This window comes from Orcinus orca, chromosome 8 (genome assembly GCF_937001465.1).
Source record: "Orcinus orca chromosome 8, mOrcOrc1.1, whole genome shotgun sequence".
NCBI classification, from domain to species: Eukaryota; Metazoa; Chordata; class Mammalia; order Artiodactyla; family Delphinidae; genus Orcinus; species Orcinus orca.
In genome coordinates, this window is record NC_064566.1 from 2,295,802 (window position 1) to 2,576,618 (window position 280,817).

Here is a 280,817-nt window from a genome sequence, read left to right on the forward strand (position 1 = left end):
TGTCGTCTCCCAGCCCCGAGGGCTCCATCGCCGGTTCTCGCGGATCTGACCTGGCCCCGCGCTTCTGCAGGTGGAGCCGGTCCCGGCTCGCTGCCACCCTGCTCCATCCAGGCCTGGAGCTCAGGTGGGGATTCTCAGCCCCGGGAGCAAGAATGCGAGAGCAGGCTGGTGAGGACACGCTCGCCTGGCTGGGACCTGGGGACATCGCTGCCCTGTGCTGCTGAGATCCCCCCTCCTCCCATCTCATCGCCAGCCGTGCTGAGCCGGCCCGCCCGCCCGCGGAATCGCTGCGGAGACAGGGCGCCGAGCTGACCCAGCAGGACCCGGGCACCCGGCCGAGCAGCCTTTGTGCGAGGCGCCAGCGGGCTCTGCCAGCTTGAGCCTGTCTTTTTCCTACTCAAATGCCTCCTAATGCGCCTACACACCAGAGATTAGCCGATAGCCATCTGCACGGGGCAGGGGCGGGGGGGGACAGTCCTCAGCTGCAGCCGCTCAGTGGCCTGAGCTCCCGTGTCGTGACCTGCTGACCACGCAGCCCGGCCGGGCCCCCTCGTGCGCTGACCATGCAGGGTGACGGCAGACAGAGCCCGGCCTCGCGTTGGGAAGACTTTATTGCTGACGTTTCAGAGCCGGAGGTGGCCCAGCCCTCTCCGGACAGAACCCTTAACTTAGGCCCCGAGGGCGGGCGGCAGAGTCCCCGGGGCGGGGAGCTGGTGCCCCCGGGGCGGTGTGGAGCCTCGGCCCCGCCTTCACGGGACGCTTCCATTCTGAACCAGCTGCAGGTATTCCTGGTGCAGCTTTTCCTGGGCCTCGAAGAGCTTCTTCAGCTTCTTGGCCTGCCCTTTGCTCAGCTCTTTGCCTTCCGTGTCGTGTGTGGGCAGACCCTGAAAGGCGAGAGCACGGGCGGTCACCGCCCACCGACCAGGCCAGTCCGCCTGCCTGGCATCCACTCCCCGCCACGCTCTGGACCCAGCGCACTGCTCCGAGGTGCCCGTGCTAGCCTCTGGGAAGCGACCATCCTGGGGTGCCCCCCTGCCTGAGGGGTGAGGGGCACCGTTCCCCACCAGGTCGACATGGTTCTGATACGAGCAAATACGTACAAGACCAGTGAGGGAGGCCTGAGGGTCTCGAGGCCAAGCAGCCATGAGTAGCCACGCTGAAGAGCCCCTGGAGCAATGGGCACATCTGTGCCATGGCCCTTCTGGATTGTCTGTGGGGTGAGTCCCTGCAAATCCATCAACCGGCCCAGGCCACAACACCCGGCACCAGAGCCGCTGGGCCGCGGTGAGGGAGGGGCGGCCCTGGGTACTGGGCTGCACGTGCTGGACCTGAAACAGCCCCACATAAGCCCGCCTTCCTGCAAACAGCACCCTGGACAGAGAATCTTCTCAGCCCAAGTTTGAAAACCCCTGTCATCCCAATTTAATGGTCTAACAACGTTCTGAAAAGAAAGAAAGGATTTCTTACGTTTTCATCGAACTTGGAATACTTGTCGCTTTCTGACAAGAACATCTCGCTGGGCGGAACCTTCATCTTGGCCAGCCTTGCCTCCTGGAACACAGACATGGGGTCGCTGCTCCGAGCCCGCGTGGGGACCCATGCCCATGACCCATGCCCGTGACCCCGTGTCGGCTCCCACCCCAGCCCCCAGGTTCAGGGAGCGACGGCTGGGCAGAGGGAAGTGAAAGGAGGGAGCCAGGTGTTTTCTGCAGGAACAGGGGTACGGCCGTGCACGCAGCACAGCAGGATCAAGGCCACAGAAGCCGTCCTGGAGCTCGCGGCCACGTCTGTCCCTGCCCAGGGCTCCCGGCCTCCCTGGGGCACTGTATGAGGGGCCACCGCTGGGGATGGAGGCAGAGGGGGCGCCCGGCTGGGCCCCAAGGAGGCACAGGGGGTAGGGCATGGGGTCAAAGTGCGTTTCCGCCAGCAGCCCGCCCCTGAGCAGACGTTACTTCCTGCTCTTGTCTCTTCCTGGCGGCCTCCTCTTTCTTCCTTCTCTTTTCTTCTTCAGCCTGGGGGACAGCAAACGCCCCGTGAGCTGGAGCTGCCCAGGCCCCTCTTGGGTGGGAGAGGGACAGGACAAGCTCCCTGCCGTCCCCCCGCCCATCCCTGTGAGCTGGGCTCTGACCCAGCCCTGCTCTCGACACGGGGCGGTGACTGGACACCATGCGTGAGGTCACCTGCAGCACAACCAACATGAAGAAAGGACCAGACCTGCCCGGCAGCAGGGGGGCTGCGGTCGGGTGCGGGACCAGGGACAGCACGGCGAGGGCCAACCCTGAGGGGCCCAGGCACCTGGGGAGGGCGGGAGGGGGGCTGGCTGGAGGAGACGGGTGGGAGCCAGAGCCCACTTCCCACCAGGCAGGCAGCGTCCCGGCAGGAGGCAGGGAGGGAGGGCCTGGGGGCTGGGCTGGGCGCCCGTGAGGAGGGGCCCGAGGCTGCCTCGGGAGGTTTGGGCTCGGGCCACCATGTGGACGGCGTGTGCCCCGGACAGGAAGGAGGAACGGGTTTGGGGAACGAAGGTCACGCGTTCCCTCTTGGATGTCTTGGGTTTCGGGTGCTTCCTGGCCAAGCGGAGCCCTCAGGTAGGCGGCTGGACACAGGAGTCTGGGCCAGAGAGGACTCGGCGGTCACAGGCACACAGGTGGCAGAGGGGCCCTGGGACGGGGTGAGGTCACCTGGGTGGGGGGACGCCAGAGAGGCGGGAAATGCAGGCAGTGCAGTGGGGGAAGCAAAGGGAGGGTCCCAGAGAGCAGGGGTCAAGGGCGGGGCCACCCCAGGATGCGCCTTGTCACCGGAGAACCTGAGCAGAGCAGAAGGGGCTGAGGGTGGACGGAGGAAGAGGGACCCGGCACGGAGCTTGGGAGGTGGGAAGATGGGTGCCGAGGGCTTTTGCTTTTCCACTTAGAGACCAGAGGTGCTTATCCCGCTGGGGGAGCAGAAGACAGCCTACGAGGCCGTGGTCCCAGGCGCCTCCACACACGGGGGTTGGGGTGGGATTCCCTCGACTGGAAACTCGAGCTACCAGGGGGAAGGTGTATGGCAAATCCCTCCCGCGAAGGCCTTACGGCCAGTGAAGACATGGGCAGGGGTGACCGATCCAAGTTCACTGCCCCGTCTTTACGCCCCGGGCCGCCTGGGGGGAGAGCGGGAGTGAGCCCCACGTCACCTCCGGGGAAGGGCCGGGGCGGCCCACACGCTGCGGTGTCCAAGGATGGGGAGAACCCGACCCAGGGGACGTGACGCCAGCGGGGGTGACCGAACGGGATGGAAGGGGGGGGAGGGGCCAAGAAGGGCCTGGACTGGGGTCAAAGCCCAGCTCCCGGAACCTCACACCAGCCTGACTCCAGCCAGACCTTCCCCGGCACCCGGGCTCCTTAATTCTCAAGCTCGGCCCCTCCTGGCGTCCACACCAGCGTCCCCGGCGCCCAGCGAAGCCCCGGGCCAGCCTCGCCGCTCTTCTCCCTGACCACCCACCCACCCGTCAGTTCTCCTTGTGGACACCTGTCGAGGCCCCTTCCCAGCCTCCCAAACTCCTCTCCCTGGGGTTTCTTCTTAAGGCCTCTCGGGCCCCGCACCCAGCGAGCTGTGCCCAGCAGATCTGACAGGCACTGCGTCTGTTCCTGCCTCTCTCTTTCTATGGGACGTTGAGGTCCCCGAGAGCAGGGACTGTCCCACTTCACGGAGTCCCTGGCTCAGCCCTGCTCACGGAGGTGTAGTAACATCTGAGGCGTGAGAAGGACGGTGCTGGGGGCGGGAGTGGGTGGAGGTGTGACTGTGACACATTCAACCCCAGGGACAGGGAGACACCACTTCAGGTGAGGGCGAGGTATGACCACACCTGTCAGCTTCGCAGTTTCCTAGAGGTGACAAGTCTTCCCTTGTACCCCGGGTCCTTCATCAGAAGCTGGATCTTGTTGTTGTTGTTGTTAGAAAATTGCCAAGTAGTTACCTATCTAGTCTTTTTACTAAGAGTATAAATGCCAACTCCTAAAGATGAAGTATAAAAACTCCAGTGATATTTACTTTTTCAATAAACACCCAGCTCAGGGAGTTCCCTGGTGGCGCAGTGGTTGAGAATCCGCCTGCCAGTGCAGGGGACACGGGTTCGAGCCCTGATCCGGGAAGATCCCACATGCCACGGAGCAACTAAGCCCGTGGGCCACAACTACTGAGCCTGCGCTCTAGAGCCCACGAGCCACAACTACTGAACCCCGCGCGCCTAGAGCCCGTGCTCCGCAACAAGAGAAGCCACTGCAATGAGAAGCCCACGCACCACAACGAAGAGCAGCCCCCGCTTGCTGCAACTAGAGAAAAGCCAGCGTGCAGCAATGAAGACCAAACGCAGACAATAAAAAAAAAAATAAGAAGAAGAACAACTTAAAACAAAAACCAAAACACCCAGCTCAGGTCACTGCGGTTTTACTCACCCTTTTCTTCTCTTCTCTCTCTCTCAGTAAGGTATCTCTGTCCACCAACTTGACCACAGTGGGCAGTCCTGAAAGGCCAACAGCCGTGAGACGAGGCCGAGCCCAGCGCTGCCCACACCACTCCCGCCCACGGGGCCCCCGAGAGAAGCCGGGGCCTCCTTCCTGCTCGCATAGGTCAAATGTTAATTGTGCTGTGGGGAGGCCTTGCTGCTCAAGACCGAGCACCCAGGAGTCATAAAATAAGACATTCATCTGAGTGTTTAAAATCCAATAATTTTTCATGCAGCCCAAACTCCCACCAAGTCGAAACACAAGCTGTGAAACTTGCTGACGATCCACATGACACAGGCTGCCTCCCACGTGACAGGCCATGAGAAAAGGCGGCCAGTGGCCCCGCAAAAACAGGGCCGCCGGGCAGTCAGGCCGCAGGAGAGGAGGTGCTGGCAGTGATACCCACGAAGGTACAACTACAGGTCCCCCAGGACCACACATCACGGGGGGTTCACCACGTAAAAGGCGGAGCGTCCTCGGACCCGTCCCGGAGTTCTTCCTCTCAAAAGCAATCTCCACCCTGTGTCCCTCCCCTGACCCCGTGTCACGCCCAGAGGACCCACCTTCATGGTCTTCAAACCGCACCCCCAGCTCAGGCAGGATGTCGTCCCGCAAGGCATCGCTGAGCTGCAGGACCTCGGGGACTGTGGACAGAGGAAGCGGTTCGGTCCACTGGGCCCGGAAACGCCCGGGCCCCACGGAAGAGCGCCCCCCTGTGCCTCTGGAGGGGCCGGGCTATTCCACTGGCCACAGATGCAGGAGAAGCCGAGACACAGAGGTCGCGGCCACTGGTGAGCCCAGAGCAGCCCCTGGACCCGTGGCCTGTGCACTGGCTCAGGGCCCTGCTCAGAGGCGGGCACTGACCGCAGAGGTGCACGGACTGGGGAGAGCCCTGCGGGCGGCAGGCCCAGGGGCACTAGGATTCTGCTGCACAGGAATGAGCTCCCCGGTCACTCGGGAAGGCGCCTGGGAGCGCCGAGCCCCCGCGGCCCTGGCAAGGCGATCCTGAGAGAGGCGGCCGCGTCCCACCGTCCAGGGCCCCGGCCCAGCAAGGGATCAGAAGGGGCCAAAGGCCTGGGGGTGGGACCCACGCCCCACCTCGGTGACACTCTGCCTTGGGCACTGGCGCTCCTGGCCAGCCTCGCCCCAGCCGAGGGAAGTGGTCGCCCAGAGCAGGGCTTGAACGGGCAGCGGCCCGGGGAGCCTGGCCGGCCCACTGGCTTTGAAGTGCCTCTTCCAGGAGAGATGGCACACACGCAGCAGCCAGAGTGGGCAGAGCTGAGCAGACGGCTGGCGTGGCCTCTGGGCCTGACGGGACGGGCCCTTCAAGTCTGGACAGTGTTAACCTCTGCACCACCTGGTTAGGGCCGGTGAAGGCCCACGAGCTCGGGGGAGCCTGGGAGAGTCCTGTAACGGCCATCACGGACGGCGCCCAGGGTGTCTGATGCCCAGCCAGACCAGGGAGAGGCCAGCCCGTTTGTACTTGGGCTTGAAGAGTCCATATGGGCTCAAGCCCAACTAAACATGTTCATGCAGACGTCAGGAGAGGCTCACCCGGACATTCCAGCTCTGAGACCCTGACCTCAGGGTGAAGCAGATTCAGCTCTGGGCTAAGAACTGGGCCAGTGGGAACTCCGGCTGGCGCCAGCAAAGCAGACCCCTCCCGCCCTGCGCTGTCCCTCCCCGCAGCACTGACCACGGCCCACGTGGTCACTCACTCACCTGTCCTGTCTCCACTGTGTCCCCAGAACCCGGGGTGCTCCCGCAGCACTGTGCAGGTGCCCCGCAAGTCCACTCACGGGTGAATGAATGAATGGACGATGCCCCACACATCTCAGGGGATGCCCGAGCCCCGGCCACACGTGCAGCGAGACGCACAGTCTCCCGCTTCCCAGCGCCAGTCAAGCAAAAGCCCCGTTCCAGCCCCGCAGCAGGGCTGGTGGGACGAGCCCTTGGTATCTGGTCCCTCCCCTCATTCTGCCCCTCGGGGCCCCTTGCTCAGACGGGTCCCCCCAGAGCCCTGAGGAGACCCCAGGGCACCGGCCCAGGCAAGGGCCCAACGGATGCTTGCTCACCGTAACGGGAAGGGAAGCAGGCTGGCCCTGCCATCATTGCCACCGACTCCCCTCCACACCCTCAGGCCCAACCCCGCCTCCCCGCCATACCCCCAGGGGAGGGACACCCCTCCCTGGGGCCCCTCAGGCGCCATCCTCTAGGTGGCCTCCACAAGGCTGAGAGGGCGACCCTCACCTCCATCTGAGACCTGCTCTGGTCCACGGAGCTCAAACTTGCCCCGGGATTTCCTTCCAAACCTTCTTCTCACTTTAGGAGCTGGCTTTCTCTTCCACCCTCTCCCGACTTACATTTCTGAAGAGGGTCTAGTGCCCACCATAAAGAAAGAGCTCCTACAGCTCAATAAGACGAATGACCCAAGTAAACATGAGCAAAGGGGGACTTCCCTGATGGTGCAGTGGTTAGGAATCCGCCTGCCAGTGCAGGTGACACGGGTTCGAGCCCTGGTCCGGGAAGATCCCACATGACGCAGAGCAACTAAGTCCGCGTGCCACAGCTACTGAAGCCCACACACCTAGAGCCCGTGCTCCGCAGCAAGAGAAGCCACTGCAATGAGAAGCCCACGCACCACAACGAAGAGCAGCCCCCGCTCACCGCAACTAGAGAAAGCCTGTGCGCAGCAACAAATACCCAAAAACGCAGCCAAAAATAAATAAATAAAAATAGATTTTTAAAAATTATTTAAAAAAAAAAAAAAAAAAAACGAGCAAAGAGCCTGAATAGACAACTCTCCAAAGGAGAGGTTCAGACGGCCAAGCAGCTCGTTGTCACTACTCGTCAGGGAAAATGCAAATCAAAGCCGCAATGAGATTCCCCTTCACACCCACCAGGACGGCTATTAACAGAAAATAAAAGGGGCTGACAAGGATGTGGAGAAATCGGAACCCTCGCGCGCACCGCTGGTGGGAACACATAATGGTTCAGCCACCATGCAAAACACTTTGGTGGGTCTTGAAAAAGTTAAACACAGAATTACCGTATGATCCCACAATTCCTCTCCTAAGTGTGTACCCAAAACAACTAAAACAGGGACCCAATCTGATGCTTACACACGCATGTTCACAGCAGCCCTGTTCACCAAAGGTGCAAACACCCATCGACGGCTGAACGGATACATGGAAGTGGTACACGTATCTGGTGACCACTCTGCCCTAAAAGAAATGAAGCACCGCCACGTGCTACAGTGTGGACAGCCCCGAAAACATTCCGCCGAGAAGCCAGAGAAAAGAGGTCGCACAGTGTGCGACTCCATTTATGTGAAATGCCCAGAACAGGTCAATCCAGAGACAGAACACAGGGTGGTGGCTGCCAGGGGCTGGGGCAGGGGGCGTGACCCTGGAGGGTGGAAACATGCTGGGACCAGGAGACGGTGGCTGCACAACACTGGGAAGGCACTCAGCGCCACTGAAGGGTTCACTTTAAAACGGGCAGGCTTACGTTACGCGAGTTCACTTCAATAAGTTATTTCTGTTTAAAGGAAAACCCCAGTTGGATATTTTCCAGGAATTCAATAAACCAACTCTTAAACATATGGAACAAAGGTCTCAGAACAGCTAATGCAACCTTAAAAGAGCACAGACGGGGAGCTTGCCTCCAGGGTGCGGTGGGGGGAGAAGCCCGTACATGGAGACAGAAGATGCTGTCCCCCGCCCCGCCCACCTGCCATGCCAGCAGGAGTGAAGCAAGGCTTTTGGGGTCTTCCCAATGCTGTGCAAATCCGGGTCTGAAGTTGCGGCTCCTGAATCTGGGGCTGGGATGGAGCCTCATGCAAGGCCCAGACAGGAGCGGAGGCTGCCCCGTGGAGAAGAGGCACTGGGACAGCAGTGGGGATGGGCGGATCTGTGTGGACTGGCTCCCAGTGGTGGGTGCACAGAGACGGGGCGCCGGTGGCTGGCAGGGCCCCTTCTGGAAGGAAGCAGCTGCACCACCACGACGGAGCCCAGCAAAGGAAAACAGGTTTCCCTGGACGTGGGCCAAGGCGGCGACCTTCCCAGGGCTCCTGGCAAAGCGTGCTAGCCCCGGGAACCTCACAGCCCTGCAGACGCCAAGGGGCTCTGACTCCAGGCTCTAGAAGGGAAGGAGCGTGTCTCTGTGTGGCCATCTGCTGGACGCCCCTGCCAGCACCTCCCCGTACCCTGCAACTGCGGTCCGCACCCTTCCCCGTGTGTACTGTCCACAGAGCCACAAGGCTCAGGGCGGGGCAGCCTGCATCCATCAGGGCTGGTTACTGTGGGGCGGGGCTGTGACACGGGAGTGGAAAACAGATGGGCAGTGAGCAGGGAGACCTTGTCAGGCGCAGGCTTGGAGATGCTACAAAAGGAGACGGGCTCCACCCACAGATGAACGGATGAGCAAAATATGGTCCATCCACACAATGGAATGTTACTCAGCCTTAAAAAGCAAGGGAGAGGCTTCCCTGGAAGAGCACAGTGGTTAAGAATCCGCCTGCCATTGCAGGGGACACAGGTTCAAGCCCTGGTCCGGGAAGATCCCACATGCCGCAGAGCAACTAAGCCCGCGTGCCACAACTACTGAGCCTGCACTCTAGAGCCCGTGAGCCACAACTACCGAGCCCGCGTGCGACAACTACCGAAGCCCGCATGCCTAGAGCCCGCGCTCCGCAGCAAGAGAAGCCACCGCAATGAGAAGCCCGCGCACCGCAACGAAGAGTAGCCCCCGCTCGCCTCAACTAGAGAAAGCCCGCGTGCAGCACCAAGACCCAGTGCAGCCAAAAATTAATAAATAATTTGTTTTTAAAAAAGGAAGGGAATCCTGATCCAAGCTACAACGTGGATGAGCCTCGAGGACATCACGCCCAGCGAAATAAGCCAGTCACAGAAGGACGAATCCCGTCTGATTCCACTCACGTGGGGTCCCTGCAGGAGTCCCATCCACAGAGACGGGAAGCGACGGTGGGGCCCGGGGCTGGGGGAGGGGAGGGGAGTGAGTGTTCATGGGGACAGAGCGTCCATTTGGGAGGATGGAGAAGTTCTGGAGGCGGATGGGGGTGATGGTGCAAAACAATGTGAATTACTTAAGGCCACTGAACTTTACACTTAGAAATGGTTGAGGTGGAAACTCCTACATTGTGTACAGTTAACCCCAGTAAAAGAACGACGACAGCTAATGGCTACCATCTCTCCAGCGGCAGAGAGGCTCCCGACGCCCTGCCGGCCTCCCACTCTGACCGTGTGCCCGTCCCGGCCCTTCTAACTTCTTCCCAACTTCCCAAGCCTCTCCTGGTCACACACCCACACTCCACATCCCTGCTGGCCAGGCCTGAGCTCTCTGGCCAAACGGACTGTGGGCACTAAAGGAGAAACTGCTGCTTTCTTCTCTGTCGGTAGAGTCCCCCTGCTCTGCTGGCCCTGGGACAGGCCCCGGCCAGCTCCCGCCCCACCCCGGGGCCTGCCCACTCCCCACTGAGGCATAGCTCCCCTGGAGGCTCCCTGACCGCCTATCTGGCCTCTGCCGGCTCCACCCTTGGGAGGCCCCACCCGGATGAGCTCCAGGTGTGACTTCTCATTACACAGGGGACTGGGGGGGGGGTGCACAGCACACCAGGCGACGACAGTGGGGGTCTGCCCCGACCCCCATGTGACCCCAGGCAAGGCCTCTACCCTCCAGGGGCTTCGCTGCCCACCTCTGTCGAATCACGAACATTAAAGAAGCAACGTGAGGACAGCAGCTGGACCAGGCCCGGAACCTCGCAAGGTCAGTTTCAGCCGTGGTGGTCATTTGTGAGTCCAGACCACCACAGTAAGAAGCAGACTGCCTGACTGAGGCCACTCACCGCCCGCTTAACAACTGCTCAAAACTGGCCCCAAAGACAACACGTCTGATCCCAGCTCATCCCAAGTCCCCAGGGCCGCTGGCGAGGCCCCGAGCAGAACCTAGAACTGTCCCCAGCAGAGGCTGTGCAGTCACCACGGAGCCTCTGCAGGGCAGGGACAAGGACACCTCCAGTCCTCACCCTGCGGACGCCCCAGAGAGCAGAACCCAGTCACCACAAACAAAAGAGGTGAGGAAGCGCTGGCCCCTCAGTGTCCCCAGGCTCTGCTCGGCTGCTCTGACCGTAGGGGCACTTGGTCTAGACGTCTGTGTGGCTACCAGACTTGACTGGGGCGGGGGGGGGGGTCCCTGGATCTAGCGATCAGAGGCCAGGGACGCTGCTCATCGCCTACAGCACCCAGGACAACGTGCAGCAGAGGACCGGCCAGGCGTGCCCAGGCCACGGAGCGCGTGACGGCCTCACCTCTGTGCTCACGGGCGACCCTTCGCACTCCTTCCCGGAACTCCGACAACACCTGCAGGTACGGCATGACTGTGGGCTCGAGCTGCGGAGAGAACATTTTGGGTCACCGAGAGACCAGCCACCCTCGTGTTTATGAAGGACAGAGCCCAGTACACGCGCCTCAGGGCAGGGCTGCCAAGGGACGTGTGGCTGGCAGACGCCCCGTTGTGACCTGCGTCCAGGGTGCGCGTGCCCATCCCCGACGGTCGGCTCATGGACACGGGGGCGTCCCGCGTGGCGGCGCGGACAGCACAGTAAGAGGGTCCCCTTCCCCCCAGCGAACTGAGTCCTGTGGGCGGCCCCGCCCAGTGGCTCACAGGAGCCCCTTTGTCTCAGGCAGACACACGGCTATTAAAAGCCTGTCCGTAAGGTGACACTGGGCGTTCCCAGGAGGGATGGTTTTCCGAGGCTGAGGCCGTTCCTCCTGGGCTGGGGCCTCCCTTCCACTGGGGCCGGCACCACGGAGCCCGGCCGTGCTTGGGTCCGACCTGAGGCCACACACACGCCTGTGTACCATCAACTGTCTGCTGTCCACACGCACCCTCACATCTGCGCAACACTGAACCACCCGCGGTGACTCAGGGGTGGCCATGGGACGCAAAGCCCACTGGAAAAGGAAAACCCAAGAGGGCGAATCCAAACCAGAGAAATAACAATTTTATGGAAAACCTTTTTTGTTACATCTACCATATTTTTCCACTAGACTTTTGAGCAAGGTCTCCGTGCCTCCGTGCAGCTCAGTGACCAAAATCCCAACGATTAAATGCAAAGGCTGGTGAGGCTGCCAAGCCCTCAGCACGGCCTAAGCGACTTCAGGCCCAATCTTGCGCGTGGGCTGAGGACACGCCTACCCGCCCGCACACGCACACGGCCGCGGGGGAGCCTCGCTGCGGGGAGCTGGCCAGCGTGCCTGAGGTCGGCCTGGAGGAGGGTCTCAGGCCGGCACCCCCAGCGGCCCAGCTGACTACACTACCCGAGCACACGCTGTAGACCGCTCAGTATTAGGTGGTTCAAGACCTGCTCCTAAAACCATGCAGGTCTGGAAGTAAAGCCGTGAACTCTGAAAGGCATGACTTCGGGCCTGTCCTTCGGCCCAGCCGGCACCCACCACGCTTCTCGGGGCCGCTTATTCCAGGCAGCTCTCTTCAAAGGGCGGGTGGAGGAGGCTTGGGGGCCAGAAACACCAGGCATCCGATGCTGGACGCATTTTTTTATTTTTTATTTTTGTGGTACGTGGGCCTCTCACCGCCGCGGAGGCTCAGCGGCCATGGCTCACGGGCCCAGCTGCTCCACGGCACGTGGGATCCTCCCGGACCGGGGCACGAACTCACGACCCCTGCATCGGCGGGCGGACCCTCAACCACTGCGCCACCAGGGAAGCCCTGGACACATTTTTTTAAAGCTCAAAGGCAGACTTCCTTCCAAGGTGTTTCTAGTGTGTGTTTCTCCTTAAAGAAAATACACGTCTAGTATTGCTTACACGAGAAAACAAAGCAACCGCGTGGGTTTCCTTCCTAAAAAGCACCAAGTACCACAGCAACAGCCACTTCCAAGGCTGACAAGGGGCCCGGGGACAGGGCCTGGCATTCTGTTTCCTGGGGTGCAAGTCAGCTCCTGGGGAAACACCCCTAAACTCCGTCCGCAGGAGAGAGTGCCTCACGCCGTCCCTCACTGGGTAACAGGACTTTTAAAAGGTTTTGCCTTTTTACTTTGGACTTGACCCGTTACGTGTACGCATTTATATGTGCCTTCTAACCAAATACTTGAAGAGCGTTCCCGACCACGGGAGGAGGGCGAGCGCGTCTCAGATGAACCTGAGTGTGTGCCTGTCCTACGTGATGTTCCTCCCGCAGCAGAAACCGTGTGTCTGCCCGGATGCCAAGTTCGAAGGAGACACCAACAACCACTGGCGAGTTTTCTCACTTGCACGGACCCACTGGACAGACGGTTCCACATGTTGTCTGCCTACAGGTGCACGCATGCCGGGAAACGCGGGTGCGGGACTCCTGACGCCCTATGGCCGTAGTGACGCCCATGGCCGTGGTGATGCCCCGCGGCCATGGCTCAGATGCTTGGGGGCTGAGGACCGTCCCGTGCAGCCTGGTCTCCTGGGACCGAGCTCACAAAGACAACACAGCTGGTGGTGAGGACGGGGGCGGACTGTGCCCAACTCCCCAGCCAGGCCGAGACTCGGCCACGTGGGGCTCAGGCTGGAGGGCCCAGGGCAGGCTGGGACCTACTGCTGGTCTCAGACGCCCCAGGAGGGAACACCAAATTGGCGGGGCGGCCAGCAGGGAGCTTCTCTGGGCCCAGGTGTGCTTTACTCACATTGAGGCTGGTTCCAGGTCCTCCAACGGGGAAACCCAGGGAGCTTTCCTCTTCTATGGCCCCGAAGATCTAGGGAAGAAAGAGGCATGCAGGACAGGAGGTCCTGAGAGGTGGCAGGCGGGGACCGGTCCTCGAAACACGCTGCTGCGCCCGGGAGGGGCGGGCCGAAGTGCCGACGGCCTTGCCGGGTGGGGAGAGACGGAAACCTAGGCCTAGGTGCCCCCGCACCTGACCCAGGACGAGGTCTGGCTCCTGCTGCCCTTCCGGCCCCTTCCCAGCCTGAGCCGCTGGACCACGGAGCCCCCTGCAGAGGACCCGGGACTTATCAGCACGAGGTGGGCGTGGTGAACAACATGTTAGGGCCACTTGTGGGAGAAAGCCCTGGTGCTTTTCAAACCTCCAGACAGGAGGGGAAAAGCAGAGGCAAAGAGGCGAAATTGCTCGGAGCGAGGGCAGGGGCGGGGGGCTTGCTGTCTCGGGCACAGGCGTGGCAGGACCTGAGAACAGAGCAGCGCAGCTCCCGTGACCCACGGGCCCGCACGGGCACCGTCGCAGGGGGCTCACCTTCAGCATGTGCGTGAGGTACCGGGCGATGCTCTCCAGCAGGGCGCGGTTGGGCCTCCTCCTCGCGGCCTTCCGCGCTGCCATGTAGTGGTTGCACTGGCCAACCAGAGCCCGCATCTCCTCCAGGACGGTGCGCGTGTCGACATTATCACAGAGCGCCTCGTGGACCGCCGCCTTCTTGTCGTAAAAGCTGAACGGGAAGCGGAAGAGGAAGGCGGGGGGCATCAGACAGACGACCTTTCCGGGGCGGCCCGTTCTGAGCGTGGCTCTGCACGAGTGGGAGGGATGGCGCCACCGGCCTCCCCACTGGCGGGCGTGCTGCGGGGACCGCCCGTGGGCCCCAGAGAGAAGGCGCCGCCTCACCTCTTGTTCAGCTCTGTTTCCTTGTCTTCCCACTTCTCAAACTGACCGGCTACCTCAATGGGGGCTCGGAGGAGGTCTTTCACGTTTAAGAAAAACTCCTAAAATATGAAAATTCCTTTTAAGAGCATTCAGACCTTTCCATCCCAGAGAAACCTGGGAAAGAGCCGTTCTACTGACGTGCCTCCACTGCAGGTGCGATCTGAACGTCACACAGGTGTAGGAAGGGAAGGGAAAGGTTTTCCTTTGAGACAAGTGGGTCCGGTTTCAGCCTTGGGGGCCCCTGAGGTGCAGCCAGCAGGTGGGGCTGAATGAAAGGCGCCACACGTGACATGAGGTGTCTTGGGAAGGTGGCGCGGAGCTGGCCTCCCCCCAGAGCTTAGTGGCCTTGGCCGCGTCCCGTTCCCTCTGGGGGACATGGGGAGCAGGCACCACCTCCCCCTGTGCTGGCCCAGAGCTGCCTCGGGGAGGCGGGACCCACGTTCAGGAGCTTCTCGTACTGCAGCGCCGACTCCATGGTGTTGGCCGAGTAGTCCAGCGCGTCCTTCCACGAGTGCATGAGGAAGGCCAGGCGCAGCTGCCGGGCTGGGGAGAGAGGCGCGGGGCTCCTTACCTCCCGAGCAGCTCCAACCCCGTGCCTCCGACAACAGAAGCGTCCAGGCCTCTTTACCTGAGTGCTTCTTCAGCGCGTCTTTAATGGTGATGAAGTTCTTGAGCGACTTGGACATCTTGCAGCCGGCGATGGTCAGGTGGCCCGTGTGCAGGAAGTACCTGACCCAGCAGTCGTTTTCAAAGTAGGCCTGAGTGGACAGGGTGGGCGCGGGGGTCAGGGGCGCCGCTGCAGGCCGGACAGAGGGTGCCGGCCGCTTTCTGGGCGCCTGACGTGCAGAAGGAGCGCCGCCCGGCGTGAATCCGGGCCTGCGCTGCCAAGGGCCAGGCTGCTCACACGCGAGCCGGACTAAGTAATGCGGTTCAGAGCCCCTGACGTGGAGGCCAGGCTCTGCTGGGGAGCACCTCGCCGCCCCCCGTGTGTGCCCAGGACGGCGACCTCGGCCCCTACCTCCGACTGCGCCAGCTCGTTGTCATGGTGGGGGAAGCGGAGGTCGAAGCCCCCTCCGTGAAGGTCCATTGAGGCTCCGAGGAGGGTGCCTGCCATGGCCGAGCACTCGATGTGCCACCCTGGACGCCCCTAGGGACCCAAACGTGGTGAGCGCCCTGACCGCCCCCTGTGACGGGCCGGGACTCGCTCCCCTGTCCACGACCCTCAGAACCCCTGAGCTCTATGGGAACGAGGGTCAAGTCCCGCACACGAAAAGACGCATAGGGCCCCAGGCTATAAAGGTCACAACAAGCTTCGCGAAGGCCAAGGAATCCCCCGCTCCCGACACCTCTTCCCACAGCTCTGGGCCACCAGGACTGTTGTCACAGGGGATGTCGGAGGGCGGATCCGTCCCCCAGTACCCCGGGTCAGAGACTGTTGGGACAGAGGGGCCTCTGAGGTGGTCCAATGCCACCACCCCAGCCATGCAGCGGAAGACACAAGTCCCAGGAAGGCAGTGAGATGACAGCCCCAGGCCCAGGCGCCCCATCCCGGGTGCTCACCTTTCCCCAGGGGCATGGCCAGGATGGCTCCCCGGGCTTGGAGGCCTTCCAGAGGGCGAAGTCGCTGGGGGACCGCTTCTCACTCAGGCGCTCGGCCGAGACACTCAGGTCGCCTGCGGACACAGGGGAGGCGGGTACTCGGTGGATGGAACTGTCTCGGTCCAGGGACGATTCAGGTACTTGTTTGTTAACTTGGTCAAGCACTCCTTCAAGTTGACTGTGACCAGATTTTGGAGTTGCCCAGGGTCTAGATACGAAGCCCTAACCGCAAGCTCAGAAGCCACGGCCTCACAAGCCGGCGTCCAAGGGCAACGACCCCTGGACCTGGACCCGCACCCCCGCCTCCACTGCCGCCCCACCTCGGCCCCTCGTCTAGGACAACGACAGCGCCTGGCCCAGAGTGTGAGGCGCTGTTCTCATGGGCTGCCTCGGGGACCCGGGCTCGTGTAGGCGGGATCTTGTACTAACACCCGGCGGGCCTCTTGGCTGTGGTTCTGGGGGGCGTAAGGGCGACCAGGCTGCTGTGTGTGGCGCCCCCAGCCTGAAGGTGGCAAATCAGGACACTCACTGGGCCTCCCGTGTCCACACAGGGCAGCTGCGGGAAGGAGGCTATGGACCAGTCTAACCCCAAGAGCGAACGGGGAGCACTGCTCCCTGGGCCAAGTTCCATTTCCTTGGAAGACCCTCCCCCTCTCCCTCCCCCTCCCCACACCCGCTGAACGCAGATGAAGCCAGCCAGAACGGGAATCCACGGCCCCACGGGAGACGTCCCCAGACCACGTGCTGGGGCCACGGACACATCGGCCTCCTGAAAATGAACACCCACCGGTCAGCCCAGCCTGCAGGCGGAGCATCCCCGAGTGGGGAGGCAGTGGGGGCTGCCTGCTGGGTGATGGGGCCTGCCCGGCACTCAGGTCCTAGAGGGCCTCACCAGGGCGCCTGCTGGAAAACTCCAGAACAGGAATGACTCTCATTCTCCTGTCCAGGCTGCAAACGCAGGATGACTGGAAAAAGGCCACTTTGGGAGGGACACAGTGCAGACGGAGGCACCGCTGAACACAAAGACTGTGACGGTGAAACAGGCACTAAACGCAGAATACTTGGAAAACACGACCAAGAACCAGGAAAAGGTGCCACAGTTGGAAACGCAGGGATAACTGCTATTAACATGTTGTTGGAAACGTAGGGGTAACTGCTATTAACATGCTGTTGGAAACGCAGGGATAACTGCTATTAACATGCTGTTGGAAACGCAGGGGTAACTGCTATTAACGTGTTGTTGGAAACGCAGGGGTAACTGCTATTAACGTGTTGTTGGAAACGCAGGGGTAACTGCTATTGTGTTGTTGGAAACGCAGGGGTAACTGCTATTAACGTGTTGTTGGAAACGCAGGGGTAACTGCTATTAACGTGTTGTTGGAAACGCAGGGGTAACTGCTATTAACGTGTTGTTGGAAACGCAGGGGTAACTGCTATTAACGTGTTGTTGGAAACGTAGGGGTAACTGCTATTAACGTGTTGTTGGAAACGTAGGGGTAACTGCTATTAACGTGTTGTTGGAAACGTAGGGGTAACTGCTATTAACATGTTGTTGGAAACGCAGGGGTAATTGCTATTAACATGATGTTGGAAACGTAGGGGTAACTACTATTAACATGTTGGTGTCTTGACTTGTGGGTATGTGGGTTTTTTAACCCATGTAAGAAGAACATAGACACATCCAACAAACAGGACAAGCGCTTCTCACCGTGCGCATTTTAACCATGGCGTCGGCGACGGCGACGGCAGTTACTCAAAAACGTAATCTGACCTGGCGCCGGGACCTTCTCTTTTACCCACCCTTTACCGGACAGATAACATACCTTGAGGTTTTAAACTTTTCTTTATAATGAACATGGTTACTCATGAATGTATCTAACTTTAAAAATTAACTTTGAAAAATTCTGTGACAGAGGACCTCCTGTCTCCCACGCCCTTCCCCCACTCTGCATTTGACACAAATGTCACTACCTGGTAACGCCTGCTATTCGCTCCTGATTCTGTACGGAAGAGAGCTAAACCACACGATCCCTCGGCTTCCCCCTCCTGGTGTCACTCCTGGTCCCCTGACACGGCTCTCCCACCGTGAGCCCCACAATCTGAGTGGCCTGCCTCCGATGCCTGGCCCTGCTCAGCGGCCGTGAGTCTGAAACGCCGTTGGGTCGGATGGTCACGCTGTTAAACTAACTCGGTCTTTCCTCCATGTTTCTGTGTCGTCCTGTTTTAAGTTCTGATACCTCTTTAGAACAGAGCCCTTGAGGTAAAGATACTTGATCAAAACGTATGAACATCGTACAGTCGTACATTGACGGCACTGTAACCTGTACAGTAAAGCTGCCTTTGTGTCCTGACAAAGACTCCTGAGTCTGTCTAAGGCCTGAAGTCTGGGGAGACTCTGTCAGCAACCCAGGACTTCAGTTCAGTCCTGGACAGTGTCTCCTCCAACCGCAGCCCGGAAATTCACAAGTCTGCCTGGCCGCTGACCATGCAACGGCATACAGACAGAAGTTTACCACCCACTAGACCCTCTAATTGTTTAATATCTTCTACAACGTCTAATACATCACATCTTTACAGCTACCTGTCCATTTATCGTCACATTTGAAAATCTGGACATAAGCCTGGTATATACTTATGCTCTAAAGTATACCTAATGGTGAAATTTAAATAAGGACAGGGACTTTGCCAGTGGTGCAGTGGTTAAGAATCCGCCTGCCAATGCAGGGGACACGGGTTCAAGCCCTGGTCCAGGAAGATCCCACATGCCACAGAGCAACTAAGCCCATGCGCCACAACCACTAAAGCGCACGTGCCTAGAGCCCGTGCTCCGCAACAAGAGAGGCTACCACACCGCAACAAAAAATAGTCCCCGCTCACTGCAACTAGAGAAAGCCCACGCACAGCAACAAAGACCCAACACAGTCAAAGGATAAAAAAAAAAAAAAAAAAAAAAGAACATCCTTTATCTTAAAAAATAAATAAATAAATAGATGTAAGGACGATAAAAGCGAAAACTGTACCCGTGGTTAAAAAAAGATGAACGTATTTATGGCCAAAGTGCCTCCCAGAAACGCTGGTGGATAAATAGCGTGTGTCCGGCAGTGTGAGAGCAGCCCCTGCACTGCTCCCCCCGATACACTGAGGGGGTGAAAGTAAACACTTATGAAAGACAAGTAGAATCCCGCCTGGTCCAGAAAAGGCACTGTGTCTCTGTTTAAAATGTTTGGATCAAGATGGGCCCGGGGCTGTCGTTATACATGGTCACACTCTCTGCGCTGAGAACACAGCCGCTCTGAGCTGCTGCCCGAGCTTCTCACGGCAGGACAGCTCTGCCCACAGCCACAGTCTGGACTTCCAGATAAGGACCGGGCTTCAGTTCCCACCTTCCTTTTCCCACAGCCGCCTTACAAGTAACAGCTGCTCGCTCCTGCCCTGGGATGGGGGACTGCCCTTCCCCGCCCAGTGCCCACCTCCGGCCCTACTCATGGGGTCGGTAAGTAAACAACCTGTGTCTACTCCCTCACTGGGGGTACTGCACGCCTTCGACCACAGCACCCTGGGGCTTTCCCTCCGCAGGCTCCCCGCTGCCCCGCGTGGGTCAGCACCACCTGATTCCTCTCCACACACCCGCCTGGGTGCCCAGCACAGCCCACCCGACCCTTGGGTGCTCTGGGTGCCGAGAGACCAGCAAAGTCCAACCCCATGGCCGAGGCCCCGAGGTCTGTACGCTTCTCAGGATGGCGCTGCAGCCACTCACTCTTCTGTTTCTTAAGTAATAATACATTTCAGGGGCTTAGTGTACAGAGCTCCTAAAATCCCTTTAGGTGAAAAACCACGGTCCCCGTGAACCTAGGTGACCCCGATCGTGTGCGGTGAGGCCGCGGCTCCACTTGGCTCTGACTTCGAGCCGGTCCGTTTACCTTCCCCCTCCTGCAGGGCTTTCTGATCCCCGACGGCCTCGGGCACCAGCTTCCCGTAGCAGTGTCCCTCACTGTTGGCAAACTTCACCGTGTCGAAGTAGACGGACCCGTTTGAAACGTAGCTGGAAAACAAAGCCATTGGGGGAGGTGTGATGAGGTGCTCGCGGGCCGGCCTGGACACCCGCAGGCCGTTGGGGCATCTGCTCCAGCTGCGAGCCTCCCCTGGTTCAGCCACGCTGCGGGGAGGCCAGGAGGCTGTTCAAACAGAGCTGCTGTGTGGGCTGAGAGGGGCCGGGACAGGGACTCCACACTCCCTGACAGCCTGTCCCTCCGCCCTGCCACCCTTGCCTCTGTCTACACGCCACCACCTGCCCGGTCCGCCAGGCTCTGCCTCCTGGGAGCGTGGGGGTTACTCCAGGCCGGGGTGCCCTGTCTCCTCTCGCCGTGGCCCTGCCCATGTCACTCAGCTTGGCAGTCTGGAGTTGCCCCACGGTGACCGTGTGACGGGTGGGGGTGGCGGTGGGGGGCGGTGGTGGTGGTGCAAGGAGCTATTGTCCTTTCGCGAGAACCCACGGCCTGGTCCCTGTGCCAGGCACTTCCTGCTGCTCCAAGGCCCCCGCCCGCCTCACCTCGCGCGAGGGGGATGGCAGCTCTCCTGGGCGGGGGCCTGGCATCAGCACGCAGACGCCTGGCCCCCGTCCACAGGTCCACTTGCTGCCTGTTTCTGAAAACGCTGACTCAGAGACGTGAAAAGCGTTCCACGCAGGCAGACGGTGAGGACGGTAACCTGGGGCCAAATCCCGGCCCGGCAAGGATAAAGCCCACCCGCCTTGGGACCCGACACGAGGAAGACTCTGAGTGCCCACACCATGTGGCCTGCATCTCCAAAGACCTGGAGGTGCCCAAGGGCAACAGCGTGCTGCTTTGGGGACCTGGTGATGCGTGGCCTTAACTGGGAGCTTCCCAGTGGACCAGGGGCCAGGTGGTACCTACAGCACCTCTCACTGTGGTCCCCAGGGCAGGCCACGGGCCTGGGCAGAGGTGCTGGCCAGCCCCTTGGGTGGGGGTGGCCCCAGGTCCTGGACTAGGCCCCAAGCTGTATGACCAAATCTGCCGGGGGCTTCGGGGACAGGCTGGGTGTAGCCAGCACCACCCTCCTGCTTCCCCTTCCTGCCTGGAACGAAGACATGGCCTCCGTACAGCTAAATAGTTGTTTGAACAGCCGCCACTACCAAGGAAAACCCAGAGGGTTCTCTTACAAAGCAACTGGGAAGCTGAGAACCAAGTGGCACAGAGGAAAGCGGCTGCCGATAAGGCGAAGTTATGGCTCAACTGTGTCCTCCAGATCCACACGCTGGAGTCCCGACCCCTAGCACCTCGGAGTCTGACCGTATTTGGAAAGAGCGTCTTTACAGAGGGAATCAAGTTAAAATGAGGCCATTAGGGTGGGGTCCTAATCCAGTACGACCAGTGTCCTTATAAGAAGAGATCGGGACACAAAGGGAGGGACGAGCGGCACGTGTGCACGCACACAGGGACCCCTGGAGCTGTGCACTGACTCTTCTGTGGTTTGAGCTGCCTGCCGTGTGGTGCTTTGTAACGGGAGCCCCAGGGCACCACCACCCTGAGCAGCAAAACCGTGCACTTCCCTGCTCCTGGTCTGGAGCCAGAGGAGAGCCGCTCTCCCTGGAAAACCTGCCTGGAATGCTGCGAAGCCTCGAGCAGGGCCTCAAGCTCACCCATAACCGTTGTCCACAATCTTCCGGACGAAGTCCACAATCTCCGGCACGTACTCACTAACGCGGGTTAGGACATCTGGAGGGAGGACCTGGGGACGATGACAAAGTCCTGGTTCAAGGGCAGCTGCAGCACTGCTGGCGCCCAGAAGCCCCCCCTCCCCCACCCCACGCTCATCTTTAACTGAATTTACTTGCAAGGCGAAATGGTCTGGATCCCACAAGGCCTTCTGGTCATGGGGGATCCTCAGCCCAAGACAGCAAGGTCAAGACAGTCGGCGACACTTACGTTCAGGGCTTCCATGTCTTTGTGGAACTCCGCTTCCCAGAACTTGGGCAGTTTGGAGAAAATAGAATTGTCGCTCACTTCACTGCCATGCATGGAATCCAGCCAGTCGGAAAGCAGATCCTTTGCTTCTTCCAACAGCACCTGAAGAAACAGAAACAACATCCGCACACACGTGCAAGTTTCACGGGCTCACAGCTGGCGCGGTCAATCCGTGTCGCTCAAGGCCTCGGATGCACAGACGCGGCCCCAACCCAGGAGACCACGGCGCTCCCACGGATGGCCTGGCGGTTAAGAGGCCGGAGTGTTCAGAGCGCTGACCATGTCGCCGGAGGGTCAGGGTGGGCTTGGGGAGGCCCAGCGGTGCAGTGGGGCTGCCTGGGGCAGGGTGGGAGAGCACGTGGTGTGGTCACCCACAGCCTGGACACCTGAGTGCTCGAGGGGAGGGTCACAACGGGAGGTGGAGCCACGTCCCGGTGGGAAGTCTCCAAGGCCACGCCACCCTGCCGGCCACATGCCATTGACCAAAGGCCCCGTGTTACGACCACAATGGTGCAGCATGGGTACGAGTCGTGTCCTGTCGCCGCAGCACTCACGCCACACACAGGAACGTCCATCTGAGACATGATGTGACAGCATCAGGGCTGCAGCCGGAGTCCCGAAGGCCAGGGGGACCTGGAGCTCTGCCCTGGAGGAATCTAGTGTTTTTGCTCATTAACCGGAGCCGACAGACGTGGGGACAGGCAAGCGGTCTGCGGTCCACTGGCAGGGGCGGAGGCAAAGACTAAAGGGTAGAGGGAGAGGGCGCAGGGAACCTGGGCGTGGAAGCGGTGGCAAGGGCACCCCCTGTGGCAGCTCCCAGACAGAACAGAGCCGCTCATGTGCTGCTGCGCTGGGGGGCAGCAGGGGAAACCTCCCAGGACCAGGCTGGTGCCCAGGGGCAGGGCCTGCCCCATGCGGAGGGGCAGAAAGCCCACCCCCGCCCTCGGGATCGACACAGATCATGACCAAGCAGAAGAATGAGATTCCAATCAAACAAACTTCTAGATAATTCTTGGGTTTCCAAACAAGAAATCAAAATGGAAATAAAAAACCGTTCAGAAGCAAATAATGTCAAAATACGTGGAAGTAGCAAAAATGATACTTAGAGGAAAATTTATGGCCTCAAATGCTTAAACCAGAAAATGAGCTGAAGTCCTGAGCTGCCACTCTGTCCCGACAATGAGCGAAAGGCTGCGCAACTACTCCTCTTAGATCCGTAAGGGAAAGAGGCCCAGGGCAAACTGCCGCCCCTTGAACTGCAGAGAGACGGGCAGGTACAGAGAACCGCCATTTACCGGGGCAGAAAGCGCCTGGGACCCAGTGACGGGCAGGGAGGCCGGAACTGAAACTGACCACCCGCTGGAGGCTCGGTGTGGACGAGTCTGAGATCAAAACTCCAGGGCGACCCAGCCTTTGGGGCCCCACAAATTTGTGAGATTTACCTCTAGGAGCCCTGACGGTTACTCACCGTAAATATTGGAGGAAAATGCCCTCATGCTTCCAGCAGGGGGAGAGGAAAAGGAACTGCTCTGAAATATGACAAAGCCTTCTGTTCTTAACAGGCTGCCCTCAGGAGGAACCAGCTAACCAGAACCTAAGCTGCTGGGGTTCCAGCAGAGCCTAACTGACCTGGGGGAGGAAAACGTCCACCTCCAGGCCCCTCCACACATCCTGCCCCATCTAAGGGGGAGGGGAGGAGAAACCCAGAAACACCTGTGATGTTCACAGGCCACGGGCATAGGCCACTGAAGGACTGAGACCCATCACAGGACCACAGAGGGCGTCCTCCCCACACCTCGCCACACGACTACTGACAGCAGCTCCTTCTACCCAGTACATCATGTACTAACTATCATGGAAACAAATCACAAGGCGAACCGAAAGCCGAAAGGCCACTTTTCTGAAAAGACAGAGAGAGCAACAGGACCAGACGTGGCAGGGATCCTGGGATTATCAGACCAGGGATTTAAAACAACCGTGACCGATATGCTAAGGGCCCTAGTGGACAAAGCAGGCAGCGCGAAGCCAGGTGGGGAATGTAAGCAGAGAGACGGAAATCCCAAGACAGGACCAAACAGAGATGCTAGAGGGGAAAGCGCCTAAATGGAAATGAGGAACGTCTCTGATGGGCCTGACTGGACGTGACTGAGGAAGGAGTCTCAGCCTGAGGAGATCTCAGTAGCAGCCTCCAAAACTGAAAACCAAAAAGCCTTTGTTCTCAGAGGCTGACAAAAAATAACAGAACAGAGATCTCACTTGTCGCGACTAAGACTCGGCGCAGCCAAAATAAATACATAAATAAATAAGTAAATAAATATTAAGGGTTTCCCTGGTGGCGCAGTGGTTGAGAGTCCGCCTGCCGATGCAGGGGACACGGGTTCGTGCCCCGGTCCGGGAAGATCCCACATGCCACGGAGCAACTAAGCCCATGTGCCACAACTACTGAGCCTGCGCTCTAGAGCCTGCGAGCCACAACTACTGAGCCCGCGCGCCACAACTACTGAAGCCCTCGCGCCTAGAGCCCACGCACTGCAATGAAGAGTAGCCCCCACTCGCTGCAACTAGAGAAAGCCTGTGCGCAGCAACAAAGATCCAATGCAGCCAATAAACTTATTTTAATAAAGTCACAACCACAATACCCATTTAAAAAAAATATACAGAAACAGATATATACTGAACCATAAAATCTGAAAAAAAGATATATAACTAAATCACTTTGCTGTACACCTGAAGCTAACACAATACTGTAAATTAACTTTACATTAATTGAAAAAAAAAATGGTTAGGGACTTCCCTGGTAGTGCAGTGGTTAAGAATCCGCCTGACAATACAGGGGATGTGGGTTCGATCCCTGGTCTGAGATCCCACATGCCGCAGAGCAACTAAGCCCGTGAGCCACAACTACTGAGTCTGCACTCTAGAGCCTGCGAGCCACAACTACTGAGCCCACGCGCCACAAATACTGAAGCCCGCACACTCTAGGGCCCACGTGCCACAACTACTGAGCCTGCACACCTAGAGCCCGTGCTCCGCAACAAGAGAAGCCACCGCAGTGACAAGCCCATGCACCAGAGCCAAGAGTAGCCCCTACTAGCCGCAACTAGAGAAAGCCTGCGTGCAGCAACGAAGACCCAACACAGCCGAAAAAATAGTGATAATAAAAATAAAGATAAATAAAGTTAGCTTGTTGCCAATTAAAAAAAAATTCAAAGTAAGCAGAAGAAAGGATATAATAAAAAATTAAAGCAGAGGGACTTCCCTGGTGGTCCAGTGGTTAAGACTCCACGCTCCCAATGCAGGGCGCCCGTGCTCGATCCCTGGTCAGGGAACTAGATCTCACGTGCATGTAGCAACCAAGAGTTCGCATGCACAACTAAGGAGCTCACGTGCTGCAACTAAGGAGCCAGCGAGCTGCAACCAAGGAGCCTTCGAACTGTAACTAAGGAGACTGCCTGCTGCAACTAAGACCCAGCGCAACCACACAAATAAATAAATAATTTTTTTAAATTAAAGCAGAAACCAGGAAATTAATAGAGAAAATCAACAAAACCAAATGCTGGTTCTTTGAAAAGATCAATAAAATTGATGAGCCAAGTTAACCAAGAAAAAAAGAGGACACAAATACTAATATCAGAAATGAAAGAGGGGACATCACTACAGATCCCATGGAAGTTAAAAGAAGAATAAAGGAATATTATAAACAACTCTGTGCCCCTAAATTTGATAACCTGAAGTGACCAATTCTTTGAAAGACATAATCTGCCAAAACTCACACGACATGATACAGAGAATCTGAATAAGCCTGTATCTATTAAAGAGATTAAATCAATAACTAATAACTTTCCGAAATAGAAAGCATCAGGCCCAGATGGATTCACTGCTGAATTCTGCCAACACTTAAGGAAAAAATTATACTACTTTTCTACAGTTTCTTTCAGAGGACAGAAGCAAAGAGAATACTTCCCAGTTCCTTCTAGGAGGACAGCATTACCCTAATACCTAAACCAGACAAAGACATTCCAAGAAAACCACAGATCAATATCTCTCGTGGGGGCTTCCCTGGTGGCGCAGTGGTTGAGAGTCTGCCTGCCGACGCAGGGGACACGGGTTCATACCCTGGTCCGGGAAGACCCCACATGCCGCGGAGCGGCTGGGCCCGTGAGCCATGGCCGCTGAGCCTGCGCGGCTCCGCAACGGGAGAGGCCACAACAGTGAGAGGCCCGCGTGCCGCCAAAAAAAAAAAAAAAAAAAACTCTTACGAATACAGATGCAAAATCCTTAACAAAATATTACCACATTGAATCCACAAAAGTATAAAAAGAATTATATACCACAACCAAGTGAAATTTATCACAAGTATGTAAGGCTGGTTCTACTTTATAAAATCAATTAATGTAAATCATCACATCAACAGACTAAAAAAGAAAAACCACAAGGTCATACCAATAGATGCAGAAAAAGCATCTGACAAAATGCAACACCCATTCATGATAAAAACTCTCAGTAAATGAATAGAGGGGAACTTCCCCAACTTAATAAACAAACAAACAAAAAACAGCTACAAAAAGCCTACAGCTAACATCAGACTTAGTGGTGAGAAATCGGAAGCTTTTCCACTAAGATGAGGTATAATGCGAGAATGTCCCCTCTCTCCAGTCCTTTCCAACATCATACTGGAAGTCCTTGCTAATGCAATAAGGCAAGAAAAGGGCAAAAAAAGAGGATTATACAGGATTATAAGCCCATCATAAGTTGCAAATATCATTAAGCTGAAAGTGCATTTAATACACCTAATCTACCCAACATCATAGCTCAGCCTAGCCTGCCTTAAATGTGCTCAGAATACATTAGCCTACAGTTGGGAAAAACCATCTAACACCAATTCTATTTTATAATTAAGTGTTGAAATATCTCACGTATTGTATTGAATACTGTTCTGAAAGTGCAAAACAAAATGGTTGTCTGGGCACAGTGTAATTGTAACTGTGTCAGTTGTTCACGCTGGCGATCTGAGGCTCACTGATGGTGCCCCGCATCCTGAGAGAGTACTGGACTGCATATCGCTAGCCCAGGAGAAGATCAAAATTCAAAGTATGGTTTATACTGACTGTTTATTGCTTTTGCACCATCGTAAAGCCAAAAAATCCTAAGTCAAATTGTCAGAGGTCGGGGACCGTCTGTATATTGACTGGGAAAGAAGACAAAACTACAGGCCAGGAAATAAGGAGTGGAATTTGAAATTAAAAACACAATACCATTTACATCAGCATCCGCAATGAAATACTCACATATATGTCTTACAAAATACGTACACGATCTACATGAGGAAAACTACAAAACTCTGATGAAAGAAATGGAGAGACATTTCATGTTTGGGGATAGGAAGGTTTAATACTTTCGAGGTGTCAGTTCCTCCCAACTTGATTTGTAGATTCGATTCAATCCTAATCAAAATCCTATCGAGTTATTTTATGGATATTGACAAACTGATTCTAAAGTGTACATGGAGGGACTTCCCTGGTGGTCCAGTGGCTAAGACTCCACGCTCCCAACGCAGGGGGCCCGGGTTTGATTCCTGGCCGGGGAACTAGATCCCACATGCATGCCGCAACTAAAAGATCATACATGCCGCGTCCAAGACCCGGTGCAGCCAAATAAATAAATAGATAAATATTAAAAAGAAAAAAAAGTGTATATGGAGAGGAGGCAAAAGACCCAGAATCGCCAACACAATATTGAAGGAGAACAAAGGTGGAGGACTGACACTCCCCGACTTCAAGACTTACTGTAAAGCTACCATAATCAAGACAGTGTGGCGTTGGTGAAAGAACAGACAAACAGAGCAATGGAAGAGAACAGAGTCCAGAAACAGACTCATATAAATATAGCCAACTGTTCTTTGACAAAGGAGGAAAGGAGCAAAAACAGTTTCCAACAAACTGTGCTTAACAACTGGGCATCACATGCAAAAACCATGAATCTAGACCAAGACCTTACGCACTTCAAACATGACCTTGGCTTTGACAATGACTTCTTCCACACAATACCAAATGCATGATCCATGAAAGAAAAGAATTGATAAGCTGGACTTTATCACCATTAAAAACTTCTGCTCTGGGAAAGACACTGTCAAGAGAATGAAAAGACAAGCCACATACCGGAAGAAAATATTTGCAAAAGACACATCTGATAAAGGACTGTTATCCAAAATATACAAAGAACTCTCAAAACTCAATAAGAAAACAACCTGATTAAAAAAAGGTCCAAAGACATTAACAGACACCTCACCAAAGAAGACATAAAGATGGCAAATAAATATCAAGAGATGCTCCCCATCGTGTGGCATCAGGGAAATGCAAATTAAAACGAGATACTCCGTACATTATTTCAATGGCCAAAATCTGCAACACTGACAACACCAAAGGCTAGTGAGGATCTGGAGCAACGGGAACTCTCATCCGCCACTGGTGGGAGTGGAAAATGGTGCAGCCACTTTGGGGGACAGTTTGGCGGTTTCTTCAACAATTAGGGGCTTCCCTGGTGGCGCAGTGGTTGAGGGTCCGCCTGCTGATGCAGGGGACACGGGTTCGTGCCCTGGTACGGCAGGATCCCACGTGCCGCGGAGCGGCTGGGCCCGGGAGCCATGGCCGCTGAGCCTGCGCGTCCGGAGCCTGTGCTCCGCAGCGGGAGAGGCCACAGCAGTGAGAGGCCTGCGTACCGCAAAAAAAAAAAATTAAACCTACTCTCACCGCATGATCCAGCAGTTACGCTCCTTGGTATTTACCCAAAAGAGGTGAAAACTTGTGTCCACACAAAAACATGCACATGGATGTTTACAGAAGCTTTATGCCTAATTGCTAAAACTTGGAAGCAGCCAAGATGCCCTTCAGTGGGTGAGTGCGTAAATACACTGTGGTCCGTCCAGACAATGAACTGACCTTCAGTGCTACAGAGAAGTGAGCTATCAGGCCATGAAAGGACACGGAGGAACCTTAAATTCACATTACTTAGTGAAAGAAGCCAATCTGAGCAGGGCACGTACTGCATGACTCCAACTCTGTGATATTCAGAAAAGGCAAACCTATGAAGACAGTGAAAGGATCAGTGGTTACCAGGTGTTGCGGTGAAGGAGGGATGAACAGGCGAAGCACAGAGGATTTTTAGGGCAGCGAAACTACTGTGTGGAAGACTCTAAGGGCAGATACGTATCACTATACATTTGTCCAAACCCACAGAATGTACAACACCAAGACAGAACCCTAATGTAAACTATTGTGTGGGTGATGACAACGTGTCAGTGTAGTTTCCCCAGTTGTAACAAACATACGGCTCTGGGGGGGGATGATGACAGTGGGTGTGGTTCTGTGTGTATGGGGGTGGGGTGGGGGGTACACAGGAAACCTTTATTTATCAAAACACGAAACCTGTTTTGCTGTGAACCTGAAACTGCTCTAAAATAATAAACTCTTCAAAAAAATTTTTTTTGAAATAGAATAGAGAGGATCAACACATTCAAAGGTGGAGCTCTGAAATGATCCTTCAATATATAATATTGAAGGGCTTCCCTGGTGGCACAGCAGTTGAGAATTTGCCTGGCAATGCAGGTGACATGGGTTCGAGCCCCGGTCCGGGAAGATCCCACATGCCACGAAGCAACTAAGCCCGTGCGCCACAACTACTGAGCCTGCGCTCTAGAGCCCACGAGCCACAACTACTTTGCCCATGTGCCACAACTACGAAGCCCACGTGCCTAGAGCCCATGCTCCGCAACAAGACAAGCCACCGCAATGAGAAGCCTGCGCACTGCGATGAAGAGCAGCCCCCTCTCACCGCAACTAGAGAAAGCCCACGCACAGCAACGAAGACCCAACGCAGCCATAAATAAATAAATAAATAAATAAATAAATAAAGCCCCAGCAGTATCTTGTATGGGACTCGACAAGCAAGGAGCATTCAAAACATACCTGGAGGGACTTCCCTGACGGTCCAGCGGTAAAGAATCCGCCTTACAATGTAGGGGATGTGGGTTCAATCCCTGGTCAGGGAAGTAAGATCCCACATGCCACAGGGCAACTAAGCCCGCGAGCCACAACTACTGAGCCCACACACCCGGGAGCCAGCGTGCCACAACTAGAGAGAGAAAACCAGCATGCCACAGCTAGAGAAGCCCACGTGCGGCAACGAAAGATCCCGCGTGCTGCAACTAAGACCCGACGCAGCCAAAAATAAATTAAATAAATAAATAAATCTTTAAAAAAGAAAACCATACCTGGAGAACAAAAACAAGGTGAGGCTTCCTACCTCTCCAGGCATTGGTGACAGACGCAGTGAGACTCACACAGAGTGGGTAACCTGACCTATGGAACAGAACTGAGACACGACACACGACAGAAAGGGGCTGAGGAAAGGGGGGCCTCCCGTATCTGTGCGGGGGAGAGGGGATTGGATCTCTACTCACATGACTTACAAAAACTAATTCTGGGGGATCAAAGACTTAAATGTGAACTGTACAACTTTAAAATCCTCAGAAGAAAATACTGAGGAATATATTCACGTTTCAGGGCAAGAAAGATTTCTTAAGACACAAAACTGCCAAGTATAAAAGGGAAAACAGATAAAGTTGAATACATTAAAACTAAGACCCTCTGTTCTTAGAAGGAATTGAAAAGAAGAGCCACAAATTAGGAGAAGGTGCTTGCAACACATTTAAATGAGAAAGGATTAGTGTCTGGGTAAAACCTAAGCATGCTTACAAACCAGTAAGAAGACAAACAGCCCAGTGGAAAACGGGGCAGAAGATGCATGTGGAGAATTACAGCCAGCAAGCGAACATGTGAAAAGATACTCAGTCTCAGGAGAGGCTGGTGAAATGCAAATTCAAACCACAGTAATTACTTTACAGTATACGTTCCATTGATAAAAAGGAATGAATCCAGCAACACAAAGTGCTGGTGTATAGGCAAATTAACAGGACACTGGAAGCATGTTAGTAGGAGGATACATTTACATGTAAGACATCTGGTCCATAAGACGTTTGGTCCACACCAAAAAGCCTTTGAAGTGTGGTCCTATCTAAAACCATTTGGCATGGACCAGATATAACCATGGACGTTTTGGATGGGACCAAATTTCAAGGACCTCTTGGCATGGACCAAATGTCCTGCAAAGTCAGGACAACAGAAAAGCACAGGGGTTGACAAGGATGTGAAGACACTGGAACCCCTGTGCTCTATGGAAAACAGCACGGCAGTGCCTCAGAATATTAGAAGTTGAGCTGGCGTACAACCTGCTTTTGGGGGTATACCCACAGAAGAATTAAAAGCAGGGACTCGAACAGATACTTGCACACCCATGTTTATAGCAGCATGATTCACAAGAGACAACGCAAACGTTCATCAAAGGATGACAGGACACACAAAACGTGGTCCACCCACACCACGGAACAGTACTCAGGCTTAAGAAGAGGACATTCTGACACCGGCTGCAGCGTGGCTGAACCTCGAGGACAGTTTGCCGAGTGAAATAACCCAGCCACAAAAGGACAAACACGGTGTGACCCCATTGTGTGAGGTCCCTGGAGGAGCCAGATTCATGGCGGCAGGAAGCAGACGTGGGGCCCAGGCTGGGGGAGGGGAGGGGAGTGAGCGCTCCATGGGGACAGAGCATCCGTTTCGGAAGACGAAAGAACTTCTGGAGATGGACGGTGGTGACGTTTACGCAACCATGTGAACACATGTACTTGAAAATGGTTCAAGTGGTGAACTGTACGTTATGCATACTTTACCACAATTTTAACAAAAAGGACCTCACTGGAATCGTTGGGAAGAGAATTCCCAGCATCAGTGCTGGTAACACGGAAACGTAACCAGCTTCTCAGGAGAAGAAATAAACGGCTGGGCCCGAAGCGTCCACTGCAGGGAGGGCGGGACCTCGTGTGGCCCGTCTCAGAAGCACGCCTGCGGGATAGCCCTCGTCCCCAAGACCCCGTGCGCCTGACTCCTCACGAAGCTCAGGACAAGCACACCAAGCATCCTGCCCCGCGAGGCCCCAGAAGAGGGGGGCCCTGCAGGCGGCCACCCCCTTACATGTCCGCGCCCTCGGCCGCAGCCTCCCTGGCTGCGTCCTTCCCGCGGTTCTGCAAGCGGCCAGCAGGGGGCGCCGGCGCAGAGGAGAAGGGCCGTCGGGACCGGAGGAAGGCCCGGCACCCGGAGCCCGCCCTCAGGGGCAGAAGGCCGCCGTGGGGAAGGCTCAAGCCCAGCGGGTCCCCGCGGCCCCGGAGCTCAGGCCCACCGGCATCTGTCGCTCCGCCTGTCCCAGGTGCTGCCAGTGCCAACGCTGGACAGAGTCCCCGGAGTGTGGGAAACACCTTGAGGAGCCCGCTCCGCCCCGAGAGCGCCTGCTGTTTCCCTGAAGGCAGTGGGGCAAAGGCGAGGGGCCGGCGGGACCCACCTCAGCCTCACCTGCACGCGGCCGTCCAGCTCCTCCCCCGCCAGGCCGCGCCGTGCCGGCTCCTCCAGCGGCTCCGCCGCCAGCCTCACCGCGCGCTCCAGGCACTCCAGCATCTGCCTCTTGTCGGGATCCGAGGTCTCGCGTAACTTTGCTGAAAACGGCTGCGAGCGTGAGGAGAGGCCACAGCTGTTATGCCCGCTCAGCAGAACCCCGTGTGCAGAGGTGACTCCACGCACGAGGCCAGTTCTGCCCACTGCCCGTGGAGACCCAGAGGTCTGTGTCTGTGGAGTGTCACCCCAGAGGGACCCTGGCCTGCGGCCCAGGCTGTCCTGCGCTGCCTCGTCTGAGTGAGCCGGGCGTGGCAGCGTCCTAAGGCTGTGCCCGGGGCCACGCGGGTGTCACCTGCCACCACGAAGGCAACACCGCCCAGTGGGGCCCCCTCGTCCACCTAGAGGATTGCTAAGCCCTTATTTTATTCCTACATTTTTCTTCCAGAGATAAAACATGAAAAGCACAACAACAATCGTTACTGCAATTACTAAAGATAACAATTATGGAAAAGAAGAAAATGCCTTTTCCTGACCTCACTGTCTGACACCATCAGTTGTAATACTGTTTATTCAAAACAAAAATATTAAATTGGAAAGAACTAATTTCTTCAAATAATTCCAGAAATTTCCAGCACCACCCATTTGAGAATCTTAGCACAGCTTCTGCGTCTTGGTCACACGCGTGTCATCTGCTCGTGAGCTCCACGTGGAAGATTCGCAAGTCGGTGCAGATCGCCGCGACCGGTTCTGAGGTTCTCCCGTAAGCGGCAGCAACGGTCACCCACCCCCACCCCCCACCCCACCCATGTGCGTCCGTCCTGGCGGCTTTCCCCGTGGGCCAGGGGAGCACTGCGACCGAGACATCATGACCCTACACGTTATGAAGCGCGCCGAGGACAGCCCCTGCGCTTGGGACAGGGACGTGGGGACGTAGGGACCCAGGGACCCAGGAGCGGCCGGGGGCCCACCTGCAGGGCAGCGTGCACATCCTCCAGGAGCTGCACTGCCTGGGGCTGCTTCTCCCGGTACTGCTCAAACAAGTAGTTCTGCCGGGCCCTCTTGATGATCTGGGAGCAGAGGAGGGAAATGGGGTCAGTTCGGCACCTGCCGGGTCCCTGTGCAGAGTGCCGGGCGGTGCCTGAGCTCACACCCACACACACCGCCCCACCACCGATGCTGGAACTGTCCGAACATGTTGAGCCAGGCCCGGCCTCCCCGCAGCGCCAGACACTATAGCACGCGCCTTCCCTGGAGCACCGGGTGTTATTACATTTCCCCAGGTTTCCCAACAGCATCCAAACAGCTGAATACAGGACATCATCATCTGCATAAAGCGTGATACAAGTCCCAGAGCGGATTCAAACAGCATGTGTTGGGCTGAGGGCACTCAAGCCCACGTTACTTTATTAACTTACCCAAAGTCATTTCTTCCCTCGTACCGTCCACTGTATTTAAAATTTAACCTTGAAAACTCCCTTTACCTTATCATCAATGTCTGTGATGTTCATGCAATAAAAGACGTCAAATTTGAAGTAATCTCTCAGCACTCTTCTCAAGATATCGAAGGAGATGTAGGACCTAGGACAATAAAAAGACAAACCTTTCCACACAGCACATCACGCACATCACCTTGGCTCTGCAGTTAAAACACGTACAAGGAAAAAGATCCCCCGCATTTCCCCCCAAAGCCGCTACTCTCATGCCCACCCCACTCGTGACTGCGGGGCGGGGGGCACTGCACACTGGCCACGGGTCTGGGTGTCAGGGATCCCAGCACCCGGCACCCCCCACCCCCACCTCCAGAGCCTCGGATGAGGAGGAACTGCCAGGCACACGGAGGAAAGTATCTGGTCAGAGTCCAGGAGAGTGATAACATCGGGGCTGTGGGCTTTTTCTTTCTGGTTATCTGGTCTCTCTAGTTTTTCTACAGTGAATATGTAGTACTGACGGAATGAAAATTTTTCTTCTTAAAAATAAGAGGAAAGGCTGGGCGTTGAGCTTCCTCTCAGAGCTTGGGTCCCTGTAGCGGCGCCCAGGTGCAGCCCTACCTGGCGTGCCCCATGTGGGAGGCGTCGTAGACGGTGGGCCCGCAGCAGTACCACGTCACCCTCCGCCCGTCTTGAGGTACAAACACGTCCTTGGTTGGAAATGAAGAAATGACCGTCACAAAGGATGCAGGAGGCACCGTGCAGGACCACAGCCGCCAGACAAATGGTTCATACGCATTCCACGAGGACGGCTTAGTTTTACGGGAAAGTCACAGTCATCTGGGATGGGGGCAGGCCCCTTCCTCCCTGGGATCCCACTCGGGGACGCAAGCTGGGGGTCAAGGAGACGGACGCTCCTGCTTTTGCTGCTCTTCCGTTCATCAAGCACTGCTGCGAGCCAGGCCCCGTGCTGAGCGCAGGGACTGCCCTGCCTTTGCCCCCAGGAACGACGTGAGCGGGGATGCTTCCTTTCAGATGCCTGGGGGTCCGCAATCCCAGAGGAGCCGGCCTAGAGAGCAAGGCCTCCCGCCGACGGCCCGATGGTCTCAGACCAGTTCAGGGGCCGCTGTCACCAATTAAGTCCATGAGGGGGACCCCGTCTCCCATCTGCTCAGGGTGCTTGCTGATGGCCATCCAATGAGCCCTCGGCCGGAGTCCTTTTCAAAATCTCTGGAGCCACTGGCCCTGCTGAGCGGCCCCGGCCGATACTGCCCTCGTCCCCACACCTGCTGGGCCCCCGACAGCAACAGGCCCTGCTTGGCTGGCACTGGGACACCAGCTGCCACCACAGGTCCCCTGCAAGAGCACGCTGGCTCCTGGCCTGGCTCAGAGCAAACACGAGCATCTACACTCGGGCCTGGCCCCGAGCGCAGCCAGAGCCAGAGCGCCGACGGGCAGGCCCCTTGAGGCGTGCCAGGTGTGCTTCCGAGGACAGTCCTGCCCCGGCCACACAGAGGACGCTCGCTAGCTAAGAGCTGCCGCCCCTGCCCCCAGGGCCCCCCTACCTTCCTCCGGGTCAGGCTGTTGTACAGGCGGAGCTGGCACGGCTCGGACCCGGCTGGAGGAGACCACGGGGGCTGCGTGCGCCGGCCTCTGCCTGCCAGGGAGAGAGCACAGCTGGGTCACCCGCGGGACAAGGGGAAAGTGGACCCTGAGAGCGTCACCCGCGCCCAGCGCTCGTGCCCCCTCTCTGCCTGCTCACGTCTGAGTGGCGGCGCATCCCACAGTCCCAACCCCACGGGGCGGGAGAAGGCCCATTACACCCAGCCTCCCCTCCGCCGGCTCCAAGCATGAGGCGCCCGACCCAGCCTGAGGGCGCACGGGAGGCGCGGGCCCTGCACACGGGCCGGCCGCATGCCTGGACCGCAACGCAGCTGGCCACCCCCTCGGGAGGACGGGCTCCGTGGAGGCTTCACAGGACGTGGGCCACCTCCGGGCGCAGAAGCCAGGTCAGGACGGAAACAGCTGCGGGCCAGTGGCCGGCTCCCCGCGCAGTTCCTGTCCCCGACCCGGGCGACATGTAGGCTCCCGGACACGGTGCTGATGCCGGCACTCATGGCTCCACATGGGCCCCGGAGGCCTTTGGGAGCAGCTCCGGGTCCTCCCCACGCTGAGGGCAGGGGCTCGGAGCTGAGCCTCTCCGATCACATTCCCCCGGCAGCCCCACCTCCTCCTCCTCCAGCCCCGCCCCCTGCCCCTGCTGCTCATGCGCACACGCCTCCCGCTGGGCGAAGGGCAGGCCTTACACAGCCTGCGCCCCAAGAGCCTGGCGGGGTGCAGCTCCGTCCCTGGGCCGGAAAGAGCCACCAAGCTGAGTCTTCACAGGCCCTGGGCATCTGGTGACCTTCCAGCTACCCCCAAGGCACTGCTCCTGCACCCAGAACCCAGCTGTGCTCTGCAGCCCTCTCCCGGCGCCAGCGCGGGCTGCACACCGCCTGCACACCTGAGGGCACAGGTGCCCACTCTCGGCACCACCCCCAACCCCGACCCCTGCCTCTGTGTCTGCAAAGCGATTCTCCCTCCTCCCGGCACAGAGTCCACGTCCAGTGTGGCCACCAGGCAACCACCCGCTGCTCCCTACTGCGGGTCACGGAGCACTCAGCCCTGGGCCTGGCCACGTGCCACCCAGAGGATGCACGTAACTGACCGGTGAAGGGGGTGGGAGGTGGCTGTGTGTGTGTGTGTACATGTGTACAGGCGGGCGGAGAGCGGCAGACGGGGAGGGGGACAGACAGCGCTATCCAGCAGCTCCTGACCCCAGGGAGCGCCAGCAAACTCTCAGGTGGCCAAGCCCAAGTCCCCCTGACACTTCGAATGCCTCCTGAGGTCAGGCGTGGTCTAAGGGTTCACTGTAAACGCAGCAAACGATTCGATGATGCTCCACCTGCCCCTTTATGACTCCATCAACCCCTCCCCTTGCTTAGGTGCTGCGGCTCCCGACACAAAGACAGAGCTGCCACCTGGGACAACAGGGGACGCCGGCGAGAGCTGCCCACACACTGATGTGAGCCTGACGACCACCGTGCTTGCCCTGAGCCAGGGGCCGGGGTGGGGGGCTCGGGGTCCGTGGGACCAAAGGCTCATCCGAAAAGACGGCAGTGACAGGACACAGCTGAGGGTGCAGCCAGGGAGCCCGGCCAGCGGGACACTGTCCAGGACACCGGGTCACACCTGGGTTTTCTTGCTCCCCAAAGCGTGGCTACAGCCACACAGCCGGTGACAGTTCAAGGCAACCAGCACACACAACCCCCATCTGCCAAAGGGGAAAATCGGGAGGTGCTACCTCGGTTTAACAGGAAGGAAGCTTCACCAGAGTCCCTCCTCGAGTCCCTGCCCGACGACCAGCACTGACAGCACCCTCCCCCGCCCCGACACAGACCTCCTGAGGCGGCTGCCCTTCCTCTGGTTTGTCTGAAACACTGTGCATGCCTTTGCTCGCTAGCACCCCCAGTCCTGCCCTGGCTCTGCCCCAGGCACATGGCTGCTGTGGGGAAATAAACCCCTGACCTTTGACAACATAACCTGCATGTGCCGCTCAGGGACGCCCTGAGAACGAGGCTCTAGGCAGGGAGGGTGCCGAGGGGAGATGGAGGGAGATGCACCAGCCAGGTCCCCGGTCCCCTGGGCACAGCGCGCACCTCAGCCTCGGAGGAGGGGCAGCAGAGAGGTTCACATCCCTGAAGACCCCACCCAGCCGCAGACAGACCCACGCTCCGGGGGACTTAACACGCCTTCTTCAGTGAAGGGCAGGCCCTGAAGATCCTTCCCAGGAGGTCGGGTAGGGGGGTGAGGGGGGCCCAGTGGCAGAGGGCGCCCCGGGAGGAGGAGCCATCTGGACTGAGCCCCGCTCTGGGCGAGGGGCGCTCCAGACACAGAGCACAGCAGGGCTGAAACCCTGAGCACAGTGGACCCTCCCTGCTGGGGCCGCAGAGAGGAGGCGACAAGATGGGGAGGGGGTGAGAGAAGGAACAGAGAGGTGGGGAACGGGCTTAGGCAGAGCCCTGGTCCACCTCCTGTGTCTGAGTGGCTCCCCGGGGCTGCTGAGGCCCGTGGCCACGGCAAGAGGCACAGGGACCTAGGCTGGGCCAGCGCAGAGGACGGTGACAAGCCAGTTTTGGGCATGTCGGTGCTGAGATGTCCAGCTGGGGGTCTCGAGCAGGAGTGGGACATGGAGGGAAGGCCGGCGGGGCACTGTGGATCGAGAGGCTGGGAGGGGGGCACTCCCGCCCAGGACAGGCTGGAGAGATGTCTGAGATGGGCCAGCAATGCGGGGAGGCGGACACTCGGCCACTGGCATCCAGGACGCGGCCTAGGACACCGGCTCTGGGGGTTCTGGGCACCAGCCCACCCGCCGTCCCCGGCCACTCAGGGTCCCTGCCGGCCCCCGGGAGGCATTGGTGACGGGGGACTTGGAAATGGAAGGAGGTGAATAGTCCTGTTGGTGCTGTCCAGGTGCCTCCCTCACCGCCCTGGTGAACCTGCAGGCCCCCCGACTGGCAGGGCAGAGACCCGCCTTTCCCTCACGTGTGTCTGCATCACTCTCCCCACAAGTTCCCCGGGCGGAACTCCAGACAGGCCGTGCCGAGGCCGTGCCCCCAACCCACCCTGACTTCCACTCCCGGAGGCCGTGCCTTGGGAGGGGGGACCTGGGGGACAAGCTGACAACTGAGCCCTGGGAGAGAAGCACCTGCCACCGCAGACAGCCCTGGGACACTTCCAGACACCGCCTGGAAGCACGGGGAGGAGACGGTCTACACAGCAAGGCTCCCACCTATGCCGGGGAAGGGGTGTCTGCTGCAGGATCACCGAGAAAACCAAAACACACCCCACGCTTGGAGAAACGACATCCCACCTCTGCCCCGTTACAGAGGGGGACCCAGCAGAGACCAGGCAGAGGTGCAGGAGCTGGGAAACGGTCCAAATGTCCCAGCTGAAGGGATCTGGAAAAGGCCCCCGCGGGCTGCCCAGCCCAGCAGGGACGACTCAGATGGCACTGGACCCCTCTCGCTGCTCGGGTGCGTGCTCGAAGCCCCCCTGGGGAGGCCGAGCCGCTTGAGGGCACTGGCGATTATGGGAGAAGCACCTCAATTCACCGAAGGAGAGAGACCACCCAGGAACCATGCGCCCCAGAGACTTTCCAGAATCGCCCCCGAAATGACGGGGTCCAGACACATCACACCGACAGGTGGGGGCCAGAGCTGCAAGACTGGTCTTATCTCAAAGCCCAGAAACGCCTTCTCTCTGGTCTCCAGAGTTCATGTCCATGAATACTTCCTTAAGATCCAATAATTCTAAATCTGGTGGACACACACCCTGCAATCTTAGGGAAAGAATAAAGGAAAAGAAGCCAATCAAATCCGAGCCAGGTCGGGAGTGAGCTGACGGCCAAGGCGGCCCTGAGAGGGGCACAGGCCTTCCCCCCTCCCAGAGGCTCTGCTACAGCAGCCGCCGGGGTCGTGATCCTTGGGGGCTGACCTCCCGGCGTTTTGTCCTCATCTCCCCTTGGGGGGCGCCGGCAGGCCCCCCAGTCTGCTTGCTTGAGTGCGGGGACAAGTGCCAGCCCCACGGGCTCCCCCGTGGGCGCCTCGCACCCTCAGGGCCCTGACCTCAGAGGGAGGTCACACTCGTGGGCTCCCCTAGCCCACGAGTGTGAATAGAACTTCGAGGGGAGGTTTTCACGGCCGGGGAGTCGCTCTGCTACTCACTTGCTTGGAGCCCACAGGGCGGGGCTGGGGCGCGGGGGCTGCCCAGGATCGCGGCCACGTGCCTGAACCACCGAGCCACGTGGAAGAGCTGCGCGTCGGCAGGAGGGCCTGAGAGCTGCCTGAACGCGTCCACGTCCGCCTGGGACAGGGAGAAGCCCTGGACATAGCTACGCGTGCTCAGGTGCTCGTTCAGGGCCCGCACCCTGGCTGCCTCGTCACTAATGCTCAGGACGGACCTGTAGTCGGGAGCTGCAAAGACAGAGGCACACGCGTCAGTGGGGCTGGAGGCCTGGGTGAGTCCAGAGAATGGGGTCCCAGGGTCACCCTTCTGGCTGGGAAATGTCCAGAATGGGCGGGTGCCCAGGGCTGGGGGATGGAGTGGGGAGTGACTGCCAGCGGGTTCCCATCTGGGGACGAAAATGTTTTAGAACTAGAAAGAGGGGGTGGTCGCACAACATTGTGAATGTTCTAAACGCACTGAACTGTGCACTTTAAAATGGTTAGTTTCATCCTCGGTGATTTTCACCTCAATTAAAGAGAAACGCACACGCACACACCCTTTTGTGCACTGGGTGCTGGGAGGGCTGGTGCTGACCCGTCCCTGGGTGGGCGATGGGTGGCGCCTAAGAACTGCAGAGCTCTCCAAACCCGGCACCGGTGAGGCTTCTAGCAGCCAAGGCCCAGCTCCTGGCAGGACCACGGCCCCGCCCCCGGAAATGCCTGCCAGAGGGGGCCAACCGTCCAGCCAGCACCTGGCACAAGCCTGCCCCCCTTCAGGGACCTGAGGCCACTCCTCTGCCTTGGAATCCTCAGGAAGGACGTGGGAGGACAGAAGTCTAGCCTGAGCGAGGACCAGGCAGCAGGCACAGCCGGCAGACGGCACTGACTCCACTGAGCCCCTCCTCCCCCCCTGCTGCCCCTGAGACCCTCACCTCCTCCCTACGTCCCCGATCACTGCTCCAACTACCCTGCTGATGCGTTCATCACCTGCTGGCTGGGGGGGCGCAGTAGGAGATCGGGGGGAGGGGCGCAGACCAGTCCCTGAAGCTGCAGGAGGGAGCCTGGTCCCCTAGTCCACGAGTGTGAACAGGGCCCAGCGCCTGTTCCCTTCCACACAGACACACCCTGAGCCCCGGAGTCGGCTCCGAGTGGGAGAGCACAAGCCCGGTTTCTCACTCCCCCTGGGAACGGGGCAGACACCCTGACACCACAGCCCTTCGCAGCCAGCTGCCTGATACCACGAGATCCCTGGATCACCGTGCTGGACCCAGAGCGGGACGGCTCCGAGCGGGGAGGAGATATGGGCCGACACCGGCCAGGTCTGGCACAGAAACAGGAACTTCGCCCTGACCATGCCCACAGGACGCCTGCAAACAGACAGCAGAGCACACGTGTGGAGAAGCAGCTGTGCACACGAGACCCTCCTGCACCGTCTCCACCGCGGGAAACCCTTCCGTCAGGGCCTACCCGGAGCTGCCTTCCTGGGCACGGGGGTGAGACGGAAGGAGCCAACAGGAGGACCAAAGCCGGCAGCATCTCCGGACGTCCTCAGGTGCCCCAGGGAGGGGCTGCGACCATCCAGGGCCCAGCCTCCCGGAGGCTGGCTTCTCGGGGACCTCCTGAACCCCGACCTCTTCATCCCCAGGACAGGCATGGGCACCAGGGAAACGTCTTCCCTGGGCTCTCAAGCCCAGGCTTTCCAGGAAGACCGGCATGCTTGCCTGCCCACCGCACCGCGGGGGCGCCAGCCCAGGGTGGCCCTGAGGCGCACGGCTAGGAATACCCTTCTGCCCGTTACAGAATACCCTCAGAGCACCCAGCGCCATGCCCTTGGATACTGCAGGCCTCCACCTTTAAACGTACCTGGAAGCCAGCCCTCTCACCCCAACTGCCACGGCAGGTCCAGCCCTTCTCTCGCCTGGCCCCCGGGATGCAGGCGCCCCTGCTGGTATCCGGGCTTCACAGGGCACCGTGGCCAGAGTGGCCCATGCTCCTTCTCTAGACCCCCCATCCCACCAAGAGTGGTCCTCGCGCCGGCCAGGAGGGCCACCACACCCTTCTGACCTCAGCTCCCGCCCCCGCCCCTCATGCCCCCTGCCCTGCCTGCCTGGAAGCCTCCCCCAGACACAGCCAGCCTCCCTCCCTTCCTCGGGGCTCCATGGGTGTCCCCTTTTCCGTTGGGTCCTCCCGGGCACTGTTCCAAGTGAGCCCCCCGCCCCCCGGGGCCCCGACCCCTTCCTGCTTTATTTCTCCATAGCGCTTATTTCTAACACACACACTTCCCTGCTTTCTTTCCTTTGCTGTCTGCCCCACCCCCCGGGATTTTATCCGATTCATTCACTCAGCATATGCTCAGCCTCTAGAACCAAGCCTGGAACGTTCTGAAGACACTCAGTGAATTTGCTGAACGAGTGGATGGGCGGCAGATGTACCTCGAAGTGCAGGCCTGCCCGCGGGAGGCCGGCATCACCTGTCACTCCAGGGCCTCGTAAGCCCTCTCCCGGGAAGCACCCGGTACCCAGACACCAGGGTGGGGACCCGGCTGAGTGTAAGAAGGCTTCTGACCCGTGGCGGGCTGCGCTGGGGCCCTGCTGCCCGAGGGCGCACACCTACAGGGGGCGCTGCTTTTGTTCCACACCTGACCTAGCAGGAGAAGCAGCTACTTTCCACTCCAGTTCCTGGAAGTGTCGGAGGAAGCAAAGAGAGACACAGAGCGGCCCCTCCCGCCCAAGGTGCCAGCGGGAAGCCTGGGGAACCCACGAGGGCCCTGGAGCAGCGCCAGCCAGCTCGCCTTCCTTCCCGGGAGCAGGTGGCTGGCTCTAGGGACGCAGCGTGAGGGCTCAGATCCCCTCTGAGACAGTGAAGGAAGGCCAGGCGGGCCTGTGCCCCCCACCCCTCTCTGACAGGACCGCTCTCTCCCACCCAGGGAGAAGGAAGCAGCACCTGCCAGGGCGGCCCTGGGCACCGGGAAACCTAACGCTACAGAAATTCCTTGGCACGGAGTCTTCCTTCCAGGGAACTTTACTGCACCTGGCACGGTTCCCCGGCAGCCCTGCCAGCCTGTCAGGAGTCGGGAAGCGTGCTCCTTTCTCGTGATGGAGAAAGTTCAGTTCACGAAAGCTAAGTCAGAGGACCTGCCAGAGGGTGGACAGAGCCGGGGCGGTGCGGGGGGGGACGCATCCCGGAGTGGGCCAGGCCATCCTTCGGCAGCTGGTCACCCGACACCGACCCTCCAAGCTCCCTCTCCCCCGTCTCTGAGCATCCCTCTGGTGCAGCCATCTATGCCAGGACACAGGAGGGAGGGGAAGGAAGCAGAGGTGACAGCCCCTCTCTGAGAAGCTGTGTGGTCTCCCAGCTCCCCCTGCCCCTTTACCCCCAGGACAGCACTGGACAGACAGACTTCCCTCACTCCGGAACTACTCCAGGGAACAGAGACCCCCGGGAACTTGCCTGACCTTGACGCTGGCTACCCTGGAGGAGTACGCTCACAGGGCATTTTATTTCCCTCTTTTTTCTTCACTGCGCACATTTTCTACAATAAGCATATGTTATTTTTACAATGAGAAAAACATGTCAAACATTCTACCAACACGATGGCTTTAAAGCACTAATGAAGCAGTTCAGGGGACAAGGGCTCAGCGGGGTCTGCACCCCTCCCTCACCCGGCAGGCTCCTCTCAAGGGTAAATCAGGCTCACACAACACACGCCTGGTAAAGCTGGTGAGCATTAGTGAAATTACACTTGTAAACTGTTTGAAATACTGCCGGGCACACAGCCGGCGCCCGGCAGTTGCCATTACTACTATTTTAATCGCTCCTGTGTTACTACTATTGAAACTGCCCTGGAGGAGTTTACCCAGGGATCACACACGCATTTAAAAAGCCCCGTCTGGAGCAGGGAGCCCGCAGGGCAGAGGGGGACAGTCATGGGGTCACCGTGGCAGCTGTGGCTAAGCGTAACTTGAGGAAACAAATTTAAAAATTGGTCAGCTTTCAAGTGGCCCTGGGTTTGGGCCAGACTGCGGTCTGGCTATCAGCCCGTGATGCCAAGATGAGAGGAGATGGTTCCCGAGCAGGGCGCCCACTGGCCACGCTGGCCCTCCCCAGGAAGCCCCACGCACGCGCCACACCCACCGCCAGGTCCACCGCAGGTCCATCCAGAAATGCATCGCAGGACACACACCTTCTGACTGTGGGAAGGTCCTAAACGTGGACCGTGGTCTTCACAGTTTAGAAAACGCTTACTGAACTCGCACAAACACAAGAACCAGCTAAGGAACCGAATTCACACCAAGCGTCACCTCCCGTGGCCCCTTCCCATCAGCATTCACACCTGCTGGACAACAGTCCCCTCCTCCGCTCCAGCCAGGCTCCCGCTCAGTGAGGCTCCAGCACAGTGGCAGCAGGGCCAGCTCCTGGAAGCACCCGTTCCAGGCCCACCTGAGACCTTTGGAATCAGAACCTGGGTGGGGCGGGTGCAGAGCTCAGCTGCCAGGAGCCCCCAGGCGGCTTGCTGACGCGCAGGGCCCTTCACCGCAGGTCTGCCTTCCTCCTAAGCTCCCAGGCCCAGCGCAGCGGGGGTCTGCACCCCTCCCTCACTTGCTGAAGGCCTCTCGGGTCCACACCTTGCGAGGCCCCGGCGGCACCCGGCCCTGTGGATCAGATCCTTTCTGCAAAGGCTCCTCCAGCTTCCCTGGCCCGCCTCTGCAGCTGCCCCTCCCCCTGGGTCCCTCTTCAGGCCCACTTTTCTTTCCTGTGGGGCTTCCCAGCCTGCCCAGGTGGCTCTCGGAACGGGGACTGGAAAAGCCTTCTCAAACGAATGCATCCCCTCCTCACACGAATCTCATAAAGGAGAGAGGTGCATGCACCTGGCGGCAATGCCACCCACTCCCGGCACCCAGGACCTCCTCCCACAGGCCCTCTCTAGCGCCCCCTTCCGTCCTGAGGGCCAGCCCTGGAGGCCCAGCGGTCACGTGTCCACAGGGTGCTCCCAAGCATCATGTCTCGCCCTCCAACTGGGGACAAGTCCGGGAATGGTACAGCCACCTTCCCCACTGGGTCTGAAGCTGGTGGCTGTTTCTTTCATCCCACAGCAAACCCAGCATCTGCCCCGGTCCTCCCCAGACTGTCCACTTCTCACACCCACCACCGCCACGGACCCAGGCCACCGGTTACCACCGTCTTGGGTTCTTCCTGCTCTCCCTGCCTTGGTACACGCGGGGGAGGGGGCACATATCTTGCCAGAACGCAAAGACAAGACCCAAATTCCGCAAATGTGCGCAAGGCCCTTGCAGACCTGGTCCTGTGGCCCATCTCCAGCCCCCCCTCCCCCCTCTGGTCTCAGGAACTTGCCGGAAAGCAGTCCTGCTGGCCCTCAGGTCTTAGTGCACGAGGTGCTCTCTGCCAGGACTCCCGCTCCCCTTTTTTCTCTAGGATCAGCTTCCAGCCTCTCTCGGGAGGCTCCCTACCTGCCCTGCAGCCAGGCCCTCCCTCAGGAGCAGAGCACAGGGGGCTCCCCAGACCCAGGCTCTCTGTCTTGGGGCTCCGGGGCTGGGCTTGGCCAGTAGGCTAATGCCCACAGCAGCGTCCGGACCTGGCCCAGCAGGGCCTCCGGCGTGATTCCCTGCACTCCGCCCTGCCCATGGGGCAGCTGGCAGAGGAGGACCCGGCCAAGTTTCTGGCGGATTGTGGGCCCTGAACCACCTCCGTAGACTCAGGCCACCTGGCAGCACACGCGCTGGGGAGTGACCAAGAGAGGAATGGCCCATGCAACCTGGGGAGGCGCTGGGCTTCTGGGCTCCGGCCACCCTGCCCCGCTGGACGGAAGGCCCAGGAAGGCCGAGCCGCTCCTCCAGGCATGCTGCATCTCCACGCCCAGCAGCGTCCGGCAGAGCCGGTGCCTGAAGCAGATCTACTGAATAAATAAAGTGACAGATCTATTTAAGGAAATTATTTTGAACCACTCAGGGGCAACTTCCCACAGAAACAGCAGATGTGAATCTTTCACATGGGATTTTTAGGTCACGAGGAGCATCATGACCTGATGCCCTGAGGACACACAGGTGATCAGACGGCACCACTGCCCGGGGACAGCAGTGTGGACACTGGGAACGGTTTAATCTCCCCCCGAGGACACTATCTCTCACAACTCTTAAGGTGTAAGTACCAGGAGACTGTGGGTTCAGGGATGAGCAAATGTCTGTAGTCTACAAATATGTACGTTTCATTTCTTCTCTGGGAAACACAGGAAAGTGTATCAGCTCCCTCCTCTTGTCTGCCTTGACGCCCTCTGGAATTGGGGTGCTTGCTGTTCATCTGAATAGAGTCATCAAAGGCAGCAAGGCAGCGTAGTCAACATCCCTGCTGCAGTCACACAGGCCCTGGCTAGCTGTGTGACCTTGGACAAATCACTTAGCTTCTCTGAACCTCAGGATTCTCGCCTGCACAGGAAGATAAGGGCAGTATCGACCACAAAGGTTGCTCTGAGGATTACAGGCCCCCCGCAGATGCATTTAGCACAGACTCATGCTAAGAAAAAAAGCTAGCTGCATTGTTATTACGAAGAACCTTTGAATTAAACTGCATAAAAAATTAAACTGCAAATCTGACCTAACACACAGCCACCAAAGTGGCCCGATCTGCAGGGCAAAGCCTCTGACACGCGCTCCATCCACCCCGGGGTCCTCAGGGATGAGACTCGTCTTTCTAAAAACACTGGGCCCTGGAACAGGCTGCGCGTTCAAGCTACAAAGGAAAAGCTTTAACCCCAGTGGCAGGGAACCAAATGGACATTCTGAGCCAACTTAAGGAAGATGACCAGAAATGGGAAGAATATTCTAGACGAGGGTCTCCTTAAAAAGTCCAGAAAGATGGTCACTTTCGATAAATCCAACCTTGAGAATGAAAAGCATTCAGAACCCGGAAACCAAGAATGTCTAGAACTCTGGTATCAATCTCCAGAAACAGGCCAGTTCTTACCAAGGCTCTGGAAACCTCAAGTTCCGAAGCGATTAAAAAACCAAAACCCCAAAATCAAATACGTCAGTTGTGTTCACAAATGAAGAAGGAAGGAAAGAAGGAAGGAAGACAGAAAAGAAACAAGCTCGGGCTCTCAACCCGGACACAGCCCCCATTTCATGCCAAGTGTTCTTCTCAACCCTTAACCTCTACCAGCCCCTTTAATGCCCACTACATCCTCCGAGCGGGGACGTGTTACCCTGCTGCACGTGAGGAAGGGGCAGAGGTGGGCCCCCAGCCCGGCTCGCTCAGAAGACTGGGGTGTCAACCACGCTGCTATGTTACAGGAGTCCGGGTGCACTTCTGAGGGCCGAGGGCCAAGGCTCCAGGTGGGTAGGGATGGTGCTGGAATCCAGGCGCACCTGTCGGGTGGAATGCGGGGCGCCCGGAAGGTGGGTACCACAGCAGCCCTGTCATCAGGGGCCGCCCACGTCACTGGGTTACCCAGGTGGTCAGAGCTCCGCGCCTGGAACCCCAGGAGCAAGAGGGATCACAGGGCTCCAGGAAGCCTGCACAGCCTAAACCCGGCAGCCCGGGGAATAAATACTACACACTGAGAGTTCTTCCTGAAGAAAGTCTGCTCCAGACGTGGGAATCCAGGGACAACCTCCGGTCTGTCCGGCACCTACAATCTTGCCTGAGGGAGGGGAGCAAGGGCCCAGCGCTCCCTCGAGTCTGCCTGTGGGCGGCGTGTCTACCGGCTGGCGACACGAGTGACTCTGGTGGGCAGAGCCAGAGCTGCTCACGGAACCTCGGAGGCGGCAATAACGCTGCGACCACGCAGGTCCCAATGGCCACTGTCTGCAGCCGCAGATGAAAGCCTTCGTAAAACCCCAAGCCCTTTCCTGTATGTCCGCGTACCCTGTTTCCTCGGCCTCATTTTCCTAAGTGCCAACCCGGGTGCTGCCCGGGCTGGGCGGAAACGAAAACAACCCTAGGGCTGTGCCTGTCCCCCAAAGTCCAGGGGACAGGAGGGGCGAGGTCCGGCCCAGGGACCGGCGGGGGAAACGCAGGGCCACGTCCTGGGGTCCTTGGAGGACCCAAGGAGGGGACCGAGTCTGGGGACGGGGTGGCCTCGGCAGTTCCGGGTCCGGAGTCGGGTCCCCGCGAGGTTGGAGGAGCGGGGCCTGCCGGGGGCGCCCGGGGGTCGCGCCCCGCCCTCTGCGCGCCCTCAGACCCGCCCCTCAGGGACCTGGCGCCCCCTCAGATCCCCGGTGGCCCCTCCGCCCCTCGGCCCGGGGTCGCCCCCGCTGGCCCGCCCGCCGCGCGCACTCACCGTGCTCCGCGGAGGAACCTGCCATCGTTGGAATGCCGCACTCGCGGCCGCGCCGACAGCTTCCCAGAATCTGACGCAACCACCGCCCCGGAAGTCCCGCCGGAGGCGGTGCGCCTTCCGGGACACGCCCAGTCGCTAGGCAACCGCCGCGGGCTCGAGACGCCGCAGGCCGGGGCATGCTGGGAGTTGTAGTTCCTACTGCGCTGCGGCCAGTGCCCTTGAGCAGGAGTTCCCAGCTCCCGGGTTGCGGACCGGTAGCGGTCCGCGGCCTGTTAGGAACCGGGCCGCACAGCAGGAAGTGAGAGGCGGGAGGGCGAAGCTTCATCTGCCGCTCCCCATCTCTCGCATTACCGCCTGAACCATCCGCCCACCCACCCACTTCCGTGGAAAAATTGTCTCCCAGGGTCCGGGGAGGGAGGACCAGTTGGAAGGAGGCTTAGAGGAGGGGATTGGGAATGGGTGGGAAGTGCATTCCATGCAGAGGGTACTGTCCTGCAAGTGATACCAACAGAGAGCATGCCACTGAGAAATTCAACCTGACCGCAGGGCAGGCTGGAGCAGCCCTGGCGAGAGTTGGGGCCTGGGGCAAAGGCTAGGGCTGGCGCTTCTTGAAGCATCTTGTAAGCAAAGTCAGGAATGGCAGAGACCCAGCAGGTTTGACTGGATTTGTGCTGTAGACCTCTCACTCCAGCTGCTGTGTGGCGGTGGAGTGGATTAGGGAAAGCCAGGAGGAAAGCAAGACTTGGCAGGAAGCCTTTTCGATAGTCTGTAGGAGAGGAAACGGTGCCCTGGACCAGCAGGGTGAGCAGGCAGATCTGGGAGAGCCATGAGGGGCAGCAGATGCTGGGATGGGGTGGGGCGGGTGAGCGAGGTGAGGGCCGGGGATGACACCCACGTTTCAGTCCTGAGAGAGACTGGTGGTTATGGCATTTCCTTTAATAATGAACTTGAAGACACTTGGTGCTGGGTGGAAGAAAGCAGCTGGTTTGTCAGCATTTCCAAGGACTGATGATGTTTGGGGTGAGTGAGAAAGGGGGGCAGGGTGGAGCACACACTCTGTATGGACAGGGTTGTCATTCCCAGAGACAGAGGCCCCGGGGGGAATAACACAAACGAGGAGAAGAGGCTTCTCTGGCGTTTAATCCCCATTCTAGAGTCCCTCAGCCCACAGATCACATCCTCAGGGCCTGTGCCTTCCTCTGTGTAAGATACCATCTGCCAAGGACATCACACTCAAGCTTCTGCACACACAGGGAATGAAAAGAAACACTTCGGATGGAAATTTTATTAGGTAAAGAAAAAGTATAAAAGCAAGTATTGCTAAATTGTACAACTTTTTGGCAAAAGCGTATCTTTGGCATTAAAACTTTAACAGTTTAAGCTACTTTTCTAAAGAATTATGCTAAATGCAAAGAAAAAAATCTCATAACATTACATACTGTGTGATTCTAGTTATTTAACATTTTGAAATGGCAAAAATCATAGAAATAAAGACAAGTGAATACAGAAGTTAATGCGGGAAGAAGGTGAATGTGGCTACACCTGAAACAAACACAACATTGTCAATCAACTGTACTCCAATATAAAACAAAGGTAAAAAAAAAAAGATGCAACATTAAAAAAAAAGGGCAACATGAGTGGTCCTTGTGATGATGGAAGTGTTGGGTATATTCACTGTGTCAGTGTCATTATCCCGGCTTTAATATTGTGCCATAATTGTGCAAAATGTTAGCATTTTAGGAAACTGGGTGAAGGGTGAGGAGATCTCTCCGTATTATTTCTTACAGCTGCATGTAAATCTATGATTATCTCAAAAAGTTTATAATGATATCCATTCCTTAAAAAAATAGTTTCAGGTACTTCAAAAAGGTCTCTGTGACTGTCACCATGCCCCACCCTGGCCAGTTCTGGTTTAGGAAGCTGGGGCCTAAAGCTGGTCACATTCCAATCTGATCCTCAGATACAAGGGCAGAGGGATAGTCTTCGTTTTTTGTTTCTTTTTTCTTTTAATTGAAGTATAGTCGATTTACAACTTTGTGTTAGTTTCAGGTGTACAGAAAAGTGATTCAATTATACATACATATATATATTCTTTTTCAGATTCTTTTCCATTGTAGGTTATTACAGGATACTGAATATAGCTCCCTGTGCTATAGAGTAGGCCCTTGTTTACCTGTTTTATATATAGTGGTGTGTATCTGTTAATCCCATACTTCTAATTGATCCCTCCCCTCTTTCCCCTTTGCCAGCCACAAGTTTGTTCTCTGTGTCTGTGGGTCTGTTTCCGTCTTGTAAATAAGTTCATTTCTATTATATTTTAGATAGCACGTATAAGCGATATCATATGATATTTCTCTTTCTCTGTCTTACTTCACTCAGTATGACAATCTCTAGGTCCATCCACGTAGCTGCAAATGGCATTATTTCATTCTTTTTTATGGCTGAGTTAATATTCCATTGTATGTATACCACATCTTCTTTGTTCGCTCCTCTGTCGATGGACACTTAGGTTGCTTCCATGTCTTGGCTATTGTGAATAGTGCTGCTGTGAACATTGGGGTGCATGTATCTTTTGGAATTAGAGTTTTCTCCAGATGTATGCCCAGGAGTGGGATTGCTGGATCATATGGTAACTCTATTTTTAGTTTCTTAAGGAACCTCCATACTATTCTCCATAGTGGCTGCATCAATTTACATTCTCACCAACAGTGTAAGAGGATTCCCTTTTATCTACACCCTCTCCAGCATTTGTTATTTGTAGACTTCTTGATGGCCATTCTGACCGGTGGGAGGTGATACGTCGTCGTAGTTCTGATTTGCATTTCTCTGATAATTAGTGACGTTGAGCATCTTTCCCTGTGCCTATTGGCCATCTGTTTGTATTCTTTGGAGAAATGTCTGTTTAGGTCTTCTGCCCATTTTTTGCTTTGTTTTGTTGTTTCTTCTGCCCAGTTTTAAAAATTTAATTTATTTTTTATATTGGAGTATAGTTGATATACAACGCTGTGTTCGTTTCAGGTATACAGCTAAGTGATGCAGTTATACATATACATATAAGCATTCCTTTTCAGATTCTTTTCCCATAGAGGTTGTCACAGAATACTGAGCAGAGCCTTCTGCCCATTTTTGATAGGGACAGTCTGGTCCCAGGGCCAGGTATGGACCAGCGTCTCTGACTACTCAGAGCGGCCTGTGGGTTGCCTGTCACCAACTTCCTTGTGCCTATTCATGGAGCACCTGCTCAATGCCACGCCCTGTCCCAGGTCATGCAGACATCATGGTGACTCTGAGATCAAGGAGTTGGTGGGGGCAGAAAGACAACCACCAAACTCTCCTGGCCGCAGAGCCTAGGGAAATGCTCCGAGGAACGTGAGCCCATCCAGTGCAATCAGCAGTTCCCTGGGATCCCATCTCTGCCACACTGGCCACAGGCAGGGCCCCTGACAGAGAAGCACCCTTGCTTGTGGGCAGAGCTGATGTCCCCATTGGAAGTTTATACAGAATCCATTTGGATAAGGACCGCAGTTCCATCTGGGATTCATGAAGTTTCTGGTGGGATCAGAACTGGAAAAGAAGTTCAGATCCGGGCTTCCCTGGTGGCGCAGTGGTTGAGAGTCCGCCTGCCGATGCAGGGGACACGGGTTTGTGCCCCGGTCCGGGAAGATCCCACATGCCGTGGAGCGGCTGGGCCCGTGAGCCATGGCCGCTGGGCCTGCACGTCCGGAGCCTGTACTCCACAACGGGAGAGACCCACGTACCGCAAAGAAAAAAAAAGAAGCTCAGACCCTACCCATCCAGGACACTGCGTAAAGTAACAGCCTGTGTCAGAAAAGAGTTTATTGGGAGCGCTCTGCATGCCTACCTAAGATACCTTCTGCAACCAATTTGTTTATAATTTGCGAACATATGTGTAGGTCCATGTTATGGAGGGCAGCCGTGAGTTTAAATACAGGAATGTCCCTCCCTAGCCCATTCCTCCGCCTGAGGAGCTCTTCCAAATTTCCTGGATGTTGGGGTTCCCATATCTCATCATTTTCTTCAAGTCCAGTAAACCCCATAACATCTTCCAGTTACTTTCTGGAACCTCATGTCTGAATTCACAATAGATCTTATTGATGGATGAAAAATATAAAAGCAAAAAGGGAGAGTTTGTTTATATTCCTGGGAGGCCCGTGGAGCATCCTCTGTAACTCGGCTCCCAGGAGTGTGGCCCTAGAGGTGCTTCCACCTGCCCTGAGCCCATGACCTGGGAAGCCCTGCGCCAGCCCAGATGATCCCACAGAAGGGATCAGGCCCAGGGGCCAGGAGGCCAAGGTCTGGCCATGACCTGCTGTGTCTCTTGACACGTCTGTTGCTCATTCATTACTGGTGCCAGTGAACCTGGGAGAAGGAACCCCAGGCAAGTCAGAAGCCCTGTGGATAAAGCATCTGCTTACGTCCGCCCTGCCCTGCCCCTCTCACATGCCACGCAGCCATGGGCTGTGAGGTGCTCCGGACGGGTAGGCCTCCTGGCGTCAGCGGGGGGACCAGGTTAGGCCTTGAGACCTGGGGCAAGTTTTGTAGCCTCTCTGAGCTTCGGATTGTCGTGTTTTAAATCTGTAAAATGGGGCAGTCTCCCAGAGCTGTTAGAATAAGATTATAAAAAGCACCTGGCACGCAGCATGTGCTCGATAAATCTTGCCTTTTTTGCCCCTAAGCCCGTAGCATCCCAGCCATGGGGACCCACTGATCTAGGGTTAGATAAGTATTCCCATCACCCACTCATACTTTCTCTTAAAAACAAGAATGTATAATAAAATAAAAACAACATCCAATCCTTCTTTATGAACCCCACAAAACTTATATCTGGCAAATATCTGTTTCTCTACTGTCATTGGTGAATGTGAAAAAGTGGATCTCAAGTCCACAGGAAAGTTCCCTAAGCTTCGGGTAGGCAGGTGGTCCCCCGTCTCAAAAATAAAGACATTAGGCCTTAGCATTCATGTCAAAGAAGGAAGACTTTTAAAAAATATATATTTATTTATTTGGCCGCACCAGGTCTTAGTTGCGGCACACGGGATCTTTGTTGCAGCATGCGAGATCTTTAGTTGTGGCATGTGGGATCTATTTCCCCAGTAAGGGATCGAACCCAGGCCCCCTGCATTGGGAGCATGGAGTCTTAGCCACTGGACTATCAGGGAAGTCCCAACAAGGAAGATTTAGCCTAAACAAATAAACGAGAAAAATTTGTTAACAAAAATTTGTTAACAAAAAAAATGTTAACAAATAAAAAAAGAAAATGAAGAATTTAGACTACTTACCAACACAGGAAACGTCCTTCAAAAACTACTTTTGTTCATATTCCTGCAGAGAGAAGAGAATAAAATGGTTCCAGGAGCAGAAACCTGTGCGGCCTCTTAGAGGAATTCTACTGAAATAGAACCAGAACCTGGTTTCTTGTGGGAGCTGTGGGTGGGGCCGGTGGGCCTCTATCAACATGATAAGACCCCTGAGTCAGCCCGTGGGGAGTCACCCCCACTCCATCCCCCCACGGGTAGCAGAGAGCTCACAGCCCAGCATGTCCTCTGGGTCACGCTCCCCCAGGACACGGCCTGGGCGTGCGGGTGACACCGTGCCGTCACGGCTGCCCCTGCTTGGGCGGGCGGGGGCCCCTGCTGCTCTGCATGTGCTCCTGACTCTTCCCAGACCCAGGCCCTGCTCCTTCCCCCCTGGGGGGTGCGGGTAACAGCTGAACGATGTCACCTGTCGGTGACCTGCTCTCTGGATAAGACAATGGAGAGGACACAGGTCTACAGACATGCACTGTGGACAAATATTAGGGACTTATCCACACAGCCTCCTAGTTCAGGGAAATCCGAGCGTGGACGGGACACCAGACAGATGAAAGCTGACCACCCGTCTGAAGGAGCTGCCACAAGCACGGGGTTCTCCCTGGGTGAGGCCAGGCGTTCCTTGAGATGCCCGGGCCTGAGGCCAGGAGCCTGACCACGTGGTTCAAATCTCAGCTCTGCCTCTGCCCACGGCCGGCAAGGACTCACCGCTCTGTCCCATGGCTGGTAAAAAGGGTAAGAACAGCTGCCCTGTTACAGCACAGCCCCAGAGGGACACCCAGGGACCGGCACGTCACCCTGACCTGACCCTCGGCAGGGGCCCCAACTTCTGCATTTTATTCGTCTCAGGAGCCCTGGAGAATCCGACAAAAGTCACAGGCCGGCTCCCTGAAATGATGCATGAGGGCGCACGACCCATGGAACCTACAGTCTCCGGACTTCTCAAGCCCCGTGGCTGTGCAAGGGTGGCCCAGGGGTCCATGATCTCCTCCCAGTCTCCCCTTTCTTCAACCCCTGACCTTGCCCTGCCTTAGGGTTGCTCGTCACTCAGCAACCCTGGCCCTCCCCCGCAGGGCCACTTAGTGGGTGTCTGATCATTTGTCAAACCCCATTCAGGTGTCACCCACTCGGGAAAGCCCCCAGCAGCCCCACAGCGGAGGATAGGAACCGTCGCTTCCTGCTGTGCACGGCTGGACACGGCCCACCGGGGACAATCCCACCCATCTCGGGATCCATCCCACACCCTGCCCCTGCAGCCCCGTGTTCTCCAGATGCCAAGCCCGGCACCCAGGGGGTGCTTGGCCCAGCTCTGCTGACAGCGCAGGAGGCTTCAGGTCCAGCACCAGCGGGCTGTGCCTCGTCCGTCCTGCTGTTTCCCAGCCCTGGGGCCCAGCGAGGACACACGCTGAGCCTCTGCCCCCCCGGGTGCCATGGTCCCCGGGTTACCGAGTCCAAGCTCGCGCTGCTCACCGCACACAGGCCAATAAGTCAGACATGAGGTGTTGAGACAAGGAATACTTTATTCGGAAAGCCGGCGGACCGAGAAGATGGCAGACTTATGTCTCAAAATAACCACCTTATCGGAGTCTGGGTGCCATTTTCTTCTATAGAATCAGACAGGGAAGTAAAGTAAAAAGGCAGAATAGAGAGGGAGAGGCGGTGGGGAAGTAAAGTAAAGAGGGCCGTCGGTCTTGCAAATCATCTCCTGGAATTGAGGAGGGGATGCATTAATTTCTTCTTTCTTGCAGCCATTCACAGGTGGGCGGGGTCAGATTGTCTCCCTGTGAGCTGAACAGAGGCACTTTAGTTTAATATTCAGGCAGAGGGGCAGGGTTCCCCGAGGCAGGCCGTTATCGATGATTATAGTAACAAAAGCAATGAAAAGCGAAGGCTAAAGTCAAAGAAGCAGATCCAACGTGGAGCCAGAATTGGCTCTTCCCTGCTACACCCTCAGACAGCAGGTAGGGTTGGGGAAGGTTATGGGTTGAACTGTGTCCCCGCAAAGGTTCTGAAGTCCTCCCAGTACCTGTGACTGTGACCGTATTTGGAAACAGCATTGTTGCTCACGATCAAGTTAAGATGAGGTCACTAGGGTAGCCTCTAATCCAGTATGACTGGGGTCCTTATAAAAAGCGGATATTTGGAGAGGGACTCACACACAGGGAGAAGGCCACGTGAAGATGAAGGCAGAGATGGGGGGATGCTCCTTCAAGCCAAGGAACCTCAGATTGCCGGAAACCACCAGAAGCTGGGAGAGGCCTGGACCAGATTCTCCCTCACAGCCCTCGGCGGGAAGTGACCCTGCCGACACATTGATCTCCGACTTCCAGCCTCCAGAACCATGAGACAATAAAAGTCTGATGTTTAAACACCCTCCTCCCTGCCCCTGGGCTGTGACTTTGTTATATCAGCCTCAGGAAACTCAGACAAGAACTCTGCAAGAGCGCCACACACAGCCCTGCACTCAGCACTCAGCGAGCAGGGGCTTGGTCATCAGACCCTCCCAACGGTCCACTTACCTGCTCCAGGCTGTGGAGGGGAGGGGACACCTCTGCTTGGCCTGGGGGCCTGGGGGCCTCGGGAGCTTGAGTCTGTTGTAGTGTCTGCTCTGGGGCTGCTGGACTTCCTTTGGCCCCCAGCTCCTGTAGCCCAAGGATTTCCCCAGCGTCCTTGGAGGGTCCCGGGTGAGTCCTGGCCTCGGGCTCCAGGGCTGAGTCCTCTACCTCCAACATCGGCCTGGTCTCCACACCAGGGGCTGGTTGGCCCCTCTCAAGGTCCATGGGCATCTGCATCTCCTTGGGCTGGCTGCTTCTAGGCGACTAAAGAACAAAGTCATTTCTTCTGCTGACAGGAGCCTGCAGGACAGGCCCTTCCCAAGCCACTTTCAGGGAAAGAAATGCCAACTGTCTGACAGGTAAGCAAGGCCTGTGCAATTTTCGAGAGGAACACTGCACGGGGTCAGGTCCCTGCTCTGCCACCGACTCCTCGGGGGATCCCAAGAGAAGCCTGTGGTGGGTTGAATGGTGGGCACCCAAGGAGAGACCCACATCCTAATCCACAGTACTTGTGGATGGGACCTATTTAGAAATAGGGTCTCTTCAGCCGAGGTCATACTGGGTAAGGGTGGGACCGGTATCCTATGACTAGTGCCCTTAAAAGGAGAGAGATTCAGAGACACACGGGGAGAGGTTGTGTGAAGACAGCAGAAATCGGAGTGACGCGCCCAAAAGCCAAGGAGCGCCAAGCACGTCCAGCCCCAACCAGGGGAAGCGAGGAAGGACCTGCCCCTAGAGCCCCAAGGGGACCAAACCCGCCAACCCCTTGATTTCGGACCTCTGGCCTCCAGAACTGTGGGACAGTAAGCTCGTAATGTTTGAAGCCCCCCGTCTATGGGGATCTGTCTCAGCAGCCCTGGGACACCAAAGAAAGCCTTTTGTCCCCTGTGCCTCAGCAGAATTTAAATCTTCCAGCACAGATGTCCCAGGGCTCTGCTAAGGTGGGCGCAGACACCACTGCACAGGCTAAATGTGGACGCAGCGGGGAAGGCCTGGGGCTGTTCCCCACCCCTCCACCTCCTGGGGCTTCACTGGACAAATCCCAGGGTGATACTTACAGGGCTGCCTGGATTTTCTGCAAATCAAAAAGAAGAGAGAGAACAGAAAACAATTGATATGAACTATTACAGCGACTTCTGTGAGGAGAGGAAATGCCTCGAATTCACAGTCAAGAAAGTGGACTTACGTTTCCCAAAACCGACAACCGACTGGAAAAACCACGCAGCTGGGAAAACACAGGAGGGGCACTTACTTGGTAAGCTTCCCCAGCACCCAGGGACCGCCTCCTCCAAGACCCCCTGGCTGGAGCTGCACCCGTCTCTCCTGGCTTCCCGGCCCCCGGTGCCCTGGACGCCTGTCCCCAGCAGCTGCCCCACGATTTTGGTCTCAAGCCCTGCACGTCGGGGAGCACGCCGCGGGCGGCTCCGAGCCCAGACACATGCAGGGTCCCCGAGATGGAAAGTGAGCAGAGCTGTGTTCAAACGAGAGGCTCCCGTCAGGAACCACTGACCCCAGGCCCCCACTTCTGAGCTCCTGGTGCCCTTGCTGACCTGGTTTCCTCAAGGATCAGCGTGACTCTGCTTTACCTCTTCTTCTATAGTGGCGAGTGATGGCGGTGATGATGGCCGTGGCGATGGAAAGGACCACAATCGCAGCAAGGAGGATCCACACCCACGTTAGGTTTCCTGCAAGGAGGCGAAACAGAGAATGCTGTCGCAGTGTCAGGCACGCTTACCCCATCCAAGTGACGTGCAGCTCTTGGGCGTGGTGGCAGCACCGCCATTCTCCAGGCCCCGAAGTGCTCTCTTGACGACTGTCGCCACGAACCTCCCCGGCAGGAGGCACGACAGGCTCCTCCTTCCTGCTCAGACAGGACCTGGGCTCAGAGGCCCTGGGCTGTTGCTCACATACTTGGAAGCAGCAGGAGGTCTGACCGGCCAGCAGAGCAGCAAGAGGCCCTGGCATCCCGGGATGGGGCTCAGGTGTGAGTGGTCGCAGCTGCAGGATCTACTACCGGGTCAGCAGCAGGCAGAGCCTGGAGGAGGCTGGGAGGACGGAGGGGATGGCCAGTCCTCATGGCAGTAGGGCCGGGCCACGCTGGCCCAAGGGACAGGGCAGGGTCCACCCTGGGGAGACCTCTGGCGTGACCACTGGGGTGTCTCCGTCTCACCCTGCTGAGCTCCCAGCGCCGACAGGAGCCGTGGACACACAGACACGGGGGGCGGGGCGGGCCATCAGAGCCGTGGACGCTCAGCCACCCTGATGCCATCTGTCACCAAGGACAGAGGAGGAAGGAGCGAGTCTTTCCCGTGGTGCCACTGTTCTGCTTAAAGGCTCTTCTTTACTCTCTGATCAGGCCCTTCCTCATTCTGCCTTCTGTTTTGGTGTTATAATAGCCTTTAAAAGTGTTTGCGGGTTATAGAGGGAACCTACCTCAACATAATAAAGGCCATATATGAGAAACCCACAGCAAACATCATACTCAACGCTGAAAAGCTGAAAGCACTTCCTCTAAGATCAGGAAGGCGACAAGGATGCCCACTCTCGCCACTATTATTCAACAGAGTCTTGGAAGTCCTCACCACGGCAATCAGAGAAGAAAAGGAAATAAAAATTGGAAAAGAAGAAATAAAACTGTCACTGTTTGCAGGTGACATGATACTATACATAGAAAACCTTAAAGATGCCACCAGAAAACTACTAGAGCTCATCAATGAATTTGGTAAAGTTGCAGGATACAAAATAAATATACCGAAATCTCTTGCATTCCTATACACCAACAATGAAAGATCAGAAAGAGAAATCAAGGAAACAATCCCATTTACCATCACATCTAAAAGAATAAAGTACCTAGGGATAAGGAGGCAAAAGACCTGTATTCAGAAAACTATAAGATGCTGATGAAAGAAATCAAAGACGACACAAACAGATGGACAGATACAACATGTTCTTGGATTGGAAGAATCAATATTGTGAAAATGATTATACTACCCAAAGCAATCTACAGATTCAATGCAATCCCTATCAAATTACCAATGGCATTTTTCACAGAACTAGAACAAAAAATTTCACAATTTGTATGGAAACACAAAAGACCCCAAAGAGCCAAAGCAACCTTGAGAAAGAAAAACGGAGGTGGAGGAATCAGGCTCCCTGACTTCAGACTATACCACAAAGCTACAGTAATCAAGACAGTATGGTACTGGCACAAAAACAGAATTATAGATCAATGGAACAGGATTGAAAGTGCAGAGAAAAACCCACGCACCCATGGTCACCTAATCTATGGCAGAGGAGTCAAGAATATGCAATGGAGAAAAGACAGCCTCTTCAATAAGGGGTGCTGGGAAAACTGGACAGCTACACGTAAAAGAATGAAAGTAGAAAACTCTCTAACACCATACACAAAAATAAACTCAAAATGGATTAAAGACCTAAATGTAATGCCAGATACTATAAAACCCTTAGAGGAAAACACAGGCAGAACACTCCTTGACGTACATCACAGTAAGATCTTTTTTGAGCCACCTCCTACAGTAATGAAAATAAAAACAAAAATAAACAAATGGGACCTACTTAAACTGAAAAGCTTTTGCCCAGCAAAGGAAACCATAAACATAACAAGAAGACAACCCTCAGAATGGGAGAAAATATTTGTAAATGAATCATCGGACAAAGGATTAATCTCCAAAATATATAAACAGCTCATGCAGCTCAATATTAAAAAAACAAACAGCCCAGTCGAAAAATGGGTGGAAGATCTAAACAGACATTTCTCCAAAGAAGACATACAGATGGCTAAAAAGCATATGAAAAGATGCTCAACATCACTAATTATTAGAGTAATGCAAATCAGAACTACAGTGGGGTATCACCTCACACCAGTCAGAATGGGCATCATCAGAAAATCTACAAACAACAAGTGCTGGAGAGGGTGTGGAGAAGAGGGAACCCTCCTACACTGTTGGTGGGAACGTAAACTGGTACAGCCATATTGGAGAACAGTATGGAGGTTCCTTAAAAAACTAAAAATAGAACTACCATACGATCCAGCAAACTCATTCCTGGGCATATATCTGAAGAAAACCATAATTCAAAAAGATACATGCACCCCAGTGTTCGCTGCAGCACTATTTACAATAGCCAGGGCATGGAAGCAACCTAAATGTCCATCAGCAGATGAATGGATAAAGAAGATGTGGTATATATACAATGGAACATTACTCAGCCATAAAAGAGAACGAAATAATGCCACTTGCAGCAACATGGATGGATTTAGAGATTGTCATACTGAGTGAAGTAAGTCAGACAGAGAAAGACAAATATCATATGATATCACTCATATGTGGAATCTAAAAAAAGGGTACAAATGAACTTATGTACAAAACAGAAACAGAGTTACAGATGCAGAAATCAAACTTACGGTTACCAGGGGTAAGCGGGGGAGGGATAAACTGGAAGATTGGGATTGACACATACACACTACTATACATAAAACAGATAACTAATAAGGACCTACTGTATAGCACAGGGAACTCTACTCAATACTCTGTAATGCCCTATATGGGAAAAGAATCTAAAAAAGCGTGGATATATGTGTACGTATAACTGATTCACTCTGCTGTACACCTGAAACTAACACATTGTAAACCAACTGTACTCCAGTAAAAATTTAAAGAAAAAAGGTCCTTGCATGTTATTTAAAACAGAAGGAAACTGACAAGCTGATTTTTAAGTCTCAGTGGATGTGCTGAGTCCAAGGGTGGCCTGACGACCCTGTGGAAGGAGGCAAGGGGGACTTCAGCTCCAATGTCAAGGCTGGCAGGAAAGTGGCACTGGCCCCAGAACAGACAGACAGGAAGCCCAGATGGACACGGCACTCAGTTATGACCAAGTAACACTGAGGGTGGGGAAGGGATCGTCTTCAAAACACAAAACGTGGTAGTCGATATGTGCAGTGGGAAAACATACACTGAACCTAGACCCCTACCTCACACCTCGCAAAACACCAATTCCAGGTTCGTGTAGAGTGAAGAAGAGAAAGGTAAGACCACGAAGCTGCTGGCAGGTCACAGAGCAGAATACTTTCTCCGGGTGAGCAAAGATTTCTCACCCGGGAGAGGAAGAGTACCAAACATAGTGGAAAACAGCCACAAACTTGACCTCATTAAAATGAAGGACCTCTATCCACAAGAGACCCCATAAAGTGAGTAAAAAGGCACCCTCGGGGGCAGAGGTGGGTGCAGATATCCGATACAAAGGGCTTGTATCCCAAGCTTATAAATAATTACCAATGTTTATAAATAATCATCAAAAATAAGAAAATGAAAACCCCAGACAACCGAATATAAAAATGGGCAAGACATCTTCAGGGACCTGGATGGACCTAGAGATGATCACGTGAAGTGAAGTAAGTCAGGCAGAGAATGACAAATACCGCATGAAATCACTTATGTGTGGAATCTAAAAATATGACCCAAAGAACATGTTTAGTAAACAGAGGCAGACTCACAGACGTAGAAAACAAACTTATGATTACCAAAGGGTAAGAGGGGATGAGGGGGGGATAAAGTAGGAGTTTGGGATTAACAGATACACACTACTATATATAAAACAGACCAACAACAAGGTCCTACCGTATAGCACAGGGAACTATATTCAGTATCCTGGGATAAACCATAATGGAAAAGAATGTGAAAAGGAATATGTGTATGTATATATATATGTAAAACTGAATCACTGCTGTACACCAGAAACTAACACAATATTCTAAATCAACTATACTTCAATAATAAAAAAAAGAATGGGGCTTCCCTGGTGGTGCAGTGGTTGAGAGTCTGCCTGCCGATGCAGGGGACGCGGGTTCGTGCCCCAGTCCGGGAGGATCCCACGTGCTGCGGAGCGGCTGGGCCTGTGAGCCGTGGCCGCTGAGCCTGCACGTCCGGAGCCTGTGCTCCGCAACGGGAGAGGCCGCGACAGTGAGAGGCCCGCGTACCGCAAAAAAAAAAAAAAAAAAAAATAGTGCCTGAGCCGACACGGCCCCAACATGGGGACAAGGATGGCAGAGCCACCGCTTGTCCCCAAGGATTCTATTTGCTTACTCAAGACAGGAGTGTATGAACGGTGACCCATGGGCCAAGTCCTGCCCACTGCTATAAATAAAGTTTTATTCACACACAGCCAAGCAACAGCAGCAGAGTTAAATTGTGACAACAGGGACCTTAGGGCCCACAGAGCCTCAACTTTTTACTTTTATGGATTTAAGAGACAGAATCAGACCTTACCAGCCTCTGGATGAATTTTTACGGCACAAACTGTATCCCTTGTGGCGTTGCAGGGGTGAAGGATGGTGCTGTCTTCACACCTGAGAGGAAGAATAAAGAAACCCTGAGCATTACTTCTCCCCGCCCAGGCCCAGTACAAAGCATCCTTCTTAAAACCCACCCGTCAGGGGTTCGAGGGACCAGCCCTGGGTCCTGTGCTGCCCCACCAGGCTTCAGGCCATCAGTGTCTGGCATTTCCTGGGCTACCTGGCCCAAATTGGCTCAATGAGAATAAAGCTTGGGGATTCTCTGATATATAGGGGAGGGGCCTCCCTCTGCCTCTGTTCCCGGATAGAGATGTGCGTGGCTATGAGGACTGGACCTGCTGTAGCCATATCTCTACCAAGAGGGAACTCAGCCTAAAGATGAAGCTCATGGAGAAGGGGACAGGCAAGCAAGTCCAGAGAAGCCAGAGCCCTGATCAGACCAGACCTGAGGGCAGTCCTTACTCTGGACTTGTCCGGTTCCCAAGCCAACAGTTCAACATGGTCTGAGTTGTATTTAAGAGTCTACAAACGTGAACGATTTTACAAGTGGCTTTACCGCTGTAAGTGTCTTCCCCAAAGTCCCCCCAAAATCTGTGCCCACTCGAAACCACAGAATGGGACCTTATCTGGAAATGCGGTCTCTGCAGATATAATCGTGTTAAGATGAGGTCATACCGGATCAGGGTGGACCTGAATCAATGACCAGCGTCCTTACAAGAAGGAAATTGTATGCAGGCAGAGAGAAGGCCACGTGAAGATGCAGATACACAAAAGCACACAGGGAGAAGACCACCTGGAGGTGGAAGCAGAGATTGAAGTGATGTGTCTACAAGCCAAGGAGCGCCAAGGACTGCCGGCAACGTGGAAAGCTGAGGGAGCGAGGGAAATTCCTCCCTGGGAGTCTTCGGAGGGAGCACGGCTGCTGACACCTTGATTTCGGACTTCTGGTCTCCAGAACCGTGAAAGAATACATTTCTGCTGTTGATTAAAAGCCACCCACTTGTGCTTTGTTACAGCAGCCCCAGGAGACTCTTACCGTGACAGTGGGCATCCCACCCTGCCTCAGGGCGTGGTACTGCCGTCCTCTCTGCCTGTGGTTTCCTTTGCCTGGAGCTTCCTCCCTCCCTCCCTCACGGGGCATCTGCTCTAGAGAGCTGTCTCTAGCATCCCCTCTGTCCCTCATGGGCTTGTCACTGTATAGGTGTTGGGATGGTCTCCACCATGGCTGGGGGCGCCAGGCCTGCCATAAGACCTGCAGGCCACAGCGGGGCTCATGATCACACCTGAAGGAAGGAAGGAAGGAAGGAGGATTGACTCCAGTCCGTCACCAGGTGGAAACATCCAGGTGACTTGTCTGACTTAATTTCAGGACACCTCTGTGGGGCAGGTGCTACCATTAGCCCCATTTTACACATGGGAAAACGGAGGCTCCGGGACGGGGGCGGAAGAATAAGTGACCCAAAGCCAAACAGGCAGTGAATGGAGGAAGGGAACCCACGCCCAGGGCTGTTTGATCAGCTCACACACCCCAGGCCAGCACCTTTTGCACCGGAAGCAGCTCTCTGTGCAGTCCACAGAGTCGCAGTAGAAGTTGCCCTGCTTGCACTGGCATAGCCGGTCGCTAGTTGGGAAGCATTCAGTCACCACCTCCTGATCTGCTGGAGGGAAGGCCGAGGGTCAGTCACAGGGGCCTGGACTCTGTCCTGCCCACGCCGGCCACGTCCAGGTTCGTAGTCAAAGCCTCAGAATCGTCACCCCCCTCCTTCCCCAGCAGGGATGGAGACAGGGACCAGCCAGACCTCATCCCCTGCATCCGGAGTGTCTGTGGAGGGGCCCGTGGGTGCCCCTGCAATCTGGGCTGGGGCACAGGGCCAACTGCTCAGAAACACCCCCAAATCATTCTGTCCATCTCGTTTGCCCCACAAAGATCAGAAGAGCACTACTCAGGGCGGACGCTGAACGGTCTCTCCCAGCATCACTGGGGGATTCCGCCGTTCGCCTGTGGCGGGCTCGCTCATGCGGCCACACCCCACATTTCACATCTACGGGGCTATTTCCACGGGGCCCACTGTCCACCCCCACGTGAATATCACACTGCTGAACTGTCTCTCTGTACAGAGTCCTAGTACTTGGGGGAGCCAGTGTGCTATCTTGTCTTCCTCCTTTAGGAACGAAGGAAGTTGTTTTGGCAACTGTCAGCATAGCCAGTTTTATGAAATCTCCTATTGGGATCGTTTACTTTTTAAAAATAAAAATGGTATCTACGTAAGGTGTATGGCATGATAAGTTGATACATTCTGTTGGGATTTTCATTGGGAATGCACTAAACCTAAGAACCATTCCTGGGAAAACTGATACTTTTAAAACACTGAGGGAGCTCCCTATCTGTCCAGTGGTTAGGACGCAGCGCTGTCACTGCTGTGGCCCAGGTTCAGTTCCTGGTCAGGAACTAAGATGCTGCAAATTACACCGTGCGGCCCAAAAAACCCCCCAACAAAACGTTGAGCCTCCCTGCTTACTACCTTGTGGTATTCCTCTCCGTATTTAGATGTCCTTAAATGTTGTTTGTTCACTTACACATTTATACATGCTTTGCTAGATTTATTCCAAAGAATCTTGTTTGTTTGGGGGTTTTTTTGCTAATGGAAGTGGCATTTTTCAATTACATTTTAAAAAACAATGTCACCGATATACAGAGATTTGGAAGAACTTCTGTATATCATCCTTATACACAGCAACTCTGAAATCCTAATGACCTGTAGCTTGATTCTTTAGCCAATACACACAGCATCATGATAAAAACAAGCACTTTGGGGCCTCCCTGGTGGCGCAGTGGTTGGGAGTCCGCCTGCCGACGCAGGGGACACGGGTTCGTGCCCCGGTCCGGGAAGATCCCACGTGCCGCAGAGCGGCTGGGCCCATGAGCCATGGCCACTGAGCCTGCGCGTCCGGAGCCTGTGCTCCGTGACGGGAGAGGCCACAACAGTGAGAGGCCCGCGTATCACAAAAAACAAAACCAAAAAAAAAAACAAGCACTTTGTGATGTCTGCTCTAGCAGCCCCATCCCCGTGTTCCTCTGTGATAATTTCCTTTGGGGAGGTTCCCACAGGGCCAGTCGACAGGGGCACGTTGCCTGGACGGCAGCCCACTCACCCTCCCGGCACTGGGAACACGGCACACAGCTGCTCTCCTCACTGGGGTGGGCCCGGAAGGTTCCAGACTCGCACTCCCTGCATTCTCCAACGCTGTGGTCCTGGTCTATGTATTTGCTGACGTAGTAGCCTGTGGCAGGTGGTACACGGAGGGGAGGTGGGTGTCCAGGGCTGTCCTGCTCTGCCGCAGACCCCGCCTGGTCTCTGAGGCCTCTGCATGAGGAGGTCCCAAGGCACCTGGAGGCCAGACGCCCTGCACAGTACCCACCCCTCTCCTCCCGTCTCCTTGGAACATTCTGGACTGATCCGAGGCCACAGGTGTCCCAGAAACCGGGGACCTGAATTGCCCCTTGGCTTTTACTGATGACATGCAGTATGTGGGTGCTGGGCAGAGGTCACAAGATTTCATGTTGGACCAACTGTGTCCCTTTCTTTCCTACATGTGGTTCATGTAGGTGTGCGTGTGAATGCATGGATGTGTGTGTATAGATGTATGTAGTGTGTGTACTGGTGGGTGTGCACGGGTATGTGCGGGGAGGATACGGGGCTGAGTGTCCAGGTTTTGGGTGTTTGGTCTCTGAACCAGGAGCCCCGGAAGGCACACTTTCCCGGATAAAATGAGGCACGTGTGCAGGTGTGTGTGAGTAGACGATGCCCATGGTGATGGTACAGGTGTGTGGCTGGACCCTTACAAGAGGAGGCCATGAAGCGACTTTCATTGATCACATGGGCGCACCTGTCTGAGTGTGGATGGGGTGCGGGTGGGAAGGTGGGCGTGTCCAGCCTGGGCATGGGTCCCCACTTCTGTCCTCCAAGCCCTGCTGAACTCACCTCACCCATCTCAAAACAAGCACACACCACTCTGTTCACACGAGAGCCCTCAAGGTGGGTGCAGAGGTGGGGCACTGGGCAGCTGCCCAGGAGAGGCCCTCCCACCCACAGACAGCCAGGTACTCCCCACAGGCAGCCCCCAGCTCTGCTCAAAGGGACTGCGGCCTCCCTCCTCCCAGGCAGGGTCTGCCCCGTAAGGCTCTGGAAGTGGTCCCAGACTCACCAGCCGGGCAGAGTTTGCTGCAGCGGCAAAGGCTGGTAACCTCATACTCGCCCGGGTTACACCGGGTCTCCCCGGTTGCCATGGTCACCTTCAATCAGAGAGAGGATATTGACATTATCAAAAGATGCCTCTGCTCCTGATGGAAGCAGACACCGAAACCCCTGAGCAAGGAGTGGCAGTCACCCCCCAACCTGGAGCACTGCTTCCCTCGTGGAAGTGGGCTTCCTCGGGGGAGCTTCTCCGTGCTGTTCCACTCGCGATACAGAGCAGTATTATTTGGGGGGAATATGTTCTTTAGTTCCCAAATGCATGTGGATTTGTTGACTACTTAGATGGTAGGAGCCTATTTTATTTGCATGGCCAGAACTAGACCTTTTGTGGTAGTAAACCTTTGGAATTTAGTATTTGATTTTTTTCTAGTCTATAGTTAATTGCTTCACCTGTTGCATATAGACTGTGTTAAGAAAGGATATTGTCTATGGGTTGGGAACGGGGATCTGAGTGTGTATGTGTATCTGAATGTGTACATCTTTGTATTATATATTTGAATGTACACACACACACACACACACACACACACACACTCAGCCCTCCGCAGCCCCGGCCCTCCGCAGTCCCGTCCCTCGCATGCCCCCCCCTTCCACTGGGGCTCCCCGCGCTCAGTCACCAAGGATGTGCAGCGGGCTCGGCCCGCCTGGGCCTTTGGGTGCAGGAAACTTCCCGTTGAGACCTGCTCCGGATGGGAACCCGGGTGCGGGATGTCCCGCCGCCCGCGTCATCCTCGCTCCGGACGCGCGCCCAGGCCACAGCCCCCTTCCCGTTCTCAGAGTCCTCCCTCCCCCGAGCCCCTCCGCCGCCGTCCCACCTGCGCCGCGAGCAGCAGCAGCACCGCCAGGACAGCGCGCGCCCGGGGCTCCATCGCGACGCCTCTCCGGACGAGCTGACAACTGCGGTCACACTTTCAAGCCTGGCTACCCGTCGACCCCCCGGGCCCCATTCACTGAGGAGTTTCTGACTTCACAGCCAATCGGAGGGGATCTTCTGACCAAAGTACCCAATCGGAGCGGACGGCCTTCCCCTCGCCCCACCCACGGGCTCCGCCTCCCAGTTGCCGCGCCTCCCAGCTGGAAGCGGTACTTTCCGCTTCTCCGAATTCTCGTAGGTCGGCCACGCGGAGGAGACGCCTAGGACCGGTGGTCCTAGACTCGCGTTTCGGCCCTGCCCGTCCCTGGACCCCGCGCCTCCCGCCTCAGATGCCGAGGTCTTCAGCCCAGGCCGTCGCCGCGCCGGGGCCACCGATGGGCTTCGGGCTTCGGTGCCCCCGGGACGGCCATTCCCGGCCCTCCCCCCAAGTTTAACTTGTCGCCCAGTCGCTTCCGAGGGGGCGGGGGAGGGCAGGGTGTATGCACAGCCCCCGCTGCAAAGGAAAGGACGGAGCGCCTCGCTTGCCGCGCCCCCCTCCCCAGCCCCTCCTGGGCGAGCACGCTGCCGACCGCCGGCCCCCCCTCACCCGCCCCTCCTGCGCCCTCGGCCCCAGATGCCCCAGGGGCTCCGACCTGGGCTCAGGTGGACGCCGCACACCGAGCGTCTGTCTCTCCCTCCCCGCCTCAGCCCACAGCATCTTTTGAGCTGCCCGCGGGAGCGACGTTGATGAGGGAGGCGGGTGAGGTGGATGAGAGGGATTCAAGGGGAGGAGACCCTTCCTTCGTGGGGAGAGCAGGATGCAGCCCAGGCACATCCACAGGGAGCTCCGCGCCCCTTCATCTCCTCAACCTCCTCCAACGTCCCCCGCCCCCCCCGGAATCCCGTACTCCAGGGGACCCGCTCAGCTGCTTGAGTCTCTCTGCCCTGTCTGGGACCCAGGTCGCTTCTGCTAGAAGTTCTTCCTACTAGAGGTTGCTGGCTGTTCACCCAAGGAGGTGACAAGGTGAGGTGACTGTCACTGTGTCCCCAGGAAGTGCATCTCCTCAGCCTCTCTCTTTGCGGCTCTGAGTCTCCTAGAGGGTGAGGTGGGCCCCCCGCACAGGCCCTCCTGAGCTTCCACTCTCCTAGTCCAGCTGCAACATCCTCTTCCCGCCCAGATGCCCTGGGAGCCAAGCCAGGCACACTGTCAGTGGGGCGGGGAAATGGGTACTGAGTGGACGTGAGGGTGGGAGGCCCAGCTCTGGACCCTACATCATTCTAGATTTAACCACCAGCATCTGGACACCCAAGAGTTGGCTGATGGACCCTGAAACCACATCCAGGTTTTTACTGCACGGAGGGGCTGCGTGATGCCCTTGCAGCCACCCCTCTGGGCATTGGCCACCTGTTCCCCTGGGACGATGCCCACCCAGCTTTCTTTTCCTCGTTATTTAGAGTAGTTCTTGGCCTACCAAGGACATAAAGAGAATTCTGGAGGAGATTCCGAGGCTGCAGGGGTCAGGGGTTGGAGGGGCTGGTGGATCAGGCTGCAGCAGGGTGGCCCCGTCTGGCTCTGAAGCGGTCAGGGTGCAAGATAGGTGGCCCAGGGCTTTGGGTCCAGAGCAGCCTGCCTCAGTAACAAGGTGCAGAATACTTCCACCTGGAAAGCACCCACCCTCAGCAGGGAGGGACAACCACGTGGGATCCAGAGCCAGTCTAGGGGGACTGCCCTCGATGCGGGATCCTGGGAGTCCCGTCTGCTTGGTGCAGGCGTGAGGGCTGGGATGGCAGTGCCCACCTGCCCCTTCCTCGGCTCCAGTCCAAGTCCATCCTGTCCTGTGGCCTCTCCCTCTGTGTCTTTCCTCCTTCATGTACTGTCAGGGCTGGGCTGCAGTCTCCCTGTACTGTGGTGCATGGGGTCTGCGGTCAGCTGTCCCCACCCTCCCCTTCAGGGGTATCCTGGGCTGTCCCAGAAAAGGGAGGCCCACTCACCTGGCCCTGGTGTTTGTGAGTACTGGCAATGGTGGCCACAGTGGAACTGAAGGGCTGGGCTGGGGGCAGCAGGGCAGGGAGGGGGCTGTTACTGTGGAGAAGGGACCAGGCCAAATGGGCTTGAGGGCCACCCTGGAGGCCCCGGTGGGCAGCGCCCCTCCCATGTCCTCAGCTGGCTCAGCGGCTGTTTGACAGGACCCCAGCTTCCTGGCGCTGGCTCAGCAGGGTGGGCAGCTTCTAACTGCTCCCTGCAAACTGCACCCCCATCCTTCACGGACCTCCTCCCTCCATCCTCAGGGCCTCGGACCCTTCCCTGGGCCCCTCCAGCCCCAGACAGCTTCTGCTGGCATTGAGCTTCTCCCCTGAAAGACATCCCACCCCCGCCAGTTTCCAGAAGTTCCCCAAGAAGACAACACACACAATATGTGTGTCTTGTTTATTTCAAGGGATGGAGCAAAGACATGTCCCCAAACTGGGGGAGGGTAAGAACATGGGTACATAAACTGGACAATCAGCTCAGATGACACCGTCACAACATAGTTTAAGGCTCCGTGTGTATCTATATGTGCAGATGCTCACACACACACACACACACACACACACACACACACCCTGGCATTTGACACAGGAATGGAGGCCAGACGCCAGGCGCTGTTTGCAGCCTGCCTAAAATATTGCGATTGCGTTTATTAAAAACGTGTGGGAGGAGAAGACCGTGCATCAGTCTGAGCAAAGTGTCCAACTCAGGCTCCGGGCCGGGGACGCTGTCCCCAGGCACGCCGTGCTCACGTGTGCCCGCCCCAGCTTGGCACGTCCTGGCTGAGGGAGGTGGGGCGGGTCCTGTAGGTATAGGAACTGGGCTCTGTCCAGACAGCACAAAGGCAGAATAAAGCCCCAAGCGCCCTCTCCGAAGCAGCCCACCCGTGGCCCCTCCAGGGCAATGTGGGCAGGGTCTCAGGAAGGGCTGGCCTGTGTGTTAGGCCCAAGGAGGGCCTGGGGTCCCGGCTTGCTCCTCAACGCCCCCACTCACCCCTGCTGGGGAACGACATCCAGAGACCTGCAGGCTCTCCTGCCCCTCCGCCATCAATCCCCTGAGGCTGACCAGGGAGGATGGGACGAGGTCACCAGGGGGTGCAGTGCACGACGAATGTGGCATTTGGCTTCAGCATTAAGGCCAGCGCCTCCCCGGGAGGACCCCATGTGGCCCCCCAGGTCCCTCCTGCTGTTGTGCCGCCGTGGGCCCCTCTGTCCACAGAGGCCGTGCTCGCTGGGTCTCTGCCTCCACGGGGCTGGCTTAAAGTGCTAGGTGCCTGGGAGGGAGGCTGGGGCTGCCCGAGTTCTGCAGGCGATGCCCACGCCGTCCCCGAAGGGCTCTTATTTGAGGATGTAGTTAATGAGCAGCTGACACGCCAGGAACATGCAGAGCAGGAACCACGAGCGGGGACTGTGCAAGAGGCCTGGGGCTGGTGCCTGCCTGGCCTGTGCCGTGGAGCTCAGCACGGCCGAGAGATGCCTGGAATGATAGGGCACCGCAGTTCAGCTGGGGCCAGCCCAGGCAGGGTGGCACGTCCCTGCCCCGGGGTGCAAGGGGGGGGAGGGACCCAGGGCCCAGTGGCTGCACTGCGCTTCCTGGGCACACATTCCGGGGGGGGGGTCAAGGCTGGGGGAGCTGGGCCTCTTACATCCTCCCTCCCACCTCCATTGTTATGGGCTGAACTGTGTCCCCCAAAATCCTCTGTTGGAATCCTGACCCCCAGCGCCCCAGAATGCAACTGTATTTGGAGATGTGACCTTTAAAGAGGTGAATAAAGTAAAATGCGGCCACTAGGATGGGCCCTAATCCCGTAGGACTGCTGTCCTTATAAGAAGAGGAGGTCAGGACACAGACACACACAGAGGGACGACCCCGTGAGGACCAGGGAGAAGACGGCCGTCTACACGCCGAGGAGAGGCCTCAGGAGGAACCAGCCCTGCACTGATCTTGGACTGCCAGCCTCCAGGATTGGGAGAGGTAAATGTCTGTGGTTGAAGCTGCTTCCCTGTGGTACTCTGTATGGCAGCCCAGGAAACCCATAGCCCCGCCCTGGACTCTGACGTCAGTGTGTGTCTGGACCTCAGCAGAAGCTTCCGGCGGTTCTCCCAGCCACCTGCCTCGCAGCTAGTCTCCTCCTGTGGTGCTAGATGGCCACCCCGACCCCCGCACCCCCCGGGCTCCCACGGCCTCTGGGCTCAGCTCCACCATCTCCGCCCCCTCACCTGACTCGCCCTTCTCCCGACAGCGGCCCACCTGTGGTGCCCTCTGCTCTCAGTGCTGGCCTCTGCTCTCCCCCTTTGCAGCTCCTCCCTGCCCACCTGCATCCTCCTCCAGGAAGCCCTCCCTGACCATGGAGACAGCATTCCTCTCCCTCTCTCAGCCCCACACAGCCTGCAGTGGAGTGGGGTGCTAAAACGGTGTGAAACGCCTCTATGCCGCATATGGGTGGGTCACAGGCATGAAATTCTAGGCTTCCGAGGGCGGCTCCGATGCTAACAGCTGGTTAAGTGCTCGCTGGGTGCCAGGCACAGAGCTCATCCCTCTGCTCCATCCTCTTCCCGCCCCAGGGCCACTGCTGTCACCCCAGTTGACAGATGGGGAGACTGAGGCAGGGACAGCCCGAGGTCCCACAGGCCGGGAGTCCTGCAGCCCTGCTGGAGCCGGGAGCCTGGCTCTGGGGCAGAGCTGGCAAGCAGGGCTCTGCCTCCTGGTGCCGGCAAATAGAGTGTGTTCCCAGTCTTCCCCGCGATGACTCACCCAGCTGTTCCCGAGGACCCACTATTCTTGGAGCTGGGGCCACCGCGGGGCGGTAGGAGGCATCCTCGGGGGAGCCGGTGCTGGCAGCACCTCCTTCCAGCTTCTGTCTGCTCCACCCGCCACAAGCACGGGCAGCCCTGCCCTGGTTCACCTGGACTCCATCAAGCCCCCGCCAGACCCAGCATCCTCCTTGCCAGCTCAGCCTGTTCACACGCCGCGTTCTGCCCTGCCCGCCCCTCGCAGAGGGCAGAACCCAGGAGCTCCCCTGTCCTCGCCCAGTAGCCAGACCGGCTGAAGTCCTGAGGGTTCTAACCCAAGTGACAGTGCAGGTGAACGCCTGCCCTCACCCCCCGCCGGCTCTGGCTCTCCTGCTCTCTGACCCGGAGCCCCGGCTGGACCCCCGAGCATGGCCCACCTATGTAGCTCCTGCTGGGCCTCCCGGATGGACAGGATCCCCTCGTGCAGCAACTGCAGCCGCCACGCTTCCTTCCCACACCGAGGGCACGGGCTCTCGCAGCCTGGGACGCAGGACCCGGGGGACAAGGGAACACGGGGTGGGGGGGAGAAGTGAGGATGAGCGGGGATGTCTGGGGAGCCGGCAGGTGGGGTCGTGGGGCCGTGTCCCACCTCACAGGAGCCTTCAGGTGAAGCTAATAACACAGGGAGGTGGTGCCGAGGGATGTTTCCAGAGGGAACCCCGGGCTCCGCTGGCCTCTGATTCGCCCAGAGGCGGGGACCAAGCTGGGGAGACAGGCACGCCCTTGAGGGCAGGGGGCAGAGAGGCAGGAGCCAATCCGGAGAGTCACAGACAGATGGACAGGTCACAGCCCCGCCCCTCGCTCTGGCCCCGCCCCCTGAGTGCAGACTCGGGAGCCCTGCCCCCTCCCACACCCCCCTCTGCCCTTCGGCTTCTCTGTCCTCCCGCCCTGAAGAGGGCCTGGCCCAGGAGGGCTCACCGGGAGCGAAGTCACGGTCCTCCTCCTCGTCAGAGAGCTCTGGGCAGGACTCGGGCGTGGAGCCGCTGCTCTCGGTGGCCTGGCTGTGGCCAGACGGCTGGTCGCTGGCCTTGCGGAGCCGCCGGTCGGGGCCAGACCCCTGGAGGGAGATGGAGCGGCTATGGCCGGGAGCTCACCCACACCCACCGCACCCTCGTGCGCCCGCCGTGCCCTCGGGGACCTGCTGGGGTGTCGCTGGCCTTGGGGACGTGGTGGTGGGCTTATGCCAGGGCAGCTCCGGAGGAGGTGGCCGGCGGAGGAGGGAACTGCTGGCTCTGGGTGCACAGAGGAGGTCTGGCCCTGCCTGGACTGGAGCCTCACTCCCCCCGGGCCTCAGGGTCCTCAGGGGTAATGCAGACTGCTGGCCCCTCTGCGGCGGCCTGGGGACCGTCACGAGGTCCTGCCCAGTACATGCGGAGATGATGGGGGTGGGGCCAGGGACCAGCTCAGTGTGTGAGCTGAGGGCTCCCCCATCATGGAGGGACCCCCAGGCTGGCCGGCCTCAAACAAGCCCACTGAGTACAGGAGTGGCCAGGTGACAGCAGGCCTGTGTCCAACAGACGGGCCCAGGATGGTGCCTGGACGCTCTGCATCAGGGCCCTGTGGCTCTGATGTGTATCAGCGATGGGGGTGGGGTCAGTGCTGGGGGGTGGGGTCAGCGATGGGAGGTGCAGACAGAGATGGAGGGTGGGGCAGTCCACCCAGGTGGACTTTGCTGCAGGGACAGGTTTTGGGGTTTGGTGGGGCCTGAGCCGACTGGAAAGGCTTAAGTGAAGGAGGAGGATACAGAGGGGCATCAGGTGGACACGTGTGCGAGGGGCCGGGGCCATCTGGTTGAGGTCGAGGGGCCGCGGAATGTGGCGGAAGGGTGGGTGGGACACACGTGGCTAGTGAGATATTGTGGCCCCTGTTTGCTGGGAAAATTGGGGCCCCTGGGCAAGATGGGGAGTCCTCCCCTCCCTGCCCCGGGTGGGCCGTGCCCCCCGGCCGTGTGCACAGTGGGTGCCTGGCTGGTGTAGCGTGTGCTGTTCCACACGTGGAACCTGCCCACGTGGTGGGGGCCACTCCAGGCTTCCCTCAAAAGGCATCTCTGTCTGGAGCTCTCCTTCCTCGTGTCTCCTGGAACCTCCCACCTGCCCTCGCCCGCGCCTCCCACCCTCTCTCCCACACTTTTGAGGCCCAGGCATCTGGGTAAATGTGCCGTCTCCTGCTCCTACTTGGGCGAGTCCCTGGACTGCCCAGAGCCTCCGTTTTTTCATCTGTGGAATGGGATAGCATGCTGCCCGCACCGCAGAGGGCGGCTCTGGGGGTTGATGGGCCAGGACCATACACCCTGGCACAGTGCCCTGAACACCAGGGTGCCCTGGGAACTGAGCGTCCTGCAAATCCAGGCGTCCAGGCCCCATGCTGGGCAGGGAAGGGCAGGACAGGGAGGCAGGGGGATGCCAGAGGAGACCCTGCTAGGACGTGGGTCAGAGTGTGCCAGGGTGGGGGACCCAGAGGAGGGGGGCCAGGCAGGTGGGTGTGAGGGTGGGCATGGGGCCACACCTGGAGGGACCCAGCAGGGGCCCTGGGGGTGGTGCTGACCTGGTGCCTGGGCCCCGGGCTGCCCAGGAAGGTGGTCTGGCGGGCCATGGTCTCCCGCTGCAGGGTGTGCAGGACCCCGTCTTGCTCAAACTGGGCAATGTCCTTCAGGGGGTCCCAGGGGCTGTGGCTGGAGGGTCCAGAGAGTGTCTGTTGGCAGGGGCGGTGGCCCTCGGAGTGAGGGGGCCCCAGCCCGGCCCAGCCCTCAGCCTCCCAGCAGGACCGGAGACCCCCAGGGGAGTGACCGTTGCCTGCACCTGTGTGCAGCCCCTGTGTGACCCTCCCTCCCCATCACCCAGGGCCAGGATGGTGGGGGTCTGCTACCCAGCCCACCGCGGTGCCCAGGCCGCTGTCTGCCAGCGCTCACTCCTCGTATCGGTAGCGCCACTCCTGGGTGGTGGGGTCCAGGTGGAACAGCTGCGGCGTCCAGGGCACCAGGTTCTGCTGGCGCTCTCGGGCCTGATGCCGCTGTGCCTCCTCCAGGGCAAACTTCTCCTGTGTGGCTTTGTGCTGGTCACCCTCGCTGATGGCCCTGGTGACGTGCTGCCAGAGCCTGCGAGCGGAGCACACGTTCTGAGCTGGGGGACCTGAGCAGTCCCGTCCCCTCACACTAGAGGGGAGCCTCAGAGCAACCTCCGCTTGATTGCCTCCAGTGACAGGGAGCTCACTGCCTCTCAGGGTGCCCGGGTCTCCTGGGCACTGTTGATTTACCCTGAGATGGTTCTTTCTTATGCTGGACGCACACCTGCCACCAGCAGGGCCCTCCCTGTGGACTGCAGGTCATCTGCCCCGGAGCCTGCTCTTCCCCAGGCCTCCCCTGCTCTCTCTCCAGATGCCCACAGCTGGATGTGTCCTCTGCCCAGAAAGGTCCACTCAGGTCCATCCTCCCTGCCACAGACATCCAGGGGGCGTGCACCCAGGAGACAGCAGCTGCCGGCCCGGCCACCCCAGCCGTGGTCAGGGGTCCTGCGGCGCCCGGGCCTTACCGCTCCGACTCCAGCTCTGTCTGCTCCTCCAAAGGCACTGTGTGCCGCTTCAGCCGCTGCCCGCGGACCTCCTCGCTCGGGTTCCAGAAGAGCTCGGCGCCTCCTCTGCCCTCCTCCTTGATGAACACTTCCCTGTCCTGCCCCAGACAGCCGGGCAGGTCAGAGGTACCGGCCGTGGCCTCTGCTGCCCCCGGGCCCACCCGCGCCTGCCCGGAGGCGGCCTCTCACCCAGTGTCCCGTGAGCCGCGCCAGGACCTCCTCGCCTGATGTGATCTTCCCGGAGATCTGGTTGATGCTCGTGCTGCCCCCGAAGAAGGGCTGTGGGGACACACCCGAGACGATGCCCTTACGACGCTGGTGAGGGCGGCAGCCACGGCCCCCTCGTGGAGCTGGGGAGGAGGGGCCCCTTCCTCATGGGTGGGCGGGAGGTGAGCTCCCAGCCCCAGTGCATGGGGGGCTGGCTGGGACGGGACTGAAGCTGGAGGTGGCCATGCTCGCCCACGGTCCAGCCTGAGCTCAAGGGTGCTGGGTCCCTGCCAGGGCTTTGTGCCCCGTGGTGGGGAAGGGGCCTGGGCCTGTCCTAGCTCTGCTGTGTGGCCTGTGGGCAGCCCCTTCCCCTCTCCGAGCCCCGCTGTGCTACAGGGAAGCCAGGAGCTGCTCGTTCATGTGCACCTGCTCAGGAAACCATCCCTGGGGCACTGAGAGGGCAAGAGGGGGCCACCCAAGGCCTCGCCTCTCCCCGGCCCAAGCCCCACGCCCCCCAAGGCCCCTGGGTGGCCGAGGTGCTGCGGCCAGCGCTACCTTGAGCTTGAATTCCAGCTCAGCCTGGAAGTTGTTCTTCTCACACTCGACGGTCACTCTGCCACCCAGCTCCATGGTCATGGTGCCGTAGAGAATGCCTGGAACACAGCCGCATTGAGGGGTCAGGGCCACCCCCTGGCCAGCCGAGTCCCCAGACCTCTGCTGAGTCCTGACCCAGCAACACTGAGCCGGGGAGGCCCCTGTCAGGGCCCGGAGGGCGAGACGGGAGCAGGGAGGGGGCAGGCGCTCTGGGGGCAGTGCTGCCAGGAGGGGGAGAATCTCGTTAGGTGAGCAGAGCCCGAGACCGGGCCTGATTCCGCAGTGACCAGCTCCCCGCAGCGAACGGGGTCTCTGGCCCCAGGGCCTTTGCTCATGCGAGTTGCTAAGTCTGGGAGACATCCCCAACCTTTACTAGGTCACCTCCTCCAGCAGCCCCTGTTCCAGGCTCCCAGGAGCCCCACTGCCCCCGGGAGACCCTCGTCAAGGCCTGTCACTCCGTTCCGCAGATCCTGCCCCGATGTAGGTGGCTGCATCTTCCCTGCTCACTGCTGCGCCCAGGACGGGCCCACGTGGTTTTCTTTTTTTTTTAACTTAATACATATATTTTTTAATTACTGAAGGAAAGCATGAGTCTTCTATTTCTGTCTTACGGAGGGCTTACTCTAAAAGAAAAAAAGAAATGAGGGAAGGAAGGAAGGAAGGAGAAGGAAGAAAGAAAGGATCATTCTCACTTGAAAACAGTTAGAGATGTGGGATAAAATAAGTCTTCCAAAAATTAAAAAAACAGACTTCCCTGGTGGCTCAGTGGTTAAGAATCCGCCTGCCAATGCAGGGGACATGGGTTCGAGCCCTGGTCCGGGAAGATCCCAGATGCTGCGGAGCAACGAAGCCCATGTGCCACAACTACTGAGCCTGCGCTCTAGAGCCCACGAGCCACAACTACCGAAGCCCGCGTGCCTAGAGGTCGTGCTCCACAACAAGAGAAGCCACCGCAGTGAGAAGCCCATGCACCGCAACCAAGAGTAGCCCCCGCTCGCCGCAACTAGAGAAAGCCCGCGTGCCGCAACTAAAGAAAGCCAGCACGCAGCAACGAAGACCCAACGCAGCCAAAAATAAATAAATAAATAACTTTATTTAAAAAAAAAAAAGATTTAGCACTAATTAAAAAAAAAATTTAAAAAGACAAGCTAATTGAAATCGCAAAAAGGCTGGAATCACCCCCAAATTCCCCTGTGCACAGGGTGGAAAAGCTACATGGAAGGGAGTCGGGCCTCTGAGCTGCTCTGGTGTCTCTCCAGGACACACCAACGCAGAGTCAGAGAAGCAGCTGCAGGGCCGCGTGTGCAGGGCCCGATTCTCTACTGCGGGGGGTGGGGGAGGAGGTCCGAGAGACCCTAGAACTGTCTATACCTTGTTATGTAGTTTTGACTTTGGAACGGGGTACATATTTCATTTACAAAATTATTTAAAAAACGAAGTTAAAAGAGCAATTCCTAAAAATCCAAAGTGAAATGAAAGAAAAGACCAGAGTGGGCGTGATCCCAGAGGGGTATATCTGATGACCTTACAGATCCCAGAGGGATCCACTCAGGACAAGAAGCACAGACACCACAGCCCACGCTGCCTTCAGCCATCGGCCCGTTGGTGGTGGGGCTGAGTGTCACTCTGAGTGCTGTGTGTGGTGCTAGGACAAAAAGCGAGCGTGGCGAGGTCACGGAAAGTGGCTTTCCAGCGTGGGGGGAGACACTTCACATGGGAGGTGAATGGGGCGTAAAAAGACCCGCCGTCTTGAATCTGGATTGGAAATGTCAGTGTGAACTCACCTGTTTTAATCTTAAAAAAAAAAAAGATTCTATCTTCAGCTCACTGGACGAAAGCCCTAGAAACGATGAGCAAACCACTCATAGGGAGCAGACCTCGCCTCCAGACAACGATGTCTAAGTACCGTTTCCTACGGGCAGGAACCTGGGTCTCCCAGGAGCAATGCCCGATTCAAGGTGTAGAGCAGGAGACGTCAGGGTCTCCCGGGGTCACAGCAAAAGGAGGCAGGCCACTTGGGCTGGGTACAGAGGACACAGGGGCCAATCTGAGGGCTCCCGCTGGCCAGCATGGCACAAGGAGCATGGAATGTTCTAGCTGCAATGTTCTGTATCGATCATGCATGTTCTGATCAAATAATACTCAAAGCAACAACGACCTCACCAAGGATCCCCTTTGGAGGAGCCAGGGGCAACGGAAGGAAAACTCATGACTATTTTGAAGAACTCTGGCATTTATCCTACAGGTACTGGCCTAGCGGGTAAGCACGTGGTAGGCGAGGGCGACTTTCTCTTTGCAGGAGGCTGCCTGCTGGCTGGATGAAGGAGCGATGGACCGTCACCAGGTTAGAGGGACCAGGAGCTGAGAATCCACCTCACTTAAGATCACAGACGTGGAGCCAACCTGACGTCACGAGCCCCACGGCAGGAGGACGGGAAGCCACCTACTGTTGTCTTGTTGGAAAAACTGTGCCTGAAAAGCGATCAGACCTCCAGGGATGAGGTCAACTTCCAGTTTACAGAGAATACGTTCAACTACACCACAGACACAGCCAGTAAGTCCAGACTAGAGGAAACCCCACAAGAAAATGACCTTATTCCTTCCACAAATACAGTGCAAGGGAAAGAAAGGTCAAGGTTCACACCAAGCACAAAGTGTGACCCTTATCTGGAATCCTGTTCAAACAAGTGAATCGTAACATACGTGTGTATGTACGTATGTAAACATACATTTATTTATGACAATCAGAGCACTTTGAACACTGACTGTATACCTGATGGTATTAGGGAAAGAGCCTTGAGTTTTGTTTTGTTTGTTTTTTAAAAAAAATTTTTGGTGTAATGATAGTCCCGTGGTTGTGGTTAAGAAGGGGATTCCTTATCTTTTAGCGACACTCTATGAAACGCAGAGAAGACGTGATATCTGCGAGCTACTTCAAATGAATGAGGTGGGAGGCGTGTGGGGATAAAGGAAACGATTGGTACTTGCTGCGTTCTGGGTACGTTGTGTGTGTCTGGGTCACTGTCCTTTCACATGTGTTTGTTTGAAGTTTTCAATAATGAAAAGTTGAAGAAAAAGTAATGCTCTTTTAAATGCACTAATGAACAGACAGGCATGCCAGAAAATAAGGGCAATCTTCTGGGAGAAAAAACAAACAAGAAGGAGAGGGGGAGAAAGAGGAAGAAGTGCATCTGTCCTCTGAGCAGAGAGGACTTTGCTGACCTGAGCCCTTGGTGTCCAGTGGGGTGCAGGACAGAGGGGCTTGGGCCAGAGCAACAAGGAAAGTGTGTTCCGAGACATTTCCATAAAACCGGGACTCTCACGTCGCTATGCTCTCAGCAAAAGGAGAACCAAGGAAACAGTTGCATTGGGCAGGGTTCTAGGGTTTAAAAATATCCCCACCCCCTACATCCCTGGCCTTCAATTTGTAAGGTGAGTTTGGGACTCAAATGGAAACTTCCTGTGTGGCCCAGAAACAGCCTACTATACATGACAGCCTAGTATAGGGGAAAACCCCCAGCAGAATTAGAATCTCAAGGTCTTAATATATACACTCATCCACTCAACAAATGTTTATCCAGAATCTCACTGCTGTGGGCAGTGGGGACACAGCTGCAAACTGGCTAGAATATTAGGATTGCTAGATAGAGAATAGAAAAGAATTGCGTTTACCATGTTTACAGATCTATGAGAAGAAACTGTGAACTTGATCAAGGAACAAGATACAAGTATAAAAGAACAGGCAGGTTTGAAGTGGACTCAAGTAGAGCTTCTGGGGGAAAAAAATCCAAAACTTCAAAATTGAACTCAGTGGACGAGTTAAATATTAGGTTAATCATAGTTAAAGGTAGATCTAAAGAACTTATCTAGAACGCAAAGACGTAAAAGATGTCAGATGCAGGGCACAGAGTGTCTGAAGTTCTAGAAAAAAAATTGAGAAATTGGAGTGAGGCAGTATTAAATAATAAGGGCTTAAAAACTCCCACACTTGATCAAAACCATGAAATCGCTGCTTAAAAAGTTCAAACAGGGCTTCCCTGGTGGCGCAGTGGTTGAGAGTCCGCCTGCCGATGCAGGGGACGCGGGTTCGTGCCCCGGTCCGGGAGGATCCCACGTGCCGCGGAGCGGCCCGCGTACCGCAAAAAAAAAAAAAGATCAGCGTTTACCAGGGGTTGAGGGGAGGGGGGAGGGATGAACAGGTGAATTCATCTATTCAGATTTTTTAGGGTGGTGAAACTATTGTGATACTGTAAAGGTAGAAACATGCATTTGTCCAAATCCACATAATTATACAACACAAAGTGTGAACCGTAAGGTAAACTATAGACTTAAGTTAATAATAATGTGTTAATATCAGCTAACCAATTGTAGCAAATGTAGCATACCAATGCAAGATGTTAACACTAGGGGATCCGAGTGTGTGTGTGTGTGTGTGTGTGTGTGTGTGTGTGCCTGTCTGTGTGCATGTTGGGATGGGGGGGTATATGGAACTCTCTGCACTTTCTGCTAAAGTTTTTGTAAACCTAAAAGCACTGTAAAAAAGAAAGTCTGTTAATTAAAAAATAAAAAATAAATCCTATAACTGAATCACTTTGCTGTATACCAGAAATTAACACAACACTGTAGAGGAAAAAAAAAAAGAAATCCAAACCTTGAACTACTACAGTGAAATTGCAGAAAACCACAGACAAGAGACGATCTTAAAAGCAGCTACAGAGAAAAGCAGAACATGTAACAAACAGGCCAACAGATGATTGATCACCAACCACAATGGAAATTAGAAGGTGGTAACAAGCTTCCAAAGAGGACAGAAGGACAATCTGCCTGGAATTCCATACCCAGCTAAAAAGTCATGGAAGAGTGAGGGTCAAATAAGATACCTTCAAATAGACAAGAACCAGGGTGCTCTCCCTGAGGGAGCCGGCCTGGGCTCTGCCCTCCAGGGTGGGAGTACCATGGCCTCTCACCTTTGCAGTGGGCGTAGGGCATGGTAAGGGTGTAATCCTCCACCCGGTTCAGGAAGGTGAGGGTGGCCTTGCCGTCCAGCAGAGCTGACAGTGAGTTCCCTGCAGAGACGGGGCAGTGGGACCAGTGAGATGAGACCGATCCTCGGGACCTGGGCCCCCACCTCCACCCCAAGTCACAGGACCTGAGCTCCCTTCCAACAGGTGGAAAGAGTCCCAGGCACCTCCAGCTGTGTGACTGTGGGCGGGTTGCTTAACCTCTCTGAGCCTCAGATTCTGTAAAGGCCCCGTCCAGGTCGTACAAGTCATTCATCCTGAGGAGTTACCTAAGTCGCCATGTGTTCATGTTTATTTCACTTACTAAAGCAGGGATTCTTAGGGTGGAGGCTTCAAACCTTTTCAAACTAGGGCCTCTGCTCTGATTTTAAACACCAGCGGAGAGGGGGTACGGCCCGCTCGGGGCTGAGAGTCACAGCCACAGTCAGTGACGGGAGCACAGGGGTGGAAAAGGTGGGCTGAGCCTGTACGCCCTCTGCAGTCTGCTGGGCACACAGAGGCACTCAGAGCACCTGCCCACCCGTGAGAACAATAGGAAGGTCGACAGGACGGAAAAATGCAGACAGACCCACGGTGCCAGGCTCTCGAGGGGTGCTGCCCGATAGACTGTCCTGTGATGATGAAACTGTTCTATCCCACGCAGCACGCGGGTACTTGCACTGCGGCCAGAGCAACCGCGGAGCTGCCTTTTAGGTTGTATTTCGTTTGAATCAATTCAAACAGCCACGTGTGGCCAGTGGTGCTGAATTGGACAGCCAGCTCGAGAGGGTACCTTCACATGGCTCTTCCCGTAATCCTCCCAGCATCAGTGCAGCTCTACGGCTGAGGGATGAGAGGCCGGGGGGAGGGGGCTCTGCCTGACCCCAGGCTCTGAGCACTTTACCCCTCGTGGTCCCTGGCTAGGAGAGGCGGAGAGGGACACGAACATGGCCACCGGGGGAGGTCTCGGTGACCACCGAGTGCGGCAGGTCAGTCCTCCCCCCATTTCCTCGAGGCCCAGGGGACCCCCCCTCACCGTAGAACCGGGACTTGGCTGTGATACTGCCGCTGATGCAGAAGCCGTCCTTTCGGTTGCTGACGTGGAAGGCGGACACGGGGGGGTGGTGGGACACCTGTGGGTGGAGAGGTGGCTCCTGCGGCAGCCCCAAGAGCAGGCAGGCCCGGTCCCCCACCACATCCCTCCCAGTGCCAGGTGCAGGCGCGAGGGCAGTCCCCATCTCTCAGCCCCAACGTCCAGCGAAGCCGGGCCTGAGTCCTGGGGCCCGGGGGGGAGCTGAATGCCATCCCCGCATCCCCCCAGGAAAACGGGATGCGCTGTCCCCCTCCCTAAGGAAACACTGTCTGCTGTCACAGCCGAGATGGTGCCTGTGCCTCCTGGGAGAATCCCCGCTGGCCGCAGTGAGGCCAGAGCTCTTCCAGTGGTCGCAGGTGGAGCCACCCAGAAACGTGCCTGGGGGTGAGACGCCCCCCGCCCCCTGCCAGGGCCCCGTCCGCTGCAGAACCCAGCAGCCAGCCCAGGGTGGCCGGGCCCTTGCCTGCTCAGCTATGTAGAAGGTGTGGCTGTGGTTCTGGGGGTGGAACCAGCAGCAGCGGAAGGTCTCCCCCAGAATGGGGTTGTAGGGCTTCTTGATCCCCTGCAGGCAGTGAACAAAGAGGCTTGTGTGAGAAGCTGTGGGTGGGGCACAGATGCCAGTTGGGACGGGGTGTGGACCGAGGGACAACAAGAGGGGCTGCCTGCTGCCCACGGCCCCGGGCACCTGCAGGGAGGAGGTCTCTAGAAGGGATGTCTAGTTTCCCACCAGCATCTGGGAACAGCGCCCCACTCCCAGTCTGGGGAGACTATGCTTTACCCTTGGTTTACACTCTGGGCGGACGGCCTACGAGGTGCCCTGTCCACTTCTTGGCTCTGAGGGGCACGTGAGACCCTAACCACATCAAGCCCTCCCCGGACCTCAGGGGAAGCCAGTGCACAGCCCACTCAAAGCCCCCTGTGGCTTCTAATGACCTTTCAAGTTAAAGCCCCAATTCTCCAGCCCTGCTATTTCCGTCGCTCCCCTGGGTGGGAAGTCAGGGCTTGGTCCCCCATCTCGGAGGACCCGGGACCACTGTGGGGACGACCAGGATCCTTCAGGGTCACGCGGGGTAGGGGATGGCCTTGGACTCTGGGTGGGGTTGGGTGCCAGGGCGCAGGGCTGGGCTGTAGTTGCGCCCTCCCCGGACGGTGCTTCTCACCTTGGGCTTCTTGTAGAAGCCGGACAGGTACCACTGCAGCACAAGCTTGATCCGGCTGTAGGCGTCCTCCTCCAGTGCGGCCCTGCCATGGGGTGGGGGAATGCCCTCACTCCAGATCAGGGGACCTGGGCCGCCCTCTGCCCTTTCCCGGCGCCCTCTCTCCTTCCGTTTCAACCTCCATCCACTTGCTGAAAACCCAGGCCCCTCCCCGGCTGCCCAGCCCCCAAAAAGGAGTTTCCCACCCTCCCCCGACACTCCAGGGAATCGGGTTTTCCACGGAACTGGAAAATGTCAGGGTGGCTCCAGTGCTGGGGCAGAGAGGGTGCTGCTGGCTCGAGGCCGGCAGGGGGCCGCCTCCAGGAAGCCCCCGGGATGCTCTTGCCTTCACCCAGCTCCCTCTGCGTGGGCTGCTGAGCCTGCAGCCCCCCTTCCAACCTCCGCCTTCTTCAGCTTGAGGGAGCCAATGCCAGGGCTCAGGTGCACAGAAGGTGCTGGGCTCACCTGTGATGGTGGCCCTGACCGGACGTGGGGCTGCCCCGTCCTCCCTGTCCACCAGCTCCTCCCATGGAGGCCGGGCCCCTTGGAGGCAGAGGCTTCAGGGACAGTTTCCTGGGGACCCTTAGGACTCTCTGTGGGGCAGGCAGGGGCTGAGGGAGCCTGGGGTGGGGGGTGTCTCTGGGCACCTCCCCGTCGCTCACCTGGAGAGCAGGTCGGCGTGGTAGTAGTAGTCGGAGAGCTTGTTGAGGAAGGAGCGGGGCTCCAGGACGAAGGTGGGCAGCACCACGCGGGACAGGTCCATGCCCGGCCGCAGCTGCTTCAGCAGGACCCACATCAGACTCTTGTTCTCGTCAGACACCGTCTCTACCTGCGATGCCTCGCCCAGCTGCCGGCAGAGGGACCGCGGTCAGGCTGCAGCCAGAGCTGGCGGGGAGCCTGGAGGGGGCGGGATGGGGGGTAGGGCGGCCACGCGTACCCCTTGGCCGGGCCGCCACACCCAGAGGGCCTGTCCCAGCCCCAGCTGAGCCCTGCGTTTTCCAGCAGGCCCGAGGGGCAGCTGCTGGCCCAGGCCGGCTCCCGTCTGCTTCTGCTCCTGGCCAGCCTGGGCCCTCCCCGCGGTTGGTGCACGTCCACCATGGCTGCTGACACCTGTCTGTGGACTTTGCATGACCGGTGCCGCGGCAGCAGGTGCTACGTGCTCGAAGAGACCTCCTTCCACCCCCAGCCCATCTTGTCTTCATGGGGTGACACAGGTGCTTCAGGCCTGCACCCCCTTCAGAAGGGGGTCTTCACCTGTCCAGGATCGCACGGCTAGAGGGGGCCGCCCTGGGCCCCTCCTCTCTTCCCTGAGACTGTGCCACAGAGAGACTGAGCCCCGGAGCTTTGGGCTTTGTCTGGGCAGGGGGCGAGGGGGCAGGGGGCTCCATCTCCCAGGCCGCACCAACCAGCAAACCCTCAGGTGCGCAGAGTGATCTCAGAAAGGGTCGTGCAGCTGTCTACAGACAGCTGGCTGGGGGGGCAGGTGCTCCCAGGCAGGGTTGTGCATCGGGGACCCTCCCGTCTCGGGAATTGCCATCGAGCCGCAGTTCCCGGGCCAACGCCAAGCCCCCCTCCCCTCCCCATGGACCCCCATCCCCACCCCCCAGGGAGGCAGCAAAATGGTGTGACAGCAGCCAGCCCTGCGTCAGGGCCCATCACCACCCTGCTGGGCCACCTCAGGCAGCCACTCTGCCTCTCTGTGTCTGCACAGCTGTGGCGGAGGCCTAGTGGCACTCGCTTGGACAGCTCGCCTGGGCACCGAGGGGAGGGGAAGCCCCCAGAGGCAGCGGTCATGTCTGACCCCCATGAGGCTGTGGCTCCCTGGCTTTGATGTCCAGGTCAGCTTCAGGGCGCGCGTGGCAGCTGCCGCAGGTGGGGATCCCCTGCACCCCCCATCCCACCCACACTCCCTCTAACCCTCTCCCTCTGGCTTCTGCCCCTCCTCTCCACCAAAAGTGCCCTGGTGAAGGTCACCACCACCCCCGTGTCACCCTGTCTCTCCTCCAGCTCCCAGCCCCTGAGGCCACCCCTCCCCTCCCTGCCACGCCTCCCAGGGTTCCTCTGCAGAGCCCCGTCTGTGCTCAGCCTCTGAAGGCTGGGGTGCCTGGGCCCCTGGGCCCCTTGGGCTGCCCACCCAAGCCCTATGTCCAGACGGCCCCCTGAGCCCCAGACCCTCCCGTGCAGCAGCGTCTCCCTTGCACGTCCAAGCCTGGGACACAGTTGGGTCCCACCCCCAGCCGCCAGCTCTTTCTTCCAGAGCGCCCGTCTCACAGGTGGCATCGCCGTCAGGCTGGGTCCTGCCCGTCTGCCTCTGGACGCGCTCTGAACCCCTTCTCCTTTCCCCACCCCGACCCGGGTCCAGGGCACCGTCAGCTTTGTCCAGACAACAGCTCCTCCTTAGCGGGTCCCAGGCTCCACCTCTGCCCCTTGACCTTCTGAAGGTCTCACCTGGACCCTGGCAGGCCGCCACCTGAACCTGCCCTGTGGCCCCCCCCAACACCCTCACCAGAGCCCCGCGGCCCTCCCGGCTCTCCCTGAGTCCCGCCATCCTGGCCTTCCCGTGCCCCTGGCCCTCTGGGTGTAGCAGACCCTGCGGGCTCTCCCCGAGGGGACGGCCAGGCGTCGCCTCCATGGCTTCAGGGATGCGGGGTGGGTGCTGGGCGGCGCCCGAGCTCCAGGCAGGGCGGGCTCTCACCTCCCCCAGGTCCTCGTGTTCCTGTACCACGTACGTGGTCCCTCTGCGCGCGGGGCGCCCCGGGGCCTCCGACGGCTCGCCCCCGCTCTCGGCCTTCCGCCTGCGGTCCTGGGTCTCCTTATCTGAGTCCTCAGCGTTCTCTCTCTCTGACTTGTCTGAGAAAGCGTCGTTCTCCAGGGAGGACCCGTTCAGTCTGGAAGGTGGACGGCGCCCGTGGGTTGCTGCACGCCCACCTCTGGGCACACCCCCCGGTACCCTCACCCGGGCACCCTTCGCTGCCGGGCGCCTCAGCCCCATCCCTGTGCTGAAAAGCCTCAGCGACGGGCATTTGACACTATAAGCCCCAGTTCACAGGCAAACACCCTGAGGCTCCCCGGTCCACCTCGAGTGGAGGAGGCCTGCCTCCTGGCCTGGGGTTTGGGCAGCCAGACCTCGGTGGCGTTTGCCCCCCATCTTCTCCCCACGTACAAGGAGACCCCGTGAGGTGGTGCCAGGGAGGGCCCAGGCCCAGGAGTCCCCAGCAGGCTCCCGGGAGAGGCTGGTCCCTGCCCGCCACGCCCCTGCTCACGGGAACAGGTCCTGGTCGTGGACGGCGGCCGAGGCGGGCAGCCCACAGAGTGAGGAGGGTGATGCGTCTGGAGAGGACCCGGGCTCCCCGTCGCGGCCCTGCCTGCATGTGCTGAGTCGCAGGAGGCTGGAGCAGCGCAGTGCCAGCTCCAGGGCATCCAGCCAGCAGCGGCCTGTAGTGGGGGGGGGGCGGGTCAGGGGCGATGAGCAGCCCCCAGCTGGGGAGGCACCCACTGCACACTGGGGAGCTTCCTGCCTCTCTGTCAGGGAGCCTGCCCGTCCCCATCCCTCCGTTCCTCAACAAGGAGCCCCCCACTGGACCCCCCACTCCCAGCACACTGTCAGTCACCCACGTCACAGACAAGGGCTAAGGCCAGGATGGGTAAGTGACCCCCCCAAGGTCATACGCGTAGCAAGCTCAGGCCACTCTGCACCCAGAGGCCCTGCGAGCTCCCACCTGTGGCGTCAGGGTGAGGCCCCCCCCTGATGGAGACTGGCCCTGCGAGCTCCCACCTGTGGCGTCAGGGTGAGGGCCCTTCCTGATGGAAACTGGCCCCCACGGGTCGGGGCAGGAGGGCGTCTCTGCGCTGAGGGCTTTCCTGGCCTGGAGCACAGGGTGGGAGGGGGGCTGGCAGGCTGGGGAGGGGCTGCGGAGCCAAGGCCGCAGACAGGCAGCCCCTGGTGTTGGAACAGCTCCGGGGGGAGGGGAGGGCCAGGTGGGCGGGGAGGCGGGGTGGGGTGGCCAGAGCCAGCCGCCTCCAGCCCCCAGCCCTTATCCTCAGCCCCCTGCAGCCCTGCTGGTAGAGGCCGCCCGCGGGCTGGACCTGGGATTGAAGGACCTTGAACTCGGTTCTTTCCTTCTCCAAAGCCTCAGTGTCTCCCTCCTGGAGACAGTGAATTTCCTTCCCTAACTGTCTGTGGTGCATCCTGGGGCCTGGCGTTGGGAGGGGCGCGCTGGGGATGGTGGGGGAGGGGCCTGCAGGGAGGGTGGCTCCTGGTCATCAGGAGGACACCCGGCACCCTGTGGGGGGCTTCACTGCAGGCTTGGCTGGATACCAACCTTCCAACTTTCAGCCAGGGCTGAAAGGTCATTGTGGTGGAAGGTGGGGCGCTCATGGGAGCAGAACCCACAGGAGAGAGCTGGGAAACCCACACCTGCTGAGTGGGGCCTGGGGCCCTGACATGCGTTTTTTGTGGTTGCCCCAAGGGACTAGACATCCCGAATAGCACGCATCCTTCGAGCCCATTCCTCCTCCTCCTCCAGGAAGCCCACCCTGATACCCACAGGGGCTGTGGATGCCCTTCCTCCCTGACCACGGCCCCCGACCCCATCAGGGACTCAGCTCATGCTTCAGCCCAGTTGGCCTCGTCTGCTGGTTTGCTGGTGTTCTCTCGCACTAGATTGCAGGCTCCATGGGAGCACTAGCTGCCCATCCCATCCCAGGGCCCACGAGGGGCCTGGCACCGAGTGGGGGGCTGGGGAAATGAGGGTGGCATTCAAGGGACTCAGGATGGCCCCCTGGAGCGTGGATGCAGCGTCTGGCCACCAGGGGGTGGCATGGCACCTTAGGGACGGCCGCCTGCCCCAGACTCCCAGCCGGGAGGGCCGGAGCCCAGTGGTCAGGCCAGGCTGCCTCGGGCAGGACCTTGCCTGTCCTGAACTGCTGGTGGGGTGGGAGTCTTACACCAGATCCCTGGGAGGCGCCGGCCCTCAGGGCTCGGGGATGGGTCGGTGTGTGTGTGTGTGTGTGTGTTGGTGTGGGGGGGGGGCGGGGGCGGGGCAGCCGCGTTTACTCGGGGCAGCCACTAGAGGGCGCTCCAAACACGTGCGCTGATTTGGGAACCTGGCTTCGTCCCGGCTCCAGCACTTTCTCACCTGCAGTTCACCCAACCTGTCTCCGCATGTGTCAAACGTGGATGGTAACAGTAGCATCTGCTGATTCAGTGGTGCCTGGCACGTGGTTGGCACCCAGTAACTGTTATCTGGTTGCTTTTAAATAAGGTCATCAGATTCGCATAGCAACTGGGGAGACAGTGCTACTGTTCATCTTTTGCCCACGGGGAAGACTGAGGCTCCAGAGAGGGGGCTGGTGAATGGCGGGCTCGTTCCCTGACACCAGGCTGCCTCCTTGGATGGCGGTGAAGGGGTCCGAACCGGGGTCCCACACACCCGGCCTAAATCCCACCAAGGGGAGGGGTGCTTCAGGTGGGGTCACCATGGAGACCAGCAGGGCAGGAAGGTACTCACCGTCCGACTCGGAGGCGGCCCTGAAGATCAGGTAGCTGCTGGGGAGGGGCTGTGTGATGGAGCCCACGCTCTCACCTTTGGGGCCCTGGAGAGGCAGAGACCCGGCGTCACCCAAGGGATGGGCCGGGGATGGGTGGAAACACAGGTTGTGCGGTCATGTGGACCCACACTCAGACACGCGTGGACGCTTCCGGGGCCTCAGGACCCCTAGGCAGGGTCAGGGACCTGACCACGCAGACGTGGCAGGCGGCAAGAGAGGTGAACGGGCGGGGTGCTCGGTCCCCCTTCTTAGCTGGTGGGAGCCCCCCACTTTAGGGTGGCCAGAATCAGCATGGGCAGATCCAGGACACCCAGTTAAATTTGAATTTCAGAAAAATTACATACATAGTATAAGTATACCCCATGAAATATCTGGGACATAGTGGTTTTTTTTTTTTAGATTCCATATATACGTGTTAGCATACAGTACTTGTTTTTCTCTTTCTGACTTACTTCACTCTGTACGACAGTCTCTAGGTCCACCCACCTCACTACAAATAACTCAATTTCATTTCTTTTTGGGACATACTTATCCTAAAAAAACTTTTTTTAAAAAAGATTTATTTATTTTAATTTATTTTTGGTTGCGTCGGGTCTTAGTGGTGGCACGCACGGTCTTCGTTGAGGCACGCGGGGTCTTTCATTGCAGCGCGCGGGCTTCTCTCTAGTTGTGGCATGCGGGTTTTCTCTTCTCTAGTTGTGGCGCGCAGGCTCCAGGGCGCGTGGGCTCTGTAGTTTGCGGCATGGGGGCTCTCTAGTTGAGGCACGTGAGCTCAGTAGTTGTGGCGCGCGGGCTCGGTTGCCCTGCGGCATGGGGGATCTTAGTTCCCTGACCAGGGATTGGACCCGCGTCCCCTGCATTGGAAGGCGGATTCTTTACCACTGGACCACCAGGAAAGTCCCTAAAAAAACTTTCTGATCTTCCTCTGAAATCCAAATTTAACTGGGCATTCAGGATTTCACTTGGCAACCTGACCCCCTTTGGTCCTGGGCTGGGCAGCCCCCAGGTTATGAGGGTGAGGTCTGGGTTCAGAGAAGCTGCCCTCACATGGCCGCGTTCCTCAGCCTCTGGACACGGCTCGAGGTGTGATCTCATCCCATGGGGCCCCCAGGCCCTGAGCGCCCCCAACCTCCAGTGACCACATCTGATCCCCTGGCCACTGAGTGACTTAACCCTTGGAACTGTCAGCCCATTTCTGGACTCCGTGCCGCTGGGGCCCCAGGGTGAGCCTCCTGACTGCCCGTCTGTGCTCTCCTCCCACACAGCCACCTGCCCCCGGGGGCTCTCTCCTCGCCTGGCCCTCCCGAGCCCCAGGGCTCGCACTGCGGTACCTTCACGGCCCAGACGGACTGGTCCAGTGGGTGGAAGAGCTTGAAGCAGAAGCCGTCCTTCTTAGAGGGCCTCTCAATGAGTTCGCAGCAGTGCAGCAGGACGGTGCCCACCCACTGGCCCACCTTGGGCGTCTTGTAGATGAGCAGCACCCCTGGCTTCAGCACACACCACAGTTTGGTCCAACTCTTCAGGGTCCCGCGGATCTGGGGGGAGGGGCGCTGCCGTCCATGCCTGCCTGGGACCCAGGGGCATCTGGACGGCTGGGGGAGGGGCAGATACACAGGGCTTTGCGCTCCGGGCAGAGTTCTCTTTTAGGATTTAACAGGAACTCTGAATGATGGTGAATCCAAAGGAGGATGCTGTAGCCAGATTTACTGGTGAAGTCCATGGAGCTCAAGTTCAAGGCCCTGCCAGGGCCCTGGGGGGACTGGGAATCGGATGTGACTGTTGCAATTGTCCGCTTTGTGATTTTGAAACCTGTGATCATTTCTTTTCTCATCCTAAATATCACTTTTGTACTTAATTTTTTATTCGTGGAGCAGAGAAAAAGAGCCCCGCGGGCCCAGGGCTCTGTAGAAGCCCAGGCTCCCTGGTCCCCTTGTCTCTTCTGCCCCTCGTGGCAGCCCCAGGATACGGCAGCTGTACCCCCTCTGTACGGAGGGGGAAACCGAAGCTTGGGAGCTGAGGGACTCTCTCGCTGCCTCAGTGAGGTCTGAACACAGCCCCGGTCCTTTCTCCCAAAGTCCGAGTTTCACCTCCCTCCTGTATCCCAGCAGGGGGCTCTATGGGCACTCTGGGACCCCCGCCAGCAGGTCAGGGCCCCCCACCTTAATTAGAAATAGGGTTTCTGCAGATGTGACCAAGTGAAGATGAGGCTGCACTGGAGCAGGGTGGGCCCTGGACCAATGACCGTGTCCTTATAAGAGGAGAAGAGGACACAGACACAGGAGGAGGCCAGGTAACCACAGAGGCAGAGGCTGGAGGGACGCGGCCACAAGTCCAGGGATGCCTGGGGCCCTCAGAAGCTGGGAGAGGCAGGAAGAACCCTCCTTTAGAGCCTCGGAAAGGAGCCTGGCCCTGCCAGGACCTTGAGTTTGGACTTTGGCCTCTGGACCTGGGAATCATCTTTGGTTGTCATAAGCCACCAGCTTGAGGTCATTTGTCAGGGCAGCCCCAGGACACATACAGTTTGCAGCAGCCAGCATGCCTCACCGTCTCCCGAGTGGCTGGTGACCCTGCACTGTCCCTGGGGGAGGCCTCCCGAGGGAGCCTGGCCAGAGCTGGAACACACACGCGCTCACCTTCAGGCTGTCGGCCATGATGACTACGCTGGGGTCTGTCAAGGCGCTGAGCAGCTGCTTGGTGGCGCGCTTCTTCTCCTGGCGGTAGCTCTCCTTCTGTGCCTGGGCCCAGGGCACCCGCAGGTGGGTCAGGGGAGAAGGCCCTGGGCTGGCCCTCCCGGGGGGCCTTCTACTCGTCCACCGTCTAGCCAGGGGACGAAGAGGGGGGCAGGGAGAGGACAGGAAGAGGGGGTGTGGAGGTGGCCAGGGTGCACTCTGTCCCCCTCCCTTTGGCAGGCTGGGGTGGAGGTGTGGCCTCACTGGCTGGGGTGCCCATTCATCCAACAAACGACACACCACACCGTGCCCCTTCCCCAGGCCTGGGCCCACCTTGAGAGCTTCCTTCTTGGTGACCTTGGCTGTCGGGGATACACATTCCCTGTCGGACCCATTGCACAGCCTGTATTCCGCCTGCAAGAGAGACTCAGGTTGCTGGAGGGAGGGGAGAAGAGGACAGGTGTGCGGCGGTGAGGGGTGGTGCCGGGGCGCAGGAAGCAGGAGGTGGGAGAAAGGCGTCCCTCCCCCTCCCTGCCCCGGGGGTGGGGGGTGAACAGGCCTCAGGAGGTGGGCACGTGAACATGAGCTGGGGTGGGTCACCGGGGGCGTGTCTGCGGTGGAACCCCTCCCTGGGGGCCCGCATTGGGCACATAGCAATGACCCTCCCCGTGGTGCCCAGGAGGCGTCCATCTTAGCCATCACCTGGCGCCCAGCCTCTGGTCAGGGAGGGCGCACGTATGCAGTGGGGACCCCCATCCCCAGTGCCCTGACAGCAGCTGCTGGGTGGGGCAACGCCCAGGCCCTCTCCCGAGGCTTGCAGGGAGGAGGTGCAGCTGGCCACGCCCACCAGGCAGCTGCATCCAGGGATCTGGGAGCGGGTGGGGCCTCGGTCCTTTAACAGACAGGGAAATGGCAGCCGGGATGGGGGAGTGGGGAGAAGAAGCCAGGACTAAAGACTATGGGCCTGCCTCTGTGGTGCCTGCCAGCCCAGATGGGGTTTACAGTTTGTTTGGGTTTTTTTGGCCATGCTGCGCGGCTTGCGGGATCTTAGTTCCCGGACCGGGAATTGAACCCACGTCCCCTGCAGTGGAAGCCCACAGTCCTAACCACTGGACCGCCAGAGAAGTCCCGGGTTTTACATTTTTAAGGGGATGGGGGGAAAAAAATCAACGTGAGATGTGAAAATGATGAAATTCAGATTTCCGCATCCACCAATCAGGTGATCGTGGCCACCGGACGCGCCCATTGTTGGCCTGCTGTCGTGGCTGCATTGGCTCTAACGGCCACGGCAAGTTCTTGCGATGGAGCTCGTGTGGCTGCCGAGCTTAAAACGTTCCCTTTCTGGTCCTTTGCAGAAATTTGCCTGCCCTGCTCGTCCTCCGGGCTGAGTGCCTCCACCCCGAGCCTCCAGGCAAGGGAGGGAGGCCCGGAGGACCAGAGGCCGACGGCCCTCAGCTCCCTCCCTGCGCGAGGTGAGCAGCCTTGGCAACGCCCTTGACCGCTCCGCCGTTGCCAGGTCCTCTCAGGTCTTTACTGCCTTTGCTCACCTACTTCTCACGACCACCCAGGAGGCGGGCCCAGTTACTACCCCCATCCGATGGATGAGGAAACTGAGGCACAGAGAGGTGCAGTGACCCCTGAGGCTGCAGAGCCAGGGGCAGGGCTGCGGCCGGAACTGTCCCGGGGACCGGCTGTCCCCACGGCACTACGTGCCAGGCATGGCCTCGGGTGCTGGGGTGCTGGGGTTAGAACAGAGGGACAGGCCGCCCCCAGGGAGCAGGGGCTGAGAGAGGGGGTTGGAGAGCATGTGTGTGCACGGGAACCAGCGCAGCTCCAGGCATTCTTACTACCCACGCCCTGCAGGTGAGGAGGCTGTGGCACAGAGAGGCTCAGAACCTGCCAGACGTCACACAGCTTGCGAGGGGCCGAGCTGGGGCTGAACTCAGGCAGGGATCCCAGGAAGACAGGGACATGGGACGAGGCGCCTGGGGAACTCTGCTCTAGAAGCACCCTCTGTGTTGAAGCAGGAGTGGTGAGAAGGAGCTGAGCGACAGGCCTCTGGGGGCCGGGCTGACCCTCCAGCTCCCGGGGAGCTGGGATTCTTATGCCTGGTGCCCCCAGCTTCCTTAGCACATGCTGTTCCCCCAGCCTGAATGCTCTTCCCTGTTGCTGAGCAACCCCTGCTCCTTCCTCAGGCCCCGCTGAGCTGCTTCCCCGGGAGGAAGACGGCTCTGCCCACCCTGCTGGCATCAGACGCTGATGACACCAGCCACCCCTGGCCGGCTGGGCATCTCCTGCAGTGACAGCCACACCAACGTTTCTGCTTACTGTCGAGAGCTCCACTGGGCTCGGCTTCATCCCAGCATCCCCTTGGCACCAGCGGCTGGGAGCTCGGTGAGCATCTTGGATGAATGGATGAATGAATGAATGAGTGAATGAACCCTCTGCCGATCCCCTGCCGCCCAGCTTTCCACCAGATGCGGCTGAAAGGAGCTTGTTGGGGGCAACAGAGGAAGAGAGAGGTGCGACTGGGGACAGTGGGGCTGGGGGGTGGACGGGATGGGGCGTCTGTGCCCTGCAACCCTCTGCTCCTGGGCCCCCCAAGCCCCACCGGGCCGGGTCCCTGCAGACAGTGCCCCTACTCCTCCATCCTAGAGCCATGCTGGGGATCCCGCCAAGGCCCACCAGACCCCTCTGCTCGTTCCCGAGGGCCACTGAACCTCAAGGCACAGTGGGGCGATAACGCAGCACCCCCAGGAGTGAGACTGAGAGAGGGGGTGCTGCTCAGAACCATGAACGCGGGGGTCTGACCAAAAACCTAAAAATTCCTTTAAAAGAGTGATTTAGGGAGTTTCCCTGGTGGCACAGTGGTTAAGAGTCCGCCTGCCAATGCAGGGGACGCGGGTTTGTGCCCCGGTCCGGGAAGATCCCACATGCCGCGGAGCGGCTGGGCCCGTGAGCCATGGCCACTGAGCCTGCGTGTCCGGAGCCTGTGCTGCGCAGGGGGAGAGGCCACAGCAGTGAGAGGCCCACGTACCGCAAAACAAACAAACAAACAAACACAGTGAGACATCACTTCACACCTACTGGGTTTAAAAAAGAACAGAAACAAGTGTTGTTGAGGAGGTGAGAAACGGGAACCCTTACTCTCCCCCAGTGGGGCTGTAAAGTAAAACGGCAGCCACTGTGGAAAACGTTTCGGCACTTCCCCCGAAAGTCAACTATAGAACTTTCTAGAATTCCATCTTGCCACAGAGTTACCATGATGGCCCAGCAATTCCGCTCTGAGATATAAACCCAAAGAATGGAAAACAGGGACTCAGATACTTGTACACGCGTGTTCGTAGCAGCTCTGTTCCCAACAGCCGAAAAGTGGAAACGGTCCAAATGTCCTGCCACTGACGAGTGGACGAGCCGCCTGTGGTCCATCCCTCCAGGGGCACGGACACCTGCCACAGCCTGGATGAGGCTCAGGGAGAGAAGCCCGGCACAAAACCCCACACATCGCATGGCTCCGTTTATATGAAATGTCCGGAAGAGGCAAATCCGTAGAGAGGGAAAGCACAGGGCTGGCTGCAGGGATGACTGCCGAGTGGGTGTCTGTTTGGGGTCATGGAAACTAGACAGAGGTGACGGTTGCACAATACTGTGAATGCACTAAGTGTCACTGAATTGTTCATCAAAAATGGCTAATTTTGTGTTATTTGAATTTTATCTCATGAAAAAACTATATAATATATATACACATGTGTGTGTATACATAAAGAACTGCTGGTATATTACATATCTGATATGTTACTATATGTGATATTATACTACATTATATTGTATATGATATCTAATATTAATATATTAAATACTTTATATTTATCATATATATATTAGAGTTTGTATCTTTCCCCAAGCTGTGCCTTTTAGAACAGTCTCAAGTCGCTCTTAAGAGTCGGGGGTGGGGGGGTGGGCTTCCCTGGTGGCACAGCGGTTAAGAATCCGCCTGCCAGTGCAGGGGACACAGGTTCGAGCCCTGGTCTGGGAAGATCCCACATGCCGCGGAGCAACGAAGCCCGTGGGCCACAACTACTGAGCCTGCACTCTAGAGCCCACGAGCCACAACTACTGAAGCCCGCGCACCTAGAGCCCGTGCTCCACGACAAGAGAAGCCACCGCAGTGAGAAGCCCGCACACCGCAGCGAAGAGGAGCCGCCGCTCGCCACAACTAGAGAAAGCCCGCGCGCAGCAACGAAGACCCAACGCAGCCAAAAATAAATAAATAAATACATTTAAAAAAATTGTTAAGAAAGAAAAGAACCTGGGGGTGTCCAGAGCTGTCCTTTCTTTCCTCCCTCAGCCTCTGACACGTTCTAGACCTTACTTGTTTTGTCTGGTGCCTGTCTTCCCTCTAGAACATAAGCTCCAGGAGAGAGGGACTTTGTTTTACCAACGATTCCATCCCCAGCACCTACAGCGGTGTGGGCCTTGCCCAGAGAGGATGCCCAGACATCATTTCTGGATGGGTGAAATCTGAAATTTGAACCGAGTGTTCCTGATAGCATTTGATGTGGTTTTATTGGGTTTAATGTTTTATTGGGTTGTAGAAGGAAGAGCCATGTTTTCATGAAATAAATCTGTGTCTTAAAAAAATATATGTGTCCGTACACAGATGACTGAATAAACAAAGTATGGTCCAGCCACACAGTGGAATATTACTCAGCCTTAAAAAGGAAGAATCCTGACCCAGCTACAACCTGGATGAACATGAGGACATTATAGTAAGTGAGATAAGCCAGACACAAAAGGACACGCACTGTGCGATCCACTCACGGGAGGCCCCTAGAGGAGTCACACTGATAGAGACAGAAAGTAGGCCGGCGGGGCCCAGAGCTGGGGAAGGGCTGGGACGTGAGTGTTTAATGGGGACAGACTGTCAGTTTTATAAGATGAAAAGGTGCTCGGGGTGGGTGGTGGTGATGGTGACATAATAATGTGAATGTACTTAAACCATAGACTTAAAAATGGTTAGGATGGTACATTTTGTTATGTGTATTTTACTGTAATCTAAAACAAATTTTTAATTAAAAAAATTCCACACACACAAATGCAGGCGCTCCAACTGCACTCCCAGCAGCCGGCAGCCCTGGGGACCGAGGCGGGGAAACGCTGGCTGAGGGGGGACCCACGAAAGGTCCGGTTTCTTCCCTGCCGGAAGTGGACACAGGGAGGACCGCCACACACTCCTTGTTGGACAGAGGAGGGCGTGGGGTCCCAGAGGAGCAGGCAGTTGTCACTCTGGGTCTCACGGGGCAGCCAGGGTGGGGAGAACTGGCCTCTATGTGCCCCCAGCCCCTCAGCTGCACCACCAGAACTGGGGCCTCCAATCCGGGGGCCGTGGCTCCCCTGGCCTGAGGCCCTTGGGGGAAGGAAGGGCGTGTCTACAACCTGGCACCTGTACCTGGGGCCCCACACCCTCCCTGGACCAGAGCTTCTGCCTGGAGGTGCACGGCTGGGCCCCAGCCGAGAGGCGCTGGGCTGGGGAGCACGCGGTGTGTGTGTGTGTGTGTGTGTATGTGTATCTGTGTGTGCATCTGTGTGTATGTTTGTGTATCTGTGTGTGTACAGCTGTGTGCATCTGTGTGTGTGTATCTGTATGTGCATTTGTGTGTGTACAGCTGTGTGCATCTGTGTAACTGTGTGTGTATGTGCCTCTGTGTGTATCTGTGTGTGTATCTGTATGTGCATTTGTGTGTGTATCTATGTGTGTATGTGTATCTGTGTGTGTATCTGTGCCTGTATGTGCATTTGTGTGTGTGTGTACATCTGTGTGTGTGTCTATACGTGCATTTGTGTATCTGTGTGTATCTGTTGTATCTGTGTGTGTACGTGCATTTGTGTGTGTGTATATCTGTGTGTATGTATATCTGTGTGTGTATCTGTATGTGCATTTGTGTGTATATCTGTGTGTGTACAGCTGTGTGCATCTCTGTGTGTGTATCTGTGTATCTGTATGTGCATTTGTGCGTGTGTACAGCTGTGTGCATCTGTGTGTGTGTAATTGTGTGTGTATGTGTATGTGCATTTATGTGTGTGTGTATCTGTATCTCGGTGTGTCTGTATGTGCATTTGTGTGTATCTGTGTGTATGTATATCTGTGTATCTGTATGTGCATTTGTGTGTGTATCTGTGTGTGTATGTATATCTGTGTATTTGTGTGTGTATCTATGTGTGTATGTGTATCTGTGTCTGTACATGCATGTGTGTGTATGTATATCTGTGGGTGTGTCTGTATGTGCATTTGTGTGTATCTGTGTGTATATGTGTATCTGTGTGTGTATGTATATCTGTGTATCTGTATGTGCATTTGTGTGTGTATCTGTGTGTGCGCGTGCCCTTTCCCCGAACTCGGCGTTGCCCTGAAGAGGGTGCACGGGTGGAGGGCGCAGCACAGACACAGGCAGAGGGAGGATGCGCTCACACCTGGGTGGGTTCCCTATGACAGAAGAGCCCGGGGCCTCCTTTTACCATGATTTTCTGTCCCTGAGGCCCCCTGGCAGCCCCAGCCTCCTCCGGGCCCTGCATCCCCGACCTGTGTTACTCAAGAAGATGGCTTTGATAAACAACTCACAAGCTCTGTGACTCCGTCCCCGGCTCCAGCAGCCTCCCTGATTCAGAGCCAAGGGCTGGCAACGGTGGGTTCGGCCGGCAGCCCTGCTGTCCCCTCCCTCCAGCCACTTCCCATCGTCCCCAGGGCAGGCTCCCTGCCTTGGGTCCTCCCACAGCCGGGCTCCTACCGGTGGCACCTTCGTGGCAGAGCCTGGGGTCGGGGGCCCTTCATCTCTGGGCGGCGATGGGCTGTTGGGCTCCATGTCCTTCCCTGCAAGAGAGTGGCCGGCATGAGGACCGGGGCATGGCTGCCGGGCAGCCCCTCCGCCGCTGCCCAGTGTGTGGCAGGCGAGGCACGGGCGCCGGCACGGGTGGCCTGGGCGGGGCAGGAAGCCAGCCCAGGCGGTGGCTGCGGGACCAGAGAGCTAATGAGCACCAGTCAGCGTCATGAGGGGGTGTCACCGCTGGGAGAAGCCCGGGTGCCCTGGGTGCTGGTGTGGCACACCCTCTGGGGTCTGTAAGACAGGCCCCCTGTTTTCAGTTCAGGGTACCCAGACCTCGCCTGGCTTCCCCCCACGCCCCAAATCCGCTGGCTGGAATTCCACTGCTCCCCAGTGCTGGGCTCTCGGAGGGAGGTGGCCGGACACTGTCCCCGCGCCCCTCCCAGCAGGCTTCCTCTCCAGCTCCCTTGAGGGGAGGGACGGGGGCGTGAGGTGTCTGGATTCGACCCTGGGGGGAGCGGCTGCCCGTGCCCGGCTCCGTTTTTTTTTTTTTTAAACATCGTTATTGGAGTATAATTGCTTTACAATGGTGTATTAATTTCTGCTGTATGACAAAGTGAATCAGCTATACGTATACATACATCCCCATATCTCCTCCCTCTTTGCGTCTCCCTCCCACCCTCCCTATCCCACCCCTCTAGGTGGTCACAAAGCACCGAGCTGCTCTCCCTGTGCCATGAGGCTGCTTCCCACTAGCTATCTATTTTACATTTGGTAGTGTATATATGTAAATGTTACTCTCTCACTTTGTCCCAGCTTACCCTTCCCCCTCCCCGTGTCCTCAAGTCCATTCTTTACATCTGCATCTTTATTCCTGTCCTGCCCCTAGGTTCTTCAGAACCATTTTTTTTTTTTTAGATTCCATATAGCTCCGTTTGTTTTGAAGCGGGTTTCTAAAGCTCAGGTTCACGGGCAGGAAGAAGAGGCCATGGTCTCAGAGGAGGCCTGAGGCCGCCTGACGGGCCACTCCCGCCCGCTCCCTGTGGCTGGTGGTTTATTGCCAGGTCCTTGCAGGAAGTGGAGAAGCAATGACTAGGGGAGAGCCATCCTGACCGGGAGGCACCAGGGGCTGGGGTGTGAGCACAGCAAAGCCGACGCCCTACCTCCCCAACCCGGACAGCACAGAGAGGGAAAGGGACCTGCCTGAGGCCACACAGCTGGGCTTCGAAGCTGAGGAGGGCCCAGGCTTGGCAGCTGTCCCCACCCGTGGCCCACGTGCCAGGTGACCGGGTTCCCATGTGGACGCTGACCTGGACCCAGAGAGTCGAGCTCATTCTCTCCACCCAAGAGCAGGTTGCGGCTGAGTTTCCGGGGGTCGACTTTCTGAGGGGTGGAGGAGGGCGGACACAGTGAGAAGCGTCGTCGCAGAAAGGCCTCCTCCTTCATGGCGTGGGCACTGGGGGGCTTCTGGAAGGAAGGAGGGGAGAGTACTGGTCACGCCTCACGCCGAGGCTGGGGCAGCCTGGGGCCTGGAGGGGGCATCCTCCACCCGCCCTGGCAAGGGGACCAGAGACCCGCCAGAGAGCCAGGGCCGAGTGGCCAGGGCCACCGTGTCTTACAGTCAGGTCCCCACTCAGGGGACGTCTCAGAAATGGGACGAGGGCCCTAGGGGCCTGCGGGTCACCCAGGGAAGGCTTCACGGCCAAGCTCAGGCTTTCCAGGGCCCATGGCAGAAGCCAGGCCCGGACCGGCCCCGCTGGAAGTTTGGCTGTCACAGCTGTGGCAGGACCCCCTGCCCCCCAGGCCCGGCACTAAGTCGGCTCTGTAGGACCTTGGACACGGTGAAGTGGAGCCGAGGTGGGCCCCTGACCCATGCCGGGCCACCAGACTTCCCCTGCTAGGGGATGGAGCTCTGTGGTGGGAAGACAGCGACCGGTGCACCCAGGGGAGGGGGCCAAGGGCTGCCCAGAGAGGGGGACGCAGGCGGGCCAGACAGGCAGCCACAGAGCCCCCGGGGGAGCTGGCATGGGGCTGGGGCCGTCCCTGAACCTGGCCTGCCCATCCCACCTAAGGGCGCCTCGAGACCCCGCCTCCTGCCCTCCCCGGCTTCAGCTCCCGGCTGGGTTTCTGATACCTGCACCCAAAGCGCCTTAACTCGGAGAGGAAGTGCAGGTGTGCTTACGGTGAGGTGCACCCGAACCCACGCTCCGCCCAAGACATCACTTCCTGCCCCACAGCACTGCCCAAACCAGCGTCCGGTCCCAAAGGAAGCAGCGGCCCCGGGGGAGCCCGACGGCCAGTCCTTCAGGTGCCTGCCGTGCCCTCCCAAGCCCTGCCACTGCCCCGGTCTGCCCAGATCAGGAAAGAGGCAGCTCCCTCTGTCTCCTGCCCCCTTGCAACCCCGCCCTGCGTGGGGCTGGGGCAAGCAGTTCCCAGTGGACGGCACCCCGCCACCGACGTCGGCCCATTTTATGGATGAGAAAATCATGGCTCCAAGAGCTGATGACCTAGCCTTGTGGTCACGGCCTGGCCGATGTTGGCAGAGCAGGAACTCCGGCTCGGAATCCTGGGTTCTTTCCACTCCCTGAGGACGTGCTGCGTAAAGGCCCAGTGACCGATTTCTAAAGGCCCAGGGGTGCCTCCTGCCGCCTCCCGGGTGGGCCGGTGGCCTCCTGCCAAGCCCAGGACAAAGTTCCCGCTTTCTCCCCTGGCCCTGGGCCTTCCTGGGTGGGACAGCAGAAACACAGAGCCTTTCCTGCTGTGACAGGTGGGCGAGTGGACCCGGGCAGGGCTTCAGGAGTGGGTAGGGTGGCCCAGGGTTCCGTCGGCAGCCCCGGAAACTCCTCTGTGTTCCCTGCCCAGGGGTCAGAGTGGGGGGGCTCCAAGGCTGCAGTGGGCCCAGGGGCCCCACCCTTCCTAATCACTACCGTGTCACCCGGCTAAGCTTGTCACCTCTGCCATTTCACAGAGGGGGAAACTGGTTTCAGAGAGGTTGGGATGTGGGGCCCCAGGTCGCACAGTTGTTAATTGGCAACGGCTGTGCTTGAGTCAGGTAGGCTGACTCTCAATCCTGGCCCGAGTCCCCCCGCTCTCACCAGTTCAGCTTAGCTTCTAGCAAACCCACTGTGGGGAGGAGCGGGCGGGAGTCTGGAAGCCCAGCCCCTGCTTGCAGAGTCTCAGTGCTCGCTCACTGACTCCCCAGGCGTGTCTCAGGCCAGGGAGCCAGCACCTGAGAGGAGGTCCGCCGCCGTCTTCCTCATGTAGCTGAGATCTTCCAAGCACCTGGCGGGCAGCCACGGTGAGTCAGACCCGCTCCTGCCCCGGAGGCCCCAGGACGCGTGACGAGGGATGACACAGGTAGGCCTTCCTCACCTGGAGCTGCATGTCTCTTAGGGGTTGAGTCTTGCAAACTTGGGGCAGGGAGAGGGGCTCCTGCCCACACATCTCAGCTCCCCCATCTGGCCATGCACCCCGGCTCTACCAGGGTAGGGTGGGGAGGGCACAGAGGTCACTGGCTGCCTTTCTCCTCCCCCAGCACAGCTAACCACCAGCGGCCAGTGGGACTCATTAGTCTGTGAGCCCCACCGTCTGCTCATATATACCATCCTCCCTTCCACCTTCCCTCCCTCCTTTCCATCCATCCATCCATCCAGCTAGCCAGCCACCCATCTTCCCACCTGCCTATCTGTCCATCCATCTAACCTCCTAGCCACCCATCCATCCATCCAAACATCCAATCATTTAACCATCCATCGATCCATCCGTCCAAACTCCCTCCCCTCCCTCCTCCGTGAATCTCTCTTGTCAGAAGAGCAGCCTGATTTCCCTTCCCCCCTTCCTTCCTATTTGCCCAGTAATCAGATACATCAGAGGTGACATCCAAATGGCTGAACAGCTGGTCCAGAACAGACCCCCACAGATCCGAGTGCAGTGCCGGCGTGCACCCGTGGATACCCCCTCTGTGTCCTGACACCCCAGAGCAGGCGCGGGCCCCCAAAGGCCCCCCTCTGACCCACTCGGACAGCGAGGTGGCCCCTCTCCTTCGGCAAGGCCTCAGGGTGTACACGCAGCCCCTCGGCCTTCCCAATGCCCACCCCTGGCTGCTGTCTATGATCTCGTTTGGGGTCAAGGAGGGAGAGAAGCTGCTTCGTTCATTTCAGAGCTAAATCCAGGGCCCCTCTCGCCAGAGGCTCCACACTGTGTTTAGAACACAGTCCAGCCTCTGTCTCCTTGTCCCTGTTTTCCAGGCCGTCAGGACCCCTGCCCGCTCCTCCCACCTCATTCCCTGCCTGGCTCTGTCACCCACTTGCCCCAGACACACTGGCCCCCGTTATGTTCCTTGAACATGCTAAGCCCGTGCCCACTGGGGCCTCTGCTCTGACGTCCCCTGCCACCGAACGCCCTCGCCCACATGTCCGTCCGTCCGTGTGGCTGGGTCCTTCTCAAATTCCACTCTCCGCTCAAATGTCCCTTCCCAGAAGGTTGCCACCCCTCTGTCTCGCACAGTGCCACATCCCCGTGGAACAGTCCAAGTTGCTGGACCGTTGCTCCTACATTCCTTCTTCTGTGTCAACTTTCTTCCACCCCAGGATGCAAGTTCCAGGAAAGGGGACAGCACTGTCCCTCCCGTTTGCTGAGTCTCCCCAGGGCCGGGAGCCGGGACTTGCAGCGGGCGTGGGCGCCACTCCGCTCCAGGGCTTGGGGACCCCAGAGCCTGGGGTGAATGAAGGCAGCAGAGCAAACGCCCCTGGGCTTCGTCCCTCCTCTGCGGGCTAGGGGAGGAACCTCTGGCCAGCGTCAGCTTGGGGGCCGATTTTCACGGTAGCCCTGGTGAGGTTCCTGTCCCAGGCCTCCTGCCGTGCCTGGTGCGGCCGAGGACTGAGGCCCTGCCCTCCAGGCACTGGCAGGAGGCAGGAGGAATCCGGCACCCAGTGGGTCTGCGGACCCTTGGAGGCTCCAAGCTGGGAGGACCGTCAACCCATGCTGGGCTGACCATGACCTTGTCTGCTGCTCTGCACCTCACAGGGAAAGCTGAAGGCTCATAGGGAGCACAGACCCGTGAGGATGGGAGCCAGTCCATGAGGATGGCGGGAGGAGGGAGGGAGGCGGATGAGGAAGGAGACTCCCAGGCTGAGCCAGCAACCAGGGACCACACCCGCGGCGGGCAGCTATCTCCCTCTGTCCCGGCCTGGGCTCCAGCTGCCCAAGGGCTCAGGGCACGCTCTCTCTGGGCCCAGCCCTGGGCCCTTGGAGCCTGGATTCTGCCCGCCTGAGACATCTCGGGCCACCATGTGCCTTGCCTTCACTGGCCTCCCCAACCTCTGACGGCTGGCCTGTGCCCCGACCACGGTAACACCCCTCTGTTACCCTTGGTTACTGGGGCTCCGTTACCCTTGGTTACTGGGGTGATGCTTGCCCGTACACAGCTCGCCCTCGGCCTACAGTTGCCTAAATTCTTCCCCCGCTGCCATAAATGAGGCTGCCGTGGCTTCACCTGGCCCTTATTATTATGCAGTCCAGGTGTCTGAGGGGACACCGTAGGGTCTGGAGGAAGGAGCCCAAGGGCACCCTGACACGGTGAGACGGCCCCCGACACAGCACGTGAGGGCGCCTGAGCGTGAGGGGCCCCGACATCCCTGTGCGGGAGCCTCGGGTGTTTCAGCAAGAGAGCGCCCCCAGCCCAGAGGCCCCCGGGCCCCCTAAGGGGGAGCTCAGGAATCAGGAGGAGGGGCGGCGGCTGGGGAGAAGGTCTGTGGCCTGGGACTGCCCAGCCCTGGCCAAGCCTCGGGGGAGGGCTTTGCAGGCCTGAGCTCAGCAGGGAAGCCGCTGCAGCCCCTGCTCAGACCCAAGACCAAGCCAGCCTCGGGGCTTGGGAAGGCGTGGCAGCGTTTCCCACGCTGACCTGCAGGGTTGAGGGCGCAGGTGTGGTCAGCTTCCTGCAGGCCCTGGCAGTGGTGGCACCTCTGGGGGACGGTGGGCTGTGGTTTGCTGCCGGAGCCCTCGCGGCCCACCCAGCAAGCAGGAATCCCAGCCCTGGAGGCACACGTGCCTCTGGGGACAAGCCCCCCCGCCCCTGGGACCGCCAGGTTTGTCCGTCTGAGCAAGCTCCTTCCCATGGAGGCAGGCGTCTAGGCGGTCCCACCCCTTGGCCCGAGAAGCTCCAGGACAGGCAGGGCTGGCCTCCCACCACTCCTCCTCCCGGCTGGTCCCCGCAGATGGAAGGAACCCTGACCCTAGCCCTCTCGGGGGCAGCACGTCTGCCCGTCTTGGGGCCCGAGGCACACACCCCTCGTGTCTTAGTTCGGTCCATGCGTTAACTCCCCGCCAGGCTGGGCTTCCGCTGTGGGGCACATCCCAGCTGATTCCTCGACTGCCTGAACCCCTGGGTACCCACTCAGGCCGGGCACCCGTAGGGCCAATGCAGCATTTCCAGAATGAATCAGCTCACGTTAGCAAGGGGGCTTGAGAGGGGTCAGGGCTGTCGCGGGTCAGGGAGTAGCCCTGGGGGCCCAGAGCAAGGAGGGCAGGGGCCCCTCCTGCAGCCCTGCTCTGGGCAAGGTAGTGGCTGTCCAGGCATCCAGGGATGGACCCGCCTCCCGGCGTCCTCTGAATCCCAGCAGCCTCCTTGCAGCCTGCCCCAGACTCCTGTGCCCCGCCTGCGCCCCGAGGATGCAGAAGGCCCGGGCTGATGGGCACCATGGGGGCCTCGAGTGAAACATCACTGCCAGGAGCCGTCAGGGTCCTGCAGCCGCAGGCGGGACGTATCCACGGGTGGTGTCTGGGTGCAGCCCTGCCCGGCAGCAGGGGGCCGGACAAGCTGACCTTCAAGCTCTACCCCGGCTCAGGAGTCTTCCTGTCAACCGCAGGAGCCTCCTGGTCTGCTTCCTTAGGGCTCCCCACTTCCTCCTGCCCCACTGCCACGCCCGGGCCACCTGGGAGATGAGGGGGACAGATAGGGGAGCCCAGGACGGGAGGCAGCTCCGACTTCCGGCTTGGCCGCCCTCACCCTGCACGGCCTGAGCTGGCTCCTCGGCTTCCGCTTCCCTTCTGGGGCACGAAGGCCCCCCAGCGTCGGGGGCAGACGGGTCCCATGTGGTGCTGGCCCAGAGTAGACGGGGTATAGGTCAGGCTCGGCCCCACCCGGGCCAGCCCCATGTCCCTGAGCTCCAGCACTTGCTCGGGCACCTGGTAGGTGACAAGCTCTCTGTCCCTAAACAAGGCCGCCTGGCCAACATCACGGCCTGGAGAGCTGCACAGAGCCCACCCTGCCCCACCTGGGTGCCTGCACCCTGCCCCGCCCCTCCCCCACTGGAAGCTGCCTTCCGAGCAGCTATTTGCCTCTAAACACTGTCCCCTCCCTCCACCACCAGAGGCCCACCTTCGGGCCAGAACAATGTGATCTTTGTAAAGAAAGGTCTTCTGTGCCTTATCGGCCAGCACAGACAGGATGCCCAGCCCGCTTATCTGGGGCCAGAATCCGCAGAGCCGCCTGCAGCTCTCGGTGGGAAGGGCTGAGGCTCTGAGAAGGAATCCAACAGAATCCTGGACTCACTTCGCATCCCACCTGCAGGCGCGGAGGTGGGCGGGACAATTCTGAGCCTGGGAAAAGGTCCAGTCCTGCCTGTGGGACTGGCTGTGTGGCCTCAGCTGGCCATGCTCGTCTCTGAGCCCCTATTTGTAAAGGGGGGGTTCCTCTGAGTGGGGGTGGCAAAGTCCCCTGCAGAAGCCGAGACGGTGAACCCAGTGTGAGTTCCTGGCTGCCTGGTTAGCTTTCTCACCAGTGGCTGAGTGTCACAACTGGCCTAACTGTGCTAGAGGGCAGGAGGGCAAGAGTCCCTGGGCAGGGGAGGTGCGGCTCGGGCCACGGGGGGCTCTCTGTTAATTGGTGGGTGCAGGAGAAGCAGGCACTGGCAGCCCGGCCACCGCCAACGTGCCTGCACTCACAGCGCACTCACTTCTGCTTGAACAAAACGGATTGTAAAAGGCGAGGGGAGAAATGCTCTGAAATCACAGATAAGCTCAGGGATGAAGCCACGTGAACCCACCCGCTTGGCTCTCTGTCTGCACACCCAATGGACAGGTCAGCAGATCCCAGGGAAGGACAGCAGCCATCAGTTAAAGTACAGCAACCATCATGTCAACACCACACATTTGCCTTCCAGAAACTCGCTAAGGTCCCAAGGCTAGTAACCATGAAGTCCCTGCCAGGAGGCCCCTCATGAGGGTCCAGAAACATGTCCTGGCTACTGTCCCCCAGCTGGACCTGGCATCTGGGGCTCAAACTGGGCAGCCTGAGCAGCCCCCATGGGAGCAGCAGCCCCTTCAGCGCACCGTGGCCTGTGGGCGCATCCCTGACGGGTCCAGACCGGTGTTCAGAACTTCGGACCTGTGCTGATGGACCCCTGACGCGTGCCAGGCCCTTTCACAGGTATTATTCCACCTGATGTGATTCTTATGATATCGGAGAGCTGAGGGTAGCAGATCTCATTTTAAAGAGGCCCCGAGAGCAAAAAGACCAGCCTGAGGTCCAGTGGCTTGAACCGTGCCCGGGTCCCCGCGAGGTGGCAGAGCTTTAAGCCCCCAGTCCCCGTGCACCTTGAAGATGGCTGAGGGCAGGGGCAGAAAGGAAGCGGGGTACAGGATCCTGGGGGAGGTGGTGGGAGCCGGGTCTCCCCCAGAGAGACAGCTCCCAGACAGGACACCTCGGAGTGCCTGAGCCCTGCGGAGAGGGGCGGGAAGCGGCCTGCCCTGCTCGAGGCCTTGCCTGGTGTTCTCGGCTGACTCAGCCAGATCACATGGCCGCGGGTAGGGCCGGGCCCTGGCGCCCGCCCACCTGGCTTCCTGACCGACACGGGGCCAACTGGCACACTCAGTACCACGATCGGCTGGCCTGGGCACCGCCCACTCGCCACTTCCTCTGCATCAGGCTACTCCCGCCCAGTTCTGGGAAGCCCGGGCCACTGTGGCCTGATCGGATGTGGTCCCCGCTGCAGGCCTGACCCCACCCTGTCCTACCCAGACCCTGCCCGCCCACCTGTCCCAAATGAGAGTTTGAGTTTCTGATGCAAACTGCATCCTGGTCGCAGTGCTCTGGGACGGGGAGGGGGCGGTGAGAGGACGGGTGCTGTGCAACCAGGCGGGAGTGCAGGGCAGTGGGGAGGACGACGGGGAGGGGAGGCAGGAGCCCCCCAGGAGATGGGCTTGCCGAGGGTCAAGGGTCGGGGCTGCCCACCCTCAGGTCCAGCATCTGAACCAGGCAGCTGGATCTGGGCCCCCGGGGTGACCTCACGCCCGAGGCACTGCCTGTGCCGCGGGGCTGGCTGCTGACATGAAGTCCTCCGCACACTGCGGGGCTCTCCCAGGGGTGCTGATGTCTCCAGGACATCCCCTGTGGCCTGGCTCTCCCAGCGGGGCTTCTGCTCTGCGTGCCCCCTCCCCCGGGAGACACCCCACAGGCCGCTGCCTGCCTGGGTGGTGGTGGCTGACGGACAGCAGTTAGGCGGCTGCCCTGGGGGTCACTCGGCCACAGATGGCCACCCGCCCATCTTCCCTCATTGCAGGGCCAAGCCTGGGAGGGAAATTCCAATAAGAAATTCCAATAAGAAAAGGAGAACAAAGTGGGCCAGGGGCTGCTGTGGCCCAGCCTCCCTCCCAGCAGGCAGGGAGGGGCATGGAGGGGGTTGGGAGAAGAGGGGAAGTGGTGGGTCATCGCCGACCCTGAGGGATTCTGGGGGCTCAAGTGAGCCTGCACTCTCCTCCAGACCCCTCCAGCCTCAGCCTCTCCCCTTGCCCACCCCCTGCTCCCCCCATGGGACCTTCCTCAGCTGCTCCTGTCCTGGTGGCCCTGGGGCGGGCGCTGAGCGGGCCTGAAAACTAGGTAGGTAAGAGCGGCGGCCCCTGGGGGCGCAGTCGTCCAGTAAACAGAAGGAGACGAGGCCAGGAGGGCTGCCAGCGGATGGGTGGGGCCGAAGCCTGCTGGGGGTCCCCGGAGGGGGGCACTGGCCCTCGGCGGTGCAGGGCGGGAATGGGCACAGCCAGGGCTCTACCTCAGGGCATCTCTGTCAAGGATCTCCCTCCGCAGGGGAGAATCTGGCCCAGGTTCCCTAAGCAACGCCCACCATCTTGGACTGTGTTAACCCAGAGTGAGGCCCCCAGAAAAAGGGAGGGGATGATTCCAGCGGGCCCTCCTTGGTCAGACTGCTGGGCTCTGCCCTGCGCGTCTCAGCAAGGGGTGGCCCAAAGGAATGCTCTGTGAAGGGCCAGGGCCGTGCCGCCGGGGAGCGGTGCCACCTGGGAAGGGCACACACAGCCCAGCTCTCCTCTGTGTCCCTCGGGTGATCGATGGGGTGAGCTCCAGGCAGGGCCGGGCTCATGCGGGGCTCAGACAACCGCCCTCTGGGGAAGGGGAGGTGCGGCGCCCACAGCCCAGGAAAAGGCAGAGTGTGTGCGGAGGCGGGTGGGCTCCTGAAAGCACCTAGAAGCTCCCTAAGAGACTCAGCAATGTGGCCCCCCAACTTGGGTGGGGGCCCCCCCCGAAAAGGCTCAGGTCTCCCACAGAGGTCATGGTGGTGGGATCCAGAGGTGTGGGTGCAGCAAAGTCTTTCTCTCCCCCAGCCCCTGCCCGTGCCCCAGCCCTGCAGCGTCCCTGGAATTGGGTCGGGCGCCCCTCATCCAGCACCTTGGCCACACCTGAGCAGGCATCACTGTAGCTCCTGCAGGGAGGGGGCTGCCCCGCCTGCTGGCTGAGAACGCTGAAGCACGGCACGGCAGGGTGCCCCCAAACCTGATCAGGACCCCACACGAACACCAGGAACTCAGGGTGCCCCCAAACCTGCTCAGGGCCCCACACGAACACCAGGAACTCAGGGTGCCCCCAAACCTGCTCAGGACCCCACACGAACACCAGGAACTCAGCCTCATGGGGGGGGGGTGCAGCCTCCGTCTCCTCCTTCCTACCCCAGCCTGGCTGACCCGGGCCGGTTCTGAGTGCGGAGAAACCCTGCCTCTTGCCAAGAAGAGGCGGCCTCACTCACGTGCCATCTTCACAGGCTCGCTGGTGGGTCACCTTAAATGCCAGCCAGCCTGGCCCCCGGCTGCTCGGTGCTTGGTCGGGGGCGCACGCTGGCTCGCTCAGGGGAGATGAGGGCCTGATCTCGCAGGATGCACTCTCAACAGCCCCTGGTCCTGTGCTCTTGGGTGCGTGAGGTCCACGGAAATCCAATGTCCGGTTTTCCCACAAGTTGTGCAAAGCACACCCCAGCCGGACTGTGCCCAAGGCTGGTTCTGGGACATCGACAGAGCGTAATCCCCGCACGGTGTCCACCAGCTCGGCCTGGCCTCGGGGCCCTCCCCCACCAGAGAGAGGGGCACCGAGGACCCAGAAAGCCTGGACCCCCGGGGACGGGCAACGTCTCCCCACCCACCATGCTGTACAGCATCGAGCCGGAGACTGGGGGCCTGGCTGGGGCGTCCAGGCTCCCTGATGCCCAGGCTCGCGGCAGCCCAGGGCTGGCTGTGGGCACCTCGTTTCTGAGACCAAGGAGGTCACAAGGAGGGCACCTGGTTAATTTTATGCATCCACTTGACTGGGCCACGTGGGGGCTCAGACATTTGGTCAAACACGATACTGGGTGTGTCTGGGAAGGTGTTTCTGGATGAGGCTGAACATCCGAATCGGTGGACTCGGTAAAGCACGTGGTTCTCCGCGGTGTGGGCGGGCCTTGTCCGATCACTTGAAGGCTTAAATAGCACAGAAGGCTGAGCCTCCCCGCCCTGCCTGATGCCTTCGGACCGGGGTGTTGGATATTTTCTGCCTTCAGACCTGAACTGAAGCATCCGCTCGTTTCCTCGGTCTCGAGCCCGCTGGCATTTGGAGCGGAACTAAACCACCAGCGCCCCCAGGTCTCCAGCTTGCGACCACCCGCAGATCTTCAGGCTGCGCAGCCTGCGTGACGATACGAACCGATTCCTTTTTTTTTTTTTTTTTTGCGGTACGCGGGCCTCTCACTGCTGTGGCCTCTCCCGCTGCGGAGCACAGGCTCCGGACGCGCAGGTTCAGCGGCCATGGCTCACGGGCCCAGCCGCTCCGCGGCACGTGGGATCTTCCCAGACCGGGGCACGAACCTGCGTCCCCTGCATCGGCAGGCGGACTCTCAACCACTGCGCACCGGGGAAGCCCCGAACCAATTCCTTATCATAAGTCTCTCCCTCTCTCTCTCTCTATATATATATGTGTTTATTACGTATAGATTATACGTCTACAGATACACACACCAGAGAACCCTGACCGACACACCCGGACGTCAGGCTGCCCTCTCCTCCTGCTATGATCACTGACAACACGGCACAGGGGCCCGTGATAAGAGCACAGGTGTAGCCGGCGGGGAGGCAGCACCATGGGGTGGGGAGACCAGCCACGCACCTACTCAGTGCCTCGGTTTCCTCGTCTGTAACAGGCTGATGGCAGCACCCGTCGTAGGGTTACTGTGGAGTCGAGGCTTGCAGAGGGTTTAGAACAGCAGCACCAACAAACGTGAAGTACTACCGTTTGCAGCACCGAGCCCTGAAGAGACAAGCCTGGCGTCAGGAGTGCAGCGATGGCCGGGGCCGGGGAAGGCTTGGCGTGCGGCCGGACGGAGACAGCACGGGCCCCTTTCCGGGGAGCCGTCCATGGGGAAACCAAAGCCCTCTGGGGCACTGAGGCTGAGAGGTGGGCTCCCGACAGAGCTGGGAAGACCAGCGTGACTGCGAACACCGCCACGGGGCCACGGAACACAAATGTGAGGGTCAGGTGTGCACGCGTGGGCCCGTGGCCGGCTCCCCAGCCGGTTTGCTTGCTGGCCCCGGGGATCCGGGCGGGCAGACGCCGTGCAGTAATTATACTCCAGTCTTGTCCCAAACCAGCCTCGGCCACACTGCAGGTGGAAAACACTTTGCACAACGTGTGGGAAAACCGAGCACGTGATCTCAGGGAAGCGGACCCACCTCCCTGCTCCCCACACCCCATAGGACATGCAGCCCGGCACGCAGCTGCCAGCCCTTTATTTGGTGTCGACGTTGTAGCCCCCGGAGGGCTGAGACAGAGAAGCGGGATCACGGTCTGGGTTAAAACAACTGAACTTATGCCAAGAACCAACTATTTACAACACACACTATAACTCACAGAGAGAAAACAAACTTATGGTCACCAAAGGGGAAAGGGGCGGGGAGGGATAAATTAGGAATTTGGGATTAACAGATACACACCACTCTGTATAAAACAGATAACCAACAAGGTCCTACTGCACAGCACAGGGAACCCCACTCAATATCTTGCAACAACCTATAGCACAAAAGAGTCTGAAAAAGAGTATATATGTGTATAACTGAATCACTTTGCTGTACACCTGAAACTAACACAACATTGTAAATCAACTATACTTCAACTTAAAAAGACGGTCTGAAATTTAAAAAAAAACAAACAACACTTACTATAGAAGCCAGGCCACCTGGCTTAACGTACAATTCTATTGCTTCCTCCTTAATGCCCAGCTGGCTTCGGACTCCACAAAACCCCTCCCTGGCCTCGTCTGGGTGGAGGGTGAAACCTCCTTTCCTAACTGTTCCCCCCGAATCTCTCCTCTGAAGGAAACGAGCTCCAGATCCAGGGCCGGGGCCCCCTCTCTGCCCCAGATGCAGCCCAGCATCCTTGGGCCGCCCCCTCCGCTCCTCGAGGCTGGAGGGGGAAGCAGAGCCTCATTGGGAATGACCTGTCTCTCGGGACCCTTAAGAGCCTTGGTCCCATTCCTGTGCACCCAACCTGCTCGCTTAGGGGAAACTGCTTCCCCTTGAGCCTTCAGACGAGCAGGTTCCCCGCCCACGGGGAGCCCCGGGGGACTCACTGAGTGGGACTCACCGCCCCTGTCATGACTGCTCCTGGCGAGGACGGGACGTGGCTCTCAGGACCCAAGTACCAGAAGGCGAAGACCCCGGGCTCCCTGCTCACCTGGGAATGGCCGGCACCCAGCTTCCTCCAGGAGCATCTGCACTGGGGGAGGACATGGACCCCCGACACCCTCCCACCCAGCACTGGGCCAGTGGGGTTTCCAGTAGGGCTGGAGCTCATTCTTACATAGCCCTGGGGTGCAGGGCTCACCGAGGTTTCCAGGAGTTGGGTTCTGGGGGGTTTCGTCATAACTTGAGTGTGTGGAGAGGGTAGGAGGGGGCCCAGCTTCTCTGACGTCCAGGGCGAATCCTTGCATAAACTGAAAACTCCCTCTTGCTGGACGGTCCCAGTCCTCACACAGCGGCAGCTCCCCCCGGGGCGCACGCCCCGCTGCATCGCATCCTGCAAGCACCATGCCCCTCCTCCCCTCCTGCCGGCCTCCCACCCTGTCCAGGGGCTGGGAGGATCCTAGGTCTTGGAAGCAAAAATGACCGCAAGCGTTGCAGTGCTCTGTTTTCCCGCCTTTTCTGCATTTTACAGATGCAGTAACTGAGGCCCCAAGGGTAAGCTGACTCACCCGGGGACACGTGGCCAGGTGGCACCGCCCCCTCGACTCCCAGCTCACCCGGGGCAGGCGTGCTTGCCCCCGACCCCCCGCTCGGCGTCAACCCCAGGGGAAGGGCTGCCCACATCTGCCGGGACTGTCCCGAGAGCCAGAACAGGAACTCCAGAGAGAGAACGTTTATTGGGCTGCAGGTCCGTACGGCAGGGAAGCCCACTGCCTCCTTGCCATGTCCCCAGCTTTCCCGGCCCCGCCGCCTGCAAGAGCCCAGGACCCCTCTGGGTGGATGGGCCGCCCTTCTCTCCCCCACGTCCCGTGCTCCTCCAGCCACTTCCCCTGCAGCCCGATCCGTGAGCACCTACTGTGCGCTGTTCCGCCGCCCTGGCCCTCCTGCAGCCCAGCTCGCAGGTTTTAACTCGGGGAGGGGCTGTCTGCACTTCCGGCTGGAGCTCACGGGGTCTTCCTGCATGGCTCCTGGCGCCCCTTCAGCGTCCAGCTCAAGGCCTTGTTCAGCACTGACCCACTGGGCGGGCAGCTGCTGGGGCGGGAATGGAAGCCCTGCCTTCCAGGCCCTTCTGGGATAACCAGTAGAGGCAGCCCCCCCACCCAGTGACCCCCCCCAAGTCAGGCTGTGGGCGCCCGGTCACAGCCTCCACCTGCCACTCCCTGGTGGTTTCTGGGGAAACCCGTTCTGTCAGCTGTCATGCGCCTGGCGGAGAAAGTGGCCTTGCCGGTCAGGTAGGACCAAACTGGCACCGGGCCGAGGGCCCCTCCTTGTCCTGCCACGGTAGGAACAGTCCAGGAAGGTGACCTGACATCTCAGGGATGTGGTCACCAAGCTTGCGGACCCCCGGCCCTGCCTCCAGACCCTTTTGGTCACTGGACCCTCCAGCCCACCGTCAGGGCCCAAGCAAACCCCACTTGAGGGCGTCCGGCTTCCTGGTGCCAAAGTGTCAGTGTGACATCGGCCTGAACCACGAGACATTGTGGGGGGGCATGCCAAGGGCTCACAAAGAGACCAAAAGAGAAACAAGGAAGAAATGAAAACCTCTATCCACAAGCAGCGTGCACACACGTGTCCAAAAAGCAGAAGCAGCCCAGACTTCCATCAGCTGATCGACGGCTAAGCAAACTGTGGTCCATCCATGCCACGGAATATTATTCAACATGGAAAGGAATTCACGCTGAATTCATTAAGAGGAGCCGTCTAGAAGGCACTATGCAGAAGTGATGATGGACGCTGTTTCTTTAAAAAAAAGTCAAAATTGCAGGACCTATCACACTTCCATTGATCATAATCACAGTGGCCAGTGGCCCTGCCAGCCTCTGGCCAATCCTGAGCTCCGTGGAGTGGACCCATGGCCCTCTCACCAGGTGTGCAGTCAGCACGCCTGACCCGTTCTCCAGACACTGAAGCGGCGGCCACCCAGCCCAAGTCCCGCCACCGTGCCTTGTCCAGTGGAGATACTGAGGTTTGGAGAAGGGTCCAGAGACCCCCGACGACCCCCGAGGTCAGGGCTCCCTGAGGCCCCTGGGGCTGAGAAATGGCCCTGTGGGAGAGGTGAGAAGGCAGGGCTTGTCCTCCAAGCTCGGAGACCTAAATCTGGGTCTGTCCCCTGACACGTTGGTCACGCCATGAAATGACAAGTTCTAAAGCGTGACTGCATCGGCGCCTCATGAGCAGAAAGTGACAGCTATAAATGAGCCCGAGAGTGACGGGGACACAGCGACCGCTCGGAGGCCGGCTCGGGGTCAGCCGTGTCCCTCTGGCTCAAGATGAGCTTTACAGATACCTGCCCAGACAGCCTGCTGCCCCTTCGTCTATGCCTGCCTTTGGGGATGCCCCAGGGAACCCAGCCTGCCAGTCGGCGCTCCCTCCGGGCCCCATCATTCGCCCTAAAACACCTTCCCTTGGTTTCGAGAGACAGCCCCATCCCAGCGCCCGGGGCGGCGCCCTCTCTGGCCCCATGAGAGGTCAGGCTCCTGGATCATCTGATGTGTGGGAGGCGCCCACATGCTGAGACCACAGGGCCACCCCCTCCAGGCTGTCCTTTCTGACTGGGGAGGAGGTTTGACATCTCCCCTCTGCCCCCCAGCCAGTGAAGGCCAGTCCAAGGAGACAGAGGGACTGGTGGCTTCACCCATCAGGGCCTGACCCAGAAGGGCTTTCTCCTTCTGGTTAGAGGTTAGAGGTCACAGCAGCCAGTGTCCCCTGTCACCTGCTGACTGTAGAGGTGGCCGGTGACAGCGGCAGCTTCACTGCGTCCTGAGGCTTTTTGGAGAGAATTAACAGGTTTCCACAGAGAGGGGCTGTATCAGTGTCCTGGGGCGGCCGGAACAGAGGACCACACGCTGGGCAGTTTATAAACAACAGAAATGGATTCTCTCCCAGTTCTGGAGGTCAGAGTCTGGAATCAAGGTGTCGGCAGGGCCACACCCTCAGAGGCTCCCTCCTGCCTCTTCCAGCTTCTGGGGGCCCCAAGAACTCTGTGACTTACAGAAACATCCCTCAGTCTCTGCCTCTGTCTTCCCGTGGCCTCCCCTGCATGTCCATGTCTCAAACCTCCCTCTCCTTCCCTTTCTCCTAAATTCCGGGATTTAAGGCCCACGAGATAATCCAGGATGACCTCGGTCAAGACCTTTCCCTTAACTCCCCCTGCAAATTCCTAAATCCAAGTAAGGATGCATTCACGGCTTTTGGGGTTAGGACTTCGACATATCTTTTGGGGGTCACCATTCAACTCACTGCAGGGAGTTTCAGGGGCACCCAGCCCAGCAGAGACCTGGGGTGGGGATGAGGCGTAACAGCACCTTGCCACCCACGGGAAGGTACGCAGTGCCCCCCTTGGCCTGCTGGAGTCCCAGCGGCTCTCGTCCCCTTGTCCCCTCCGCTTGCACCTGCCCCTCCCGCTCACCCCGGTCAGGCCGACACCCATCAGCTCCTCCCACTGTCCCATCACCCTCAGCAGAGCCACCTTTTACCCTGTCACCCCCTTGACTAACCTCCTAGGGCTCCATTCCCGGATGAAGCCTCAGACCCTCCCGCCCCCGCCCCTCCACATGGAGCCCCCGGGGAGCTCCTGGGAGGTGGCAGCTCTCCTGCCGTGCAGGTGGCCCCGGTACCAGGTCCCAAATGCCAGGCAGCTTCACGCATCCCTGCCTTTGGTCTCCTGGGTCCCTGGGCCAGCGGTGCCTCCCCGCTGCCCAACACCCCGCTCCAGAGCTGGGACCGGCCCCAGCACTCAGCTTAGTGTCACCCCCGACCCTGAGCCTTCCAACAAGCTGGTCCCGCCCCCCAGCTGCTGCTTCCTTTTTTTTTTTTTTTTTTTTTTAAGTATTTATTTATTTGGCTGCGCCGGGTCTTAGTTGCGGCATGTGGGATCTAGTTCCCTGACCAGGGATCGAACCCGGGCCCCCTGCACTGGGAGCGCGGAATCCCAACCACTGGACCACCAGGGTTCTCGAGGGTTGCGAAGATCTGTTCTGGCTCCGGCCCAGCACTGGCTGGGGACCCTGAGGCTGGGAAGGGCTGTGTCCCCTGGGGCCCGAGCATCCCAGGGGTGTGTTCTCGGGGGCCGACTTCTCAAGGTGCTATCACAGACTCGAGCCCCCCACTCCGACCCAGCAAGAATCGAGTATCATTTTACAGGCGAGGCCTGGGCAGGGAGGGGGCCCGAGGCTGACGGGGTCTGAATGGAACCCAGGCCTGAGGCCCTTCTGGGACGAGCGGTGGTCCATCACATGCTTTCTTTGTGTCATCACTGGAGGAAAGCCACACTGCCCAGCGGTGCTCCCCGATGATTCGGGTGGGCTGAGGGGGCTGTCTGGGGAGTCCCCGTTAGAGAGCAGTGGAGGGGGCTGCCCGCTGCCCCCCCGGGTCACGCCAGCCCCAGCAGCGTCGGCCCCAGAGCCCAGAGCAACCGATGATCATTTCTAACTGACGCTTACATCGGGGAAACCCGGACGGACATCTGGAGCTGGTGGAGGCCCGGGAGGTGAGCAGTGTGCTCTGTGGGAGGGTGGAAAGGGGTCCCTAAAGAGCTGAGGGCCCTCACAAGGGAGGGGGAGAGAAGATATACGTGGAGACCCCAGCCTGAGAGGGGGCTGGGCTGCAGCAACGTGGTGGCCGGGGCCCCCAATGGGCATGGCTGCTGGACCCGGGGACAGGGCGTCTGGCTGGTTCCCACCGTCCAGCTGGTTTGGGCCCTGGGTTTCCGCTGCACTTTGGGTTACGGGTCTTCGGCAGAACCGCTGAGCCGCCAGCACGTGGTGCTGGGGAGCAGGTAGGTTTCTCCTCGGGAAGGGGGCTGATCTTGGGGTCCCTCCACAGCCCGGGAGAGGATGGCGTTGGCCTTTGCGGGGCCTGGCACAGAGAAGCACAGACTGCGAGAGTATCGGGGGCGTGGAGCCCATAAACCGAGGGGGCCTGGCGCCTCTACTGCTCACGCGTCCCCCGCGCCCCTGGTCTGCAGGGGGAGCTGAGAGTTTAGACGTGGCTCGGCTGAGGACAGAGGGGTCCTGTTGCCCCAGTGCCCCCCAAAGCCCGGTGATGAGTAAGGCCCACGCTCCTCAGAGAGGGGACGGGCACGCACGGCGGGCCGGGGCTGGGGGAGGCCAGGGGCTGGGGCGGGTCCAGGCCGCAGCTCTGCCCCCGGGGATCCTGCCCAGGCTTCAGTTTTCAGGGAGAAGGACTCCACGGGCTCAGCCCTCCCCCCAGCTCCAAAGTGAGAATGATGAGTCGTGGTCACAGGAAAGGTGGCTTCTGCGCAGACCGGGCGTGTATGACCAGGTGTACGACTCGCTGAGTCCCCAGGGCGTGGGGGCGGGTGTCGTCCTGCAGCCGAGCCTCAGGCAGCCTGCCCTCGTGTAGCTTCAGCGAGCCCCTCCTTCTCCAGTGGCAGAGGTCTGGCCAGCCTGGTCAGGCCCGCTCCAGGGGCTGGGCTGGACAGCGGTCTGGAGGGGTCCAGGTGATCCTGGCAGAGGTCCCAGGAGGAGGGGGCGCTCGGCTGCAGCCCTCGGGGTCGGATGTGTTTTACACTCTGTGTCCCCAAGGGCTGAGCACAGCACCTGCCTCTGCTGGTCAACCTGACCTGACCTTGAGCGCTCAGGCAGGGCCAGTCACAGACCGAGGCCGGCCCAGGGCGACAGACTATGGCCTGCTGCTGGGCGGGAAGCCCCCTGCTTTCAGGCTGCTCCTTTGTGCCCTATGGGTCAGCCCAGCGGACACCCCATGAGCACACAGCCCTGAGGAGGGACGGAGGGAGGGGAAGGCGCACAGCCTCTTTGGAGGGTCGTTTGTGAGCGTGAATCAGAGTGTCAAGCACGAGCGTCCCTTGAGCCAGTGATCCGACTTCCAGAAATTTACTATGGGGCGTGAAATCCAAATAATCAATATCTGTGCCAAGAGACACGTGTGGGAGGATTCGCTCTGCAGGGCTATTTTTGGGAGTGAAAATACCCATCGACAGGTAGGTGGTGAGTAAACGAAGGGATGTGGGAGCAGCGGATGCTAAACGTGGCCACGGAGACCACGCTGCGGACTCGGAAGGGATGTGCCAAGGAGTGGGCTGTGCCTCGGCGACTCCAGGGCGCAGTGACGGAAGCCATCAGCCCGTGAGTGTGTACATCGGTCCATACGACTTTCTCTGCCTCGTCTGCTCTCCACGAAGAGCGCGCGCCCGTTTTACTGCGGAGCACGCCCCCAGCAGAGCTGTCAGCAGCCCGAAAGCAAACAAGAAGCAGCAAGAGATGCCGGGCCTCCAGGGGGACGGGAGGAGCTCTTGCCCCAGACTCAGGGAACGTGGTCTTGCAAAGGCAGGTGGCCCGAGGGCCTTGGAGGAGCGTGGGGAAGCCTGGGGTCCCTCTCGCCCAGCTGGACCCCCTCTCTGGGAGCCAACAACCCCATACTCCCCCCACTTGCACGGCCCCTCCACCTCCAGGCCGGAGTGGACCGGAGCCTGCTCTCCAGATGCCCACGGCCGCCCCAGCCGCACCGAGAGGCCCTCAGCTCCTAGCACCTGGCAGGGCCAGTGTCTGGCCCAGGGCCACTCCCCTGGGCTGTTCCCCCGATCCTAGCTCTTCGTCTCCTGTTCTTCACACGACCCCCCCACCCCCACCCCGCACCAGGTCTCAGAACCTCTGCTGCGGCATCTCCTCCATTCCTGGGAGCAGTACCCCAGGTGGGGCACCCGGCTTGTCCCTGCAGCCCCAGTGCCCAGGGAGCATTCAGCAAGTAGCAGGTACTAACGGTGATGCTCCTGGTGGGGGGGATGGAGGTGGGGGTGATCTGACCGAGTGGGATGCGTATCCATTAGGCGCTCAGGAACCAGACTCGGCTGACTAAGGAAGTAACCTCTCCACCTTCAGAGCTGCTCCAAGGGGCCATGAACAGACAGGAGGCAGGGGGGACGTGGGGGAGCACAGCAGAGACAGAGGCTGGGGACGCACGGCCCAGAGGCTCATCCCGGGACTCCGCCAGGCAGGGAGGAAACAGCACCTGGAGTCTCTCCTGAGGGTCTTTGGGGAGGGTGGGCTTGACCTCTCCAGGAGCTCCTCGAGGTCACGGGGGCTGTCCGGGGTGTGACCTTCCAGAACCTTCCCCACTGCCTTCTGCTCCCCAGCACTGTGTGTGGATGGCCACGGGGCCCTGCCCTGGAAACCCCGCACAGACAGACCTGGAGGGGAAACTGGGGACACCTCCACCCTGAACACGCGCTCTGACGGCAGTTATGAAGGCCGGCGACAAAAGAAGGAGGAAGCGGGGGCTAGAGGTCAGGAGGTGAGAATGAAGCTCTATTTTAAACCCGAGATCAGGGAGATGAGGTGCAGCTGCGTCCGTCGGGGGTCGGCTCTGGGGACCGCGGGGCGTCGAGGGAGCCTCTGTTACACCGTCCTCTCCGCCTTCGTATTTCACATTTTCCGTGATACAGAGTCAAAAAGGAGAGGCTCAAAAGCTCTCTCTTGAAAGCTTAAAGGGAGAATTTAATAAAAGCCTTGAAACAGAGAAGAAATTCACATAACATTAGAGTCCTGTCCTCACCCCACCCCCCAAACAAGGCTCAGAGTTTAAAAGACTAAAAACAAGCCAGGTGCCTCTGAGGACACTGGAAAGGTGACAGCCAGGCGATCAGAGGCTGCACCCCGGGGAAACGCCAGTGCTCCCTCCCCGAAACGGGGGAGGTTAGAGCCACGAGGTGATCCAGATTCGGAGTCAGCCAGGTAACGAGTGGGAAGAAGAGCCGCTCGGTGGGCTGCAGCGTCCCGAGAGCGTGGACCCCAGCGGCTGGGCCCCCACCTCGCCCACTGCAGAGCGGCCTGGGGCCCTCCGGCCCTGCCCTAGGCCTTTCACAGGCTCCGGCCTGATTGTGTGGGTCTCCCGGCTGTCCAGGACGTATCCCCTGATTCACAACAGCCCCCCAAGATCAGCAACACCCACCAGAGGCCCCGAGCCGGGAACCTGGCAGAGGCTGGGAGCGGGGGCCCGGGTGCTGCCCTCAGCGCCCACCGGCCTGGGCTGGGGGCGGTCACCCCTCGGAGGCCACCTCTCCAGCAGGCTGCCCTGCCGGGCGGCCCAGACAGCGCTGCGACACGTGCCGGGGCAGGGGACTCTGGCAGCAAGCCCCTCGTCCCTTCCCTCCCCACCACCACCGCCGCCGGGACCCCGCTCCTCGGCCCCGCCCGCGGGGCTGCCGTGCGGCCGGTCAGCGGGCCCGGGGCCCGCGCAGCCTGTACGGATGGTTCACGGCCAACAGCACACTTGTGCCCACTGCGGTCGGGCGCCCACCGCAGCCTCTCCCAGGCTCCTGGGTTTACGTCCTCTGGGACCTCCTAGGAGGCAACCCCACCACCAAGAGGTGAGGCCAGGCGCTGACCAGAGCCGACGGCCAGCGGGTCGGGTGGCTCGAGCCCTCGGCCCCCGCGCTGGCGCACGCCCGTGTGCCCCAAGGTGAGGGCAGCCCCCAACCCTGCTCCCTTTCTTCCTCTTTGATCATCAAAACGACCCGGCCCTCGCCGACGTGTCAGCGGGCAATCGCTGCCCTGGCCAGGCTCCAGGCAGCTTGGGGCACCGCCAGCCTGGCCACTGGGCCCTGCCGAGGGTGCCCCAAGTGCCGGGTGCTGGTACACAGCTGTGCGAGGTCCTCGTCTCCCTTTTCCACCCTGAGCGCTCACCCCCGCGCCCCTACATGATGACGCAGGCCTCTGGACCCGATCAGCTGCCGTTGCCCCCGCTTGTGTCACTGCAGCCTCCCGAGTGGTCCCTGCGGCCCGGGGAGCCAGCGCCCCAGGTCTGGGCAGAAAGGGCTGCAGGACCAGGGAGAGGCGTGCCCAGGGCAGCTCCTACCGCAACCAGGCAGCCAGGAGTTGCCCTCAGGAACCAGAGTCCCGGGGCCCCAGGGAAGGAGCTGGCACGTTTCTTACCTTCTAAGAGGCTCTTTTGAAAGAGTGTTTTTCGGTTCCCAGGTAAACACAGGTGACACAAGCACAGCTACTCTCCCCCAGTTCACTCCCCAGGGCCTGGGACCCGCTGAGAGTCTCGCAGGAGGGGAGGAACCAGGGTCCCTTGCGTGCGAAGCGAGGACCTGGCCCGGGGGTGAGCAGGCCTGGTGCCCCAGGCCTGGCCGATCGCTTTAGCAGGACACAGGGAATTGTGGACCTGGAGGGGTTCACATCTCAGGCGCAGGTCAGCAGCCAGGAGGCCAAGGACCACGATGTCCCACCTCCAGATGCCGGGGCCAGCGACCTGTGCCCCGTGGGTGTGGGTGCTGTGAGAGCTCACTGGACGAACGCTGGTCCAGGGGAAGCAGGACACATGCCATCCCTTGGCGGGGAGGTCACCCCAGCAGTCACACCCAGCTCAGCCAGGCGCCCGAGCGGTCCTTGCCTCTCCGGAGGCCCAAACGATCTCATCTGTATAATGAGGCAGCCCCCTGACCCCGCATCCAGGGTCGCTTGGAGAACAATGTGGCCACATCCGTGATGTCACCCCTGTCTCCAGAGTGCCATCCCCTCTCCTTTCCACCATGCGGTCAGTCAGAGCCCAGCTCTTAACCACCATGTCTCCAGGAGTCCCAGCAAGCTCCTGGCCACTGCCCACTGTGGCCACCCACTCCTGGGTGCGGCGGGTGGGATGAGGCCCCCCCAAAAGGTATGTCGACATCCCAACCCCTGGGACCTGTGAAGGTGACCTTCTTTGGAAATAGGGTCTCTGCAGATGTGACCGAGTGAAGATGAGGCTGCATTGGAGCAGAGTGGGTCCTGGTCCAATGACTGTGTCCTTATAAGAGGAGAACAGGACACAGAGACACAGGAGGAGGCCAGGTGACCACAGAGGCAGAGGCTGGAGGGACGTGGCCACAAGTCCAGGGATGCCCGGGTTCCCCAGAAGCTGGGAGAGGCAGGAAGCTTCCTCCCCCAGAGTCTTCAGAAGGAGCGGCACACCTGCCCACACCTTGATTTCAGAATCTGGCTTCCAGAACCGGGAGAGAACAAGTTTCTGTGGTTTTAAAGCCGCGCCGCGTGCGCGACCTTCACACGGCAATGAAGATCCCGCGTGCCGCGACTAGAGACCCGACGCAGCCAAATAAATAAATAAATATTTTTTGGAAAAAGCTGCCCCACGAGTGGTCCTTTGTTACAGCCGCCCCGGACACTCACACTAGGGGTTCAAAACTGGCCTGAACCAAAGGTGAGTGTGTGGACACTGAAAGGACGCCGCCGAGGGACCCTGTGCCCCTGGGCACTGCTGAGACTGCAGGAGAGTCACTGCTCCATGCAGCAGATGTGCAGACCTCGAGTGAAGCTGACCTGGGCGCCTCTTCCCTGTTCCCCATCTGGGGCACGTCCACGCCAGCCCCTGCCTTGTCCGTCCCCCACGAGAAGCGAGGCTGAGGGGGAGCACACCATCCCGGCACAAACCCAACAGAGGAAGCCGGTGTTCCCTGGAGAAGGGCCCACGACTCAGCAGATGCCAGCCCATCCCTGGGGAGGGGTCTCCAGGCGACGCGGCGACACTGCGCTGGGCATCCTGGTGGCCCCGTCGCTGAGGTCACCTCCCAGTCTCCGAGCAGCAGGGTCTCCGTCCCACCCTGTCCACCCCTAGGAAAAAGCCAGCTCTCAAAGCCCCTCGAATCGGCCACGGAAGCCCCCTCTGCGTCCTGAGCCAGACCGAAATAAGCACGTCACGCGTTTCTAAAACGTGGGCAGACACCGGATGCAGCCAGGTGACGCAGGGGCGCATTAGTCATCACGGGTCTCAGTGGGAAAGCGTCTCTTTTTTCATTTCTCTTTCCAGCCTCCTGAGGGTGTCAAGGGAGAGAAGTCTGGGTCTTTACTGCAGCTCCATCATCGCGAATCTCTCTACTTAACAGAAGCAGGGCAGCCTCGGGCACAAAGCTACTGCAGACAAAACGAGGAGAGCGACCGCCGGTACAGTCTGGTGTTTCACGCTCGCTTGTGCATTTTTATATTACCTGCTGTTTATTACGTGGGAGGAAGACTTTCTAACTGCAGCAACGGTTTAAAGTTTCTCTTAGATACACATTTATTTAAGTAAAAATAAGTGGGTGGACTTAACCATGTTCTAAAATACCAGCATAGGTGGTTTTGGACCACAGAGGTGGAACTCGGGAAGCTGTTCCGAAAATGCTGGGAGCTGCTCCGAGTGGCCCCTCCTGGTCAGGAGGCCCCCGTGGTCCCTCCACCCAGAGCAGGGACCCGGCCTGGGTTGTCACGGGTCCCGTTCCCAGGGCTCCACCCAGAGCAGCTTCTTTTCTAAATTCCATTTATTATAAAATAAAATGTAAATACAGAAAACCACACAGACGTTCGGCCTCATGAGCTCCTCTAGACAAACACTCTGCAACCACCACCCAGGTCAGAAGTCAGCACTGCCCAGTCACCCCAGGAGCCCATCCGGCACGAGTCCCGGCCACGGCCCCGCCGCCGGTCCTCCCAGACCGTCACCTTCACCTTTACGATTTCATCATCCAACTGTGAGGCCCCCTTCTAAGTCTCTTAATCTGCGGTCCCCCTCATTCCCTTCCTTTGCCTTTCAATTGATCTGGGGCACCCGGTGTCCGACCTGCGAGGGGCTCCTGGACTCACCGGCTGGCGGCGCGGGCAAGGCATGGACCGTCTCTGAGCCCTGGTTTCACACCCGAAGCTGGCGCTGCCAGGCACCTCACAGCTGGTCCTGAGTTTGAACAGAGGGGGTGCCTGTACTGTACCCCGAAATTCTGGGTTCCAGCGGGCACTGGATACCCATCGGTTATTGCGAACAACCCGGAAGAGCCCTACTGGGTTTTGAACGAGATGCAGAACACGGACAGAAGCAAGTCTCTCAGCAGCGGTGAAGGGAGGCATCACAGCACAGAACATCTCGGCTGCGGTTCTGCTCACGACTCCCCGGCACATCTCGGCCCTCCTTCAGCTCCTGCTCGCTCTCGGCTTGCACACATTTCTACCAACCTTCTTCATCAAGTCCATCCCAGACACGGGTGGACCAGAAGCCGAAACAAGTTGTGTTTTAAGGAAAGAAATAACTGACAACCCCTCCGACAAGAAGTTTAAGAAAAGGTGTCTGGGGCCTTTTAGCCCAGGGACAAACAGCCCCGCACGAGGCGGCATCCCTCCAGGGCTTCGGTGTCACGGCAGCGTCATCAGGTGAGCTGGCCTAATCCCGGCCTGTCATGTACCACGGTGAGGGCGGGGGGTGACCCTGGCAGGCTTCCTCACCTCTCTGAGCCTCAGCGTTCCCACCTGTGAACTGGGGGTGGTAACACAACTCACCACATACGGTGGTTTTAAAGATTAAAGGAGCTAGACCATGTCGAGAGCCCTCAGCAAAATGTCAAGCATTAGAAAAAATTAATCGTTGTAATGACCCAAGTCACCAGGAAAAGGGTTAAATTATTTCTCGTTTATACCTTAAGCCTGCAAGGCATCACGTGGGTAAAGCAGTATAGAAAGATTTCCCCTGAACACGATAAGGTTTTTTTTTTTTTTTTTTTTTGCGGTACGCGGGCCTCTCACTGTTGTGGCCTCTCCCGTTGCGGAGCACAGGCTCCGGACGCGCAGGCTCAGTGGCCACGGCTCACGGGTCCAGCCGCTCCGCGGCATGTGGGATCTTCCCGGACCGGGGCACGAACCCGTGTCCCCTGCATCGGCAGGCGGACTCTCAACCACTGCGCACCGGGGAAGCCCACGATACCCGGCAGCTGAGCCGGGTAAGCGGCCCTGGTCGGGGAGAGGCCCCCATGGCCTGAAGGAGCGGGTGTCCGGGATCCATGGGTTCTGCGGGGTTATTCCTGCCCATCAGGCCAACTGGGGCCCGGCCAGAGGCGGGATGCTCCAGGCTTGGCCGGGAAGTGGTGAACGGTCACGTCGGAGAGAGCAGGCTTGCCGGAGATAAACAGCATGTTCCTTGTGCCTTTGAGATTTAAAAATAAACTGAAAAGCAGACACAGTTTAAAAATAATGAACAGGCAGGAGGGCAGTCATTTGCCTGTGTGTCTTCCTCCCATTATTTGTTAAACCGCAGTTGAAAAACTGACCGCCAGCCCAGCCTGCAGCTCCGGTGGCCGGGGCCGGGGTGGGGGGAAGAACGAGCTGGCGGGCACTCAGCGGGGCTGGTGGTGGCCGCACGTGGGGGAAGCCCCTCGGGGACCCACCTGGCGTGGAAGAAGCCATTCTTCCCTTTTCTGCTGCATCTGGAGCTTCAGTAGGAAGCCCATAAGGTCAGGCCTAGTGGGCACCCCCGGGACCACCTCCTGAAACAGCATCTGCTACCAACAGCTGAGCACCTGCTCCCCCTCCTGAGTTCTGGGTGGAGGTCTCCACAGGCCCTACGCGGCGCCCAGAGGGCACCCATCAGGTCTGGTAACAGGGAGGGGCAGGGGACCCCTGGGGACCCCCGCCAGCACTGCAGAGAACAGGGCAGGAGAGCACACTCGGCCAGCTCTCAGGACTCTGCACACAGCTGCTGGCACAGGAAGGTCTGTGAGCGTCAGAACGGATGGCCCACTGCTGCAGCGTCCCCTTGTCCACCTAGCCTGAAGGAAAGGCCACATTTGGTTTCCCAAGGGCCACTGCAGAAGGTGTCTGCTGAACTGGACAGCGGGCAGTGGTGATGGGGAAGCTGACCCGGGCCTGGGATGCTGTGGCCGGGAGAGGATGGCCTGGCAGGTGGGAAGGCCAGAGGGCAGCAGGACCTGACGGCCACAGGCGTGCCGACCCTACGAACGCCCACAGGTGGAGCTCAGACCCAGGGAAGCGCAACCGGGTCCATGTGTGTGTGAACCTCGTACCGTGTGGTGTGGGCCTCTGGCTCCATCCCCGGTGCACGCGCTGAAAATGCTGGCCAAGGGCACCCGGGCAGCTACAAAACAGTCGAGATCCAAGGGAGTGAAATCTGAAAACATTTCTGCACATTTATGGGTGTTAAAGGTTCTGATGGCCTCAAAATCCTACTCCCTGCAAACATGTGGGCTGCACAAGAAATAAAAATAGAATCGCAGCCCAGGAATCTGTTAATGAGCCCTCCCACTGTGCTGGGCGCCCAAGGTTATGGCCACCCCACTACCCACGGTCAGGGCTGAATTGTGTCCTCCAAATTCATTTGCTGGAGGCCTAACCCTCCGTCTCTCAGATGTGACTATTTCTGGAGATGGGTCTTTAAAGAGGTGATTAAGGTAAAATGAGGTCACTAGGGTGGGTCCTAATCCCACAGGACTGGGGTCCTTATAAGAAGAGGAGGTCAGGGGACTTCCCTGGTGGTGCAGTGGATAAGACTCTGCGCTCCCAATGCGGGGGGCCCGGGTTCGATCCCTGGTCAGTGGACTAGATCCCACACGCATGCCGCAACTAAGAGTTCACACGCCGCAACTAAGGAGCCTGCCTGCCGCAACTAAGGAGCCAGAGAGCCGCAACTAAGACCCGGCGCAACCAAATAAATAAATAAACAAATAAAAAGAGGAGATCAGGACACAGACACACACAGAAGGACAACCTCGTAAGGACACAGGGAGGAGACAGCCATCTATACGCCGAGGAGAGAGGCCTCAGGAGGACTCAGCCCTGCCCACGCCTGGATCTGGGATTCCACCCTCCAGGGCTGGAGACAATGAATGTCTGTTGTTTAACCGCCCCAGCTATGGTGTTTACTATAGCAACCCTGGCCGACCTATACACACACACAAGCAGGCTTCCCCGAGATGGATGGGTAGGCAGCCAGCACCCTTGGGAAAAGGGGCATCTCCCTGGCCATACCTGGGGGATGGAGGAGATGAAGCTTCTCTCCCAGGATGGGTGCCGGGCAGAAGGGCCCAAATCCTGCCTGGGCCACTTTCCAGCTGGTGGCTGTGGACCAGAGTGGCCCCGAGCACCCAAAGGGCTGGTGCGCCAGCATCACCAATGGTCTCTGCACCCAGGCCCCAGGAGACCAGACAACCAGGCAGCAGCCCTCCCGCCAGTGATCTGCTTCTGCGTAACAGCCACGTGGAAATACCGTGGTCTGGGACTTGGCCGCCATCTGTGCCCCATTTTTGGCATGGGGGGTGGGGCTGTGTTTCAAGCTGGGCACCTCTGTGCTCTAACCAGCTCCAGGCAGGGCCCGCAGAGCCTCAGCCAGACCCGCCCTCCCCAACCCTTGCGTCTCAGGTTCAGCCTATTTCCTTTCCAGCTTAATTGAGGTATAATCAGCAAATAAAACGGTAAAATATTGAAAGTGTACATCACACTGATTTGATACACGTTCCACTGAGAAAGGCTTCCTCCCACCTAGTTAATTAGCACATCTATCAGCTCACACATTATTTACTTTTTCTTGGTGAGAACATTTCAATTCTACTCTCCTAGTGAATTTCAATTCTACAATAGAGTCATCAACTATGGGCATCACGTTACATATAGTTCTTGTTTTTAATGAACAGAACGTGCTGGTCGCTGAGCGACCCCTTGGGAGACCCTGGCAAACATCTTGTTCCGCAGGCCCTTGGGAGTTGATGTTCAGCCGGCAGCCCAGGCAGAGGTGGGGAGAAAGACCTCCGTCCAGTGGGATTCAAGAGGACTGACACAGCAGGCGGGTCCCCAAGGCCAGGAGAGTCTACAGACTGGCTTAGAAAGGTCGTCTCAACCCCAGCCAGAACGGGGAGCCGAGGACCCCGCCCTACCGGGAGGCGCAGCCCCTGCCCGGCCACCTGGGCCAGGCCCTGGGAAGAGCCCCCCACCCCACGCCGGTGCTGGGAGCTTTGTTACTTCTCGCTCACTGGGCGTCCTCCTTCTCCATCTGCTGCAGGGGAAAGGCCGGCTCCCCCCACGTGTGCTGGGGCATCAGTGGCAGCCACTTGGCCACACCCAGTGGGCTGCCAACGTGCTCACCCTGGGACCCCGAGACGCCACCGCAGGCCAACATCCCAGAGAAGCACCCGTCTACGTGCCCCAGGAGACCCAACGCAGGACATGCTCCAGGGATAAGACGGAAACTACCCAAAGTCCTTCGACAGAGGAGTGGAAATAAGTCCTGACTTATATATAGAAAATAAGGATGGTGAACGAGGCAGACGCACTCATAACGCATGGCTCAAACGACGTTGCAAAAGGCTGCGTATACGGGTTTTTGCAACTTCTCCGTGACTCTGAAGTTACAGGAAAGAAGCAGGGGCGTGAAGGGAGAGCGGCAGTCATGCGACATCTGTCAAGGAGCCAGAGGGTCCTGTATTTGTTTGTGGATTCATCCATATATAGCAACAGCACAAAAGCACGCTGGGATGTCAGCTTGGCAACCCCCGGGGGGAGGGCGGTCAGGGGCCCGTCCTGCGCAGGAACTTTGGGCTCCCAGCCTGAAGCGGGCAGAGCCAGAGACCAGGACCTTGATGAGGCGGGATCGGTTTTACTCTTTTCTGTGGTTTCTAGGTGTAAATCTTTCCCACTCATTAATCATTAATCAAAGCTTTCATCAGTGATAAGGAGATGGTTCCTCCCTGCTGGCAGAGCCTCGGCCAGCATCTCTGGGGGCCGGCTCTGGGCTTCAAGCACATCCTCCCCCTGCCTCCAAGGCCGGCCCATTTCACAGATGGGAAAACTGAGGCCTGGCGCTTAAGGGACTTGTCCAGGGCTCCCTGGCTAGTGACGTGTCCGAGTGGGGGGGACTCCCACGGAGCCCACGCTCTAACCACCACGCCACTCGGCGTCCACGTGGTCAGACGGGGGGCTCCAGAGCCCCCACGGCAGGTCAGGAGCGCTTTTCCAGGGGCGCTGTTTCCAGACTCGGGCATCTGGCTTAACCGCGCTCCCTGCCTCCGCCTGAAAACGAAACACCCAAACCAAACGAACAGAAGCAGCAGCTCGCTGACTTGCCAGGAAAACAAGTGACATTTCCCCAGCAAGTGGAAGGAGGCGAGGGCTTGGCCTGCGGCTCCGGCTGGAGACCCAACCCCCAGCCCGTGAGAAGAAGGCTGAGAGGACAAAGAAGTGGTGTGTCCACAACGGAATGCTACTCAGCCACCAGAAAAGACGAAATCCTGCCCATTTGAGACCACACGGACGGACCTCGAGGGCACTATGCTACGTGAAACAGGTCAGACAGATAAAGACGAAGGCTGTAGGATCTCATTCACGTGGAACCCAACAAACAAAAAACCCAAAATGAACGATAAAGCAAACCGAACCCAAACAAACAAGTAGATACAGAGAACAGAGCAGTGGTTGGTAGGGGGAGGGGCGCGGGGGTGCAAAGCGGGTAAAGGGGACCAACAGTATGGGACCGGATGGAGACCATTTTGGTGGTGAGCATGTGGTAGTGTATCCAGAGCTCGAAACACAATGTACACACTATATATACACATGAAACTTACATGCTGCTTTAAACCAATGTTACCTCAATTTAAAAAAATCTTTAAAATATTACATATAGTATTTTCTAGCAAAGAAAAAAAGGGCAGATAAGGGGTGAGGTGGACCCATGCAGGGCCCACAGACAAAGTGCTGGCCAGGGCTGCGCTGGCCAGGCACCTGGTGTTCCCTGCACGACAGCCTGGACGCCGACCCCACTGTGCCCGAGAGTCAGCGCCCGAGACGGAGCCGAGGGAGGGCTTTCCAGGCAAGGGATCAGCGTACGCTAAGGCACAGAGGTGCTGGGTCACGTCAGAGCGAGCGCCCGGTGATCTGCAAGAGCAGAGCAGAGGGCGGGGCCCTGCCCCAAGACTGAGAAACTCTCCCCTCTAATCAGGCGAAGAAAAGCCGGCCCAGCCTGGCCAGCTCTGGGCAGCTGGAAGGTTCTCCTGCAGGACGGGCCTTGCAGTGGCTGGTGGTGGATGCCCACTGCCAGGGAGAGAGAGCTGCACGGCTGCATGCGGGGCATGGAGGGGGTCCCAATGGTCAGGCCCAGCACTGAGACTGCCTCTCGGAGGGGAACGCCTCTATCCCCCTCCCTGGGGGCCTCCGGAGCCAGCCTGCTGACCAGCAAGGATGACCCACAGTGGCCGCTGGAATGGACCAGCAGCCAGGCCCTGTCCCCGGGCGGCCTCACTCGGGATCGCACCGTAGGGCTGAAGTCTTACATTCTGAGTCAAGGTGTCATCTTCCTGCAAACCCAAACTAACCCAGCCTCCCGGGACCAAGGGCTGGGTCTCTTCCTGGCAGCCTTTGGGGTCCTACCCTTTGGGTGCTGCCCTTCCAGGGGTCCTGCCCTTCAGGGGCGGCTGCAGTCCAGAGGCAGCATGGAGGCCTCAGAGCAGGGGCCACCTGTGCTCTGTCGTAGGAGCCCAAAGCGGAAACAGCGTGGGTGGGCTGGAGTGGGCGAGGGCTCCTTCAAAGTGGGCTGCTCTCTCTCTGCTGCAGGAGAAGGGGGTGGAGGATGACAGAAGCGGCAGCAGGTTCTACAAAGGGCTCACGGCGGGTGGCCCATGTGGTCGGACTGCAGGGAGGCAGGGGTGAGGGGCCAGCAGCAGGCAGCCGCTTTGGTGACGGGAAGTCATGTGTGGTGCCCGAGGGAGAGGGGGAGAGTTTTCCAACCATCGGTCTTGTGGCTTTCACCCTGGTTTTTTTTTTTTTTTTTTTGGCCACGCTGCGTGGCCTGCAGGATCTTTGTTCCCCGAAAAGGGACTGAACTGTGGCCCCAGCAGTGAGAGCGTGGAGTCCTAACCACTGGACCGCCAGAGAATTCCTGTGGCTTTCACACTTTTAAAAATTGGTGGAAACTTTTTTCCATATAAAACTTGCTGTGAGACGTGGATGGAGCTAGAGACTGTCATACAGAGTGAAGTAAGTTAGAAAGAGAAAACTGTCGTAAATAAACGCATATATGTGGAACCTAGAAAAATGGTACAGATGAATCGGTTTGCAGGGCAGAAATAGAGACACAGATGTAGAGAACAAACGTATGGACACCAAGCGGGGGAAGTGGTGGGGTGGGATGAATTGGGAGATCGGGATTGACATGTATACATTGATGTGTATAAAATAGATAACTAATAAGAACCTGCTGTATAAAAAATAAATAAAATTAAAGAAAAAAAAAAAAAACGCACCAAAAACTTGCTGTGTAACTTCAGGCTAAAACAGCTGGAAGGGCAGGTGCTGGGGACCTGAGCCGTCCAGAGAACCTGGGCCTCGGGCAGTGAGCTGGGGCTCAGGACGCCCCTTCCCTCCCAGCTCCTGCCCCATCACCACCTGTCTGGGGGACACAGGAATGTGGAACACAGGATGTCAGGGATCGGGGAGCCTTACGGACGGGGAAATGGAGGCCCGGTGAGGACAGCACGGCGATCTTGCCATGTTCTGGGCTGCGGTCTCCATGCCTCTCTAATAGAAGCTGGGTGGACCCTGTGAGCCCCTGGACCTCAACCTCAGCTTTGTTTGGGGAGGGGAGACAAGAGGGCTCAGGTGAGAGCTTTGCACTCACTCTGAAGCCAGAGAACAAAGCATTAGGACCGAGGCCCCTTTCTGTGGGTCAGTTTCCGCCCAGGAGATGGGCACATGCTAAAGGTCAGCTGGGGACTGGAGCTCTCAGTCCTGGGGGTGGGGTTCTCACTCCACCTAAGCTCATCTTTGGGCATTAATGTGAAGCCCCAGCTCTCCCTCCCCACCCCCAGCACCCCCAGGCCCTACCGTGCACCTGGCCTCCGGCCTACAAGGAGGTCTGGTTCCTAACCCACAAGGAGCTAAGGCAGAGTACCAACACGGGGCCAATGGTCACCCGTCTCATGACTTCTCATGGGACTGCTGTGGGCCCGGATTACAGATAGGGAAACAGAGCTTTAGGGGGTAGAGAAACTGCTGGCCCCAGGACTTGGGGTTAAGACTCCCTGAGCCGCTTCCTTGGCCTGGCCTCCACATCCACCGTGATCCCTGACACCATCAACCCCTGAGACCCTGGCCAGCCTCTGCGCCGTCCTCCAGCCCCAGGCCTGTACCAGGGCTCCAGGAGCCTCAGTTCAGCCCAGGCCGGGCCGGCAGAGGAGGCGGCGGGCATCCAGGCTCCCCTCGGGAACAGGGTTATGCAGGAGAGCCTGTCCTGTCACTCTGGGTTGGCTGAGTGCTGACCCGGAGAGGGCCCCGGTCAGGGCCACTGCAGAGGTGGACGCAGAGGCGTCCTGAACGGGCAGGGGCTCCGTGCACGGCCACCTCTGACCACGTTCTCAGAGCCCTGCGCCAGGTGCCACACTGGCCTTTAGGTTCCAACTGGGAGGCGTGGGGTTCCCCCCATCCCCTGTCTCCTGGGGCTGGGGTGAGAAGCCCACAAGCCCAGGGTCCATGGGAGGACCTGCAAGGGCCCCCGACCCCTGGGTGTCACCCCAAGGGCGGCTGAGGACTGACCATGAAGCCCGCCCCACCCCCGGTCCAGAGACCCTTCTTGTCTCTGAAAGCAGCAAAGGGATAAAAACACATTCGGTAAACGTGTCGGTAAATAACAAAAAGCCTGTCCCTGGTCTCTCTGACCCAGAACGTTCGGTCCTCAAGTCTGCAGACCTCAGACACAGTGCGCACTCCCCGCCCCCCACCCCGATCCCGCTGGATTTGGGTGACTCCTGAGTGGGGTGGGTGGGGAAGAGGTTCATCCTACAGGGCAGGCAGTCGGCCTTCCTGTCCCAGCTGCTCACCCTCCGGCCCCTCCCTCTGGCCTCCTGGGGAAGCGGGAGAGGACACAGCCACCTGGAGCCGCCCTAGCAGCCTCGGCGCAGCCCCGGCGACAGACCCCGGGGAGACCCCCAGCCCTTTAATGGCCTCTGCCGTATTCACCCCAATAGGCGGGCACCAAATCCCCCACCGCCCCATCCTCCCCACTCCTGCGCCGCCGCGCAGGCCTGGCCCTTTAAGCCACCTCCCCTGCGCCGCATTCACCCCAATAGGCGGGCACATCAATACGGCCGCGTGATCCCTCCCCTTGGCGGACTGCCTTTCCTCGAGTGGAAGCCACTGAAAACGGGTTCATGGTGGCTGTGGCCAAGCCAGCCACCGCCCCTGCCCACTGCTGGCCGAGGATCGGGCGGCCTCCCTCCCTCCTGGTTCAGAAGCCTGGCCCGTCCCTGCTGGGCCATCCCCTCCCTCTGCCTTCCTGGGCGTTTGCCTACTCCCGGTCTCCGCCCCTCCTCGGCCTTGGACAAGAGAAAGTGACCCCCAGCTGGTCACAAGGGTCAGCAGCCTGTGGGACGGGGCGGCCCCAAATCCCCTCCTGATGTGCTCATTAAGACTGTGAAATATCCCTCTCATTGGGATAGGGGCAGCACTGCTCCGTCGTGAGGCCTGGACACCCCCCTGCAGCCCTTCCTCCCAGCCAGGGCCAGGGAGGGCCCGGACAGTCCAGGCCACCTCCATTCGCCCAGTGAACTCTGCACACGGTACTTCTAATCCAGGAATGGCAGGACCCTTGGGAAGGCGGGCAAGCTGGGTCCATCTCTCCTAGGACAGAGGGCACGGGCTGGTCAGGTGTCCTGCCTGTCAACGCTGGTGAGGTCCACAGACCCGAGGTAGATGCAGGATGGGGCATCCCCGGGCGAAGACGATTCTACAGCTTCCCATGAGCACCCACTGTGTGCCAGGCCCGGGGGACAGAGCCCCGAGCAGACATCCAGGCAATGAGCGAAGGATGACCCAGGTGCCAACAGTGCCCGCCCGCTCGACTGAACAGATACAGGATGGAGATGGTTCCAGAAATGCATGGATCACGGCGCTGAGAAAATGAAACCCAGCACCTTCGAACGGAGGCTTCAGTCAGGAGCAGAGGCCAGTCTGGAGAGAAGAGTGGGTGTGAGGTGGGCTTGGGAGTTCAGCAAAGTACTAGCTCTGAGGTTTTCGACAAAGGCCCTGTGAGTCCCTTGGCGCGGGCCAACCAGGCTCCTGTCCTGAGTGGTGGGGACGGTCTCTCACTGGCTGGATGACCCAGATAACCTTGGCAATTCTCTCACCTCCCCAGGGGCCTGGCCCGGTGGTTCCGAGGCCCTTCCCAATGGTCCTCGAGCCTCCCTCTCTGAATCCCAAGGGTGTGTGATGCTGGCGCAGGGATTCCCTTCTTGGGTATTCCTGGGGCACTTCCAGGCAGCCCCACGTCTCGGTCCTGCAGCATTTCTTAACCTTGACGGCTCATTCCCCAGCTACCTCACTGGACAGAGAACTCTAAGCCAGAGACCTCATGTCCCAGACGCAGTCCCATCCAAGCCGGGCCTTCAACGGGGCAGGTCCTGACCACACAGCGGGTGCCCACTGCCCTCAGCATAGACGCCAATATATGCCAACTTCACACCCACGGGCACACAGGAGCCCTGGCCTGGAGCAACTGTGATGCTAAGAGGACACATAATCCAAAGTCCAAGTCCTTTGTCCTCGATCACCACTACCATCCCTGGAGAAGTTTATCTGCTCACACGGCTGCGGAGCTGGTGAAGGTTACCGAGCCACCAAGGCCAGCCATAGACCCACAGAGAGCTCATCCCCCGTTGTAAGTTCTGCTTCCTCGACCTGCAGGCAGCTGGCAGTTCAGGGGCGTCAGGCTTCAAGCTCCAGATCTGCGATCCCATTGTCTGCTTGCGCGCGTGTGGGGCAGGGCCCGGGGCGCCAGGAGGGTAGGCACTGAGTGTGTCTGTCTGGTCTGTCCTACCGGCTGTGTTTAGAGATGGTGACAAAGCAGATGGGCCAGGCAAAGGCCCTCGAGTCCGGGCCTCGTCCTGGGGAGGAGGTTTGCCCCTCGTCGTGGGGCAAATCCGGCACGGACAGCAATACTCTGTTCCTTGGTGACAGCTGCGAGCAGCACGCCTGGTGACCATCCTTCTGCGCCTCCCAACCCCTGGCCCCCGACCCTACAGTGCCCACCTGGGCTTCTGCCTCCTGAGAGCCGCCAGGTGGTTCCATCCGACCCGTGGACCCCACGGTGGGCCCTGCACTTGACACCTCCCTTCAAGTCCAGACGACGGGGATCCTTTTGACGCACACCGTGCACCCCCGAACAGCCCCCAGTCCTGGGGTTCAGGTCTCACCCATGTAACCGTGAGCTACACTGCTTCCCAGCTGTGGCTGCACACCTGTCCCCTGAATGAATGGGAAGGGGGCAAGCACGCTCCCATCACCTTGGGTGAGTTCTCGTCCACCTGTGCATTGTGTGTGTGTATGCACGCACGCGTGCATGCGCGCCCACGCTGATTTAAGCACAGAATCATCAGAAAGTGCAAGTCCCCCAAACACAGCTGCTGAAGACACACCACAACCTTCAAACCACTGGCCTGTCACGCAGTCTTTCTTCCCACCCCCAGGTGCAGCTTGTCAGATGACTATCACAGCTCAAGGAGCTTCCAGGAAGAAAGATTTCAGGAGAGAAACTGATCCCCGAACTTCTGAGCACAGTAACGACCATTCTAGGGGAGGGGCTGCAGCCGGCGTTCTGAAAAGAGCCGGGGGCAAACCTCTGGAGACTTAGCTGATCCCCGGCCCAACTCAGGCCAGCCTGACCCCCGGGCCCAGGAAGGAGGGGCTTCCATCTGGCGTCCAGGAAGCACCGCCCACGGGTCCACATCTGCACAGCAGCCTCCACAGGACGAGGCCCGGACTCGAGGGCCTTGGCCTGGCCCATCTGCTTTGTCACCATCTCTAAACACAGCTGGCAGGACAGACCAGACAGACACACTCAGTGCCTACCCTCCTGGCGCCCCGGGCCCTGCCCCACACGCGCGCAAGCAGACAATGGGATCGAGGACCTGGAGCTTGAAGCCTGACGCCCCTGGGCTGCCAGCTGCCTGCGAAGCCTGTCAAGTTCAAGGAGCGGCAAGGCCTCGCAGCCAAGAAGTGCGTAAAAGCCACCCGACAAGCCACTCGAGGGGAGGGCTCCTGCTGTCCGGGGCCCGGATCCACCTGGCGCCCACATCTGCAAGGGCGTCCACATCCAGCCCAAAGGCTGTGCCCACGGCCCAGGCTGTGACAGCCCGGTCCTGCCTCTGGACCTGGCCTGGGGGAACACCACAGGGGTCGGCCTGTGAAAGGTACCTTGAAGGCTCAGGCAGACGGGCAGACACACATATAAAAGATCTCTGGTGTAGACGGACCCCCAAATGGCAAAAGCGCAGAAATCCAACCAGCTGCTTGGGCTGGGCCTGGCTCAGACCAAGGATGAGCGGGGGCAGAGAAGCCCACCTCCCCGTGGTGGGCCCTGTCCACACCCCCAGGAGCCATTCAGAATCCCAATTCCAGGGTCTTCCGACGGCACACGGCCCAGCTTGGGGGCTCCAAGTGGCAGTGGCTGGCCCCCCCAGCTGCTGACAGCCCCCTACCCCCACGTCCCACCCTCCCTTGGCCCGCGGGAATCGTCAAGTGCACGGCACCCTCGTGTAGACTCATGTCCCCTGAACAATTTCCAAGGCTCCCTGTCTCAGGGGCTCAGTGGCCTAGAGATGGAGGGCCCGGGGGGTGGGTGACAGCAGAGGTCCTCCCCCTCAGCTCACGCAGCCCCTCACTCTGTGGACACAGACCAAGCCCCACGCTGGAAGGCCAGACGCTAATACCAGACCCCATCCAGAGGCGGCAGGTCCCCTTCCCGCAGACACTGCCCCTTCAAGATCCCCTGGGTCTGGGCTGAGCTGGGGACACAGACCCGGCCACTCCGCGCAGATGGACCCAGCCACCCTCCCTCCCCTCCCCGCTCCTTCAAGCCCCGAAACTGGGGAGCCCGGTTGCCCGCCGCTTCCCACACTCCGGCCCCACCCGCGCTCCAACCCGCCCGCCCGTGTCTGGGATCGTAGTCGCATCATCCCGGGCTCCCCGAGCGACGGCCCGGGTCGGGGCTCCCCAGCTCCGGCCACTGTCGGGGTCGGCCGGGCTACGCCCCAGTCCCCGGGGTCTGCGGGCTCCGGCGCGGGGCTCCCCCAGCCCCCTCAGCAGCCCCCCCCTCCCCCCCGGCGGCCCCCTGGACGCTCCCGGCCCTCTGGGCCGCGGCCTCCTCCCCGCCCCCTCCTCGGTCCCTCCTCGTCCCCTCCTCGTCCCCCGCCGCGCTCCTACCGTGAGAAGCTGGGCCGGGCCGGGCCGGGCCGGGCCGGGCCGGGCCGGGCGCGCGGGGGCTCAGCTGGCGGCGCGGCCCGGCTGCAGGAAATGCCAGAAGACTGATCCAACCGCGGGAGCAGAGGGAGGGAGCGGAGGAGGGAGGAGAGGAGGCGGGGAGAGGGACGGAGGGCGCGGCGGCCGCAAAACCCGGGCGGGATCGGCGAGCGGAGCGGGCGCGCCGCGACCCCAGTCCCTGCCTGGCGCGGCCTTGCCTCGCCGCCCTCTGCCTGGCGCGCCCGGCGCTCGGACGTCCCTCCCGAAACGGGGTGAGCGAGCGCTGGTGAGTGGGGTCAGCCTCCATGGGTTAGGGGTGCGGGAGGGCACATGATCACAGATTCTTGCAGGCCTCCAGCCCACCCTAGCCAGAGTGGGGGGGACCCCCTCTCTTTCCGACCCCGAGAAACTGTCACCATTTCTCCCCCAGGCGGAAGCCACCGGAACACAAGAGGAAACCCAGACACCCGAGCCCTTTGTCCTTGTCCCACGTGTGGACCCCTGCCTCATACCCATGTTTCTCAGTGCATCTCTTTCTGAGGATGATTTTTTTGGGCCAGGAGCCCACCTTCTTGTGGATTTCCTCCTGTGTGAGTTCCCCTCACCCCTTCTGCCCCCAGGGAGCTTTTTAGACCCCTGAAGCCTTCCTGTATAGATGAGACACTCTAATGCCAGCCCCCGCTCCCAGTCCCAGGTGCCCTGGGGCTCGGTCTGCAGAGCCTGCGGGGCCTTCCTCCAGCCACTGTTCCCCAGGGGCAGACCAGCTGAAGCTGGGTCCACCCACTGCCAGCCACCCCAGACCAGGTAGGATGCGGGGACTTTTCCAAACGGAATCTGTCAGTTGCTCCCTTCCAAGGGACAGGACTGACCCTCCGCAGAACCCCAGCACCTTATGTTGGGTGGAGCGTACCTTAAGGGCAGCCCTGGAGACTGGTGGTCAGCGGGGTGCAGCTTGACCGCCAGGCGGGGCACGGAGCCACGCAGGGAGGCCCCTTCCAGACCCTCGAGCTGGAGCAGGCTCTCAGGGGAGCGGCTGCAGGAAGTCCTACCTTAGCTCTGCCCCAGCCGGCCGAGTGGTGGCCCCGGCCCACACTGCCCGCAGCCTCAGCATCGTGCCCACCCCGTTGGGCCAGGTGGTGGTTCCTCCAGGGCACCAAAGCACCCCGGGTTAAGGGGTGGGGTGTGCTGCCTCGGCAGCCCTGGGCTCACCCCCGGGACCGGTCCCGCCCCACAGTCACCTTGCAAGGCCTTTGGATGCAGAACCGCTCAGACAAGATGCTCAGGGCCAGGGTGGGAGCCCTCTGCCTCTTCAGGGGAGGGTCTGTGCAGCGCGGGGCCAACGAGACCCGCCCGGATGCTCTTTGAAGCCTCTGCGTGGAGCTAGATGCGGCTGCTGGCAGCCTGGCCCATGGCTGGTTGTCAGGGCCAATCCACAGGGACTTTGGGGAAGAAAACAAAGCCTCTGTCCGCTGGGGTGGAGGTTTCAGGGCCCAAGTAGGGAAAGTCTCAGTCATTGTTGATGCTGGCTGTTTAAAGCGAGCTTGAGTTTATGCAATGACACTGCTGAGGTCAAATGGACACGTGGCCAAGTGCAGGGATGGGACAGAAAAGACACAGAGATGGGCAGAGCCGGGGGCTGTCGGTGATGGCTCTGGGGACGCACTGGGTGGGCTTCGCCGTCTAGGAGCTGTCGGGGCTTGGGCAAGTTCGTGAAGCTCCGTGCTCAGGTTTCCCCACCTGTCAAGGGGGGCGGGGCACAAGAGCACCTCACCCTGCAGGCTGCCGCGAGTCCCCGGGGTGAGAGGACTCCCCTAGTGAACCCAGGGGAAGAAGTGGCTGGTACCGTCTCTGAAGTATAGCCACTGGCTTCTCACTCGGTTCTGAATTTATGCTAATTCATATGATCTGTCTGTGAGAGGTAAGTTTTTTTTAAAGTGCCTTTACAAATACGGAGAACTTTACTCTTTCTCAGGCGGGATGTAATTAAAGTTAAGACTGTTTCCATCCAAGTCTGGAGAACGGTGGTTCTCAGCGGGGCGAGTTTTGCCTCCCCTCTGGAGGTGACATCATGTGCTGTCCAGAGACATCCTTGGTTGTCACAGCTGGGGGTCCTACTGGCATCTGGTGGGTAGAGGCCAGGGAGGCCACTGAACACCCATCCACACCCAGGACGGTGGCCCACAGGGGGAAGGATCAGGCCCCAAACGTCAGCAGTGCCGAGGCCGAGAGACCCCGCTCTAGAGTGAGTGCACTTGTCACCGTTAGGGTCGCGCCTTCTGGGCGGTCGGTCCGTGGGGATCGCGGGAGACCCACAGCCTCCTGTTGATGGATCCCCCACCCTGTCCCCGATTCCATGGCAAGGGGCTCTAGACATATGGACTCGAATCCTCCCCACAGTCCCAGAGGGCAGGTCCTGACAGGCTCCATTTTACAGGCGGGGAAACAGAGGCACAGAGCGGAAAGTAAGCGTCCCCCGGCAGCCTGCTCCAGAGCTGTGCTCCGACCCACAGGCTCAGAGGGGAACCCCTGGGGGGCCCTGCCCCTTCTGCTGCACCGGCTGCCCCACTGGGAAGGGTGGGTAGACAGAACACGCTGGAACACACAAGCCCGTCTCAGAGAGGGCGCCTCCCGGGTGGGCTGCGGGGGCTCGGACCCCTGCAGGGCCAGCGCTGGCTGGGCCGGTCCACTGGGGTGGGGGGCCCGAGCCAGGCAGGTGCCAGGTGCTTTCACACCTGCCGAGCCAACGGAAGCAGCAGTGACTATTTCTCCCGTTTCTCAGATGAGGAAACTGAGCCCCAAGTAGTAAGGGGTGCAGCCAAACCCCTGACTCCTAGTTGGGCCCAGGGTGGCAGCAGGGCGGCCCAGGGGTTCAGCCAGGGCAGGTGAGCCTGGGCCCGCTGTCCCCTGCTGGCCCGAGGGCAAATCCATCCCGATGGTGTGACTAGACTCTCAGGGACAACTCCAGAACATCTCAGCGCCCGGGTCTGTTTCCTTACCTGTGCAGCAGGGCTGAGATAACTTCCCCACGAGGGGTATGTGAGGGTCTCCAGAGCACAACAGCTAATCGTAAAAACAATCACGGCATTTATCCATCGCTCGTCCTGTGCCGGGCACCACGTCCCCACTTTCCGCGCCTGCGGGATTCCATCCCCTCCTCCGCCTGGTGGCAGGGTCACCATTCCCCGCCCCGTGGAGGTTAAGTGACCGGCTCCAGGCCAGGCCGCTAGGGAGTGGCCAAGGCAGGACTAGACGCCTGGAGTTGTAACCTCCCCACACTTGGGGCTGGGCACATGGGGAAGAGCCGTCCTCCAGCCCTGTCCCTGTGGCTTCAGTTCCCACAGGGCAGCATCGCATCCCCAGACCTGTCCCTCCACCTCTGGCTGGGGAGACGCTGTCTGGTGATGTCTTCCCGGGCTGAGTCACCAAGCCAGGTGTGGGGACCAAGCAGTGGCTGTCTTCTGTCCTTTCTCAGGGGAACCTGTGAAATTCAGCTGGAGAGTCTCTCTTTGGAATTCTGAGTCACGTGGGCACCCGGCTGCCTGGAGGGCTCCATCTCTCTGTCTCTGTCTTTTTCTCTCCCTGTCTCTTTGCTTCTCTGTCTCTCTGTGTCACACACACACACATGCACGCACACACACACCTGTCCTCCAGAAGGTCACATCCAAACCCCTGATTCAGGCAAACCCCTGATAGTAAATAAAGATAAAGGCATGGAATTTCCCTCTCTCTTGGTCCCAATACTTGTTCTCCTACCTAGAGGGACAGGAAGGTGTTATCTACAGGGCAAGTCCTCCAGGGACTTTACAGGAAGCACTGAAGCGGCCATGGGGAGCGCATGGTGCCGGATGCCGTTGGACATGCCACTGTGCCCGCACCCAGACCTCCCCGTGCTCACGGAGGTGAGATGCGGGCCATCAGCCTCTGCTTCTAGCCCTCCTGCGTGGGCCATGGTGGGCACTGCCGTGAGTGGGGGTGACGTGCCCGGGGTGCCCTGAGGTCCAATGAGGTGGACATTCCCCAGAGAGCAGGTGCAGCTCGCTCCCGTGGTGTGGACAGAGAATGTCACTTGCTATATCAGCAAACAAAGGGTGTCGCAGCCCCCAAGCTGTCAGCCACTGCAGCCGCCCGACTGTGCACCCTGCAGGGACTCAGGATGGAGAAAAGCAGGATGCTGGCCCCAGATGGCTGAGGTGCACGTCAGGGGAACAGTTCCAATGAGCCCAGGCTCTTGCATCTTCCCATACATAGAAAAGCGCTAAATTCATTACTTGAGGTGTCTGGTTTTTCTTTCATTAACAGCCACCTTTTGATGTTCCTGCCTGGCTTTTGTTGCAAAAACCCCTGTATATCCTCGTTCCTCCCTTGCCTCTTCAGAGCAGTTCCTCGGAGCGATCTGAGGGGCTGCCTCCTGGGCTTAAGTCCTCAGCAAGTTCGCCAAATAAAACACAATTCTCTCCTTCTAGGTTGTGCATTTCTTTTCGGTTGACGCCGGCCCCTCTTCACCCAACCCCCTTCTCTGGCTCACTGACACACTTCCTCTACTTCTGTGTGTCCCTGTCTCGAGTGTTCCTTTCCTTTCTCTTAAAAGGATACAGTCATTGGACTTAGGGCCCACCGGGATCATCCAGGATTTCGTATGGAAGTCCTTAACTTAATGACACCTGCAAAGACCGTATGTCCAAATAAGGTCACACGCACAGGTGCTGGGTTTGGACACTGATGTATCTTTGGGGGACGCGACTCGCCCACTGCAACAGGGGCCCTGGGGCATCCTGCATCTGCTGGCCCTTTGAAGACCCGCGGTCTGCTTTGCGGAGCCAGACCGAAGTCTGTTGAACGTCTTCCCTGTTCTAAGTGCTTTTGTTCTGAGTCTTCATTTGAGGACGCAGCCTCGGGGTCCTGAAAGCTGCGGACTAGAGCTGAGCCAGGCTCTGCCCCTTCCTGTCTCTGAGCCCCAAGCCAGAAGCCTGTCCCCTGCCCTCAGGTACAGAGGATGGAAGGGCGGTGAGGGCTTTCCCCCGGCGCCGATGCCCTGAGCGTTGGCTGGGGGCTGCCTTTCCGGCCAGGCTGGAGCACCCTGAAGCGCAGGGTTTTGGCAAACCCACACTGGGGCCGAGGGCTGGCTTTCTCCAGCCTAACTTTGGGAGGTCCACGAGGACTCTGGCACATTCTCCCAGTATCTGGGGGAGGGCCCGGGGCTGCTGCCTGATGCCACGGAAACCGAGGAAAAGGAAAAGATTCCACGGCAGGATCTGCTTTCGGGAACCTGCATGCGGGGCGGCCACGCTGCCCTTTCTTCTCAAGATGTGGAAACTCGTCCCGGAGGGATGCTCTGCAGATTCGCAGGGCTGGGTGTGGCGGGGGTCTCAGACCCTGCTCCCACTCACCGGCCACCACCAACCTGTCCCTCTTTTTTGGGCTGGGTTTGGTTAGCAGGCAGAACTCAGAGAAACCCAGCAATGTTATGCAAAGGTGACCGAGAGCTCGAGGTGGGAAGCGCATCACCCAGGCCACGTGGCAAGTCTGCGCTGGAGCGTGCATGGGCTCCGGGGTGCTTCTGTCGCCCTGCAGGGACACCGGGACACCTGAAGCTGAGAACGCCTCCACTTCATTTGGAGGGTCTTAGAGCAGCACTTCTCAAAGTGGGAGCTTAAAACCCTGCTAGGGGCCAAGACGTGAAATCTCCTGTTATCAAAATACTAGGATGCTTTTTTCCTTTTCCACCTTTATTTTTTCACAACTTAACAGTGGAGCTTTCTGGAGACTACATATGTGTGATATTGCAATAGATGGAATACAGAAGCAGATGTGAGAATCCAACTGGCTTCTGTGAAGCCAGACGTTAAAAAGACTCCAAAAATGTAAAACAATGCTACTCTTTTCACTAAATAGTTTTACTTTGGAATAGAGAGTTGGTTTTCATAAATAATGTGTTATTTGTGTCAACAACATAATGGGCTTATCGTTGTTCTTTTTAAAGGAATAAGTAAATAAATATTTTTTAAAACTCGGAGTAAATATTGATAGACTAAGCAACAGAAACAAATAACCTTTGTGGTCCCCAATAATTTTTGTTTTTAATGGAAAGGATCCTGAGACGAAAAGTTTTGAAAACCACTGATGTAGAGCGTGCCAGGAGGTGGAGTAAAAAGATTCCGGAAAAAGCTGGAACGGGAGTGGAGTCAGAACAGGGTGTGAATCTAGGCTTTGCCATCCTCACCTATTCGTCTACTACTGTCACATCTTTATCACCACGGCCACCATCACCACCACCTCCACGGTCACCACCACCATCACCATCATTATCGCCACCGAACCACAAACGCCACCAGTGTCACCACCACCATCACCATCATTATCATCACGATCGCGTCTACCCTTAGTTGAGCATCTGCTATGTGCTGGACACTGTAGTAAGTGATTTATAGCCATTATCTCCACTTGCCAGAGACCTCTATGAAGTCGGTATCATTATCCGTATTTACAAGTGAGGAAACTGAGGCTTATACAAGGTAAACAAAATCACCTGACGGAGCGGGCTCCGAACTCCAATCTATTTGTCTCCGTGGACATCCCGGGAAGTTGCTCAAGCTTGCTTAGTCCCCAGTTGTTAGTTGCTAGTTGCGAATATTTGTAACGATACTAGTTACGATTACTGACCACCCACTAAGCCCCAGGCACGGGGAGAGGTGCCTGTCCACACTCTCTTAATCCTCTCAATCATGTCGAGCAAGCGTTGAAATAACGCCCATCTTGGTGCAGGTGAGTTGCATGTGAAAACATCGCCCCAGTGCCTGCAAGGGGGCCACCAGATGAATGCTTGCCCCCATCAGCATGGCCCCCCTCCTCCGTGTGGGCCCGAGGCTGCTGGGACTGAGACTTGGCGGTGGGGGGGGAGGGGATGAGCCAGACCTGTGCAGGAGACGGCAGAGGTGGGCGAGGCCTCTACCACCGCTCAGCTCTGTCTCTTGGACTCGGGACGCTCCCAGTGGGCCCCTCCATCCTTCCTCTCCCTCACTGAATATTGATAGCACATCTCTTAAGTGCTAAATAGTGTTCCAGGCACAGGGGAGTCCACTGTGAATGGGAAAGCAAGGCACCTGCCTGCAGGTAGCTCACAAACAAAGATGGAAAACAAGTGCGTGAAGGCAGCCCCTAGCAAGGCAGCCCCTGCTCTTACCCATGCTATGAAGGACAGGTAGTCGTGTAAGGGGCTGGTAGGAGGCATGGGGTGTTGGGGGCTCTCTTGAGAGGGTGGCTAGGGAGGACTTTCTGAGAACAGGACCTTTGAGCGGGAGACCTGTGTGGAGTGAAGGACTGAACCCCAGCGCCTTGGGGCTGAGCATCTTCCAGACAGAGGAACAGCAGGTGCCCAGACAAGAGCTTGGTGTGTTCACATAATGGCCAGACGCCAGTGTGTCAGGGGGTAGAGTGATGGAGGAGGGGTACCAGGTGCGGCCATGGAGACTGGCGGGGGCCCCTCATGCATGGTTTTCTGTGCCATGTGTGGAGTTTTATTTTAGTCTGATTGTGATGGAAGCGACATTGCAGGGGGTGTTCTGAGAAGGGACTGTGATGATCTGATTTTAAAAAAATATGTCTCTGGATATAGAGGTTCAAGAATGGAGGCCGGGTGTCTTTTAGAAAGATTTTGTGTCGTCCAGTCTTACTTTAGGATGGTAGAAGGGGAGGTTGGGAGAGGTGGGTAGATTCAGGTATATTTTGAAAGTAAGTAAAACAGTTATCCACCCAAGCCTATGGCCTTAGGGGTGGGGTGGGAAGATGTCTTAGCCACCTCAGGGTGCTGTAACAATACACCACAGATGAGGTGGCTTCCAAACAAGTGTACTTACTACAGTCTGGAGGCTGGAAGAATGAGATCAGGGCACCAGCATGGTCAGGGTCAAGTGAGGGCTCTCTTGCTGGGTTGCAGACTGCCGCCTTCTCTTTGTATCCTCACACAGCCGAGAGAGAGCTCTCTGAGGTCATTTTTATAAGGACACTAATCTCACTCATATGGGCTCCACCCTCACGACCTCTTTTCCTCCTAAAACCATCACATGGGGGGTAAGATTTCAACATATGAACTTGGGAGGACATAAACATTCAGTTCACAGCAGAGGTTTCCGGTCAAAGGCAGTTAAGTCAGCAGGGGCTGGGATAGGAGTTGGGGTTCTCGCTGGCTCCGCCCACAGCTAGATGTCTTCGACCTTTTGGTGCCTCAGTCCCCCCCACCCCCACCTTGTCCTTAGATGATAATGTACCTCCCAGCTCTCAAGGGAGTACGGAGACTCCAAAGAGATAGCCGATGGGAAGCACATTTTTTTCTTTTTGAACCACATCATCTTCTGCAATGAGGTCAGACAATCCGTGTGACCCTGGGGGTCAAGCATGAGCTCTTTGAGGTCAGAGTTGACCTCCTCTCCAGTGGGTCTCCCCACACCTTGCTCAAGGTAGGTGCTTCACAGGTGAGCGAAACTATGAACTCTCATGCATATAGATGCGACAATCCTCAACAAACTATTAGCAGATCCAATCCAGCAACGTCTAAAAAGGAAAACCTAGCACCGCCAACTGGAGCTCATCACAGGAACGCAAGGCTGCTTCAGCATTTGAAAATCAATCAGTGTACTTGGCCACAGCAACAGACCAAATGATCATCTCAGTGGAGGCAGGAAAAGCATTTGACAAAATTCAACATACATTCATGATAAAAAGTCTAAGAAAATTCGTATTAGAAACTTCCTCAACTTGATAAAGGGCATCTGTGAAAAACCCACAGCTACCATCAGACTTAATGGTGACAGACTTGATGATTTCCCCCTCCGATTGGGAACAAAGTAAAGATCTCCACTCTATCCACTCCTATTCAAGAGCAGACTGAAGTCCTAGCCAGGGCAATAAGACAATAAAAGGAAACACAAGGTATACAGCGTGGGAAGGAAGACAGAAAATTGTTTGTGTTCACAAATGACACATTTGTCTGTGTAGGAAATTCTAAAGGACAGATAAAAAACCTGTAAGTGAGTCGTACAAGATGTCAGGATACAAGGTCAATACACAAAGATGAACTGTATTTCTATGTATTAGCAATGAATACTTGGAAGTAAAATAAAATAAATAAAAACTCAGTACTATAATAGCATTAAAATAACACTAAAATACATGAAATACTTAAATTTAATGTAATAAGATATGCAAAAAATCTGCTGAAGACACAAAACGCTGATGAGAGGAATAAAATAAGACCTAAATAAATGGACAGACATACTATGTAACCAAAAGTGGGGTCCGGCTGCTCGCCACTCAAAAGCCAATAGAGAGGCAAGGCTGGTGGAAAGGAAAGTTTGCTTTGTTTTGGAGGCTGGCAACCAGGGGGCAGGGGAGGCGAGGGTGGACTCCTGTCCAAAGGCCGAGTCCCCCCGCAGACAATCAGTGGGCAAGAGCTTTTGTAGGCGTAGGGAGGGGGCTACATGCAGAAACAAACTTATTCTTTGGCTGAAGTTTTTCCATAGACAAAAGACAGGCTGAGGACATGGGGTGCGGGGCGGGTGAGGACCATAGGGTCCTGCTCCGTTTCATGTTCACGAGTTTGAACACTCAGTATTGTTAAGATGTTTGTTTGCCCCAAACGGATCAATAGATTCAATGCAATCTCAATCAAAATCCCAGCAGGATTTTTTGGTGTAGAAATTGACAAGCTGATTCTAAAATTTATATGGAAAGGCAAAGTAACTAGAAGAGCCAAAACAACTTCGAAAAAGAATAAAATCGGAGGATTCATACTACCTGATTTCAAGGCTCGCTCTAAAGTTACAGAAATCAAGATTGTACAGTATTGGCAAAAGAATAGACACAGAGATCAACGGAACAGGATAGAGAGTCCAGAAACAGACCCACACATATACGGTCAATTGATGTTTGACAAAGATGCAAAGGCAATTCAACGGAGGAAAGATAATTTTTTTAACGAATGGTGTGGGAGCAATTGGATGTCCATATGCAAACATACACACACCTTGGCTCATACCTTGCACCCTAAACAAAAATGAACGCAAAATGGATCATAGACCTATATGTAAAATGTGAAAGTATAAAACTTCTAGAAAAACCATAGAAGAAAATCTTTGTGACTTTGGGTTAGCATAAGCCATACCAGAATACAATGATACACTGGACCTCCTCAAAGTGAAAATCTTCTCCTCTTTCAAAGACAGTGTTAAAAGAATCCAAAGACAAGCCACAGACAGGGAGAACGTGTTTGCAAAACACATACCTGATAAAGGGCTGGTACCCAGATTACATAAAGAACTCTCAAAATGTAATACTAAGAAAACACACATCCCAATAAAGCATGAGCAAAAGATCTGAACAATCACTTTGCCAATAATATAAGCAGGTGGCACAACACTCAACATCACCGATCATTAGGGAACTGCAGATGAAAACCACAATGAGATACCACTTCCCTCGCGTGAGAATGGCTACAACAACAACACTGCAGCCGCCACCAGCACCACAGACAATAGATCCCCGCTGCCGGCCAGCATGTGCAGCAGCAGGACCTCACGCATTGCTGGAGAGAATGCAAAACGGTAGAGCCACTTTGGCTGGGAGTTTTGTCATTCCTTGTAAAGGAAAACATACACTGACCGTGGGACCAGGCCGTTCCACCCGTGGGTGTTTCCCCAAGTGAAATGAGAACTTACATCCACCCAAACCCTGCATGTAAATGTTATACTGGCTTCATTCATGATCGCCCAGGACTAATACAACCCAAATGTTCTTTAACGCGAATGGGTAAAAAAAATGTGGTACATCCATTCAGTGGAAAAGTACTCAACAGTCAAAGGAACAAACTACGGATACACCAACAACGTGGATGAATCTCTAAACCTTCTGCTTGGTGAACGAAGCCAGATGTAGAGGTCTACACGCTGTAGGATCCATATGACATTCTGGAAAAGGCAAAAGTCTGGGGATAGAAAACCCATCAGTTCTGCCAGGGGCAGAACTGCCAGCGGGTGGACTGACCACGAAGAGACGCCAGGAGATTTTGGGGCGTGCTGGAACTGTTCTCTATCTTGACTGTGGTGGTGGATACACAACTGTGTTCATTTATCAAAACCCACACTGAAAAGGTTGAGCTTTACAGAATATAATCACATCTCAAAAAAACATATCAATGGGGCATTGAAAAAGGTATATATACGTGGTAAGCACCAACTTGAAAGTAAAGAAAGGCAACCTGTACATTAAAGGGACGTGTGTGTGAATGGGCTTGGTGCGCACAGAGGCGGGCAGTGGCTCAGTGTGGGCAGGGTTAGACCTGGCCCTGTCAAAAGACGCTTCTGTTCCTGGAGTGCCTGGGGCCTCGTTGCCAGGGTGGGGCTGGGAATCCAAGCCCTCGAAGGTAGGGCTCCCAGGACTTGGGGGTGGGGCCCAGAGACGTTGGTTAGCAGCCGAGGCTGGTGCGACCTGCTGTCGGGCCAGCTCAGGACAAGGGTGCCTGCCGATGCCAGCAGGTCTGGGGGGCTGCCAGTGGCCGCTAGAGGGCAGGGCGGGAGCTGGATGAGCACGGGTGCTGGGTGTCTTCAGGGTCCCTGGAACTTGGAGAGAGGGTGCCTGGCAGGGAAATGACCATGGCCTCGTGCTGGGCTGGGAGGGGAGCTGCCCCTGTCACCACAGGCCCGAGGGGCCCCCTGTCTGGCCCTGTCCAGAGGACTCTGGCCCCGTGTGTGCGTGGGGCTGTCCCCCCGGAGGCTCCTGGCTCGGGCTCTGGCTCCGTTCCCAGGGGCAGGTGTAAGCAGCTGAGGCCGGTGCCCAGGCCCTGCCCAGGCCCTGCCCAGGCCCTGTTCCCCGGAGCTGTGGGGCCAGGGGTGAGGGGAGGGGAGGGTCCTGGGACAGGCCAGCTCTGTCAACACCTGCTGCTGCTGGCCAGGAGGAGGGGCGTGTGGTGGCCTGGCGGGGGCACAGGAGGAAAGGGGGGTTCCTCGCCAATTCATTTGCTGAAGAAAAAGGTGGGGCCTTCGAGGACAGTGTTTACTCGGGCGGGGGGCGGGCAGGGCCCGGGTCTCCTGACCTGGCTGCACGAGGGGCTGTGCTGGGCCTGCAGCTGCTGTCTTGGCCTTGATGGACTCGGGGTGGGAGGGGGCTGGGGAGGAGGCCCTGCCCGGACACCACCAGCCCCCATCACACCCTCTCCTTTCCACTCCCTGTAACGTGTTCCCTGCAGTCCACACCCATCCAGCACTGCGGCTCTGCTTTCCCACAATGGCCTTGGTTTCTATTTGTGGCCATATTTTGTGGGAACAATCCCAGCTCGTTCAGATTCGGGACCTTTACGTTTCTGCTTTAGGCCTCTTGCCACTTAAAGACATCTAGGGTGGCACCGTTCAACCGAATTTTCTGAAATGAGGGAAATGTTGATACGCTATGTGACCCAGGTGGGAGCCACTGGCCACAGGGGCTGCCGGGTGCTTAGAGTGGCTTGTGCCTCTGGGTATCTGAAGTTTACCTCATGAAGGTGTCAGTTTACACAGCCCTGTGTGGTCAGTGGCTGCTCTGATGGACAGTGCAGGTCTGGACTCTGAGAAGTACTTTATCTGCTTTTCCGCGGTGACCTGTCTGCCTTCAGACTCTGTGCCCGGTTAGCAGGTGGAAGGGGTCCGGAATTACCCACTAAGATGTGAATGCTACCTAAAGCAGTCTACAGATTCAACGCAACGCTATCAAAATGCTTTTTTCCAGAAATAGAGAAATCCATCCAAAAATTCATATGAAATCTCAAGTGACCCAGAATAGCCAAAGCAATGTTGAAAAGGAACAAAACGGAGGCCTCACACTTCTTGATTTCAAAACTCGCTGCTGAGCTACAGTCATCAAAATACTGTGGTACTGACAGACACACAGACCAGCATACTAGAATAGAGAGCCCAGAAATAAACCCTCATGTTTATGGTCCAAAAACTTTCACCAAGAGTGCCAAGACTGTTCAAGGGGGAAAGGACAGTCTTTTCCATAGAAAACAAACTTATTACCAAAAGGGAAAGGGGGTGGGGAAGGGATAAATTAGGGGTTTGGGATTAGCAGATACAAACTACTATATATAAAACAGATGAGCAACCAGTTCCTACTGTAGAGCACAGGGAACTATATTCAATTTCCTATAATAAACCAAAGTGGAAAAGAATATGAGAAAGAATATATATACGTATGTGTGTATAACTGAATCACTTTGCTGTACACCTAAAGCTAATACAACATCGTAAGTCAACTAGACTTCGATAAAAATTTTTAAAAGAAATAAATGAAAGGCAAAAGGGCAGTCTTTTCAACAAAGGGTGCTGGCAAACTGGATCTCCACATGCGAAAGAGCGAAGTTGGACCCTTACCTCACACCATATACAAAGTTAACACAAAATGGATTAAAGACTTAAGTGTAAAAGCTAAAGCTGTAATAGTCTTGGAAGAAAACGGGGAAAACTTCCTGACACTGGATTTGGCAATGATTTCTTGGATGTGACACCAGAGGCACAGGCATGAAAGGAAAAACATAAACTGGACTTCATCACATTAAAAACTTTTGTGCATCAAAGGGCACTGCCAACTGAGTGAAAAGGCAATCCATGGAACGGGAGAAAATATTTGCAAATTAGAGAAGGAATTAATATTCAGAATAGATTAAAGAAACAAAAAAAAATCCTCTTACAACTCTGCAGGAAAAACCTGATTCAAAAATGGGCAAAGGGGACTTCCCTGGTGGCTCAGTGGTTAAGAATCCGCCTGTCAATGCAGGGGGCACAGGTTCGATCCCTGGTCTGGGAAGATCCCACATGCCGCGGAGCAACTAAGCCCGTGCGCCACAACTACTGAGCCTGCGCTCTAGAGCCTGCAAGCCACAACTACTGAGCCCTCGTGCCACAACTACTGAAGCCCACGCGCCTAGAGCTCATGCTCTGCAACAAGAGAAGCCGCTGCAATGAGAAGCCCGCGCACCTCAACGAAGAGTAGCCTCCGCTCGCTGCAGCTAGAGAAAGCCTGTGCACAGCAACGAAGACCCATGCAGCCAAATAGTAAATAAATAAAATAAATAAATTTATTTTTAAAAAGCGGGCCAAGGATTTGAATAGATATTGCTCCAAAAAAGATATACAAATGGCGAATGAGTACGTGAAAAGATGCTCAACACCACTAGTAATCAGGGAAATGCAAATCGAGACCATACATGACGCCGTGGAATGCGTGATGGGTTTAACATTGTGGCCACATCTTCACGCACTCACGTGTTCATTCGTTCCTTTGTTCATGAGCTCTTTGTTCTATACGCACTTAGGAGCGAGACACAGCTGCATCCTCAAGGTGCTCTTAGGCTGGGGGAGATGGGGAAGAAAAGCTGTCACGAATGCCCACCCTGATGACTGATTTTCTGTGTCAGCTTGGCTGGGCTAAGGGCTGCTCAGATAGCTCGATGCAGCGGTCCCCAACCATTTTGTCACCGGGGACCGGTTTTGTGGAAGACAGTTTTTCCACGGCGGGGGGTGGGAGGGGCGGGGGAGGGATGGTTCAGGCGGTGATGCGAGCGGTGGGGAGACGAAAGTGAAGCTTTGCTTGCTCACCTTCTGCTGTGTGGCCCAGTTCCTAGCAGGCCACGGGCTGCTACCGCGGGGCTGGGGACCCCTGGCTGGATGAATGTGTGTACATATGTGATGTAAGACATGACTTCTAGTGTGTCTGGGAGGTGTTTCTGGAAGAGATTAGCATTTGATTCTGTACGCTGAGGGAAGATCACCCTGACCGATGTAGGCGGGCGTCATTCAATCCATCGGGGCGAATGAAACAAAAAGGCGGAGGACGGGTGGAGTCGCCCTCTTCTAGAGCTGGGATGTCCATCTTCTGCCCTCGGACACTGGACCTCCTGGTTTGCGGGCTTTCAGGCTCGGGCTGAATTACATAACTGCAATGGATGGTGCAAGACTTGGCTTCCCTAACCGCGCGAGCAGATTCCTACACTCCGTGTCCTCTTACGCGGACCTACGCACATCCCACTGCTTCTGTTTCTCTGGAGAACCCGCAACACAGTGAGCGTGCGGGTGAGCCTGGAGGGGGCCCATCAGGGCCTTCCTGCGGGGTGAGGGGGAAAAGCTCCCTGGGAGGAGGTCACTCGGAGCCGTGCGCCTCCGGGTGTGGATATCAGGTCTGGGTAGGGGTGGCGGGTCCAGCAGGGTGGTCCCCGGCAAGGTCCTTTGAGGGCACACGGAGGAGACTGGGAACCTGGCTGGGCCCCGTCGCTGCCTCCCTGCAGCTGTGTCTGATGATGACACCCTGTGCGTCTGCTGTGGCCTCCTTTGCTGTCGTCCTGCCTGGTCAATCGCTTTTAGCTCTGGGGGGAAGCGGTTCTGCCCTGTCACTGGGCAAGGACTGCTGGCCCAGGCAGTGCCACGCATCTTGGTGGCGGTGCAGTGGGCTTCAGAATTCAGCTAAAGCGCCAGCTACCTCTGGCCCAGGCGAACGTGACGGCACAGCTGAAATCCCCAGTTAGATCAGCTGCTGGAGACACCGTGACCCCAGCATCTGTGCCTAGCTGCCCGGGGTCTCTCTCTTGAACCCCCTTCCCCACAGAGGAGTGGGTGACAGCTGCCTTGGGCTGCTGGGTCGTCCCTGGCAACCGCTGCTGCCGAGAGGTGATGAGTGGTCAAGTCTACGGGAGTGACACTGCCTGGGAGGCAGGAAGGACAGGCCACTTACAGGCAGCATCCTGTGCGGTGAAATGCAATTTTTGGAGTAGACGGCAATTTTATAACGTAATGGGCAAATCATACAGAAAAATTAGCTCATCTGCTACGTTAGTGTTTGAAGACTGTGGATGTCCCCCAGAATAAAGAGGGCTGGGCCGGGCCAGGTGGGCCAGTTTAGGGTCTGCTCCCTTCCTTTAACCATAAGAACTCCAGTTTTATTCACTGTAAGTAGCGGAAATTTTCCGTACCTTGGGGAGGTGTGTTGAGGCCCTAGGCTCTATTACAAGCATCTGTGATCAGCGGTGGGGGCAGTATTGGCAGGAGGGGACAGTATTGGCAGGAGGGGACAGGTTTTGTTCCATTTACATAACCACCTTGGTAAATATTTACACATGGGCAGAGGCCTGGTGGGGCAGCTGTGTCCATCCACCAGTCTGGCTTCCTCAGAAGGGCTGATGCCCATTGGTAACCAGACACGCTCCCACGTGGGGCTGCAGAGATGCGGCCTCGGTTATAAGGATCTGGGGGCCCACCAACACAGAGCCACAGAATGCAGATTCCAGGGTCCCTGGGGAGACCCACTGGTTTCTGGAGGGGACCAGGGTGTCAGTAGCCTATGCTTAGTCAACCTAAGATCCAGGGCTCCAGAGGGCAGCTGACCAGAAAGGGAAGGTTCTGGAAGGAAGCACCATGCGGGGCTCTGGGAGAGGAAGGGAATGGGCAGAGCTGTTTGGGAACCTGCCGCTCCTAGAATGAAGCCAAGAGGTGTGAGTGTGGAGCTTAAACGCCAGGGCTGGTTTGCCCGTGAGCCAAGAACACACAGGGAAAATGAATTATACAACTGGAAGGGCGCGCCCCTCAGCCCTGCTGGCACCTGGTGCCCCCCTCCACGGGGCCACACAATTCCCAGCCTGCACCGCTTCTACTAGTAAGCCCACTCCTCCTTCAGCCCACTCTGCTCTAGCCTCGCCTCCTCCTGGAAGCCCTCCTGGACATCCCGCAGCTCAGTCACCTCCCCCAAGCCTGGAGCTGAGCGGATGTGGCTGTGAGCCCCAGGGAGGCAGCTGCCTGTCTGTCTGGGTCTGTCTGTCAGGGTCCGAACGGCTCCGCGTCCAGCAGGCATGGGGAAGAGCAGAGGGGACCCCAGTGTCCTTGGGAGTTTTTACCCTCCTGCTCTGGTTGGGGAGGTTTTGTTCCATTTGTCCACGCGTGTTGTGTAAATATGTATCTGCCCTCCATGGGTGGGCAGGCACCAGCACCCACGTGCACGGGGATCACGTGGGGCGGGGAGGGGGACCTCTGCACATCTTAGCTGTGCAGCATCCCCCCAGCACCTGCCTCCCCCCGGGGTCTCGAGAGGAGGTGGGATGTGGCAGGGTGGTGGCCTGTGTGGGGAAGACCGGCTGTTCCCTAGAGCCCCCCAACCCCCATGGTTGCTTCTGCCCCCTCCTCCTTATTTTCGGCCTGTTTTCCAAGTCGGGTCATCGTCCTCCTGTGCTCTGGGAGCCCCTGCCTCCTTCCATAAAGCCCCTCCCCTCAACAGGCTCAGCCCCTTCTACAGGCGGGGCCCAGACCCCCCCCCCCACCCCCGCCCCTCCTGGGGCTGCAGAGGGAGAGGGCCTCCCTCCCATCCCTGGGGATTCCTGTTTCATTGGCCGTGGGGCAGGCAGGGTCCGGGCCTCAGGAGTTTTACAAGCGCCCCAGGTGAGGCCACTGCACAGTGGGGTGGAGAACTTGCGAGGATGAATTGGGTCCCTTGGGGCAGCTCCTAACCCCCAGACGTGGCAGGCAGGACCCCAGTGACTCAGCTCATGTGGTGGGCTCCTCTGCTGAGCCAGGGCCGCAGCCCAGGGGACCGAGCGCTGGACACTCAGGTTCTGGGCTGAGAAGTCTCCCCGACCCCTAGAGGGTCGGGTCTCAGAATGGAAGGAGCAGGGGAGGGGGGTGGCCCGGTGGCTCTCCTTTCACAGAAGCAGGAAGTCCCGTGGGTGAAGGCACGCGGCCCCTGTCCCTAACACATGCACCAACGCCTGCCTCTCTACCAGATAAATAGGTCACGTGGAGCAAAACACTTGAGTAGTGATCTCTGCCACCCCTGGGGCCACTGGGATTTCGGCTCCAGACCCGAGGCGGGGAGGGATTCACGGAGGAGTCAAGAGACCCATCGGGGGTCTGTTGTCCCAGAAAGTCACTGCCCTGGAATCTCCGGGGGCCACACGGCCCCGGTGCCGTGTGGACAAGGGGGCACGACCGGGGCCCCCGACCAGGCAGCTGGGAGGGAGGCCCCCAGGCCTGCGGCCAGCTCCACCCTTTCCCACCCGCCCATGCGGTCTCTCCAGCACTTTCTGACTAGGGTAGGTCTGTGCGGACCCTCGGTGAGATCCTTTCCGACAAACAGGAGGCTGAAGGAGAGGTGGGCAGAGGTCTTCTTGGAAATGTTAGCCCTGCCCGCCCCCCACCGGAGGTTAGGCCTCTGCATTTCTGGTGAGCGAGAGGGGCGGCAGGAAGGGGGCCCTCCCGTAGGTCACCTGCACCCCAGCCCCAGGTGCAGGGCCTTGGGGGATGGAGACGGCCTCCTCGGAGGGCATGTGTGTCTGTGAGGACCAGGGTGGCCCAGGCCCCTTGGAGATAGGGGTGTAGGGAATGCTTAGGGTGGCACCAGGGATCCAGCTCGGCGGCCATGCCAGGTACTCGTTGTCTCATGGTGGGCAGGGTTGCGGGTGGACATTCCTCTTTCTGCTGGGCCAGCCGGCTGGGCTTTTGCTGCTTCCTGGGGCTGTCTTGCAGGGGGTACCCTTTACCTAGAGAGCCCCCTCTGAAATCCAGGATGGGGTTCCCTGTTTATGCTTAAGGGCCTCTGGATAGCCACTGCTCTGATTCCTATTCTGCTGCAAACTGGTCCTAACAGCACGTCCTCCTAATTCATCCTAGGGTGTGAGTGATTGCTAGTGGCGTATCTCAAATCTTTCATTAAGAAGCTTTGCATTCTTACTGGGGAACAAAAGCTGAATCATTTTGATCCAAACGCAATGTATGATCACCAGCTCCACGTCCACGGGCGGTCACATCGTGGACATGGTAGCCTCTGGCTCCAGCGGGGACAGCTCGGGTCTCAGCTCTCCCCACACCTGTCCTCGCATCCTTCCGTCTGTCCACCTCTCCCTGTGCTGGCGCCAAAAACGTGGAGATGCGACAAAACCCTTGCTCCACGGTGACCCCTGCTGGGAAGAAAGGAAGATGCTCCGGGGAGAGATGGGGAACCAGGGAAAACTCCTGGCGCATCCCCTGGGCCAAGAACAAGGAAGGCTGGTCCTGCCTGGGTGTCCAGGGCTACGGTGGCCTGAGCCTGGACCACTCAGAGACTTCTCAAAGGGCTCGAGTCTTTCGGTTTTGTTACAACTGGCCGGAAGTCTCCCTGTGGGTGTATGGGTCTGGGTCTGGTAGAGGGGAGCCCCACTGAAAGACCAGGAGGCAACTAACACCTGCCAGCTCAGCTCACCCGCAGGAAGCAGCCAGCCTGGGACACCAGGTGGAGATCAGGTGATCCCTCTACAAACCACCAAACCGCAGAGATCGCCAGCAGACCGCCGGGAGCTGGGGGAGGGGCCTGGACCAGAGGACCCAACCCTGCAGATGCCTTGGTCTTGGACTTCCAGCCCCCAGACAGCAAGAGGATAGATGTCTATCGTTTAAGCTCCCATCTGTGGTGCTTGGCTACAGTAGCCCCTGGAAACTAATACATACCCATTGTGCAGGTGGGGAGATCGAGGCATCCCGGGGCTCTGACAGGGGTCTCAGGTGGCAAGCAGGTGTCCCAAGGGCACTGATGCTGGTGGCACAGGAGTGACTCTGGCCTTTGACCCCGTGGCCTGTGATTGGCCCCTTTTCCGTCTTGGAGGAAAGCGGAATCGTCTCAGGTGCAGGAGAAAAGGGGTGGGGGCTTATTGGGATCTGCTGGCCTTGGGCCGCCCGCCTCCTCCAGGGAGGCCTCCTGGCAGCCTCCTGTTTGGCCTGCCTTCCAACCCCCCCAGCCCTCTGTGGTGGTTTTGCTGGTTTTCTGTCTTGACTGGGGCGGGGGGGGGGCGCTCCAGGCTGGCGTGGTGCCCTTGCGGTTCTGCAGTCCTCCTCCCACTGCCTTGTAATGTGGCTGCAAGGGCCGGTCAACCACACGTTCGGCGTGGCGCGTGTGGGAAGCCCTGGGCTGGGGGCCTGGGACACTCGTGACTTCCACGTTGATGTGCTGACCTCCACCTGGTGGGTGTTCCCCGCACGCACCCCTGCTCGAGAAGGGGAGGGGGCTGGCTTCCAAGGAGTGGGGAATGGTCCACACCTTGTGCCCCGTGCCCTCGGGACATCGCAGGGAACCCCGTCAGGGCAGAGAGGAATGAGCGAGAGTCCCTGCAGGAAGAGGAGGAGGGGCCAGGTCTGGCCGGCTGGGTGGGGTGAGCTGTAATTTAAGGCAGCTGACAGGCCGCATCTGTGCCAGGAGGCCGCCCGACCTCCTTTCCCCTTCACACACCCACAAGGACGGCTCAGAGCAGGCCTGCGGCTGCAGAGGGCTGCAGGGCACCGGCGCCAGCGGTGGGGACAGCCCCCAGGCCCGGGCAGGAGGCGCTGAGCCCTGTGACGGTGGCCTCTGCTGTCCCAGGGTGTGCGGGCCGTCAGACCCGCGGGGAACGGCCAGGCTGCTGGCTTTCCTTTGCCTTGGAGGGGCCCCTGGGAGCCCCGCCCGCTCTGCAGGTGGGCTGCGGGGCGGTGGCCTGGCAGTCGGTCAGTCCACCAGGCTGTGGCATTGCAGGGCAGTGGCATTACCAGGCTGCCCGGTGGACCTTGGGAATCCTGCTTGCTCCCAAACTTCAGGGGCAGCAGCAGCTGCAGCTGTGCTCTTTGTGACCACTGTAGACCCCCGGGGATTCGGCCCAGGACGGGGGCCTCTCCCCTGCTCAGCCCCCGGGGGTGTCTGGCCGGCCCCTCACTGTGCAGCCTCCTGTTGGGTCTGAGATGGGGGAGAGGGGAAGGCCCTGGATGCCCCCGTCCTGTGGCAGGGCCTGGCGCCCTCTCCTGCTCCGATGCTGGCCCCCGGGGTTCTGTCACACACGTGTCATCAGCCTTAGTTCAGGTGCCCTCTTACCTGGGAAGAAGCCCTCCCGTCCCTGATGGCATGATTCCTGGAGCCAGACCCCCTGGGGGCGACCTCAGCTCCGCCACTTACTGGCTGTTTGACCTTGAACGTTACTGAACCCCTGAGATGGGCAGAATTGCAGGTCGACCCAACGCTCCCTCCCATAATAACCTGCCCTTGAGTGTGGGTGGCACCTGTGATTACAAGCGAGCGAGATTGTACCGTGATGACGTCACGTGACCCGGCAACGGGGATCTTTGTGGACGTCACTGAGGCCCCCGGTCCGTCGACTTCGGTCAGTCAAATGATGAGTGTGGTAGGTCTGCCTATTGGGTGCAGAGGTCAGGGACTGGGGAGGCTGGGGCAGGAGGCAGGCTTCCATGGCCGGATCGGAGATGGAGGAGGCCACGTGGTAGGAAACTTGGGTGGCCCTGCTGCTGGCCAGCTAGGAAACAGGGACCTTAGTCCCACAGCTGCAAGGAACCAGGTTCGGTCAACGGCCTGAACAAGCGTGGGCGCAAGCTTTTCCCCAGGGCTGCAGAAGGCACCGGCTGGCAGGTGCCCTGATTTCTGTCTGTGAGGCCCTGAACAGAGGCCCCAGCTGAGCGTGGGCCGCTGGCTCCAGGACATAACAGCGGTGGCAGGAGCCACTTTAAGCTGCTAGGTGGCAGTAGCTGCATAACCTCCCATGCCTCAGTTTCCCCAGCTATGACAGGGTCGTCACGGTCTTTACAGGGGGGTGTAGGGATTAAGAGGGTGAGGACACGAAGTCCCTAGGACAGCTGCACTCAGGAGGTGGAGGTCGGGGGGTCTACTCTGATGATCACAGCACCTCGCGCGCAGCTCACGACGGCTGCAGCCGTTGAACCTGCTCACTTCATGCCTCCGTTAATGACTGGCTTTGAGTCTTTCCTCCTCCAGGCCTACGGCTGGGGGTGTCCAGCTCTTCCTGTATCTCCTGGGCCCCCAAGGAGGTTTAACACAGAGTGAAGCCTGTAAATGTTTGGTGAAAATACTCATGGCTGGACAAGTGAGCTTTGGTCAGAGCAGGGGTTTGGGTCCCTCGTGGGGTCTGGTGCGCCCCGTGCATTAATGCCCGGCCCCAGCCTGAGGAAGACAGTGCAGATCTGCGATGGTTCTCTTACTGAGGTGGGGCCTCCTTCCCTGGCACGCGAGCTGCCCTCCCACTGAGCTGGTCCTCAGGGCCCCTCCAGGCCCGTGGGCTCCCGGGCTGGACAGGGGTCTGGAGGACGACAAGTCTGTGACAAGGACAAATTACGGGCCAGCCGAGGGCTGCCAGCCAGGGAACGCTGGCTCCTGACTCAGCCAGACAGCTGAGATGCGAACATTGCCAGCTGGAAACGAAGGCCCAGAAGGGCTCCAGGACACACCTGGGTCACCCCGGCCCTGGGCACTGGCTGGCAGGGTCTGGCGCATCCTTGTCCCTGGCCCGGCCTCCCCCAGGGCGGTGTGAGGAGGGGCGAGCCCTGCCTGACCCTTGGTGTGTCGCAGGGCTGGAGAGCAGGAGGCGGGGAGGGTCTGGTCTGGGGGAGGGGAGGGAACCCCCGGGGTTGGTGAGGTCAAGCGATTCGGGACATTGCACTCAGACTGTCCGGGCCCAGGGACCTGTGTGGGACCTGGGGGCCCCATGGGCGCTCCTTGGGAAGGAAGGCAAGAGCTTAGACAGGGGGGCTTGGTTTGGGGCTGCCCAGCCCCCTTCACTGTCCCATCCCCCAGTAGCCCTGCTCCTTCCCCCCACCAGCCCATCTGCACCCCCAAAGTATCTGGTACGTGGTCACCACCCTCTCCCAGCTCCTGTCAGCTCCCAGGCCCCCCACCCCTGCTTATCACCTCGGGTTTCCCTTTAGGAAAAGAGGGTCTTTCACCAAAAATCACCAGCCAGTGACTTCAGCCAAAGCTCTGGAAGGGCATCTCTTGTGGTTCTGTGATCCCTCCTTGCAGTGAGAGGCCCAGCATGTGGGGGGCCCCCGGGGGAGGCCTGGAGGGACCCACCACCCGCAGCCCCTGCCTCGGGGCCCCCGGAGTGTGTGCTCAGCATCACCCCCCCTCCCTTGGCTTCGGGAGGAGAGCTTGAGTAATGAGTGTTTCACTATTTCGCTCGGCCCAGTTAGTATTCCTCTCCTTACTTCCTCTGCCGCCCACTAGGAGTCAGCCAGAGGCAGTGGGAATGTCCAGGACCTGGTTGCCCAGGCCCCCGAGGGGCAGCGGGCAGCATCCCTTGGGAGGGCGCTGTCCAGCCCAGGGCTCCTTGGGGGGCAGGGGGGCAGAGCAGAGCTGTGGTCCCCTGGCTGCAAGGGGTGGGGGGCTGGTCCGTAGGAGGTCTGGGTGCCTCCCCTGCTGGCCTGGGGGGGTGGTGTCCTACCTGCCCCGGTGGGAGCCTCAGATCCAGGGCGGGCTGCTGCAAACCCTGGTGGTTCGCACCCTGTGGCAGAGCCCAGCGATACAGACGCCAGCGCAGCTCTGTGCTTACTGAGCTCTGCCGGGGGCCCCCTTATGCCCCGAGCCAGGGGGCTTTTTGCTGCCTGGCCTGTGGGCACAGCCTTTCAAGAGGCACCTACTTATCTGAGACTTCAAGTACATCTGTTGGCTCTCAAAGATGAGTAGAAAAATGTAACATCAAAATTAATGAGTGTTCCATTAATTTCTGGTGGCGACCAACACACCTACAGCATCACGTTATGCTGCGCCAGCCGCCCCATGCCTGGGAGCTCATCTAATTCTCATAAACGCGGCGGCGAGGCGGGCTTTATTAATATCACAGACGGGGAAGGCGAGGCAGAGGAAAGACACAGGCCTAGGGACATGCAGCTGGGGAGAACCAGGGACTCGAACCAGGCACCGTGAACATCACCTTCGGCCCACCGTGCCTCCACACAGGCCTCCCTGGTCAGCTAGCCCGGTCTAAGGCTGCCTTCATCCAGCTCCGGGGCTCTCCCCAAGGCCCTGAGCCGCCGCTACTGCCCCCGCTGCACTGACAGAGCCTTCCTCAAACACGTTCTGAAACAACAGGCCCAGGGCTGCAGCCTCGTTATGCAAATGCTGGAAGACAGAATGCAGCGGTGGCCACGCCCCTCCTGGCCTCCGATCCCCATGGGGGCGAAGGCGCCGACCGTCCCAGGCACCTGGTGCGCACAGGCAGGGACTGGGGAAGCCGAGCCCTGCGGACCCCACCTTCTGCTCCCAGGACCCCTATCTGCACCCAAAGTTCTGGTCAAGTCCTCCAGCACTACCCAGAGGACCTCTCAGCTTTGTCCTCCATTCTGCCAACGCAACGTTAGGTCAGAAATTCAGACATACCCCTTTTCAAGTCTGGTTTATAAAAAAGAAATTGCTGTGGGCAAAGAGGCCAGATGTCCAAGGCCCTGACGGGACAGAGGCTTCTTCACACGCGACCGTCCCAACGCTCCTGCCCTGCCGGCTTCCCCTCCAGGAGGTGCTGGCCGGAGCTGCCCGGGGAAGGACGCGGGAGCCCAGACGTGGGTGCAATGCAGCACTGCCCGCTGTGCCCTGGGACCCACCAGCGCTCCCACTGGGGGGCACAGCTGGGGGCCGGGAGGGGGGCCAGAGCCGGCCCCCACCCGGCCTGTGTGTCAGTTCCCAGGGAACTTGGAGGAAGTCAGCAGAAAACCGCTGCGCTCGGCCACCTGCCTCTCTCCGGCCCCTCCCCTCGCGGCTCCAGACGCCTCCTTCAGCATCCAAGGCAGCCCTTCCTCTGGGGCCCAGTCCCTCCCCAGGCAGGCAGCACTCACCCTGCAGCAGGGCATGAGGGCGTGGGCTCGCTGCCTCCTCCAGGCTGGTCCTCCGGAGTCTCCGCTGCGCTCTGCTGCCCCCGCGGGGGGGGTGGGGACGGGGTGGGGTGCTATGCTCGCCCAGCAGACGGCTCAGCTGATGCCACGGACACTGGCCGCCCCCAGCCCAGGCTCTTCTTGGTGGGCACCCTGTGGCACCGGAGCTGGCAGAGTCGTGAGGGGAGTGTCTGAGTGGTGGCCGGGATTGGGCCACGGACAGGTGTGGCAGGCTGTGCAGCGAGGGCCAGGGGGTCACTGTGGGGACCGGCGACTCCCAGGAGGTGTGCAGAGGACCGGTATCCCAGCTGCCCCCAGCGCGCTCCTCTGGAGACTGCAGCTGTCCCCTCCAACCCCGAGCCGCCACCAGCAGGACTAGCTGCAGCAGCTGCATCCGGGCGCCAGGGAGGTCTGGTTCCAGCCTCTGCTGTGGTCTGAGGTGCAGGCTGGGGTGTTACCTAACATCCCGAGGCAGCCACGCCTCCTCCTTGGCAGGTTTGTTTAGGGATTACAGTGGGAAACAGACGGTTCATCATTAAACACCAGAAAATCCTCCCGACACTGCCCTGACCTCCTGTGCTCTGTTCCTCCGGGGAGAGGTGGGGCAGCGCCTGAGGCACAGGGAGGGTGAACGACAGCCTGGGGTCACACAGCAAGTTAGGGGCACCAGGAATTCAGCCCCGTCTTCCTGTATTCTAGTGTCATCCTCCGTCCCCTTGGGCGCCCAGCTCCCTCCCAGCACCCAGCCCAGCCCTGCCCAGCCATGCTCATCCCTGCTTTGCACCCCCCGGCCCCCTCCCCAACCCAGCACAGGTTTGCTCACCCCTCCCCTGCCTGGCTCTGCCCAAGAGAACAGAATGCCTGCAACACTGCAGGAGCAACAGCTGACAAGCCTTTTTTTGGAAGCTGGGTTGGGAGAGTTGCAGGTCCCCAACATACAGGTGACTCCTGGGCGGGGGCGTGGCTGGGGGGGAGGGCAGTGGGATGCAGGTGACTCCTGGGGGGGCTGGGAGGAGGGCAGTGGGATGCAGGTGACTCCTGGGGGGCTGGGGGGGAGGGCAGTGGGATGCAGGTGACTCCTGGGGAGGAGGGCAGTGGGATGCAGGTGACTCCTGGGGGGCTGGGGGGGAGGGCAGTGGGATGCAGGTGACTGCTGGGGGGCTGGGGAGGAGGGCAGTGGGATGCAGGTGACTGTCGGGGGGCTGGGGGGGAGGACAGTGGGATGCAGGTGACTCCTGGGGGGCTGGGGGGGAGGGCAGTGGGATGCAGGCGACTCCTGGGGGGCTGGGAGGAGGGCAGTGGGATGCAGGTGACTGCTGGGGGGCTGGGGAGGAGGGAAGTGGGATGCAGGTGACTCCTGGGGGGCTGGGGAGGAGGGCAGTGGGATGTAGGTGACTGCTGGGGAGGAGGGCAGTGGGATGCAGGTGACTCCTGGGGGGCTGGGGGGGAGGGCAGTGGGATGCAGGTGACTGCTGGGGGGCTGGGGAGGAGGGCAGTGGGATGCAGGTGACTCCTGGGGGGCTGGGGGTGAGGGCAGTGGGACAGACACTGGGATGTGTTGGTAATGCCATCCCTGGCCCTCGGATGGTCTCTGCCACTGAGATGCCAGCCTCTCCTTAACATGCTCAGCTCTGCGTCTGGCCCCGAGTGCCCCATGGGCTGCAGGATTCAGGTCGTGGGCTCAGAGGGGCGGCCTGGGCAGCTAGAGCGGCCCCTCCTGCCTCTGCCCTGCGCGGTCTTATAAACATGACCCTCGGACCCCTCCTGTGCCCCAGCGTATCACGTGGAGGTGGAGGCTGGATACCCTGCAGGTCCATGGCCTGGGTTTTGTTGGCACACCCACAACCTGCCAGGCAAGTCCCTCAACCTCTCTGGCTGCAAAGTGGCCTCTCAGGACCCAGGACAGCTTCCGGTCAAGGCACGGCTCTGCGATCTGCCCCGCCCTCAGCCTCCAGGCCCTGGTGCATGCTGGGACCCCAGGGGAAGATTCTCTGGTGGATGCTGGTGCAGCGGGGGGCAGGGGGGCTGCTCCAGGCTGGTCTGCAGGATCCCTGGCATCACAGGAGCAGGGGTGGGCAGCCCATGCCCTACCCAGCCCCGTGACAACTCGACTCCCAGACAGACACGAGGCAGCACTGTCCCTCCTCAGAGATGCTCGTCCTGTCCATTTTCAGGTGTCACAGTCACAAAGTGGGGTATGGGACCATCACCGACATCACCCTCCCAAGGGAGGGGGTGCAGCCCGAGCAGGTTTGAGGGGCTGGGATGGGACCACTGCTCCCGGGCTGGACCAGAGCAGAGCAGCCGCATCCGTGTCCAAGCTCACCCGAACCATCAGAATTTTGCAGATTATCCAAGGCTTTCCCTGGGACCCAGATCTTTTTGCGACCCGGTGAAAATTTGATCTGTTCTTCAAGTATCAGTTCCTCTCTCCCTCCCTCCCTCCTCTCACATGCCCTCCCCAGTCTCTTCTATTCAGTGTTTACCAAGCACCTACCAGGCCCGGGCCCAATACAGGCAGTGCCGAGTGAGAAACACAGCTCCTGACGCCCATGCTCACCCGAGCTTGCAAACAAGTGCATATACCTGCAGAGGAGGCTGGTTTCAGGCTACAATTTAGAGACTGATGAGGTCACATCAGGGGAACCTGGGGACCTGTCCGATGGAGGAGGCTGAGTGTGCATGGGGCTGGGGAGGGAGCGAGGAGTGTGGAGGTGGGTGTAGGGCAGGCTGTGAACTGAGATGTGGAGCATGGAGGAGGTGAGGGCTGGCTCTCTTCCTCCTGCCTTCCTCTGTCCTTGGTAGGGAGCTGGGGGTGCCTTGAGGAGGAGGAGGAGGAGGAGGAGTGATGGCGATGATGGTGATGATGATAATGGTGGTGGTGGTGATGGTGGTGATGATGGTGATGTTGGTGGTGATGATGGTGATGATGATAATGGTGGTGATGATGGTGATGGTGGTGATGGTGGTGATGATGATGCTGGTGATGATGGTGATGAAGATAATGGTGGTGGTGGTGATGGCAGTGATGATGGTGACGATGCTAATGGTGGTGATGGTGGTGATGGTGGTGGTGATGGTGGTGATGGTGGTGGTGATGATGGTGATGTTGATGGTGATGGTGGTGATGATGACATAATAAAACAATAGAAACAAGTGCTGTGCCAGGCACCTGACATGAGGTGGCATCTCTGACCCTGGGCTCTCCTGGAGGCCTAGTGGGTCTCCTACTTCCTCTCAGCCTGACAGTGGGGGCCATATGTAACCTTGAAAAGCTGCTCTCTCCACTCCACGTTTTCTGGCCAGCCGTGGTCCCTGCCCTGCCCTGGGAGTCGATCTCCACTCTGCTGTTTCCCTCTCTAATTCGGCAAATCAGTTTATCCCCCTTTACCCCCAAATTGTGATGCTAAGGGTGGAATTTCAGGCCCTGTGGGGAAGGTGGAGGCAATATTTTGGAGCAGGGAGTTAACCCCTCAGATCCTCTCCAGAAAGACTGCCCTGTGAGGGGTTGGCCTTCACTCTGCGCGCAGGTATTGAGAGATCTCCTACTGAGAAGCTAATGAGGAGGACGACTGCCCTGGCCTTGCTGGCTGCACGGGGACCTCTCCGTCTGTCTGCTCCCGGCTCCCTGGTCTCTCTGTCCAGACGGGGCCTGGCTCCCCGTGGGAAGCCACCAAATGTCCTTCATCGGTGTCTCTGCAGCCACCTCCCCTCCGCCTGCAGCCCATCCTTCCAGGACATTAGCCTGGCGCAGGCCACCTGCCGCCCCCTTGCTGGAGGGTGCGCACGCCTGTCTGCAGGAGGGTGGGCTGGGGGCCTGGGACATCATCTCTCACGGGCCTGCGCCCGCCCCGTCCACAGGCCCTGCGGGGCTGAGATACGAGGGTCCTCATCGCGGCTCCCAGGGCCTGGGCACCAGCGTCGCAGATGTGCCCACACACCTGTCAGAGGAGGCCCGGCTCTGCCGTGGCCCAGTTGGGGGACTGGGGACAGCCGCCCTTTGCCTGGGCCTCCCTCTCTCCATCAGCAGAATGACGGGGTCCCATCTGGGCGGGGGAGGGGGGAATCTTACCCTTGCAGGGGGTTCAATGACACACACGTTTTGTTGCACATTATACACAAAAGATTGTTCGTCGCGTCCACAAGGAAACGAGCTCCCTCCCATTTTTCTCAAAAAGGGGGGCTCCCTGGGTCTGTCTTTCCCCACATTTCACTAAAAACGGGAGCAAAAAGACCCATTCACTTTCCTCTTCAACCTAGGAAACAACAGTGTGATGTAGCGGTGTGGCCTGGTCTCAGGGTGACAGTGGAGAAGGGGACTCCAGGAGGCTGGCCCCTCCCCACCCCTCCCTTGTGGGCCAGGGGCAATGTGGGTGAGGTTTGCCAGTCTCTGACATTTAGGAGAGGCTAGAAATCTGGATTTTGATGAGAAATTTCCCAATTGTTAAGTGCTGGAAACTAATTCAGACTTAACCCTTGTGAATGCCAGCAAAGGTACCTGACCTCAGGCTCTTGGGTCCCCAGTGGCTGACCTCTGGCCCAGGGATGACCGCTGAGGGCCTGCCCTGTGTGGTGTCTGATGAGCTCTCAGGCCAAGCAGGGCCCTGATGCCCGCTAGAGGTGCAGGGCCGTCTGAGGCTCTGAAGCATCCTTGTCAGCAGCTCCACACTGTGAGTTTGGTCTCTCCTCAAAGCCCCCGCCTTGGCACCGGGGGCTGCTGGAGGGTGATCATGCGGACAGACAGGCCCCCGGAAGCTCTGGCTAGCAAAGGTCAGCCTGCAAGTGGGATGTCAGGGCACTGCACGAGGGCAGAGAGGGAAGGCAGACAGGCTGAGGGCCTCCCTGGACTTCAGAGCAGTTTTCCTGGAGGTCCAGGAAGCATCCACTCACTCTGCAAACTCTCAGCCCCTGCGGCCTGCAGGCTGAGGGGGCACAGAGCTGAGAGCGGCAGACTCCATGCCTGAAGGGACAAAAGCCCTGCTGGGAGGTGATGACAGCCCCGGGAGACTCCTTCCCTGGGAGAACTGTATGCTCACCCACGAGCGTCCCATGGGAGGAAGAAACCGACGCTGCAGCCCTGTTCAGTCTGTTGCTAAGTCCAGCTGATTCACCCGTAAGTCATGGGTCCGGGTCCTGCCCTTTTTCATTCTTCTGACCATAACCAGCTCCTCTGAACTGGATTCATACTTTGAAGCTCTGACCCCCAATGGGATGGTATTGGGAGGTAGGCCTTTGGGAGGTGATTAGGTCATGGGGGTGGGGCCCCGTGATGGGATTAGTGTCCTTATGAGAAGGGGCAGGGAGAGACATCTCTCTCTGCTGTGTGAGGACAGAGAGAAGGCACCATCTGCAAACCAGGAAGAGGGCTCTCAGCCTCGCCCTACCATGTCAGCACCTTGATCTCCAGACTGTGAAAAATGCATTTCTGTTATATAAGCCGCCCAGTGTGGGGTGTTCTTGTTATGGCCGTCTGAACCTACAAAGACATTAACATCGCTGGAGGCATGATTTATGCCAAACCTCATGTAACGTGCTCTCTGTGCAGTGAGTCACCTCATTTAATCCTCATGCAGCCCCAGGAGATGGGTATGGGCCCCCAACCCTTGGGGACATACATGTTTTGGAATTCAGAACTATCCTTATTCTTTTCATTAAAAAAAGTGCGTACAATGAGAGAGCTGGAAGAGTAGCTGAAATCAGACGAACCCTACTGCTTTCAATAATCAGAAACTGCCAATGCAGAGGATACAGGTTTGATCCTTGAGCTGGGAAGATCCCACGTGCCACGGAGCAACTAAGCCCATGCGCCACAACTACTGAGCCCACGCACCACAACTACTGAGCCCGCGCGCCTAGAGCCCATGCTCTGCAACAAGAGAAGACCCCGCTCACCATGATTAGGGAAAAGCCCACGTGCAGCAATGAAGACCCAACGCAGCCAAAAATAAAAATAAATTAAATAAATAAATTTAAAACCAAAAAGCGACTGTAGGAAGACACAGGAGAGTAGATAAATGCAGGCAGAAATTGGAGGGACGCAATCGGGATTAGTTTCTCTTCACCGCTCTGACAAATGAGCATGACCTTGGTGGCTTAAAGGAACAGAACTTCTTACAATTTTGGGGCAATTAATGAATTAGTTAATTAATAACTTTATTATGAATTATAGAGCCTATAGTTCTGGAGGGTGGAAGTCTAAAATGCTGGGCTGTACTCGTCTGTGGGCTCCAGGGGGAATCTGTTCCTACCTTTTCCAGCTTCTAGGGGCACCTGTGTTCCTTGGCCTCTGGTCCGCTCCTCCATACTCACAGCCACTGGTGTAGCATCTTCTCTTTCTCTGACTTTGCTTCCCTGTGTCTTCCTTCTGCTCGCTATACCTTCTCTGGTCTTCCTGTCTCCCTTTTATAAGGACCCTTCTGATTCCATTGGGCCTACCTGGACAATCCAGGGCAATCTCCTCACCTCAAGATGTTTCACTTAATAACACCTACAAAGTCCCTTTTGTCATACAAGGGAACACTCACAGGTCGCATGGATTAGGGCATGGATATCTTTTACGGGGCATTTTCAGCATACCACAAGCACAGGTGTTTATAGCTGTTGTGTCTTTTTGATGGGCTGATCCTTTCATCATCCAAAAAAAATGTCCTGGTTTATCTCTAGTAACAATTTTTTACTTAAAGTCTGTGTTGTCTGGTATTAGTGTAGCCACCCCTGCTCTCTTCTGGTTATTGTTTGCATTTTATATCGTTTTACATTTAGACTATTTGTGCCTTTGAATCTAAAGTGTGTCTCTTATAGGCAGCTTATAGTCGTATCATTCAAAAAAAAAAATCTGTCTGGCAACCTACGCTTTCATATGGAGTGTTATTATTACAAAGGGTGTAGACATCTTTGGGGGCATTATTCACCCTACCACATGATTCTGGGGGGAAGGAGACAAATTGGTGAGCTCCACATCTATCCAGCTTTTCTCCGGTGGTGCTTTGAAGATTGGGGGCGGGCAGAAAGCGGTCAGTCTTACTGAGATGGAAGACAGAGTTTGGAATTTGGGGCTGCCAGAGGGACTGGAAATTGAAGGAGAAAATCCGAGAACAGAGAGATACACAGAGAGGAGAGCCCCCCCAAATCTGTGTGCAAATACCCCTCAATTCCTTGGGAGCTCCCATTGGATTAAAAAAAAATACTACCCAATAATATGCTGTTTACAAGAGACACACTTTAAAGATGCAAATGGACTGAAAGAAAAGAATGAAAAAATATGACATGTAACCAATAATCGCAAGATAGTCAGTGCAGCTAACTATTACCTTCGAATAAAGTAGACCTCAAGGCATGAACTATCACCAGAGACAAAGAGGAACATTTCATGGTTGTATCAGTAATCTATCGCTTCATAACTAATTACTCTAAAATTTAGCAACTTAAAACAATAAACTTTTATTACCTCATAGCTTCTGTAAGTCAAGAATTGGGGAGTGACCTATCTGGGGTAGTTCTGCTCAGGGTCTTGAAATCAAGATTTTGATCACAGCTGTGGTCATCTGATGTCTTGACGGGGGCTGGAGGGTCTACCTCCAAGATGGCTCATTCACATTTAAGCTAAATTCAAATGGTGAAGTGGAAAAATTCCCTGAAAAATGAGACTTTCTAAAACTGATGCAAGAAGAAAAAGAGAATCTAGGTAGCCCTGTAATTTTTAAAGAAACTGAAATTGTATTTTATACTCCTCCCACAAAAGATGGTTTCTCTGGTGAAAGAGTACTGGTCTTTCCAAATTCTTACAGAGTAACAGGGGATAACTGATACTCCAAACTGACAAGGGCATTATGAGAAAATAAGCTAGAGAACAGCATCTCCCATGAAGGTAACTGCAAATGCCATTATCAAAAGATTAGCAAATCAAACCCATCAATATATAAAAAGGATAATTAATCTACTATGGCCAAGCAAGGTTTATCCAAGCACTACAAAGTCAGCACTGGAAAATGAATCAGTGTAATTCAACAAAGTAACAGACCAAAGGAGAAAAACCATATGTCATCTTAATAAGTGAAGAAAAAGATTTGATAATGTTCAATACCCATGCATGAGTAAAAAAAAAAAACCAACTCTAAGAAAACTAGGAATAGATGGAAATTATGTCAATATGATAACGGGCATATACAAAAAGCCTGCATATAACATCATATTTAATGGTGAAATATTGAACACTTTTCCCTGTAAGACTGGGAATAAGGCAGGGATGCCCATTTTTACCATTTATTTATTTATTTTTTATGTGGACCATTTTTAAAGTCTTTACTGAATTTGTTACAATATTGCTTCTGTTTTATGTTTTGGTTTTTTGGCCCCAAGGTATGTGGGATCTTAGCTCCCGACCAGGGATAGAACCTGCATCCCCTGCACTGGAAGGTGAAGTCTTAACCACTGGACCATCAGGGATGTCCCCATTTTTACCATTTCTATTCAACATTGTATGAGAGGTCTTAGCCTGTGCAATAAAGGAAGAAAAGGAAGTAGTAAAATGATCTCTATTTACAAATGACATGTTTGTGTACATAGTACACAAACTAAGTAGACTTCAAAAAGACTATTAGAACGAATTTAGTAAGTTGGCAGGAGAGTTATTCAATCCTATAAAAAGGCAAGATCAAACAACTGGAAAATGAAGTTAAAAGATAAGTTTGCATAGCATCAAGACACCTCAAATACCCAGGGGTAAACTTTCCGAAATATGAACAAGATACCTATGCTGAAAACTACAAAAAATACCTGACAGAAGTCAGAAACTGAAATAAATGGGGGTTAAACATGCTTATCAACGGAAAAACTCCATACTGTTAAGATGTCAGTTCCCCATGAATTTTTTATAGAATAACTGAATAGATTCAATGCAATCCGAGTCAGATTTTCAGTAGATTTTTGAAAAAATTGTCAAGCTGATTCTAAAATTTATATAGAAATGCAAATCTTGAAGAAGAAATAAAAAATTGTAGGACTTAGACCACCTGACTTCATGATATACTTTAATGCTGGTAATTAAGACAGTATGATGCTGGTATAAGGACAGACAAATAGACCAACACAGAACAGAGTCCAGAAATAGACCCACCACATACAATCAACTGATTTAAAGTAAAGGCGTCCATGTTATTCATGGGAAAAGGGAAGTCTTTTCAACAAATGTTACTAGAATGACTGGTTAGCCACATGGAAAAAAAAAAATAAAAGAAAACAAAAACCAGCTGAAACTTGACCTCTGTTTCACACCGTCTACATTTTAAAAAAATAATAATTTATTTATTTATTTATTTGGCTGCATTGAGTCTTTGTTGCTGCATGTGGGCTTTCTCTAGTTGCGGTGAGCGGGGGCCACTCTTCGTTGTGGCGTGCGGGCTTCTCATTGCAGTGGCTTCTCTTGTGGAGCACCGGCTCTAGGCGTGCAGGCTTCAGTAGTTGCAGCACATGGGCTCAGTAGTTGTGGCACATGGGCCCTAGAGCGCTTGGGCTTCTGTAGATGTGGTGTGTGGGCTCAGTAGTTGTGGCGCATGGGCTTTCATCGCAGTGGCTTCTCTTGTTGCGGAGCACGGGCTAAAGGCGCGTGGGCTTCAGTAGTTGTGGCATGTGGGCTCAGTAGTTGTGGTGCACGGGCTTAGCTCCTCCGAGGCATGTGGGATCTTCCCGGACCAGGGCTTGAACCCGTGTCCCCTGTACTGGCAGGCGGATTCATACCCATTGTGGCACCAGGGAAGTCCACACCGTCTACATTTTATTTGTGATGAATCACAGGAAATACAGATCTGGGAGGAAGGTCACATGTGTGTCTCATGCCCCTTGCCCCCCTGGGGTGTCCTCTGTCCTGTGTTGGTGCACACCTGTTCCCATCCCGGGGTCTAGCTGCCACAGCCTCCTCTGGGGACCCCCGTCTTTCTTTTCTTCTCAGCAAGTACCCGTGTTTGGGGCCTTTCAGACCGCCCCCAACCGATGGCAGTCCTTTCCTTACACTCAGCGCAGACACCCCCTCCTCCAGGAAGCCTCCTCTGCTTTCTGAGTGAGGGACATGAGACCCTCCCTCTTCTGTGCTTCCCTAACACTAAGGTGACGTGATGATTTGTCACCCACACTGGGACACGTGTGGGTAAAAAGGGGCAGGTAATGATTGTCAAGTGTGAGTCGAGACAGAAGGTGCCTCCCTAAACCTCTTCACATGCCGTCCTTGGATTGTGTCAATGTGTCTGTCCCTTCTCCAGACGCTGAGCTCCTTGGGGACCGGGGCCACATCATGGAACGACCCTCCCTCGAGCTCCCGCCTAGTGCTGGGCCCTGAGTTGGCTCCGTTGGGGTTTGCTGGCTGAAAGGGGAGAGTGTGGCCGAGAGTAGGTGACAGGCTGTGGTGGCGGGACTCGGCCGTGAGAGCAGATCCCCTCCCTTCTTCACCCCCCTCTCAGGTGTCGGGTCAGTAGTCAGGGCTCTGCTGGCCTGGAATGTCCCACGACCCAGGACAGACCTGGTCCGAGTCCATTCGGTGGTGCTCCACTTCGGCCATGCCCTTGATTCTCTTGACCCCATCTTTCGCGCCATCACCCGTTCACCCAACCACAGGTCCAACCATTCCACAAATACTTGTCAGGACCCTCCACCCGGGCCTCTGGTTTTCGGCCCAGGGAGACAGCTCCCCCCAGGAGCCCACCTTCCCGTGAGACACACGGACACTAACAGGGGTGCAAACATGAGTGCAGGAAATGCAGTGCGTGGTGGGTGGGAGGCCGCTCTGGGCAAGGGGGTCCCCTTGGGTGCTCAGCCAGGGCAGGTGAGCACCAGAGGAGCTGAGGGCAGGGCGCCCGCTGCCAGGGAGCTCCCGGTGTCACAGAACAGACCGGCCCAAGGACGGGTCCTGATGGCCGAGCAGGATGTGCCAGGAGCAGTGATGCCAGCAGGCAGCGTAGGCAGTGTGCCGAGGTGAGGCTGGGCTGGGGCCATCCGGAGGACCGCCCTGAGACGGAGGCAGAGACGGGGGACGCAACGCGGTTGGCCTTGAAGGTGGGGACGGGCCCCAGCACTGACCGCCCTCTGCCAGCCTGGCTGCCTGCCTCCTACCTCTGCGTCCCGGGAAGGAGATGCTGTTCCCTCTCCTTTTGCAGACACGGCTCCCCGCTATTCAGTGACTCGCTGGAGGTCACCAGGCTGGAGAGGTGCCAGTGGGATGGGAGCCCAGCCCTGCGACAGCCCCGTCCCTCCAGGTGGCCATCACTCCTCCAGGACTGGGAACACGCTGGCTCTTTGGGCCCAGGCTGCCGCCCGCTCGCCCCAGCGGCAGGTTCCAGGGCCAGAGGTCCCGCTCTCCCCATCTGTCTAGACTGGGCTGTTTATCACGCGCCCCAGGGGCAGCTGACCGTCTGTCCCCAGTGGCAGCACACAGATGGATGGCCCCTCAGGGGGCCTCACAGCTATTTCCTGGGGCTGGGAGGGCAGGGCTTATGCTGGGGCCCCTCTGAAGCTGCCCTCACCCTCATCCCATTTCCAGGCGTTCCAGGGAGGAAGCCACATCCCTCCTTGGGGTCCAGCAGGAAGTGGTTCCATGAATGGATGGCCCCTCGGCACCCTACCCCCCAAAGCCAAGGCTGGGGTCCTCACCCACCTTCCTGAACCTGCCGAACGGGATGGCCTTTAGGCTGCCAGAGCCCTGGCCTCCCTGGGCTGGAGTCATCCAGTCCTAAGGGCAGTCTGGAGAGACCAGGCAGGGCGACCAGGACTGGCCAGAACCTTGCCCATCCCAGGGAAGGATGGACAACCTGCAAAGGTGTGTCCGGGTTGGGGGGCTATAGGTAAGTCTTTCTTCTTTCCATTTCTTAATGTTCTCTGAAGTTCCCATAATGAGCAACACACACATTTTCTAGTGAAAAAAGGACTTTTTAAAACATTTCTCCTGGAGTTATAAAATGCTTTTTGTAACAGGTTTCACATAGGATATATAGAATGTTTTCTTTTTGGTAAAAATTGAAATTTCTGTGGGTCTCTATTAGAAAAGTAAACACAGCTAGAGGGTTCTATGCCCAGAACGTCTCCCTCTAGGTCCAAAGAGTTTTGGTGATTTACCTTTTCAATATTTTCTGTAGGACTTGAAAGTCTTGACAATGACTATGAACTGTCATTAAAAAAAAAATCATCAGAGGGCTTCCCTGGTGGCGTAGTGGTTAAGAATCTGCCTGCCAATGCAGGGGACACGGGTTTGAGCCCTGGTCCTGGAAGATTCCACATGCTGCGGAACAACTAAGCCCGTGTGCCACAACTACTGAGCCCACATGCCACATCTATTGAAGCCCGCGCGCCTAGAGCCCATGCTCTGCAGCAAGAGAAGCCACTGCAGTGAGAAGCCCGCACACCCCGGTGAAGAGTAGTCCCCGCTCGCCACAGCTGGAGAAAACCCGTGTGCGGCAACGAAGACCTAACACAGCGAAAAGTAAAAATAAATAAATTTATTTTAAAAAATCAGAGACACATAAAATGATTTGTTCTTTGAAAGCTAAAAGGAATGGCTGCAGTTCCCTCCCTCCCTTCCTCCCTCCCTTCCTTCCTTCCTTCCCAAGGGAAGCCCAGGGGAGTGGGAGGAGGGTGGTGCAAACACTGGCTGGGCAGGGATGGGTGGGGGTGATGAGTGAGCAAAGGATTCCTGGGAGGAGGGGAAGTTGGAGATGGGGGTTGGGGGCAAGAGCACCCTCTAGGCAGCAGGTGTCCAGGACCCCCGTTCCGGGCGACAGGGCTGGAAGGGGCAGGGGAGGCCCCGCTGGCGCCGGGCTCTGCAGTGACCCTGCTTTGGCGGGCACACTTATGGGTGCGTTTGGTGAGGAAGCAGCGCCATCTGGTGGCCGGTGGGGAGACTGCTGGGCAGGGGTCACCTGGGCGCTGGGAGCCTGTGGGTGAGGCAGCCGGAGAACTCTATAGTGGAAGGATCACAGCACGGCCTCAGCGAGGACAGGCCCCGCCCAGCTGCCCACGTGGGCCTTGGGGGGCGGCCTCCCCTCCACCCCAGCCCTCAGCTGGTGGCAGGGGGGGAAGGAGGCGGGAGCTGGGGTGCCCATCCTCGCCCCAGTCCTGGGGACTCCCTGCTTAGCTGCTGTGTCTCTGGCCTTCTCCTCAGGTCTTCCTTGTACTCCACAGGCTGGGCATGTGGGAGTCAAGACCACGGCTCTCCTGATGCCCCCGGCCCTTGGGTCCCCAGGGCCAGTGAGCTGGGGGGGGCCAGGATGACACATGGTCCTGGAGGGTCTGGTGAAGGGCTGGGGGGACCCTGGCCGGCCCTGACATGCGGCCCATGGGCAGGGACAGTCTCCCGGCCCCCAGCTGGGCCCCCTCCCCCAGGGCCCTCTGGAGGACCACCCGGAGTGGCTCCCGCTTGCCCGGCTGCCGGCCCGTCGCGAAGTAGATGAGCGCCCTGGCGCTGCAGGGGACACAGGCCAGGAGGGTGGCTAGCGGGAGGAACACAGGCAGAGGAGGTTCAGGATGGGGTGCAGGGCCCAGTAGAGGATGTAGGGGAGGCCGCAGAAGAAGAGCAGGAATACGGAGCCCAGGAAGATGCCATAGAACCGAGGGCACGGGCGCTGGGAGCAGCACGTCACCCAGACGAAGAGCGCAAGCCCGGCCACGCAGGCCACGCAGGCCACGGACAGCAGCCACGTGACGCTAGCCACGTGGTACCGTGGGCAGGTGGACAGGTGCACGCCCTCGCGCAGCAGGCCGCAGATGGTGCCCGACGTGTGTCTGGGGCGGCAGCCCTGGTAGCAGGCGGGGAAGATGTCGGAGAGGCAGCGCTCGGCGCTGAAGGCGGCCAGCAGCCAGAGCCCCGCGGAGAAGGCAACAAAGGTGACGGCGAAGTAGAGGCTGTCCTTGGAGCCCAGGGCTGCCTGGACGGCCGAGAAGCCCAGCTGGCAGCCCAGGAAGAGGAAGTCCGCGGTGGCCACATGGAGGATGTAGACAGAGAAGGGGCCCTTCTTGATGTGGAAGCCCAGGTGCCAGAGGACCAGCCCGTTCCCCACCAGCCCCCCGAGGCCCACAGCCAGAGTGAGGTAGAAAACCACGCCGGTGAAGGTCCTCCAGAGCCCGAACATGCTGGCCGGCTCCGCGGCCGGTGGGAAGGACCCTGGAGGGAGGCCACAGACGTTGCCGTTGTTATCACTGCCCGGGAAGGCGGGTGGCGTCCCGGCGCAGCTGGACAGATGCAGCCAGCCCGGGGCGCCTTCCTGGCCAGTGCCCAACCCTTCAGGCCTCATCACCTCTTTGTAAAAGGAGGATTAGGTAGGATGCACCCAACACAGGGAGATGAGGATGGCCGACCGGGTGGGCAGGCCTGCCCCCGGCTGGATGTTTAGATTAAATGCGCAAAGATCGATTGACACGGCTACACCGCGGTAGCCATGTCGCAGAGGTCAGCGATGGCTGGACAGGTCTCTGCAGGCAAAGGGGGCTCTCATGAGGACACGACTCAGGGACTCCACGGGGGCCCTCCCACCCCGGAGGGCCAGGACCACACTCCTGCTGGGTCCCCGCCCCAGAGGGTCTGCTGAGCACACTCTGTCCTGCACTTGCCATGGACAAGGGTGGGTGCATATGTCCTGGTGGGGGCAGTAGGGGGTTGGGCGGATGAGGGAAGGCTGGGGGACGTGCCCAGCCTCCCCTGCTCTCCCGCCTGGGCAGGGATGCGACCGGGGCCCCCGCTGCCAGCGGGTCGTGCCTCAGCAGGTGTGTGGACTTGGTGGCGGGGCCCCGGTCCTCTGGGGGAGAAACTGACACAGGTGTTTGCTGCCTGCGAGAAGCCAAGCCCTGCTCTGGTCCGAGGGGAGAGACGCCGTCACAGGGAAGCAGAGGCAGTGGAGGGTCTCAGAGCAGCCTCTCCCTCCCCTAGGCCCCTCTCCCCGGGGTCCACCTGGCTTTTGTTCTTAGCCTCAGAGATGCAGTGGGGGGGCCATCAGGGCCCTGTCTCTGGGGTGAGGAGTTAGGGGAGACAGAGACAGAGATAGAGACACAGAGACACGGTGGAGGCGGGGAGCCCACCTGCACACCTTGAGTTTTTCCCATAGTCACTCCTTCGCTGGGCTGTGCCCCTGCAGGGACCGCCCTCGCCCCCTCCCCACTCACCCAGGTCCTGCCTCCTGTAAGACCCTGGAGCCTCCCACAGACCCCTGGGGCCTCCCTGCCTTGTGCCTGTGCGCCCCTGCTGACACCCTTCTCTGTGGTTGTCCTTGTGCCCTGGTGGGAGGTGAGGGGGCAGGTCTCTCGCCTTTACCCCCTCCAGGCTTTCCCCTCGCCAGGCACGCAGTGACGGTGTCTCGGGCCCCAGAGAGCCGAGCTGGACTCTGGCATCCCGGGGGCCCTGCATTGACCGCCCCCCCGTGCCCCAGCCTCAGTCTCCCCGAGGTACGTGGAAGGGCCGAGTTAGGTGGAGGTGGAGGGAGGGCTGGAGGAAGGCCGTCCTCATAGCTCTCAGGACAGGCACACCTGCCCGTACATTCAAACGAGGACCCAGAGCGCCGGCTTTTAAATACTGACCCCACCAGCCTGCTTCCCCATCCTTGCCCCCAACTCCCAGTCCGACGGGAGCCTGAAAGTCCTCAGGGGTGTCTGGTGCAGGGGCCCCAAGCCTTCTCGCCTGCACGCTGCCGCCCAGGGCTCCCCCCCGGGCCCTGAAACCTCTCGTGTCCCTGGGGCCCGGCTGGCTGGACCTGGGCGCTTGGCCAGGTCGCTGGAAGTGGGAGGGCCCCTCCTGGTCACGGGATGAGCTCAGGTGGAGATAATATCCTCCATGTGGTCCAGCCCTTCTCTTCCTCAGCACCTGAGGGATGTGGGTGGGGGGGGCAGCAGCCTGGGGGCTGGTGTCCAGTGGGCCGTCACCATTCCTGGACAGCTCGTGCCCAGCCTGGCGCTGGATCCCACACGGTGGGTCACTGGACGGTGCCGCTGTGGGATGTCTCGGGCCGCAGATGTTGGTCCCTTTCCCAAGGACCCACCCCAACCGTCCACCTGCCGGCCTCAAACCCTGGGGCCCCAGCTGCTGACAGATTCTTAGGGGTTAAAATACTTTTCTAAACTCTATTCCGCAGAGCTACGTGCTCTGAGCTGGTCCTGCCGAGGACTCGCCTCTTCTGTGGGCTGCTCTGTGGCCCTGGGGACTCAGAGTGCAAGTCAGAAGTTATGTGTAGAGATGCTGCTTGTTCTAACATTTTTCAAGTGGATTTAGCTTCGAATTCATTTGCGTAACAAGTGCCGCCCGTGGAATAAGTGTTCCGCGCAGCCTGTGGTTCCTGGCCGAGGTCCCCCGGCTTCTCTGCGCTTCTGCACGTGGCTTTAAGGAGTGAAGAGTTGCCTGGCCTCCAGGCCCAGGGACAAGGTTTCCACCTGCAGGGCCCTGTTGCCGCCCTGCCCGCTCTGCCTGCTGGGTCTTGGGACGCTCTCCCGCTGCCCCTGCCCCTTTCCTCAAAGGCCACCTTCCCTGTGAGCTGTCCCTGGCCTGGATACTTGACACCACACCCCAGCTTGCCCTGCCCTCCTGCCCCCTTTCGTTTTCTCCCCGCCATGTCCCACGCCAGTCCCCGGGTTCTCTGCCCACCGCTGCCAGTGGGGCCTCGCGCACGCCAGGCTCTCAGCACAGCTTCGAGAGGAGCGTCTGCTCTCGGTGTGTCGGCAACGACAGCAGCAAACACCAGGGTGGTGCGTGTCCTGGACTGAATGGGGCCCCCAAAGACGCGTCCTCGTCCAATCCCTGGAACCTTACTGAGAAGAAGTGACGGTTTTGAGGTGAGGCCATCCTGGATTACCCAGGTGGACCCCAAACACAATTACAAGTGTCCTTACAAGAGACAGGAGAGGAGAGACACACAGAGGGAGTGCCACGCGCCCACGGAGGCAGAGACTGGAGGGAGTGGCCACAAGCCCAGGGATGCCTGGAGCCCCTAGAAGCTGGAGGAGGAAGGAAGGACCCTCCCCTGGAGCCCTGGGACACCTTGATTCCAGACTCTGGCCTCCAGACTGCGAGAAAGGAAATATCTGTTGTCTGAAGCCTGTGCCACCACCCGAAACACCGAGTGCGTTTGTTCGGACGAATCCTTCCTGAGCTTGTTCACAGCTGGTGGCCTGTGTCCAAGCCCGACCGTGCTAGCGGGAGCCTTGACTACACCAAGCGGCCGCTACGCAGCCGTTTCTGCCCTACGAAGTGGGCAGCTTCACACAGTGCAGCCTCAACCCAGCCCTGTGGCCTCTGTCTCTCAGTGCCCATGTCTGCAGGCTGGAACCTGGTTTTGTCACATCTCGGGCGTGTCACGGGGACTCAGTGAGGAGTACACATTGGGACGAAAAGGGAGTGGGGCGGGGATCGGGGGTGGGGGGATACGGGAGGTCCTGTCATGAACTGTTCCTGTTCCTGTGGTTCCCGTGGCCACCATGCCATCCGAGGCTCAGGACACAATCGTCCGACTCTGGGACCCAGAGAGGGGACCCAGTGTTGCCCAGCCCCCACCCCGGGGGCAGATAGGGAGTGGGGACCAGAGGAGGGTCTCCCCACTCCCCAGCAGCGGGGAGTCCCAGGCCGAGGGCCTGTCTGCGGAAGGCGTGTCTTAACGGAGGCATTATCATTAGCAGGAATGGCCAGGCCAGCACCTCAGGAGACAGCTGTCATTCAGTGGATAGAGTGTTACTCACTTCTCCAGCGGAGGGGGTGCGCCACCGGGGACCACGGCTCAGGGAAGCGCTGTCGGGTCGGGGCACAGCGGCAGGGGGATGTGTGGTCAGGAGCCTTTATGGTGGTTTCCGCGGGAAGGAACGGTGAGTCAGGGTGAGCAGGCTTAGGGTTGGCTGTTCGAATCATCTCGGGGGCTCTGTGGCACAGGCGCCGTCCCTGGCTCATCGGGGCAGGAGCTAGTGGCCCTGAGTGCTAGAGCCCCATAGGGGAGGTGGGGAGGTGTGGGCTGTGCTTTGAGGGGTTTGCATCTGCAAAGCAGGCTGCGGGCGGTGGTTTGCTATCTAGGAATTGGCTAACCGTGGGAGGGGCAGCCCCTGGGGGCTCAGGAGGCCCCAGAAGTTAGAGCACAGGAGCACAGAAAATAAAAGAGGGGCTTGTATAGGTAGGTGCTGTGAACTGCTGGGGGCGAGTGGGCTCGGGTCTGAGGCTGCACTTTCTGCTTCCTTTCTCCCTTCTCGTTCCTACTCTGGGGCCTTGCATGGCGAGGGGCTCCCAAGGGGCTGCCCCGGGGAGAGGGGGCAGAAGATCCCGGACTGGGAGCTCGCCGTGCCCGGGAAACCGGACCCCCTCGGTCGGCGCTCAGCTCTGTTGCCTCCCGTGTGGATCTGGTCGGGAAGTTTGCACGACATCACGCATGTTGCGTGTCTGGCCCCGTTGGTGCGTGTACAACGCGCGGTGCAGGCGCGGCACGCGTTGCCTTTCTTGCCTTTTCCACCGCTCCAATGGCTGTAAAAAGCGTTTTAAGAATTGGGCCTTTCCTCTCAAAACACTCCTTCATAAAATCACCAAGCCCACGATCACACGAGCGGAAGCCCCCAGAGCCGAGCAGCCCCTCCAGCTGGTCCCTCCCTCCCCCCGGCCAGACTGGGGCGCAGGGGTTCCGGAAGAACGGTGCAATCCATGAAAACAAGATAAAACTCGAGTGGATTTCCTAGTTTAGGTTGACTATTTTTGTGGTGTTTTTCCAACTTCGGATGTAATTAAGCAGCTGAGGAGGGAGCGTGGCCTCAACACGACGAAAACAAACGATATTTGAAAACTTTCATCCAAGTCGGGGGTGGGGCCTGGTGAGGGGGCCTCTCCCTTGGCCCCAGGCTGACAGGTTGCCTCGGGCCCGAGCAGCCTCCCCTCAGGTCCCCGAGGACGGGGCAGCGTCCCACACCCGTCCCGGGAACGTCTGGCTGCTCAAGACAAGCAGGGACGTGCCTGTCGCTGGGAGCGCTGTCCTGGCCAGATAAGCCCCAGGGGTCCTGGGGTCCTGGAGGTGGGGCTAGGGTGGGCACTGGCTCTGGCTCTGGGGGTCCGGCCTCCTTGGACCCGGAGCTGCCTCCCCTCCCAGCCTGACTCAGGACAGGCTGAGGTCTGGCTTTGCTTGAGGGCAGAGGGGTGCAGGCGGGGCAGGGAGGTGAGAAATGAAGGTGTCCTTGCCTGGGGGGAGCCTGGAGGCTCACCTGCCCGCTCCGCCTGGGGCTCCAGCTGGGAGGATGGCCGCCCCGGCCCCAGTGTCCTCTGGAGTTAAAGTCCAGTGTCAACCTCTCCCCAGGACCCAAAGGTCAGTGCCCCAAGGCAGGGGCAGTGTGAACTCAGCCAGAATGATGGGACTCGAACCGCACACTGAGGAGGGATGCAGGTGAGCGAGGGTGGACCCAGGCTGGGCGGGGGAGAACGAGTGGCGTCCACCCCTGGCTGAAGATGCGTGGGAGCTTGTCCCGTCTGCACTGTGGCCAGCCTGACCCTGGGCTGTCCCGGAGGGGAGCCGCGCCCTGCAGACGCTTCAGTGCAAAGGGTGGCCCGGCTCAAGCAGCAGGTGGGGAAGGGCCAAGGCTGAGGCCCTGGAGGCCGAGGTGGGAGAGTCAAGGCCTTTGAGGAGGGGGAGCTCTTCTCCATCACCCCCTGCTCTGCCTCCAGTCCTGGGTCAGACCAGCAGTGTCTGCTTCTCCAGTGGCACCGGTGGTGGCCCTGCATTGTGCCCGAGTCCACACACTGGGACAGGCCCCTGGAGTCCCCAGGGCTCAGGGCTGAGACCCCCGTGCCCAAGCCCCTGCTCGCCCAGCCTGCCGCCAGCACGTGGGGGGCTGTAAGGAAGCCCCACTGCCCCCTCAGACTTCTGCAGGTGGCGGGGCCGTGTGCCTGGAAGGGGGGACTTGGGGTTCCAGACTCCCCTGAGCAGCGCCGGGCAGCCCTGGGTTCCAGCTGGACCCCTGGGAGCCTGTCAGACTCGGCAAGGCAGCTTTCTCCCTCCCAGCGACCCGGGAGGGTTAGTGAGGACAGATGAGGACGCACCGCGGCCTCCATCACAGCGCCGGGCTCTCCAGGGACCTGGCAGGTGGGTGTCCAAGTGAGGCCGCCAGGCCCTGAGCCCACAGACCTCCTCGAGGTCTCTCGGACCACCGGACGGGGCCAGGCAGGCAGGTCCAGCCTGGAGAGCAGCGCCGGCCAGCGGACCGCACACCCGCTGTGTGACCTGCTTCCACACCCAAGGCCGGGGGTCCATAGAGACCCCAGAGGATGCGGCATTTCTGGGGCTCCTCGGGGAAGGTGCACCTGTCCATGGAGCCCAAGAAGGAGGAATCTAGAGCCCCCTGAACCTCTGGACACGGGGTGTGGTCTCCGGGAGGGAGGGAGCTCCTGAGGGCTGCTGAGCTGTGTCTGTCCCAGACACGGCAAAGGGGTCTGGGGGCTGAGGGAGGGTCGGGGCAGCCTGAGTGGGGCTGGGGGCACCTGAGCCGGCTGTGGTCCCGCTGGTGGAGGGACTGTGGTCTGGGGAGGGGGGGCGTCATACTTGCCTGTCTTTCTGCTCCGTCTCGCTTAACCCCTCTGAGCCTCGGTGTACTCACGTTTAAGATGGAGTGTTCCAGGGCTTCCCTGGTGGCGCAGTGGCTGAGAGGCCGCCTGCCGATGCAGGGGACGTGGGTTCGTGCCCCGGTCCGGGAAGATCCCACATGCAGCAGAGCAGCTGGGCCCGTGAGCCATGGCCGCTGAGCCTGCATGTCTGGAGCCTGTGCTCCGCAACAGGAGAGGCCGCGACAGTGAGAGGCCCGTGTACCGCAAAAGAAAAAAAAAAAAAGATGGAGTATTCCACTTCACAGGGTTGTGACAAAGATTACGTTCGTATGCACGCGAAGCTAATCTACCACCATATGAGCTCGTGAATTTTCTCCTTCTCGTCTTCTTTGCTTTAGGTTGTTTTTGAAGGGCCCAAGAAGAAGTGTGGTTTCTCTGCCTACCCCCTTGACACTGAGGGATACCAGTGGCGACTAGCTTTTCTGAAGCTCTGGGTGAAGCTTGCATCTCAGGCCTGGGGAAGAGTATGGGTGGGTGGGGGTCCCGAGGGACCCTTGAGCGGGGCAGGGCGGGCGGTGGGGATCTGCCAGTGAATCGAGTCTCATGGCCTTGAACAATGGATTGATTATAACAACACACCCGGGGCTTCCCTGGTGGCGCAGTGGTTGAGAGTCCGCCTGCCAATGCAGGGGACATGGGTTTGAGCCCTGGTCAGGGATCTGAAATCCCACACGGCTCACGGCTCAGTCAAAAAAAAAAAAAAAAAAAAGGTGTGAGTATTATCATGGTCTATACATCATTCTGCAGAACTTGATGTTTTCAGTTTTTCGTCTTTGGTATTTGCCATTCCAAATGTCCACTCATTTTAACAGTGGTGTAGAATTCCGTAGTATGGGCGCATCTGTAGTTTATCCATCTTTGTTATATATTCTGCTTTACCGTGTTTCACTGTAAGAAACAACCCTGCAATGAAATATGAAGAACGAAGGAGGTGCCCGGGCCTGGGGACATGACACAGGAAGCTTCGTGGGTGTCCGTAAGGTCGCTGGTAAAAATAAAAGATGTGGGGGACTTCCCTGGTGGTCCAGGGGTTAGGACTCTGCACTCTCACTGCCAAGGGCATGCGTTCGATCCCTGGTCGGGGAACTAAGATCCCACAGGCTGTGGCCAAAAATTAAAAAAAAAAAAAAAGATGTGAAATAGGTATTTTTAAAATGCTAAAATGTGACTCAGCCTGGTGGTGGGTATGTGGATGTCCGTTAAAAAAAAAAGCTTTTCTGTACATGTGAACCATTTCATGTCACCAAAGCCTCTGCTTTAGCTCACTCTTGAAGGGGTCACCTAGACCAGCTGGTGGAGGAGAAAGAGATTTGGGTTTTGTTCACAGATAGGTTGATATACTGGTCCAGGCCCCAAATGAGCTGCTGCCACCCCGTGGTCCCACTAAGGAGTACACCTAAAGGACAGTGGGGAGGACGGAACTGCAAGCATGGAGGGAGAAGTGATCTGAAATAAGGAGGTATGTGAGCTCTTGAGCAAACAGTGTGGCTGGTTGCCAGGGCCTTGGAGGGAGCAAGGTTGGGAGACGGTGGGTGGGCCGCTGCAGCAGCCATGGCTCAATAAAGGCTCAGATTAAACTCAGAAAACAGTACAATGGTGTCTACCAGGGGCTGGAGGAATTGGGTGTACATTGTGTAATGGTACAAATTTGCAACTAGAGACTTCCAAATCCGGAAGCTTTTCCTTCACTATTCCTTTCACCTGCATGACACCTTTACGGTCCTGCGGTTCTTCTATTTCACTGGCCTGGGCATCATGACTGCCATCAGCTTCCAGCGCTGTCTGTCCTCCTTCTTCCCTATTTGGTATTGGTGACGTCAGGCAACGTCACCTGTCAGGCAACGTGAGGCAACGTGAGGCAACGTGAGCGCCCTGCTCGGGACTCTGATCTTTCCGGTTAATATACTGAGAGGTCGTGCCTGTGGTCAGTTATTCATCCCAAGGACAAAGCTCTGTCCTGCACGTATGACCGCCACCACCACGTGGGGTTTCCTGCTGTTCTCCATCCTGGGCGTGTCCAGTGAGCTGTTGCTCCCCAGGTCCAGGCGGGCTCCCAGCAGCACTGGCCCTGGTCCTTCTGTTCTCGGCCCCGGGCTTCTTTCTCTTTGGCCTGCGCCTCTGCGTCATCAGATTCCTTGTAGCTGACGTGCAAAACCACACTCTCAGCGACGCCTGCATCAACAGCACGGCTAACGCTGCTCTTTACTTTTTCATTGGGGGACTTCAGAGACAGCGGCTGAGGGAGCCCCTCAAGCTGGTCCTCCACAGAGCCCTGGCGAGGAAACAGAGGATGGTGAGGGTGGGAAGGTGCCCCTGACTGGCAAGGTGGAGAGGGTGGACCTCTGAAGGATGGGGGGCTCCCAGTGGATGCGTGTCCCTGGGGCACAGTCCCTACCATCTCCTATGCCTCGCTGCCAGCGGCAAAGAGCTCCCCAAGTCAGCACCCCCAAACAGTTCCCTTCCCAGCTTCCTCTTTGTGAAAAACGAGGACAAATAGCCACAAGCAGAATTTTTTGTTTGTTTGTTTTTTGCGGTACGCGGGCCTCTCACTGTCGTGGCCTCTCCCGTTGCAGAGCACAGGCTCCGGACGCGCAGGCTCAGCGGCCATGGCTCACGGGCCCAGCCGCTCCGCGGCATGTGGGATCTTCCCGGACCGGGGCACGAACCCGTGTCCCCTGCATCGGCAGGCGGACTCTCAACCACTGCGCCACCAGGGAAGCCCGAGAAGCAGAATTTTTTTGTGTGTGTGTATATGAAACCAATGCACACATCTGAGCCTTTTGAAACCTGTTAAATTATCCTTCAGAAAGTTTGTGAACTCACACTCACCAACCTCAGAAAGTCGATTTTAACCTCTTACTGTTAAAATTCTGCTTATTTTCAGTTTTGGATAACAAACGCTGCTAAACTCCTTTCGGATGTAGACTGGTCCTTGGAAATGATGCACCCTTGTCCTTCGCCCATTTTTCCGGCATGTTCTAGGGTCTGAATACAGTGTTTTATTTTTTTCTTCCTTGACTTTTAATGGATTGACCTCGTGGAATGTACTCTCTCTCTCAAAACTCTCTCCTTCTGTCTTTAGAATTCCAGTGAAATAAAGGTTTGTTGACCAGTGCTGTCCGGGGCGGGCGGGTGGGCAACGTCCAGCCGGTGCGGGTGCGGCTGCGTCAGTGGCTCACGCTGCAGTGACGCTCAGGTCTCCGTGTGGCCCCCAGGCTGCTTTGACTGTTGAGGGAAATGTTTCAGCCGAAGCGTGTACGACCGTCCAACCGAGAGGAAGGTGCTGGGGAGTCTTTGCTCTCAGGAGCGACCCCAGGAGATTCCGAGTTAGCTCTGGGTTTGACATGAGGCTTCACTGCCCTCTCCAGGAGCTGGGGTGGGCGGGCTTGTCTATGTTTGGGTCTCAGAAAAGAGCCAGGACCCCCCACGACGAGCTGGAGCTGCAGACAGGAACCCACAGCCCCTCACCAGCCAAGCTCCGGTGACTACCTTTTAACTGGGGGGACACTACCCTATAGCAGGGGGGACACCTCCTATAGCTGGGGGACACTACCTTATAAATGGGGGACACTACCCTATACCTGGATGACCAGCGGCCGGGGTCCTGGGGTCCCTGAGTGCAGGAGGCTCTCGCAGGACAATGCTCAGGACCCTGCCACTGACCCCATGACTGGCCGTCCTGAGTGTCCACGCTCCCTCCATCTCCCTTCCCTGGAGCAGAAGCCCTCCACCCCACTCTTAGCACACGTGGTGCAGGAGCCGCGGCCTCAGGAGGGTGCGTGTGGCTGGGGAGGGGGGCGGCAGACAGGAGGATGTCTCCTCCCCAGGGTGTCAGCAAGGTGCACGTCCCCCGGGGGGACACCCGTGGGGTGCCGACACCTGCACCGAGGGGCGTGGCCATCACCCTGGGTGACAGCCATCCCAGAAGGTGACAGCACTGTCACCCCTAGGCTGCAGAACCCACAGCCACGTCCTCTTGAGCTCATCCGTGTCACCACCCACGAGGGTCAAATGCTGGGATGAGACCCACAGGTTCAGGGAGGGCTGCCCGCACGGGATGCACCCATCCACTCGCCGGCCGTCCTCAAAACTGTCCTCATCAGCATACCTGGGCCACATCGGCTCGAAGAACAGCTTCTACTGCTGTTCTGTTTGCTTTCCAGATTCTCCCGAAGGTGAAGGACTGAATTCTCCTTGAAGCGTAAACTTTCCCTTTGTTTTAGGAGAAACACCTTCACGGGGGTCTTAGTACGTACGTGCGAGCTGCTGTAACAAAATATTGATGCCACAGACCTGGTGACACATAAGCAAGAGGGCACTGCTCACAGCTCTGGAGGCCGGAAGTCAAGACCAGGTGTGGGCAGGTCGGGGGAGGGGCCTCTTCCACGTCGGGTCAGACACTTCTTGCTGGGTCCTCACGTGGCACAGGGGCCAGGGGCTGCCTGGGGCCTCTATTATAAGGACAGCGATCCCATTCATGGGGCTCCACCCTCAGGCCCCCATGACCTCCCAGAGGCCACACCCCCTGACACCATCACATGGGGGGGTTAGAATTTCCCCTATGAATTTTGGGGGGATGCAAACATTCAGACCATAGCACTGGGATTTGGGTCCACAAGGCCAAGACTCTCTTCTGGAAGGACCCTGGACGGCAAGCAGGATGTGGCTTTGCATCGTGGTTAAAAGGTTGTCTTTATGTCGAGTGACTTTACGTCACAGAAAAGTGGCCCTCGGTGGGGTGAGGGAGAGGGGGTTATTCTGTCCCCGAGCCTGCGGGAGAGTTTCTGGATTCCGGGGGTGGGAGATACAAAGATGGCGGCAGCCTTCGGGGAAAGAGGGCGTGTGCCCTTGTTCCCTTCCCTCGGCCCAAGCCTGGCGTCTTATTAATATGTCCCTGGGTGCTGCTGTCACTGTGGGAAGTCAAGGAAAGGTCTGTGCACGTGCTTTGCAGGCCCAGGGCCTGCAGTAGCATTGCCAGGAAACGTGGGCTTAGACCCAAGGAGCCATCGTCCAGAGCCGGGGCCCGGGCCAGGGCCCGAGGGTGTGTGCAGCGGCCGTTCCTGTTTGGAGAACTCACCATCTATTCTTCCTGACTCTGATAACATCCCGTGGCCCTCTTTGGAGGACCTCGGGGCAGTAGCTAACTGGTTCAGAAATGGGCATATGACCCAACTGAGCTAATCCAGGGCCTGTACTGAAGAAACGGGGAAGGCACATGTGCTGATCTCCTGCTGGATCTGAACTTGGGAGTTGGCAAGACTGCCGTCACAAGAGGAAGCCAGCGCACAGAGACAGGGTCAGGGGAAGAGAGAAACAAGTTCCAACGACATGGCACAAACCCTGGGTCCAGCCAGGCCTGAAGCCGTCACTCCCCCGGACCGCTCAGCACGTCCATCAATAAATTCCTTTCCTTGTTCCCCAGGTTCTTTTCTTGGGTAAGGCTTTTGGTAACACACACGCAGGAAGTCCAAGCTGATGCAGTTTGTAAATACTCCTGGGGATTCTTAGGAATTCCTGGTGTTCCAGCAGCACGGGGGCTGAGCTGTCTTGCTCGGGCCCAAGGCTGGACCTTCCGCAAGGCCCGCAACCAGAGCCCAGCTCTCTCCTCCCGCCCACACTGGCATCGTCCCACTTAACCTGGGTGCTGACCCAGGATGGTGAGACCGAAATGGGAGGAGAAGGCTGGCAAGGATGGCAGGCAGCCGGCCCGCCAGGGGGTTCTTTCCTTAGGGCAGCACATGGGGGGGAGCAGGCAGCCAGCCCCCCAGGGGGGTCTTTCCTTAGGGCAGCACATGGGGGGGCAGGGATGGTGACCGCGCAGACTGCCCCGAGAGCATGTGAAGCCTTCCCTGGTGGCACAGGATGGAGGCGAATCTGCATCCCTGCAGGTTTAGGTCCTCGGAATGACAATGACGGTGACCAGGAAAGAGAAATCTGGGAAATGGGCCAGTTTATAGTGAGAAGAATCATACACAAGGACAGAGGCAGAAAAGGAGAAAGGGCTGCTTTGCAAAACTACAGAGATTGCAAGGGTGGGTGACGGGCGGGGACGGTCGTTCTAGAACCACCCTCCACCCCCAGGGCCTCCTCCATCCCCACCTGGAAAATCCTCCTTCAGCTCAGGTGACACTCAGAGGAGATGCTGCACAAGGGCCAGAGGGGCTGGGGAAATCGCTCGCTTCAAGAAGAGGGTTTATATATAGTAGTCTGGGTGTGTCCATCCCAGTACCTGCTGTACAGCACAGGGAACGCTACTCAGACTCTGTAATGCCCTCCATGGGAAAAGAATCTAAAAGAGAGCGGATATATGTGTACGTATGGCTGATTCACTTTGCCGTACAGCAGAAACTAACAGAACATTGTAAATCAACTATACGCCAATAAAAATTAATTAAAAAAAAAAACAGAAGAGGGTTTAAAATTGCATCCTCTTGTATTTCAGCCTTTTTTAAAGAAACTGGACCGAAAAGATCCCTCTCCCTGAAATATGTCAGACGGGGCTTGTCGACACGCCAGCCACTCCTGCACAGTCACCGGCAAGGCAGACGTAGCACGAGCATCCTCGCGGGAGGGGAGCCCTCTGCGCAGGACCTGGGCTCAGTCCACGCCGTCCAGGTCCTGATGCTGTCTCCTCTCCAGCTGGAGAACCTAGAAGAGAAGATGCAGCGTCCCCACGAGGACCTGAACGGTGAGGCCGTCACGATGCACCGATTCACCCGGAAGAGGGTCGCGGTCACGGGACTGAAAAAGCAGGTCCTCCGACAGCATCTTCAGTGATGAGACGGGGGTGGATCCAGAGTCCGGAAGGATGTGCCTTGGCCCGGGCACGGGGTCGCTGCTGGGCTAGAAGATTCAGGTGAGTTCCGTCTTTACCCACATGTGTTTTTCTCCATTTGAGGGTCTTGGCACACCCTCTGAACCCCAGGCCTGATGTGAGGGAACTCACTCCTGAGTGCGTACTGGTGGAAGCGAGGCCCCACGGCTGACTAATACTCGGCGGGGGGAGAAGGCTGGGCTGTGCACTACGGGGTGTTTGGCGGCATCCCTGGACTCCGCCCACTAGATGCGGCAGCACAGACCCCTCCCCAGGTACGATAACCAAAAATGTCTCCAGACGTTGCCTGACGACCCCTGGATGAGGGCCACGGCCACGGACGTGCAGCGTTGCTTGCGTCCCATCTGTTTGCACATCATCTCCTCATGGTTGCTCCCGCTCCCCACCGGCTAGCTCCGGCCGCTGCGCTAGCTCGTCACTAAAGGGATCCTGCCTATAAGCTTAAATTATACAAAATGGCCCACCTCTGGCCCAACCCTGCCTCCCAGGTCATGAACATGAAGCTAAAATATCTTTGTTTAGCTCACGGGAAACATCCTGACCAGGCCCACCTATGAATGGCTGCAGGGAGGAAGAAAAAAACACATCCCCTCTGGGGCCAGGAAATGTTTGACTCTAGTCCCTCCCCTGTTAGGATAAAAGAAGCCTGAATTCTCGGGCAAGATGGCTCTATTATTAGGTAATTAGGGGAAAAAAGGAAGATGTGAAGCCAGTTGGATACCCTGGTAGTCTAGAAATGACAGTATTGGTACCACACTGACACAGTGTTGTAGCCCTGAGTTTAGCATCCTTAGCACAGCCCAAAATAGCTCATGCTCTGATTGACCTGAAACGTACTGGATCCTCTGCAGAAAGACGGACGCTAAAAAACGCCACCGTATATATTAAAAAGCTTCTCGGTCCTCAACGGAAGTGAGCTGATATTCCCTCCACAGACCTTTAACAGGGAGAAAAAGCCTCTCTGCCTGATTTACCTGAGCTTCTATGCAGCGGAACTGCCAAGGCCAGTGGGCGTTGTACAGAAACGGCCGCAGGTCGAACCTGTTGTCGTCTGGGCTGTAGCTCTCGGCGTGATACGCGGGGGTCAGTGTGGTCATTTTGTGTCTGTTCGTGGAATACTTCGAGAAAAACCGCTTCACTTTGTCGGCCACCTGGGAGGCGAGGGATGCACAGGGCCTGATGCTGGCAAAGCCGGAAAGACCCCAGGCTGGTGCTCCCAGCAGCACTGCCCTGGGCTGTGCGAGCTAACAGCACCCACCCCCTGCAACACGGCTGCGTCTGGACCCCCCGAAGGCAGGAGTGGACCGGTGCCACTGCTCGGGCTGGGGCAGCGGGATGAACTTTGAAGACGCAGGCTCCTGACTCCAGCACCCCGGAAGCTGCATCAGGAGACCCGGTCAGGGGTCCCGGGAAGATGTATCTCACGAGGCTTCCAGGCGGTTCTGCGGGGACCGCTCTGTCTGTGGGCTTCGGCCCTGAGGAGCCTGACAGCTCGCAGAAAAGCAGCGATATTCCGACCTCAGAGTTCGCCCCCTGCCCCCCAAAAAGGAGGAGCTTGCGCGTTACGATGGGATCCAGCCCCACCCAGACAAACTGAGCCAGCGTGGAAGGAAGGCCTGGGCTGCTGGGAGCCTGAAACTGGACCGTAGCTCCTTAGAGAGAGAGACTGTTCTCATCTTAAGGTCACACCGTGGCCACCTGCTCCTGAGTCAACTTCACCCACAAGGTGACCTTACCTGCCGACTCCCTGAGGACACTGCACATGGCTTACCTGTCTGGGGGTGCAGACGTCCTTCCACACGTAGAGGAGTTTGCAGAACATGCTGTAGGGCCCCATCTTGGCGATCTTCCGGAGCCTCCCGTAGACCGACAGCTCCGCGTAGGTCACTCCCATGTCTTCCTGGGGACAAAAGAGATGCGTCTCATGAGTGACAGCAAGTCAGCGCTGGGGGACAGGTTAAAACTTCTGCTGGAGATGGAACCCAGCCCCACCCCCGCCACTCGCCTCATCACCTCCCTCCCGGCTCTAACCTCGAGAGACCTGAACTGAACACTGAAGGCCAGCCATGGATGACGCTGAGCCCTGGGCTCCCAGGCCGGGACCCAGCGATGGAGCATGGCTTGTTGGGGCAGAAAGGAGGCCATGAAGGAACCCAGCAGCAGGGAGGTGGGGGAAGAAGCACAGTGACAAAGCCACCGTCGTTACCTCGTCAGTCTGGGACACCCGTCCGTGGGCCAAGGGCTCCAGCTCGGCAGTGGCCGGTGCTGCCAGGATGCTGCGGCCAAGACACACAGAGGTCAGTCACAACACCTGCGTATTAACTCAACAGATACCATGAAAGCACCAGGCAGTGCTCAGCCCGAGGACGGAGGGATACACAGACCTCCCGGCCTTACGACAGCGGGAGAAGGGTGGTGAGGGGAAGAGGGAAGCAGCGGCTGCCTGATCTGGCCAGAGCCAGGGCAGCACCGATGGGAAGGAAGGGGGTGCCTGGTCTCGGGACCCCAAGCGCGCCTGCAGGGCAGGACTGTTTCCATCAGGAGATGGGAGCTATGGAAGGTGGCTGATGGGGCGAGGGTGGCCCGGGGCTGTGCCGAGACGCATACCCGGTGGCTCAGGGGCCACGGCTGAGGCCTCTTGGGCGCACACGCACCTCTGCAGGGCGGGAAGCTGGAAGCGCTCCATGCAGAGCTGGACGAACGCTCTCAGGTCTGTCTTGCTGATCCCGCCTATGGGGTTGATGTCCGCGCTGGAGCAGTCGTACTTGGTCAGGTAGCCGAGGAGGCTACAGCAGGAGAAAAACGCGCGGTTTCCATGCAGCAGACCCGAGGGGCTGCAGATTCCACGAACCTGGGGGCCTGGCCATCCAGTCCCTGGGCATCCGAAGACTCACTTCTTCCAGGGCCCTGGGGCCAGACCCTGGCAGATTCAAGGGTCTTGGAGAAGCCTGATGTGCTGGGGCAGATTGGGGAAGGGGCAGAGGCTACGGACAGCCAAGGAGGAGGATCCAGCAAGCCGGACGAGACGTCTGGGCCGGGAAGCAGCTTGGGGACTGACCAGCAGCCACCTGCAAGCGGCCCGTCTGGGAGGGAGGGCTGGGGCCAGCAGAGTGCGGAGCTGAGGGATGGAGGTCCTCGGGAGGGAGGGGCAGGACCTCAGGCATGGACGCTGAGTCCACAGAAGCAGGGCTGCCTCCCCACTGCCAGACACCTCCTGCGGTGGGCAGAGTGGCCCCCAAATGCCCACATCCTAATACCCGGAACCTGTATACATACACATACAGGGTGAAAGCAACTCCGCAGATGAGGTGAGGTTGAGGACCCTGAGATGGGTGATTACCCTGGATTATGGGGTGGGCCCTAAATGCAAGCACGAGGGTCCTTAAATGTGGAAGAGAGAACTGGCGGGCGGGGGGCGTCAGTCAGCGGGAGCTGTGGCCACAGGAAAGGCGCACAGATTCTGCACCACGGGCTCTGCAGACAGAGGAAGGGGCCACACGCCAAAGGATGCAGGCGCCCCCAGCAGCTGGAAAAGGCGAGTAACAGCTTCTCTCCCGGAGCCTCCAGAAGGAACCGGCCCTGTGCCATCTTGACTCTGGGCCAGTGAGACCCGTGCTGAACCCCTATCCTACCGAACCCAGAAGGAACTGGCCCCGTGCCTCTCCTGGAGCCCCCAGAAGGAACCGGCCCCGTGCCGCCTTGACTCTGGCCCCGTGAGGCCCGTGCTGAACCCCTATCCTACTGGACTGTAAGATAATTCATTGGCGCCTTGGAGCCACCGACTTTGTGCCCACTTGTCACCTCAACCCCACGACACTCACCCCTTCGATGCGTCCGTCCCTCTCCACCCCGCCACCACCGCTACCATATTCTCACTGGACCACTGGATGACCGCAGCTCTCCACCCGCATCCCAAGCTCCCCCCCCACAAGGCCATTGCTGACCTGTGCTGTGGGTACTGTTTGGCCTTTGTCCCACCTGCACTCACACGGCTGACCTCTGCCCACTTTTCAAGAGAAAGACCAAACACTCAGCCCTCCAGGCTCCCACGAGGGTGCAAAGCCGGGGTGTAAGACCCCCTGGGTCCCAGACAGGGGGGATTAAAACCTGCACCGCCCTAAGCGGGGCTCCTTCGAGCAACCCCGAGGTGGGTGTAACATCACTCCCTGTCCCGTTAAACGGATGGCTGACGGAAGGAACAGGGTCCGGTCCGTGGGCAAGGGCCAGGGTTTACAGGCCAGAAGAGACCATCGTTTTCACCTGACCCCTGTGCCCCTTCCCCCCCTCGGCTGCTCTCAAAGGTGCATCAGGAGCTAAGGGAGACATAGACCCTGCCGGAGTGGCCGCGGGTCGACCAGGGGACTCGTGCAGAGCAGGGCATACACACCTCTCATCCACGTTGGCAGATCCGAGCACGAGAAGCCTGCCTGGGGCGCCCCGGGACCAGAGGCTCAGCTGAGCGAAGAGGTAGGCCATGACCATCCTCACCCGCGCCTGGACCACAGGAGGGGAACGTCATCCGCGCGGGGCGGGGGCGGGGCACGCGCATGCTAACACCGCCTCCCTGCAGCTCGGGGCAGGGGCTCTCCCAGCAACCTCAGGAGCACAGGAAAGTTTAAGTGATGCAGGAGCTTCCAGCGTCCAGAGGGGCCGGGAGCCCGTGGTCCCCTCACCCACACCGTGGGCTCCTGCACTCAGCCACAGAGATGGAAGGACCAAAGCCCGAGGCCGCGGTGAGACAGGGCTGCAAAGCCAGCGGGGCAGACCGTGGTCCCTCCTGTCACTCCCTGCACTGCTCGGCAAGGTCACCCGCACCCACAGAAAGGGGACAGAGAGACAGGACAGACCCAGGCAGCTGTAGCCCAGGCCCCCTCTTTCCCTCCACAGACCACGCAGGGTCCAGCTCCCCTGCAGCCGCTGGAAGGTGGGGCTGCGTCTGAGCCGCCCCCCGAAGATGCAGAAAATGCACGCACTTGCACACACGCCACGTTCCCAAACCCTCACGCCGATGCGCACGCTCTCACGCACACGCACGCACACGCACGCAGACCCCCATCCTGTCGCGAGGCTGCACACTCAGGGTCTCTAAGGCAGGCTGCTGACCCCAGTGCCGGCTGTCCCCCGGGTTCCCTGCGGCCCCCGTTGTGGCCCCATCTGGGAGGCACACCTGTACGTTCTGCAGGGCCAGGTTCTCCCGGCTGCTTCCTCCGTGAGCTGCAAACGCAGGGCTTTTACCCGTCACCAGGCTGAAGATGCCCATGACGGCCTTCACGGCTGGGTCGATGTTGAGACCGATGTGGTGGCTGGGGAGAGAAAGGGAAGGCGTGCAGACGGCAAAACAAAAACACAGAACTTACCATTTTCAAGTGCCCCATTCAGCAGCATCGAGGACACTGACGACGCCACCTCCAGTTCCAGAACTTTCCATCAGCCCAGAAGGAAACCCTGTGCCCACGAGCGGTCTCTCCCCACACCCTCCTCTTCCAGCCCCCGAGGACGCCTGACCCACTGTCTGTCTCTGTGGGTCTGCATGGGCTGGACATTTCAGAGAAATGGAACCACACAGTATCTGTGCTTTGCTGACTGCCTTCTCTCACTCAGGACGGTGCTCTCCAGGCTGATCCATGTCGTAGCCTGTGTCAGCGCTTCGCTCCTTTCTAAGGCTGAATACCACCCCCTCGTAACCACCTCGTGGTCACCTACTCAGCTGTCGATGGACATTTGAGCTGTTCTGCCCATTGTGAATACGCTGCCACGGACCCAAACGTGTAAATATTTGTTCACGTCCCTGCTTTCACTTCCTTTGGGCATCTCCCTGGGAGCAGAAGTGCTGCGCAGGGACAGCTTTTAGCTGAGCTCCGCGTACAGAATGGGCAGCCTCTTATTTTTCCCTTGGAGGCAGAATAAATGGGACGTTCTGAATGGAGCCAAGTCTCCCTGTGTGGCAAGATGCCTTCTCTCCACCTTCCTCAGGCACAGAGGCCTCCAGGTGGAAGAGGGCAGAGGGCGGCTCACGCTCCCGGGAGGGGCAGGGGCCTGCCTGTGCTCCCGGCTGGAGGGGGGTGAGGAGGGAACCCGCTCGCCTCTGGGGTGCTCACTGACCCACAAACGTGGCCTTGCGGGGAGCTGCCCGCCGTCACCGCCACCTGGCCGTGTCCGACGCCACTGACCAGCTACCTTCCGATCTGCTGGGCGAGATCTCTGGCTCTGTTGCACGTCTCCCGGGAGGAGTTCTCGCTGGCCATGTAGCAGGTGGTCAGGATGCGGCCGCAGAGCTCCCGGGGGTCCTGGGGGCTGTAGCTGGTCTGGTTCACAATGGTCCGGACGTCGTCCAGCACTTCCTGACCTGAAAACCACCGGACAGAAGCGCACGTGCCGTGTGCCAGGTGCCTGCACCACTTAATCCCTTCTCCACCGCCCGGGAACCTCGTCAGATCGGCCCTGCGATGCCCGTTTCTCGGCCGCGGACACTGAGGGAATGGCCGATGTCACCGCACAGAGCGACAGGGTGTGAACGTGGGTTTGTTCTTTCCTTGGGGCCACACTGCTGACACACGGCAGCGACGGGCACCTGTGGCTTGATGGACACAGCCACGTAGGCCCTGGAAGGGACTTTAACGGCCTTGCTGTCCCCAGGCCCTGGGACTCGGGCGCGACGCTGTGACCTCTGAAGACGACCTCCACCACGAGGCCCAGGACCTGGGTTTCCCCTCTGCTCCTCCCACAGGCTGACCCCCTGGGACCCGCTCGGGCCCCAGACGTCACCTACTTCCGCGCTTCACAGCCTCGCAGACCTGGTGGCACATGGAGTAGACGAGACAGGCGGTGGCCCCGCTGTCCACCCCGCCGCTCAGGGGCAGGAAGAACCCCGCCTGGAACGGGCCGACCAGACGGGGGTGTGAGCAGGGCCTCTGGGAAGCAATGCGCCCCCAGATGCGCCCCCTGCAAAAATGAGCGCCCACAAAATACTCTCCCTGGGGGAGGGGAAAAGATGCCCTGCACGTTCCAGGATGGACTTTCTAGAAGGCAAAGGGACCTCCACTGTGGAGGGTCTAAGGCTGGGTCTCCACGGTGAATTACAACAGACACGCACGATCACGAAACCGGCAGGAGGCGGGGAGTCTCGTAACTCAGTGTCATCAGACAGGACCCCAAAGACGGAGCCAGAGCTCAGCGGGACCTCTGGGCTCTGTCTGGTGTAGCTGAGGCTCCCGACGGAAGCAGAGCCATGAAATGCTTGCATTAAAAAAAGAGTCACCAGCTTGCCGCAGGATCAGACGCAAACCAACCGGGAGAAGAAGCAGAGGGAGGTGGTGAGACACTGATGCCTTACCTGTTGGCTACGTCTTAAAAAATCCCAGAGCCAGCATGCAGGTCCGAGGCTGGGGAACGATGGGAAGCATTAGGATGGGGAACTGCTGACCTGGTCCACAGCTCACCTGGGGGCAGGTGCCAAGGTGGGCGCTGTGCCCGTGAGAGCCGCCAGCACGACGCCCAGGTCTCTGTTTTAAGCACTTCGCGTGAATGATTTCATTTGAAATCTCAAAACAGCCCCAGGGGGCAGATGCTATCATTGGCCCGGTTGTGAAATGGCACAGGAAGGCAAGAACAGCGTCTCTGTGCCCAAGGGCCCAGGGCAAGGAGTGGCAGGGCTGGGTGTGGGCCAGGGGTTCCAGCTGCAGTGTCAAGGGCAGGCTCTGGAGACCAGGACACGCTGGCCCCGCAGTGCCACCTGGCGGTGCAGCAGGGGATGGGGGGTTCCCCGGGGGACAACAGGACCACCCCCCCCCCGCCAGCTTCCCAAGGGCCCCACCTGATCTCCTCGGCGGGACTGTGGTATTTCCACTCAATGGGCTCAGAGAGCGGCTCCAGCAGGTCCTCGTGGCAGGACAGGGCGAAGTCCACCTTCACGCGGGGGTAGGGGCTCACTCTGCTGGCCTGGGAAGGACAACCCCTCAGCGCTGGTACCCGTACAGGCCCCTGGGATGACTGCAGCCAGTGGGGAACACAGCTCAGAACCCCACTGGGGACCCTTCACGGCCGCCAGGACGGCCAGAACAGAGACGGATGTAGCAAACGCTGGCAGGGATGTGGGGAACCCAGAGCCCTTGCACAGCGCTGGGGGGACGTGAGATGGGCAGTGGCTCAGGACAGTCTGGCAGGGCCTCCTACAGTCAAACAGGGAACCACCACAGGACGCTGCAGTCCAGTCCCAGGTATATAACAAAGGACACGCAAACACGTCCACACAGACACCCGGGCATACGTCCACAGCAGCACAATTCATCACAGACAGAGTGGAAATGGTCCAGACGTGCACCGACAGACGAATGGACAAACAGCACGTGGTCTAGCCATTCAGTGGAATATTATTCTGCCGTAAAAAGGAATAAAGCACTAACACATGCTACAGCATGGACGAGCCACAAAACATTCTTCTCAGCGAAAAAAGTCAGACGCGAAAGGCCACATGTGATATGATTCCATTTCTATGAAACGTCCAGAATTGGCAAATCCAAAGCGACAATGCAGACTGATGGTTGCCGGGGGCCCTGGGGCAGGTGGACGGAGAGTAACAGCTCGTGGGTCCGGGTTTCCTTTGGGTGATGAGAATGTTTTGACGCTGATTGTGGTGATGCTGCTTGACTCCACGAATACACTAAAATCCACTGAATCGTGTGCCGAAATCAGTGAATTGTGGGGTAAGGGAATGACATCTCAATAAAGCTGTTATTAAAAAAAATTCTGGGTCTTTGACGCGCATCCCATGTGTGTGTCTATAAGCACTTACCGCCAGGTTTCGAGATGAAATCTCTGCCCTGTAGCTTCTGACGTCCTCCAAATCCAACGTGGCGGTGAGGACTTCCTGGAGAAGGGAGTTTCAAAGAGAAATCGTGATTTCCTGTTTTGTTTTGTTTTTCACTCACACGTCTAATTTGTTTTCGTAGGTGTGCCAAATGGCACCCGATGAGTTATGCCTTCTAAGGCAGGGACTGGGGGTCCAGGGAGAGGGGACAGCCAGTGGTGCTGCTGACCCAAAGCCCTTTCCTCTTGTCGTTGCCACGGGAACGTCCACGGAATTGCCGGTGATTCGTTAATCACGGCACGGGACACAATCCTGTCAATAAATGTCTGCTGGGGTTTCTGAGAAAGCTTCTTAAAAAGACACACGAGGAGCAAGGGCCCCTCTTCTGCCTTTGAACGGGGCTGCATGAAGATGCGTGGCTGGAGCTCCTGCAGCCATCCTGTGACCAAGAGGCAACTGAAAATGAAGCCCACACAGAGGAAGGCCCAGATGGAGAGTGACGGAGGGGTGGAGCCAGAGCCCCGGCAGTCATCACGTTGGGGTCCTGGCCTGGACGTGCTGCCTGTGTTCTAGGAGATGATGCTTCATTCCTTCGAACCCAGATGAGATGGGGGTTCTGCCACTTGCAACAAATTACAGAAAAGGGAAAAGTTTTAACTCATAGACGTTACTCCTTCCCTTATGAAGAAAAAAAACACTAATCAAATTATATTATGAGGACATTGTCTCATACACACAGGTGCAGGACAGCAAGAACTGCTTCTGGGCACCACTGGGGGACACAGGGTGGCTGGGCCCCCGCTCCTGCCGCTGGGCTGTGGACAGCTACCTGTGTCAACAGTGGGCCTAACCCAAGCTGGAAGCACCCGTGAAGAGACAGAGAGTAAAGAGCTGCCGCGTCCTTTGGTTCTCCTGTCATTTCCCAAGTGACGGGTCACTGAAGCCGCCGGGCTGCCTTGACAAAGCCACAGAAAGTGAGGAGACGCCGGAGGAGTGAACCCTTCCTGAGAAGAAGGCTCCAGTCCACCTTCCCCAGAACTAGGTTAGCCTTGCACAAAGGCTCGATCGAGGCTGTGAGAAGCATGTGCCCTCGAGAAGGTCAGCTGACCACGGAGGAGGTGGCAGGACAGAAGGGCACTGCCCTGGCCGCAGGGCAGTGATGCCCCCTCTGTCCCCAACACTCAGGCAAAATCAGAGAGTTCTGGCTCGAAAGCCCCCTCCAGGGGGCGGGAGACAACGGTCCCCAGGTTTCTGTCTGGCGAAGAATCACCCGTGTGCTTGCTGAAATGGGGGCTCCTTGGGGGGCCTGGATGGGGTCCAGAACGTGTAGTGACCTGCACGCCTGCTCATCCTGCAGCACGTGACCCCCCCCAACCCCCCTGCCAGTGAACCCTGCCACCAGGTGCCTGAGGCTCTGACGTCTGGCTGAGTGCTTTGGCCAAACCGACGTGCACTGAAGCATTTTTGCAGCAGATGAACACCTAGCCGTCTGCATGGACTTCATCTTCCCCTCCAACGCCCTTCCGCCTTTAACATGGTTAATACTGAACAATAGGACGCCTTTGGGGACGCAGCCACTTGGAAAGCAAACTCTGAGGGACCACGATCAGGACGACTTTTGCAGGGAGACGGAGTGTTCCCACTGCCGGGGCCCAGACTGCCAAACCTTGGGCTTCCCTCTGGGCAAGAAAACACCATGGGATTCTTTTCAAAGTTCCTTTCCTCGGCCCATTTTGAAACCGAAGTTTGGTTTCATAACCACTTCCTTGCCAACAACCCCAAGGAGACTGCGGAAGGCATGAAACATCACCTCATCTGCGTGGATGCCAAGGAGATGAAGCGACAGAAGTTACAACAGAGGGCCCTGGAGACTTTCTTATTCCGTGACACCGCTTGCCTTTTGCTCCGGCAGAGCAATCCCCGGAGACTTCTTTTTTTTTTTTTTTGCTACCACCTGCCTCTGTGAGTGAGCGTTTCCAACATTTGTTTCCAAAAAAAACCCAAGTTGGATCCAAAGACAAGATGTGCGATGCCATATGAGACCTGTACTGACCGTCTGAGCCCAGTAACAGTGACCCTTCCCGGCAGCACTGAAAGTTACGCTGTGTTGTGTTTGCGGAATTGGAATCCATTCCCATTTTTTGGGCAGTAAAAGCCATTTTCCTTCTTGGGTGCTTAAAAAAAAAAAAAAAAGAAAACCAACAGGGAGAGCCACACGATTCTCTACAAGCACCTTTTCATCTCGTCTTACTCTCTCTGTAAAGGAAACTAATGTCCAATCACATGGGAAAGCTCTGTACTCACGTTAATGTGTTTTCAGAAGCAGAGGGTGTGCAGTTTTCATATTTGTGGCTCCAGTGAGGTTACGACAACGTTGGGGGGACGTGCCCCCCCACGCCCCCAGCTGGTCATCAGTCCAGTGAGACCAGGGCGCCCCCCAGAATGAGGAGGGTGGGGGTCTCCAATGCTGCTTCCAGAACCCGCAGGGCAGGGCCCACAGGAAACGTGTGCTGCCTTGATTTCTGGGGAAAACCCCCTAATGGCCCACCTGCAAGCCCCCTCCTGGATCCGCCCCCACGGACGGGCTCCGCTCTCATCACGGGGACCAGGCGCGGTGCCTGCTCATTCCTGAGGACTGGCTCCAGTTCCCCGCCAGCCCCGGCTGTGGGATTCTTCAAACAAGCCCATCACATCCTCCCGGGAACCGGGGGTCACCCCTCTTGTCACTACAAAGCCCGCTCCTGCAGCTCCTGGCCTCTCCCTCAGCTCCAAGGGCAGCCTCGGGGGGACCCTGCAGGGCACGTGGGGCTGATAAACTGCCGGGGATCCCATCCGTCCAGCGTGCTGTGCGGGCGGTCCCCGTAACCTCAGGGTGAGAATCCCTCCCGAACCAAGGAGGTGAAGAGGAAGCAATCAAAACCAGCAGGACCCACCATGGGGCCACATCAGACCCCCCGTCATGGGGGAGAACAGAGAACACGGCCCCTGAACCAGAGACCCTCCCGCCATCCCACGCGGGCTGGTTCGTACCACGTCGTCCAGAGAGAACTGGGATCCCTGGGCAAAGATGCTGCCGTTCATGGCTATCAGGGCACAGCCGTCGTAGTACAGCCGGTCCCCGTCACAGCCCTTCTGATTGGCCAGCAAGTAAATCCCGCCGTTCTGGAAAATGCAGGGGACGGCAACGGTCAACTGTGGTCCGTCACCTTCACCCTCCTCCGGCCCAAACACACGAAGCTTCAGACGCCCCTGCGACTGTGTCATAATTAGCCCCCCCACCCCAGCAAGAAAATGTGCGCCTCCAGGGAACGTCCGCAGCTATGGTGCTCTCGGCCTTCCAAGGTACCAGGCATCACACGAATCATTCATTCTCGCCTCCCAACTACCCTTCAAGGCAGGCGCTGTCACCTCCACCAGACAGGAGGAGAGATGCAGCTTCAGAGAAGACAACCCCCCCAGGTCACGAAGCCGAGACTCTGTCCCAGGGAAGAGCAAACACGGCCCCTGGTGTCAGGCTGCCAGCAAGAGGGGCAAACTCGTGGGCGTTCCCCGTGCCTTGCTGTGGTGCCAACGGGCATCCTGGTTCCCGGTCACCATGACACTTGTCCTGAGACCAGTATGATGGTCAAGAGCCCAGGAACCGGATGGCTGGGGTGTGAGCCCAGGGGCCACTTGACCGCCATGTACCGAGTGTCCTGCTCCAAAGAGCAGAGGTGTCAACAGCACCTGGCCCGTAGGGCAGTTTTGAGGGTTAAATGAGGTCAGGCAAGTGGGGCCCGGGAAGGGGCGTCACGCACACCGATCGGCTGCGGCTGTAACCAGAAGCACCGGGCATCCTCACGCTCAGGCCCCGCCCAGCGCTGGGGTCACAAGCGTGAGGCAGACACGCTCCAGCATCCCCGCCGCCACCTACCTTGGTGGTGGCCATGGTCACCAGGTCCACCCTGGCGTGGGCTTTGCGCAGCACGTGGTGGCTGCCTGAGGCATTGGTGAAGATCTCCACGCCGTCCAGGCCCATGTCCACGTGTGGGCTGTGGGCAGGGGAGGGCAAAGAGACCGGTGTCCCCAACCCACCCTCCCAGCCCCGCAGCTCCCAGGGCATCTCCCCAGCCCCAGGCCATGACACCAGGAAGGCTGCAAACCTCCAATCCTCCGGGGCCCAGCGAGGATGGGATCTATGGCGCAGAGGGCAAGGCTGACCTGTGGGGTGTCCAGAGTTCCTCGCAGACCTCACTCCCGATGCACGTGTCCCGGGTGGAGAGGACAGCATCCCCAAAGGGCACGGTTTCCTGGGTCGGGAGACCAGAGCGCTTGAGACCCCTTGGCCATCCCGTCTGGGCCAGGCACTGAACCAGGACGCCAGATGTCACGCATGAGACTTGCATGAAGGCCACGATTTTGTTTCAAGTACTAATGAATCCCTCCTCGACCCGGAGCGTTCCCAGCCCAGGGGCCAGCAGGCAGCTCCTCCGCTGACCCAAGGGCCTCAGTCACACCTGGAAGCCGAGCTGAGCTGCCACGAGCTTGAGTGTGGCTGCAGCGAACCGTGACTCGGTTCCTGAAGCTTCCACGGGCCCAGACGGCCAGCGGCAGCCGCGTCGGCTGGGTGCTCTTCTGACATCATCTGTGCTCCTGGGGGTCCCATCCCCATGTCAGAAACGAACGGACTGAGCTCTTACAAAGTTCACGCCAGCCGACGGGTCATCCAGCCCCTGAACGGCAGGGCTGGGGCAGGACGCAGGGTCCCTGTGTCTCTAGGAGCTACGTTCGTGTCCCCCGAGGGGTGGGAGCTTCCAGGGCAGGGACGGAGCTGCCCCTGAGGCCGCCGCACCGGTCTGAGCAGTCACCGAGATGAGCAAGTGCTGACAGGATCACCCGGGCGTGGGGCCCACCTTGGCCTCCTCTCTCGGGGACCAAGTTTCAGCTGCGCTGCCATTTCACTGAGCCAAAAAGTCATCCTGGTGGGCCTGGACCGCATCCCAGCACTCGGTTGGGTCCCCTGACGTGTGTGTTAGTGAGTCCAACCCCCTTTATCACCAAGGGCAAGAACTGAGGGGCAGGCCTGGCATTTTCTGTTCTGACGCTTCTTGCCACGGACACAGCCCTCAGCCAGGACCCCGAGCTGGCCGTCCCGGGACCCCTGCACACCCTGCAACGGGTGCCTCGCATTCCTTATCACAGGGTTAGGGCTGGGATCCTGACCCCACCTTCCTGTGACAAGACCAGGGCTCGGGCAACAGGGTGATAACAAAGCACGCGGGGGGGCTCTCGGTGACGGGCCCCCGACCTGAATCATCCAGGTTACGGCAGTTACGGGGCTGGTTTGCCCTGTGTCTTGAAAACTCCCCTGAACTTTAATCCACTTGCACCCAGGGCCAATTTCTGCAACTTGCTCTCAACCAGGGACACCAAGCAGCGTCCTTCCACCTGCAGGCGGCCCCCACGCTGGTTTAGGGTGGTCACCTGGCATGTTTTCTAGGATATCAAAGGGTCCTAGAAGAATGAAATGGAGGATTTCTCGCAGCAGGGGGACTGCTGCTGAAATGTTTGTTTCACACACACACACACACACACACACACACTCACTGTGTCTGGATCACGATGCACTTAAATTGTTCCCATTGCTGCAATTCACGGTCAGAAAAGTTTCCAGGTCACATGGGAGGCGACCAGACCTGGCTGAGAGCCCCTGTCCCCAACCTCAGCTGTGCCCAGCCCTGACTGCCTCGCGGGGGGCACCAACCCAAGCTGGCCCCCCGGACGTCCTCTCTTAGGGATCAGAACCGGTGCCAGTGACTTAATCTGGCTCCTGAGCAGCGGTGATCTTGGCCCAAGGGCCAGGGAAGTGAGAGGCAGGCGGAGACCCCTGGCATAAAGAGGAAAAGGGTCTGGGGGCTGGTGGGATCGGGGAGAAGGGCACTCCTGCCCCACCCCCCAGATCCATCCCCGAGGTCCAGATGCGTCCCTGCTGACCTGCTCCACTGCGCAGGTTCAGTGTGTCCCCATGAGCCACCTTGAGCGCAACAGTGAGGGGTGCAGAGAATTGGGTGTCATGGGCTAAACCGTGTCCCCGAAATTCATGTGCGGAAGCCCTAAGCCCCAGCACCTCAGATGTGGCTGTGTTTAGAGATGGGGATCTTTAAAGAGGTGATTAAGGTAAAATGAGGTCACTAGGGTGGGGCCCTAATCCAATGTGACTGGTGTCCTTATGAGAAGAGGAGAAAAGCACACAGACACACACAGAAGGACGACCCCGTGAGGACACAGGGAGGAGACGGCCGTCTACACGCCAGGGAGAGAGGCCTCAGGAGGACCCAGCCCTGCCCACACCTGGATCTCAGATTCCAGCCTCCAGGACTGGAGACAGTGAATGTCTGTTGTTTAAGCCACCCAGGCTGTGGTGCTTGGTTATGGTGGCCTAAACAAACTGATACACTTGGCAACCAGAATGGAAACTCAAGCAGGAGCCAGAGAAATCAGGGCCCCCCCGAAACACCCGCTCTGTGCCCCTGGCTCTCAACGCCCCGCAGGAAGTGGACAGCACCGGGTCCCAGCTGTCCCACCGCAGCAGCTTCCAGGACGAAGGGGATGGTTGAGGTCCCCAGATAAGGCTGCAAAGTCAAAGCTCTTCAGGCCTGGCCAGCCAGGTGCAAAAGATAAGACAGGACAAGACAGATTTCTGATGCTGAGTTTTCACAGAATGAACAGGCAGCCAAGGAAAGTCCTTCATGAGTTTTATAACTAGAAACCCTCCAAACCCGGCTTCTTGAGCAGTCCCTAAGCCCGAGCCCCAGCCCAGCAGGGAACAGCTGGCCGGCCGAGGTGGGGCAGGAACCCCTTCCCCCAGGCTCCCCTGAGCCCTCTACCCCATTGAGTGAACCAGAGGAGAGGAGAAGGCAGGGACAGGACAGGCATGATACAGGGGAAAGGAGACGCCCACCGTCCCCCCACCTCTGCTCCCGGGACCCTCCCCACTTGTTACAGACATCACCCCTTTGTTTGTGCTCCTTACACGGGCCATGGGGATGCCCGTTACTTTGACCCGACGGGTCTTGCCCCCACGGCCCAACCCAGAGCGACGTCTGACCGAGAACGGGTTTTCTTCTCCAAGACTCACCTGCTTTGTCAGGTCCTGTATCATCCGGGGGAGAAAATATTCCTCTGTTTGCCTGGAAAGGAAACCACCACAGATGTGAGAAGGACCATCCGGGAAATACGCAGAACGGCACCCAGACGCAGAGCAAAACGAGAGCTCGGAACGGATGAGCTGGCAAAGGAACCATCAATTTAAGGCAAAAAGGCAAGTATAAGCCTGCGCGATGAGGCTCCCAGGCCACGTGACAGCGAGACGCTGGGTGCTCTGCTACCATCGGCCTGGCTTCCCCACCCTTTTGTAACTGACCAGGACGCCATGGGGGCCTTCCTGGGACAGGCCTTCCCCCATAGCCTCTGCGTTAGCTCCTCTCTGAAGTACCTAGATAACAGTAGTTGATGCCCATTTCCTGAGTTGTTTTACAGATGTGAACACCCCCCACCACCACCGCCAAGTGGAAGAACTACTCAGTGACCATGAACACGTAGCCCCAGGTCTCCTGGAGCCTAAGGACTGCTCATATTAACCCCGTGACACCACCCTGCTGCCTCACCGTCAGCCAATCAGAGAACTGTGCACGAACTGATCGCGTACCCTGCAACACCCTCCTCTCCTGGCCTTTAAAAACGCTCTGTCAGAACCCTTCGGGGAGCTTGAAACTTCTCAGGGCCTGGGCCACCTCGTCTCCTTGCGCGGCCCTGCAGAAAACCTTTCTCTGCTCCGAACTCTGACATTTCAGTTTGCTTGGCCTCGCTATGCCTCGGGCACACACTTGTGTTAACACGTTCACGCGCGGCATCGGAGAGGCATGTCACGGCGATTATCTGAAAAGAAGTCGTATTTCCCCACGGAGACATCCAGGTGGAATTCCTGTTCAAGGGTCCTGAATCAAAATGATCACACCGCATGAACCCAACATACGGTGACAAACGGATATCATCACTGAAGTAATAAAATAACGTCCCAGATTGTATGAGCTGGACACAGAGTTTAATACACAACTTCAGTACAAGCCATCCCACGGTCTACACGAAAAGGTAGAATTCGAACAATAGATGGTTTCCAAATCTGACCTCAGATAGGCTGTTACCAGATGCACCATTAAGACATTTAATTAACTAGATTTCTTTTTGCTTTCTTGGAATTCACAAGAACCTTCTGGGAGATTTTTGTGGCTTTTACTTAAGTAAATTTTAAAAGCAGAGAAATGGAGAGGACAGTGCTGTTTCTCCCTCACTAATGAAGGGAAAAGAAACTGTAGACGTCCTCTGACCCCCGAGCTGCCTTGGCATCCCATAATGAGCTCACCATCGGTAGGCTCGGTGATGGCGGTGCCGCTGCGTCACAATTTGTTTTAGAGGGAAGAGCCGCCCCAAGGTTTCTCCCTTCACCCTCGCCTCTCCCCTCAATTTGCACGAAGATCCATTCAGAACCAGATGCAGGCAAGCCCACCAGGGAACGACGCTGGTTCCCCTTTGCTCCTCCCCACGCTCTGCTCCAAAGCCAGCCTACACCTAGCGGATGGCTCATGAGGTCCGCACAGTTCATTAAAGAACCAGAGTACCGACAATAAACCCTCCGGATCGGCAGTGAGTCATTCCGAGCTGGCTTCACGCTGGCCCGACCCATCTTTCCAGCTGCCTCCACACCTGAGCCCCTCCTGCTCTGCACAGCTCCTCTGATGGGCTGTTCTTCTTCCTCAGCGAACATCCCCTGGAGAAACCCTAGCAGCATATTTCTGCCGAGAAACCACTCCTGGCCATGCTAATTTCAAGTCTTTTCTGGCCCTCTGGGAGCTACAAGAGCCCCCTCGACACCCCCGCCCCCCAACACCCCCGTCTTGCTGGGCTCAGATTTGGGGCATCCACCTAAGAATCTAATGAAAGTGAACCTAGATTCTTAAGTTCTCTGCAGTCAAGAACTGGGCCTTTTTTCTGTTTTCCTACAAAAGCCTGAAATAGCATCTTGAAGCTGTGACGGACTCATTACTAAAGCAGGGACACAGTGACAGAACCATTTTATTGTCACCATTTTGGCACAACTCCCGAAGGGTAAAAACTCTGTTTTGTTTTTTAACTGTACCAGAATGAAAGCTTCTGGTTCCAGCTCAGTATCCACTGCCACCCTTCCTACAGGCACCATTAAATGAGTGATGGTCTGAAAGGATTCAACATTTCAACATTAGAAATGGAGGGAAAAAAAGTGAACTAGAGATCTACACTGGCATAGAGTTAGAGACAACAGAAGCCAATGCAAGATAGCAAAGAAAATCAGACAATAGAAGATAAAAAGTGAGCTCAAAACTAAGAAAATAATTTGAAAAATTAAGACATTTGAAGATATGAAAACATACTAGGTGCATCAAAGAACAGAACAGAGAGGGAACCCTTGGGTACTGCTGGTGGGAATGTAAATTGGTGCAGCCACTGTGGAAAACAGTATGGACGTTCCTCAAAAAACTAAAAATAGAGCTACCACATGATCCAGCAATCCCAATCCTGGGCATATATCAGAAGAAAACAAAGACATAATTTGAAAAGTTAAATGCACCCCAATGTTCATAGCAACACATTTACAATAGCCAAGACATGGAAGCAACCTGTGTCCATCAACAGATGAATGGATAAAGAACATGTGATACATAGACACAATGGAATACTACTCAGCCATGAAAAAGAATGAAATGTTGCCATTTGCGACATTGTGTATGGACTTGGAGGGCATTATGCTTCGTGAAATAAGTCACACAGAGAAAGATAAACACTGTATGATATCACTTATATGTGGGATCTAAAAGATAAAACTACTGAATATAACAAAAAAGAAACAGACTCACAGATATAGAGAACAAACTAGTGGTTACCAGTGGGAAGAGGGAAGCTTGTTTCAGAAGCTGATCACAGGAATCTCTCTTTGGATGAAAATCAGAGGCCCCATGACCTGCAACCAGGGATTATACATACTAAAAAAGTCATCATTTCGGGCTTCCCCGGTGGCGCAGTGGTTGAGAGTCCGCCTGCCGATGCAGGGGACGCGGGTTCGTGCCCCGGTCCGGGAAGATCCCACATGCCGTGGAGCGGCTGGGCCCGTGAGCCATGGCCGCTGAGCCTGCGCGTCCGGAGCCTGTGCTCCGCAACGGGAGAGGCCACAGCAGTGAGAGGCCCGCGTACCGCAAAAAAAAAAAAAAAAATTTAGGGAAGAGAGGGAAATCCTGAATAGATACTAGCAAACGGAAACAAAGTTTAACATTCCACATCCATTTGGAGCTTATAAAGACATGCAAAGACTTACCATGTTCATCTCAACATATGCTAAGAAGAAATTTGATAAATTCAACAACCATTCTCAATTAATTTTAAATCCCCAAAGTAAAAATAACTAAGGATGGATATAAATCTGAAACCAAATCAGAAACAGGAAGAGCTTTCCAAGTCAAGTTGGGAAAAAGACAAAAATGCCTGTTATCAAAGACGTTTGTTCTAGAAATGATCTAGAATATTGTTCTAGAAACGCTGGCCAAGAAAAGTAGTTTCAAAAATGAACTGAGGGATGTAAATATTAGAAAGAAGTAAAATTAGTTTTCTATTATATAATTTCTACCTGAAAAAAAAACAAACTAAGAAAATCAATAGAATAACTACTAGACCCAATAAGAGAATGTAGTAAGGTGGCCAATTACAAAAGCAACACACAAAATCTCAAGTTTTCCTACATAAAATTCCATTTGTAATAGCAGCAACAATAAATAGACAGGAATAACTATAAGAAGAATATAGGGCAGGGGTTCTCAACTGGGGATGATTCTGTCCTCAGGGGACACTTGGCCATGTCTGAAGACATTTTAAATTGTCACAAATGGACGTGTCTATCAGGTGGTGGCCAGGGATGCCGCTATACACCTTTCCATGCCTAGGACAGACCCCCACGACAAGAAGGATCCAGCCTAAAGCGATGGGGCTGGAGCTGGGAAACCGTGATATACAGGATCAGATGTATAATGACGGAGGATGGGTGACTGATGACTGAGAGTCTCATGTGGTCTCTGATAAGTGGGCTATAAATTGATCAGCTGTGTCAAAGCAGCTATAGCTAAGCGACAGGTACTGCGGGGCAGGGACTCTGCCCGGAATCCTTGTCTATCTCCCCCACGACCTGCACAAGCTACGCGCAGGAAGACGCTTCACAAGCGCTCAAGGAGCAGTCACAGACCTGGCTCCCGGCATCGGGCAGCGACTCACCGGCTCCGGGACCACGGGGTGAACCAGCGCAGCTCTCGGTAGTTGCCCTCGTTGGCCAAGGCCATTTTGGGTCTGATGAGCAGGATCTTCCTACAGGCAGGGGGACAAGGCCACGCCTGAGATGAACACGACCCGACGAGAAGCAGCTGCCGGTCCGTCCACCCCGACAGTCGACGGGCACAGGGCAGCTAAGACCCGGCAGGGGGGCACTTGCGAGCAGCTGATGTCCCGGGTCTGCGAGGGGACATGACAAGGCCTCTCTTCCTGGACTGACCTCCCAGCAATGGGGCCATGTGTCCCCACACCCAACCCCGTGGCCTCTCTCTTTCTGATACCTGAAGGTGTCCGTGGTGATGGAGACCAGGAGCAGTGCCACTCGAGTCACCTGCCTGGTACCCCAGCCCCCACTAAGGTAGTGACAGAAGAAGCCTCCCTGCACAGGGCCCCCAGGGCCCGTGCCCCAGGGCACTGGCACGAGTGCCCGCAGGCCCCTAGAGCTCAGCGGAGGCAGGCAGGTCACTGCTCCCGGCGGTCCCCTACCTGTTGAGAAAGATCACCCTGCAGTTGTAGCGGACGTTTCGGTGCATCACGGGCCTGTGGAGAGAGGGGACGCACGCGCTCGTTGGCAAAGAGCAGAGCTGTGTGTCTGCTTGGGCCTGTGGAGAGAGGGGACCACGTGCTTGCTGGCGAAGAGCAGAGCCATGTGTCTGCTTCGATGTGAAGTTTCTCCGACCTCTATGAGAATCAGAAGGCCCCCCTGTGGCTTTCTCAAACCAAAGTTAACAACAAGCCCAAGTGTTTCGCCACAGCGTAGGCCCTAAATGGGAGAGTCTCCTAAATAGAGCACCAGGTCCCTCCCTGCTCAGGCTCTTCCTCTCCTCCTGGAAGGTTCTAGGACCTTCCAGTGGCTCCCTCCCTCCCCTTCTCACACCCCTGCTGTCACATCACCTCTTCGTCCCCTGCTGGCCTCAGGCACTAGCCCCTGTGCCTCCCCAATTCTCCTTCCCGGCACCTCTCCTGACCCGAACACCCCCCACCCCAGAATGCAGGCTGCAGGGCAGGGGCAGCGGGTCCGAGGGGCCGGGGCTGGGGTGGGGAGTGGTGGGCCCTGAGCAGATCTACTCACCCCTCTGTCTGGACCCTCCTCAGGACAGACATTGTGTTTACATCTCCTCCCGGACCACCTGGTACCTTCCTCCTCTGCAGGGGAGGGGATCAAAGCTCCAGAGGCTGGGGTGCTCTGGGGCCAGTGGCTGGGGCAGAGTTGGGGCACAGCTGGGTCGAGACGGGGCAGAGCTGGGGCACAGCTGGGTCGAGACGGGGCAGAGCTGGGGCAGAGCTAGGCGGAGCTGGGCAGAAATGGGGCAGAGCTGGGGCACAGCTGGGTCGAGACGGGGCAGAGGTGGGGCAGAGCTAGGCGGAGCTGGGCAGAAATGGGGCAGAGATGGGGCACAGCTGGGTCGAGACGGGGCAGAGCTGGGGCAGAGCTAGGCGGAGCTGGGCAGAAATGGGGCAGAGATGGGGCAGAGCTGGGAAGAGATGGGGCAGAGCTGGGGCAGAGCTAGGCGGAGCTGGGCAGAAATGGGGCAGAACTGGGGCAGAGCTGGGAAGAGTTGGGCAGAGCTGGGGCACAGCTGGGCAGAGCTGGGCAGAGATGGCAGAGAAGGCAGAGCTGGGCAAAGCCCAGGTGCTGGAGCCCAGCTCAGGGTGAGAGCGCAGGCGCTCAGGGCAGAAGGCATCAGGCACCACGGGAGGATGGACTTAAGGGGTACCTAAGACGATGGGTTGTCAGATAAAATTAATAAGGCAAATAAATAAATGCCCTGGGACATGAGTGATGGAGGAGGAAATAAAACCAGCCATTAATAGTGTGCGCTATCAAATTAGGTGGCCAGGTCCCAATCCCGCTTTGCACTGGCTAAGTCTCGCTACCCTGGGTTCCTCCTCCCAGAGGGACTGAAGGACAGGATGCAGGCGGGGGTGCCCCCAGTTGTGGCCACGACACACGGATGCCACCAGCAAGGACTCCCACCGCTGTGGTTTCTAATCCTCCCCAGGCCAAACCAAAACCTGCCTGTGTTCACATTTATACAAAAATGTGTTCAAGGGCTTCCCTGGTGGTGCAGTGGTTGGGAGTCCACCTGCCAATGCAGGGGACGCAGGTTCAGGGCCTGATCTGGGAGGATCCCACATGCCGCGGAGCAACTAAGCATGTGCGCCACAACTACTGAGGCTGTGCTCTGGAGCCTGTGAGCCACAACTACTGAAGCCCGCGCACCTGGAGCCCGTGCTCCGCAAAGAAGGGTAGCCCCCGCTTGCTGCAACTGGGGAAAGCCCGCGCGCAGCAACGAAGACCCAGTGCAACCAAAAATAAATAAATAAGTAAATAAACTTAAAAAAAAAAAAATGTGTTCAAGGCAGGAGGTAAACTTATATTTTAAACAAAACAGAGACCCTCAGTGAATATCCGATTTTCAATTGGAGTAAGCCTCTTGAATAAAAACAAACAGAAAATTGAAAGCTCAACGCATAAAGTTAAACAGCAAACAACATACAAGTAAAAGTATTTTTATCGTATGTGGGGATGGGTTGATATTATTCACACATAAAGAACTCTTAAAATAAATTAGACACTTCAACTGTAGGCTAAAGAACAAGTGTCGCAAACGGCCAAAAACAAACAAACCTTCCTCAGTCATGAAAACAAACAAATAAGATCTTTTTTTTAAAAAAAAATTATTGTGCGTTTTAAGATTCTATTTTGTTTTTTAAGTTTTCTTTATTTTGAGCTAGCCCTTTGTGATCAGCTAAGGATAATACACCTTCAGAAACAGGGCAGGAAGGAGGCTCAGCACCTTTTTCCTGGAGGATAATTTGTAAAGACAATTTCAGACGGAGAATATCCATGACATCATGGTATGATGGTTGTTTTCTTCAGTGGTGCTTACAGATCCAGATAAATGCTGGATTTCCAAAGAAAAATATCTTTAAATATGACTGTTAGCACTTCGAGGACAAAAAGCAGAAAAATTATAATCGGATTATAAGTTCAAGGCCAGCAGAGGAAAGTGGAACAAAGAAAACACACAAAAGACAACAGGAAAAACAAAAAAGAAAAAGCCATGATGACTAGGACATTTAATAAAGTGGCCAGAGGTGGGAATGTGAATTGGTACAGCCACTATGGAGAACAGTATGGAGGTTCCTTAAAAAACTACAAATAGAACTACCATACCACCCAGCAATCCCACTACTGGGCATATACCCTGAGAAAACCATAATTCAAAAAGAGTCATGTACCACAGTGTTCACTGCAGCACTATTTACAATAGCCAGGAGATGGAAACAACCTAAGTGTCCATCATCGGATGAATGGATAAAGAAGATGTGGCACATATATACAATAGAATATTACTCAGGCATAAAAAGAAACGAAATTGAGCTATTTGTAATGAGGTGGATGGACCTAGAGTCTGTCATACAGAGTGAAGTAAGTCAGAAAGAGAAAGACAAACACCGTATGCTAACACATATATATGGAATTTAAGAAAAAAAGAAAGTCATGAAGAACCTAGGGGTAAGACAGGAATACAGACACAGACCTACTAGAGAACGGACTTGAGGATGTGGGGAGGGGGAAGGGTGAGCTGTGACAAAGCGAGAGAGCGGCATGGACGTATATACGCTACCAAACGTAAGGTAGATAGCTAGTGGGAAGCAGCCGCATAGCACAGGGAGATCAGCTCGGTGCTTTGTGACCACCTAGAGGGGTGGGATAGGGAGGGTGGGAGGGAGGGAGACGCAAGAGGGAGGAGATATGGGAACATATGTATATGTATAACTGATTCACTTTGTTATAAAGCAGAAACTAACACACCATTGTAAAGCAATTATACTCCAAAAAAGATGTAAAAAAAATAAAATAAAATAAAGTGGCCAGAATCAGTCCATGTGGTGGGCTGCGTAAAGGCCCCCAATGATGTCCCCATCCCTATTCCCAGGACGTGCAAGCATGTCACCTCATGCGGCAAAGGGTACCTCGCCGATATAACAAAGTTACAGACCCTGAGATGGGAGATTCTCCCGGACTCTCTGGGGCCCTCATCATAACCACAAGGGTCCTTCTGTGAGGGAGGAGGGACAGTCGGAGGGCATGTGGCAGTGGAAGCAGGGGTTGCAGTGATATGATCGCTGGCTTTGAAGATGGAGGGAGGGGGAGGGGCCACGAGCCAAGGGATGTGGGTGGGCCTCCCGAGCTGGACTCTTCCAAGGAAACCGATGTTCCCCCAACAGCCTCCAGAAGCCCAGCCCTGCTGACCCGTTTCAGACTTCCGAGCTCCACACCCACAAGGCAACAGATTTGTGTGGTTCTGTGTGTCGCATCTGTGGTACTCTGTCACACAGCAGCAAAAGAGAACACAAACATGGTCCGTGTGTCAAGAATGATAGTAAATGCGAACAAACGGGGTTAAAAATCTCATCTGTTCACTGCTCAAAAGAGACCTACTACACAGATGTCGCAGCAGGTTGAAAAGGCAGTGCAGCCCACGTGCAGGGCCGAGGAAAAGAAAGCAAACTCGGCCACATCCACACCACGTGACACAGAGTGAAGGATGCAAACAGAAACAACATAAAGGCCCACCAGTGGGCTCTGGTTACACAAAGCACATCGCAGACACGCTCAACAACAGTCCTAGGCCAGAGCCCTACCCACGGGACCTGCAGCGTGGAAACTACGCGCTATGGACCTACAGGCAGGCCTCGTCTTATTGCACTTTGCTTTACTGTGGTTTGCAGGTACTGCTTTTTTTTTTTTTTTTTTTTAATTGAAGGTCTGTGGCAACCCTGCATTGAGCAAGTGTACTGGCGCCATTTTTCCGACAGCTTTTCCTCACTTCCAGTCTGTGTCACATTTTGGTAATTCTCGCAATATTTCAAACACTCCCCCAGGAAAAAGATTACAACTCCCTGAAGGTTCAGATGATGGTTAGCATTTTTTGTCAATAAAGTATTGTGTAAGTAACGTAAGTACGTATATTTTTAGACATAATATTGCACACTTCATAGACTACAGTATAATGTAAATGTAACTTTTATATACACTGGGAAAGCAAAAGCTTTGTGACTCACTTTATTGCCATATTTGGCTTTACTGCAGTGGCCTGGAACCAAACTTGCAAGGTCTCCAAGGTCTGCCTGTACACCACGTGGGCCTACAGCTACGGAACCTACATCATATACATCTATACTTACGGAACCTGCATCTATGGAACGTACACCATACGGACCTACACTTACGGAACCTACACCTATGGACCTATATACCACATGGACCTATACCATATGGAGGAACCTACACCTATGGAATCTACAGCTATGAAAGCTACATTTATATACCTACACCCCCTGGAACCATATGGTCAGCAGGTCGATATGGAGTGATGTGGAACCATCCCAAGACTTACCGTTAAGTAAAGAAAGAGCTATACATGTGAAAGGGAGACCCTGTGCTCCCAGCTGTGCAAAGCGTGTTCCCACATGCACAGTAGCATCTGGAAGAACATACAAAAAAAATCTCCCAGGAGCAGCCTCCGCTGGGGGAGTTAGGTACCTGCAGAGCTAGAGAGGGAACAAACCCCACTTCTCCACAAGAGGCCTTCTGTATCTTTGAAATGTGCAGATTCCACCTCCCTGATGTTAGGATGGCTCCAGACGTACGACGCCCTTGAACTTGCCTCTTTCCAAGCCGGCCTTTCCCCATGCTCATGCCGGCACTTACATTCCCACATCACAGATGATATCCTGAGTGACTGGAGATTCCAGAAGGGCAGCCAGGACCTGGAGCGAATGCAGGAGGGTGTCCGACTCGTAATAATGATCCCAACAACCGTAGCCACTGCAGAGGGAGGGAGCAGGACAGTGAACCCCTGAGACACACCGGGTGGGCCTGGGGGCAGGGGTGGGGCAGGGGCCTAGGGGCCTAGGAGTCAGAACATGCAGGGGTGCAACCCAGGCCTTGGTATCTTTTTTTTTTTTCTTTTTTTTTTGCGGTACGCGGGCCTCTCACTGCTGTGGCCTCTCCCGTTGGGGAGCGCAGGCTCCGGACGCGCAGGCTCAGTGGCCATGGCTCACGGGCCCAGCCGCTCCGCAGCATGTGGGATCTTCCCGGACCGGGGCACGAACCCGCGTCCCCTGCATCGGCAGGCGGAGTCCCAACCACTGCGCCACCAGGGAAGCCCCTTGGTATCTTTATAAAGCCTCCCAGGAGATTCTATTGTGCAGCCAGACTTGGAATCACTGCTACAAAAAAAACCCCCAAAACGATGCTCTTTATTGGAAATTCATGGACTGGGCCCCATCCACTTCTCAAAGTTGTCAGTTACAATGAGAAATTCTCTCTCATGTCAAAAAGTGTCTGCTCTTGGATTTTTTTTTTAACCTTCAATGTAGCCCAAATCCCACTAATCTACAAGAAAGGGATGCGAAAGAAACAAAGCTGGACCCAGAGGAAAACATTCCTCAGGCAAAGGGACCGTGAATAATCATTCGAATGCCACTCACACAGCTACCCCTGAGTTTCTTGCTATAGATACGGAAGCTTGTAGGGGGCTGAATGGTGTCCCCCAAAAAGATGTGTCCATGCCTTAACCTCCAGAAGCTGTGGATGTGACGTCATTTGGAAACAGTGTCTTTAGAGATGTAAGTGAAGGATCTGGAGATGAGATGACCCTGGCCCTAAAGCCAGTGACAAGTGTCCTTACATGAAACAGAAGGAGGAAAAGCCATGGAGAAGAGACGGGGCTGGGGCTGGAGGGATGCGGCCACAAGACAAAGAACTGGGAACCAGAAGCTTGAAGGGGCAGGAAGGACCATCCTCTGGAGGAAGCAGGGCCTTGCTGACACCTTGATTTGGGACTTCGGGCCTCCTGAACTGTGAGAGAATAAATTCCTGCCGTTTGAAACCATCCAGTTTGTGAAACTTTGTTACAGCAGCTCCAGAAAAAACTAATACAATGCTCAATGAGGTCCTAACAGGGGAAGTGGGTTGAGAGTAATTTCTCAGTCTGGGAGTCCCAGTAACGAAATGTACAGAATTTGTAAAGTACTATTTTATTTTGTTTTCTTTATTTTACTATTTTATTTTATCTTATTTCACTTCATTTTGTCTTATTTCCACACCGCATGGCTTGTGGGATTTTAGGTCCCCAACCAGGGATGGAACCCCGACCCCCGGCAATGACAGCGTGAAGTACTAACCGCTGGACTGCCAGGGAATTCTCTGTAAACCACTTTTAAATCTTCACAAGGTCCTTCCCACTACGCATGGCCCGGAAGTGATGTTGCAAACGCAAACTTTGCACACGTGAACACAAACCCCCAAACTGGCCTTTGCCACCCTTAATGCCTTGAAAAGCATTCCTCTCGGCCTCTGGTTCTGATCAGGGGGAGAGCCTGATTCTTAGATGAAAACGGGGTCCAGACCTGGGATGCCCTTTCCTCTCCAAGGACAGACTCCTGCCTCAGAGGCTGTCACTTCCGCACCTCCCAGGCTACATGTGATATCAAACACCAATGCAATGCCAGACGTCCAGCCAGCTTTGACATCAGCCCCGGACTGGGAAAAGTCTGCCTCTCTACGAGCTCCTGTGTTACCCGACATAGGAGTCTGGTATCACCCAGCCTTGCTGGGCCTGCTCTTGTTCAAGTGTGCCAAGCACGCACACTCACGGGCTTCTGATGGTCTCCTAGATGGGCCTGCATGTCCGCAGTTCTCAAGGCCCGCCACCTCCTTCCTTGCACTTTCGGCTGAGGGGAGCTGATACAGACGCCTCTACCTGCCCACCCTGGGGTGTCTGTGTGTTCTGCTCTCACCATATTTCCAGTTCTGGTCCAAGCCTGTATCTTGCTCCTTTGTGCTTGGCAATTTCAATACCTACATGTACAGAGAGAGAGAAAGAGGGGCAATTTCAGCACCCACAACTGGTCCAAAGGCAGATCCAACTCTCTCGCTGCCCTAGGTGTCGTAAAAAACAAAAGGGCATCTCCCAGACCCTGCTGACACCTGCAGGAAATGAGAGACACAGGCAGGGCCTGCAGGGCTGACCCTCAGCACCAAGAAGGAGCAGGGCGGGGCAAGGGGGGAGTCACACACTGGTAGTTTATTAACCAGCAGATGCAGAACACCCTGTGTAGGGAGAAGACAGGACCCAAAGGCACCAGCAGCAGGTACCAGCCGCCTCTGGGTTTGAGCAGCAGGCCGGGGAGGAAAGGCTGGCCAAGTGGAGACTCAGCCCTGGCCACCGAGACTGCCTCTCTTCACTCCAACTAGATTTGCTCTGAGCTCTGATGAGATGAAAGCAGGTTGAGATCGAAAAAAACAAAAAGGATGAAGGTCCGAGGCACATGGCTGCTAAGATGCCCTCACCTGAATCACTCTGTTTTTACTGCGGTTGGCAACTCTGCTGCAGTAACCAGCTGAGGACAGCCAGTCTGAGGCGGCCGAGCCTGTAGGGTCGCCCAGGGCAGCCCCACTTCAGGTGTAGTTGTCAACGGTGCAAACTTGCGCTTTCAAAGGTGAGCTGGTGCAGGTGACAACTGTATGGGGACCCCCGTCACACACACATAACGACCACACCCAGTCTCTAAGCTGGGGGGCTCACCCCTATTCCACTTCCCTCTTTGGGTCGGTTTCAGCTCTAGAAATGTCACATGCGACCCCAAAGATATTTGAGGACAGGTTCACCCCAGCCCTCCCATCTCCACCTCCACGGCCAGACTTTTCTTACCACGCGTACATACCACGTGTCCCCAGGCACTGTAACCCACTCCGCACCCCCATTCATGAGGAGGACCCGGGCACTTACGGGCAAAGGCGTGGTCATAAGATAGCTTATCTTATCTGTCCCCATGCCAACGGCCGCGAGTTTCTCCAGAGCAAGGCTGCGTGTGCGTCACAGAAAGCCTGGCGGCCAGAATGGACCTTCGCCCCTCTGCCCCACGCCGCCCCTAGACTCACTCTTTAAAATCCTTTGCAAATTGCCCTCGAAGTCCAGGGCCCACTGGTTGAGCGCGCAGGTGGCCACGGTCACCTTCCGGCCCATCCTGGCTGCAGTCGCCTGGGCAAAAGGCCGGCCGGACGGTGAGTCTTTCTGTCCTAGGGAGACAGGCGGCCGCGGCTTGTGTCCTTCCGGGTTGCCCCGTCCCGTCCCGCCAGGCCCTGCAGGGACAGGACAGCAGAGCCCCAGCGTCAGGCCCCGCCGCGATCTCCCCGCCCTCGCCCCGCCCAGCCCCGCCCTCGCCCCGCCCAGCCCGCCGAGCTCTCCGCCGCGCCTGCGCAGGAGGGAGGCCCGCGGAGCCGCGAGTGCTCCGCAAGGGTGCCAGCGCGCTACCCCCGCCCGCGCCGCCCCGACTCTGACCGGGCAGGTGGGACGGTCGCCAAGTTCTGGAGCGCAGGTGGAGAGGGGCCGGCCCGCCCGCGTGCCCCCATACCTCCCCGCAAACTGCATCTTAATACGCTTGTGCAACTTTATTTTCCCCCGTGATATTAATTACGTTCTTTTGGTTATTTCTGCATTTGTCACTGCCCTGTAGAAATAAAGCCCACTTTATCCGTTCATTTAAGTTAGCAGCGCTGTGCCAGCACACACGCGCACTGCTATTTTCATTCCTGTATTACATCCCGTGTGAGGGCAACTAGTTTCTCTACGCCGCCTACCGTTGCCAGTTTCCCCTGGAGCTGCACTTACCTGCGCCTCGCTCGCCAGGCGTAGGATATGCATACGTGCAACTTTACTAAATGTTACCCAATTTCCTCTCTGAAGCATTTGAACCTATTCACTACCAGCAGTTTTTCAGCTTTTGTTTTCACATTTCACCCTTTAGTCCCCTTAGGGTAGGAATTCATTTTTTTCCCCTTGTGAATAAGTAGCTGGCTGACCATCGTTGATGGAATAGGCCACCCTTTTCTACTGGTTTGCAATGCTGCCTCTGCCATACGTACTGTACACGTTTTCACATTTCAGACAAACGTGTATCCTGTTTATAAAGTAATGCTTGTTCATGAGCTTCCATTTGGAAATTTCAGAAAACCACAAAAATGTTTATATGTTCATTCATTTAATCCCACATCGACCTTTTGGGGCAGTTTTCATTGCTAGAAATACCTCAGTTCTTTCCAGTATGCTCAAATATCTCCTGCCAACCATGGCTGGTTCTAGGCCTTGGGCAGGGAAGGAGCAAATCCTCCAATGTCTGGTTGGAGCAGAAAATAAGGACGTTCTCCAAAAATGATGGGAACGTGTTATTTGAAAAGAAAGAATCAGTTTGGAGGGGTTCCCACTGGCCAAGTATGGGACAATATGGGAACTTTAAAAAAAAGTAAATGACAGTACAGGATCGTAACTCAATGAGCAAAAAATCTATTCGTCCATTCTGACAAAAAATTAAGAGAGGGAAATTCTTTACAGAAAAATGCCAACAAATAAACATTGAAAGGCTGAGGAAGTTAGATCACCCTTTTTGCATCAAGTAGTTTGGTTAAGGCAAGAGTCATCATTAAATGCTAGATAATTGGACCGAGGGTTATTTGTGAGCAGTGTATTTACAGCCTCAAAATATCACTCCACAGCTTACGCGTTAATCGTGAAAGGAAAAATGGAGACTTTTGGCGGATACCACCTGAACCACACGATCAAACTTACCATCAACAAAGGGACAAAGTGACATCATGTTGCCTCCTGCTAGGATGCATGAAGATACGACATCTGGGTAGCATATCATCCTGCCCCACAATGCATAACCTAAAAGCAAGGACAACAGCCAAACCCAATCAAGAGACTTGCTGTGAAAAGCCAGCCTTGACTCTTCAAAATTGTCAAGGACGGAAAAGAAACAATAAAACGAACTAGAAAGTACTGCTGGGGCAGTGGTGTAGATGAAGGCAGGCTGAGGAGCTAAATGCACAGTGTGGTTCCCCGACTGGATCCTGGGTTTTTTTTAATGAGCAACAAACAACATGATTGGGACAACTGCAGGAAGCTGAATATGGGTAATATATTAGACAATAACATTGAATGGATGTTAAATTTCCAGCGTGTGCTCATTCTATTTTGGTAAAGTAGAAGAATGTCCTTGTTTTTAGGAGATGGATACTGAAATATTCAGGAGGGAGGTATCATCTGTAGCTAATTAGTGGTTCGGGGAGGGGGGAAAGGAGGGGATACACACACCTACAGAGCGCGCGCGCGCGCGCGCGCGCGCGCGCACGCACACGCGAGAGAGAGAGAGAGAGAGAGAGAGAGAGAGAGAGAGAGAGAGAGAGAGAGAGAGAGAGAGAGAGAGAGAGAGATTAAATATGGCAAACTGTTGACGGCTGCTGAATCTAAGTATGTGGGTGTTCACTTTACTATTTATTCAACCGGTTTGCATGTTGGACATTTTCAAAATAAAAGACTACAGGGGAAAAACATGTCTCTGTGAGGGACACAGAGATGGCCATCCAGATCCCTCTGCCAGTAAACCGATGCCCCAGATGTTGGAAGTTGGGGTCAGCAGCAGACACCTTCAGCTCCCCTCCCCTCCAGGGGCTGCCTGGGTTGCATAGCTGCCCAACCCAAGGTCATGCCCTTGCTAGGGCAGGGGTATATGAAGGAGGCTTGGCCATTCCTGCTGTCCACAGAAATAATCAATAAACCAACCTATAAGAGGAATAGAAGAGTTTTATTTGAGGCAAACTGAGGATTAGAGCCCAGGAGACGCTGATTCAAGAAGCGATTAAGGGCTTCCCTGGTGGTGCAGTGGTTGAGAGTCCGCCTGCCGATGCAGGGGACGCAGGTTCGTGCCCCGGTCTGGGAAGATCCCACATGCCGCGGAGCGGCTGGGCCCGTGAGCCATGGCCACTGGGCCTGCGCATCCGGAGCCTGTGCTCCGCAGCAGGAGAGGCCACAACAGTGAGAGGCCCGCGTACCGCAAAAAAAAAAAAAGAGAAGCGATTAAAACTACAAAATGGGAGAAGCTTCTAAAGGCAAAACCCCCCAAAATGAGAAAAGTTGTTTGTTAAGAATTGAAATTGCAGTTGGCAAGAAGTAAGAGCGCTTGTTAAGCAAGGGTTGGTTGGGGTCCAACATGGTTGCATAGTTACAAGAGGAGACCTCGAGCCTTTCAAGGTTACAGCGGGCAGCCAGCAGCTATTGTTCTGAGAACAGCTGGTGGTGTCCTTGAGGCTGACACAGTCCAGAAAATTCAAGTTCTCAGTGATGTAGGAACAGGCCTGAAACCATGTCCACAAAGGCCACCCAGATCCATTTCAAATGCCTGAACCATAGTCACTCCCTTTTGATTTTTAAACGCATTCTTTTCTTTAATGGTTAAAGCAGATGTACACCGCACGTTTAATGGGCCACGAACAGGCTGTTTTGGTGAGCCTGGAGTTCAGGGCGAACCACGTACAAGCCGGAATGACTCCCTCACACCCTGACCTGTGAACATTTCTCTTATCACTGCCCAGGGGACAACTCTGAGGGGCTGTCTTATTAGGGGGCTTCCCCACGTGGTTGACCTAAGCTGCTGCTCGCATCCCCACTCAGCTTCTCTCTCCACCCAGCCCTGCACACTGTGAGCGCACCCTAAACTCCACCTCCCGGTCCCTTCCTGGGGAAGGCCTGTGGTGGCCTCCTAGCGGCGGGCTCTCCCCGACACCCCTGAATAAAGCTGCTACCCACACACCCTGTTTTGATCTTCTCCGCACCACTTTCCACCATCTGACACCCTATATGCCTGCCCGATTGTTTATTGATTACGCACCACCACTACCGCGCGTGCGTCCCAAGAGCAGGGATTTTGGTCTGTTTTGTGGGTTGTTGTGGACCCGGCAATCTGTACACCACAGGCTCAGCGTGGGCTGCGCGCCTTTGAAGCCCCATTGGCAGAAGAGGAAACTGAGGCTGGGGATCTAAGCCGCTTGCCCACCACCACCGGTGGGGACGAACCCCCCTCCCCACCCTCCCAGCCTGGGCGGGGCTCCCCGGCCCTTAGGGAGGCTGTGCGCGGGACTGGCCCTCAGCTGTCAATCTCGCTCCCAGCGGCTGCCGAATGGAGCGCGCGGTGGCCCGGAGTCAGCCCAGGGGGTGGGGCGAGGCGCCGCGGCCAATCGCGGGGCGCGAGGGCGCCGGGCCTCACAGGGCCCGTTTCCGATTGGTCACCTGCCATTACGCCACATCTTGGGACGACCGGCCTGGAGCGCGCGAGTAGGAGCGGGTGCGGAGCCGGACGCGGAGACTGGCGCTCAGGTAAGCGGGCCAGCTGCGCAAGTGTGAGACGCGCGCAGGGGAGCGGGGGGGCGAGCAGGTCCGGGGGCGTGCGCAGGTCAGGGGTGGGATGGGTGCGCGCAGGAGCGTGGAGGGGGGCTAGTGCTCTGGCGAGGAGGAGATGCGTGCTCAGGTGGGCAGGGGTGCGTGCGTGCAGGTGAGCAGAGGCCGGAGATCTAGGGGCGCAGGTTGGCCACCCGAAGACGGCCTTTCGGAGATGCTCCGTCCCCCGGTGGTCGGGAGATCCCGGAGGAGCCGGGGCGGAGCCAGGTGGGTGCTTCCTGCGGCGGGTGGGCCGGTTCCTTCCTCGGGTGCCCCGCGTGAGCGGATGCAGTTTTCTGTTGAGGAAACGCGGATAATTTGTCTTTGCTCACCGAGAAGGTGGGAGCAGGTAGCAGGAGACTCTGAATTGCTTTACTAGGAATAGATTAATGGGGGGGGGGTGAGGGGGGGTCGATGCACGGCGGGCAGGGCAGGGAGTGCTCACAAAAGACCAAACGCTCCCTCTTTTCTTTTCCAGCTTTCCCGACTAACTTAAATAATGATGTATTGCCTCTTTCCTGGACATTTTATAATTTTATGAAAAAGGTTTTTAAGGGTAGGGATTGCTCTGGTGATATTCCCGACAAAAGGTAAAGAAAGGAGACAGGAAAGTTGGAAATGAGGAATCGTGTTTATCAAAAGTGGTGTGTGAGACCTGTTATTTACTGGGTGTTTCCTGAGTGTCCGGCACTGGGCTGGGTGCTTTGACCTTAATTCTCAGAACAACCTGTGTACTTGGCATCGCCCCCATCTTACAGATGAGGAGACTGAGGCTCCCGAGAGGTGAAGTGACGTGTAGAGTCATGTACTTAGCGGCAGAGCCGGGGTTCAAACCCAGAGATACCAGCTACATGACTTTGGTTTGGGGGGAAGAGCCCCGTCGGCAATGCCTGCATTTAGTAGGGGGGTGGGGGTGGGGATGAGAAGCTGAGAAGCTTGGGGTTTGCAGAGGCCAGGTGGTGGTTGAGCAGCCCCAGGCACCTTGAAGGTCCCCAGGAAGGCGGCAGGAACAGGTCTGAGGAGGATGCAGTTACCCCACCTGCAGGACACTCGCCACTCAAAAACCAGGACGGTTTGCCAGGCAGAAACCCAGAAACAACCATGCACAATTAATTCTTGGAAAACTTCCCACAAAATCCTTTTACGTAACTACTGCTGCTAAAAAAAAAAGTTGCAGATTTATGCAGCAGATCTACCTATTTATGTAGAAGATCTACCTAGTAGAAAGCTGCTTTCTAAGATCAGAGAAAGTGAAGAAACAAACTTACAAAAGAGTTTAGAGGTAAACGAATTTTGGGGGAGAAAAAGGAGGGAGAGTGGGTGTGTATCGTGTGACAAGTAGCTCGTGAGACAATCCGGAGAATACACAGCAAAATTCAGTGACTCCAGGGGCTGGATTGAGGGGATTTGTTGTCTGACTTTCAAACTTCTGTTGCAGCGATGGTGTTACAGTGAGTGTATATTTTGCAACTTTCAAAAAACAGAAACCCTGTACCTGCAGTCAAAGCTGCAGTTTACCCTTTCGAATCAGAGGTCATCGTTTCTGGAATTTCCTTCCAGGGCTCACATGTATTTCTGGAGGCCTCAGAAGCGCCCCAGGAGCGGGTTGCCATGCCCCAGCCAGGACCTCAACCCTCCCCAGAGAAGCCAGGCCAGAGCTGTCCAGTGCCAAGAGCAGCCTCTGCATTTGTCAATTGGGGCTTGTGAATTGCATGCGCCAGTTGAGGGAGTGACCATCGGCAGAGGGCTGGTGGGGGGGGATGCAAAAAAGCTGCAGGTAAACCCAAGAATGACCCCCGAAATCACTCCCCTATGCCTTGAGAGCAGATGACCTCTCTGACCCCGGAGAGAGCCACAGATGTTCCCAGAATTGTGCCCTAAGAACTCCAAGAGCTGTACCAACAACTCATTTCATCGTTGTTAAATTATTTTATTATACAAGTGTCCACTAGACAAACTAGGAAAAGACGGGGCGGGGGGGGGAAAGCCCACGTGGATGTCCCACACTACTGAGGGTTTGGGTATACGGCTTTTTGAATAGTTTTTTAGTGATAGACCGTCTTGTGGCTTGCCCTTGTGCTGTAACATACCAGGGAACTTTCTGCCACGTTAAGCTCATTCTTTTTAACAGTTGCTGAGTATTCCCCTGCACCGGTGTGTCAGTGTTTCTCTCACCTGTGGGTTTACACAGCCATCTGTATGTGTCCCAGGATAAATTCGTACAAGTAAATGCTGGGTCAACCTGAAGGTCTACCTGGCCTCTGAAATTGTTCTCCCACCAGGAGAGCAGCTGCCCAACTCTCACCGGTTCTGAATTATGTCATTCCTTTAAGTCCAAGTTGGGGCATGTCTGTATTTTTCAGTGTCTACCACTCCTTGGACTAACAAATTTCCAAAACAGAACCCCTGCTGTTCCGATAACATTCCAACTAAATGTTTCTGTATGTATGTTAGGATAGTACCTGATGCAGGACTCAGAAAGGTTGGCTCTTGTCATCACTACTCTGAATTTTACTCCACAGTCTCCCAAGTGTGTCACAGAGGGTGGCGTGCACGCAGACCCAGCTCTGTCCCTGTAGGTCTGTGCTAACAACTTGTTCCGCTTTCCTCGCCTCAACCCCCTCATCTGTAAAATGGGCCTAATGATGGCAACTCTCCAGGATTGGGGTGGGAATTCTATGAGCTGATGGGTGCTTGGAGCTTGGTAGATGCTCAATAAATAGTCGTCACCTATGATAGGTTGTATCCAGGATCTCACGTTCTTTTAATACCCTGCGGCTTCCCCATCAGGAGTCAGAGCCTGCTTCCCCTCCCCTTGAAAGCTGGTGGGCTTGTGACTCAGTGTAGCCAGATGAATGTGCTGGGCTGACGCGGGGCAGAAAAGGCAGCTCGGGCACCTCCTCCCACTGCCTTGAGTCCGCCATGCTGGGAGGAAGCCCAAGCTAGCCCACACCGAGCGAGCACGGTGATGAGCCGCCGCTCCGGGACACCCCAGGCCATAGCTACTTAGCCAGCCTCCCCAGATTCCCAACCCACGGGAACAAAGGACGAAAGACTGTTTGTTTGTTTTGTTTTGACCGCACCCCTCAGCTTGTGGGATCTTAGTTCCCCGACTGGGGATTGAACCTGTGCCCTTAGCCGTGAAAGCATGGAGTCCTAACCGCTGGACTGCCAGGGAAGTCCTGATAGATTGTTGTTTTAAACCACTACGTTGAGGAGTGATGAGCTGTGCAGTGGGTAACAGAACCCTCTGGGGTCGGGCCTTGCAGGTGCATCCCCCTTAGACCTCTGACAGGCCAAACGTCACCCCGATGCCCTGTGTGAGCCCCACTGAGCCTTCCTGAGGCCTGGGTGGTGCTGGTGGCGGTGTCGGCAGTAGCCGACTCTGGGGCGGACTCTGATGGGGCTTGGGTGGGGCTCTGAGCACTTGGCCCCGTGACCTCATTTACCCGACAGAGTAAGTTACTTTGCGGATGAGGAAACGAAGCTTAGCGGAGAACTTGCAGCCTTGAGGGTGACATCTGGGCCTCCTGGGGGTTCACCATGCCATCCCATCCCTGCCATGCGTCTCCAAATACCAAACCCTCAAGATACCGAAAGAACTGCCACGGGGCTTAAGCCTTCTGTTGTGTGCACCCCGGGCTGTCGATGGTGATGTTCTCAGCTATAGAACATTGGAGGCACTCACCTGGACTGCTTTGCTGTGAGGAGCCCACAGACGTCTCCCCCGCCGGGGCCATGTCGTGGCCAGACTGGCCCTTGAGGTTCTCACCATGATTGCAGGACGCCTTCAGCAAAAACCGTCATGGAACGTTGAGGAACGAGATTTGTTGCTCACGGGTCCTGTGGGTACACGCAGCCAGCTTGTGGGTAGAAAGAGGGTGCGGGTGTGGGGCTGGGCTCTGCCTTTATGAGGGCGTGAGGGCGGGGTGTCTAGGCTTCACGGGGTCACTCTTTATTGGTGAATTTAAAGCATAGGAACAGGAATTAGGGTGTGGGAAGGGAGCAGCGCGGTTACTCAAGCTGTCAGTCGCTAGGTTACCCCGGACTTCCTGAGTGAGGGCCCTTCGTGGGTTGGGGGACGCCTCGGTCCTTATCTGGTGGTTCTGCTGGTGGCTATGTGTTTATTCAAGGTGGATGGCTTTTGAAATGGACGCTTACTGTCAGGCACTCACACTACATCATCCCAAACCCTCAGGAGAAACATCCCTTTATCTTTGGCCTGTGGAACTCAAAATCCGGCCCAGGGAGCTGACCAGGGTGCCCCCAGGCATTTCCCTGGCTCCTTCCCGGGTGTGGACACGAAACCTCCTTTATCCAGCTTTAACAACAAGCGCAGAACCTCGTGTGTGTTTGTGTGTGTGGGGGGGGGGCTTTGATGCCCCAAGACACTCAGGAAGGTCCCAGGTCCAGTGCGTCTGCTGAGAACCAGCCTCCGAGCCCAGATTACTGTCAGTGGTGCCCCATATTCCTGAGATCTCACTGGCTCCTAGAACGTGCGGTGGGAACGTGCAGGCTCTAGCGGGGCTTGATCCGGGTCAGTGGCACAAATGGCTTGTAGAAACGGTTCAGAGGCACGTGAGCTGCCTGGCGTGAGTCTGCAAAGAAGCCAGCTTTGGCTCGTTGCTGTTCACCAGCTCTGTGTCTGCCGTGTCAAGGCTCATCTGCAAGACAACTCCTCCCTGAAGCCCTCCATCCAGCTCTGCCCGTTGTTGATCAGTGCTTACTCTTCGGCAGGCGGTGTGGGTGCCAGGCGGAGAAGCTGCGCGATAAGATTGCCTTCTCCTGGGGGATCCCCACCCGCGGGGGCCTCTTGTGCTTTAGAACCCCTAGGCGCTGAGCTTGCGCCTTTCAGTTGGTCCCAGCGGCGGGCCTCGAGAAAATACCATCTGGGTCCTTATCTCCCTTTGTTCCCCTGAGTCTCTTCGTGTCCCCTGCAGGACTTTGTTCAGCGGGTTGAAAAGGATCAAGCAGGCCTTGTGGAGCGTGGGAATCTAGCGACTTGAAAGGGGGCAGTTCAAGAAGGAAAATCTGCGTTCTGCCATGAAACCGCTTGGTAAGAGGTTGGAGGTAAGCCCATCTCAGCACTGCTGCTCCTGGGCAAAGGCAGGGACTTTTCAGCTTTGGAGAAGTAGAGGCAGCTGGTCCCTCAGCTCCTGGTATCAATTCTCGTCTGACTCTTAGCAAAACAATAAATTACATCCAGAATGCCACCCTGTGCCCTATTTTCAGCCATCTCCTGCCAAGGATGTTACTTACACCTTTATTAAAAATTCAGTGCTTATGACAGAGGGGTGAATGAACGCTATTATAAGCTCAGAATAATTATTTGGGCTTGTTTTAATCCCTAGAAGATACGCTTCTTCCTTTCGGCTTTCCACATTTAGTTCTCAGCCTGTACATTTCTGGCCCTTTTGCAACTTTCCAGCACGTTAGATCAGAGTAGCTGCTATGTACCAGGCTCGGTATTCTGTGTTTTGGGGCTGTAAAGATGAGTGGTCCCTGCCTATAAAGAACTCTTCAGCCTGCCTTGTACATCGCAGATGCTCCACAAACTAACCTGTGTAAATTAAGTGATGTGGCTGCAGTTTTCATTACTGAAAAATTGTAAATGAATACACAGTTGTATTAAAGTAATTCATGTTCCCATTTAGAATAAAATCAGTGTTAAGAGGCTTATATATAAAGTGAACAGTTCCGTGACTCGTCTCATAGCCTCACTTCCCAGAAGCGAATACTTTTCATTCCCTTAGCTACTTTCGTGTGGTTTTCACCTGCTTCTCTCTAAACCATTTCCTTTCAGCGCTCCCAGCTTTACACGCTTCCTTCTATACATCTAGTAGTCAGTCAGTCATCAGAGTTTACATGGTTCTGGCAAAGTTATTATTATTTACTGTTAAGCTAACTAATGTACTATCATTATGGTTTGGGTGTTTTTCCCCCTTTGTATGGCTTTTTAATCTTTCTGGAGTCAATGGTCGCCTCCCTTTTTCCATACACTCAGGTTTCTGTGTATCTATCACTAATTTTTTTTCTGCATGTTTTAACAGAGCCGTCATACATATCAATGATTGTTCTACACACTCGAACACAACAAAATGTGTCATTTCCATTCCTCCCTCACCCCTGTAGCCATTCGTCTTGTGCCGGTGTGGACCAGTTACTGTCTGGTCCACTGCACAGCTGTTCTCTTGGGACTTCCTCTTGTCCTTTCACTGGGCATTTCTTTAGCAGCTTTCTTGGATCCTGTGTCTTCTCTGAATAATAGTTAACCTGGGAATAGAACTGTAGGTTGAAATAAGTTTCCGTCAGAATTTTGAGTTTTCCACCCTTGTTTTCTAGAATCCAGCCTGCTGCTGGTGTGACTCTTAATCCTGGATTTTTTCTGAAAGCTTTTAAGATCATCTTTTTTTTAATGCCTGATATTTGGAACCTTGACAATTGTGAACTTGTTCTAGACGTGGAGACGTCACTGCTTCCCCCATATTATGACCACTGGTTGGCTTGTATGTTGGTACAAGATGAGTGGCTATGGGTGGGAGAGAGGAATGGAAATGATAAATTGTGTTGGGAGTATGTAGAAAAATTATTAATATGTATGATAGCGCTGTTAGAGCATTCAGAAAAAAAAGTTAGTGATAGATGCATGGGAACCTTAGAAAATGGAAAAAGTGAGGCAACCATTAACTCCAGGAAAAATAAAAAGTCGTATACTGAGGAGGGGACATTTTATAGGAGACCTGAATGAGGAGACCTGTAGAGCGTGTTCTAAGCTGAGAAGTAGCAGGTGTCATGAACAAGATAAACCACATTTAAGGATTGGTAGGGAAATCTAGAAAAATGGTACAGATGAACCGGTTTGCAAGGCAGCAATAGAGGCACAGATGTAGAGAACAAACGTACAAACACTAAGGGGGGAAAGTGGCAGGGGAGGTGGGGGTAGTGGTGGTGGTGTGATGAACTGGGAGATTGGGATTCACATGTATACACTAATATGTATAAAGTAGATAACTAATAAGAACCTGCTTATAACAGATAAATAAATAAAATTTTAAAAAAAAGGATTGGTAGAGACCTCCTTGTGCCTGGAGCAGAGGGTATGAAGGGAGAGTGGGGAAGAGGGGAGGAAGGAGCACATTGTGGGAGGGTTCTGAGCCACAGGTGTCTGGGTTCACGTAGTAAGAAGGATGTTCTGCTGTCGTTGGAAAATGAATGGAGACAGGCAAGAGCAGAAGTAGGGCCATGTGGGAGGTTATTGCGGGTTCCAGGAGTGAGTCTAAGATGCACTGATCTCTTCCCTGCCTGGAATCTCCCATCTAGGACAAGATAAAGAATAGGTGAATGAAGGAGGCCAGCCCTGTGGGGCCTGTGAACAGTGGCAGGGAGGTGCAGTGTCCGTTTGTCACGGGACGATCTGAACGCAGTGTCTCCTTCCCTCAGGGCCCAATGGCTGCAAAGTCACAGTCCAACGACCCCAAAACCAAGAGTCCTGGCAGCATCAGCAAGGCCGCGACCCATGGGCAGTGGGGCCGTGCCTGGTAAGGCTCTCACCCATCTTCCCAGCTAGAAAGTAAAGTGGAATCTCAGTGAGAGTTTGCCAGCCTTTGGGATTTCATGAACCTATTTAAAAAATTCTTTTTATCAGCAAGACTATCATTAGTAGCAGTTTCCCCTTTTAGAGAGTGAGGAATTACAAGAAGAAGAAACTAAAAACTGATTCCAAGGACAGCTGGTGCCCTTGTACCGCCCTCACTGTGCAGCGCATGGGGGTCATGGTTGTCGAGCCATAGAGTGCTGGGGACTTGGTGAATGTCCCCCATGGCCCAGAACGGGAAGCCTCTGGCCACCTGGGTTGTGAAAGGCCTTCTGCCTTTCGTGCCCTGGGCCCTGGGCTTTCTGGGGGTGCCCACGGGTCTGTCGGCCTTCAGACTGCTTACAGTGGAGCATGCAGGTGGGGAGCCTTCCCCAGGCAGTGGGGGCCTTTGCGCTGCGAGCTGACAGCCTTCTCTTGGGAAGCGCTGGCGGGTTTGCACGTGGAGCAGAGCATCCCGTGCATCGGGTCGGAGGGTCGGGAGGGCGCCACGTGACCTCCTACCGTCCGTCCGCCCCACAGGGAGGTGGACTGGTTTTCCCTGGCAAGCGTCACCTTCCTGCTGCTGTTTGCACCCTTCATCGTGTACTATTTCATCATGGCCTGCGACCAGTACAGCTGCTCCCTGACGGCCCCCTTGGTGGACATCGCCACTGGGCAGGCTCGACTCTCAGACATCTGGGCCAAGACGCCACCTGTGACGATGAAAGCGGCCCAGATCTACGTGGCATGGGTCACGTTCCAGGTCAGCCCTCCCGGCCGCCGGCCACCATGGGCGGGGCTCCGCCTCTGCAGAGCGTCCCCTCCTGCCGGGACAGTCCTGACCCCTTGTCAGGGGTGGAGTCCTGGCTCACACTGGCGTCCTCATTCCCGGGACCCAGCAGGGAATCACCTGCAGCCCGAGGGACTTAGCTCTGTCTTCAGATCAAGGGCACCTGGTGGCATTTCAGTGTCTGACTCGCTTTCCGCGGAGCCTCCTCGAGGTTCAGGGCTGTGCCCAGCCCTGCGGGGACCTGCCGAGCAGGAAGCAGGACCCCGTGGCAAAGCGTGAGGGCATGGCCCACCAGGGAAGCCCCACGCACAATGGGGAGCTTATCCTAAAGGGCCGCTCTCAGTCTCAGCAAAGCCAAGGCTGTGTCCCCAGCAGGTGGTTGCACAGACCTGTCCAAGGACAGCCTTGGCTCTGCTGTGACCCCACTGGCCTCCCAACCAGGAGGAGTTCATCAGAAGGCTGTCTGCACCATGAACTTGGTGAGCAGGTGGTGTTTATTATCTGAACCCAGGAGGTTTCCAGGGAAACGGTGCTGTGAGATGCCACCCCCTCCCCGCCCTGGGGTTTCCTGTTCTAAAGGAAGACTTTGACCACTACTAGCTGTTTCTCCCCACATTCCCAGCTTTCGAGCTTCAGATTCCCTCTCATTTTAGGTCTCTTGGTCCCTTTGGGTAAAAAGTGATTCAGAGCAGCGAGAGTCACAGTAGCCTAAAGGCAGAAACAGCCCACGTGTCCATCGACAGTTATGGACACACACAATGTGATCCATCCACGTGGTGGCATGGTGTTCTGCCGTAAAAAGGAATGAAGGTCTGACACAGGCTACAGCGTGGACGGACCTTCAGAACACGATGCTCAGTGAAAGAAATTAGCAACAAAGGGATACATCCTGTCTGATTCTGTTTATGTGAAAAGTCCAGGATGGGCAAATGCATAGGGACAGAGAGTGGGTTAGTGGTTGTCAGGGGCTGGTGGGCAGGGGCCGAGGGGAGTGACTGCTTGTGGGTGTGGGGTTCCCTTTGGAGGGGGTGAAACTGTTCTCTATGTAGACATTGGGGAGGGCTGCACGAGCTTGGGAGCGCACTGAACACTTCCGGCGAACACTTTCAAAAGGGTGAGTCGTCCAGAATGTGAACTAGTGGGTTCTCCCGAGGGGAGTGGCCGAGTCCCGTGGGGAGGCGGCTTGGGCGCTCTGAGTAGTGATGAGTCTCCTGTTCAGGGCCCCCTTCAAAGCCCGCAGTCAGCCTGCAGCCAGAGCTCCCGGCGCTATAGACTCCTGGAAGAAATAACTGGCTATGAGTAGGCTCTCTCCCGTTCCTTCGGCGCCTCCCCGTTTATCATCTCGGTTAACAAAGCAAGGCTGTGTCGAAGCACAGCAGCCCCAGCTCACAGGGGATTCAGCGGAAAATCTCTGTGTCTCAGGTGCTTCTGTACGTGCTGCTTCCTGACTTCTGCCACAAGTTTCTGCCGGGCTACGTGGGGGGCGTTCAGGAGGGCGCCATGACTCCTGCAGGTGAGCTGGGCCCCGCCCCTGCTGCCCACCACCTGTGGCAGCTCTGCCCTCCCTTCATCTCACGGGGCCTCCCCCCACCCCCGCCCCCGCGCAGCTGCCATCCCAAAGGCTGCCCCCGGACAAAGTAAAAACTTTGCTTGGGAATTTCCACACCCCGGGACCGCCCCAGATTCGAGGTGGGAAGTCACCTTCTCAGTCGGAACGGAATGCGCCCTGCCCCACACTGGCTGTGTAGCCGGGCTCATGGAGCTTCTCCCCAGCGGCGACGCTTCGAGTCCCCCAGGGGCACCTGGTGGGACGGGGCTTTTGTTAAGGGGTCCTTGGGGCTGCCTGGCCCATTCATTCCCCGCAGTCACTGAGACCCCACCCCAGCACACAGAGAGCACCTGGTCCCTCAGGGAGGCTGCTGGGTCCCCCGCCAGGTACCCTAGGGGACGCTCGTCCGCTTCTGCTGTAGCTCAGCCCCAGCCTCCGGCAAACTGCAGGCTGGTGACTCAGCCTCTGGCTGGTTCCAGACATTCCGCACCCTCTCACCCTTCCAGGAACTCGGCAAGCAGGAGTGGTTAGTCCCCAGCTCACAGCGTGAGGTGTGCCGCGGGCATTTTGACCCTAGGGGCCCGAATGGCAGCAGCAGCTGACTGGCTATCAAGCCTGGGGTCTGGGGACCCCGGCAGCTGAGGCCCAGAAAGGCGGCAGGGCCGGAGCCAGGAGCTGTTGCAGCTGGGGGAACGCCTCCGATCTTCCCTCTTCCCTCCGCAGGAATCGTCAACAAGTATGAGATCAACGGCCTGCAAGCCTGGCTCATCACGCATCTCCTCTGGTTTCTTAATTCCTACCTCCTCGCCTGCTTCTCTCCCACCATCATCTTTGACAACTGGATCCCGCTGCTCTGGTGTGCCAACATTCTGGGCTACGCCGTCTCCACCTTCGCCATGATCAAGGGCTACTTCTTCCCCACCGATGCCCGAGACTGGTACGTCCTCAGCGGCCGGTCGAGCCCAAGATGGAGAGCAGGTGCCTTTTTCTGTTACCTTGGGCTGGGAGGTTGCAGAGCCCTGAGGACTGAGAATCCTTGAAGGAGGAGCTTAAGGGAACCTGATGGACTCTGGGAAGCATCCTTTCCAAATGTCTGGGTGGCTTCTCCTGCCTTAGGGAGGATGCAGTTGAAGACGGCCGAGTCCATCTCTGGTGGCCGAGCTGTGTCGTGTAGGGCTGTCAGGGAGCGGGGGGGTGGAAAAGGCGTATTCTGGTCGGGTGGCAAAGACAGTCCATCACCTCTTTTTCTGGAACGTCAATGTGGCCTGAAACAGTCTTAGTGAGGAGTCCTGTTTTCTCAGTGGCTTTAATGTAAGAACTTCCCAGGGAGAGCCTTACTGATGGGTGTCCATTCTCATGGGGCCCTGGGTTGGATAGTTATCAACCATGCATCCATCTCTCCTTCATCTATCCATCTATCCAGTTCTTCGTCCATTCATCCACCCACCCATCCACCCATCTGCCCATCCATCCACCCATCCAACTCATCCATCCATCCACCTACCCATGCACCCATCCACCCATCCATTCATCCATCCATCCCCCATCCCTTCCTCCACCCCTCCCTCCCTCCCTCCCTTCCTGTCTCCCTGTATCCATCCATTCACCCATGCACCCATTCATCCAGCCCATTTATCCATCCATCCACTCTTCCCCCCATCCCTCCCTCCCCACCTCCTTCCATCCGTCCATTCATCAAGAGATGTTTGTTGGGTTCCTCCTGTAGACAGGTGTAGGCAGTGGGGCTTTAGGTGTAAACAAGATTCTTATTCTCGGGGTGCTTACATTTTAGTTTGGGGGTCCAAATGAAAATAAAGTATGTTTCCTTTAACTGTTACACCTAAACTCTTAGGAAATGTGTTTGGTTGGTGGTACTTTGAGCCTGTGTGATTTTTTTATCAAATAGTGAGGCTGGTCTTCTAGGACTCATGAAACTCATTTTCTCTGCTTTATAATCACATCCCCTATTGTAGACTTTGTACATTTGGCTTCTTTCTACTTACCCTACCTGAGGGAAATGGACACGAAAATATGTTTCTCTGACTAGCACAGAAATCCCTGTGTATGTACAGCAAGTTATACTTAATGAAGGTCTCCACACGGGTTATCATGGCTGATTCTCTGATCGCTCCTAGAGAGGGCTGTGGGTCAGGTAACCAAGGTAACGAAACATTCAACTTGCCCAGCAAGGGATGGGTGTGGGCCCTGGAGCCAGGCGCCTGGCTCTGAGCAGCACGCTTTCTTTCACATCTACCTTGGCATCACTTACAACTCCACTTGCCCACGGGAGACCCGAATGCCCTGTGAGTCTTTCAGAATAAAATCTCTGTCCAGTCGAGCCAGTTGGGCAGCTCACCTGTGCTGTGCCTCCAGGGAGCCTGGAGTGGGGAGGGAGGACCCTGGGTGCTGGCCCAAGGGAGGCTTAAGCACAGATACAATCGCCCCACCTTCCCTGGAGCAGAGCGAGCAACTCAAGGGCCAGAGGTGAACGTGGAGCGAAGCTCTGAGTCTGCGGGGAGGGAGGGAGGCTGACGCGACCTCTGCCTGCCGCATCCCCGCAGTTCACGGCAGGTCTCCCCCCAGGTCGTCTCTCTTGGGCCTGCCGTACCCAGGCTGGGCTGGGCACCTGTGTCCGTGCCAGCCGCGTAGGCCACTTGTGAGATGCGCTCGTTCACGACACGCATCTGTTCTTTGTATTTTAAAGCAAATTCACAGGCAATTTCCTTTACAACTACATGATGGGCGTTGAGTTTAACCCCCGAATCGGGGAGTGGTTTGACTTCAAGCTCTTCTTCAATGGACGCCCCGGGATCGTCGCCTGGACCCTCATCAACCTGTCCTTCGCAGCCAAGCAGCAGGAGCTCTATGGCCACGTGACCAACTCCATGGTCTTGGTCAACGTCCTGCAGGTAGCCTCTCTGTGGCCCAGGGGGGTGGGAGCTCTGACACCCGGTGGGCGCTGGGGAAGCCTGAAAGCCAGATGGTTTTCAAAAGACCGTAATCTGCCGCCTTTACGTGGGGATCGGCCCCCTTCCCACGTGTCTCTGGTCAGTACACGGCCGCTCCTGTGTTGCAGGCCATCTATGTGCTGGACTTCTTTTGGAACGAAACCTGGTACCTGAAAACCATTGACATCTGCCACGACCACTTCGGGTGGTACCTGGGCTGGGGGGACTGCGTCTGGCTGCCGTACCTCTACACGTTGCAGGTGAGAAGCAGGGGCAGGGAGCCCCCTGTGACGCATGCCCAGCACAGCAGCACACTGAGCTGTAAGGTCCCCGGGCACCCTCAGCGCTGCCCTCGGAGCAGACACAGCTGAGCACGTGCCGAGCCTTGTCGTCACCCAAGTGTCTGTTGTTTTGGGGGGTGTGGGGTGGCGCCAGAACCTGGAGAAGGGAGGCTGCTCCCCTGTTTTAGGAAGAAGAGAAGGCTTAGTGTACGAGTCAGCACAGGCCACTGTAACAAATGCCACGGACCAGGCGGCTTAAACAACAGCGTTCATTGTCTCCCCGTCTGGAGGCTGGAATCCGAGACCCAGGTGTGGGCAGGGCTGGTCCTCCTGAGGCCTCTCTCCTCGGCGTGTAGACGGCCGTCTCCCCCCTGTGTCCTCACAGGATCGTCCCTCTGTGTGTGTCTGTGTCCTGACCTCCTCTTATAAGAACACCAGTCCTGTGGGATCAGGACCCACCCTAGTGGCCGCATTTTACCTTCCTCACCTCTTGAAAGAAAGACATGCAACTCCAAAGACGGTCACATTCTGGGATGCTGGGTGTCAGGACTCCGACATGTGAATCTGGGGGACACAGCTCAGCCCATAGACTGAGAGAAGAAGATGATACGGAGTAAACTTTGGGTCAAAAGAAATGCTTTGGGGGATCTGGGTGGATGGAGGTGGGTATTAGTATTCATGTGTGTTCAAATCTCAAGGCTGAAAGGATGAGAGGCCTTCTTTCCTTCCGTCATTTGCATTTAAGCTTTGAGTATGTACACGCAAGAGTGGAGGAGATGCAGGGGGCCCTGCGCTCTCGGAGCTCACAGCTGGGAGGGAAAGTCCCTGACACAGGCAGTCCAGTGCGGGGAGGGGGAGCTGGACAGGAAGTGGGGTGCTGACCCCTGAGAGAGGGCCAAGGAGGAGCCCCCAGCCAGCAGGTGGGGGTCACAGCCAGGCTGAGAGCAGAATGATGGGTGTGAGGGTAAGAACATTCCAGAAAGGTGGAGTGGGGAATATATCAGGGTGGGGGGGAGGGCAGAGGGGGACATTTAAGGCACAAGACAGTTCAGCGTGGCTGGGACACAGGACGTGGGGGTGGCAGGAAGCCTTGCCCAATTGGAGGCTGGAGGATCAGAGGCCAGCACCGGGTGGGAGGCCTACAGGAGGGGAGTGTTCCAGGCGAGAAGAGGATGCTGGGGGTTGGGGGGCACAGGCTCCGGGAGAAGTTCCCACGAGTAATGAATCAGGCCGGGTCCCCAGGAGAGCCTCAGCACACGCTGCAGAGTCGAGGGTAGAAACCTTGACCGGGGAGCCTGAGGGATCTGGGTTTGCACCTCTGTAGGGCTGCCAGCCGGGGGAGGGGGCCTTGAACTCGTCCCTGAGCATCTCTGAAAAAGCAGGGCGGACATCACCTCTGTTAGGGCTGGGCATCCTCGTTCCTGCACCCGCCGTGTTCTGAGGCTGTTGGGGAATAGGGGCGAGGCCTCATCATGAACCCCCCCGCACCCCTCCCAGCTCACAGAGAACAGCCCTGCTTTCCTCTGCTTGGCACGCGGGCTCCTGTGTAGGGTGGCTGCTTCAGAGGCCTGGCCAGATGCCCACCTGCCCGTTCTGTGAGCAGGTATGAAGAGGTGTGGCGGTGGGGAAAGAGCAGGTTCTAGGGCACTTGAGTGGTTAGCGGTGGCCTGCCTTAAACAGGACGTGCAGGAGTGGAGAGGACCAATGCTAACAGACCTTGTCGGCTGGCCCGGATGTGCGCAGGCAGGTGGTGAGTGGTTGCAGCCAGTCCTGCAGGTGGTGATAACGGGGCCCATGGTACCTGGCTGACTACCCGGTGCAGCAGCGTGAAACAGGATCCCTGGGAGAGCAGGGAAATCACAGCAGAGTGAGCAGGCTTGAGGGGAGAGAGCCCTGGGCTGGGGGCCACAAGTTCTGGACTCTGGTCCCCACGCTGGGTCCTCTGGACGGAGCCTCTGGACTCATTTCTCTGCTTGGCTGGTCGCAGGCTCACTGGTTCCCTGATTTTGTGGACACCATTTTCCAAGCACACAAAGCATTAGCAGTAGATCACACACGCACACACGCACACACGTATGTGTGTTTATTTGATTATGTGACTCTGGCATTCAAGTCCAAAATCTTCAGGGCAGCCAGCAGGCTGGAGGTCCAGGGAAGAGTTGGTATTGCAGCTGGGTCTGCAGGCCGTCCGCTGGTGGAATTCGCTCTTATTCCAGGGATTCTTTCATTCTTGGGGCCTTCCACCGATCAGACGAGGCCCACCTACATTGCAGAGGGTGGTCTGCTTCATTCAGTCTAATTGGAAACATTAATCCCATCTAAAACATAACTTCGTGGGGCTTTCCTGGTGGCGCAGTGGTTGGGAGTCCGCCTGCCGATGCAGGGGATGCGGGTTCGTGCCCCGGTCCGGGAGGATCCCACATGCTGCCGAGCAGCTGGGCCCGTGAGCCATGGCCACTGAGCCTGCGCGTCCGGAGCCTGTGCTCCGCAGTGGGAGGGGCCACAGCGGTGAGAGGCCCGCGTACCGCAAAAAAAAAAAAAAAAAAAAAGATACCTTCGTAACAACTAACGTTTGACCAAGTGTCTGGGTCCTGTGGCCTAGCCAATGTGACACATTAAATTAACCATCACAATATTATATTCAAATAATACTTGTAATATTGTTATATAATATGTATACTATATATGATACACGTGTATGTATGTATGTGTAGACAGACAGATAGATAGGAAGGCAGCTAGGTGGGTAGGTAGGTGGACGTGCAGATTTGCACAGTTACCTGTCTGATCCCACAGCAACCCTCCGGGGCAGGCGCTTCTATTTACAGGAGAGGAAACCGAGGCAGGGCACGGGGGCAGCCGGTCAGGTGCGCAGCAGGGGTTTGAGCCCAGGCCGTGCTCCCGAGCCCGCGGTCCCGCTCAGCCCACTGACCCCTCCCGCTCGCCCTGCAGGGTCTGTACCTGGTGTACCACCCCGTGCAGCTGCCCACCCGCTACTCCCTGGGCGTCCTGCTGCTGGGCCTGCTGGGCTACTACATCTTCCGGATGGCCAACCATCAGAAGGACCTTTTCCGCCGCACGGACGGGCGCTGCCTGATCTGGGGCAGGAAGCCCAGGGTCATCGAGTGCTCCTTCACGTCGGCCGATGAGCAGAAGCACCACAGCAAGCTGCTGGTGTCCGGCTTCTGGGGCGTGGCCCGCCACTTCAACTACACCGGCGACCTGATGGGCAGCCTGGCGTACTGCCTGGCCTGCGGCGGCGGCCACCTCCTGCCCTACTTCTACATCATCTACATGGCCATCCTGCTGACCCACCGCTGCCTGCGGGACGAGCACCGCTGTGCTAACAAGTACGGCCGCGACTGGGAGCGCTACACGGCCGCCGTGCCTTACCGCCTGCTGCCCGGAATCTTCTAAAGGGCCGCCCCGGGAGGAGCCCCCAGCGGGGCAGGGAGGTGAGCTCGAGTCAGGTCCGCTGGGGCAGCGGGATCTCTGCGCCGCACTCCAGGAGCCTCTGCGTCCTCACCTGTAAGATGGAAACAGCCCGGCACTTGTCCTGAGTGGAATTCCGGGGGCTTACCCCGACTGCCTTCTCGCCAGCAGAAGTGACCAGCTTTCTCCATGCGGTGTCCCCAGGGTGGGAGGATGACCTGGCTGGCTCGCAGATGACGCTGTTTCTTCTCTGGGGTCTGAGCCGCCCGCTGCCCAGACAGCAGGAGTCCGACACTGAACGGGATGTCTTCCAGCCCCCGTGGTCAGTCCTGCCCTTACTCTTGCTAAATAAAGTAGAAGTGGACACGTAAGCGGTGGCAGTTATCAATTGACGGCCTCTCAGCCCCAGGTGCAGCCCTGCATCACCTGCTCTGCGGTAGTGAGCTGCGCCCTTCAGACTTCTCTCCTTCGCACGTGCACCTCGTTACCTTTGTCTGTAGAGGGTGCTAAGGGATGCAGCATGAGTAGGGGCATCTTCTGGTTCTGGCTCTTGTACAGACTTGGCTCAGGCAACCCAGAGAACTTGGCCACACCATCCGGGGGCCTCACCCAAGCCTTCCCCAAGGAGACCTGAACCCCAGCCTCGGGGATGGGACACCCTTCACGTGTTTTCTTACCTTGGGCACACTCCTTGACCCGTAGGTATTCTGGGTTTTTTTTTTTTTCAATTTACTTATTTATCTTTGGCTGTGTTGGGTCTTCATTGCTGCGCGCGGGCTTTCTCTAGTTGCGGCGAGTGGGGGCTACTCTTCATTGCAGTGCACGGGCTTCTCACCGCAGTGGCTTCTCTTGTTGCGGAGCACGGGTTCTAGGCGCGCAGGCTTCAGTAGTGGTGGCTTGTGGGCTCTAGAGTGCAGGCTCAGTAGTTGTGGCGCACGGGCTTAGTTGCTCCGTGACACGTGGGATCTTCCCGGACCAGGGCTCAAACCCATGTCCCCTGCATTGGCAGGTGGATTCTTAATGACTGCGCCACCAGGGAAGTCCCCACAGGTATTCTTGACAGCTCTCTTTAGACGTTATGCCCTAGTCGAGTTAATAATTCTTTATTCAGGTGTATCTGGGACGTATTGCAGGTTTGGTTCCAGACCTCCCCAATAAAGCGATTATCACAATAAAGCGAATCACACAAGTGTTTTGGCTTCCCAGTGCGGAGAAAAGTTAGGTTTACACGATTCTGTACTCTTTTAAGTATGAAATAGCATTGTCTTAAAAGACAGTGTATACACCTTGATTTTAAAAAGCTTTATTGCTAAAAAATGCCAAAACGGTGACCATGGTAACATCACAGGTCACTGATCACAGATCACCATTAACAAACAGAAAGAAAAGTTTGAAGTACTGCCAGAAATGCCAGGATGTGACACAGAGACGCAAAGTGAGCAAATGCTATTGGAAAAGTGGCACCGGTAGACTTGCTGGATGCAGGGTCACCAGAAACCTTCAGTCTGTAAAAAGCGTGATTACCTGCGAAGCACGACGAAGTAGATGTGCCTGTTTTAAACTTTCCCTGTTCAGACTTCTTTGTGGTTTGTCTCCCAGTGGGGCCTGGACATAGACAAGGGCTCGATTTCTGGTGTGTAGAGGCGATGCCCGGGGAACTTTGGGTCAGATGCTTGGGTCCTGCCTCAGAGCTTTGGGTACCGATCACGGGATTCAGGGGAGGGCTCCACACTTTCCCCACCGTTGGCCCTCTGTTGGGGCCACTCTTGTGCTGGGTGTGAGAATCCATTCCGTTTGCCAAAGGAAGAAATTCCAGTCTGGCCGCCTGCCCCCCACAAGAGAGCGGAGAAGCCACAAAGATGGCGGTGCTAGGCTTGCTTCACACCTGGAGGAACCGAGGACTGGAGTGTGCTGGGGGCCCCGCTCCCTGGGCAGGGAGGGCAGGTGCAGGGCAATGCCTCCCCTGCTCAGTCTACAACTGGTTGAGCAAAGACAGGCGGCCTCCTGCGCAGCCAGGAGGGGACCGGAGCTTGGGGCCCACCTGGGCCGACTTAAGAGCCGTGATTTTCCAATGCTGGTGCCCCACCCCTGCCCGTGGAGCTCATGGGTCAAAGGGGGTCCCAGGTGTTTGTACTGTCACCAGCCACACAAGTGGTTTGAGTACCAAGGCCAGAGCAGTGAACTCCCACCGGGATGGCGCTGAGTACGGTGGGCCCCGCCGTTTCCTCCCAGTCACTGTGTGAATTCATTTTAAGGAGGCTGGAGGGTGGTGGCTGTGAGCTCAGACCCTGGCTTCCCTATTCAACAGCTGTGTGACCACGGCCAGGCAATTTCCCTCTCTGTGCTTTGTTGTCCTTGTTTGAAAACTAAGGGCGATGATTGTCTTCTTGCCTTGTGTGAGGTTCCTCAGCCAGATTTCCTGGGACAGCTCTGGGTTTGAACCTTGGATCTGCCCCTCAGTTTGCCAAGTTTTGTTCGCGTGTTAGCGTCTTGGAGCTGGGCTGCGCTTTGACCTGTTTTGTTCCGCGTGCTCAGCTAACACAGTGAGGCAGGGCGCCCCGTGCCATAGGGTAGGTTTATCTGCCCTCCCTCACCTCCTCTGCATGTGGATGAAACCCGGTGCCCCCTCTCCGGGCAAGCACTGGGGAGCCCGGAGCTCCACCTTTGTGCATGGTGAGGTTGGCGTAGGTGGTGGGGGGAAAGGATGGTCCACACCAGAGATGCGCTGCCCACGGCGATGGGCTTGGCTTCACTGCTATCTTCAGGGAGAGCTATCCCAGGAGGGACAGAGGCCTGGGGGTGTTCCTCCAGTTCTTGGCGCTCTCCTACCTGGATGTGGGTGTTGTTTCGATCGTGAGAAGGCAGGCCAGGCAGTGACCCAGCCAGGTTCTCTGGGTGAGAGGCTGAGTTGAATAGAATATGCAAAATCAAGATGTAAGTCCACACCGCACGCTTCCTTTCTAGAAAGGGCAGGTCGTTCTCACACTGCACAGCCACACTCTGCCCCTCACCAGACTCAGATCTCCACATCTACTGGGAAAGATGTCGAAAGCATGCCCTGGAGTGTCACGTGGGCAGACCACAGTGATTGGGAGGCAGGGACGGGACGGCTTCAGTGGGCACCAGAAATTCAGTGCCCCACGTGTGGCTGTCCACCAGTGACCCACACACAGACCTGCTCATGCCGCCAGGTCCTTGTCCTAGGAATACAGGCAGGCCTTGGAGATTGGTGTAGGGCCAGCTCACTCACCTGGACAAACAGGGATGTGAAGAGAGCTCTCGGTGAGAGGCGGGTAACCAGGGAAGCTCACCTGCCTTGGGGCCTTAAATACCTCCATAAGCACTGGCGACTACAGAGGTCCCCCTCCGATGCCTCTCTGGCCTGGGTCCCATCCATGTGTCCAGAGGCCTCCTCCCTGTCTCACTTGTGTGGGTTAGGGTTAGGGTTAGGGTTAGGGTTAGGGTTAGGGTTAGGGCTAGGATTAGGGTTAGGGCTAGGGCTAGGGCTAGGGTTAGGGTTAGGGCTAGGGTTAGGGTTAGGGTTAGGGTCTTAAAGCCTTCTCAAAACTTCACGGATCAGCAACTCCCATGCCTCCCCCAGAAGTTGCACAGGTGATGGCAAGTCCAGACCCGCACGTGGAATTATCCCTCTCTCACCCAACCGGCCTGTACTCCTGCAGGCTCTCCTGCAGAAGGCATCCGGCATCCGACCACTCCCTACCGTCTCTGTGCTGAGCCTGTCCCAGCCCCGCCCTCTCTCAACAGCATGAGGAGCCCCAGCACTGGTTTCGTGGCCTCTGGCCTCTCGGCCCCAGCCTGTTCTTAGCACAGCACAACAGTCAGACTTGTCCTGTTAAGGTGTGAGAGTCAGAACATGTCACCGCTCTGCTTGGAACTCCTCAAGGCCTCCTGTCACTCACAATAAACATCAACGTCATTTCCAGAACCTAAGGTTTGCCTCGCTCCTTCTCCCACATTTGCCCAGCGACAGCCATGCCGGCCGCCTCGCTGGCCCTCCAAGGCCCCAGGACTCTTCCACCACAGGGCTTTTGCACAGGCTGTTTCCTTTGCCTGGAACACTCTTCCCCTTGGCATCCGTCTGGTTCCCTCAACAACCTCCTAGCGTGGCTTAAATATCACCTTCACAGGGAAGCCTTCCTCACACACGCATCCCAGGACTCTGCTTGGCTTTTCTTCATAGAACCTACTCTCCAGTTACAGATTATAAATTACCAATTTATCTTGCTTATCTGTCTCCCCCACAAGAACACAAGATCAGTGAGGGTAAATTTCTGATTATTTTGTCCCCAGATGTATCCGCAGCCGCAGAACGCCGTCTGCCCCGTGTCAGCAGCTGACTCTTCCAGCTTCTACTGTGCACCATCACCGCTGTGAGAACCTTACATATACTCTCTGACCCTCACAATAACCCAGCTACTAAATACTATCGTCATCACCCCCATTTTATAGGTGGTGAAACCAAGGCACAGATGGACAGTGGGACCTGCCCAAGGTTCCATGCTGATACGTTGCAGAGCTGGAACTCAAACTCCATCTGGCGCCAGAGTCTGTGCTCATTACCACCTCCCCTAGAGCTTCATCTCCTCTTGCTCTACTTGTTAAATAACTAGAAAGCCTGTGTCTTGAAGCAGGGCTGGGCCAGAGGCAAAGCTTTCCACCAGTGCTTTCAAGGACTTTGGGTTGCGACCCACTCATGGGTCATCAAGTCATCCCCAGGGTTATGTATTATCTGTCGCCGTGTTATAAGTGACCCCTACACTGAGTGGCTTAAACCAACAATAAACATCATCTCATGCAGTTTCTGAGGTTTAGGCATCCAGAGGTGGCTTAGCAGGGGGTCCTGGCTCAGCGTCTCTCATGGTGCTGCAGGCAAGGCGTTGGCTAAGGCTGCATCACCCGAAGGCTCGACTGAGGCTGGAGGACTTTCTCCCAAGGCAGCTCCTCGTGTATTTGGCAACTGGTGCTGGCTGTTGGCTGGAGGCCTCAGTTCCTCACCACGTGGGCCTCTCCACAGGCTGCTTGAACATCCACACAACACGGCGGCCCCCACAGTCTGATCCCAGACACACAATGTCCTTTATGCCGAACCTCGCAAGTCCTGCTCCCCCACTTCTGAGCTATTCCATTGGTTACACAAGTCAGCACCTTTCAACACGGGAGGGGGCTACACAGGGGCTACCAACAGCCAGGGGTGCATCTCAGAGGCTGCCTGCCATAGGTGACTTGACAATAAAGGAACCTGCAAAAGTCCCTGGAGAGGGGTGCCTCACTGATGGTGGCATGTCTGATGGGTGGCAGAGTTCCACTCAGAGGCAAGAGCGTGGGCCTCGTCAGCTTCCCCAGGCTGCACCTTCCCACTGAGGTCCAGGGCTCCTCGTGGTGTGTAGCTCCCGCCTGGCTCTGCTTTCTGGCCCAGCACCTAGGTTGTTCTCAACACCCGTTGCTTGATGAACTTGATGCAAAGACCAGGACGAGAATGTGGCAGGTTCAGCTAAGAACATGGGAGGCTGGGGACTTCGCTGGTGGTCTAGTGGTGAAGAATCTGCCTTGCAATGCAGGGGACACAGGTTCCATTCCTGGTCAGGGAACTATGATCCCGCATGCTGCGGGGCGACTAAGCCTGCGTGCCACACCTACCGAGCTTGCGCGCCTCAACTAGAGCCCGTGTGCCGCAAACCACAGAGCCTACGTGCTCTGGAACCCGCGCACCACAATCGCTGAGATTGTCCTCAATTCTTTTCATTCTTTTTTCTTTATTCTGCTCTGCAGTAGTTATTTCCACTATTTTATCTTCCAGATCACTTATTCATTTTTTCTGCCTCAGTTATTCTGCTATTGATTTCTTCTAGAGAATTTTAAATTTCATTTATTGTGTTGTTCATCATTGTTTGCTCTTTAGTTCTTCTAGTTCCTTGTTAAATGTCTCTGTATTTTCCCCATTCTATTTCCAAGAGTTTGGATCATCTTTACTATCATTACTCTGAATTCCTTTTCAGGTAGACTGCCTATTTCCTTTTCATTTGTTTGGTCTGGTGGGTTCTTACTTTGCTCCTTCATCTGCTGTGTATTTCTCTGTCTTCTCATTTTGCTTAACTCACTGTGTTTGGGGTCTCCATTTCACAGGCTGCAGGTTCATAGCTCCCGTTGTTTTCGGTGTCTGCTCCCAGTGGGTAAGGTTGGTTCAGTGGGTTGTGTAGGATTCCTGGTGGAGGGGACTGGTGCCTGTGTTCTGGTGGATGAGGCTGGATCTTGTCTTTCTGGTGGGCAGGACCATGTCCATTCGTGTGTTTTGGGGTGTCTCTGAACTTAGTATGATTTTAGGCAGCCTCTCTGCTAATGGGTGGGGTTGCGTTCCTGTCTTGCTAGTTGTTTGGCATAGGGTGTCCAGCACTGTAGCTTGCTGGTCGTTGAGTGGAGCTGGGTTTTAGCGTTGAGATGGAGTTCTCTGGGAGAGCTTTCACTGTTTGATATTACACAGAGCCTGGAGGTCTCTGGTGGACCAATATCCTGAACTTGGCTCTCCCACCTCAGAGGCTCAGGCCTGACACCCGGCCGGAGCACCAAGACACTGTCAGCCACATGGCTCAGAAGAAAAGGGAGAAAAAGAAAGAAAAATAAATAAATGAATAAAATAAAGTTATTAAAATAGAAAAAAATTATTAAAAATAAAAAAGTAATAAAAAAAAAAGAAAGAGAGAAAGAAAGAAGAGAGCAAACAAACCAACAACCAAATCCTCCAATGCTAACAAGCGCTAAAAACTATACTAAAAAAACCCAAAAAACAAAACACAAAAGATGGACAGTCAGAACCCTAGGACAAATGGCAAAAGCAAAGCTATACAGGCAAAATGACACAAAGAAGCACACACACATACACACTCACAAGAGGAGAAAAAGGAAAAAAAAGAAAAAAATATTTATAAAATAAAAAAAGGAAGAGAGTAACCAAATCAATAAATCTACCAATGATAATAAGCTCTAAATGCTAAACTAAGATAAACATAAAACCAGAAACAAATTAGATGCAGAAAGCAAACCCCAAGTGTACAGTTGCTCTCAAAGTCCACCCCCTCAATTTTGGGATGATTTGTTGTCTGTTCAGGTATTCCACAGATGCAGGTACATCAAGTTGATTGTGGAGCTTTAATCTGCTGCTCCTGAGGCTGCTGGGAGAGATTTCCCTTTCTCTTCTCTGTTTGCACAGCTCCCGGGGTTCAGCTTTGTATCGGCCCCGCCTCTGCATGTAGGTCACCTGAGGGCGTCTTTTGGGAAGCCTGAGGTCTTCTGCCAGCGTTCAGTAGGTGTTCTGTAGGAGTTGTTCCACACGTAGATGTAATTTTGATGTATTTGTGGGGAGGAAGGTGATCGTCACGTCTTACTCCTCCACCGTTTGAAGGCACAAACAGGCCATTGTCAATAAAAATGTTTTAAATTAAGAATTAATAAATGCAGACTTTTGGGTCAGATGAATACCCAAATGGAGAAAAATGAATCTTGACTCCAGCTCACATCATACAAAACAAAACAAAACTGAGATGTAAAAGGTAAACCAATAAAATCTTCTTTAAAGATAAAAGAGAATCATCTTGGTTAGGCAAAGATTTCTTAAAAAGGACAGTGAAACAATAAGGTCCTACTGTATAGCATAAGGAACTATATTCAGTATCCTGTGATAAACCATAATGGAAAAGAATATAAAAAGGAATGCATATATATGTATAACTGAATCACTTTGCTGTACAGCAGAAATTATACGACACTGTAAATCAACTATACTTCAATAAAATAAATTTTTAAAAAATATAGAAATAGGAAAAAAAGGACAGTGAAGCACTAACCACAAAAAAAGAAAAGAAACTGGATTTCAGTGAAATTAAGAGCTTCTTTTAATATTACTCAGCCATAAAAAGAAACGAAATTGTGTTATTTGTAGCGAGGTGGATGGACCTAGAGTCTGTCATACAGAGTGAAGTAAGTCAGAAAGAGAAAAACAAATACCGTATGCTAACACATATATATGGAATCTAAAAAAAAAAAAAGGTCATGAAGAACCTAGGGGCAAGACAGGAATAAAGACACAGACCTACTAGAGAACGGACTTGAGGACACGGGGAAGGGGAAGGGTAAGCTGTGACAAAGTGAGAGAGCGGCATGGACATATATACACTACCAAACGTAAAATAGATAGCTAGTGGGAAGCAGCCGCATAGCACAGGGAAATCAGCTTGGTGCTTTCTGACCACCTAGAGGGGTGGGATGGGCAGGGTGGGAGGGAGGGAGACGCAAGAGGGAAGAGATATGGGAACATATGTATATGTGTAACTGATTCACTTTGTGATACAGCAGAAACTAACACACCATTGTAAAGCAATTATACTCCAATAAAGATGTTAAAAAAAAGAAAAAGAGCTTCTTTTCATCAAAAGGGAGCCTTCAGAGAGTGAAAAGGCAATTCACAAGGAGGGAAAAGGTATTTGCAACGATGCTCCTCCCACTGGAGGACTCATGGACAGAATATATAAGGGACTCCTACAAATCACTAAGACGGTGATTGGCAAGCTGATTTGTATCAAGGAGGAAGAGACTTGAACAAAATGACCAATAACTATATGAAAATGTGCTCAGCATCTTTAGTCGTCCGGAAAATGCAGATGAAACCACTTCCCCCTGGATGGCAAAGGTGAAAGGGCTCAGAAGCCCACCTGCTGGTGAGTGTGCAGCCCCTGGCACTTCCGCCCCTGGGATGGGGGTGCAGGTTAGAACGGCCCCTTGGGGGAAAGAGTCTGGTAGCATCTCTTAAAGCCGAGCGTCTGCGTCCCCTGGACGCAGCTCCCCTTGGCCGGGTTGGACTGCCAGGGACAAAGCGTCTGTACTCACAAGAGTGTTCACAGCGGCATTGCTCATAAACAGTGAAAGAACCCGAAAGTCAGTCCGCAGTAGAGTGGGTGACCAAGGTACAGCACACGGCAAACCCCCCGCCGCGGGGGCTACAGCGCACGGGAGACTCCTGTGCACGCTGGTGAGCGGAGGAAGCCGGACCCAGGAGCAAACACTCTCGGAATTCCAAGGTCAGGCCAGCTGCACGATGGCACCAGGAGACAGAGGACGGTTACCTCTAGGAGTGGGTGACCGATGTGGCGGGGGCAGGGCAGCTGTCCCAGGAACCAGAAACACCTGCATCTCCATCCCGTTACACAAGGGCAGCGAAAGTCAAAGTCCTCCTGGTGTGCCCGTAAGGCCACGAACTTCATTGTCTGTACAAAGTCACAAAGCCCAGGGGCTAAATTGTGAGCGGCATTCACCACGCTCGTACACGTAAAGTCCATCCCCTGCAGCCACTCGCTCCCCCCTCACCCGACCCTACCAGATGGGCCTGTGCGTCCAGGCGGCCGTTCGGAGGCGTTCATGGAGATGGTGTTAGAATCTTGGTTCTGGACCCAGGGAAGTAAGTCTGTTACAGTTTAGCTACCCCATCGGGGTCCCCAGCTTGGCATCATGACTGGCAGAGGCAATGCCGTGGTGCTCCGAGTGGGTGGGATCCAGGAGTCCCCGTCACCTCTTGTTAGCGTGGCATGTGGGATCTCAGTTCTCCGACCAGGGATCGAACCCACGCCCCCTGCATTGGGAGCGCAGAATCTTAACCACTGGACCACAAGGGAAGTCCCTTTTTTTTTTTCCCCCATCGTTTCAATGAAGGTGCTACATGTTCTGCCCACAGAGGAGAACTCCATCGCTTCTGTCCCTGCCTTGTCCAGGCCAGGACATGTGGGCTCTCCTCCAGCCTGGACCTTCCCTGCCCAGGGCTGAGGGCAGCTCTGCCCAATGGTCAAGTCTCCTCCGGTGCCCGAGGCTTCCCATCCAAGGGGAAGGCCTCAGTGTTCCGGCTGGGGCCTGGGTCTCAGCAGCAGGACTGATTCCTGGAGGACCCCATGCGCCAAAACAAGTGTGAGAGTGGACATAGCAAAAGTAGAAAGGAGGTAATAAAAACTAGAGGACGTGCCGGGCCCTGGCAGGCTGACCCTGATATCGGGGGCAGAGCCCTGAGGTCACAGCTGTGTCACAGCACAGCGCACTTGCTGTGCATCATGATGGCCGCAGGCCACCAAGACAAGGTCATCCCACACCCAGCACTCTTGGTGAAGCAGGCAGAGAGGTTTGTCATTTCCTTGAGAGTCTCACGTGTTTAAAAACGTCGCGTTCCTGAGGTTTCAGTGGTCCGGGTAGCTCAGTTGTACAGAACTGCCTTTCCCCGGTGGACGGGGTTGGGGAAGTTGTTAGTGGGTTGTCTTGTCCGTCGTGTGCATTCAGCTCTTTGTTTCAGTAGCTCTGGTTTGGCCTAGATGCTTTCGCTGTTATTTTTTTTTTGATTTATATATTTGGTTTATTTTTAATTTATTTTTGGCTGCGTTGGGTCTTCTTTGCTGCACGCGGGCTTTCTTTAGTTGCGGTGAGCGGGGGCTACTCTTCGTTGCGGTGCGCGGGCTTCTCATTGCAGTGGCTTCTCTTGTTGCGGAGCACGGGCTCTAGGCGCGCGGGGTTCAGTAGTTGTGGCTCGCGGGCTCTAGATTGCAGGCTCAGTAGTTGTGGCTCACGGGCTTAGTTGCTTTCTGGCATGTGGGATCTTCCCGGACCAGGGATCTAAACCCGTGTCCCCTGCATTGGCAGGCGGATTCTTAAGCGCTGCGCCACCAGGGAAGTCCCACTTTCACTGTTTAATTAGAGGCTTTTGAAATCTTTTTTTGGCCACGCCGCGCCACATGCAGGATCTTAGTTCTACAACCAGGGATGGACCCCGTGCCCCCTGCAGTGGAAGTACAGAGCCCTAACCACTGGACCACCAGGGAAATCCCTGAAATCTTCTTTTAATAGGAAGAGGGATGTCGCTGAGCAAGACCCACGGTTGCTGAATAAACGCAAACCCCCTTGAGAATCAGGCCTGCAGGTGCCACATCTCTTCCTCGGGGAACTTAGAGGTGAGAGCGGGGCAGTTGCTTTCCAGGTAGGAAAGTGTGCTTCGGGAATTTCAAATTTCTTACGTGTAAAAATGAATGGTTTCATGTTTTCTCTTGATGCTTTTTTTTTTTTTGCGGTACGCGGGCCTCTCACCGTTGTGGCCTCTCCCGTTGCGGAGCACAGGCTCCGGACGCGCAGGCTCAGCGGCCATGGCTCACGGGCCCAGCCGCTCCGCGGCATGTGGGATCTTCCCGGACCGGGGCACGAACCCGTGTCCCCTGCATCGGCAGGCGGACTCTCAACCACTGCGCCACCAGGGAAGCCCGACACATCATTTTTGATATGCTCCACAGAAGACAAAATTTGGCTTCCAACATTATCAGGAGAAACAGGTGAATGTGGAGATGGCGCCTATATAAATTTCAGTCCAGCAAAGAGGAGGTGTCCGTGCTGAAAGGGTGAAACTTTGGTCTAGATGGTGGGTTCGGTGGTAGAAGCCAAAAAAACTGAGGAGATGTTTTGGGTGGAAAATGCTGGTAACTGGTATGACTATTGTCCAAACTGAAAAATACTGGAGCTCTTCAAGTTTGAAAACATCAAGAATCTTTTGTGGCCAGAAATAATGTCTGGCACACAGTAGGTCTGCAACAATTTTTGGAATGAATTGGTGAAAAATAAAATCCACAGAGGAAGCTTCTTTCCAGGCTAACAATAGCCCATTTTATAGGTGCCTCCGTGAACCCACTCACCCAGGAGTGGGCAAACTTTTTCCAGAAAATGCCAAGGAGGAAATACTTTAGGCTTTGTGGGCCAGACAGCCTCTGCCACAACGATTCAACTCTGCTGCTGTAGTGAGAAAGCACACAGACAATATGTAGACAAATGGGCTTGGCTGTGTTCCAATAAAACTTTATTTACAAAAACAAACAGGGGGCCGGATGTGGCCCATGGGTCATGTGTGCAGTCCCCTGCACTAGATGGACTCATCGGTTCTACAGGACAGAGATGGCACCTTTGTATCCTCTCAGGACCCAGAACTGGATATTTTAGTTAAGTACAATGTATTAAAACTGCCTCTCCCAAAGAGAACCCTCCTACACTGTTGGTGGGAATGTAAACTGGTGCAGCCACTATGGAAAACAGTATGGAAGTTCCTCAAAAAACTAAAAATAGAGCTGCCATATGATCCAGCAATCCCAATCCTGGGCATATATCTGGAGAAAACCATAATTCAAAAAGATACATGCACCCCAGTGTTCATAGCAGCGCTATTCACAATAGCCAAGACATGGAAACAACCTAAATGTCTATCAACAGATGAGTGGATAAAAAGGATGTTGTACATATATACCATAGAATATTCCCCTGCCAATAAAAAAGAATGAAATAATGCCATTTGCAGCTACACGGATGGAACTAGAGATTATCGTACTAAGTGAAGTCAGTCAGACAGAGAAAGACACATACTATATGATAGCATTTATATGTGGAATCTGAAATATGACACAAATGAACTTATTTACAAAACAGAAACAGACTCACAGACATAGAGAACAGACTTGTGGTTGTCAAGCGGGGAAGGAGGGTGCAGGAGGGATGGATTGGGAGTTTGGGATTAGCAGATGCAAACTAGTATATATAGAATGGATAAATCATGAGATCCTACTGTATAGGGAACTATGTTCAATATCCTGGAATGAACCATAATGGAAAAGCATATGAAAAAGAATGTATCTATAAGTATAACTGAATCACTTTGCTGTACAGCAGAAATTAACACAACACTGTAAATTAACTACATATCAATTTTAAAAAAGGAGAAAAAGAAAAAAAACCTGCCTCTGCCTCTTCCTTTCACTATTGTACATACATTTTTTTTTCATGTTGTCAAATTACTGTGTGTTGTGTTAGGGGTAAGTTGAAAGGCTGAAAACCTTTCTTTGCTCCATGTTTCCTTCCTGGACGTGGATTTGAGAGCCGGGTCCATGAACATTGTGGTCTAGTGAGCGGCCACCAGGGGACACCCCGGGCACACAGGAAACTGAGCTGCTTTGCAGGAAGAAAGAGAAAGTGGAATCTAGTCTGGAACGGGTGTACCGTCCCAGGTCGCGTTGTGTGCGCTCTTGAGGCGCAGGGCTTGGAATCTGGGATGGGAAACGCTGAGCCAGAAGCGTTCTTCCATTGCCACACTCTATGGAAGGTTTGCTGACGTGTATTACTCGTGCAAATAAATACTTGATGTAAATATGAACGTGTGATGTCCTCTGGACTAGACCAAGAAGCGTGACATCCTAGGAGAGCAAGCCGAGACCCCTTCCGGCCACGTTATTTAAATAACTGACCTGAACATTTGTTTAGGGGAGAGGTCAAGTGCTATGAGGGGCACGTGGCGGGGCTGAGCCTCACCTGGATCTCCCCCAGATTCAGCTCTGTCTCCGACCTGCACTTCATCACGTCCTCCAGAGAAAGGGGGCATGCTCTTCCTCGTGCCACAGGTTGTCAGCCACCTGCTGGCATTCAAACACACCCCTTGGCTCAGATGAGCATGTATCCACACAGTGGAATAGGGAATACTCTACAGTGGTGAAAAATGAACCACAGTCATATCACCAATGTGGGGAGATCTCCAAAGACTGAACAAAACAAGCAAGCCCCTGAAACATCCAGGGTGATCATTCCCTGCATAAGTTCAAAAGCAGGCAAAACCAAAGAATACCTTCTTCAGGGACAGATCCAGGTGTGGCAAGACTGAGACAGGAAGCAAGAGAATTATTAACACAAACTTCAGGGTGATGGTTGCCTCTAGGAGGGAGGCCGGAGTGGAGGGCTACGCAGAGGTTTGGATGATATAGATGCCTCGCGCTAGGTGGTGAGCTATTAACTTATTTATTAAAGTAAGTAGTCATTGCTAAAACGTGCATCTACGTTACATGGATCTTGTATAACATCATCATAAACTAGTACAAAAAAGAAGAAGAATACTCACCCCTTCCCTGTTTGTATCTCAGGGCACAGCTCCCTGGGGGAAGGGAATAGTGTAGAGCTGGGGCCCCTCAATTTCTGACCATTAGGGGTTGCAGTGTGCTTTCCTAGAAGCTGTAGGGGATGCACTGCTAATTCTCGTCTCAGCCTGAAGACCTGCACCTCGTGTGAAGACCCGGCTTCGTGGTCGAATGGGAGATGTCACAGGTGACAGCCTCAATGCCGGGGATGCTGGGTCCAGGAACACAGTGGCTGGCTCGGATGCCCCTGTGGGTCCCCACGGCTCCCAGGTCCCCAGTCCAGTGGAAACTAGAGTTTCTGCACAGTGGGGGTAACTGCCTTTGGCTGCCTCTGAGCACCCCCTCAGCTCCCAAGCCCCAGGGCCCCACCTGTCAACTCCTCCCCCAGCACAGGCACTTAGCATCAGTAAATGTCATCAGCCTGCACATGCTGGGCTTTTCTGGGCTGCAGGAAACATTGTCTTTTAAATCCCAGACGTGGAGGGACCGGTTGTCCCAGTCTTCCCAGGACTGGGGTGTTTCCAGGGACATGGTTCTTTCAACGTTAAAGCTGGGAAAATCGGGACAAACCAAGACGAGCTGGTGATTCCGCCCGGACTTTGTAACTTAGATATAAGGCTTGTTTTTTTTTTTTCATCTTTATTGGAGTATAATTGCTTTACAATGTTGTGTTAGTTTCTGCTGTATCACAAAGTGAATCAGCTGTATGTATACATATCTCCCCATATCCCTTCCCTCTTGCGTCTCCCTCCCACCCTCCCTATCCCACCCCCCTGGATGAAACTTCAAAGCTTTTGCACAGCAAAGGAAACCATAAACAAGATGAAAAGACACCCTCAGAATGGGAGAAAATATTTGCAAACGAAGCAACTGACAAAGGATTAATCTCCAAAATATACAAGCACCTCATGCAACTCAATATCAAAAAAACAAACAACCCCATCCAAAAATGGGCAGAAGACCTAAATAGACGTTTCTCCAAAGAAGATACACAGATGGCCAACGAACACATGAAAGGATGCTCAACATCACTAATCATTAGAGAAATGCAAATCAAAACTACAGTGAGGTGTCACCCCACACGGATCAGTAAGGCTTGGTTTTGTTCCAATTGATTTCATGCCGTGAAAGCACTCCAGACCTCCTGCATGCCTTTCGTAAATGCCAGATTTATTTTGGAGGGGGGCAGGAAGGAAGGTTTGACTTTATCCTCCACTGCCCCCAAACAACTCCTTCTACACCGTCGGCTCAGTCATGGCACTGGGGGGGACGGCAAGTGTTTTGGTGGGTGACTGTGAGCTGGTGCTGGGGGCAGATTAAACTAGTCAAATAAGGATTCAGGGCAATTATTCCTCTTCCGAAAGCTGGGAGTGGGAAAGAAAATGCTTTTTAAACTGGGGAAGCAAGCATTATGCCAGATTTCTGTCGTCAAAGATGGTTGTGTTGTCTGATCTTGAAACCATGGAGATCAGAATCACTGGGAGGGCTTCTTAAACAAGAGCATGTCTGATGGTGTCAATCTGGGGTAAGGACATAGGACTGCATTTCTAACTAGTGAAGTTAACTCTGCTGGCCTGGGGGCCGCATTTTGAGAACTATTGTCGTAGTGTTAAGGGCATTAAGTATGGACTGGGGGTTGTCAAACGTTTTCTATAAAGGGTCACATAGTAAATAATTCATTCAGGCTTTGTGGCCACCTGGTCTCAACTACTCAGCTCTGCCATGGTAGCCCCCCCTCCCCAAGCAGCCATAGGCAATATGTAAAAGATAAATGGACGTGTCTGTGTCCCAATAAAACTTTATTTACAAAAGCAGTCAGTGGGCCAGTTTCAGCTCATGGGCTGTAGTTTGCCAACCCCTGGTTTGTGACTTTTGATAAAATATTGAGCTTCTCTGTGTTCTTTATCCCTGTGTATTGGTGAGCAGATGACTTTGACCCCATTGACAGCAGGCCGCGAGGGTCACGGGAAGGGCCATTTATTAAAAATACAAAGGCAGAGTAGCAGAGTGTATCAGTCAGCCTTTGCTGCGTAACAACCATGCTAAGACTTAGTGGCTTGTGACAACCACCATCTTATTTTTAGTCATCAGTCTATGGGTCAGCTGCGTGATTATTCTGGTCCGAGCTGGTTTGGTCTCTGATGGGCTCTCTCATGTATCTGGGGCCACCTAGCAGACCCTCTGGTGCTGGATGATTGAGGATGGCCTCCTTCACATGTCTAGCAGGTGGTTGGCTATTGGTTGGGCGCCTGGGGTTCTCTTCCCAGTGGCCTCTCCTCCTCCAAGAGGCTAGCTCAGGCTCTTTTACCCAGTAGTCCTATCGGAGCAAGAGAGGGGGTCACAGTTCCTCTGGATGGATGACTACTAACATGATGTCATCTCCATCAATGTCACTGGTCAGAGAGTCACAAGTCCCTCCCAGATTTGACAGTGGGACAATAGGCCCCCTCCCTTAGCAATAGGGGAAGCTGCTTCCCCTGACAGCTCAGACTGAGAGCTGCGTAGGGAGTCAAGCTCCCTGAGACTGAGTTTCCTCTCCACCTCTCACCAGCTGGAGCTCTTACTTCATTCCCCTGTGCCTGTCTCCTCATCAGGACATTGAGGCTGGTGCTCCCCAGGCCCACACCATTGCTGGGAGGCTTAAATGAGTTAACTTAGAACCGTGTCTCGCACGAGAAAGTCCTCTCCACATGGTGGCTGTCATTCATGTCTAAGTGAAGCCCCACACTTGTGACAACAGTGGGGACACAAGGAACGGAAGACCCAAGGCCATATGGAGTGTCCTTTCATCTTTCAAGGACTGCCCCACCCACCCTGGACGCCAGGCTTTTGCTTCTCTGCTCCCCTGTCTGGAATCTGTGCAAGTTTTCCAAGGCCAATTCATAACATTGCCTCCTGTTTACAGCCCTTATCACACTGGATTAAAGTGACTTTAGAAAACAAATGTGTTTCTCCTGTAAGCTGGGAACTCCCTGAGTGCAGAACCAGTGTCTTACTCAGAGCCTGCAGTAGTGTCTTTGAGATCATCCAATCACAACCCCTTTAAATCATGGGTATGTTTCTCCCCATTATCTATTAAAAACATTGAAAGCCAGCCAGGGTCTTTTCCCACTAAAGGAAGGACCTGTAACAGGAAGTGTGTAAACCCTGCCTGTCCTGCTCCCCTTCAGCTGAATGCGGTCTCTTTACGGGGACACCACCGCATGGAGTTTGGGTAATTGTCTTAAGAAAAACAAACGGTAGCCACATTCTGTGCATCCTCTGTGTTTCCTGTGAGGAGAACAAATCCCGTTCTGAGGCATCAGGGATGGTCCAGCTCAATGTGGGGGGCGGGGGCGGCTGGGAGGAAGGAGTCTCTTTCTCCACTTAGACCCAGGAACTTGCTAAAGCAACTCACGAGTCAGTATTCCATACACGTTTGTGGGATTAAATGGTTTTATTATAGAAGAGAACCAAGACTGTAGGAATTTTGCAGAGGCAGCAGAAAGATACATCATTTCTCCTCCGGCAAGGACCATTTGGAGATGGATTTCTTTACTTTGTTTTATTTATTCTTAATTGAAGTATAGTTGATATACAATATTGTGTCAGTTTCAGGTCTACAGCAAAGCAATTCAGATATATATATATATAATTTTCCATTATAGGTTATTACAAGATGTTGAATACAGTTCCCTCTGCTATACAGTAAATGCTTGTTGCTTATCTATTTTAGTAGTTTGTATGTGTTAATCCCATACTACTAATTTATCCCTACCCCCGTCCCTTTCCCATAAGTTTGTTTTCTATGTCTGTGAGTCTGTTTCTATTTTGTATATTGATTCATTTGTATTATTTTAAAATTCCACATATAAGTGATAGCATATAATATTTGTCTTTCTCTGTCTTACTTCACTTAGCATGATAATCTCTAGGTCCATCCATGTTGCTACAAATGGCAATACTTCCTTCTTTTTTATGGCTGAGTAATATTCCATTGTACATATGTACCACATCTTCTTTATCCATTCATCTGTCGATGGACACTTGGGTTGCTTCCATGTCTTTGCTATTGTAAATGTGCTGCTATGAACATGGGGTTGCACATACCTTTTCAAATTTGAGTTTTCCAGATATATGCCCAGGAGTGGGATTGCTGGCTCACATGGCAACTCTATTTTTAGTTTTTTAAGGAACCTCCATACTGTTTTTCATAGTGGCTGCACCAATTTCCGTTCCCACCAACAGTGGAAGAGGATTCCCTTTTGGAGATGGATTTCTTTTTAACAAATGGACTAGGTGGAGATATGGTTGTCTGAACTTTGAGAGGTATAAGAGATGAAAGGCTAGAAATGATTATATATATGTCTATCTATCATCTATCTAATCCATCCATCCATTCATCCCGGGGCTCAACAAACTCTTTACAAATACTTTAGCCCACAGACTTATCTTCCAATTCTATGCTACTCCAACATCCCCTTCACAAACACACACACACACACATACACACACACACTCTCTCACTCATCCCAACCTCTCCCATTTGGGAAATTCAAATTTCTCAAACTATCATAAGGATAAACCCTTGTTTTTAAATCATCCGCTCCTTAGGTGTCACAGCATTTATGGTTTATAAACACGAGGCTTTACACTACTGCTCTCCTCCGTAGCTCCACCACTCACACAGACACAGGACCCGTCAGGCACACCAAGGTCACAGGTGGGAAGAACCTCCTCTCTTCCATCCTTGGTAGACGGGGGTGGGCATTGATGCACCTGACAGTGAAAAGAACAAGAAAATGTCCTGGAAATAACCTACACAACTCGGTCATTCTGATTTTTGCGTTCCTCCTCGTGATGGAGCTGGTTTGGAGGAAATTGTTTTGTGTAAAAGGGAGTAAAACAATCACTCGAATCTTTTGTGATCTGGGTGATCCGGGACCTGGGACACCTGGTTCTAACTGCTTCAGAGCTTGGAATTGTCTTCCCACATGCTTTCATAGGTCTCCGTCATGAAGGTCCTCCCCTCCACCAGGGTTTTTCAGCCACAGCTATTCTGTCCACCTCCCTCTCCCCAGGAACATCTGGTGGTGTCTGGAGACATTTTTGGGTGTCACAAGTGGGAGGTGCTACTGGCCTCTAGTGGGTAGAAGCCAGGATGATGCTAAACACTTTACGATGCCCAGAATGGCCCTCATAGCAAAGAATTATCCAGACCAAAATGCCAATCATGCCAGAGCTGAGAACCCTCGCTCTACACACTCACCCATTCAGAGCTGACGGGCCCACCTAACTTGCTTTGGAGGAGAAGAGTATGCAGCACGCTCCCTCTGCGTGACGTTATCCTGCGATGTTTGCACACTACAGTCACAGCTCAATGTTCAGGCAGGGCAGGTGGTCCCAGGCAGCCCACTTCAGTTCTGATGCAGACCTACAGGGCTCTGGAGTCAAGGAGCTCGAGATGGGGAGGAGATGCAGGTAGGGAATTTCACAGGAGAGGAATAGAGGACCAAAGGTAGGGATGTGATCTGTGTACTCAGGGGACGTGAATACTTTCGGCAAGATTGACAGGCCATCCCTGAGAATTGTACATCATCAAAAGCTTTGAACAATGTAAAAAAAATGGTGGCAAATCCTACATCTGACAAGGGTCTAGTGTCTGGAATGTATGAAGAACTCTATAACTCAAAAATAAAGGCAAACAAGACATGGGAGCAACCTAGGTGTCCACTGACAGATGAATGAATAAAGACGATGGAATGGAATACATACACAATGGAATATTACTCAGCCATAAAAAAGAATGAAATCATGCCCTTTGCAGCAACTGGAGATTATCATACTAAATGAAGTAAGTCAGAAAGAGAAAGATAAATATCATATGATACCACTTATATGTGGAATCTAAAATATGACACAAATGAACCTATCTAGGAAACAGAAGCAGACTCACAGACATAGAGAACAGACTTGTGGTTGCCAAGGGGGAGGAGGGGTGGGGGAGGGAAGGACTGGGAGTTTGGGACTAGCAGATGCAAGGTATTTCATTTAGAATGGATAAACAACAAGGTCCTACTGTATAGCACAAGGAACCATGTCTAATATCCTGTGATAAACCCGAATGGAAAGGAATATGAAAAAGTATGTATATCTATATACCTGTCTCTCTCTCTCTCTCTCTCTCTCTCTCTCTCTCTCTCTATATATATATATATATATAACTGAGTCACTTTGCTGTACAGCAGAAATTAACACGACATTGTAAATCAACAGTATTTCAATAAAATTAATTAAAAAATACAGGCAAACAGAGCAATTTGTTTGGGCAGACTATTTGAGGAGAGATTTATCCAAAGAAGGTATGTGAATAGGAGATATACAAATATGCACATGAAAAGATGATCAATATACTTAACCATCAGGGAAATACAAATTAAAACCATAATAAAATGTCACTTCACACCCACTAGGATGACTGTAAAAAAAGACAGACAATGACAGGTGTGTGGTTAGGGATGGGCAGAAACTGGAGCCCTCAAACGGTGCTAATAGAAACGACAATGGTGCAGTCTGGCAGCCCCTTAAGAATTTTAATCATAGAGCTACCATATGACCCCACAACTACCCGAGAGAAATTAAAATATATGTCCACATAAAAGCCTGTACATGAGTGTTCATAGCAGCGCTGTTTACAAGTGTCGTGATCACCTCTGGGGCCAGAGTCATCCAAACCGCAAGAAGGGGGATTTGATGGAAAGAGAGAAGCAAAGCCTCTTAGAGAACTTGGAGAAGACTAACTGGGTCAAGAAGATGCCGTCTCTGCCAATCACATACCAGTGGCTTCATGAGAAGCAACGACACAGAGGGACGCCGCCTGGGCTACAGGTGGGCTCCACCCTTTACATCTCTGGACCTTCTTGTCTCCAGTTCTCACTGGTGCTAGCTGTGTGCTTTTAGTATATTTCCTGAAGTTTGGGAGCAATTCAATCTTCTGCTTCCTTTTGCATGTCCATCCTGTGGGGAAGCTGAACGTTTCCCTTCCCATTTCCATCACACCCTCCCTTAGACTTCTGTTTCTGTGTGTTGATATGACTATTTAGACTGACAAGGGAGTCCCAGCTCCATAAGGATTTGGAGCAGAGCAGGAAAACACCCCTTCGTGGAATGTTGCATTCTGGGCCCAGCGGCCCTGCCCTCCTTTCCAGCGACCAGCAAGCTCAGGGAGTCAGCCCGTTGGAGGCAAATCCCCTCCCTGCTCTGAACCAGTTATATTCCACTCAAGACACCTAGATGAAAATGTTCAGGCTTGGAAAGAGCTGTGCAATCACTCGTGGCCTAATTTTCCTCCTTTTTCTAAGTAAATGGACATGGAAGCAGCATCAGATGATTTTTAGAAAACCAAGGAAAGGGGCTTCCCTGGTGGCACAGTGGTTAAGAATCCGCCTGCCAATGCAGGGGACCACGGGTTCGAGCCCTGGTCTGGGAAGATCCCACATGCCGCAGAGCAACGAAGCCCGTGCGCCACAGCTACTGATGCCCACGTGCCTAGAGCCTGCGCTCCGCAACAAGAGAAGCCATCGCAGTGAGAAGCCCGCGCTCCACAACAAAGAGTAGCCCGCGCTCGCCGCAACTACAGAAAGCCTTCGTGCAGCAACGAAGACCCAACGCAGCCAAATAAATAAAATAAATAAATTTATTAAAGAAAAAAGAAGCTACATGAAGATACGCAGCCAGCAACCAGACATACAGGACACCCACGAAAATGCCCAAAGTCCTCCGTAAAGGACAGACCAGAATTCCAAAGCAAATCAACAAACAGTAGCTGGGCATCCGGTGGAGCGACAGGTGCTTGGGCGCAGACGGGAACTCTGCCCGGAGGAGCTCGTGACCCGTCAGGGAGACCGGGGCAGGTGGAGGTGGTGGACGGGGTGGAACGGGCCTCGATGTGGCAGCGGCAAATCAGCCGATGTTTCTGGACGGCAATTTGCCAACATGTTTATGGAGCCTTTCAAAATTCTTGGTCTTCCCACCGGTCATTCTAAGGACGTACAGGATCAAGAGTTGGTCCCGGGTTCAGGACAAAGCAAGAGGAGTAAGGAGGCTCATCACAAGGTTATTTATAAAAACCAGAGAGACTGGGTCTGAACCTTCCACGATAGGGGTCAGTTAAAGGGATGAGCAGATAATAGCTACAGATATAGACAATATTTTAAATATATGTAATATTTTATTTTTTAATTTTTATTTTATATTGGAGTAGAGTTGATTAACAATGTTGTGTTAGTTTCAGGTGTACAGCAAAGTGATTCAGCTATACATATACATGTATCTATTCTTTTTAAATTTATTTCCCATTTAGGTTATTACAGAATATTGAGCAGAGTTCCCTGTGCTATACAATAGGTCCTTGTTGGTTATCTATCTTAAATATACTAGTGTGTATATGTCAGTTCCAAACTCCCCTTTTATCCCTCCCCCCACTTCTCCTTTGGTAACCGTAAGTTTGTTTTCTAAGTCTGTGGGTCTGTTTCTGTTTTGTAAATAAGTTCATTTGTATCTTTTTTTAGATTCCATACGTTATTTGTCTTTCTGTCCGACCTCATTTAGTATGATACTCTCCAGATCCATCCGTGTTGCTGCAAATGGCATTATTTCATTCTTTTTTATGGCTGAGTAATATTTCATTATATATATATATATCTCACATCTTCTTTATCCATTCATCTGTTGATGGACATTTAAGTTGCTTCCATGTCTTGGCTATTGTAAACAGTGCTGCAGAACACTTGGGTGCATAAATATATATGATATTTCATATGCAATGCATGCATACAATAAACACATAGCTACACCACATACCACTGCCCCCGGGAATCGTACCGCACATGGCTGTTCACAAGGCACCAGACAGAAAATGACCCCAGTGACCCCTATGCTATATGTAGGAGTCGAAAGGGTAGATGCCCACTGTTAACAAAGGCTGTCTATGACTAGTAGGATTGGGGGAGACTTTTATGTCCCCCCATAGTTTTCTCTAGTGAACATGTTGTCTTTATCTGGAAAAGAATTAAAATCACTTTCAAAATGATTTACTTTGTTACAGTAAAGGTTTAGTTAAAATGCAATATTCAAAAGGGAAAATGGATTCATTTATTTTGAGGGTAATTAATTTTTTTTAATCATGTATACAAGCAAAGTTGAAACAAATATCAAAATAGAACAGGGCAGCGGTGGGTGGTAGGACTCTGGGAGATAGGGATTTCCTTCTTTATACTTTCTCATGTTTTCCAAACTTGTAAAAACATGGAAGAAGTTGTCTAGAAGCCAAGTGGAGGGGGGGATTCATCTCGACCCTGGGCCGGGAGGCGGGAGAGGTCTCCCAGGAGAGGCAGTGTGGGTGCTGAGCTTGGGGGCCTGGCCATGACACCAGCAGGCAGACCACCAAGACCACGGTGCCTACCAGGGTCCCCCTGCCCAAAGCCCCCGGCTGGGTGAATGGTGAAGGGGCTGCTTCAGGGGACCCCAGTGAAGCAAGTCACGGGCCACACCAGGTAGGAGAAAAAGCCTTAGCCCAGTGCAGCCACATGCAGGAGGTCATCTGAGAGCCTGGCCGCGCCAGCAAACTGCCCAGAGCAGCCAGATGGTGGCTTGTCCCCCAGGCGTGCCCAGCTCTGGGTGCGCGGAGCCAAGATCGTACCTGACACCTCACCTACCCCGCAGGTGAGAGCCTTGCGAATGGCACAAATAACCGCATCTTCTGTCTCTCCCTGCAGCCACATCTAGGTCACGTGCAGCACAATGAACGTGCCCCTCATCTGCGACTGCGGCTTGGGCGTCAGCAAGGTGGGCTTCGCGGGGACAGAAGCGCCCCTGGCTGTGTTCCCAACCGTCCTCGGGAAACTTTGTCAGGATGGGAGTGCCGGGTGTCCTCCCTGGGGGCCGCAGCTCCTCCCACACACAGGCTGGCCACGTCAGGTCCGTAGAGCAGGGTGGCTGTGGCGAACGCGCCTCAGACTCACGGGGCGCTTGGCTTGGCAAAAGGCAGGGGGCCAGGCCCGCCCAGAGCTTCTGCTTCAGCGGGTCTAGGGGAGAGGGTCAGGGTTTGTACTTCCTGCCACTTCTCAGGGGATGCAGAGGCTGCCGGCCCGGGGCCACACTTTGAGAACCACAGACTTAGAAAGAACAGGCCAATTGCATATGATAGAAGAGCAGACAGTTGTCAAAAATAATCATGCCCGTCTATTTACTGTTTGATTTTCCCACTTCTGAGAGTGGAAGGAGTTCTCCACCTTTAGGAAAAACGTCAGTCCACTAGTACTAGGTGACAACTGACACTCAGCCTCCATGACAGGAGGACAATAGGGATGGGTGGGGACTGAGGCCAAAGCTCTGCCTGAAAGGGCATCTTTGCTGCCTATTGACAGGCAAGAAAGCAGGCCCAGTATTGCCAGATTTTCCTGCTCTTCAAGAGAATTTAGAAATTCAGGGTTTTTTATTGTGATAAAAAATATATATAACATGAAAGTTACCATTTGAACTTTTTTTAAGCATGCAATTCAATGGCATTAAGTACATTCACCTCATTGCGCAACCGTCACCCCCATCCACCTCCAGAAAATTTTCATCTTCCCAAATGGACACTCTGTCCCCATGAAACACTCACTCCCCATCTCCCTTCCCCAGCCCTGGTCCCACCACCTACTTTCTGTCTCTATGGATTGAACTCCTCTAAGGACCTCACCTAAGTGGGACCACACGGCATGTGTGGTGACAGATTTCTCTGTCACGTAACAGGGTTAACAAAAGTATATACATACATACATTTGGCCTGAAGGTTAAACAAGATGGTGAATGTATGATTAACACAGTTTCTGGCCAGTAGGAAGTTTCTAACCATTACCTCCCGGGAAATCGGGGTGATCTCATCTTGAGATCCTTACCTTAATTACATCAGAAAACAGCCTTTTTCCAAATAAGGTCACACTCACGGGTACCAAGTGGACACATCTTCTGGGGACACCACCCAGCCGACTACAGTGACCTCGAGAAATTGAAGCCTAATGCAGCCTCTGAACCCCGACACTGAATTGAGTCTCAGAGACAGAGTTTGCGGTGAAGTAGAAAAGATTCACTTCATTGCTTTGCCAGGCAAAGGAGGCCACAGCGGGCTAATGCCCTCAAGGCTGTGTGTCCCACCCTGGAGGGGGTAGTGAGGAGTTTTATAGCGATGGTTCAAAGAGGGCGTGGTCAGCTCACGGACATTCTTCTGATTGGTTGGTGGTGAGGTAGTCGGGAGGGCATCATCAACCTTCTGGTTCCAACTGGTCTGGGGTCTGTGTGCTTGTGGGCAGCAGACAGTTAACTTCTCCCACCTGGAGGGGGCTTCAGTATCTGCAGAACAGCTCAAAGATATTGTTGTTTGTATCCCTTGATGGGGAACCAGGACCCTGCCCCAAGGCTGCGCTATTGTTTCTCCTAACTGCTTCTCCCTTGTCTCTGCATCCATGCCCTTCCCTAATTAACAACTGGTTGAACCTGCTTGTTGGAACGCAGGGAAGGTCATGGAGGCCGAATGAAGCCTATTTCCTGTAATCAAGAAACGCAGGGGCTTCCCTGGTGGCGCAGTGTTTGAGAGTCCGCCTGCCGATGCAGGGGACACGGGTTCGTGCCCCGGTCCGGGAAGATCCCACGTGCCGCGGAGCGGCTGGGCCCGTGAGCCATGGCCGCTGAGCCTGCGCGTCCGGAGCCTGTGCTCCGCAACGGGTGAGGCCACAGCAGTGAGAGGCCCCCGTACCGCAAAATCCTCAGTGTGGGCTGGCAGGCTGGAGACCCCGGGAGGAGGTGGTGCTGCTGTCTTGAGTCCCACGACTGACCGGGAGCAGAATTCCTTCCTCTTGGGGGACCTCCGTCCTTTCTCTGAAAGCCTTCAATTGATTGGATGAGGCCCACCCACATGGTGGAGGGCGATCCCCTTTACTCAAAGTTGACTGATGTCAATGTTAATCTCACCTTCTCAGCAACACTTAGACCAGTGTTTGCACACCCAGGAGAACAGTTGGGTGTGTTAATTTCCTTGGAGACTGAGCCGTTTGACTTCCGAGAAGGGCCGCCCAAACTCCCCAGATGAAGCTTTTGTTGCTAGCGGTGGCCGCTGGCTTCCAGTCCCGTAGGCTCTGGAGTATGGAGCAGCATGAATGCTGGAGATAAGAAAAGGCCTGGAGAACCTTCCTTTATCTACTGACCATGGCTGAGCTGAGTGAGAGAGGGGCCTCGACAGCCCTCCAAGCCCCTTCCGACGCACGGCTACAGACTGAGCTTTATCCACCGGGACAGCTGCCAGCCACTGCAGCAGGGGGAGTGGGACGTTCTGAAAGCCCCTGCGCATCCCCCGCTGCATCTGCAGAAGCAGGAACCCAGTCTGGCCGCCCCTCGATCCTTCCTCCCAAAGTTTCGCGGTCTCTGAGCCTCGTCTGCTATCTGCTCTCTCATAAACCGAATTCTCTCTGAATAATTCCCCACCAACAGGACAGAATGCATTTACTTCCCACCTCTCCCACCCCACTTTTAGGGGTTTAACTACTCAGTAGTTTGGAGAGGGGGAGTGAGAATAAATTGGGGGGCAGGGGGCAGGCAGTGGGGGGTTATACTTCCCCTGTTGTAACTGCTGCTGGGTTAGTGCCCTGGGGCGGCCGTGACCAAGGGCTGCTGTCCTGGTGGTGAAACAACAGACATTTAGACTCTCCCGGTTCTGGAGCCCCAAGTCCAGAATCAAGGTGTCGTCAACTGAAAAAAACAAACAAACAAACAAATAAAAAAACCCCGCACAGGCTAAAAGCTGAGAATTGTTTTACTTGGCAGACTTGCTGAGGACTCGAGCCCGGAAGACAGGCTCTCAGACAGCTCTGAAGAACTGCTCTGATGAGGCAGGGGAGAAGCCAGGATATATAGGGGTTTCGCAACAAAAACCAGGTCGTCGGTATGTCAAAAGATTATTGCTAATTAAGGAAAAACACATATCTCAAATTAACGAATTTAGCGCTTTTCTATGTATGGGCAGATGCAAGCGTCTAGGCTCACTGGAATCGTTCCTTTGATGTGCACCTCAGCTATCTCGGGCCAGTATTCCGCTTTTCTCCACCCTCGGGGTGCACACTCCGGCGGCTGCAGTGACTGACGGCTCGATGGCCGCGACACCCTTTGTTTACTGATACGACAGGCGACCTTCTTCATCTGCGGTGTTTCAGGGCCACACGCTCTGAGGGTCCAGGGGAGGATCTTCCCCGGCCTCTACCAGCTTCTGGTGGGTGCAGGCATTCGTGGGCCTGGTCTGTCTCCATCATCACGGGGCTTCTCTCTCCCCTATTCCCTTCTCTGTCCCAAATCTCCCCTCCCTTCTCTCTCATAAGGACACTTGTCATTGGATCTCAGGCCCACCCTAAATCCAGCATGATCTCATCTCCAGATCCCTAAATGAATCACATCTGCAAAGACCCTATTTCCAAATAAGGTCACACCAGCACAGGTTCTGGGGGTGGCCCGTGGACCTATCTTGGGGGCCACCAGTCAACACGCTGCAGCTGGTTTCTGCCTCTGCTCTGCTCTGCGGTGCCCATGCCGGGGCTGGGGCTCCTCTAGCTACTGCTCCCTGAAAGGTTCTGCAAATAGAAGGCGGCGGGAGGGGACAGTCTTCCCGTTCTCCTGCCCCGTTCAGCCTCCCGCCAGCAACAGCGATTTCCTGCGTCCTCCGGCTCCACCCACACAGCGCCCAGTGGCCATGAAAGAATGGCAGGGCAGAGCCCCTCCCAGCCCCGTGGGGCCTCCTCTGAGCCCTTGTTCTGCAAACCCACTGCCCGGTTCTTCCTGCAGCCAAGCAGTGCCGGGTGGTTCTACTCTCTGCCCCGTTTGTGCTTTCGAACCCCTGATGCTGTGTGACCACCTCCTTGTATTCAATCCCTCTGTTTGAAATCCCTGGTGGCATCTCTTGCTCCGACACGTATAATAATTTGTCCTGCAAGGTCAAAACTTAAAGCTGCATTCTTTTCCATTATGGTTTAGAATATTAAAAAATAATGTAAAAAAAAACAAACTAAATACTACAAAAAGTAAAAAAAAAAAAAAAACCAAAAAATTCCAAATAACAACTTAACGTTGCCCCATGGAAAATATTCCACAGCCAGAGGGGAGGAAAAAATACTCGTTATCTCTACAAAGAGGCACAACAGGAAACGGAGTGTATATAAAGTAGGTTCCATACCTGGGGAAGCATAAGATCACAGCAAAAAAACCCAAATTCCTCACCGAAATAGCAACGTGTGACCAAGACGAATGATTAGGCAGCAAACCATCTATCAGGACCGCAGCCGACCGGGCTGTCTGTCTTTGTTTTCCGTGAGACATCTCGCCTGCATCCTCCCAGGCTTCAGGCAAGCCCCTGGGTGGCAGGAAGGAAGTGTCTGTCTCCAAGAGGGGTCGGCATGTAACAGGATGCTCTGCGTGGACTCATTTCCATCCAAGCGCCATGACTCCTCCTGGGCACTTCGGTGTAGCAGCAGGTTGGCAGTGAGACCCCTCGTGGGGGACCTGCAGCCACAGAGAGGCAGGACGAGGCTCAGCTCGGAGTCACCCCGCCCACTGTAACCAGAGCGGTCGGCAGACCTGAGCACCGTCCATGTCGAACCAGGATGACCCTGCTTCTTCTTCACCGCCGCAGGCGCGGTGCCCCAGAGCACCCACCCAGCTCTCCGTCCTGCACCGAGCCTCAAACCTGCACAACGGCCCAGTGTCTCTCCTCGCCTTGTCTGGCGTGCTCCCTAATAAAATCCTCATACCTTTCATCTCTTGGTGTCTGGCTCTTGGTGGACCCAGATTAACACACAGCCGACTCTCAGATCGTTTCCGAATGATAGAACGAACGGTTTAATCCGCATGAAAGTAGATAGATTTATCTTCCTAAAAAATAACAGAAATTAACTTAAATCGCACGCTTTCCCCCACTCACTTTCCAAAGCAAATGTAGAAGCCAGTGTGTCCCTCACCCCATGGTTCTTTCCTCCCCCGCCTCTCTCTTTGTGGCCTTAGTGTCCTCACCTACAAAGTGGGCAACAGCGTGTCCCAGCAGGGGTTCCTCGGGTACACTTCTTCCCTGCAGGTCATTTGCTGAAACCCCTTAGTGGCATTTTGACACAGTGCACGGGTCTGAGAAGGCCATCGATGGCGGTGCTGTGACCCAGAGCCATCCCCAGTGGCACGTCGGGGTTCCCCGCCGTTCACTGCGCACTGACACATGAGAGCCCAGTGAGGCGAGTTGCTCCTGAGGGCAGATCTGGCCTGGCCTACGTCTTTCAGAAGCTGTTGGTGGGAAAGGAAGAAGAAGACTGGTTCATCGGAAATGAAGTTCAGAAAAATCGGGGGAAACTCAACCTGAAATATCCCATCACCAACTGGCACAACATGGAAAAGGTAGGCTGCAGCTGCTGTTGGGTGGGACCCGCTCCCAGGGCCTCCATCGATGCCGAATGGCACCTAGGAAGGGATGAACCGCCAGCATCCGGGGCTCTCCCGGCGCTTCCTGGCTCTGGGTCCCTGGAGACACTACACAACGGTACTAACCTCATCGATGCTAGAGTCGGACCTGGGCCTGAATTTTGCCTCCACCATTGCTGATCTGCGTCATTTTGGACCAGTAACTTGGCTCTCTGGTCCTCAGTTTCCTAATCTGTAAGAAAGGGGTATGACTTTTCCTATCACACAGTGCTGTTGTCAGGATTAAAGCGGACGACGGATAAAAAATCCTAAATCCACTCCACACCTATTAGGATGGCTGTTCCTTAGAAAACCAACCAACAAACAACGCCCACGCCCCACCCCAAGAAAATAACAAATGTTGGTGCGAAGGAGGGATTAGAAAACTGAGACTCTGAAACACTGCTGGCGGGAATGTAAAACGGTGCAGCCTCTGTGGAGAACAGGATGGTGGGTCCTCAAACATTAAGCTAGAAGCACTGTATGGTCCAGCAATCCTCCTTCTGAGTGAATCCCCAAAGAACTGGAAGCAAGGACAGGAAGAGAGATTTGTACACTCATGCTCATAGCAACATGATTCACAACAGCTAAAAGGTAAAATGACCCAAGTGTCCTTCAACAGATGATTGGATGAGCGCAATGTTGCCCGTCCCTAAAATGGAATATCATTGGCTTAAAAGGGAAGGAGATGCTGACATAGGCTACAATGTGGATGAACCCTGAGGACATAATGCTAAGTGAAATAGGGCAGTCACAAAGGGACAAACAATGTATCATTTCACTTCCATGAGGACCTAGGGTCAGCAAATTCTTAGAAACAGAAAGTAGGCTAGTGGGGGCCGGGGGCTGGGAGGGGGTTGGAGAATGAGTGTTTAATGGGGACGGAGTGTCAGTTTGGGGAGACAGGAAGTCTCTGGAGATGGATGGCGGTGACGGTTGAACAACAATGTGAATATACTTAATGCCACTGAACTGTACACTTAAAAAAAGCTTACAGGGGCTTCCCTGGTGGCGCAGTGGTTGAGAGTCTGCCTGCCGATGCAAGGGACACGGGTTCGTGCCCCGGTCTGGGAAGATCCCACATGCCGCGGAGCGGCTGGGCCCGTGAGCCATGGCCGCTGAGCCTGCGCGTCCGGAGCCTCTGCTCCACAACGGGAGAGACCACGACAGTGAGAGGCCCGCGTACTGCAAAAAAAAAAAAAAAAAAAAAAGCTTACAGCGGTAAATTTTATGTTCTGATGTGCTGTTTTGCCAAAAGTTTTACTTTTGTTTTAGGTTCGAAGGGTTTGTTAGCAAAAAGACACCACTCGTCACACAAATAGACAATTTCAATTTAACTTGCATAGAAAATCATTAGAAAGGAAGAAATAGAAATGAAAAGGGATAGAAAAGTAAAAGCAGGTACATCACCAGATTGGGCGACACCTACACCCAGACTCGGCGCTGGGAAGTCCTAAAAACAGCGATCTGGAGTCCCAGCTGGGAAAGGTCCCAGGCAGTGCGTCCACCCCGTGGGTGAGACTTCAAATTGCAGTTTAGGGGACTACCGCTTATAATACCGGACAGCTAACTGATATCATCCATTTGCATGCAAATATCCAGCTCTCGGTTTCCTCAGCAGTGCTGTTTATCTCATTTTGTGTATCGTGCAAATTTCTAGACCCCCAGGAAATGACCAGGTCCACGAGGCTCAAGAAATTCCACGATCCACTCCCTTCTTTTTCTTTTTTTTTAAAGTTTTAAAAATTAATTTTATTTATTTATTTTTGGCTGTGTTGGGTCTTTGTTGCTGCCCACGGGCTTTCTCTAGTTGCGGCGAGCAGGGGCTGCTCTTCGTTGCAGTGCGTGGGCTTCTCACTGCGGTGGCTTCTCTTGTTGCGGAGCACAGGCTCTAGGCGTGTGGACTTCAGTCGTTGCAGCACATGCGCTCAGTAGTTGTGGCTCGCGGGCTCTAGAGCGCAGACTCAGTAGTTGTGGCGCACGGGCTGAGTTGCTCCGTGGCATGTGGGATCTTCCCGGACCAGGGTTCGAACCTGTGTCCCCTGCCTTGGCAGGTGGATTCTTAACCACTGCGCCACCAGGGAAGCCCCTCCCTTCTTTATCTTAAGTGCCGCCAGACTTGCTGGCGGCAGCTCGCAAGCAGGCACGTAGTCCAGGCAAGGTCACGAATCGGTTCGAGGCCTAATATCGCCTCTGAAGCCTGAGCAAGACGATTTCCATTTCAATCCTCCTAACACGTGCCCCCCTCTCTCCTCAGGTCTGGCACTACTCCTTCCACCAGGTGCTGCACGTTGCCCCAGAGCAGCATCCTCTCATGCTGACAGAGCCGCCCTTGAACCCGACGTCCAGCAAAGAGAAAGGGTTGCAGGTAAGAGGCCACGTGGTGGGCAAGGGGGTCAGGGAGAAGGCTGCGTGGCGGGCAGCTCGGGCCTCCCCCCAGCCTCGGGCTCCCTGCGGAGAGACTGAGATACCAGCTGAGACCCATCCCCTTTGACATTAGCGGCAAGAGTGACGGCAGCCTCTGGAGAACTCGCCAAGCTGGTACGGGCGAGGTGTTTAATCTGAATGATTTCATCTAGACCTATGGCTACTCTACGGGCAGGGTGATTATTAACCCCTTTGCACAGATGAGGAAATTGAGGCTTCCGGGAGTGGAAGTAACTTAGCTGAGGTCACCCAGCGAGTGGCCTGTGGACCCGCCCAGACCCCGGGGTCTGAGTGCGCAGCCCCATTCTCAACACTGATGCCTGGTGTGTCCTGCCTGCAGGTCTAACCCTGACTTAAAAGCTCCCAGACCTCCTCCATCTCTGGGTCTCACGCGGGGCCTGACACCCCCGCACCCCAAGGAGTTGGTGGTGTGTGCCGGTCGGATTGCCCCAGATTGAACTGGATTGAACTGGGTGGTGGAGCCCATCAAGGCTGCTGGGGAAAGGGGGGTGCACCCCCAGTACAGGTGTCAGAGTACCCCTCAGGCTGGAGCGGGGTCCAGGTGAGGTGGGGACCACAGGGGCTGCCTTATTGAGGACTGAGGTGAGCCAATTAAGCAAGCAGCCATGTCCCACCACCTGGCCCCGACTCCCTGGAGCCCAGCGGTGCCTCCCGCTGTGAGCGGTGACCCAGCGGGCATGCCCAGTGGCCCATGCACCACCTGCACACAGAGGAGGCTCGTGCCATGGCCCAGAAGCAGAGCACCGCCCAGCACAGCTCGGATGCGTTCCCTTATGCCGCCTCGTGTAACACAGCACTCAGGGGAGCCAGTGAATCTCCCCTGCATGTGGGCAGGTCGGTCACAGAAGCGGGCCCCGCCGGGCGCCATGTGGACCTGGCACAGACCTGCAGCCTTGCCACATCAGATACCAGCACCGAGAATGCCAGTTGCCCACTGGGGCCCCGGTGAGCTGGAGAGAGAAGACAGAGACAGAACTGTCCCTCACCCGAGGGAATGTGCCACTCCAGACTGCCTTATTCGGGGTCCCGCAGAGAAACAGCACCTGTCGGAGACGCACATATAGAAGGAGGTTTATTATAAGGAATTGGCTCATGGGATTATGGAGGCCAGCAAATCCCAGAGTCTGTAGTCGGCAGGGTGGACCCCAGGAGAGCGCATGGTGTACGTTCCAGTCCACCCTTCCCGGGCCCACTGCCTGCCTTTCTGTCCTGACTGTCTCCAAATTTACCCTCTAATCGTATCAGGATCCCAGCAGGAAACCAAAGCACACTCACGTCAGGTAATGTTGGTGAGGGTTTGTTAAAGAGATTGCGTACCAAGGTGAGCATGAGTCTTAGAAAAGCAGCACGAGAGGGTTGCAGAGCCCCCGGGTGGTGACGGGGAGCCGTCCCCTCGCCTCCACTCCCAGGGCTGAAGGAGCAGCAGGGGGATACCTGCATCGGGAAGGCTCAGCAGGTAGGGAGAGGGGCCCTCAGGTCTCCAGCACCCTCTCCCGCATCCCCGGCTCTCCTTCTGCACCCCCACGGGCAGATCCCAGTAGGTCACCTCGGGGGGAGTCTGTGACTACAGCCCAGGACAGAGAGAGGTGCCGAAGGGCGGAAGCTCCTGCAGGCTTCTGGAGCAGCAGGCCATGGGGGTCCGCACCGGGGCGCAAGGAATGCCACCTCACTGTGGACAAATGGGCTTCCCCGCATCTGTGGGCACCACCACGAGCTCCCCATCATGCAGGCCCCTCCCAGCAGGGTCCCTTCCCTGCCTGCGTCCCTCCGTCCAGCAGCGCGTGCCCAGGGCTCCTCCCGGAGGCTGGGACAGGCTGAGAAGTGCAGGGTTGATTTTTTCTCCTGGAATAACCCTGTATCTGAAGAGGGCTTCTGGGGGCCGTGTCCCAGAAGAGAAGCCAACGGGGGAGCAGCCCAGCGCACAAGGAAGGGCCCAGCCTGGCCTTAAGACCTCTGGCTGCACTAACGTGCGCGACCTCAGGCGGCTGACTGGTCCTCTCAGTGACCTGGTTTCGTCCTCAGAAGGATGCTAACGGTATCGGCCCTGGGGTCGCTGTTGAAATGAAATGAGTTAACGCTGTAAAGTGCTTGTCCCAGTGCTTAGCGCCCATCGAGCACTCAGTAAATGCTGGTTGTTGTCCCCTGGCCTCAGTTTTCTCATCTATAAAGTGGGAGTTTGACTGCAGGAACCCTGAAGACCCTTCCAAGCTCTGTGACCTCTGGCCTCATGCCAGGCCAGGGGGAGCGGAGGTTGGTTTATGTCTTTGTGTTTTTAGGGGGAGTGGTCTCTACTTGGAGCATAAAAGATGCCCTCCCTCCTCCATCAGGATCCAAATTCCAGGACTTTTTTTTTTAAATTCCAGGATCCACCAGGTTTCAATGTGGGGGGCACCCAAGAACAGCACAGACTTACAGGCTAGTCTTTGTATGGACATGTGTTTTCACTTCTCTTGGGTAAATCCTCAATCCCCCCAGACCCTGCTCTGCAATAACGCACTTAGTGGGCAGCACGCTTGGTGAGTAATGAGCTCGGTGGCGTATCCTGGCCATGTGTAATACTGTGTTTTAGTAGAGACGTGGATGGACCTAGAGACTGTCATGCAGAGTGAAGTAAGTCAGAACGAGAAAAACAAATATTGTATATTAACACATATTTGTGGAATCTAGAAAAATGGTACAGATGAACCTGCTTGCAAGGCAGAAATAGAGACACAGACATAGAGAACAAACGTGTAGACACCAAGGAGGGAAAGGGGGGTGGTGGTATGAATTGGGAGATTGGGACTGACATATATACACTAACTAATATGTATAAAATAGATAACTAATGAGAACCTGCTGTATAGCACAGGGAACTCCACCTCACTGTACAGTAGAAACTAACACAACATTGTAAAAAACTATACCCCAATCAAAAAAAAAAGTGCTGTCTTGACCCGGTTAAGAGGTCTTTTCTAGAGGCCGGTTAATTTCCCTCTTAGGCAGCTGGTTAGGTCTGCACCTCAACCGCTCCCTTATGGTCCTGTCACACACCCCAGGGCCACGATACACCTGCCCTAATCACTTCAGAACCGGGTACCAGACCATTAGGGACTGCCCCGATGCACAGGGGCTGTGAAATTATTCAAACGAGCCAATCCAAGGAACCCGTGCAACCTAGCGGAGCACCCCGCTAGCCACCCGTGAGCTGCCCCCGGCAGCTCCAGCTCACCGTAACCCCGTCCTTGGGTGCCGCACCCCCGTGGCCCAGCCTGGCAGCTGTCCCTGCTTTGGAGCTGTACGTAAGAAAATCCGCCTTCCATCTGTCTGAGTGACACCGTGTTGGGTCCTGCCATCAAAAGAACCTGTACTCCTATGGCCCCGTGTCACCATCTTGCAGGAGAATCATTCGTTCACCCAGCCAGGTTCACAGAGGCAGCGCCCTGCCCTGTTCAGCAGCCGTGTTCACATCCCACTTTTGCCACCTGCTCCCTCGCATTCTTGTCCAGTGGTCTCTCCTGTGGACGGGGGGGTGGGGGGGGCTCCAATATCACATACCCCCGGGGGGTCACCACGGGCTGTAAACGCAAGGCTGTGCCTACCCTGTTCACTCCTTCCACCCTGTATACAGTCAGCACCCAGGAGAGATTTCTTGGCCAAGCCACGTCTGGACTAACGGTCTGGCATGCAGTTAACACACAATAACAGTTAGCTTTCATTGTTCCGTTTTAATAAAACAAATGAATCCTCCCAAGTGTGAGACTTTCTGTAACATCTGCCCGCCCTCAGAGAGCAGAAAGAAGGATGTATTCAGTGGAGGGACCGGTAACGGTTTCACAGAGACACTGGGAATTCAACTGCATCCCCACTGTGAAAAAACGGTGGTTCATAAGATGACGTGATGCCCTGTGATCAGTCCTGAGATGGTCCGTAAGGTGCTGTCCCATTAGTACCTGGGAAGAACGCGAGCCCATTTTACAGACTGGGAAACAGTGTGGCAGAGCTCGTCAGGGCAGGGCTGGCATTCCTGACCCTGTGGTCTGGATCCCTCAGGGGGAGCCCAGTGCTTCGGGCCAGTCGGCCTCATGTGCTCATGGAATTAAGGGAAACCCGCCCCCTGAGTGTTCCGCGCTTTCCCGCAGAGCCTGTTTGAGACCTCCAGCGTGCCGGCCCTGTATTTAGCCATATTCCCTATATGGCTCGTGGGTAGGTGGCTCCAACCTGTGCTCACTCTCCACCTTCAAGGACGTGTGGGTCACCAGTGAGGAGTGTCTAAGGACATCGGTTCCTCCATCGTCAGGAGGACAGCCCTCTGATTGTGACTGTCCGGACCCCATCGCCTGTCCCATCAGCACCAGCTCCAGGCTGAGCCTCAGCTTGGCTGGATTGATCAGAGCTCAGAACCAACTCAAACATGAAGGTGGCCCCCCCTCCCCCAGACTTCGACAAGAAGGGTCAAGAAAGGACAGACAGCATCTTAGGAAATGCTCTCAAGGCACTCACTATGTCGGAGCAGAGTCACAAGGGGAGGGAATTTCCGGCGACCCCTGTGTATTCTTTCGGCGAGGCTAAGCTGTGCTGCAGTAACAAACGTTCCCCAAGTCTCAGTGCCATAAAACAAAAGTATATTTCTCACCCGTGCTACACGCCCATTGAAGGTCACAGGGGCTCTGTCCTGCTTTACCCTCACGCCAGAATCTGGCCGACAGAGCTGACACCATCTAGAGCATTGTCATGCATTGTGGGTGCACATAAGGGTGCCCTGGAGGGCCTTTCACTGGCAGCAAAGGGACACATGGCACGTCTGCTCAATTAATTGTCCAGAACAAGTCACGTGGCCCCAAACCACCACGGAGGCTGGGAAGTACCACCCTGCCACGGACCTGGCCTCCAACATGGGATAAACAGCGCAGATGCTCTGGCTCACGGGCGCACAGTTAGGGCACATTCATGCAGGGGGCATTACGTCCTTCACGGATTTACTCCTCATCACGTTGCCGTGAGATTGGCCTATTCAAGCCGACTTCGTGATGCCGGAGCTGAAGCTGAGAGACGTTTATGAGTTTGAGCGAGGTCGTTTCAACAGGGACGGGGAGTTTACATCTGTAGAGAACTCCTGGTTGGGACACCAGAGGGTGAGGGCAGAGAAATAAGAGGAGAAAGTCAGCATGAGCATCTACGAAGGAGTTCCCACCCTGGAGGCCCAAGTTCACCTTGTGAAGGACCGTGGAGGGCCGAACAGAGCAATGGGGCATCCCCTCGGCGGTCGCTGCCTGGGGAAATCCCACAGTGTCGAAAGCAAGAGCAAATTCTAGAGGCAGTAGGAGAAAACAAAAACCAGGTAAACTATAAAGTAAGGTTACCAGAAAAATCCAGGCTGCCCAAGGAAACTGAATTTCAGAAATGCAACACATAACTTTATGGTATAAGCGCGTCCCAAAGATGGCACGTGTTCTTATTTGCTAAATCTTTCAACCTTGCTCTAAAATAAAGAGGCTTTGATCTGCACCAGAATTCTTACCTGCAAAGCTGCGCCTACAAGATAAGAGGACAAAACCACGAGGAGGAGAGGAAGGATGCTCTTGAACTGGAAATCTCATACGTCCCCCAACTGGGGTTGGAATGTTGGGAAGGAAATCATTTGGCCACCGGCAAAGACTCAGAAAATTTACCACCCACCTGCCCTCTCTCTCTAATAAAAAATCAAAGATTATCTATGAGATGAATAAAGAAACAAGCTAAGAAAGGAACAGTGGGGATTAAGGAAGACCGAAGTGGGAGTTACATCTAAATAATTGTTTATACGGAATTTTTAAAAAGCAAAGCAATGTGGAACCAAAAAATCTCAGAGCATCTCAACATGGGGGCTGGAGCGGGGTTAGAGGCAAGAATAAGGAAGAAGATGAATCTGTGGATAATATGGACATGATTGAACTCCGATATTGCTGGGAAAGGATAAGCTTCGATGTGCATGTTCGTGATGTAAGGATAACAGGCCACTGCGCCATCCAGACCCAGCCTGAACCCGTGAGATTCTGTTTACTGTCCTCAGCATGAAATAATGGCCACGCAGCCTGCCCTAAGCCCTGCACCTGCCCAGGTAACTCAGGCCCTGGAAGGGAACCGTTCTAGCAGCCTCTGCTGCCTGTGAAAATCATCTCCCTCTTGGTGGAATGCCATTGCTTACGACAAACAGTGGTTGGTTTGTTTCAGTTATCAGATGTTCCTGGTTTTTTCCTGACCTGAAAGCAAGTATCATTCTTTCCATAAATTTGGAAATAGGAGCGAAAGTTGCTTGCCGTTACCTTTCCGTTAGCTATTCACCCGGCACGATGCTTCTGACAGGGCATTCCTGTGCCCTGATCTGTAGGCTGAAGACCACCCAGACATCCCCCCTCTTGATGACAAATTTCACTTGGAATGATGGTAGTTGAACGAATAGATCAGGATACCTTTATGGCAGTAAACCTTCAAGTAACGCTTTTAATGACTTGTAAGTGGACGATGGAATCTAAACGAATTCCCCTTTATAATATTCTGAATTTTGTACTATCTGCGTTCAACTTTCAACAATTGTTTTGACTAGCTTAAGGGAAACCCGGGGGAAAGTAGCAGTAAATGGGACTCATGTAACATGAAATTACAAAGGAAAGTGAAAATATAAGTCATGAATCTTCTCACCTTTTTAGGTGCATTTAGCTTCCAAGTACATCAGGCAAAGGGTATAGTGCCTAGAAAGTGCTGAGAGCTCCGTCAGAATTAGCGTGCCCCAGTCAAACCCCTCGGTTCTGTCCAAGTAAGGAATAGCACCACTCAGAATCTTTAAAGTAATTCTTGTCTTTTCTCTTTCATGGCCCACATAAAATAGGGCAAATCTTAATGATTCTACCTCCAAACGCTATACAGAATCCAATCATTTCTCACTGTGCTCCTCCTCTCCCTGAGGCTTTGTCACTGTCCCTTCTCGCCTGGAATTTCCAGCAGCCTCCTGCCTGAAGTTCCTGCTTCTGCCCAACAGCCAGAGTGACCTTTGAAACACACAGATGAGGTCACAGCATCCTTCTGCATAGAACCCTCCGTGCAAGCCCGATGAGCCAGCGCTTCGCGCCCAGCTGGGTGGTTATAATCAAGAAAACAGACAGCAAATGTTGTCGAGGATGTGGAAAATTGGAACCTTGTGCATTGCTGGTGGGAACGTAAAGGGGTACAGCTACTATGGAACACAGTTTAGAGGTTCCTCCAAAATCTTAACGTAGAATTACCGTGTGATCCAGCAATTCCACTTCTGAATATATACCCCAAAGAACTGAAAGTAGGGACCTAAACCATATGTGTACAGCAACATTCATAGCAACATTATTCCCAACAGCCAAAAGGTGGAAACACTCCCCGTGTGCATCGATAAATGTGTACTCACACAAAATGTGGGCCATCCATAAATGGGTACTATTCAGCCATAAAAAGGAAGGAAATCCTGACAAATGCTGCAACATGGATAAACCCTGAGGACGTGAGGCTGAGTGAAAAAAAGTCACAAAAAGTACGAATGCTGTCTGATTCCACTCGTAGGAGGTCCCTAGAGGAGTCATATTCACAGAGACAGACAGCAGGGTGGTGGGGGCCAGGGGCTGGGGGAGGGGATGGGGAGATTTGTTTAATGAGGAACTGAATTTCAGTTTTGCAAGATGAGAAGAAAAGCTCTGGAGATGAACGGTGGGGATGGTTGTACAACACTGTGAATGTCCCTAATGCCACCGAGCTCTCCACTTAAAAATGGTTAAAATGGTCGATTTTACTTTATGTATATTTTACCATAGTAAAAATTTTGAAAACTCCCAATGGGCTCTCATCCCAGAAGGAAACGTACAGGCCTTACTTGAGTCTCTGCCTGTGTGACCCGCCCTGCTGCCAACTCAGTGACGTCACCCCCCCCCCATGCTTCCCGTCACTCACCCACTCTGGTCACACCTGCCTGCGGGCTGCTCTGCTCAGACCCACTCCCACCACAGGGCCTCTGCTGCCCCGACACAGTGGCCCCAGAGAGCTCCTGGCATGACTCACTCCCTCACTGTGTTCAGGGCTTTGGGGAAACGCTCTTTAGCAGAGAGCCTTCCCGGACCTACAGTCCCGCCCACACCGCTCTGTCTGTGTCCTGCTCTGTGTGCTTTTCACGGCTCTGATCTCTCTGCAGAGTTTTCCTTTGCTTCTGTGACTCGTCTGCCCTCCAGCTGGGATGCCAGGCCCTCGAAAGCAGGGACTGTGTGTGTTTGCTCACAGCTGAATCCTGGCACGTTGGTCCACCATGGTTCAACACGTATCTGTTGAACAAATGAGTGAGTGAATGAAAGAAATGGACAAAAAATAAAGAAAACTTATAGAAAGTGGGCAAACTACAGTGATTGGCGATGGCCAGCAGAGAACGATCCAAGTAGATGATAAAATTATGAATCAACGCTCCAACGCACTGATGGATTTCTTTGGATTTGGTGGGATTAGAAATTCTACGGGGCTTCCCTGGTGGCGCAGTGGTTGAGAGTCCGCCTGCCGATGCAGGGGATGCAGGTTCGTGCCCCGGTCCGGGAAGATCCCACATGCCGCAGAGCGGCTGGGCCCGTGAGCCATGGCCGCTGAGCCTGCGCGTCCGGAGCCTGTGCTCCGCGATGGGAGAGGCCACAACAGTGAGAGGCCCGCGTACCGCAAAAAAAAAAAAAAAAAAAAAAAAAGAAATTCTACAAGCTAAGAAAAACAAAGATGGGAGTGAGATACTGCTTGACACCTGTTAAGTAGCCAGGTACCACGTACAGAGGAAGCTCGTGGGGAGAGGCGCCCTGGAGCCCAGGCACAGCCATAATCTTCGCCTAAGCTTCACCCCCACCCCACCTGTGAGGGGACATTCCTGCCAGACTCCCTGCAGTGTTGCACGTGACAACGGAGCCTTGAGCACTGCAGGTGGACATGGGGACAGACCGGGGGAATCAATATATAACGCTTGGTCCATACAAATCCTCTATTTCTATGTGATGGTTAAAAGCAATGAATTATACATAGGAGATTTTAAGATGCTCTGTCTTAAAAATCTGTGTTGAATTTTTTAAAGTAAAAATGGAAATCTACAGCTCAAGAGATCTACTTTCTATTTGTATAAAGTTATATATGCACATAGTTTAAAGAGTCAAACTATTCTAGGAAACTTTCTGCAAAGGGCCAGATAGTAAATATTTTCACTACACAGTGTCTGTCGCAACGACTCAACTTT

General features: G+C 56.3%; 6 protein-coding genes across 22 annotated transcripts; 1 reads left to right on the forward strand and 5 right to left on the reverse strand.

The window, feature by feature from the left end:
- Positions 1-593: 593 nt before the first annotated feature.
- On the reverse strand, positions 594-47,812 carry CARS1 (cysteinyl-tRNA synthetase 1). Of its 5 annotated transcripts, XM_004278138.4 has the most exons (23): positions 47,710-47,799; positions 39,417-39,665; positions 35,217-35,308; positions 34,273-34,361; positions 33,706-33,802; positions 33,193-33,291; positions 32,186-32,335; positions 21,687-21,827; positions 21,401-21,489; positions 19,662-19,783; positions 15,703-15,815; positions 15,161-15,289; positions 14,771-14,900; positions 14,582-14,685; positions 14,104-14,201; positions 13,741-13,930; positions 13,177-13,245; positions 10,810-10,891; positions 5,045-5,125; positions 4,431-4,498; positions 1,953-2,012; positions 1,468-1,551; positions 594-884 (listed from the first exon to the last, which is right to left on the reverse strand). In XM_004278138.4, exons 1-23 carry the CDS (start codon positions 47,732-47,734, stop codon positions 750-752), a joined length of 2,496 nt encoding a protein of 831 aa, XP_004278186.1. In that variant the 5' UTR covers positions 47,735-47,799; the 3' UTR covers positions 594-749. The 5 variants fall into 5 exon arrangements, 3 of the variants coding, with proteins under 3 accessions (XP_004278186.1, XP_012391582.1, XP_033258409.1); XM_012536128.3 differs by lacking the exon at positions 39,417-39,665 and having other exon boundaries at positions 47,710-47,812; XR_007478949.1 differs by lacking the exons at positions 594-884; positions 1,468-1,551 and adding an exon at positions 2,129-2,678 and having other exon boundaries at positions 1,964-2,012; positions 47,710-47,749.
- A 13,379-nt stretch (positions 47,813-61,191) lies between these two features.
- LOC101273477 (tumor necrosis factor receptor superfamily member 26-like) lies at positions 61,192-67,094 on the reverse strand. The gene is made up of 5 exons (XM_033402224.2): positions 66,976-67,094; positions 66,111-66,198; positions 65,058-65,186; positions 63,445-63,559; positions 61,192-61,958 (listed from the first exon to the last, which is right to left on the reverse strand). Exons 1-5 carry the CDS (start codon positions 67,027-67,029, stop codon positions 61,868-61,870), a joined length of 477 nt encoding a protein of 158 aa, XP_033258115.2. The 5' UTR covers positions 67,030-67,094; the 3' UTR covers positions 61,192-61,867.
- Positions 67,095-69,426: 2,332 nt separating this feature from the next.
- On the reverse strand, positions 69,427-137,655 carry OSBPL5 (oxysterol binding protein like 5). 8 transcript variants are annotated; one of them, XM_004278058.3, is made up of 22 exons: positions 137,488-137,655; positions 99,838-99,994; positions 98,495-98,577; positions 92,043-92,123; positions 91,674-91,775; positions 90,372-90,575; positions 89,001-89,085; positions 86,754-86,925; positions 86,186-86,378; positions 84,153-84,337; positions 83,455-83,536; positions 82,758-82,856; positions 82,238-82,334; positions 81,169-81,267; positions 76,163-76,260; positions 75,590-75,679; positions 75,362-75,498; positions 74,743-74,928; positions 74,379-74,505; positions 72,753-72,891; positions 72,212-72,314; positions 69,427-70,518 (listed from the first exon to the last, which is right to left on the reverse strand). In XM_004278058.3, exons 2-22 carry the CDS (start codon positions 99,971-99,973, stop codon positions 70,380-70,382), a joined length of 2,637 nt encoding a protein of 878 aa, XP_004278106.1. In that variant the 5' UTR covers positions 99,974-99,994; positions 137,488-137,655; the 3' UTR covers positions 69,427-70,379. The 8 variants fall into 8 exon arrangements, with proteins under 8 accessions (XP_004278106.1, XP_033258403.1, XP_004278107.1 ...); XM_033402512.2 differs by having other exon boundaries at positions 92,043-92,144; XM_004278059.3 differs by lacking the exon at positions 90,372-90,575.
- A 37,112-nt stretch (positions 137,656-174,767) lies between these two features.
- Positions 174,768-176,685, reverse strand: MRGPRG (MAS related GPR family member G). The gene is given in 2 exon segments (XM_004286899.4): positions 174,768-175,681; positions 175,684-176,685. Coding segments are annotated over 2 exon segments (1,131 nt in total). The 5' UTR covers positions 176,459-176,685; the 3' UTR covers positions 174,768-175,325.
- A 12,011-nt stretch (positions 176,686-188,696) lies between these two features.
- Positions 188,697-219,005, reverse strand: NADSYN1 (NAD synthetase 1). 4 transcript variants are annotated; one of them, XM_004278057.4, is made up of 21 exons: positions 218,752-219,005; positions 217,608-217,668; positions 215,515-215,631; positions 210,276-210,329; positions 209,736-209,825; positions 205,522-205,573; positions 202,605-202,693; positions 202,318-202,435; positions 201,435-201,566; positions 198,390-198,464; positions 197,412-197,536; positions 196,932-196,980; positions 196,368-196,470; positions 195,776-195,944; positions 194,766-194,901; positions 193,986-194,092; positions 192,253-192,384; positions 191,805-191,874; positions 191,370-191,498; positions 190,573-190,749; positions 188,697-189,411 (listed from the first exon to the last, which is right to left on the reverse strand). In XM_004278057.4, exons 1-21 carry the CDS (start codon positions 218,834-218,836, stop codon positions 189,361-189,363), a joined length of 2,121 nt encoding a protein of 706 aa, XP_004278105.1. In that variant the 5' UTR covers positions 218,837-219,005; the 3' UTR covers positions 188,697-189,360. The 4 variants fall into 4 exon arrangements, with proteins under 4 accessions (XP_004278105.1, XP_033258400.1, XP_033258401.1 ...); XM_033402509.2 differs by lacking the exon at positions 217,608-217,668; XM_033402510.2 differs by lacking the exons at positions 215,515-215,631; positions 217,608-217,668; positions 218,752-219,005 and adding an exon at positions 215,347-215,495.
- Positions 219,006-222,929: 3,924 nt separating this feature from the next.
- On the forward strand, positions 222,930-240,402 carry DHCR7 (7-dehydrocholesterol reductase). Of its 3 annotated transcripts, none has more exons than XM_004278056.4 (9): positions 222,930-223,021; positions 228,022-228,151; positions 230,522-230,619; positions 231,195-231,417; positions 232,867-232,957; positions 233,717-233,930; positions 235,698-235,902; positions 236,070-236,201; positions 239,175-240,402. In XM_004278056.4, exons 2-9 carry the CDS (start codon positions 228,125-228,127, stop codon positions 239,637-239,639), a joined length of 1,455 nt encoding a protein of 484 aa, XP_004278104.1. In that variant the 5' UTR covers positions 222,930-223,021; positions 228,022-228,124; the 3' UTR covers positions 239,640-240,402. The 3 variants fall into 3 exon arrangements, with proteins under 3 accessions (XP_004278104.1, XP_033258399.1, XP_033258398.1); XM_033402508.2 differs by lacking the exon at positions 222,930-223,021 and adding an exon at positions 223,141-223,309 and having other exon boundaries at positions 228,022-228,137; XM_033402507.2 differs by lacking the exon at positions 222,930-223,021 and adding an exon at positions 223,143-223,309.
- Positions 240,403-280,817: the final 40,415 nt, after the last annotated feature.

Excerpts from the sequence above, each read along its gene's own strand:
- OSBPL5 (XM_033402511.2), bottom strand. The coding sequence starts at position 94,370 with ATGGCTCTAGGATGGAGGAGTAGGGGCACTGTCTGCAGGGACCCGGCC. Across the intron at positions 82,857-83,454 it reads GCTTCTACAAGAAGCCCAAG|GGGATCAAGAAGCCCTACAA; the intron begins GTGAGAAGCACC and ends CACTGCCTGCAG. Across the intron at positions 76,261-81,168 it reads GCCCTACGCCCACTGCAAAG|GCATTCTCTACGGCACCATG; the intron begins GTGAGAGGCCAT and ends GCTGTGTTCCAG.
- NADSYN1 (XM_004278057.4), bottom strand. The coding sequence starts at position 218,836 with ATGGGCCGGAAGGTGACCGTGGCCACCTGCGCGCTCAACCAGTGGGCC. Across the intron at positions 196,471-196,931 it reads TTTTAAGACGTAGCCAACAG|GCGGGGTTCTTCCTGCCCCT; the intron begins GTAAGGCATCAG and ends GGCCCGTTCCAG. Across the intron at positions 189,412-190,572 it reads TCCGCTGCATAGAAGCTCAG|GTTCTCCAGCTGGAGAGGAG; the intron begins GTAAATCAGGCA and ends CTTCTCTTCTAG.
- DHCR7 (XM_004278056.4), top strand. The coding sequence starts at position 228,125 with ATGAAACCGCTTGGTAAGAGGTTGGAG. Across the intron at positions 230,620-231,194 it reads GGGCAGTGGGGCCGTGCCTG|GGAGGTGGACTGGTTTTCCC; the intron begins GTAAGGCTCTCA and ends TCCGCCCCACAG. Across the intron at positions 231,418-232,866 it reads TGGCATGGGTCACGTTCCAG|GTGCTTCTGTACGTGCTGCT; the intron begins GTCAGCCCTCCC and ends TCTGTGTCTCAG.
- LOC101273477 (XM_033402224.2), bottom strand. The coding sequence starts at position 67,029 with ATGGAGCCCCGGGCGCGCGCTGTCCTGGCGGTGCTGCTGCTGCTCGCG. Across the intron at positions 63,560-65,057 it reads GTGTTCCCAGTGCCGGGAGG|ATCAGGAGGTGGTGACTGAA; the intron begins GTGAGTGGGCTG and ends TCCCTCCAGCAG. Across the intron at positions 61,959-63,444 it reads AGCTGCTTCCGGTGCAAAAG|GTGTGAAGACAGCACCATCC; the intron begins GTGCTGGCCTGG and ends TCTTCCTCTCAG.
- CARS1 (XM_004278138.4), bottom strand. The coding sequence starts at position 47,734 with ATGGCAGGTTCCTCCGCGGAGCACG. Across the intron at positions 35,309-39,416 it reads GCCCTGTGGGCTCCAAGCAA|GCAGAGGCCGGCGCACGCAG; the intron begins GTGAGTAGCAGA and ends TCTCCCTGGCAG. Across the intron at positions 14,901-15,160 it reads ACGAGCTGGCGCAGTCGGAG|GCCTACTTTGAAAACGACTG; the intron begins GTAGGGGCCGAG and ends CTGTCCACTCAG.